At 42.0% G+C, this 254,626-nt stretch overlaps 10 protein-coding genes across 26 annotated transcripts; 5 read left to right on the top strand and 5 right to left on the bottom strand.

The window, feature by feature from the left end:
- Positions 1–16,225: 16,225 nt before the first annotated feature.
- Positions 16,226–36,327, bottom strand: MRPS31 (mitochondrial ribosomal protein S31). Its single transcript, XM_061457436.1, has 7 exons — positions 36,039–36,327; positions 33,439–33,729; positions 32,746–32,904; positions 27,734–27,880; positions 25,226–25,299; positions 21,439–21,582; positions 16,226–16,527 (listed from the first exon to the last, which is right to left on the bottom strand). The coding sequence occupies exons 1-7, from the start codon at positions 36,299–36,301 to the stop codon at positions 16,316–16,318; spliced, it is 1,290 nt and encodes a 429-aa protein (XP_061313420.1). The 5' UTR covers positions 36,302–36,327; the 3' UTR covers positions 16,226–16,315.
- A 4,293-nt stretch (positions 36,328–40,620) lies between these two features.
- On the top strand, positions 40,621–54,087 carry SLC25A15 (solute carrier family 25 member 15). Its single transcript, XM_061457445.1, has 7 exons — positions 40,621–40,942; positions 42,948–43,072; positions 46,206–46,464; positions 51,289–51,426; positions 51,765–51,934; positions 52,950–53,108; positions 53,877–54,087. Exons 2-7 carry the CDS (start codon positions 43,018–43,020, stop codon positions 53,999–54,001), a joined length of 906 nt encoding a protein of 301 aa, XP_061313429.1. The 5' UTR covers positions 40,621–40,942; positions 42,948–43,017; the 3' UTR covers positions 54,002–54,087.
- A 4,307-nt stretch (positions 54,088–58,394) lies between these two features.
- Positions 58,395–78,466, bottom strand: LOC133271428 (phosphatidylinositol 3,4,5-trisphosphate 3-phosphatase TPTE2-like). 2 transcript variants are annotated; one of them, XM_061457434.1, is made up of 19 exons: positions 78,202–78,466; positions 77,307–77,396; positions 75,277–75,354; positions 72,975–73,022; positions 72,082–72,240; positions 71,412–71,531; positions 69,326–69,425; positions 68,460–68,523; positions 67,878–67,942; positions 67,249–67,309; positions 65,992–66,073; positions 65,821–65,909; positions 63,674–63,735; positions 62,657–62,737; positions 61,517–61,622; positions 60,818–60,915; positions 60,349–60,444; positions 59,802–59,872; positions 58,395–58,510 (listed from the first exon to the last, which is right to left on the bottom strand). In XM_061457434.1, the coding sequence occupies exons 2-19, from the start codon at positions 77,390–77,392 to the stop codon at positions 58,408–58,410; spliced, it is 1,569 nt and encodes a 522-aa protein (XP_061313418.1). In that variant the 5' UTR covers positions 77,393–77,396; positions 78,202–78,466; the 3' UTR covers positions 58,395–58,407. The 2 variants fall into 2 exon arrangements, with proteins under 2 accessions (XP_061313418.1, XP_061313419.1); XM_061457435.1 differs by lacking the exon at positions 78,202–78,466 and adding an exon at positions 77,629–77,668 and having other exon boundaries at positions 58,401–58,510.
- Positions 78,467–82,487: 4,021 nt separating this feature from the next.
- On the top strand, positions 82,488–94,601 carry LOC133271434 (fibrinogen-like protein 1). 3 transcript variants are annotated; one of them, XM_061457444.1, is made up of 9 exons: positions 82,488–82,847; positions 85,853–85,908; positions 86,860–86,941; positions 87,337–87,547; positions 88,637–88,796; positions 90,320–90,417; positions 90,495–90,583; positions 91,338–91,528; positions 93,298–94,601. In XM_061457444.1, the coding sequence occupies exons 3-9, from the start codon at positions 86,870–86,872 to the stop codon at positions 93,485–93,487; spliced, it is 1,011 nt and encodes a 336-aa protein (XP_061313428.1). In that variant the 5' UTR covers positions 82,488–82,847; positions 85,853–85,908; positions 86,860–86,869; the 3' UTR covers positions 93,488–94,601. The 3 variants fall into 3 exon arrangements, with proteins under 3 accessions (XP_061313428.1, XP_061313427.1, XP_061313426.1); XM_061457443.1 differs by lacking the exon at positions 82,488–82,847 and adding an exon at positions 84,976–85,562; XM_061457442.1 differs by lacking the exon at positions 82,488–82,847 and having other exon boundaries at positions 85,151–85,908.
- A 2,347-nt stretch (positions 94,602–96,948) lies between these two features.
- THSD1 (thrombospondin type 1 domain containing 1) lies at positions 96,949–124,693 on the bottom strand. The gene is made up of 5 exons (XM_061457438.1): positions 124,423–124,693; positions 118,210–118,349; positions 111,966–112,931; positions 103,193–103,351; positions 96,949–99,278 (listed from the first exon to the last, which is right to left on the bottom strand). The coding sequence occupies exons 2-5, from the start codon at positions 118,265–118,267 to the stop codon at positions 97,903–97,905; spliced, it is 2,559 nt and encodes an 852-aa protein (XP_061313422.1). The 5' UTR covers positions 118,268–118,349; positions 124,423–124,693; the 3' UTR covers positions 96,949–97,902.
- An 11,024-nt stretch (positions 124,694–135,717) lies between these two features.
- VPS36 (vacuolar protein sorting 36 homolog) lies at positions 135,718–157,134 on the bottom strand. The gene is made up of 14 exons (XM_061457432.1): positions 156,939–157,134; positions 155,607–155,675; positions 151,722–151,792; positions 149,779–149,893; positions 148,246–148,335; positions 146,862–146,948; positions 143,651–143,683; positions 143,463–143,540; positions 142,925–143,059; positions 141,915–141,980; positions 141,287–141,351; positions 140,753–140,837; positions 137,924–138,000; positions 135,718–137,842 (listed from the first exon to the last, which is right to left on the bottom strand). Exons 1-14 carry the CDS (start codon positions 157,032–157,034, stop codon positions 137,749–137,751), a joined length of 1,161 nt encoding a protein of 386 aa, XP_061313416.1. The 5' UTR covers positions 157,035–157,134; the 3' UTR covers positions 135,718–137,748.
- A 123-nt stretch (positions 157,135–157,257) lies between these two features.
- Positions 157,258–171,723, top strand: CKAP2 (cytoskeleton associated protein 2). 2 transcript variants are annotated; one of them, XM_061457431.1, is made up of 9 exons: positions 157,258–157,420; positions 159,085–159,172; positions 161,707–161,782; positions 165,840–166,663; positions 167,485–167,659; positions 168,175–168,342; positions 168,900–168,972; positions 169,642–170,032; positions 170,896–171,723. In XM_061457431.1, the coding sequence occupies exons 1-9, from the start codon at positions 157,360–157,362 to the stop codon at positions 171,128–171,130; spliced, it is 2,091 nt and encodes a 696-aa protein (XP_061313415.1). In that variant the 5' UTR covers positions 157,258–157,359; the 3' UTR covers positions 171,131–171,723. The 2 variants fall into 2 exon arrangements, with proteins under 2 accessions (XP_061313415.1, XP_061313414.1); XM_061457430.1 differs by having other exon boundaries at positions 161,704–161,782.
- Positions 171,724–174,120: 2,397 nt separating this feature from the next.
- Positions 174,121–198,385, top strand: NEK5 (NIMA related kinase 5). 5 transcript variants are annotated; one of them, XM_061457427.1, is made up of 22 exons: positions 174,121–174,305; positions 176,851–176,947; positions 177,968–178,065; positions 179,684–179,767; positions 179,873–179,943; positions 180,640–180,726; positions 181,816–181,870; positions 183,312–183,512; positions 183,601–183,682; positions 185,236–185,369; positions 186,670–186,869; positions 188,104–188,170; positions 188,488–188,607; positions 189,890–189,973; positions 190,072–190,176; positions 191,259–191,339; positions 192,734–192,802; positions 193,604–193,727; positions 193,929–194,060; positions 195,388–195,532; positions 197,055–197,162; positions 197,571–198,385. In XM_061457427.1, exons 1-22 carry the CDS (start codon positions 174,132–174,134, stop codon positions 197,824–197,826), a joined length of 2,574 nt encoding a protein of 857 aa, XP_061313411.1. In that variant the 5' UTR covers positions 174,121–174,131; the 3' UTR covers positions 197,827–198,385. The 5 variants fall into 5 exon arrangements, with proteins under 5 accessions (XP_061313411.1, XP_061313410.1, XP_061313409.1 ...); XM_061457426.1 differs by having other exon boundaries at positions 193,583–193,727; positions 195,388–195,525; positions 197,051–197,162; XM_061457425.1 differs by having other exon boundaries at positions 193,583–193,727.
- Positions 198,386–199,583: 1,198 nt separating this feature from the next.
- Positions 199,584–205,427, bottom strand: ALG11 (ALG11 alpha-1,2-mannosyltransferase). The gene is made up of 4 exons (XM_061457423.1): positions 205,308–205,427; positions 203,730–203,963; positions 202,094–203,025; positions 199,584–199,970 (listed from the first exon to the last, which is right to left on the bottom strand). The coding sequence occupies exons 1-4, from the start codon at positions 205,343–205,345 to the stop codon at positions 199,699–199,701; spliced, it is 1,476 nt and encodes a 491-aa protein (XP_061313407.1). The 5' UTR covers positions 205,346–205,427; the 3' UTR covers positions 199,584–199,698.
- A 12,049-nt stretch (positions 205,428–217,476) lies between these two features.
- ATP7B (ATPase copper transporting beta) lies at positions 217,477–245,903 on the top strand. Of its 9 annotated transcripts, XR_009744141.1 has the most exons (22): positions 217,880–217,994; positions 218,395–218,428; positions 223,577–224,804; positions 226,377–226,634; positions 228,028–228,191; positions 229,072–229,233; positions 230,693–230,769; positions 231,116–231,290; positions 231,873–232,106; positions 232,296–232,387; positions 232,520–232,647; positions 233,774–233,928; positions 234,138–234,272; positions 235,000–235,194; positions 236,738–236,920; positions 238,739–238,937; positions 240,249–240,395; positions 241,702–241,844; positions 242,656–242,859; positions 242,970–243,087; positions 243,857–244,053; positions 245,509–245,903. XR_009744141.1 is itself a non-coding variant. In XM_061457421.1 (21 exons), the coding sequence occupies exons 1-21, from the start codon at positions 217,746–217,748 to the stop codon at positions 245,771–245,773; spliced, it is 4,614 nt and encodes a 1,537-aa protein (XP_061313405.1). In that variant the 5' UTR covers positions 217,483–217,745; the 3' UTR covers positions 245,774–245,903. The 9 variants fall into 9 exon arrangements, 3 of the variants coding, with proteins under 3 accessions (XP_061313405.1, XP_061313406.1, XP_061313404.1); XM_061457421.1 differs by lacking the exon at positions 218,395–218,428 and having other exon boundaries at positions 217,483–217,994; positions 243,857–243,959; XM_061457422.1 differs by lacking the exon at positions 218,395–218,428 and having other exon boundaries at positions 217,485–217,994; positions 226,398–226,634; positions 243,857–243,959.
- Positions 245,904–254,626: the final 8,723 nt, after the last annotated feature.

The raw sequence follows: 254,626 nt of genomic DNA, 5'->3' as shown, positions 1-254,626 counted from the left end.
TTATGGATGATTCACAAGGGCTTGGTGAGGAAAGAAGGCAATTCGTGACGGAGATTTCTTCTAATGCAGCGAGTTTAGTTAAAAACCAAAAGAGCAACCCAGGCCGTTGGAAATAATTCAGAAGTATGATTTTTCCTCTTGAGAAGATAACAGCTTTTGTTAGCCATATCACTGTGGGCACAGCAAGAACGTGGGAGAAAAGCCCTATTTCTCAATATAGTGCATGTGGCTTGCACAAATCCTTTGCTCAGCTTCATTGGGGGAAAATGGAGTTAATTAACTTGTTATGGCAGTAAAACGGGCCTCTGCTGCCTTCTAACAGTATCTCCAGGCAAAGGGGAAAGTACCTGCAATCTTCCAAGTCGTAAGGGGGAAGTGCAGCTTTCAAGTCTTTTTTGTGCTGACCAAAGCTTCTGGGGAGACAGGCATTTAAGGGCCTGTGTGAGGCTTCATTTACCAGTTCAATGTGTGGGTAGGATTCACCTGTCATGACTCAGGCATCCAAAACTTAATGTTTAGCTCTTTGAAGGACCTTCAGCTCCATTTGTAGAAGAGGAAGAAAATAAGACAGAGAAATCCACTTATCCAAAGCCTGGCCTGAAAGCCAGGCAAGCTGAGCAGTTCCCTGGTTTGATGTGATGGGAACAAGGATGACCTGGACACCTGTTACCTTCTCACCCCTGCGTCTTGGTGCAAAGCTCACCCTTCCTACAGGCTTTTAGAGACATGTACAGCTGCTTCAATAGCCCATGCTCATTCTCTAAGGGTAACCCCAACCCTCACAAAATCAGACATCAGCATGTCAATGAACAAGAGTTGGTACACTTTGGCTCTGGCTCAGACTTTACAGTCACAGCCCTGACAGGACACTGACCAAGAAAGGCCTCCCTCAAAGCAGTATTAAAAAAGCATAGTCTACCTTCACAGCTGTCAATCAACTGCCGTTTTTTCAGGCCCATCAAATTCTTGATCCAATCTACATCAAGTATCAACTGATGCTTCTGAGGCAATTTCTGTGTTTGAAGACAATGTGTTGCCTAGCACCATCACTTCAATTCTGGATGGAAAAGCTTCACATATTGCTAAGTTTTGAGATAACTTACAGGTGCCCAACGGCAGTGAAGACTGAGAATGTGTATTTTCTTTATGCGAAGATGAATCTCATCATTCCAGACGAGAAATAGAAGGCAGCAGCCATGCTATATACAACATTATCTTTTACCCACAAAGATCTTCATTTGTAACTGCAAGCCGTCTTCTTTTCTGTAAAATAAGTTCAATGCTAAATATAAAATTTTGTTTTATAGTACTGTGTAATTAGTATTAATAGGGTTAATAAAAGACTGTTCTTTAAAAGCATCTTTGTACTCTGTTTTTATAAAAGCTACATAAATTAGTAATCTATGAGTGTTGTTCAACCTCTGCTACTGAATTTACTTCAAAATGCCATGCCAGTGTTGTAGACTTAATGACAACTTAAAAATTAATATGTTGACCTGAAAATGGTCTGGTGTCAGTGGAAAGAGAGAAGATCAACAAGGACTTTAAAGTCTGACCCCTCTGCATGGATTATAGTCAGAATTACAAATGGCCTTTAGAAGATCAGAATATTCTTGTTTAGACAAGCTGTAGATGGAGTCAGCTGGTGCTGGCACTACAGGGTAAGGTAGATTTCCTCCTCTCAGATTGTTCCTTTCACCGGTTACCCTCTTATTATATCAAAGACTCATCTTCGTTAGCTGCTGTGCCGCAGGGCTCATCTTATCTGCCAGCAGAGAATGCTGATTTCATATCAGAAGTGGAGACAGGGCAAAGAGCGATGTGGAGGCAGGGTGACCAGTGGAGCGGGAATCTCACATCAGCAACCAGGGATTCCAGGGCACCAAAGCATCCTGGGAATGCACTGGCCACTGCAAGAGGATTCTTTTTTAATCTTCTTCTGAAGATAGGAAGAACTACTTTAAAGCAATGTGTGCAGAGAGGTGACACAAACTGAGGGTCCAGGGTGACACTGTCAAGAAGCACCAAGTACGTACTCACAGAAAACAACGTGCAAAACTGTCTAAAGCATGGAAAGAAACACACGCCAGCAGCATCTGGCTCTCCAACGATTGTTTCACTTAACAGAAGCGAAACCTTTTTGCAAGAGTCTTCAGACAAGGGCTTCTAGTACCCATTGAGAAGCTGAGCATGCCCAACCCACACAGCTAAAAAGGGAAAGATTGAAGAGGGGCAGGAGAGACTTTTCAGAAGACAGCTACTTCAGTGCCAGAAACAGCCTGATTATGAATGGGACTTTTCACTGTTAGAAGTGAGACAGATTCACAAAGCTATGCTGCACCAAGAGGCAGCAGGAAAGGTTTTGAAGAGCAAACCTACTTTTGCTGAACACAGCATCTGTGGTCAGCTCAGAATTAGAGAAACATTTCAGCAGTGAGTATTTCTGAACCAGGTAGATAAAAAAGCAGAACACAGCCTCAAACATGCAAACCATAAAACTGCTCACACAACTGGAGGAGCAATGATAGGGTCAGATGCCAGGTTTCTCCAGAAGCTATACCATGGAACAAAGGCTCATGAAGGTAAGAACAAACATGAAGGCTCTCAGGCAGTTGTCCAGGTAACCTGGGATGAATGCCAGGGATGAACACCCTCTGCAAGTGCATCCATTTAACTCAGTAAACAGCTGAGGGTGAAAATAGGGAATTTTTACAAAGACTATGAAAAAAATTAAGCAGAAAATGTTCTGTGATATACCATGAGCTTAAACTCTAGCCCATACAGAACTGTGCACGTTTGTAGGGATGAGCTATAGGCTCACAGAAGCATTAAGTGCTTGTGAAGGCACTTCCCTTTCAGGTGAGTATTAAATCAAAGCAGACCTCCTGGGAAGACAGCCCTTTGACTTTTACAAAAGAAGATGATCAGCCTCCAAGACCAGCTGGCCCACTTGTCCTTCTCAAACACCCTGGCTTGAAACAGCCCCAGTTCACTTCAGCCTCTTAGCCAAGCAACCTGACACTGTGGGATAGACAGGCTCTTTTTCTCCTCTCACTAGTTTCTTCCTTTTCAAACGCCTGTTTATCTATTTTCTGCAGAAGACACCATTATCAGTGCAGCTCATCGCCTTCACCAATACCAGCACCAGCCACAAGGAGAGATTTCAGGTACCATTTGGCCAGAGCCAGAGAAGTGATCCTGCAGTGCCTGGGACCAGTGGCCATGTGTAGGAGTGGGGTGAACCCACTCACAGTGCTGACCTGCAGTAGAGCAATCCTCCCACACTGAGTGAAGCTAAAGCCAATCTTCATTGAAACACACCTACCTCATTCTTGTCACTGAGAAGCAGTTGCGTCAAGAAGCACTGCTTTGCAACTACACCCTTTGGGGAGACAGGATGCACTGGATCTGGGTCACCTCTCCCAGCCTTTGAAGGACATCTGTGCGGGTATACAGGAGCATCTTAAAGCAGGTTGACATCTCTTCCCAGCAGTGCCTCTGCCAGTGGCTGTGAAACCACGCTGAGCTGATGGTGCTCTTGGTGCTGCAGATGCAGTGTGGACATGGTTGATTGTGGTGCAACTGCTGGGCACTCAGCAGCCAAGCAGCCCAGAGGGCAGGTCCTGTGGTACACAGGTTTCCTTATACTGGGCATCATCACCATTACCTCTGCCACACGGAGGAGAGCTGCACAAAGCTATCTGTCTGCAAGGGTGTTTATAGGCTGAGGTAATCTCCCCTCTGAACAGAAAAGAATCATATAAAGTGGGTGTATATGGGGAAGGATCCCAGAACATGATAAACTGGTACTCACCACTGAGCAATTACACTGCTGCTCTCCCAGGCGCGTGCACCAATGGTTGTAGGCACATCTTCTGCCTCCTGGCTGGAGCATACAATGGATCTTTTTGTCTGTCCCCCAAGGGGCATGGATAGGTGGGTAATCTGGGATTTCTTTTTTCATTTCGGCTGGTTTGGATGAGGATAAGACACAGGGACATTGTAAAAGGTTTTTGTCATGCAGGCCAAGTTCATGCCAGCACAGTAGGCATGGAGGAACCCTCATCCTGTTCTGTCTTTGAAGGGCTTACATTCATGCACTTCCCACTGACTATTTCAGCCTTCCTGGGCTCCCAAGGAGATGGATTAAGGATTATACTTTATGGGGCCTCTCTCAGATGCTATCAGCCATGAACATACCCAGGGGCATCCATCACCCTCCAATCCCAGCCAGCACTGGTGATGGTGGGCTGCTGGCACCCACAGATCTTGTTGCCCCACTCTGTAGCCGAAGGAGAGCAGGCTCCATCTTCTGCCTGGCAAGCATCCTCTGGGGTGTGATTCCTCATTTTCTCCCAGCAAAGAGAACAAGCAGCATCTGGAAATGATGCATTTCAGTGCCATGGTTTTATGGCCCTTATACTCAGTATAACGCAAACATTGAGTTGGAGGAATAAGTAAATCATCATGAACCAGAAAGAAGAATAATCCTTTGTGAGCACTTCCACAGGAGGCTATTGAAACACCAAACAAACATAATCCAAGAGACTTCTTAATCTTCAAAATATTTCTGTAAAGTATGCCAAAAAAAGATAAATATGTGCTGGAGCTTTCTGTTCACATTTGGGGTGGGGAATTGTAGTTTCTTGGCCATTTATAGCAACCGTAACACCAGCAGTTAGGCACAGGAAGTTAAGAAGAATACCACATTTTACATGTGAAGAGATAAGTTAGCTAGTCTGAAAATATTTTACCTGAGTTAGGGTGTGACTGGTCTATAGGGGTTAACATCCTTTTAGGGTGTATAATGCTACAGCATTCCTTCTTTCTCTTAGACGAATGCTCCCAGTCCTCCCCTGGAAATTTTACCCAGAATGGAAAAACTATTCATGGGGACACTGTCTCAAGGGAAAACCTTCCACCATGCTGGGTGAGCAGGGAGATGAAAGGCACAACATCTGGCTGGGACTGAGAACTGCAGTGCCATTTGCATGCAATTTCTCATTCATTAATGCAACTTCAGGAGAGATTTCAGAGCTTTAATCACACCAATTGATTGTGATTAGTAATGATTTGTTGCAGTGTATTTCCTTATAATCCAGTTTAAGTATAAATCTGTCTTGGTAGTTTCTGGATAATTCAGCCAGCCTGTAAAAATTCTTCCTATGGGAGAAAAAAAAAAAAAATGGATGTTGAAACACAGATTTTCATCATAAAATGCCTTTTAAATAAATCAGAACAATTGTTTTCGCTCCGTTTTTCACACTGAAATGGGAAATGTTTCTTGCCCAGCTGCTGCAAAACTCTGGACCCATTTTGTAGAAAGCCTATTGTGACAGTAAAATTGCTACATAAGCTTTAAAGGAATGAGTGTCAACCAGCTTGTCATACCACAACATTCATAACACCTTCAGGGAGCAGAACAAACGGTTAAAAAGAAAGTTAGCTGACTCATTTCAGGAGTAGCTGGTGTTAGTCCTAGCAGCTTGGAAGTTAACAGATAAAAGTGTTATCACAGCCAGCAGCAATATAGCCCTAACGACGACAGACAGAGTTACGTATAAAATAAGTCCAATTATCTGTCTTAAACATGGGTGCAATTTGGATTTGGTATTAATATTCCAGTGGTATCCTGGAGACTGACTGACTGCTGGATTAAGCTTTAGAGGAAAAGTCTTGCATTTCTGCATCTTCTGCTGGAGAATAATTTTATTTAAAGATATACAGAGACTTCAAAGTGCTGCTCCTTTCAGGTAACTAGGCCAAATTTGGTATTCAGTCACACTGGTATAACTTGAGTTTACAGTAACTCCATTGACTTCACAGCATAATTAAGCACTGTAGCAACATACCCAGCAATGCTGTGGACTCTCCATTGCTGGAAATTGTTCGGTCCCAAATGTTTGGCTTGTTTGCTTGTTTTTTCCTAGAAGAAATACATAAATAAATAAAAATGCTGTAGTTGAAATTAATAACCCACACATCTTGTGCTGACCATGATATCAGATTAGAGGGTTATGTTGCCTAACTTTGACTTCATGATCCATGAATGATGGGTCTTATTCACATGGGGGATTTCAGGAGCTTGAGGGTGGCATGGGATGGTGTGGACAGCAAGAGCTGTCCCCACCAAGAGCATTTCAGACCATTTTATGGGGAGTGAAGCACATTTCGCCTGGAGACAAACCCTTGTCAGGGACCTTTGAACTGACTTAGACTTGGACGTCCTGGACTCAAATCTTTATCTCCATTCAAGCAAAAAGCCAAAGTATGCAACCTGATATTCACAGTTCATAAAAAAAAAAAAAACAGCATTCGAGTGCCTTCTTGTAAGTTTTTAGGCAGTTACTCACCTGTGTCACCTGGATTATCAGATACCATGAGTTATTTGTTGATTTGCTACGTTCAGCTCCTGTGCAGTAAAATCATGTGTCACTATTTGTGGGTGTAAGCAAGTCTAGCAAACGGTTCAGAAAAAGGTAACGTCTTTCCATACCCCAGTTAAAACCAGGGACTGCTGCTGCAAAGGCTGGGGGGAGCCACAGGATCTATTCAAATTAGTAGCTGCTCTATCTGGCCTAATTATGAGAATCAAGAGTGAGGTGTGTTAACAGTGACAATTTTTATTGTAGTTACTTGACAGCAGCTGCAGTCATTTATCCCTGGGCAGGGTCACACTGCCAGGGCAGAGGCACTGCTCATCCCACACAACACTCTTACACCAGACCATAGCAAAGTAGGGAGCTAAATGCCCAAGGTAAGTGCTTGTGGAAGGCCCAAAATCCCTCAGCTTCTTTTTTTTAATTATAGGGAGAGTAAAAAATAAGCATGGAAACTTGCCATGGGATTCTAATTTCTTGCCATGTTTCAGATTTTATGCCTAATTCTGCCTCCTCTTGCAGCAGTAACAACTTCTCCCATCTCGGGTCCACAACGCCTGCAACCTCAGGCCACGTACAACTCAGATGCATGTGGTGCTCTCTCAGTGCCCATGATCATTTCCACACACCACAAACCACAGCCATAATGCTAGAGCTGCTTCCAGACCTGCTGCCACAAGCAACCTTCTGTAGGACCAGCGTGTCCCATCTGGTACCCAGACCCATCCCATCTGGGTGGAAGCACTGTTTTTCCTTCTCCAAGATGCTCTCACCCTGCTCCAAACATCACACAGAAACAGCCAGAGGCTGTGCTCCCTCTGACAGCTTCCCCCTCTCCCAGCTCTCAGGCTTCTCCCACAGCCCCAGTGCCCACCATCCCAGCACATATCCCTGGTATTCGTCACCAAAAGATTATCTGAATTCATTTTGTTTGAGATGCATTGACCCAGACTCACCTCTGTATCTCCGTGCCACTCTGCCCTTCCTCATCTTTCTAACCACCAGACCCAGCTCTGTTCAGATGAGGTGTATGGGAAATCCCAGCGCCCACTCACATGACAATGGCAAAATTATGACAAGGAAAAACAAAACCATGGGAGTTTAGTTCTTTTTAGCCAGCTTAGTGCCATTTCTTTCCTGACTAATGGCCTCAGGGACCTTCTCTGGCTGGGAAGAACTGGGACAAGTAAAAATAATAATAATTAAATGTTATAAATAACATCCAGCAACACCCTTGACACAGCCACAGCTGGGACAGATGTTTCCCTGGGTCGTCTTCCCTGGTTGCCCTGTACTGTTACTGTACCACTCACTAAACATTTTCTCCACAGCTACAAGGCAGCAGAAAGTAAATACAGCTTCTATTTCCCATCCCAGCCAGGAGAGGAGAGGAGCAGGATTTTCCTTCCCCATTTCCGTGTGGTGGGAGGAAGGAGAAGATCTGGTTAGCAGGTCTCAGCCCTTTTCCCAGGGAGAGCAAGAGGGGAAGCAGTGCTCACTGCTCAGCTCTGGCTGATGGCTGGAGGTGATGCTGGTGGTCTCACCCCAGGAAACTGGGGAGAAGAGCAGGGACACTCCTTATAGCCCTCTGAGCAGCCAATAGCTCCAGCTTTGGCCTCCCTGGCCATGCCTGAGCCTGCTTCTGTTACGCACAGTGCTTTGGCAACCAAAGGAGATGCAGGGATGGCTCAGGGAGGGATGCAGGATCCCCCCTGCACTGCAGTATGATTGAAATACTTCAGCAGTGATGCTGAGGAAGCTGTCTGCTTCCTACACTGGCATCTGGTAAACAGCCATTTGGGGCATGTGCTGCGGAAGAAAATACAAAGACCAAATTATTGCCAACAGCCATGGAGAATTGGGCACAAGTCTCTCACAGCCCCTTCTCCAAATAACACCACTGCTGAGACAGAAACTCAGGTTTCTTTTAAAATTATATGAAATATAGGGCTCAAGGAACAGCAGGAGCTATAACCATGAACCGGTGTGTATGCAGCCAAGTACACTGCTGCTCAGGGACCAGGGGGCTGCAGGCTGTGTATCAGCCAACCCAAGCCCACCTTGCTTGCTGCCCAGTGCTGAACTGAAATGTGTCCCTTCAAGAGTACAAGGCCTGCCCCCCTCCCCTCTTTACCATCTTTTCCATGCAGAAATGAACCACAGTGCAACCCAGAGCAGGGTGAGGCTTCAGAAAGGTGGCCATTCCCAGCCCCTTAGATCACAGCAGCAAAATGTTGGGGTTGGGTGTTCAAGCTACAGTTTTGGTCAGTCCTATTATCACCACACTGCAGAAAAACTGCCTTGGGTGGCAGTTAGGCTCAAACAAAACCTATGTTTTATATGGTACATACATACCCGGGGAGTCAATGCAGATTGGAACAATCCAACAAGTCTCCTTGGCAGATGCACAGCCACAGCGTTCTCCAGCAAGGACCAGCAGGTCCGGCAGGCAGCCCTAGCCTGACATGCAAACCACAGGTTTCACACTTGCAAATGCCCCTTGGATTGGGATCTTTCTCTATGGAAGTGGAGGACAGAAGCTACACAGCTTGCCAGTCACTTTTAAACATCTGCAGAAGGACCTCACAAAGGAGCAGAAGATGTTTCAGGTCTAGAGTGGGAAGTGGACAATTAACAGCAGGTGGGATACTTGGCCTCTGCAGAGCACCTCCCTGCTGTGTCCCAGCAGGACCCACAGCAGCTGTAGGGTGCTGTGAGTGGCTCCAGGCAGCCTCCGAACCTCTCCACCACTGGTTAGTAAATCACATAGCTTGGAATGACAGAGGAACCAATCTGACTGCAGCCCTGAGTTCAGGCAACCAACCTTTTGCATGCCTGGCAGCTGCTTCTGACTTTGGAGCAATGGGAAACTCAAATTTACACCCTTGTGATACCAGCACAATCCGGGTCTGGATATTACCACTCAGCATGGCTGCCAATCTGATATAGCACTGCCACTCTGAGGCCTCTGTACCTTGTGACTGACCTAAAATAACCCTTTTCAAAAAGCTGCAATATTAAGTTGCTTTCAGGAGAGAGGGGGGAAAAAGTAACTTCCAATAATTTCATTAGAGCAATGTTTCCCAGGGTTTTAAAGTCAGTGATGCCAGGGCCTTTTTGAGCAAAACACAGCCACTGATCACACTGAGAGCAACACTGCCAAAACATTCATTTTTAGCTTAAAATTGGGCTAAGGTTGAAGTATTCCTTATATTTTATCTTTCTCCTTTCCCTTTTATTTTCCCCCTTTTTTGTCTTATAGCTTGTGGGCTTATAAATCCAGCTTTATAAAATCCAATTTTATAAAACAATTTTGCATTTGCTGCTATTTTATGGCCATCATATCTATCTATATATATATATAGATAGATATAAAATGGAATAAAGCTGGGTCTAAGGGACTGGGAGATTTTAAGGAGCAACTCTTGGTATGTGCCTCCAGTTCCAGCTCCAGCTTGGAAAGCACTAAGCAGACATCCCCTCACCAGGGAGGCTTGCAGTGAGTTCACAGTAAAATCTTCTTATAGCCAAAATGGTAGTTTGCTTGAGCAATCCCATTGATTTCAGGGGGTAATCACTAACCTGAGGAATCAGCTCACAGCTTTGCCCTTAAATCTAGGTGGCTGTTTTGTTTGCACCTTTTCCCTTACCCAGCACAGCTGCAGTGTGCTGAGCATCAGGATTCATTCTATTTAAAAATCAGCTCTGGGATTATCCGTTATCTTTGAAAACTGCCTGGCTTTGCAGGGCATCCCCTGTCCTGGGCAGCCCAGGAGCACATCTCAAGCCTGTGCTAGGGGCAAGCATGCTGGCAGAGTCCAGCCTTGAACAGGCAAAATCTGTTTGCCAGCAAAAAAATACCTCTTTAAAGTGGAACCCAGTGACTGTCATGGTGTGGAGGGCAGGAAAACACAAGTTACTTCTCAGCAACCCCTTGATCCCAGAAAGTCATCTTGGCTGTCCCATGGGTGAGCTGGTACATAATGCAGCAAGGGGAGAGGGAGTTTGCATCCCCATCCCCAGCTGGTCTGCACAATGCAAATCCTCTCACTCAGATTTAGGTGGGCAAATGCTTGCCCATAAGGAAAACAAAGCACTGTTTTTCTGTGCAAGGCAGGCCTGTGGACAGGGCTGAGCATCACATGGGTCTTGATCTCCTTCCCTCCCTTCCCACTTCCCCAGTGAAATCTGAAACATGGCTATTTCTGCCACTGCTTACAAATACCTTATGCCCCCCCCCCCCCCCCCCCCCGGGTGACAGGGTACAGTGGTGGGGACCACAGATGTATCATTGCTCGGCTTCTGCACATAAATCATTGCACAGCACAGTGGTGGGAGCAGGGCCACCCACACCAGGCCAGCATGCAGTGCATGGAGGTAACCACAGCCCCAGCTGCAAAGAGAGCCAGGGGCTGCATTGCCCATGACTTCCATTGGGAGAATGGGGATAAGTGCCAGGGGCTGCAAGGGAGCAGAGAGGGAGGCTGGCTGGGAAACCTCCCTACGGCTGCTGGCCATGCTGCCTCTTTTTCCCACTATGGCCAGAGCAGCTGGGAGCTGCAGCCCAGGGGAACTTCAGCTAGCCCAGAAAATCCCAGGGCAGCATAGTCCCAGGAGAGGCTGGACAGCACAGGGCATGGAGAAGCCCAGCCTGTTTTGGGGAATAAAATGGCAAGACCGACATCATCAGATCAACAAGGTAACAGCAATATCACACCAAGACTCCCTGATTCCCATCCATAAGCTAATCTGTTGACTGGAATCAAGAAGTGATCATCAGGACCCACCCGTTCACCCTTTAATAGCCCCATATGGCCAGTGCTAAAGTCTAATGAAGAGTGGAGAATAACAGTAGACTATCGTGGCCTAAAAGAAGCCTCACCATATAATAAACTCTCAGAAAGTGAGAAGCAATATGGCTGGGGAAACTCTCTCCCAAACAGGGCCAGACCTGGCTTGGGTCAGTGCCTCCACCACCAGCACTTCAGAGAATCTTCTTCCATGGAAAAACACCTCTGTGGCTGACATCCATCTGAATCCATCTCAAAAGGCATTAAGAATTTTCTCTGATGGGCAGGGACTGCTATGCAAAAGAACTAAAAGGTGAAGAGGAACTCCCCTGTGTTGGACACTGTGTCCTGTTTTCTTTGCAGGGTCACAGCTCATTGCTCAACACTGTAAGACCACATTTTGTCTGTAAAGAAACAAAGCAAGCTTTGGATCTGCCAGCAGTTAAGCTTCTCCAATACATTAATTGACCCAATCACCCTCAGCTCCTTCCGGCAACCCATGCTGGTCCTTTAGTTTTACTCCAGGCTTCCAGTTTTCCTCTGAGTAAGATATAGAGCACTATTGCACAAGTGAGATTATTGCATATTACATATATGCAACTTGTCCCCAAGGGATTAAGGACACCTTGATATGAGCAAAGGGTTGGCTTTTTTTGCCAGCAGCTCTGCTCCCATTTTGGGGTGTCACTCACGCCCCTCCCTGGATGCCAGCACTCGCCACATTGCTCGTCCATGGGCGACACATTACAGAGCACAATCAGACCTGTTGTGCAAGCTCTAAACAGTTTTTGCTTTAGTCTGCTGGGGTGGGGGGAACAGCACAAGGATTTTATATCTAATCCCATAAATCTACACTGACATCTTGTGGAGATCATGAGACCAGAGTACAGCAGCCACTCAGGAGGGTGGGATTTACACCTTCCTTGTGTCCTCCTGGACAACATCTCAGTGGCAGATGAACTTTCAATACACCTGCAGGTATGAACACAATGAAAACCAGGCCCAGCAATCTCAGAAGTCATCACTCTCTGTCCATGAATATCGTTTTGCTAAGCGACGGTCACAAACCCAACTAAAATGAGACTATTTGCTTTTAAATCCTCACTGAAAATAAGCCGATCGCCCCTCTTACACAAACGCCATGATGCTTCAGGGTTCTCAAGCACAAGCTTCCGATGAGAAGTTATTTTCATGCTGGAATTTTGTTATCTCTGTAGGCGCTGAAAGAAAATGGACCTGAGTAGCACTCCAGGACTCCTTTAATGCTCCTCTTCATTTAAAAATATATGGTTTAAGCAAAAACCACCTGCAGGTAGGAACACACACAGCATTTTCCTTCCTATGCATTCCATTCCTTTAAGTTCCTCTGCCAGGTCAGAAGGCTTAAATTAAGCCATGGCCATCCTTCTTCTGGTTGGTAAGGCTGCAATTCCAGCACAGATAATCTTGTAACCAATCCATACAATCATTCCTCCAGCTCTTCCTTACACCATTCACACTTGCTTCATAGAGTCATAGATTGGTTTGAGTTGGAAAGGACCTTAAAGATCGTACAGTTCTAACACCCCTGCCACAAGTAGGGACATCTTCCACTAGACCAGGCTGCTCATAGGCCCATCCAACCTGAGCTTGAACACTGCCAGGGATGGGGCAGCCACAGCTTCTCTGGGGAACCTGTGCCAGGGCCTCACCACTCTCAAAGTTTCTTCCTAATATCTAATCTAAATCTCCCCTCTGTCAGCTTAAAGCCATTCCCCCTTGTCCTGTCACTACATGCCCTTGCAAAAGTCCCTCTCCAGCTTTCTTGTAGGCCCTTTTAGGTACTGGAAGCTGCTCTAAGGTCTCCCTGGAGCCTTCTCTCCTCCAGGCTGAACAAGCCCAACTCTCCCCACCTGTGTCCATAGGAAGGGTGCTCCAGCCGTCTCATCATCTTCATGACCCTCCTCTGGACTCACTCAGGTAGGTCCATGTCCCTCTTGTGTTGGGGGCCCCAGAGCTGGACACAGTACTGCAGGTGTAGCCTCTGTAGGAGTAGAGGGGCAAAATCACCTCACTTGACCTGCCGGTCACGCTCCTTTTGATGCAGTCCAGGATACAGCTGGTTTTCTGGGTTGCAAGCGCACACTGCTGGGTCATGCTGAGCTTCTCATCAACTAGCACCTCCATTACACCTTTACAAATTATATGGGCCCCTTTCAGTCCCCCCTTTATTCCCTCGCTCTGCCAACAGAGTTACTGCCCTCTGCCAGGCCTTCCACCTGCACTAGTGCCTCCATCACCTCTGAGATGGCCAAAGAACCACTGCTGTAGCACCAGATGGGTGAAAAAGTGAGGAAAAGGAGCTTGGACTTATTCACAGGGTAGCAGTTCAGCTGGGGAAGCCACGCCCATCATTCACATTGCTACCGGCAGCTACCACCATAGCCAACAGTGTGTCTCTGTGCCTTTGCATGCAACTGCAGTAGTAGGTCAGCCATCTCTGATCAGTAAGATGTTCTGCTATGTATCCATTGTAGTCACCCCAGATAAAAAAATGTCACCTAAAAGTTGCACATAGACAGGGTTCACTGCAATTAGGGCTCCAGGTCAGTTTGCTCCATCTTCTTGATCTTCTCAGGGCAGTGTCAACTGATTCAGCTCCTCCCCCTCAAGCCAGACAACTTTCCAATGTGGGTGTCACAGAGGTATAGCATTAGCAGCACATTAACAAGACCTCAGCTTCATGCACAGAGAAGAAAATGTAAGACCACAGAACACAACAAATGCTATTTTGCCTTGAACAGATCCTAATGCTGAGTCTGTTAAGTTATGTGTAATACCACCTAACCAGTTATAAGAGGGAAAACCAACCATCATAAGAAAAGCCTGAATGACTCCAGTGTGGGAATCACTAGTTGCAGCACTGGCTGCACTCCGAGCAGTGGCAGACAGCTTTTATCCTCTAGGCTGCAACAGGAAAGGGGTGATTTTTTATGCTTCTAAGTGACTCATCTGTAAGCAACACCTTAAATGCCTGCAAGCCTGCTACCAAGAAGCATATACCACAAAAAACCGACACACATAAAAGCCCTGCCACTTGAGCTCTCTTAATGTGCCTTGAGCAGTCCCAGTAAGCACCCATACATATGTGCAGCTAGGTTTGATTATTCAAATCCTGTTGCCAAGTATTAACTCTCAAATCTATATTTAAGCATCTAAGTAGGAATTACTACAGCTTTTCAAAGACCCTAAGTACTAAGAGCTCTTGTTAAGAGCTTGTCGAAGTACTGACCTCCTAATGAATCTGTTTAAACAATAACATTGACTTCACTCCCAGTGCTGTGAAATTCAGCACTTCCATACACAGCTAACACTTCTGAAACTCTTCCATTAAGGGCTGAGCTTCTGAGCATCCCATCTTTCATATGAGAACATGTTAAATGCAAACACACAGAGAAGCCATTTCTAAAAGCCTGTGGTGAAAAGTCACTGTACCTTGTTTTAGAAAAGTCTTGAAATACAGAACACCAGCTGTGCAGCACAGTTTGGTAGCAATCTGGGAAGCACAGTATTTTTGAAATCAGACATATCTGAGCCTTGAACCAAAAATTAAAAATTATCCTATTAATAAATGGGGATATTTTGATATAACTCTCACTCTCCTTTCCAAAGCCAGTAAGTCTCTGAGAATTTCTACAGGACTTGAACCTTGCCGTTCTTGCAGCTAGGAAGTCAAGAAGCTGCTTTTCCTTCTCACTGCCCAAGTCTTGCCCTTTGCCAGACAAGCAAACTCACGTCCTGCAGATGAGCAGAACGCAGCAGTAATATTTCAACTCACAAAAAGAGGCCAACTCTTTGGTTTTCATCTGCTTTCTTGCAATTCTGCTTTTAAAATCAGTTTGCCTATGAAGCCAGTGTTTTACCTTCATTCCATAACTTCCTCCTTCCTGCTTGAGTTGCAAGGAAATGTGAGAAAAAGACAGGAGCTTATTTATAGGGCCAAGAGCTGCTAAAGTGTTTGGAGTGAATGCAAGAGAACAAGAACACAATATGCAAGTCTGGAAATGCTCTGGAAAGGTAAGAAGCAAGAAAGTAATCCAGGATTCTCAATGACTGAGTGAGCAATTCTGGATGAAAATTTAGCTACAGACCAAGATAAAATATACTGCAATTGCTTAATAGACACAAAGGGCCACACATTTAATTAGAATAAAGGATCAGCTAGAAAATATGAAGTTACTTCACCAGCATCAGAGAATTAGACAGAAAACAGCAGTGGTATCATGTGACACCAATCAGAAGGCGACAACTCTCCTTGCCAGCAACATCAAGTCCTCTTTCTAGCCCTGCAGAGGAAGGAGATAAAGCCTCAGCTCCAAACACTGTAGTAATCATGAAACTGCTTGTTCTAATGAAACAGAACTTTATGGATTATTTGACAACCAGACCCATTTTTAAACAAATACTGATGGGAAGCTCGTCATGGATGTATGGATGGTAGGAGAGACTTCCCATACTGTTTTATGTAATTCAGCAGTATTATGCTGTGTACACATCTTTTGGATATAATAGCCTTTTCATTAAGCAGACAACCTAACAAACATTCAATTCAAATGACTTACTCATTACCAAAAATTTTTAAATGAACCAATAAAGACAATTAGTGAAAGGAGGATAGAAAGGATTAATGCCATCCAAATAAGTGTATTTCATGAATGAGCAAAACAAACTGTTATGATCTCAGTAACAGCTTTTCAAAATTAGAGCCACATCAGGAGTTAAAAAGGAAAGCATTGCAAGTTTTCCAGAATGGGAAAAGTGATCAAACCTGTTAAGATACGCACCAAGTGTGAAGGGTGTAGGAAGTGGAGTCAGACCCAGTATTTTGTACAGTCAGAAGATGAGTTTTGTGTTTAAATTACAGCAATTTTGGTAAACTAAACTTTAAATGCACATTCTACAAAAGCCATACTTTCCAGTTCCTTCATTTGTAGTCAAAAAATATCGACACATATGTGGGCATGCACACATGAAAGTACGACCTTTCAGTTTATTCTTTAAAAATACAGTTTCCAGGTCACATGATTACTCTGTATTTCCATTATAAGAAATTGTCAATTTTGATGTAACGATTCTTTAGTTCAAGGTTAAACACTTTCCCAAGTCTCAAATGTCTTTAAGATATTCCTTCTTTTCTTCAAAATACTTGTGAAACCACTCAATATGTTCAATCTTCTGTTTAACACTGAGGTGTGGGTTTTTTGAAAGCCCACAGATGACTAGTTCCATGAAGTGGCGAATAGGTCCTTGCCTGGGAAAGTCTTTGAGGTGTTTCTCCAGAAAGATATGTTCATGAAATTCAGCATCATCTTCCATCCCTAAGAGAAGAGACAAAAAAATGACAAAGTTATCATAACAGCAAATTTAACAAAGTTAAAAAGAATTACAGTTAGCAAATAATCTGAAATCACATAAAACATACCAGCATTATCACAGTCCTGTCTAGCATATTACTGCCATTTTGTGCTCTCATTTATAACAGTATCTACCTCAACTCTCTGGCTAGTAGCCTTGCTGAAAGCTGATGCCAGGGCAGAAGCACGGGGAATAATTAACAAAATAAATCAATCTTCTTGCTAAAACCCAGTTTGTTCAATATGGGAAGAGTCTGAGTCATCATGGGTACCACCTTTTACACCAGCGACATCTTCTTCGTAAGTGCTTTATGGAAATACTGATTGCCTAAATTCTGCAGAAGGTTAAAGAATACAAGCTAGTCTTGAACAAATGAGGCAACCTCATGAAGTATCTAATACAGAACAGCAAACACACTACCATATTCATTCCAAGTCATGGTTTTAACATCCTATTGTTATCAAAAGGGGCTCAGAAAGTTGTTTTCCTAACACTTTCTGAACCTGTGAGTGTACACTGATGTAAAAATGTCATGTAGCTCACCAGCTGCTACTTTTAAGTTGCAACCAGAGCAAAGGATGATGCATTCAAAAGCATCCACAGGAACAAGAGATGATTGTAGATCTCTAAACAAACACAGCTCAGATACTATTGTAAATTTTTGTTCTCTGTCCTGTGGATTTCCCTCACAATTTGTGTTCTACAAATTCCTATGTAAATTGGCTGCTTTCACAGTTCCCAATTCTGAGACAAAAAAAAAAAAAAAAAAAAGAAAACTGGGATTTGCAATTGATTTTTCTTCAGTTAGAGGTATGCGAAAATTTTTATTTGACCCTAAATTTGTAAATTACATTTGCAGCTTAAAGTAAAAGTATGTTATTAGACATACAATTTTCAGATTACAAGACTGGCAAATTTACACCGCAGACATACGTGTATATGTTTTTTATAACTAGCTAGGATATATTATTTGATGACATTACATAAGGACTACTAAAACTGAGGTAATTAAGCCACGCAGGTCCTAGGTTTCGACAGTTTCAGAAGAAATGATGCACATCTCTGGGATGGAGAAGTCTCTCAGCTTGTCTTCATTAAGTCTGCATTATTTCACCAGCTTTGTTGCCCTCCTCTGGACCTCCAGCAACTCAACATCTGTCTTGTAATGACGGGTCCAGAACTTGTCCAGAATCTTGACAGCACTCACGGTGCAGCCTCACCAGTGCTGAGCACATGGGGGAATGATCCTTTCATAATGCCACCCACACTGACTTTCCCCACTGGAATCTCACCATACCTGGATGCTGCTGGTTGCTTTCACAAGCTAACATATTTTCCAGATTTCCATACTTTTGCTGGTCACAAAAATCCAAGAGAAGTAAACCAATGAACTCACTACTGCAACAACCTACATAATGCTGACAGTAAAATTTGGCCATCTAGAAAGTCTTCTTTTCGGGATACAGAGTATCAGGAGAGATTATGTCTCGTAAATAATTTCACCAATTTTTATCTCAAACCCAAAAGAAATTAAACCATTTATATGTAGGTCAGAAGGAAATACTACATCATATATTTTCATCTCCCATCTGTCAAACACACGATATATTCAAACACACGGTATATGGTTTGGGGATGAAGGGCTAAGTCCAAACATTTCAGTTAGACCACATATTTCACGATTTCAGTCCACAAAAAGAAGTAAAGTGTGCATCACAAAAAAATATACAACTGCTCAAAACAACAGAGGCCGAAGCCTCTGGTGGGAACTGATGAGATATGCTCACACGATTCCCCCCACCCCCAGCAAGCCATAACTTCCACTGCATGGGAAGAACCATCTGTTCCTCAACTTCTCTTGCACTGTCCTCAGAAACCTAATTTGAAAGAACATGCATGGCAGGAGTCTAAAGTAAAAGGTTTTCTTCATCAACCTCAAAGCAAGAAGTCACCCATTCTCAATATCCTGTTTCCAATCCCCCACATACTATGACGCAGAAAGCCTGAGGAATTTCTCTAGCTAAAACACTAACCCTTCCAAGATATGATCAATCTTGCCTTAAAGACGGAATCTCAAATTCATGTGTCCATCCTTGTAGGGAGTGTCGCTGACATGCTATAAGGATAAAAGCTCCATCCCTGACCAAGTTGGTCAGAGTCTTGGGCAACACGGTCTAGTGTGAGTTGTCCCTGCCCATGGCAGGGGAGCTGGAACTAGATGATCTTAAAGTACTTGCTAGCCCTAATCATTCTATGATTCATTCTACGATTCTATGGCAAGTCATGGAGCAGAACTAAAGCTACTAGAAGCAGAAGAGGCAAGCAGAATGGAGGAGGAGTGAGAACAATTTTATGCAAGCTATACCAATGGTTTGCTGATTTGGTAAAGATTGATCAGGGAGATGGAGCGAAAAAAGGCAGTTTTCTGCATTTAACTGCATCAGGTAAGGAAAAGGTCATGCAGGCAGGAACAAACAACAGGGCAGTGGGGTGGTGGGGGAAGACTGCTACTGGCCACTGCAGCAAGCCAGTATGTCTAGCCACATCTTCAGATGCTCACACCAAGGCCAGAGAGGTTCTAAAAATCTTGACCTTGCCCTGATATCTCAAAGCACAGCACAGTACCTCAGTAAAGCATTCCAACAAGAACACCAGAGATGCTCTGAAGCCAAGTAAAACAGTTATAAGCAGTCTTCTTTCATTTAGAACTTTAAAGGCTTTCATAATGCTAGAAGTTGAGTATACATGTGTCCTGGGTTCAGCAGCAGCAGTCATTTTTTCTCCTTCTTAGTAGCTGGTGCAGTGCTGTGTTTTTGACTTTAGGCCTGGGAATGGTGCTGATAGCACCGATGGTTTTAGTTACTGCTCAAATGTTTGGTCTGGCCAAGGACTTTCTGAGCCTCATGCTCTGCTAGGGAGGAGGGAAGCTGGGAGGAAGCAGAGACAGGACACCTGACCCAAACTAACCAAAGAGGTATTCCATACCACAGCACGTCATGCCCAGGATGTAACTGAGAGTTACCCGGAAGGGCTAGTTGGCTGCGGGGTTGGATGAGGTATTGGTGGGTGCTTGGTCGGGTGGGGTGGGGCGAGTTATTGGTCGGCTGGTGCTGAGGTGTTGTATTCTCTTCCTTTGTTATTTCCTTTATCATTGTTATTACTGGTGGTAGCAGTAGTGATTTGTGTTATACCTTAGGTACTAAACTGTTCTTACCTCAACCCATGGGAGCAGGGGGAGGGCAAGAAGGGGGGGAGTGAGTGAATGAGCTGCCTGACTGGTTTTAAACCATGACAACATGCTTCTTCAACAGAAGACTTATATATGTTTGTGGCATAAAAGAAAATCCACACATTTGTTGATAGAGAACAAGCTGAGATCATGTCTTCCTATTGAGGGAGATGACTGGTACAAACTGCAAAATTAACAGCAGGAAGGGACATCTTTCTTTTGCAGAGCCACTAAAATTATAGTACATTGATATAATTGGAGTGAGGTTCTCAAGCTTTTGACACACCTGATCTGATTAACAGACTATGGCTGGCATTCTGATAAGCTGTAATTTACTGTCCTGGTATTTCAGCCTGAGAGGTGATAGATTTTAGAACATTCCACTGGAATTTTCCACATGACCAGTCTTTGTAGACAGATCAATAAAGACTCTTGTTTAAATATATGTAAAGACTCTTTGTCCATTCGGCACCCCATCCCAGACAGCACGGTTCCGGCCGCATTGCTGCAAGAGAAAAACCACTGGCCGCCAAAGATACTTTGTCAACTTACGGCCCCAGACAGCAGGGTTCCAGCCACATTACAACAACAGAAAAACCATTAGCCACAATGGTTTTCAGCTTGCAAAAACATGACTAGAGTATACTCAGATTGCCACATGATGGAACTGATCAATTCTGGGAGCAGTGATTAAATTCTATGAAGAAACTGCCAAAATAGGATGAGAAGAAACATTAAGAAACAATGCACCACATTATGCAATTTGCAACTCAGTACAGGACAGATTTTCAAAGACTCGCAGCTTCAGATACTAACCTGTTTTGCTTTCAGTGACTGAATCATTCTAAAGTAGTTCTGTGTGACGTCTTTAAAGTCTTTAAAAAAATGCCAAAAACACAACACAGCCAAGCCCTCCCTGAAGTTATGAAGACCCTTTTCCTAAGTGTGCACTTGCTCTGTGTAGTTGTTCTTCCCTCCCTTAGCATTCATTCTCTCTCTGCTGGCTTAACTTCACACAGAGCTTTTTTTTTTTTTTTTTTACTGGTACTAAAAATAAATACTGTGCACAAAGATGTCTGGTTAAGATAGATGCCCAGAGTGAATTAATATTGTGGCTACTTATGAAACAGACAGAACAAAGGGAGCAAGCAACTGTTTAACACTCAGCCAACGCAGACATGGAACTGGCAGATAGCTGATTAGGATCCGGCTAGCCACTTGGTCTGAGAGCCACACCAAAGAACAGAATCAGCATTATAAAATACAGACAGCAGTTTTAAGATTCTCCATTCAGGTTTTTCAAAGAAGTTGCACAGTAAAAGGTATTATGTAATAGACTTGAATGGCCTTTTGGTGTTGAAAGCACCAGGACTGATGGAGGGAGGGAACTTCTCCCCTTTTTGGCAGCAGCCAGTGCACAGATCAGCCAAACCACCTGGAGGACATCACCTGCAGAGCGCCAGAATGAGTTCATCTGAAGCAGCTCTGATTTAGGACAGTTGGAAAGTTGTATTTGTTTACTCTCAAATGCATGACTCATAGCTGAAACGCTATGTTTAAACAGTCAGAGGTCATAACATGCTCTAATTCTTAAAAAAAAAAAAGATAACTATAGACAGACAATAGAAGTTAACAGTGTACATACCAGCTTCATTGTCAACTGGGTACTCCCACAGTAGTCCATCTTTCGTCCACTCAATCATCTCCTCAAAACCGTTCCGGGGAGGCTGTGCAGTTACTGCTGCAACCTCCTTCGCAAACTCCAGATCCCAGATAGTTGGTGAAGATACTAAAAAAGAAATTTATAAAGATCTGTCAACAAGCTAAAGACTTCTCACTAGCTAAAACTAAGTCCTTTAACATTAACCTTCACAGAGATTAGTTCTTTCGGCTGTGAACATTTTTCTACCTTAGATGCCAGAATCACCTTTTTCAAATAAGAATTCTCTGTTGATACGAAAGTACATTAAAGTCTCAGTTACCTGATGAAAATGTACTCTGAACTCCTAGGTGACTTCTTTTTAGACCTTTCACACAGAACAGGAATTTAGGTTTTCCATAATCTTTTTTCCTTTTTGTGTTTCACAGCTTCTATATATGACAAACTCTGAACTTGACTGCTGCACTCTGCTAAAGGAATCTTGCTTACTACAGGAGTTTTCAGGTATTTCATTACTATACTCTCCTTCAGGGAGACAACTCAATCTACTGATGACAATTCTTTCCCCAACACTTGTGAGTGTCCCAGTTTTTGTCTCTTGGGCTTGAGAAATCCTGAATTCCTATCCTCTTCTCCCAGAGTCAGACAATCCCTTTAGGGATACATCTCTCCCGATAATTTTTTTTTTAATCAAAGTATAGTCATATGGCAGCAGAGTTACTCTTCAGGAGTTCCTGTCCCTCCGCCCAGGAGAACTGGTCATGAGCCCAGACTGAACCGCATCACTGAAGCAAAGGGAACAAGCTGTCACCAGAGGACAGGGAGGAACCACTGGCAGTGCCTTGGGCTGCTGTCTCATCAGCTGGCCTAAGTCGTGCTCCCCTTTGTTTTCTTGTCTCCCCCTGTTATCAATTCACACTAAGCTCCTTAGAACAGAGTTCTTGATGTGAATTCAAATATTACAGTCCATTTGACGTGGATCAATGCCAATGAGCTATTATTTTACTACTCGTAAGTGCAAGTATTTGAAACTAAGATACAATTTCATCTTTGGCTTAGTGGCTTACAACTCAAATGAGTTAACACCCCACCCCCCCCCCCTTTATGAAAAAAAAACAAAATGAAAGGGCAAACAATATTTTTACATATTGAAAAGTGGTCTCATTTTTAAATCAGAAGATACTTCTGCAAATTATTTCTTTCTTAGCAGGGAAATTGCCAGACATATATTCCCTAGCTGCCTACTTTGATTTGAGGGCTGGAGGCAACAATAAAATACAGATAAGAGACAACATGAGAAACCATATCAGAATGAAATTATTGTCCACATCTTAAAAGAATACCTTCTAATAAATCTTTTATTAGAAGAAAGCAGAAAACATTTTTTCAAGCTTGCAGTAAAGGTGATAAACACTGTATTTTCACCTCTGTGAAACCAAAAATACTGACATTTTACGTTAACAGTTACTGATATGTTAACAGTTATCATTTTTTGTCAGGATGACAACTGACTTTCCAGTGAACATTCAGGTTTTCAAAATAAATATTCAACATGTAACACAGAACTTGCTTTTCTGTTATGTATAAACAATACCTTAACTCATTATTCCCACTACTATGAGTCTAAACAGAATCAAATGTATAAAGGTATCAAGTATCACACTGGTATTTCTTGAGATTAATGCCAAAAAAAAATGTTGTCATTAGGCTCTCTTACACAATGTGTGCACATTCCAGTTTTGTGTTAAAAAAAAAAGCGTATCTCAACTTTTTATCTAGGGTGACTACCATGTGCCAGTGAGTCTGCATTGTGCTATGCAAAAAAGGTTCAATTCTCCAAGCAGATTTGATTCAATTAAAATGCCAATTACTTGAACAACATATTTATCAAGACAGGTAAAAACAAACACTGCATCACTTATTATGTAAAATGAAACAATTTTAAGGAAATGGACAGTCTTAAAAAACAGCAAACTGAATTCCATTCTAATATGCAGCTTTCATAGTCCACCACAGAAGTGGCTGCATTCAGAAAGCTCACAGCTGCCTGAAAATATGCAAATAGCACTATGTGACATTTTAGTAAAGAAATTAAGAAACCAAATTAACTTCTCCCTGCAGTTTCAAGTGTGAAAAAAGGAGGAAACTACTCAGCTAGAATCTGGCAAAAGCCAACAGTCCTACTCTTGAAACGGAAATAAATATGTATCATTTTCTAAGATATCAGAGAGGAGTACTACTTCTTCTGCAGCTGCCGGCTTTATATATAGTTCTAAGTCACTAGACTGGAATACAGGTTTGGGTGGAGGTTTTTTTCCCCTAAATGGCCTTGGAATAGCTTAGGGAAACAAGTGTATTGACGAGTGCTAATAATGCACATTTTCATTGTTCAGAAAGAAAAGTGAGAGCAGGAATTCTTTAGATGACTTGATATATCCACACCCTCTTAGCCAAAACCCCAACTATAGTAAAGCTAAATCTACGTGTGTGAAAGCTATCCCCCTCATTATGGATGCTCCTTCAGAGCTGCGGCATTCAGTGAAGATGAAGGTGGGGCATACCTGTTTTGCTGTTAGTTTTTTAATCTTACATGAGTTTCGGCATGTGTATTTGGTGCACAAGGAATTAGTAGTAGTGGTCCATGGCATATTGTCTGGATGGAGATCAGCAACAAATGGTGTCCCTTGGGGGCCTGTACTGGAACCAGTACTGTTTAATATCTTCACCAATGACACAGACAGTGGGATTCAGTGCATCATCAGTAAATTTGCAGATGACACCAAGTTGAGTGGTGCATTTGACATGGCTGAGGGAAGGGATGCCATCCAGAGGGACTTGGACAAGCTCAAGAAGTGGGCCCATGTGAACCTCATGAGGTTCAACAAGGCCAAGTGAAAGGTCCCTCACACCTGGGTCAGGGCAACCCCTGGTATCAATACAGACTGGAGGATAAAGGGATTGCTAGCAGCCCTGCAGAGAAGGACCTGGGGGTGCTGGTGGTGAAAAACTGGACGTGAACTGGCAATATGCATTCACAGCCCAGAAAGCCAACTGGCTCAGCAAAAAGAAGTGTGGCCAGCAGGTTGAGGGAGGTGATTTTGCCCCTCTGCTCTGGTGAGACCCCACCTGGAGTGCTGCATTTAACTCTGTAGTCCTCAGCACATGAAAGACATGGACCTGTTGAAGCAGACCCAGACGAGGGCCACAGAAATGGCCATAGGGCTGGAGGACCTGTCCTACAAGGAAAAGACTGACAGCTGGGGTTGTTCAGCCTGGAGAAAAAAGGGCTCTAGAGAGACATTAAGGCCTTTCAATACTTAAAAAGGATCTGTAAGATAGATGAGGACAAATTTCTTAGTAGGGCCTGTTTTGACAGGTCAAGGGGTAATGGTTTTAAACTAAAGGAGGGTTTATTGAGACTAGATATAAGGATGTATTTTTTTTACAATGAGGGTGGCAAAACACCAGAACGTGTTGCCCAGAGAGGTGGCAGATCCCTGGAAATATTTAAGGTTGGATGGGGCTCTGAACAACCTGATCTAGTTGAAGATTCAGTAACAGAATATCCTGATTAGTACAGAAAACATTTATCTATTACACTGCATGGAAGTTTTGTTTAGCAAAACTCAGTGTTACATTATTCATTTTATTTATAGTCTGAAAGCAGGAAGTTCACAGGTCGTAAGTCTTTTTTGTAACAGTGAATCTCTTGGTATTTTAAAAATTCAGAACTTGGCTTCACTGGGTTTTTCATTACTGAATTTCCACTAACCTGTTTTCAGTGTGCTTTGTGTTTCTGTAGAAGCCTTAGTGAATATATTAAGCCTCTTTCCTACTTTGAGACTTCTATAAACAAAAAAGAAAAACGATATTTAGTATTTCACAACACTTCACAACACTGCCAGATAACAAATTCAAAAGCACAAAATATTCTCATGAACTAGCAGATCTCTGGAGAGAATTAAAAAAAAAAAAAAAAAAAAAAAAAAGAGATAGTGACTTTCACTAAATCCTCAGGCTTTTAACCAGAGAAAGTGTTTATGACTTTGTTATTCATCTGTAACAGAGCTTCCCAAAACATTTCTATGTAAAAGAATGAGCAGAAATCAAAACACTGTATCTGCAGTCATTTTTTTACTGAAGTATTGAGGAATCTGAACAAATCTAAACAGTATCAAACACAGAACTCAAGCAATTTTACAAAGTTGCAACTAAAAAGTGAATCTGGTGATTTGGGTTTTTTCCCTGTAAAAAATATTGCACAATTCAGGAAGAGAACAGGCAACAGCTAAATCAAACAGTTCCCACATTATGGCATAAATAGCCTTTTTGGAAGATTACACAGCCACCTTCTCTGCCACACGGCAAACTCTCAAAGTATATCTGTATGGTACACTTTAAACAGCATCACACTGATGCTCTCTCTTCTGAATATAAAAATACTAAACTCTGACGACCTATTTTTAATCAAATTTATTTTTAGCATAAGCCTATGCTAGAAATGTTTTTACAAACCCAAGAGTTCAACAAGTAATCAGGGTTTTTTTTTAATATACATAGTAACAAAGAAAAACCAATGCCTTTACTGTAGAACACTCCGAACTTTAGAACAAATGATTCTTCTAATCACAGAATCTTCCAGGTTTCTACTGAATAGTTCCTACTTCACCCTATTACATATTCACAGTTACTCTGGCAATACTTGCCCTTCCTGACCTTAAAATTTCACATCTCTGGATTTACCGTAGATTCCTGCAAACCTGTGTTTGTTATATCCTGATGTAACTACCCCACATCTACTTCAGCACAGAACAATCTAATTACAGGGACATAAAAGAATGCTGATTTAGGATTATATTTTCCTATCTGTGTGTAACTCCCAAAATCACTGGCCAAAGATACAAGCAGGACTTGGAAGAATATTTATTTAAAAGTGACTAATTCAAATTATTATGTATTATCCAGTATCTGAAGGGGGGCTACAAGGATGATGGCGAGGGACTCTTCATTAGGGACTGTAGTGACAGGACAAGGGGTAAGAGGGGAAGTTCAGATTGGATATAAGGAAGAAGTTTTTTACTGTAAGGGTGGTGAGGCACTGGAATGGGCTGCCCAAGGAAGTTGTGAATGCTCCACCCCTGGCGGTGCTCAAGGCCAGGCTGGACAGAGCCCTGGGTGACATGGTTTAGTGTGAGGTGTTCCTGCCCATGGCAGGGGGGTTGGAACTAGAGGATCTTAAGGTCCTTTCCAACCCTAACTATTCTATGATTCCATGATTATAAAGCAACATCAGTCATTTCATTGAAATCTACTGACTCCATTTAAACTTAGATATTCTTCCTAACCCATTCTTTTCGTATTATCAACAGGTAAGTATGCCCACTAGATTTTCAGGGATGCAGGAGGAAACTCATGACTGGAAACAATTTGCTCATTATAAAACTATTTTAAGGTACTGTTCTTGAAGTTACATACCCAGTACAGTTTCATCACACAAAGAGAACAAGACAGCTTCTCAGATATCATAAATTTAATAAATGTTCTCAAACATAAGCGAAATTGACTTTACTTTGCAGTATGTCAAAAAGTGTGGCAAAGATATAAAATAATACACACTGTACAAGCATTTAACAGCTCAGGTTTTCATGTTTATACTTTTAGACCATTTTATTTCTATCTTTTCAAACTTTCAAAAACTTTCAATCCAACAACTTCAATGTATTTCTCATAATCAGTCAAGAATCATAATGTAGTAACAAAATTACTGTCATGTGACTTATCAGCTCTGTCTGATTATTATCCCAGATTAAAAACATCTATAGAGATATTCAGCAGCTGATAATGAAATCAGTTCCCTTGCTCCTGAAATCAATAGCTTATAACTGAACGAAAACTTCAGGACCAAAGTATCTAAAAGAGGGCTTGGACAAGAATCTTGTTCCACTTCTTCCCTTCAACTTCCATTACAAGAAGCCCCTCTTGCACTTTCTACAAGCTTTGCATCAGAAAAGAAAACACTGCTTGCTGGCCTTATAGCATTGAAGAGGCCCAAGGGATGCTTCCCTAACAGACCTTATCAGTTTGGTAGTTCCAGAACATGGAAGTTACCCAGACACATTTCAGCAAGCAGGTTAAATTCTTCTAATGAGTGGCTGTAAGACATTTCTTTGAGGTTTTTGCATGATCTACATGGCTCAATGCATACATTCCAATTTGTTCTTTACAGGAAGTCACAATTCACTATCCATTATACACTGAAATAGATGTCTCACAAAAATACCTTCCAGAGTCAGAAGACTGAGGTGAAAATCTTCCCGGCTTCATTCTTTGACCATCCTCATCAAAGTCCAAGGAAATGCGACTAGATATCCTCACACCTCTCTGAGCTGGGGACTGCCTTTTAACTGCCATTCCTGAAATAACGTCACTGAAATTAAAAACATGAATGTAAAAACTCAACATATCAACAAAGCAAGGAAGTTTGTCACATGTATTATCAGAAACTCTATTCTCAATTGGCTTCATAAGCCTCTATAAGACAGAATTTTACATTCCTCACAAAATACGCCCATTTTTAAGTCACTAAACATTCAAGTCTTACTTTTTAAACAACCTCAGTTGTTACATTCTATACACATTTAATGAAAAGTACTATTTTAGCCTACTAGATCTACAGTGAAAGCTTTCTTTGAAATCATTTTGTTTCCAAATAACAGAAAAAATTCATACATCTGCCAGTATTTCCAGAGTGTACGATACATGTGTTGCTTAAGTAATTGAGGATACAAGGAATATGCTGAAATAGGGAGGTAAAAATCCACCAGTTTGTTTTTTTTTTTACACAAACCAACACTGCCCAGGGACAGAGCTGTGCTGCTGCAGACCAAAAGGAAGCTTGCCTTCACACATCAGCTGACATGGGTCAATCATGCCACTCTACTTAGTAGGTCACCTTTCCTGATCCACTGCAATCTGTTGCATTGCGTAATCATATTACAGCATTAACAGACCACATCTTCCTTTGTAATTCTGTACTCAAAATCATACATGAAGAGCAAATGCTCTGATCTCAGCCAGCGTTCTATGCAGCTCATTCTGAAAACAAAGGGCAAAACACACCACCTTTCTGCCTCCACCACCTAATCACCTTAACTGGTACGTCTGTTGGTTAGTAAAGACCAAGCTGGTAATTCTTCCTCACAGCTTACCCTCTCTGCCAACTGCTTCCAGAAACATGCGGTCATGCAAAATTGCAGTGCTCAAGATAGAGGACAGAAATATGGTCTCAAAAAAAGGAAAAACAAGCCAAATCAAAAATACTGAATATCCATTTTATGAAAATCTGAATGAAATCCAAACTATGTTTTGGCAGTTTAAGTCAAAAGAGATTTCACTGACAAGAAATACTTCTGGAAAACTGTAAAAGTTAATTGCCACAGCAACACAGTAGGATTTCTCCTTGCTCTTAGATGTGGTTTCCAATGGCAGAACAAGAACAGCATAGCTCTTCAAGCACCTACTCTGAAAGAAAGGCATCTGAAAACAAGTTTAAAATATTTTCATTTTAATCTTGAAGACAAAACAATTACAGATCTGTTGAGTACCTCACACTAGAAATTACTCTATTAAGTGCCTACTGGCATTAGTGAGCTGGTGTCAGGCCAGAGGCTTGACACACTTCTGAGGGTCAAGGGGAGATAATTACTAAGGTCAGCCACATGCAGCCCAGCCCAACTGCTTGACTCAGCTGTGACTTGAAAGGCTGGAGTGTTCCCATGCTTCAGGGGGATCAGGCTTGCTCATAGCTCTCCTCACAGCTGATCTTGATTTATTTGTGGTTTTGCAGAGTAGCTCTGGTCAGGCTATGCTACCAAGCTATCAGAACATGCAGTCAGTGGTATCATATTTCTCCCTGGAAAGCTCTAATGTCACCCCATTATGAGTATATGAACATGTCTGGCAGCAACAATCATTACTCCATCATTTCAACCGCCCCTGTATTAACTAAAACTACGAAAGCGTTTTTAATGCCTTTTGTAATGAAAACATCAGATTACAAAGTCATACTCCAACCCCAGTGTACCTTCAGTTGTTAGATATTACATGATATTACCTCATGTTCCACCGTAACATTAAAATTCTAAGTTCATAGATACTTCTGCCCTCCACACATGCAAAGGGGTAGAGCTTTTGTAACAACCACACATTCTCTCTCCTTCCTGATTACCAACCAATAATTACAATACTAAAAATGGAGACGCAATAAGCTTTGGACATACTTTAGCCTAAGCTCTGAATTACTTTTTTTCTTCACCCAAAACAGGAGCTGAAATTTCAACTTGTAGTGCTGCAGATTTTATTTTGGTATAGTGGTGTTGTAATTTCCACTGAGTGAAACTTCATCCCACACTCAGGAAAATAAATTCCTGTATTGTTAATATTTTCCCCTCCTAGCGAACAGGCTGTCCTCATGCTGTCTTCAAAACAAAGCATGAGACAACTGCATACAACAGTGACCTCTGGAGGTCATGCCACAATCCCGTGAAGAAAAAAATAGTACAAACTAAAAGATCTGAACAATATATGATTTATCATGAATCATAAATCAAAATAGCAGTATCACAATCTTTCACAGCTAAGCATTATACAGCTCTACTGCTTGCGAAGGTGTCTCACTTATAAATAGTTTTAAGTAATGGAGGAATACATACTGGGTTTTGAAGTGTGTCAGTATATTGAATGCAAAACTTTTACTGGAAAAAAATTAAGTTAAATTACCCGTGTTCTCTTGTCAAATAAAATACAACACAAAACAATCGTATATGAATAAAATTGCTTTCTAACGCATTAAAAGCATTTTAGTGCCTTGTGAGACAGGTATTCTGGAGCATAAAGTCATGCCCATAAAGTCTGAGAGCTGCTGTGCTTTTTAAAACCAACATTTTTAAACACTAAGCAGGAAGCTGAAAGTACCACATTTATCTCAGAAAGGTTACTATTAACCAAGTTTTCAATCATGACAGTCACCAGGAGTCACTGGTGTTTCTTGAAAACTCATTTACTGGTAAGAATTTCAAACTGTTACCTAATTATTAAGGAAGAAAATGAAACTTCTGACCATACAGTGGGGGAAAAACAGAGAGAAGAGAGAAAAGAAAAAAGAATCTACGTTCCCAGGGGTAAAAAAGCTCATGCACAAAGCTGTCTCGCGGAGTAGAACTTGCCAACTAAAAGCACAGCAAGCCACCCATGGCATTCCTAGCAAAACAAAAAGGCTGGTTTTGGTTGAGTAAAATGCATTTTTCTAACCATTTTTCTAACCATAGTGACTCATCCACAAGCATGTTATAAAATGTTGTAACAGCACATCTTAAACCACCAATCAACTATATAGAGACACTATACAGCTGCAGGGACTTCAGTTTTTAAATTTCTGTAGAATTTAAACACTCTTTCAAGAGAAAAAAGTCTTTTTGCTTAGATTATAACTTCCTTAGGGACCTTCCTTCTTTCACAGCAACAACGGCTGGGTAAATGCTTCAGGGTGGCAAGGACAGCGAGTCCTTGATGCCAGTAGGCAGATGAACCACTTTTAGAGAAGAATATACTTCAACAAACAGATGCAGATGCATATGAGGTTAGCCACTGCACACAGCAGCTCAGTCAGTATCAGTACAGTCTCCCAACGACTTATCAGGTAATGAAGTAGGTTCTAATAATGTTTAAGTTGGCCACCAACAGCCAGCGCAGCTATTAAGACATTTTTGTACTCTGCTCTTCTGAAAACCTCAGTGACAGAGATAGTACAACCTCACTAGTAACTAACACTTAACGAACATATGCTTTGTATAAAATAGTCCCTTATTTATACTTTCTACATTAGGAAGGGTCTCTTAAGTTTTCTGTAATGTTGCACACACAAACAAAAAAAGTACAAACATGTAAATTTTACATAGAGCAGCCAGATCTCTTAACTCTTAAACTACTAATTCTAGCTCCAAAAACAGATGGAGAGAGAAGGTTCTGTCAAGGAGATCTTCTATATTCAGGCTTAAACGGCATTATGAAAACAGTGCACACACAGCATGCATCCTTTAGAAATGCTCGCATGTACTACCTAAACCCATGCTTCCTCCTCATATAGCAGAGAGTTCCTAAGTTTGGAGACACTTTCATTCTGCTCTCCACTATCACCATTAGCACTTACTAGGGAATCATGAACACAGGCTAAAAGGTAAAAGCGCAGTTTCTTCCTCTTCCATTCACAGACTCTGAAGAACATGCATTTTGTTCAACAAAGTTATTCACTGAGCACCATATATTCCAGTCTCTTTGCAATCGTCTAACACAAGCTGTCTGCAATCATCTGTCACACTCTGTTTTCACTCACTTAAAAGGCAAACATCAGCCACAATCAATAGCCTGTTAGCTGTTCCGTGTGCAGTACCTTGATAAATATAGAAAGATCTTTTACTCATCCCTAGAGCAACCTATAAATAATAATAATAATAATACATGGTCAAACTTAACTCCTGCTTTTGGACAAATTCACAGAATAAATTAAAACTAGATAAGCAGCTTGCAGTTCAGACTGCAAATCACCATAAATAAAGGTTTCACATTCCTATGTTGCTAAAGATCCAGTATTCTCCTTAGTTCAGCATTTCACCTGGATTTAATGATTTATTTTCTGTGTGGTTATCTGAATCCCAGCTGGGAAAAAAAGAGATAAAACGAAAATCCTCTCTTTAGCCATCATCCAGAAGAGCAGTATGCCCAACTGTTTCTGTTTCTAAACAAATGCGTCTAATTTGTTTGAAAGCCACACTGGAAATGAGTTAAGCCAAGAGATGAGTTTCTTGGGTTGACTGGAAAGTTTTGAAAGGAAGGGTGGGGCTATAAACAGAGCTGCTCTAGTTCTGTTCTGCAGAGCTGTCATGAAAATTCACTAGTCCAGACAGAATGTCTGAAACATCTACAAATCCATCCATTGTATGAGAATTTCAGAAGCTTGGAATAAAAAAAAAAAATAATGTTATTTTGCTAGCCTGTCCAAGAAAGGATAATTCTGGGCAGGAAAACAATTCCATTTCTGCAAAACCATTTTAGAATAATGATGACAAAATTTAGGGAGTCTGGTATAACCAGACCAATGATCATTAATTCCAAGGATAGCCTCTGCAAATGTACCTTTTAGCACCATCTTTCCAAGACAGAACCCAGTCACCTTCAAGATGATAGTGCAAAATCAGAATGTCAAACATTATTAAGAATAAAATTCAATATACAGACCGTAAGTTAACAATTCCCCCCTTTTTCTGTTTATCTGTGGTTTCTTCATGTCGTTTTAGTTGTGCAAGTAGTTCTGATTCTGTCTGCTTCTTATCGAGTGGTAGGGAAGATGCAACTGCAGAAGCGGCCTCGACCAGTTCTGGATTTAAAGGCCTGCCTCTGTAAGAGACACAACAGATAAGGAAAGACAAAAAAAAAATCTGAAAGCCTTAATATATTTAAATTGACATTTCTGTACTTTCATGTCTTAAAAACTCAGAAGTTACACTTGCACATTATCCCAAATGGGAGTGGCCAGGGGGTCATCCAGGTTTGCCCTATATTGTCCTAATCATCAACTGCCAAAGGACACCAACAAACTCTTATGCTCACAGCTGGGAAAACAGCAGCCCTACACCACTGCATAGCTCCTTGGATGTGAAGCCTGGAGGCCACAGATGCTATTGCTACCTTTCAAGAGCCTCACACAAGCAAAAGGTTGCTTTTGGTAGAAAGTACACATCATCTTTTGTCCAGATTCTCCCATGATTTAATGCAATCTACATCTGTATATCACGCTCCCTTACAAGATTATTGGCCATGCCTGGAAATGGCATTTGATGCTTTATTTTGGTTTAGCAATGAAAAAAAAAAATGGGGAAAAAAATAAAAGAAGAAGATAAAACAGGCTGAGAGAAGTCTGTTATACTTTACCGCTGGATCCCTTCTCTAGTTCTCTGAAGCACAGCACCTTCGGTGTCTGGGCTTTCCAGCTTATTTATGGCTTGCTTTTTCATCTCTTGTGCTTTTAACTGTTGGAGTTTTCTCCTGTAGCTCACTTCTACCTTCATGTTACCAATAATGTCTAACAGTTTCTTCTTTGGTGTTTCTGCTGCATCCTCCTTGCTCTTTGATTCCTCTTCAGTAGTGCTGTCTTTGGAAGGGGTAGATTTATCTTTCTCAGTAGAAAACACGCTGCTTGTGCTGAAGAATTTCTGTATTTTGCTAGATGATACACAAAATTTAATAAATTAAAGTCAGAGGTTACAAATAAGGCCTGAGGCTGAATTTTTTAAGTCTACAAAACCCCCATCAGTTACAACTGCTTAGGCCTGAGTGCAAACTGAGTATGTTAAGTACATGTCAAACATGTATCTTTTAACTTCTGAGAAGGGCTAGAGCACTATTTAAAATTCTTACCATTTATGGTTTCTTCATCACAAAAAAATCAAGTAAACTTTATTTCCTCCACAAATAAACTGTGTTTAATCTATGAACTTATAACTTTTTAAGTATTTCTGCATCAGGTAGCAGTCTAAGAGTTTGAATCTACTGGTACCTGATATTTAGATTCATGAGCACTACAGAACACTGACTGAAACTCTTAAAATGAGACAACAAAGAGATCACTATCAGTCACCTGGAAAAAGACTGTACACAGATTTAGCTTCACATCATTTCATACTTGTGGTATTAGTATGGATCATATCCCTCTACCCTATGCTCTGCAATATAACAGCCAGGCATTTGTGCAGACATATGGGGAAATCGATCCTGCTGCAAGATAACCCAGTAACTAACAAAAAAGCAGTTTCAGTTATTTTTCCCTCTGGAACAGCTATTTTACCTGGTTTACCAAATCACTGTAAAGAAGCTAAAACTGACATGGTGCAAGTGAGGATGTGAAGCCAGGGACAGCAGGGAGCTGCTTGGGATGCTGCTGCAACACAGACACAACTGCATTCCCTGGAAAAAACTACCATAATATTCAAATAACTGTTTTCTTTAACATTCTAAAATTAAATGTTTAATTTTTTAAATTTGCAACGACTTCATTTGTTGTTTAAAAATCACTATCAAGTTACTAAATTAAAAAAAAAAATACAATTATTTGATTCAAAATAAAGCACTTCAATAGATCTGAAGGAGTTTTTACATACCTCTCCCCCTCACACAATAAATAATAATTAGTATTTTATTCTAAAATAGAAATGCTTATAATCTGTTAAAAATAATAATCTGCTGTTCTCAGCAGGCACCATGTTATTACTTCAGTCGCTCTGCACTTCATAAATTGTCAGCATTAAATCCTAAATTTTGATGTTGAGAACCAACAGCTTCAGAACCACATTACTGTTGGTAGGAGTCCTGCTGTTTCGCAGTGAGCTACCCTCCACAGATCTTTTTCAAACACATGGTTTTTATTAATTCAGGCTTCATCCTCCTTAAAGCTAATTATACATTCAGAGATCTTTGTTATAGCAAGACTGTAAGCCTTAAACATTTAAAGCCAGTAGTACACTGCAGCTTCTATTACTATATTCCACCTACCATTGGCTGTGTCTTATGCTCAGAAGCCTCACTTAAGAAAGCAAACACAACTACAAAAGAAACCAAGCTTTTTCATACATGAGGTTATCACAGTATTCACAGCTTGTTCAAAAATATCGAGGAGCTTTGAAATTAAAAAAAAGTATAACAAAAGCAGTTTAAATCTTTTTAAAAAATAAAATCAAACTTCCAAATACTACTTTTAGCCAGTGCTTTGGGGATGTACCTCTGCCAACTGGTAGTACCGCTCTGCTGATACACACTGTGTAAAATTATGCTCAGGTCACAAATAATCACAGACTGGTTTGGGTTGGAAGGGACCTTAAAGATCACTTAGTTCCAAACCCCCTGCCATGGGCAAGAACACCTTCCACTAGACCAGGTTGCTCAAAGCTCCATCCAACCCACCCTTGAACACTTTCAGGGATGGGGTAGCCACAACTTCTGCCAACCACCGTAAACAGTAAAGAGTTTCCTAACATCTAAGCTACTTTCTTTCAGGGTAGAAACTCAATCCAAACTACTCCCTTCTTCCCATGACTTCTGCCCACCAATGTCGGTAGCGCACTGCCCCAGCAGGACACCCGTACTTGGGCCTGCCCTGCTTCCTGCCCGAGCGGGTTTAACCCCGGCGGCACCCGAGAACAGCGCAGCTGAAGGCGGCGCCGAGAACACTGTGCGGGCCCCCCTTACCTCACCCGCCCGGTCCAGGCACAGAGTCACGGCACTAAGCCGCTAAAACACGAGGCCTGCCTTCAACGCGGAGGCCAACGGAGACAACCTGCCCTCGGGGCATAGGCCGCGGCGGCCCCGGCCCCAGCTGCGGCGAACCGGACCGGCTTTCCCCGGGGAGCCGAGCACATCCATCCCTCCAGAGGCAGCGGCAAGGGGCGGAGCGCGGCCCTGCCGCGGACATGGACATGGCCCCGGCCCGGCAAAAACCCCCACGCCGCCGAGGAAGGGTTGTGGGGAGGCGACGGTACCTGCAAGAGCTCCGTTGCTGCCGCGCTACCCCCACCACCTCCCGGCCGGCCAGGAGCCGCACCGCGAGCCCGCAGGAGCCCCTGGCCGCACCGCCCCAGCCACGGACACGGCTCCACATCGCGCCCGCAGCGCGGCCACCGCGGCGGTCCGCCCCCACGCGTGGTCCTCCCGGCGCCGCCGGCTGGGAAAGGGAGCTGAGCTGAGCGTTCCGCGCACCAGCGTTCCGCCCGGCTCGGCGCTGCCGGTCCTCTGCCAAAACCATCCCGGTCGCTCGGCGCCACGAGCCGCAGTCGCGTAGGGCAAGTCTCCGTTGGGAAGCATGTAATGGAGGCACCCAAGAGCTTCGGGGAAGCTGCAAGAGCAGATACATGCAAGGGTTTCTTTTGGGGCTACAAAGCACCTACCTTTAATGATTATTTTGAGGAAACAAAAAGAGAAAGATTCGTGTCTATTAAGTTCAGGTGTCTCATCGGATGGTTCCTGTTATTTCCATCACTGAATACCCATTAAATTGGATCCACATTAGGGACACCAGTCCTGCCCCAGCGGGGGAGTGGCCCACACATGCCAGTTTTGTAAGACTTAAGTATGTAGATTTAAGTTCACAAAAGAGTTTTTAGATTTGTCAGCAGTACAGATGAGGACAAATGAAACAGCAGCATCCAGAACTGTGCTGCCATCGTATCTCAAGACCAAACTTACCTCTCCAAAGGACAGTTGATTTTTTATGTTAGAGCATAAACTGCTTTGAGAAATTCAAAAGTTGATTCCTTTACAGCCAGCTAACTCAAGTGTCTCTCACCTATCTCTATAGCTTGTGGTACTGAAAACATTAAATGTAAAACACCAGGTTTCAGCCTGTACAGTGCTTTTGATGCATGGCTGGTTCCATAGTGATGTTTTGGCACCCAGCTCCTGTTCACTGCCTCACTTCTTGCCATTTTCAGAAGGAGGTCGGGTGCCCAAGGGACCTGACCTCCTTCTGGCTCTGAAGGTCAGAAGACCTTCTCTGCATCCAGCACAGCTGCCATGCTTTTCCCCTTGTGCTTTCTTTCCAGCTGTGTGGCAGATGTCAACCCGTAGCTCAGAGGTATGTGTAGGAAGCACAAGCCAGCAAGGGAAAGGGAAAAGAAGACAACCTTCTTTTGTTCTGAACAAAATCTGTCCACATCTAAAGAATAACTGGGCTTATAAATACCAAAGAGATGAAATCTGGTGGTTTTCCAGCCTCCGCTCCAGGATATGCCCATGATGGTTGTGGGGTGTCCAGCCCAGGGACAGAAACATACAGTGGATCTGCCTTGAGGCCAGTAGCTGTTGCTGAGGAAAATGGCTTCCTGCTGTGAGCACAAATACTAATGAGAACCCTGATCTAGCTGAAAAAGATCAGAGGAACTTCAGATATACCAGAAATGCAAAGAAAATATTGGGTCTGGTTCAAGTCAGTCGAAAACCAAATTGCAAACAAAAGTCCAGTGAACTGGGAACTGCTGCTGTTGGCCAGCTTCCTCAAACTCTGTCTGACTTGTGGCAGTACTCACTTGCCTGTGTGCTTTTTGTCCTTCAAGGTTGGGGGGTTTTGTTGATTTGATTTATTTTGTTCGGTTTTGGTTGGTTGTTTTTTTTTTGGGGGGGGGGGAGGTTGGTGGTGGTGGTTTTTTTTCCTATTGCATGCAACAGCAATTTCAAAGTGACTTTTTTTACCTTTGATACACAAATGTCCCATACTTCCCAGACAAAGATCTTTTAATCTAGGTAACTTCACTAACAAATTACTCTTACTCCTAAAAAATACACTCTTTCATCACACTTTCATCCATGCAACTGCTAGTTATCAAGGATATTAAGCAATCTAAGGAAAATTATTTATTGTTCAATCAAAGTATAGAAAACAGAACATGGAAGAAGAATTCTCATAGTGCAAAGAAGCATCTTTCCTCCAAAGCCCTATCTCTGTTGTGGCTTTCTGTGCTGTAAATCAGACCCATCCTAAGCCAGACCCCTCGAGTACCAGAAAGCACTTCCATATTCCTGCTGAGCACTTACAAACCAAGATCTCTGCACGCATGTCCCATTTCTGCCCTGCCTAAATCTTTTGAGGGGAATTTTGAAATTAAGCTACACGTTGTCCACTACTAGCACCTCCACGCAGAAAGTATGGTTTGGCTTAGTAGACTAAGGGTGCAGGGCGCAGAAACAGCCATGTGGTGGCAATGTGCACATTGTAGCGCTGCACTTCACAGTCATAAAATATCTCGGGCAACATTTCAAGTACTCTCACCATCTCGGTGTTTTGTACAGGGTCCAAACAAGACCAAGACTGGTGGTCTGCCCGAGGAATGGCATTATGGAGAAACATCCTCAAATACTCTAGGCCTGATGTTTCAGCAGCAAACGGCAAGAGCAGGCAGCATGCAGTTTAATGGCATATTATTTGCAAGCTTCAGTGCATGAGAGTGCTTTTCACCAACTGTGTCTTCCAACAGTCAGGCTAAGAAGGAAGTCAGTACAAAGGTCAATTCTTTGACACTAAACAGTGATCTCTAAGTATTTCAGGTCATTTGAGATGCACAGCTAACTCCAACCACTAACTGATTACCACATCTCAGCAATCATTTCTACATTGAAGTCATAAAATCATTTACAATTTGATGTATTGTTTCTAAAGCCATTTATAACCTAGCTTGCTCTTCCTTAACAATTGCCATATTTTGAATAATAGCCATAAACCATTAAAAGAATATTTCAAGAAAGTAGCCATGTAGAAAAAACATATCTGAACCCTACAATTAATTAAAAGTGATGAGGGGAAATGTACATTTAGCTTTCTGGTACTTATAACACTTTTTCTTGGCTTGGGATTTGAAAGTTGGAGCTGTCAGTGTTATTTGGTGGAAAACATCATGGATGTAAACACAAATACATGGCTCTGAGGTCTCAATCCATGCAAACACACGTGCAGCTCAGCAGGGCTTGAAGGCATACAGCACTGCCCAGAAACACTGCCTGGTCCAGCAGAGTATCTCAAGTATTACTGATCACTGAGGCACATTAGAAACACAGTTCATTTAGCTTTCCATGGGATGCACAGTGTCCTGCTGCTCTCAGCTGGGCACTGCTTCTACATGCCTTATAGCAAGCACTTCACTTAATTGCTAATCAAAAGAAAAGGGGTAAGGGAGAAGGAGGTAGAGTTCTGTGTAGTTTCAGCTGAGGAAGTGGTATTAGCCCTCATCACAGTGGTTTAAGCCACTACTGCTCACTTCATATTGCCAAGAACCTAGGAGCACAAAACTGGTGTCTCAGTTTAGGAAGTCACTTGGAGATCAGCAGCAAATTGCTTACAAATGTATATGTCCAATTTAACGAGCTACAGGCCACTGTCATTTATGCACCTATATAGCTAAAGGTTTTAGCAGATGGCAGAGCAGGAGCACCTTTTTTATTTGTATCTCCACAATTATTTGACTTTTCAATCCCACTAAAGAGGCAGAAAAAAAAAAATCCCTTTACTTTTGTCAGTATCCAAGATGTCAGGTATGTAACTGTAGACTGTAGGAGATTGCAAATGCTGTATATTTAAGTATAAATAGTTGCAAACTTGTATAGCTTGGTCCTCTAATACATGTATTAAACTTAATGGGAATTTTGTATTTTGGAAAAAAGGGAATCACAGCATCATAGAGTGGTTTGGGTTAGAAAGGACCTTAAAGTTCAACTAGTTCCCCATCCAACCTGGCCTTGAACACTGCCAGGGATGTGCTCAGCAGCAACAGGGTTTCTAGGGGGGGGAAGTGCTACTGGATTCGAGCAGCAGCTGCCGCCCGAGTGTTGCCCTCACAGCCAGGAGCACAGCCACCACCGGGCCCCGGTAGGAGCCTCAGAGCCGCCCCGTCTAGGCCTTGGGGACGGGGGCGCGGTGCTGCGGCCTGTGCACCCCAAACCCGGGTCACCGGCCGCTGGGCGTCTCCCCGCCCGCCCGGAGCCGCCTCCCGGGGCCGCCTCCCGGGGCCGGGGGCAGCGCAGGCAGACACCCGCCCAGCGCCTCCCCGGCCCGCGCTTTCCCCGGGCCCGCGGGGGAGCCGCGCCGCCTCCCTCGGCCGCCTATATAGAGGCGGCTGCGGAGCGGCTCGGTCCGGTGGTGTGCTGTGTGGTGAGTGGGGGGAGGCTGCGGCTGCGTGCTCCCCGCTGGGGGGAGGAGCGGACCGGGAAGGAGCGGAGCGGTCTGTGGCCGGGAGCCGGGCAGTCCCGCGGCCTGTGGGCTTGCAGGCAAGCCTGTGGTGCGCCGCGGCCTTAGGGCTCAGCGGTATTGGAGGTCCCCTGGAAAGCTGCGGGCAGCCTCCCTGGAGAGACATGAGGCCGGGGGTGCGGGGCTCGGCCGCCTCCTTCCGCGGCGGGCTTCTGCCATCGCCCCTCCAAGCGCAGGCCGGGGCTTTCCTGCGGTGAAAGCGCGGTGTTCTGGGAGCAGGGATCGCCGCCTGTGCAGCCAAGCCTCCCGCTCCGGATGAAACCTGCCCCGCAGCTTTGCCCGCGGTCTGGCCAGTGAAGAGTCCCCTGCACCGGCCCAGCTGCGTGGTTAGCGCGCTGTTGCAGTGCCGCTGGGGCATGGCCTGCTGTGACCTTGGGGAGTGGAGTTGTAGCCTGCCTTTGTGGGCTCTTGCAAGGAGCTGTGATACCTTATGGGATTGTCACCTGGTGTTTGATGCGTGTGTCAGCCGAGAGTAACGTTTGGGGCTGTGGGTGGAGGACTCGGTGGTACCTGTTCCATTTACTAATGCTGTGTTTCCAGGTTTGAGGTCTGGACTCACTTTGGAAGTAGAGCAGTTTTTGCCTTGCTGTATCTACAAGCAGTTTTTTATCTGCTAGTGTGGCTAGAAATAGGAAAAGAAAAAAGGATAGGTATGTACATACATAATACTGGTTTAGTTTTGACTAAGTTGTAAACCTTCTGAAAGCAGAGATGTGATATTATGGATCAGGAAACTAAACTTTCTTGGCTTTTAAGCCCTACATGTTTGTACAGGCATCTCTGGTTTTCCTTTTGCTGCCAAGCTTTCAGTGTGGGTCACTTGGCATGTGCTCCCTTTGGGGACTGGCACAAGTCAGTAAGCACTCAGCATGATGCAGGCAGTGTACATTTTACTGAATGCAGGCAATTGTTGCTTACTAAGAGTTACCCTCATTCATAGGCTGCCCCACCTAATCTGTTCTTTTCTGCCTTTAAATGAGAAGCAAAACTGGAGTGCTGCGTGAGCACTAATGAGGATAAGGAAATGTAACTTGGTCTTGGAGCATAACATGTGGTCTTGAAATAACATGTAGCATACTTTGCTGTCAGTAGTGAAACAGCTCACATCCGTAATGATAATTTGGGAATAGTATGTGCATTAGTGTCATTTATTACAAGAATAGTGATTGATTTTTTTTTTTAATGCATTATGTTAAGGTTAATGCAACATGTACTGGACATGTGAAGTTACTGCAAACATCTGTGCTTGTCATGTAAAAGTTCTACAAAGGATGAGGTTCATACAGTCTGATTTTTAGTTTTTCTTAATCTTTTAATTTAGCCTATGGGAATTTGTATTTCCTGTTCATATTATCCCAGAATACCTTTTGGCAGGCAGCAGGCTTCAGAAGCAGCATTACAGTAGGTAGAAGAGTGAAAAAAATCCCGTTAATTGATGTACTGTGCTTGAAGTCAGGCTTAAAAGTCAGTGGGGGGCTGATTCATGTGTGTATTTGTGTGTTTGTTAAGACTCATGCAACATTTTTGACAGCACCACCTGCTAAGTGTCTTGCTCAGAAACAGGGTTCTGGAACAGTGAGAGATCATTGACTCAGTGATCTTACTCCAGATAAGCAAGCTTGTTTTAGCTGCTCACCCACCTTGCTGCAGACTTGAGAACTGAATTAATTTGAATGATTTATTTGAAAGTGTTGCCTTTGTATTTCTGCTTTCCAGCTGCCTTCCTGAAAGTTGCGGTGTAATTCTTATTTATAATATGCTATCGTGTGAGAGACTTGCACTGGGAACGTGACAGCCAGAAACAATTCTAGGTGTTCATATTCATTCGCTTTCTACTCATATCTTCTGAGAGCCACGTAGAAATACCTGATGTGTCTTAATTTATAGTTTTCTTGGCTGCTGTTCACCATGATGAGAGCAATTCTGTTTTGCTCTATAGGTGGGGAGCTGAGATGGGGTGGGGAAATATTCTTGCCAGCTAGCCTTATACACCTGATGGAGACTATGTTTCTATGAGAAAGCATAGACCCAACTAGATTGGAAAAGACCTTCAAGATCATCAGGTCCAACCTTTACCCCAGCACTGCGAAGTCCACCACTAAACTATATCACTGAGGGCCTCATCTTCACAGTTTTGAACACTTCCAGGGACAGTGATTCCACCTGGGCAGCCTGTTCCAATGCCTGACCACCCTCTCGGTGAAGAAATTTTACCTAATATCCAGTCTTAAGTATCCCGTGGTGCAGCTTGAGGCCGTTGCCTCTTGTCCTGTCACTCCTTTACTTGGAAAAAGAGATCAGCCATCTCCTCTCTCCATTCTCCTTTCAGGCAGTTGTAGAGATGGAAAGGTAATGCTCAACACTCTTCCCTGGAGGTGCTCTGCTTTCATTTGGGAGATCCAGGGAGACTAGAAGCTGGAAAGCCCAAGTAATTTGAAGCTGGGCAGTGATACTCCAGAGGACTTGTATAATGTGGCAAGACTAGTCAGTCAAATTACAAATATGCCAAGTTGCAGTCTTGGGGACAAGCATTTTCTGCCTCTAAATGGCATTGAAGAAGGTAAATTGAAGAGTGGAAGTGAAAGCATTCATGTGATGCTTCTACCTGTCAGTTATTGTGACAAATCATGTATGCTACATCTTTCTTTTCCCTCAGAAGACAAGTACCTCCACATCTGCCAGGAAAGAGGAGACTTCACTCTGAAGTAACTGATAAACAAGTTTGAAGCATGAAGATCAACTCTGCTATTCAGGCCGCTATTGACCTCACAGCAGGAGCTGCAGGTAATGCTGGAGAGAACTTAATTGCACAGAATTTCTTAGGGACAGTTTCATTGCCTCTGACAACTGTAAAAGCAGTTTCCTGATGCTATAAAAAGCCTCACTTTCCGTGTTTTAAGGACATCGAGATGAAGCAGTTGATCTCGGCCAGTGTTGTAACTGCATCATTATTGCTGCTCCCTAGTGAAATCCCTGCCACACAGTGGAAGTGTAACCCTTATTTCAGACTAGAGTTTTCCAGAGGAAGATTTAAGTTTCAGTGTTGGTTCTTACACTTACAGGAGTTTAAAAATCACTCACGAGTAGAATTTTGGAATGAACTCAACTGTGTGAGTGATTGAGGTGCTGCTTTTGTCACAGGAACACTGTAACCAAACTGGGCAAGAAGAGGCTATCTGAAGAGTTACTGGCTCAGACAACATCCTGGTGTGAATCTTTAAAAGCTGGGAAGCTCAGTAATAGGACTGATGATGATGAGCTCACTTAACGAACTTCCCCTTCAGTCTGGTCTGTGATATAAAGTTTTGTTGGACCACTTGTGACAGTCACAAATGTGGAAGCAGTTTCATTGTCTCATTAACATTACCATGTTGGTAATGTCTGTGGCTGCCAGATTAATTATTTACCTCTACCAGAGAAAAGGGGTCTCTCACTCAAGCTGGCAGTGTTTTATCAGGAAAGGAGGAAGGGAAGATTTGTCTAGTGATACTGTTCTGTGCCCGCATTCAGGCTAACAGGGCATGCGCTTGAGGTTTGCCTGGGTTTTGGCAGTAGAGAATCTTCGAACTAATTATGCTTATTTCTTCTCTGGTATAGTTCTTTCTTCAGACAGGATGGAGGAATTCAGACCTTTTTCAGCATGACTTCAGTAATCCTAAATCATTGTTCTTGTTCTTTTTCTTTGCTACTTTACTCTGCAGTAAAGATACAGCTTTACTGTTCCTCTAATATTTATTTCCCATATTATTTCCACATACTTGCTTTGTACTGCTTATGTTCATTGGTAGTGCTCATTTCTGTGTTAGGTGTGTGTCTGCACCCTTTAGAGAGTGTATTTAACTAGTCAAACAGGTAGTTCCTCCAGCAAATGCGTGACCTGGTTTTACCTTTCTCTCTGAATGCAGTCTCCACTAGCTGATAAGTAATGACATACAGGGGCAAGTACATTCTGAACAAGAATAAATAAATCATTTAGCTGCCTGTGGGTCAAAGTCCTTTGCCTAGGATCTGAGCAACCGCTGATCACTTCTTTGATTAAGTATGACTCTTTCTCCACTGTTCCCATCTTACTATGAGAGCTGCATTTTTCTAAATGTTCAGGCAGGGTTGACTAATTTTTTTTCAGGTTTATTTGGTTTTGTTGTTTAGATTTTTTTAGATTCCTTATTCCTGGCTAGAAGAATTATTCTTCCCTTTAATAGTTCAGACATTAACTGGGACTCTTGGTCTTTACCTTGAGGTAGAAGTTCATGGCTGGAGTTTACTTGTGCCACCTCCAATAAGAGAGTCCTTTCTCTTTTTGGAACAGCTATTCAGAGTCAACTCCCAATTTTTAAGCTTTGCATTCCTAAAACCATGCCTGGATTTCTTGGGCTTCTTCCAACAGTTGCTATTCTATACATGTGAATGTTTTACATCTGCCTTCACATCGGAACCTAGTATTTGTCCTGTAGATTAACATCTAGGTGACTTCTGTGCACATAAACATTGGCTAAGCCCTTCCAGCTCTGCTTTTCATCTGAGGCTTCCATGAATGTTACTGGTCTGAGCCAGCTGCTGCTCTCCTTGGTTATCTGTTCCAGAGCAAGAAGCTGTTTGTGCTTCTTTGCATGATTTGCTCTCAAGCTTTTAATGATCCATCTGATTGAGAATGAGGTTTAATGACAGTTAGATCTTGAGCAACAACTATGTGACACAAATGTGTTTGCAAAGAGTAAAAGTCATTGAAAATAATCCTGGTTAAACAAATGCTTAGTCTTCCTCTCCCCACTTAGAAGAAAAATAACTAATTTTAATTGGATTCATACATTTGTTCCTATTTTAGTTTCTTTACAGTATCTGCATTTGCAGATAATTATTTCAATTTTATAGATGAAAAGGCATCTCGTTAACTTGCCCTCTTTAAGGTATAAGCATGTCAACTGTGCTTTCATTAAAGATCAGCTTCTAGTTTAGGATGGTTCTTTTATCCTTTTTTGGTTATTTTGGTCTAGGATGGTTCTTTTACTAGAAAAGCAAAACTATAAAGTCTATATAAGGTACACCTATTATATGCTTTCTGCTAGGTGTTGGCTTCTAACAGGTTGCTGTCAGCATACACTGGTATTTCTTACTGAAAAAGTGTAATGTTAGCTCTTCTGCAGACTACTGAATTGAGTTGGATCTGTGGAAGAACAGATTTGCACTGTTGACAAAGTGGTGGTTGATGAAACTGATGGAAATATTTTGAGTTTTCAGGGTATTGACCTTGCTCTTGAGTTTGGAAAAGATTACACGATAAGAAACTTTGCCCTTTTCCAGTTTATACTGGACACTATATTCCAGAATGTAGGAATAAATGTACATAAAAATCATCTGGACTTTTGAAGTAAAGGGCTTGAGTCTTTGGTTATCAATTCACAGTGTTTCATCAGTTTTTGACACTCTCAGCAGTATTCTCTTGTCCTGGAGGAATCTTTGCCTCACTTGATAACAAATCTTCCATTTTTTTTTCTTTTATTATCAAGAGAACATGAAATCAGATGGTTTTTGATTTTGTGATTCACTGCAGAAATGAGAAAAGGAAAATGCTGCTTTAACTCGTTAACACAAGTGACTTGATTGCAGAACAATACCTCTAATTCGGAACCATTTATGTAAGTGATCAGATTCATTTAGTTGCCTGCTTTGAGGAAAGTAAAGAAATGTTTAATGAGAATCAAGCTGTTACTGCTCTTATGCCTGATTTTTCTTCTTTGGGTAACTAAATCCACCACTGACAATCGCTGCCATTGTGTTAAAATCAGTGCACTTGTCTTTTCCTGTGGAGAATTAACTCATCTTTTTCTGCGTAATTTTGCTAATAATGGTGTTTGTCTGTAGATGTTTGAGTTGTGGTAACCTTCAGCCACCCTCGTAACTTCCACTGCTTGCTTAGGTGGGACAGCATGCGTGGTGACTGGCCAGCCCTTTGACACTGCAAAGGTGAAGATGCAGACATTCCCAGACATGTACAAAGGACTTGTGGACTGTTTCGTGACAACCTATAAGCAAGTGGGGCTTCGAGGCTTCTACCAGGGAACCACACCAGCACTTCTAGCCAACATCGCGGAGAACTCCGTTCTGTTCATGTGCTATGGATTTTGCCAACAGATTGTGAGAAGAATTGTTGGAGTGGACAGGAAAACAAAGCTCAGGTTAGTAATAGAAATCTGCTTCACATTTTAAAATAAATAAATAAAAAATCATGCAACTATTGTACTGTCAGGGTGCAGCTCATGTCCTAGACCTGCCTCTGCCAGTATGCACTGTAGTAAGCTTTGTGCTAGGATACAGTGCTTAACTGCAACAGAACCATCTACTTGTCACTGCAGCTGCCTAGTTTAGATAACCACACGTTAACTGGAATACTTAAGACCTAGAATGTTCTTACCAAAGGGACTGAGCATTGCAACACCTGAAAGTTGCTATTCCCTTGATCTCTAGCTGTTCTGATTTTGCAGGGGAAGTAGTGGCTCTTCTCTTAGGGGGGTGTACTAAGGGGAAAGAGCACTTTTCTAATATTGTCTTTATTTAAGTTTCAAAAGCTTGAATGGAATGGTGTCAAGACCAAATATTTAGTTTTACGGTGTGACTGGCAATAAGTGGTTATCTGAAGAATGACAAGGGATTGTTTAATACTCTGAGTCCTCTGCCAGGCTGTGTTCTTAGTTCAGAGGATTTATTTATCATGGTATGATCCCATCAGTAACTGGACAACAGCACTTGTCCAGTCTCCTCTAGAATTCTTGAAAGCTCCTTGCATCTGCAGTATGCTTTGGCAGAGTTCTGCAGGTGATAGCCATTAGTTCTGTAACTGTTGATCCATAGCCACTGTCTGCATGCTACCTGGGATCTTGCAGACCTCTATCCATTGCTCTGTGCCCCTCTTCCCATCTGAGTATTTTCCTGGATGGAAGGATCCTAGCCCTCCTAGCCAGTGAGCACTGAATCTGTTCACAGAATCACCGAATCATTATGATTGGAAGGGACCTCTGGAGATCATCTAGTCCAACCCCACTGCCAAGGCAGTGCCACTTAGAGCATGTTACTCAGGAACGTGTCCAGGAGCATTTTGAATGCCTCCAGTGAGGGAGACTCCACAGCCTGCCTGGGCAGCTCTGCCACTCTCAATGTAAAGAATTTCTTCCTCATGTTGAAGTGAAATTTCTTGTATTTTAGTTTATGGCCATTGCTCCTTGTACTGTCACGGGGCACCACTGGGAAGAGTCTGGTGCCATCCTCCTGGCACCTGCCTTTGAGATATTTATATGCATTAATGAGATCCCCTCTCAGTCTCCTCTAGGCTAAACAGCCCAGCTCCTGCAATCTCTTCTCGTAAGAGAGATGTTCCTGTAGCTGTCTTTGTCTTTCTCTGGAACTCTTGTACTGTGTCTGGGCTTCTAGCTGGTAAGACCAGAGCTGTGCGGGGTATTCAGGGTGTGATCACGTCATGGATGTATGCACTGGCATAACAATCGTCAGCTCTTTCTAGCTAGGATGGCTTTTCTCCAGGTGCACCACTCTAGAGCCGTCAGTGGTCCAGCAGTCTGTGTGCCTTACTGTTGCCCATTTCTCAAGGTATATCGTCTGTGCAGCACTGAGAGTATCTGCACCTTCTCCATCCTTGTGCTGTTCCACAATGTATAAAAGACTTCTCATACCATCCTAACTCCACTCAGAGTCACGCAAGGTTACCCACACTTAGCTTTTTATTAATAGCTGTGTTCTGCCTCTGTCACATCTATCCAAATAGAGGTAGCTGAGGAGGCCTTAATTCTCCATTTAAGATCTCTGCCATGATATGGGTAGCTATCTAGGTACAAGACAAATATTTTAAAGTGGCATTAAGTGAGGTGTTCTTCTGTCACATATTAAGATATGCTGTATCTTAAGACTGAGGCCAACTATGAGGGAATATGAAGTGATGAGGAAACAAATTATATTAATTGCTTTCTACTTGCATTCTTTTTCACTGTTTTCTGGTAGTTGAGATCTCAGCTGAGACAGAGCTGTTTCCACTTTCTTAGATCAGCTTACAGACCCCTTATCTTATTCTGCCCACTAAAATGAGGAAGCAGGCCTACCAACAGCATGCTTTGCTTCTTAACTGTGTTTTTCAATCCTTTTGGGAGGTAGACCACAGGTTTGCAGGGGTCCTAGGATCATCTCTTGATGTGACTGAGACAGCATGTTTCTGGTGCATGTAGGAGAGGTAGCACAGGAAGCTTTCAAACAGTATGCGTATGGGTACTACACCATGTCTTTGGAGTAGGATGCAGAATGGGAAGTTAATTTGAGTATGTAGTAATAGCAAGTACTTCTGACATCTGACCCTTCTTTCCTTGGTCAGGTAGTGGTACTTTCCAGATCCAGGATGGCTGTTTAATGCATCATTGATTGAAGAGCAAATACTGTGACAGCATGGCTGTGCTAGGACAAAACACTTAAAGGGTTTAAGCTTACTTGAAAGATTTCTCCCTTTGTGCTGTTCCCTTGATCCCTTCATCTGGATCATTGTAGGGACATCTTACAGGTGCATGTGTGAGAGAATTGTATTGACATGGCCTGCAGTGGCGCCCTGAGTACATGTAGCCTGTCCAGGACATTCATACTCATTGTGGGAGAGTTGGAAAGTCTTTGTAGTGTGCTGTAAGGGTGGGAAGAAACCCTGATGAGGTGGCTAACCTTGAGACATGAAGTTAATAACTATAATTGCCTTCATTGCCTCTGCTGTTTAAAAACTGTCATACTGTCTTAGCCTGAATAAGCAAATCTATCAAGTCACAAACTGAGGTGAACCTGACCATTTTTCTTACCCATATATAAGAAATTCCTTGTCACTTTCCCATTATTTTATAATGTTTGAGATGTCTCAAATCCAGCTATCATAGTTTGGTTTTGCTCACTTTTCAGTTGTAGCTTTAAGCAACTTGGAAATAAGCTTCCCTGGCCTTCCTGTGTTTAGGGATACCCTGGTCAGTGTGTGAAGCCTTGCAAACAGTTCCAAGGACAGTTACAAAACAACACGTTTTCGAGTTAGGGGAATAAATGCCACTAATACATGAATCAGAGAAAACAAATGGAGAGAAAAATGCTAAATTCCTTTTATCTTTAACATCTGTTAGTCCAACCATTTCATTCCATGCTAAAGCCTAAACTGAGATAACCAGAGAAGTGCTAAAATCCATTTGTCTTTAAATGCCCATTTAGTCTGACCAAACTGATCTCATTCTGTGCCAAAATCTGAACTGGAATAACTGTTATCCTTGTTCACCTCAGTTTGACTTTCTCAGTACATGACTGGTCATCTTCAGCATGTAATTTTCTTTGGAGGAAAAAGAAGTCCACCAAGATTAATGCCTTTTATAGAAGCAGCAGCAGTGTTAAGGGCAGGATTCTGGCTCCTGTGATGTGTGATCAAAACTCTCCCATCCAGAACAAATACTGAATTAGGCATTGTGAGTTGAAAGGTAACTCAAAGAGGATTCAAGGCTTATCACCTCTGCAGTGAGGTTCACGGTATTAAAGACCAAAGCCTAAACAGTGCATCTAGTTGAATTTGTATGTAGAACTAAACATTAACAGGCAAAAGTAGAGAAGATCTGAATTATGGATAAATCTATTCTTTTATGTACACGTGACAGAATTCCTTTCATCTGATAGCATCTGATTTTTTTTTCTCTCCTGAAGGACAAAGGATCCTGTGCACTCTTTAGTGCATAGTTAGAAGGTACCTATTCCATATTTTCTTATCCTTATTTTTCAGAGTGTAACCTTACTGCCTTGCTCTAGCTCATAACTTAATGACTGCAGGGCTCAGCCACATACTGTATTTTTAACTCTGCATTCCTCTTGTCTTGAACTTTAGTGGGTTACATTTCAGATCTCTGTTCTGCCAAGCTCATACTGCAAGAGGGCTGTGCAATGAATGTTGTCATTTCTTATTTACTGCATATTATTCAGATGCTGCTCTGCAGGCAGTTACTGATTCCTCCCACTTTGACAGTTCTAGTCACTGCCGTATCTGAATATGTCACAAGCTTTGCTTCATGTCACAGCTTTAGTTCTGTGATGCTTCTGTAAGACAAAAAGCTGTAGCTTTAATCTCCGATACTACAGATGTATGAAACTGCTGGACACAGGGAAAACGTCTCCTTTGTATGGAAAGAATTTCTGTGTCCCAATGAGGTCAGGCTCAGCTGACTCCCCAGGAAAGAAGAGAGAAGTTCCACTTGTTCTGTGCTATTGTGCAGGTCTTGTCTAGCACACCAGTGTTTGTAGGAGCCTGTTTAGAGCTATGTCATACTCATAAAGCAGTATGAGTCTGAGTCTTTGAGTCATGGCAGTTTAGCAGCCCAGACTTGACGATTTCACCACAAAGTAAGCCCTAGTTTTGGAATACTGTGAGTCAGTGTAGATTACAGTGCTGTCTTGTTCAGTGGTGTGGTTTGTTTGTGCTGCCTCTGATTCACGTAGTTTTGTCCATGACAGCACATCCATAGAAATATTATAGTGGTCCCTTATGCCTTGCTTACAGATTTCTAGCATCTTCCACTGAAAACCTGTATTAATACTGGCAAGGTGACTTTAAAAACACTGATCTTTATATGAGGTGATTATTGTTCTTTTTGAGTACCGAGAAGTTGTCCAATAAAACAAGTCTATGGAAATATTTATAAAAATCTAAGAAGGCAAAGATTTGATAGTGCTTATTGTGCAGCAGTCACTGAAGTGTAGCAAAAAGGGTAAAGGTTGGAGCTTATCTTCAAGTATCTTTGAGCTGTGTATGAAGATGAAATGAGCTAGGTTTTTATCTGACTAGTTCAGGTAACTGATGTCTTCCTGGAGATTCTTTCCCTCAAGACTGTCAGTTTGTCTTGATATTTAGAGTACAGGTTCAGGGAGCTGATCACAGGTGCAGTGGTTCCACTGCACTCGGGGTCAGTGCCCAAATAACTTCAGCAGTTTCTCTCTCACAGTGATCTGCAGAATGCTGCTGCAGGCTCCTTTGCCTCTGCCTTTGCCACCCTTGTCCTCTGTCCTACAGAGCTGGTGAAGTGCCGGCTGCAGGCCATGCATGAAATGCAGTTGTCAGGAAAGATAATCCAGGGACACAAGTAAGTATACTGTTTACAAGTAAGTATTCAGTATCTCTGAAACCCTTTTATGTGTATCTTTTATTTTTGTGTATCGGTTCAGGGTCACATTTGTAAGTGCACTGTTAACCAGACAAGAGCTGTGCCTGGGAGGGTTGCAGCCTGGGGATTTTTCATGTATTGGTAAAGCTGGATGCCAGTGAGGGGCTCCCAGCAGGATCTTGTTCTAAGTCTTACCTGAATTCTGGTGTCTGTGCAATGGATCTAACCCTTAACTGTTACTGCAGTTGCCAGTTGTTCTGTAACCTTCTCATTATCTGCCTATTAAACATCACTAACTGGATCAACCTCTCTATCAGTACAGTTTGGTCAGTAGTGAAGGGTGTTATTCAAAAGGATGGTCCCCTTGGATTTTACCGTGGCCTGTCGAGCACTTTGCTGCGGGAAGTCCCAGGCTATTTCTTCTTCTTTGGAGGGTATGAACTGAGCCGGACTTTCTTTGCCTCTGGGAGATCAAAAGATGAATTAGGTATGGTGCCTCTTTTTCCATGTGGATTTTAGCATGCTGTTGTGGGGGACATAAAGGAGAGGGGGGGCATATTTTCCCTGAAAATACACTAATGAGGCACAGTAGCTATAAAGTAAAATGAAGGAAACTGGGCATCTAAAATATGGAGTTCTGCGTTTTGTGTGTATATATAGTAATGAATTCTTGAAGTGACCACTTTGCAACAGAGCAGTATTTTAAATGGAGAATAAATACACTGAGCTAACATTAACACTATGAAAATACCTAAATATCTGACCCTGATGTAACACAACTCTGAACTATTTCATTTCAGCAGCTGTTTAGAGAGAATCTGAAGTCTTTAGCTATATCAGGTGTGTTCAACTGTATGCTGAAATGTGTGCTGACCATGAGATGTAATGACAATGCTAGTGAGAGAACACTGAAAATTAGACATGAACAAATGAGAGGCCAGAATAAAGATGGTTTGTCTCCTGCTGAAAGACTGAACAGTCATACTTTGTCTTGATGTTAAAATTTCAGTCAAGATTTCAGCTGCACACATTCTCTTGTGGTAAACAAATACCTGGTCTGAAACACAAAATGAGGGTTGCATTATGAAAAATGACTGGCCACAAAGTAACTTCACTGTACCAATAAATCTCTGTATAGGTGATTAGTGACCTTGTGTGAAATAGTTTAGAGTAACATCAGTTAGCCTTCAAAAGTGATTACAAGTGTGAAAGGAAAGGAGTTAATTTAGTTAATAGTCAGAAGAGAATTCCAAGTTATGCTTATTTAGCATGGCCAGTAATCTAAGAAGCACTCCTTATAACCTTTGAGCTTTCTAGTTAGATTTGCAACTTACCAGTGGCTTAAGATTAACTTCAAGGCTTGTAGGGGAAGCAGAAACTTTTGTCATAAGCCGGTTCCTTTGATAAGCAGGTTTTCTTCTGTTTCTATAGATGAAATAAATGTGATATTTATGTTGGTGAATATTTCTGTGGTGTTTATAAAACTTATTTCTTAACTTTAGGTCCCATTCCTCTGCTACTAAGTGGAGGTTTTGGAGGCAGCTGTCTGTGGATTGCTGTGTATCCTGTGGACTGTGTCAAATCTAGAATTCAGGTTCTTTCAATGGCTGGAAAACAGACAGGCTTTATGGGAACATTTGTAACTGTTGTGAGAACTGAAGGTGAGTATGCAGCATATCAACTGCATCTCTAGGGCTGCACATTGAAATCTCTACCCTCCCCAAACACAAAAAAAATTGCTTAAGAAATGTCCACTGATGATGTGTTGGAGACACTTCTAACTAACAGAAATACTGATGCCTTATGTAGTCTGGACAGCTTGGAATCTAGAAATTGAGACCATGCCTCTTGGTTCAGGAAACAATTCACTTAAAGCTAACAAAAGCTCAGTAGGCATTAAAAGCAGATAAAGGAATGAGCTCTATTCCCCATGACCAAACCTGTCCATGAAAATTGAAGGGACTGGTTCAAATTCAGAATAAAATTTTTTTCACCTCTAGAAGTTAATATACGGCTGACTGAGGGCTGTTTGATAAATCAGGCCTATCTAGCCTGGCAACTTGGGGCATCTACCTCAGTGCCTAATCTCTGGAAAAGACCTGTGCCATGCGCTTCAGAAGACAGTGTAAGAATGTATGTGGCAGCAGATATGAATGCTAGCCCTGTTGCTAGGGAAGATACTCACCAGAGCATACCTAAGATGAGCTTCAAACATAAGCACTTAAATGGCTAAACTCATGTTACAACTCTAGATGCTCTGGGCATATCAATATCCAGTAACGCTACAGTTAGCAGCTACACGAGTGAGTTCAGCACTCTGTGCCCCTAAAGGCAGAAGCATTACTTCAGTATCCTTTGAAGGTACAAGCAGTGGTTAACGCAGATAGGCAGGTAAATAAATTGCTAACTGGCTCTGATTTCATTTCCAGGTGTACTTGCCTTGTATTCTGGACTGAAGCCAACTATGATCCGTGCATTCGTGGCCAATGGGGCACTGTTCCTTGCCTATGAGTACAGCCGAAAACTTATGATGAAACAAGTAGATTCTTACTGATACCTTCTAGCAGGTGGAAAATGAAAAGCTGTTTAAGGATCACTTAAGTAAAGGATCAAAAACCTGTAGATCACATCATGGTCTGAGCAGGAACTCAGCTGCAGTTTAAAATTTGTAATCTTTTAAATTCAGGTGATTTTATAGAGATATGTACATTCTGATTGAATTGGCCCAGCAGAACTATCTCCATCTTGCAGATTCTGCACTTAGGTACATTACATGTCATAATGTATTTTCCTGACCTGTAATGGTGCTAAAAAAAAAGACTTATGTTGACCTCCTGTTGGGTTTACTGTAACACACAGCGGTGGGCTGTGACTTATTCAAGCAAAAGCACTGCTTCTAAGGCTGTGCTGTGGTGGTGAATTCTCCCATTGTTGCTAGCAAGTGTCTGACTCTAAAGCACAGCAGTCATATCTAATGTTGGTGAATATGCAGATGCCTCAGCTTGACTCCTGCCCTTCTTCCCTGTGACTTTCCAAGGTCACAGCAGTTGGTGTCTACCTGTGTACTCTGTCCAAGTAAATGGGCTTACAGAAGTAGGAAGTGTTCACGCCCTGCCTTGTACTTATCTGACTTAAGAGTCAGAGACCTGCCTGCATTTGAGATAAAGACATGTAGTTACTGGATTTAAGGAGTTCATGCAGCATCTCATTATTTTCAAAGTCCTTTCAAGTGCTGGAGTATGCTGAGCACCTCTGAATTGAGCACTTAAACTAAGGGAGACTGCTGGAAATAGCTGCAGGCTCTGAGCACAGAATTGTAACTGTGCAAGCTTGTGTCTGAGTCACCTTGACATGCACGAGTCCATGTGCTTGGAAGATGGGATGCCAAAGAGGAGCAGGAAGCCAGAACTGAGTTTTTAAAAGCAACTGATGCTATGGTCTCTGTGGTGTAGCACACAGTTGCTTGGGCTGGAGTCCTGCCATTTGCTGTATCTATTCAGTAGAGTGGAAAAAGCTCATATGACTGGATAGCTTATATCACCTTCAGGCCTGGGGGCATGCCTGCTTGGTCATGCTACTTGGTGAAATACATAGTTAGTGTTACCCAAAATGATGTTACACCTATTTCTAGATGCCACTTTAATTTTTTTAAAGAGGATGCTCTTTATACAAGCATGCTGTGCCTCATAAGAAGCAGCTACTGCAAAGGCAGAGCAGGTCTCAGCAATACAATTCAGGATTGAGGAGTTGTACAGAGGGATGGTTGTAGGGTTTAAGTGTCAGTCCATGCCTGTGGAGAACACAGAGCCATTTGACCCACCATGATCATCATTGGTATGCACAGGGTACCAGCTTGTCACAGCAACTGGAGTTTGTCAGTGATTGGCAACAGCTACAGGTCTAACAGCTCAGTTCTGCATGTTACAGTTCTCCTTTCAGATTCTAGAAATGGGAAAAAGCTTTAGGTACAGATGAAAGCATCTCAGTAACTACTGCCTCTTGCAGTGGAGCCAGGGTTCACTTAACACTGCACTGTTACAGCCTTCTTGATGAAAGGCATGTGCTGCAGTTCCAGAAACTCTTGCCTCTCCAGCCTTCCTGTGCAGCAGGAACTGTTCATCTCCCTTTCATACACCCATGAGAAGAGGCAGATTTAAAGCAGGGCATGGCTGAAGAATCTTCAGTGGCTACTGCACCAATTTGCCTTGCTTGACTGGTGCACATGGGGAATGATACTGTGCATCATCAGTACTTTATACCAAATGTTCAAATAATTCAGGTAGGAAGATGAGGCTTTAACAGAGTTGCTAGAATGTCCCTTTCCAAAGTTGTACTATTTCTCTTGGCTAGACATTTATATGCGCTTCTGCCAGTTACAAAAAGGCAAGGACTGACTCCAGATCAGTGGAATACTTCAATCTATTTCTTAGATTTGTCTTTGCTTTCATTTTTTAAAGCTCATGGTTGCAGTTTTTAATAGAAAAGTTGAAGCTTCAAAAGAAGCAGGGTATTTAGAACTGAACATACAACAAGAAGCCCATGGCTGAAATAAACAGGCAGTTTGAGTTTCTTGTTTGAAGGTGATGTAAGCAGTAATTTTTCTGGTCACAGCTACTTCAGCTGTAACATGTATCAGTTGTTCAGCTAAGAACTTCATGATGTTGATACAGGATTTCATGGTAATAAAGTCTGATTTGATTAACCGAGTGCCTGACAGTTGTTTGTGCAACAATGCTTAACAAGCTTGTCTTGCTTAAGTGCAAAGAGAGGTTGAAGTCAGTTTCACTCCTCTTCCAGAATTAAAGTGCTTTTGCAGTCAATGGATGGAAAAAGCCCTTAAAATCACAGCTCTAACAAGGTGCTGTGAAACAACTGCAGATTTTTCTTAACCTACTATGGAAACTAAAGCCTCTAGTTCAGCTTTTGGCCTAGTGCTTTGTTAAAAGCAGTCAGTTGTAATATTAAGGTTCAACTCAACTTCCAAGTTCTTAGATTGCAGATTGGCATGATGCACACTGTAAGGGTAAGTCTCCTGCCAGCATTACCATCTTCTGAGCAGTGGTTCTTGGCTCTCAGGAAAAATGTAGTATCTCCCTTACACAGTTTGTTACTCATTCCTGTTTAAACAGGAATGAACAACCTGACTTGCTGTTTCAGCCTTCATTGCTGCTACACAAAGAGATTAGTTTACTCCATAGGCAGGAAGACAGCTGTCCTTAACTGCCGTACAAGCTCTCAGAAAGGGCATCCTAGGACAGCAATATCAAATTGCCTGAGCTAAGCCAAAAAACTCAATCATCAGCCAGTTCTGGCTGCAGTAAAATGACATCCTCTTTCAGCTCCTAGTACATTCAGTGCAGGCAGACCTTGGCTGCCTTCTTGCACCATCACCCTCCACTGATACAGCTGTGGTCACTCCTGTGTAAGCAGGAATCTCTTCCTTTTCTCGTACCAGAGATAGGGGTTACATTAACTTTGCCAGCTTACCCCTTGGCCTTGAGGAGTAGTTCCTTAGGTTTATGTGCAACACATGCAGTCTCTTAAGCAACACTAGTCTGAGGAACAGCACTGCACAATTTGAACCTTTGCAGCAAAGGCTAAGCTGCAGCAGCAGACTCCAGAGCCAGCAAATCAGTTCTGACCCTCTGCTCATACCTATCACAGCTGTCAGAGCTGACATGGCATCTCGCATCCAATCTCATGTTCCCAGTACAAGAAGAGCAGTGACATAGTGAAGCAAGTCAAGCAGAGGACAAGGATGGATAGTGAAGACCGAGTTTGCCAACCCATAACAAAGCTGAGGAGAGCTCTTGCTGCCACCTACAGTCACCTCCTTCATGGGAGGGGATGGAGCCAGGTACTTCTGGAGATACACAAGAGCAGGACAAGATGCAGCAGCTACAGTCTGCAACATGCAAAATCCCAGTCTGGAAGAAAAAGCAGTGATTAATTCTTCTGCAAGAACCCTATCTAGGGAGATATACATAACTGGTTTGTGAGCCACCTCTAGCTGGATCTGTTTTGCAAAGGAGCTTGGGCTACATGTGACAGGCTCACTCTATCCTGCACCTAGAACTGCAGACGGTGGAACACTGCTGGTCATTCAAGCCTCCACACTTGAAGTGCTGAAAGCAGCAGCTTCCAACACTGTGGGACCTTCCAACAGCTGATTCAGGGAAATCTTACTTCATTAATTAGGTATTAGCTATGGAAAGCTATGTCCCTCCCCCCATAACTCTTAGATCCTAACAATAAGACAACTACAGAAGCAACAGCTCAACACATGTTTCTCAAGGAAGACATGACGAGTCTCTACAGAAGAGCACATTGTTGTGCTCACAAGCTGATGAGATCCAGGGTTTGGGCATATGGCCGTCTCAGCCCTCTGCAGGTAAGAGAAACACCAGAGGAGCAAACCACCCCCAGAGTCAGCTCCCAGGCTAGAGTGTTTCTCAAAACCCTACAGCACTGGATTTCTGATAAGTGGTTCAGTACCAAGACCTCTACTGGTACAGTAGACAATGTCTCCCTTCAGATTCCAATATTCTACTGACCTGTGGAAAACCCTGATGCTGAAGGAAGGTGTGTCAGATTTTTCCAGCAGCCTCTTGCAGACTGCTGGTCTCCACCCACCATCAGGTTAATGTTCTTGAAGACAATTGTCTTAGCTTAATAAAGAAGGGATTACCTGGATGTGGAAACATCTAATCGCCAAAGCGTCCAAAGCTCATTGGCACAACAGTCAGCTGACACTAAGTAACTCTTCAGAGTATTATTGCTCTGCATAACAGAACTTCATGTAAATTTATTTGAAAAGTTGTATCTACACGGAAATACATTAAGTACATCAAAACGTAACTGCTTCATTGTATACTGAAACAGCAAGACATTCTCCAGGCAAAGAGATTAATTTTACATGTTTCCCTTTTTTCAGTTTTTTTTTTTTTCCCCTTTTTTCCCTTATGGTTCAATAAAGTTCACCTCCACAGCAAATGTCTCAGTATAGACTTTCCATGTTTTAGGCTTGTGAGGGTTATCCAGCTCATTCCTGGGAAGGTAGAGTCTGAAAGACAAAATTCATCAGCACATCTTACAGCCTAAACCACAGTTTCCCTTTTTCAGCCAAGAGAACTCCAAGCTCAGCCCTGGAATATTAACTATAGCCCTAGATCTTTAATTCAGACAGACAGAAGCCATGCCCCTCTGCACAGGGCTTTGGACCTGATCTAGCTTGAGAAACAGTTTCACAGCTTTGTGGGTCAGGTTCCTCTGCCCCACAAAGCAAGACTGTTAAGAGTAACATCTGTGCCACATTCAGCTAGAGGCCTCCTGGTGGGATGCATGTGGCAGGAATTTAATAACTGACCTTCCTAATAGCAAGGATTCAATTCAGTACTCATCAAGCTCATCAGGCATGTTCTCCACTTTTAATATTTACCAAATTCATGTCTAGTTATTACTTAATAGCACCTGCACATCAGCTCTGGCTGAGTTGGAGATACTGCGGCACTGCCTTAACAGCCATTTGATTTCTGACCAGGCCTAGTGACCTTAGGTCTACCAGAATTCTCTAGGCAGAAAGGACAATGCTGGCTCAGCAAATTAGGTTTGGAGTTATGAGCATACTTATGGCTATCACTCCTCATGCTCTGATGGGATCAATTAAATTAAACTTGCTTCCTTCCTCTTCCTATTATGGAGAACACAGTAATTATCTTTATGTGAAGTTTGCTGTTCCTCTGTCTAAATCTGGCTAGTTTGGTAAACAGAAGAGAAGGATCTCCTGTCTCTGCCTTCTGTTTCTAATCGCTTCCCTAGAGAGGCAGACAAGACCAACTTGCACTGGCTGGAGCACCCCCAGGAGTTCTAATCTCAACAAGAGCAACCACAGTAATTCCTAATAAAAGCATGAGAAGCAGTCAAAGAGCCTTTCTTTGGAATCCCAAGCATCAGTACCTCCAACTCTGGTCTTAATGTTTGCCTGCCAAGCTGCTGAATGAGTTCCAGCCTCTCAGGCAGCCATGCTACAGAGAATGGCCAAGTTGCCTTTGGTTTGAAAGTCAGCATTACCTTTTTGAATTCAAGTTCATTAATAATGGAATGTTGAGAAAAGTGTAATGGATTAAGTTGATTAAGATATCACATGTTTAAAATACTTGGCACAGTGCAAGCAATTATGTACCAACTGCCTGCTCTTCAGTTCCAGCTGAGAGTTGGAGACCAGTACCCACACAGAAGCTACGACAGGCTGGACAAGCCAAGCTATCTCAGCTATTAGTACTGTACTTATGAACTTTTAACTATATTCAGATACTAAAAGTTAGGATCTCAAGGCAGTCACTATGATTGCTTACCTGTTATTTTCAATAAAGGAAGTGTTGAACCAGAAGAAGAATGGGCAGTCATCATAGCCTTTTGGGAGATCCTAAGGACAGACTCTGTTAGACAATAGGACTTTTTGGCAGAGCAAGAGTACCCACCCATCCTCAGTAGTTTAGTTTACAAAGCTAAAGTGCCAGGGCCAGTACACCTGAAGAGCCCAACATCACACCCAGATCACTATTTTCTCTGAAGGAGGCCTACAAGAAATCCAGAGGGAAACTTTTTACAAGAACATGTAGGGATAGGACAAGGGGAACTGCTTTAAACTGAAAGAGGAGAGACTTAGATTAGATATTAGGAAAGAATTCTTCACCACAGAGGTGTCTCCCCTGCCTGCATAGGATGATGCAGCAACAACTGTTGCACCACTCACTGCAGTGGGGCCAGGAGAGGAGCAGGAGTCACTGGGGAGGAGCACAGATCCTGCCCCACACAGCACAGCCAGCCAGCACCCAGCTGCAGTGCAAACCACAGCCTTTCCTCATACTCAAGCAAAGATCTTTACACTGTTAGACTTACTGAACACGATTCAAATCTGACTTTCACATCACCACTTATGACAGGGCTGTCCTCCAAGCCAATGACTACAGAGTCATTTTCAGCATCAAAGAAGAGCTGGATAACAGAATGAAGTGTTAGTTTTATGAAAAGTGGCTGCAGAGAGACAAGGGACCAATTCATGGCAGTACCTTGCTACTCATTCATGGCTTACAAATACAATAGCAGTGCTACAGTAAAAGTCAACAATTTAAGCTACTTAGAGCAAGCTATTTGCATTTAAGTGACTTCTAGGGAAATCTTTTGTAGGAAAGTAGTTGTAAGATAGTGATTTAGCAAAGCTTAGCTTTTTCATCCTCTCAGAATTTACAACATCCATTTAATCTGACAGTTTTGCATCCAATATTCAACTTTTACAGGAAGACACTTTTGACCTCTAAGTCAGCTGTCATCTTCTGTGACTCAACTGACATGATTTCATAGTGCTCACCTTGCAGTTTCCTTGACTGGCACATATACACTCTAGTACAACTTGCTTCCTCACTATCACCTGCACCTTCATATCAGTTCCATTGCCTTTCCCAACTCCTAGGAAAGAAAGAGTTGCATTATACCAGAGCACATACATTAGCTGGAAACATAAGTGGTCATGAAAACCAAGTGAAATGCCATTCAAAAGTGCCTTCTTTCCAGAATACTCTGTAATAGACTTGAGAACTCAAATCCTAAAGGTAGCTCAAGATTCAGTGGCTGGAAGCTGTATTTCAAAGCAGATATGAAGCAGGAACAGTCTAATGGAGAGTCTGGTTCCACCGACTGAACATCAGTTTGAAGTCCCCAAGACCAAGTAGCCCCCTAGAACAATCTTTTATCAAGACTACCAGTACCTGTGTGCAGAAACAGTAGGGATCAAGTTCCACATGTGGAGTTAATCTCCCTTGGAAAGTGATTTCCCTTACAAAACAGAGCAGGTTGTATGTGAGCCACCATTGGACTAGACACCCAACAAGTGACAGAACACATGGGGCAATTTCACTGTTGCTTTTCATTGTATTTTAACTGTGCCATTGGAATTCTCAAATCCCAGTAAATCTACATTCCTATCATGGTCTTTGCAAGACAGACAGTAGACATCAGCTGCCTATTATAGGAGTAGGATAGAGGAATGCCCAAATTCAAGAGTTCTTACCTTGTATAGAGTGGATTTTGAGGTTTTTTATTTTGAGTTGTCTCTCTGGTGGGAGTTTCAAGTTATACTTGTTTTTCAGGATCTCATAATACCCAACATACCTACTCTGTAATGCAAAAACCCAGACAAATTATGCAGTTTCTGTAATCCACACAGCTTAATTCTAGGCAAAAGAAGAGTAGAAGATCTACTTAATCCTAAAGTCTTAGCTCTAAGTGCAAAGCTGAGAGAAAAGTAGCCATTTGTTCGCCTTCCCCTCCCCAGTTCAAATAATCTTCTAGGCAAATCCAGTATCTACATTTTAAGCAATATTTAAACTTCATGTTCTAAGAGGAATTCTGTACTTCAGTTCAGCAAGAAGTGAGGAGCTTTTTTTATTGTAGCTTTTTAAGGGGCAGGATGTTTAAATGTACAAGATGCTTTCATTTTACAGAAACACATTCTGTAGGACAGCTGTACCTCTATTCTATTTTATACCAGCAACTGATGTACCTCTGTCACCAGCTTCATCTCACACCTCTGAACCCCACAGTACATAGTAAATCAGAATGAGCAAAGCCCTAAACTGTGGTCTGAGGCAATAACTCTAGTATTTCCTTGTAAATGCAGTCTCTATAGTATGCAATTCTCCACCCAGGCACATCAGTGCCACAGCCCCTCCCCAGGCCAGGCTGCAGGCTTCAGTGCATCCTTGATAACAGCCCAACTGTCTTACAGGATCATGCTCCTGTCAGGATGCTCAGAGAGGTTGTGGAGTCCCCATCTGGGAAGGTGATGTAGACCTGGCTGAACACAGCCCTAAGCAACCTACTCTAGCTCACCCTGCTTGAACAGTGGGGCTGGACTGAAAGCTCCCCTTATCTCACCAATTCTGTTATCTTAAATAACAGAATTCAGATTTGTTATTATGCAGAGAAAGGCATAAGGGATGTACTTGGACAAAGTGAGGGAGGGAGGGGACAATGCAGCACAACCCTACCACTAGATGGTCTTCCAACCTTTAAAGAACAAATACAGAAAGTTCAGGAGTTCGGCATGTAGGAACCCACATCTGAAACAAGGCAGAGGAGGCAGGGTAGCATAAGCAGTTGCAAGAGTAATGTTGGTTTGGCTACTGTTACTGGACCTGCTGAAGCTTACCTGGGATGGAGTTTCAACTCCTTGAAACTTGGTACTTGTGCTTCTATCAGTTCTTCTCTCCCCAAAGTAGTCCAAACTTTCCTACATAGGAAAATAACTTCAAGTGTTAATATATTTATCCCACCACCATTCCCCTTTCCTGAAGGGAGGGCAGTAAACTAGAATTCCATTAGTCAATTCCAGTAAGGGAGTGCAAGTAAAAATATGCAATAGTTGTTTTGGTACCTTCTGAAGGAGGCTTTTAACTAGAATAAAAAAAGTACTAATTAGGAAGTCAGATAAAGTCTGCCATCCATGAAAGAGTGAAGGAGAACAATATGCTTTCTAAGCAGTTGCTTTAGAACCACACGTATTTGAGTGGTCTGTGGCAGATCAAGCTGATCTTAATTCAGATCTTCACAAAGCAAGCTGAGAAAAAACAAGTGATTAAATGGATCCACAGTGAGCCCAGACTACTTTGAGTGACCTGGGCCTTCTGCAGACCATGTCTCCAGATTGGTATACTGGATCTGGGAAGCTAAAACAGCACATGCATCTGTCCTGGCTGGGACTTGCTCTTTCTCCCTTTTCCCAGAAGGGCTTCTTGCTGTAACACTGGCAGTCAAGACAATTCTTGATGCCTCACACTACTTGGAGACCACTTAAAAACAATGATGTTATCTCTAGTAGAGCATGCTCAGAAGCCACCTACAGTTCAAGAAAGGTATTGCCTGAAATCCTATATCTATTATGCTTCCAAAAAGAATGCTTCAGAGTTGGTATCTGTTCAATTTTACTTTCTCTATTCTTCCTGATCAACAATAGTCTTCGTCAGAAAGGAACTTACCTAATAGTAAGATTTGCAAGAACTTTATTTTGAAAAGGAACAAAGAACTCTGTTATAAAGAACAAAGCATCAGTTCAGTGTCCTTTTTCCAGTATGGAGCTCTTGCAAAGTACTGATGCATTTCACCAATTAATTAGATTCTAAAGAACTCTGAATACTAAAAGAATCAAAAAAAAACCACCATTTTTTACCTTTGCACTCTCAAACTGGTCACTGTCTATGAGCCAGGTACAAACCATTGTTCCAGTCCTCCCTGCATTAGAAATAAGAGACAGAGTGATCTACAGGAGTTCAAAGGTATTTGAGATTTTGTGAAGATGAAATTCTTCCATTCTCTCCATTTCAGAAGTTTTAAGTGACAGCAGAGTAGTCAAGTACCTGTATTTCCAGAAAGAATGAGTTAAGACAAGATACTGCAGTTTGTTAACTTGTTTCTTAAAAGCAGTGCCCACATTTCTTTGTAATATTACTAGAGACACTTAGGAAGCTGGCCACTATCTCATACTCCATGCAATGGAGTGTTAAGTACACCCTGCTAGATGAGGTTATAGCACTGTCAAGTGCCAGTCTTTCAGTCAAGAGCTGCTTCTCTGCCCCAACTTTTCCACCTCCAACCTCACTAAGAAGGCATCAAGACTTCTAGCACAACACTCCTATATTGTCTCAGCTTTGAGTTTAAAAACAAAAAAAGCTCAGAGTTCAAGTCACCCCTCCCTACACTTGTTCTTCAAACTGGCTTTAGCCTGCAGGTAGTTTCAGTATTGAGTTTTGCAAAACCTTTAAGCTACTGTTCAGACTGGGGGAGACTTCATGTTAAGTAACCACTGGTTTAAGCCAAGTACTTGCAGTAATAACAGCAGGTGGCTAAAGATGCAGCAGATGTTTGCAGGGAAGTTTGGTTTATTTGCACAGCTATCTATGCACTTCAACAGCTCCTGCACTACCACAGGTAGCAGACAGCACCCACAGGTCAGCTCATATGCAGTAACTTTGACTATCTTGCTCCCATAAGATCACATTGCCCTATCACATAACACTGGGTACCTTGACTTCAGGCCCAGCAGTACCTAAAACACCCAGGGAGAAGTTAAGGAGCATTTCATCTTGAGTGCCACCACACAGCTCGTACAGGACAACCCATTCTGTATACAGTATGTACAGGACATCAGTCCCAGTCAGTGTGGGTTTAAGAAAGGCAGGTCCTACTTGACTAACCTAAATCTCCTTCTATGACAAGGTGACCCACTTACAGCAGATGAGAGAAAGTCTGTGGATGTTGTCTGCCTAGACTTTAGCAAAGGCTTTGACACCATTTCCAACAGGAACTGGCTGGTCATGGCTTGGACAGGTGTATTGTGCTGGGTAAAAAAAAACAAAACAACAAAAAAACAACAAAACCAGCTGGATGGCCAGGCCCAAAGGGTGTTGGTGAATGGAGTTAAATATAGTTGGCAGCTGGTCACAACTGGTGTTTCCCCAGGACTCAGTATAGGGGCCTGTTTAATATCATATTTTATACGATATATAAAAGAAACTTAAAGATATTTATATAACTGATATAAAAGATTTATCTATCTTTTACATCAGTTCTGTTTAATATCTTTAGCAATGATCTGGACGAAGGGATCAAGTGCACCCTCACTTAAGTTTGCAGACAACACAAAGTTGGGCAGGAATGCTGATCAGCAAGTTGTGCCTGGAGAGGTTTAGACTGGATATTAGGAAAAATTCCTTCACCAAAAGGGTTGTCAAGCACTGGAAGAGGCTTCCCAGGGAAGTAGTGGAGTCACCATCCCTGAAGGTATTTAAACAATGTGTAGATGTGACACTTGAGGACATGGTTTAGTGGTGGACTTGGCAGTTGGATGATATTAAAGATCTCTTCTAACCTAAACAATCCCATGATTCCCTCTCTCTCCCCCACAGCAATTAAAAGCTTGAGGCATATTACAATGCAGGATATTCAGTGTGGGTAACTGGCTACCAGGGAGCCAGAAGCTTAACTCTTTTTGATAGTATCCGTTCCAGCAGCTCCCTATTCCCAGCCTCTCCTGGGGAACTGCTGTACCAGCAGCCAGGACAGCAGGAAGTTACCAAAGAACATTTTCAGAGATCAGATGCCACCTTCGATTAAAAACCAATCTGGGTTATCTAGAAATGGGGTTGTGCGATACTAAGCACATGGTACTATACTGTTGCTAGTCAGCGTCTGCAGAATTTGTCAAGTTATGCTCTAAACCAATCTCATGTTATGGTTTAAGGCCACATATCAAAGGAAGCCATGGTAAGAGTAAGGTGTAATTTGTAGTACACACCAATTATACATGAGCAGTCCTACCTTTGCCTCCTTTACAATGAATTGCTATGATGTTCTTTTCATCTTGACTCATCCATTCACGGACACTGGCAGTGAATTTCAGCATGTCCCTAGATAAGAGGAAAGTCAGCAGATCAAAGCAAATGCCTACACAGAGCTACCATGATGTATGCATTTCTTGACAAGACTCACTGTAGTGCTGGGACATTGTGGTCATCAATAAAGATCCTTTCTACCCTGTAGTGGAAGTACTTGGGATCATAGCCTTTCTCACCTACAAAGAAAAATCTGAAGTTATGCCAGGAAGGGAAGTAGGATTACAAATAAAGTGGCTTGGGACACACAGCTGCTCACCTGAGCATATGCTAGTGTTTAAAGTGCAGTAGTATAGACAGACAGATCAAAGTGGAAAAAAAAAAAAAGAGGTAATTTAGCTAAAGCCATGCTTGCTTAGCTTCTAGTTTCACATCTCTCACCTAAGCTAAAATTCATCTCCACATCCAGATGGCCATTCCTTTCCATAGGATTATGGTATCCGACAATGTTCTGATGTACGATCATAGAATAGAATAGTTAGGGTTGGAAAGGACCTTAAGATCATCTAGTTCCAGCATCCCTGCCATGTAGTGATAGGACAAGGGGTAATGGGTTCAGATTAAAACCAGGGGAAGTTTAGACTGGATATAAGTAAGAAGTTCTTTCCTGTTAGGGTGATGAGGCACTAAAATGGGTTGCTCAGGAAGGTTGTGAATGCTCCATCTCTGGCAGTGTTCAAGGCCAGGCTGGGTGAAGCCTTGGGTGGCGTGGTTTAGTGGGTTAGTGTGAGCTGTCCCTGCCCATGGCAGGGATGTCAACCACAGCAACCACCAGCTAGAGTGGTAACCCTAATGGCTCATCTGTGATCCCTATCTATCCTTCTGCTGGCCAGAAGACAATTTTGCTTTTTCAGGATTTCAAGTGTCAGTACTCCTTTATCATACCCTGCTTCCAGCTCTGCTATGAAGCAGGAACCACAGGATAGTGGTTTCTGAAGTACTTTTCTGGGGTATTTTTAGCCACCTCTAAGTAGAAGAGCATTTAACTATTCCTCCACTTCATTCTTCTAAACCTTTGATAGGAAATTCTCCAACATCACCCCAACTTTTAGCCCAGGTTTAGTTTTCCACTTTCATTTTTCAGTAAAATGTTTTAGAACACTAAGGCAATTATTCAGCATAAGCAAGGAAGCCTAAACTGCAAGGCCTTCGGTACCTCTTTTGCAAGTTCCAGGACAGCATTAGATACTCAAAGTCAACAGCCACTTTCAGGACAGATGGTAAGTAGAGACAGCTATGTCCTTTTGACAGATTATATATTCTGAGAGACCTGTTATTGTCAGCAGCATACTTTGAAGAGATGTTTTTCTCTTTTAGCTGTATTTCAGCGTAGTCAGCAGCTAAGTATACTTACTGCAAAGATTGTAGACTTTATAGTGGTCTGCATGTTTGGTGTCCAAAAATCTTGCAACTTCCTAAAGCAACAAGAGTTCAGAGTAGTTAGGTCTCTGTATTTGCACTGCTGCCTCAACCACTAACCTGCACAGGTCAGCAACTGCATTCATAAATAGCCTTTGGACAGCAGGCCTTTCTAGCCAAACAACTTGGGTTCTTGCCTGGAATAAAAGTACTACTGCATCTTCTCTGCCCTACATATTTAGGTTTCTACAATATCAGCTGCCATAGCTCTGAAAAGAGCATTATATAGACCTTTTAAACATCTTCATTTAGAAGAACAGATAGTTCTTATCAATCACACTACTACTAGCCTAGGACAGAACTGACTTGGTTCTCTGAAGCACTCCCAAAGAACAGGAGCTTCAGAACACCAATGTGTCCACATTGTAAGATACATCCCACTAAGCTCAGCTGAGAGACTACAACACAGGCAGTACAGCACATGGAGACTATCACTTGGTCATTCCAACCAGCCAAACCAGCAGAACTAGGATTGACTTATCTAGTCCACATGCAAATTAGTAGGAACCCAGAAGTGAAAAAATCATTCAGAAATAGTGAAATTGGTAAATGAGAGATTTTTACCTCTATAGGGTTCCTATAAAAAGACTGCTTCCCAGAAGATGGAAACGACATTGCAATAATGCGATCTGAGGAAAAGACAGCAAGCTGAAGTAACAGGGGAAAGTCTCCCCATATGTAAGAACTACATGACTGAGAGCAGTATCATTATGAAATTGCTTACTCCTACCCTAATTATAAGGACAACCTACTCATTTCCAAGAGCCCTTGCTCTACATTTAGCATAGCTAGAGCAGGGCAATAATGCTCCCCAAAGCACCAACTACTATTATGCATCAATCTCCACAGAATCAAAAAAAAAAAGTAAGTCAGTTTCTCAGCTCTGGTTCACTAGGCCTCAGGAGAGTTTCTATCAATACATACAGCACATATGACCTCTCTCCTGGAAGGTTAATCTTTGAGAACAGGGTCAGAGTCAGGAATCCATATTTCAAAAATCCCACAGAAAAGGAATAAGCCTGGTTTGATTTCATACTTAATTTTCATTAGTGCTTTACATGAAATACAGGCAATGTTTTAGATAAACCTAATAACTACTTTTAGCAGGATGTAACATGCTTCCAAGTCTCATTTGTTTCTACAAACCAGTAACATAAGTGAGATCCAGATCAAAGCCATCTTTCATATAACGCCTTTTGTTTTCAGAGACCTGCCAAAGAAAGAAAAGTTAATCTTCCAGAGAAATGTCAGAGATCAGCAAGTGTTGCCTGTTACCAGTAACTAAACCAACCATCTAGACTCTGAAGTCAAGTCAGTAGCAGAGCCCAATTTTGCTACAGCAAAGTTCACAGCATTAACCAAGAATGTTTCTTATATTAGCTTCACGTAGAAGCTCTGTACAGAATTTTTATTCTGAAGCATCAAAGTTCATTCTAGTGTAAAGAATGCTGCAGTTATGAATCCATCATTACTATTTGAGTGTTTGGGGGCTGAGGGAAGGAAGAAGAAAGTTAAGGGCAGCATAACCAAGACTACTTATTCCTGAGCAAGAGGACATACTTAAAGCTTCAACTACCACTTTAGTTCCCTGATAAAGGTAAGAGGCATTTACAACAAATACGGCTTCAACAGCTAAGCTGTTTTGTCTTCACCTGGAATAAGCAGTGAAGCATTAAAATTCCTATCCTCCTCTATAGGAGGGAAAACAGTCTATGTACCATACAAATTAGAAATTACTAATTGAGACACTTGATGGTGCAATCACTTCAGTACGTTGGCCTTTCAGGTCAAGTTGCTGCTTACTTGAGCAAAGCTAAGAATTATTAGCTATGCTGAAGTTGGAGGCAAAGCTCCAGTACCCTGGCATGCACACTAAACAGATGTGCTGCTTAGGCACTATTATTGAGTTGAAGACCAACAGGCTGTGGGTAGTCTTGCTGCTACTGATGGCTATGTGGAGAAAGTGCTGGAAACAGTAATAGTAGCCTAGGTATAGCAAGAGGCCAACTTACCATTCTCCTGGTCACCACTTCAAGTTGCTTCTTTTGTGAAGCCAGGCGAAATATTCTTACCAAGATGACAATCCTCAGAACTCGGAAGAGAGTGACCATTCTAGATTAGAGTCAGATTCACCACAAAAGAAAATTAACACAATTAAACTTAAATGCAAAGCTTAAAGCTATTTAAAAGCTCCCTCAGAGTTTAAAGCTTTGTTCATATACTTAACCAGGACTTCTCAGGCTCATTTTGGAGAAAGAACACTGTGCTTGAAGAATACCATGTTTAATTGTTGAGTTTTTGGGGGAAGTACATGCTCTGAACAGCTAACTAGGAACTAGGAAACAGAACTAGGAAATCCCTAGTTGCTCAGACTCTCATAGGCAACTCTGCAGAGAAACAAATTCCTGTAACACTACCTATGACAACCCCAAATTCTTGTTCCTTGAAGCTTGTTCAGCTACATATTTAAACATAAGTAACCACCTGAAAATAGCTGAAAAGAGAAGCTAGACAAGGTCATGCCTTAAGAAACCTGAGGACAGATCAGTATAAACCCCATGTTTAATCATTCAGCAACTAGAGCAGATGATTTGGTTTGAGAAACTTTGAACTGTCGTTGAACTCTGAAGCAGGCAAAATGCTTATGTGAGTGGTTCTACCAAAGCAACTGAACAGGGCCAGCTGCTTTCACATACCCTTAGGGACTATGGAAAACTAACATTCACTTCTGAAGGAGTTAAGTGAGCACATGCTTTTAAGGAGCACACACACTTATTTCAGATCCTGATGCACTTAGTCAAGAATCCTGGTGAATACCTGCAGTAAGAGACAAACTTCTAGTTAAAGACAGTCTGCTCTCCACTGATGGAGAGATTAGAGTCAGCAAAACAAGGCTGTCCTGGACACCAAGAGGAGAGTTTCATTTTTTTCCCCAAAGCTTCTTCCTAGCCCAGGATAACTCTGCTGGTTTCAAACAGAGCTCCCTTGGAGCTAGCAGCCAAGAAGCTGGAAGCCAAGGAGATGAAACAACAGTGGATTGAAGACTGCAAAGCCCCTCTCCCTAGCCTGAACTACATCTCTGAGAAGTATCTCTTAAAGATTAAAGCAGTTTGCATTCTGCCCTTTAGGAAATTAGACATTAGGCATTAGCTCCTAGACCCTGCTCTCATTCCCTGATGTTCTTATTTATAAGTTAGACTTCAAGGAAATGGGTAACTTACCCCAGTGCACACCCAGCTAGACAAGATTAGAAGTAAGAGACCATATTCCTTCATCAGGGCATGTTACCTTTATGGCCTGCCACTGAATTTTTACTTGTCACATATATACTCTTATCCACATAAAAGCTGCTCAAATTCTAATTATTCTGAGATGTATCAGGTGCTCTAAGACTGCTGTTTGCTTCTTGAGGAATAGTTATGAAGAAAGAAAGGGGTAAATCCCAGGTAGGCTACTGGAAATTAGTTGAATTACTGGACACTATGGGAGTGTTAGGTGGGAAGATCTCATGCACAAATGGACTCCTCTCACAGATTATCATCTGATCAAGCTACAGAAGAAAGATGAAAATATTACTTGAATTAATTTACACACATAATCAGCATATTTCCCCTCTCCAAGACACAGCTGAAAAAGCCAATATGTACTAATATGGGGCTTTTGGAAAAGCAAGGTGGAGGAAACAAGAAATAGAAAGAGCTGCCACACTGTCAAGATCCACTAGATGGAGATCCTCCTTCAGCTGTCTGTTGCATTTGCTATTATAACCCAACTCATGTTTCTGACCTTCAGATTCTCTCAGGACTGCTGCATACCTTCCTCCAAGAAAGGTTGGAATCAGAGCATTTGATGGCCTCTCTATTCACTTTTAGCTACCTCAACTGATATGCTTAGATAATCTCTGCCATTGAGATGGGGACAGTGTACAGTATAACTGTAGACCAAAATTAAATGTCTCTATTATTCAATAGTCTGTACCATGAAATACTATCACTATTCATGATCTAGAATGCACACGTCTAGCTTAGAGGTGCCCAAGAAAATTCTTAGAAGACTATGAAGAAAGCTCATGTTTAACAACTGCCATACCACTCTTACCTTGGTATCTGATCTGCTGCAGCAAGACCCGAGAAGGAGTATGTCATGTTGATTAACAGAGTGCCCACCACTATGAATGCATCCAAAATATTCAGTTTGGACCAGAAATAGTTCCTGAAGCTGAAACAAAAGAGTTTTAGAGAGATGTCCATATGGATAACAAATACTGAAACACATCTTCAGGAAGATAATCACCTACACATAGGTACTGCTAGAGACAAGTTCTCCTGAAGTAGTTCTTGATACTGAGCACTGAAGACTCACTATGAAAATAATCATACACCTAGTCTACATGTATCAGTCATAGCAAAGCTGATAGAATTGAAGTGCTTACTTATACCCCAAACATTTTACAGATTATTACACCAGAATGGGTTGCCCAGGGAAGTTGTGAGTGGTCCACCCCTGGCAGTGTTCAAGACCAGGCTGGACAGAGCCTTAGGTGACACGGTTTAGTGTGAGGTGTCCCTGCCCATGGCAGGTGGGTTGGAACTTAATGATCTTAAGGTCCTTTCCAACCCTAACTATTCTATGATTCTACGATTATTCTATAGAAGAGTAACAGACAACACACACAACCAAGAAGAGATGGGGCCATTGTTTGTGATCCTTTGCTTCCTTACTAGCTTGAGGACTTGCCGCACCAACTCAGCATTCGCTTGTGTCTTACCCTTCAACAAATACTCTCAGGAGAACATCAACGAGGAAGAAGAGTGCTATTGCCAGGGAAACACCTTCAAGTATCTCTCTAACACCCTTCTTCTCACCAATAGCCAGATCCAGAATTACAACTATAATGTCCACAACAATAAGCACAACTCCAAATACTCTGCAAAAAGAAAGATATTAGTGAGCTCAAGAGGTAGGAATGAATTTCTGACATTTGACCAAAAAGCACAAGCCCAGATTTTTGTTTTAACCTGTTCCAGCAAAGCATGTCTTTTATATACAGGATTGAAGCATGCTTATATAAGCAGATTCCAACTGCATTTAAGTGATCTGCATAGAGTATATAATCCATGTGGAACTGTATATTTAACCCAGACTCAGCTGTGTTTTCCTATAATTCCACAGCTACCTAGAAATGCTGAAGATCTGGAATGCTTTAAGGAACACAGATGTCAGTGCTGTCTTCCAGCTTACTCACTTTCCTCTCACACTCCTAACTTACTATAGTCATGATAAAGACAGTTACTTTTAAGGGGCTATATTGACTGTAACAGCTTACCTTGTTCCAGCACCTAGATTGCATACAACTGACCAGCTGGTTGTTCAAAGGCTGTCACAGCCTGGAGTAAGTCATTAAAAAGCTTTTATCCAGGTCACCAGCATTTACAGTTCTGACTTCCAGCTCCAGTTGGAGAACATAGCCCCAGCTGTTTAAGGCTTCTTTGCCAGTCAAAGTACTTTTCTCAAGTCATCCTTTCTGGGGGTGATAGGATTCAGTATTTTGCATACAGAGCAGGCTGGAGCCACTGTTGCTCAAGGAATTTTCTGAGTTCTCACACCAGAAATAAGGACTGTTTCTGTCTTGCCCGTATCATCACGGGCATGAGCTTTTACCTGAATCCAAATGACATCACAAATGGGGAAATTTTTCTCTTAAGTGCACTGCAAGAGAAGAGAAGAGAAGTTGCATCAAATCAAGTGACATTTTGCTATTGATGTTAACCACAAAAGCACTGTTAACATTCTTTTGTTCACATTCTTTTCAGTTTAGAATTCTGTATAGCAGTGCTTTCTTTAAAAGCAATTATCCAGTTTTATTCATGAAGAATATAGGTTAAGACAGTACTTGAAAGCAATGCTTTGACCACTTCATAGAAAAAGTGCTCATCAATACTCATCAGCCCCTAAAAGCCTGATAGTATGCACTTATGCATAACACTACTCAGTGTCATAATTCCAATGACACTAGAAGTGTGGCTTAAAGCTAATAACTGGGTATTAAGAAGCAGGCTTATATAACAGCTATTGGTCAAGAGGAAGATTAAAGGATAAACAACTTTTAAGGTGTCATCTTATTCAAGATATTAGCTTATCATATCAGACATTTCTTTTTTTTCTAGACCTGGAAAAAACTGCACTTGTTAATAGCTCTGGTACTGCTTTAGTGCTCTTGGAATAGAGGAAGAAAAATACCTCTTCTACCATTAGAAGGAAATACCAATTTGGCTTTCAGATCAAGGTCTTTAGTGCCTTTTAAGAAAATGAGCTGAAGCTAAATTCTTGCAATACTGAGAGTTATCTCCAGCCCTAGTAGGGTTCCACCTCTGTTTTCAGCTACAGATTATCATGTGTTGCTTTTTGCCTTCTGGTTTAAAGCCAGGCTTTTGTGTAATTGTCTTACTAGCTGAAAGTCTCCTTAGGCTACACCAAGAACTAAGGTAGAAGCAACTACCTGCAAATGCCAAGTTCCGACAGTTTGAAAAACAGATTACCAGTCTGTTAAGTAATCCCAAGACTACTTAACTACTGTAAGTATAGTCTTTTCTTAGACACTTATAAGAAAACACTTTGTCCAAGTATACCACTAACAATAGAACCTACCAGAAGTTCTGACATACTGACAAAAAGTACCAGTAGATACTTTTGTTTGCATATTTATCTTATCTTTCCTGTTATATACAGCTACTACATTTCCTCTCCCCACCGTTAGGGATACCACTGTTACAGGAAGCCTTTGTCAGCTCAGTAATGCATATTGCACTCCAGTGACCCTGTCCAAGCTACTCTTTTCCTCTAGGGTAACTTGAACATTGCATTTCACTTTGGGCATATCATTAACACCTCAGTTTAAGACAAGGCTAGGTATCTCTGAAGTGATGAGGAAGCATCTTCTTGGCCTTATCAAATTAACCCACACCATTATTAGGTTCAAGATCTAACCAGCAAACACCTGCATCCTTAAGAAGGAGGATATATAGGTTGTAGTACACACTTTTCCCACAGAAGTCAAGGATGCAATAACAAGTCTCGTCTTGAAGGCAACCTAGTATACAGGGGGTTCTCCTTGCATTTATGAATGCCTAGTATCTGAGGAAGTGTAATTATTGCAGCGCTAGCAGTTTGTTGTTCTCTTGTCCCAGTCAATCCTGCAATGCAAACATAACAGGTACACCTAGACTCCAAATTCCACAGCCTAAGGACAGGTACCTTTATTAGGTACACTAAAGACTGAAATACATACACACCACTCCAATTCAGCCTGCCAGCATCTTACATCAGTTGAGATGTAGCACATTTGCTCATGTACTTAGCTAAAGGTCTTTGTAAAACACATTTGTAAATGTCAACTCCCAAATTCTACACAGACATGTTGTCATATTGAAGACCTGAGATAACAGGCTTAGTCTTACTGTTCTTGAGCTGCAGAGAAACAAGTCAATATATATCAGTGACTTAACTAAACATGCTATAGGAGTTAGTAATCTGGTAACAAGAGCTAAACACCACTAGAAAATAACTACTTCAAGAACAGTTAACCACTAGTAAGTTCAGACATTTTAGTCTTTATGGCATGATGCTTATTCACCTCAGATACTCATTCATCTTATTTTCTTGCCAGCATTTGTTCTTCTGTGCTCTCCCAAAAATCATTCTTTTGGGAAAGCTTAAAGTAGTTTGGACTCCCCATTCTACATAATATGATGGACTTGTAGCTAGTTCTTAGGTTGGGCTTTCACCTCTAGAGGCATAAAGAAGCTTCTGAACTTACTTGTCTTCATTATATACTAAAGCAAATGCCAATATCAAGTGATTCACTGGGCTTATCACTACTTCAGCAAGCCACCTGCCTGCTTACTTTGGCTCAACAATTTCCACTTTAGGGATACACTAGGCATTTAGTATATTATTAGCTTACTTGGAACAGCTATCTGGTCTGTTATCCTCATCATGGCCATCATCAATCTTTACTGTGGGCTCTTCTGCTGTTGGAGAGCTGGCAAAGGAATAACACAAGTCACATATCGATAGGGAAGTCAACTTTATATATTGCTATCCTTCATTGTTCCAGAGAAAAGAAGATTAACTGTCAGCTAAGCAGTGAGGAGCAGAATGGGCCAGAGTACAGGTATAGTACCAGTGGAAGAAATACTTCTACATTGGAGCAGCAGAACCTTTTGGCTTGTACTGACCTAGTTCCATTAGCAATCTATCTTGCAGAAGTTTCTTTCGGGGCAGGAAGGGAATATATGTGTTCAGCAATAGGATTAAGGGTTTTGGAGTTCAGCATCCAAGAGCCTGCTGAGGATTTAACAATCCAGACTCCGGTAGGAAACATATACACACACACACATATACATGCAAAGTTGCTTCTGAGAGTCCAAATTACATTAATGCTATTACAGTACACTACTTGTTCAGAGAACGAAAGTTTTCACCAGGAACAGCCATAGCACAGAGATGTTTTTGTGCAGAGCAGGATACCAGACCGGAAACTGGAAGACCAGAGCAGCAGCTGAGCTAGTGCTAGAACAGCACTTTTTGGTGGTAGTGGCTGCTTGCCATAACTTCCTTAAAATCATCTCTTTAGATTAGGCTTTTGTTCAGCCACCTGAGAAGCTCTGAAGGCCACATGATATCCTCAGAGAAAGCAACATCCAAATTCAGGAGTTTCTAATTAAGCCTCCTCCAGAGAAATATTATGCTGTATAACAGCACAGTCACAGTGTTTGCTGTGGCTCTGTCTCTGGCATCATTGCTTCTTGGGCAGCAGCAACTACATACTTATGCTCAATATTGATGTTTCCATGCTGTTCTGAGGCAACCTAGCATTAGTTTGAAGCACTGGTGTAACAACTCAGAAGACCCAAGTAATCTTCATCCTCCGCAATGGACCCATGCGCCAGCATGCAGTTTCAGCAACCAGTACTGATGATTCACCAGCTGTACTCACTATCAGGCAGACCAGAGAAAAGATTCCACCCCAAGAATTTTAGCATTTAAGCCTCATTTTTCAGCTTCACCATCCATCTCCAGATACTAGTATCTTCATTTTGTTCCTAGAACTGAAGCAAAACTCCACTGATATACAGCCACTCAGCTTTGCTTCCCAGCTATTCTTATGGGACAGTTACTTGGTAGGTTCCACTCAATGAACAGCTGCTACAGCTAGTTTGCTGCAAGTCACTTGCTTATCCTTATAGACATATGAAGTGCACCAAAAGCCACCTTGTTATCCTCTACTGCGATTAAAACAAGAATGAACAACATTAGCCATTTGGGTTAGGAAGCCAATCTTTAACACAAAAGAAAACAGGAGCAAAGTCCAAGCATGCCGCTTCCATTGTGCTCTCACACAAGAATTCAGTCCTAGATAATGCTTTCCTCAGTGGGAGTTTGTTTTGCGAAGCACTCTACATCCACTTGTTGTCCAATTTGGAACAAGCTCTCCACCACAAGCTACTATAGCCAGTCTTTGACAATCAGGTGGAAGAGAAAAAAAGATACACTAGAATAACTTGTTTCTACCCCACACACTCTCCATCAAACCATAAGCTTTTCTGACTGTTCACAGCTAAAGGGAACTTCAGACTTGAGGCTTTCAGGGAGAGCAGAACAAGAGCATCTCGCTCTATAAGAGACTTCAACGGTGTTTCTGGAGGCTAGAAGTGAGTGAGCAAGCTTTAATCCCATAAACTTGTTAAATCAGGGCTAGGTGCTCTGTACCTTTTAACTGCCTCAAGAAGTCAATCAGAGCAGTGCATTTCAAAGATATGACTCCTCTCAAACAACAGCACTGGGGTGGGAGAACACCAACACTGTAAGCTATATAAGCCTCAAGCACTCCATCGTTATTTTTGTTAAAGTACTAAGAAACTCTAGGCAGGGGTCCACACACAGCATACCTCAATCCCAAACCCACACACTGGTACAGTTCATTTCACTCACCTCGATGCTCCTGTCAGCTCTGCCCCTTGTTCATACCTCACAACTGTCATTTTCCCTGTTGCGGCTCTGCTGGTCTTAAGAGACATACATCTAGTTAAAGGGAGATCAGTACAAGAAACAGTAAATACCAGCATTCTACAGCACATAGTCACGTTACCAGCAGACAAACTTTACTTAGCTTTCAACTATTCCCTCCACCCCAGTTGACAAAGCAGTCCTTCTCTATAAGGTTACTGAGAATCAGTGCACTAAGCAGTGTGATGAAGGGCTTTTTTACTATACCTAACATACCACAGTGACAACTTTAAAACAGCATCTTTACCTCACTATGAGGCATTTCTCACTATTTCAAGCTATGAGACACGGAAGAGCCACAGCTGGCACCTCCGAGAAAGGTGCAGCCCGAGGCTGGAGCGGGACCAAAAGCCCCTGCACACATCACCTCCCCGGGACGGAGGCCCGCACTCAGTCCGAACGCTTCTCCCCTCCTTCAGACCCGCCTCGCCGGGCGGCAGTCACTTCTCAGGCACAGCCTCATAGCCCCAAGGTGTGAAGCGGCTCTCACTGCGGCGGATGCTGTCCCCCCAGCAGCCTCACCGCGCCACGGAACAGGGCCGGCACCGGCGAGTCGGCAACACTGCTTCCCTCCCGTCAGAGGCCCCGCAGGCCTAGCCCCAGCCCAGCGGGCACCACACGGAACCTGCGGGCTCCACAGTGGGACAGCCCGCGGTGTCCCAGCCCGCCGAAGCCCGCTCTCCCCTCACCTCAGCGCTGCTCAAGTCGAACCCTGACACCCGCCCCCGGCGCCCCGCGCACTCAGCGGAAAGTTGCGCTAAACTTCCTGCGGGCTGCCCCCGACCTTCCCGCCTCCGCCGGGCCGCAGAGCCCCACTCACCCGCCAAGACCAGGCCAGGCAGCGGAGCGCGAACACAACCACAGTCCTATCGGGCTGAGGCTAAATGGCCGGGCGGCGCTGCACGGCTGCACCTGGGCCGGGGCCTCGCCCGCCCAGTGCCGTGGCGACGGCTGCAGCCGCTCCCGGCACCGCCCGCCACCTTCACTCCCGCAACCCGCAGCACCTGGTGTTTCCCGGGGCCCACCGGGCCAGCAGCCGGGCCAGGGCCTGCCTGCACTCCCCTCCGGGGTCCCGCCGGTCCCGGCCCGCACAGGCCCGCGGGAGCGAGGAGGCCGCCAGCCATGGCCGCACCGGCCGCGCCTCCGCCGTTCGGGCGCTGTAAACTTTGGTGCCGCGCCTTGATGCTTCTTAATGCATTTTCCGTGGCGTGGCGGCGATCGGGAGAGGGCGATGCAGGTGGGCTGTGGGTCAGTCCAGCCACCACGGCCCGTGACAGCGACTGCTCCATCCAGGGCAGGCACCTAACACTGAGCATTGATGTCTGCAGAATGGGGGCCTGTGGGACAGATTACGGCGTGATAATCTCTGCAGGGGCTTCACGCCTTCCTCATCGCCTGTCAACAGCCACGTGACAAGCAATCCCTGAGCAGGACGATCACAGAGAAGCGTTCCTGCTGGGGCCACGACTGCGCTGGAAAGGTTTTCTGCTGAACGGTCGGCAGCAGAGGGAGCTCAAAGCGAGCTTTTGAGGGCTGCTGCAGAGGCTGCTGGAGCTTGGACCGGGATAGATGTGGTTAGCCGGTGGCAGGTACCTTTCCGGCTGCCCGTTGCCCAAAAGAAATAAAATCTTTGAGATGAATGATGAGAATAGGGAGCATTTTGGGGCAGCAGACTAAACAGAAGGGCCATACTGGAGAAGACTGTAGAAACACAGAAGTCTCGTTTCCCCTGCCCTGGGCTCTGAAAGCACCAAGGTGTGAAAGCACTTTGGATAATAGAAGCAGACTTTTCACAGAACAACTTACAAGTCACAGGAGGGGCTGGAGGCTTCCAGTTTGGACTGAATGCCAGGGCTGTAAATGAACCAACTTGCTAGAAGCTGCACTTAGAAAGAAAAGCCAGTTCTTCCCATTATTCATCAAACAGATAGATGCTGCATTGCCAGTGATAACACTGTAACTGTGCCTTTCATGTTGCTAATCTTACAGCATTGGTGATGCTGTAGAAGATTTGCCAGGTGGTTACTCAATTTTTTTAAAACCCTAACTTCTGGACTCAGATGACTAAAATAAAAACACAACCTTTTTTTTTTTTTTTCTAAAGTAATAAAACCAAATTTCTAGCTCTCAGGTAGTGGAGAAAAGCATATTGCAAGGTTCATAAAGCTAAAAATAAAAGGAAAGCACTGAAAATATTCTGTTTTGTTTTGTTTTGTTTTAAATTCAAGACTTATCAGTCATTTTCATTATGTTTTGCTGGTTAACTCATGACACTGACATTTAAAGAGCCATCAAAATCCAGTTCTGATCCCTTGATTATTATTCATCAGTGTGAAGTACCAGAATTGTCAGCAAAATGCAGAAGAGATTGAAACGTTCAGTAAGTAGTCCAGTTACATACTGGATAGAGAGTAGGATGAAGTATGCATATCTCAGAGGGGTGATGAACATACTTTACATTCCAAAAATAACAGGGAGGGTGGTAAACAGAATCTCTTCGCTTGACAGGTTTTAAAATCGATAGGCATGGCTGATTTATGTCTGAAACTCTTAAGAGAAATAACCAAGGAAAGTAGTTTTATTTTTATTAACTCTTGGGATAGCAAAAATATACAGATAAGTGGGGAGGGGAAATCAATTTTCTGTCAATATTAAAAGCAGGTAGGTCAGATGACCTGATGCTGGTAGATCGGTCATCTTGGCTTTGCTCACAGCTGAAATGAGAGCAGAGTAGACAGAGGTTTCAACTAATAAAGTATTAAAGAGTCTTAGTAATAATGATAATTAATGCCAATCATCATGGGATTAGGAAAAATAATTCCTATCAAACTGATTTATATTTCTAAACCAAGACTACAAGTTTTACTGACAAAAGTATTTTGTTGCTTCTGTAAGCAACTGTCTGGCTAGAAAATCACTTTGATTAAAGAGGTAGAAGAATATAAACTCAATATGGTTCATACTGGTGAAAACCCAGCATACTAGTCTTAAAAGGGGAACCATCCATAAGCAATTTCTTTCCAGAGAGAGTTTCTGCAGGGATTGGGTGTTGTCTTATGGTGCTTAATGTTGTGTTGATTTCTGTTGTTTTGTTTAAAATTATGCCCTGGCTAAAATCCCATGGGATGAAGTCTGCAGCTGACACAGCAGTTGGGAAAGTGGTCAGTCAGAAGAATAGCTGCGTAGCACAGGGTAAATTGTAACATCTGGTGAGTTCAGATGAGCGAGCAACGTACTTTTCCATACGCCCACTGTCAGTCTCAGAACAAAGGACCTCAGGATGGTGCTTTTCAGCCCTTGGTACCTAAAGGACCGTGAAATAGCTTTTAAAAAATCATCAGTCTACTTACAGTCCCACTAACTGTCACTGCAAGGCACCTGCCACCTGCACGGCATATGTGTGTCCCTGTCAAACAGCTTGCAAGCACTTCTGGACTAACTTCCCATGTTGTGCATCACAATCATCCTGACTGCAGGCAGGACAGGCCTGGAGCATCAGCAGCTGTGTCATGAAGACAGGTAACTCTGAAAAATCCTGGGGTAGTGGTGGGGAGCAGCCAGACATAGATGACTGTGAGATGTGGCTGTGACAAAAGGAGTAACAAGATCCTTTGATCCACAGACAGGAAAGATGTTGGTTTGGAAATACTGCTTGATCTCTTTACTTCGCTCCTATCTGCTCTCAGGTCTCCAGTCCTGGCAACCACAATTCCAGAAGAAAGAGGGAAGAATCATCATGTGAGTTAAAAGGCTATGAAATGCACTCAAAGCTGCCTGTCTTCTGAAAAAAAAAAAAAAAAGACAAGGAATGGCTTAATCACAGTTGCTCAGGGCTGGATCTCAAAAAAAGGTCTTGGTGCCCCAAAAGAGGTGTAAGCAGTCTTAAAACTTTGAAATTTAGATCTAGAAAGATATTTTCTCAGCAGCTGCCTAACATTAGAGACAATTAAATTGATCAAACATCACTCTGTTGGGCTGCAGAGATCCTCCAGGACCTACAGTTCTGCTCCTATGCATGCCCTGGACTGTCCTGGCCACAAATCTTGCCTGCTAGTCTCCTCCTTAGGCTGGATTGGGATCCTGAATCTAGGCAGAGGAGTACTGCAGTCCCTGGAGGCCCTCAACAAGCCTAGTGAGACCACCTCCACTACACCCTGCCAAACACCACCCACATCTTACAGCACCTCTATGTATGTGTTCTGCATTTAACAACCCTGAATGGAATCACCTCAGGAGAAAAGCTTGGGTTTGCCCTCCCTCTCCATGCCAGCCAAATGCCCTGCCCACAAGTGCCCCTTCCCTTGGGATGTGCTTGTGCCATGGTGCCCAGCCTTGCCCAGGACAAGCTCCATGTAACCCCTTGCTCCATGTAACCGCTTGCTCCATGACCCTGCTGGCTTTCCCCCTGCAGCCAAAGCAGGTAACCAGGGTTTGGTTTCCCAGCTGGGGCAAGCACAGAGCTTGGACCTAGCCTTGAGCAGGGAAAAAGACATTTGGCAGCAGAAGGCTCTTCCCCTTTGCAGAGTAAAGCAGCATGAGATTAAAGAGCTGCAGGATGTGACTTGGCAGATTTAGATTTAAGGCAAAAAAACAATAATAATTAACAATGTGGGTGATTAAGCAGTGGAAGAGCATGCTAAGGTGATGGCTGGTTTTTAAGCACTGAATATTTTGCACCGGAATATCTTTTTCTCAAATAGATGCTCTCATTCAAATGGGACTGAATTAGGTCAGGGAGTTCTCTGACCTGAGGTAGGTAGAAGATCATGCAGATAATCCACATACTCCCTCTGGCCTTGTGACTAATTCCCTTTGGTACAGCTATTCCTGATGTGAGATCCAGGGGACCTGTGCTTGCCCTCAGGATCTTCCAAACTCATTACGTTTGTTGTGTCAACCCATTAGATACTCACAGGCTGCATGCAGACTCATTAGTTAGACTGAATTATGTCTTTGCTCTTTGAACGTTATCAAAACGTTCAGATCTAGTGTGTTTCATGGTCTGCCATTGGTCCTTCTTTGTACACACATTTCTGTGGTTACTCCTTGCTCACAAACCACAGACTTTTAATGCACATATGCTGGTTTCGGTTATTTGGTAGATTGAAACTGTGGTGGCTGATGTCATCCCAATCTTCTACATTTATCTTACTTTTGATGAAACCCTTTATTATTAGATTAAAAAAAAAAAAATTGTTTCAGACCTCATACATTAACTTTGTCTAAAAAAATCTAGCATCCAGGTTCCTACAGAAGATATTTAGTAGCTCAGGTATCAAGAGCCTGTGGACCCCTTATATCTCCAGATCTGCAGTGCCTGCAACGGAGCCCATGTTCATGGAAGGTGGGACATGGTAGAAATAGTATAAAAACAATGGCAAATGCATAAAGCACCTGGATTCAGTGCAAATGAGCTGTTTTGCTTGGAGCTGGCTTCAGGCTACTCTGCATTTTCTCAGATCACAGGTAGGCAGTCAGATTCTTGCTTTGGAAACCTCAGGTCTCTAACTGCTTTGGAGTCTGAAGCAGTCTACCTCATTTAGTCCCTGCTCCTTTTAAGAACAAAACATGAGGAACTGGTCACAGAATCACTGAATCATTAGGGTTGGAAGGGACCTCTGGAGATCATCTTGTCCAGTTCCCCTACCAAGGTAGGGCCACTTAGAGCATGTTACACAGGAACATGGCCAGGTGGGTTTTGAATGTCTCCAGAGAGGGAGACACCACAACCCCTCTGGGCAGCCTGTTCCAGTGCTCTGCCACCTTTAACATCAGGAGTTTCTTCCTCATATTGAGGTGAAACTTGTTGTGGTTTAGTTTATGGCCATTGCTCCTTGTCATGTCACTGGGCACCACTGGAAAGTGTCTGGTACTCTCTTGGCACCCACCTTTGAGATATTTATATGCATTAATGAGATCACCGCTCAGTCTGATCTTCTCTAAATTAAACAGGCGCAGATCCCATAATCTCTACTCATAAGAGAGATGCTCCAGACCCTTGAACATCCTTGTGGCCCTCCACTGGACCTCTCCAGTAGCTCCTTGTCTGTCTTGTACTGAGGACCCCAGAACTGAACACAGTATTCCAGACGTGTCTTTGAAGAGTTTTGAGATGCCACCACTGTCATCCAGCTGCAGTTCAGCTGGGCTCTCAGGGAGTGAATGTCCATCATATGTCATGGTCATGGTTTTATCCCAACCTACTCTTTCTGGGGGAGCCCAGTGCCCCATGACTGAAGGAGTACCAAGAGCTGCCCCAGAGCCATTCATGTTTATCCATCAGTTTGCATTCTTCCTGTGCTTGCTGTGCATTTAATGTGTGAGTAGTAGTTTTTCACGACTGTTGTTCAGCACCTATGTACTTTTGCTGGAAGGAGGGTGGAGGAGGGTGGGGAGGTTTTTGGTTAATGAAACTGTTATTATTTGCTGACAAGATCACTGAGTATCTTAAGAGGTAATTTGATCTCCTTCCAAGTAACTGAACAGGAATTTGCACTGCAGAATATGTGTGAAGCATGGGTATTCCAGGGGAAAATAAAAGGAGCATTTGCAGTCGCATTGCCTAGGGATTTCAGCATCTGTGAGGAAACAACATCAATGATCACACAGTGTCCAACATTCTTTATAATGACTTGATTATTTTAGCTCCAGGCCAGTGGAGCAGTACATGAACACACCCTCCTGCTAAACCCACCTCACGTGAACGCAGCTTCATGGCAACCCCTCTCTTGTGCTTCAAATGTTCCTAAAGCTTCATCTAGCCTGGGAAAATAAGTTCATTGTGAAGCAGATGTGCAAGAAACACGTTCCAGCTGACTGGCTTTTTCACATGGAAACACTGGTGAGGCTAACACTGGTGGAGTCAGAGAGAGTGTGTAAGAGTGCTGCAGATGTCTATGAGAGGCGTTTGAGGAGTCCCTGAAGGAGGGCTGGAATTTGAGTCCTGTTCCTGCAAAGTTGCAGTCATGCCACATACACACGTGAGTCCCACCAGGACTGCAGCTCACTGCCCTCCTACCTAGGGACCTGCAGAACTCCAAGACATGGGGCCTGGTACTCCACAGCCATACCGCTCTGCAGGCAGCTGCAGGGCTGACCATGCTTCCCACACCGTGACTCCATTATGTGGATGGAGTGGCTGCCACTCACAGAACGAGGCCTCTTGTGGATCTCATCTAGGAGCAGGAGGTGCTCATGGGCTGAGGAGGCTGTTGATCATGTAGGCAAGAGCATGAACTGGTTCACAGCATCGTAAGTGCTGGCTGGCTCCAGCTGGGAAAGAGACACTGCTGTGGAGGAGCCCAGGGGAGGCTGTGCAGCCCCCTGTGCCCAGGTGCACAATACCCCAGCACCCTGCTGTTGGCTGCAGCCCCTGGCCAAAGGGGCAGAGCAAAGGGTTGAGTTTCATGAGGAAATGTTTCACGCATATAATTTCACAGCTGCCAAACCAGCCTAAAACTGGGTGTAGAGAACAAGTGAGGAGTAAAGCACTGTTTTCATAATCCTTTGGCAGTGAAATGGGTCAGTGTTCTTGCGGGAGAAGAGGAATGCAGTGTTTAAGAAATAGTGTTTAAGAAATAAACGGAATAGCTGTACTTGGTAATAGCTGGACAGTCCTGTTTTCCTGGAGATTAACACAGAGCTTAACTATGGGCTTATATGCCTTGTCTTTTGACCCCAGTCTATCCTCTGAACATATCTCTGTAAAGTGGAAAATTTCTGCTGTCTTCTTTAAAATAATCTGTAATTCCTTGGCCATAATGCAAAAGGAGGCACCCATCTGTTTGTTTGGGATTTTTTATTTCTCTCTTTCACAAATGTCCTTGTTTGTGTTAACTAGCAAATCTTATTATCCAGCTCAGAGGAGAGTTACACAACTGCAAACCTCCTGAGACTTCAGTCAAATAGCAAATCTTGCTTAATACGCCCACATTTGCTTCTTGCTTCAGATTAGCAGCTCCTTTGGCATTACAGCTGTGCTCTACTTTTACATATAAACCAGAATAAACCACAAAAGGAATGTTAAACACAAAGCTATGTTCTTTCCACCTTGCAGGACTTCATGAAATGAGCCTGGCTGTATTAAACATGAGATAAAACTCCCACAGGGAGCATTAGTCTGAGTGATTCATATAAACATTTAAAGTAGTCAGTCTTGGTTGAGCTTCCTAGTCAAATAAGGTGGGTAATACTACGCAACCAGCAGAGCCCCTCTCCTTTGGAGAGCACTGCTGATAGAAACGTCACTGGCAGTTATCCTCACTGGGAAGCAGCAGGATGAATATTGAGTAACAACAGACAACCTGGGCTTTGGGTAACTATCACACAAGGAATTGCAAGTATCTTTTCTGTGCAACTGCCTAGTGCTGTGAGACATTCTTCATCTGCACCCCTGGCATGGGCCATCTGAGGATGAAAATCTCATCAACCTCTAGAGATGCAGCCAGATTTATGATCACTTTCTTTTGCAGTTGACTTTTAAGGGAGATAATCTTAGGAGGAGGTCTGGAGGGAAGGCGAGTTACAGGTATGTGCATTTCATGTGTTGATAAAGGTGTGGATGAAGCTGCTTTCTTTTCCTTCGGTCTGTGCTGTCTGGTTTCCAGGAGCCATCGCTCAAACCCATCCTTCCTCCTGGCATTTTGCCTCCACCCACTTGCCCTGTGTGGAGCCCAATTCTGTGCTGTAGCCACCGGCATGGCTGCGTGGCGGTGTGGATGAACAGCACCAGCATCACGGGCTGAGGGGTCCCTGCTGTCACCCTGAACTCCTCTGTGAGCTGAAAAAGTGCCGTGTTCTGGGGCACACACCGGCACGACATCTTTTATAGGTGCCCTCCATGGAGTGCTGCTTCTCTCGGCTTGCTTTGGGCCCTGCCTGGCCAGCCCGGCAGATGGCTCCGCTGTGGCAACAGCTTTGCTGGCTCTGGAAGCAGCCCTAGCCTCAGCCGCCCTGGGGATTCTAGTAGAGCCGTAGCTGAAACAAAGCACATAGATGCTTAAAGGAAAGAGCTGGGTAGCCAAGTTTTTGCAGCACTTCCAGATGTGCAGCAGGGGAGTCAGTTTTAGCCTATTTTTCAGATTTTTTTTTAACTCTTTCTGATTTTTATTGTTTTTCAAAGCACCCTGCGAACAATCTGTGCTGATCACTGTGCTCAGCTGAATGTTCCCAGTGGCAGTAACTCAGTGTTTTTTCTAGCTGAGATTCTCTGACGGAAGCCCCGTCTGTATGCTGGGGCAGGTTGGCAGCAGAGATCTCTTCCACTGAAGTCCAGTGGCTGTCAGCACACTGCACTGGTGCTTCAGCTTTTCCCAGACACACATCTTTCCCCCGGTTTTGTACTGCCTGTAGTTTCAAGCAACCTCTTTAGCAAATCCTGCAGCATTTTCTGGGGAATTAAACATGTCTGTGAGGGGGGATTAAGTTGTGAGAGGAACCAAAGAAACCTCCTCTGCAGCCTGTCAATGCTTCTTTTCAGGTGATAAGAAATGAGTGTGATGATGCCCTGGTTGCTGCTCCTTCTGCTGGTCAGCTTCGGCTCACCCGCACCCAGGTTTTCGGTGTGTATCTTTTACCTAGTGTCTGTACAACCTCTCAATGGTTTATCATTCACAGTCTGTACACACCCCTTTGAGTTCATTAAATGGGAGTTGAGACATACTGCTTTGTCCAAAGTAATTTTCTGTGTATCTGGTCATATTCTGGGATGCTTTGTGCAGCGACACGGTCATTGTAGAAAAACCCTTTTCCATTGGGTTCAATTCAACAGCCCTTGCTGTGCAAGATTTCTGTATCTCAGAAGACCACCATCGACTGATCTTGATCCACAGGGGCAGTGTGACATGGTAGAGACAACAGGAGACAGATACTGCTCTCTCTTGCCTCCCTGTTCCTACCACTGACTGAAGGGGGGGTGGGGGGTGGGGTGGGGTGTGTTCTTTTATTTCCTCCATAGGAAAAAGATATCTGCCTCCTAGACAACAATAAATTAAGACAAAGGTCAAAACAGCTTCAAGACTTGCTTTTCTTATATGAACTACAACTAAAGGACATCCTGGAGAACACTTACCATAGAACAAGCAGTGGGCTGTTCTCAGGCAACAGGAGCATGCCCCATAAGATGCTTTTACCTACAACCAGTGGAAATTTGATAGTCTACGACCAAGGTATAGCCTACAGTAGTGTGTGTGGAAATTTCAGCTCACCATGGTGTTTGTTTTTCCCTGCAATGCCCCATGTGTCATATTTTATTTCTGCTAAAATTTTTAACATTTTTAAAGTGTGTTGTGTTTTAAAACTGAGATACATGGGAAGAGAAGGGCAGACTGGCCAACAGTGGTGGCCTTGGTACCAACAGACATCCCCTGGGGCCAGAGTGAGTTGGGCAGCTTCAGGCAGCTACCACCCAGGTACAGCCAGACACCTGCAGCTGGGTTTGGTATGCTGGTGCAGAGCTGGACAGGCACCTCTCAGATGTTTGCTATGAGACCTACTTTAGATATTTAGGGAGAGATGGGTCCTGCTCTTGAAGAGTCCATTTCCTTGAGTTACTTACTGGAGCCCAGAGCATCTGTCTCAACTGCAAGCACTGAAACCTGTTTGGAGGAACCCAGACTCCCCATTGCTTAGTTCCTCCATCACTTCTGTGGTGCAGTAGCAGCTGTGTGAACTCTGATCTTTGGTGTCACTTTGAGAACTGGAATCATGGCCTGTGACCAAGATTTTGTCCTTCATGGGCATTATATTGAAAGTGTGAAGCACTGGGATCCTGAAAGGAACTCTCCCAATACAGCCCTGGTAGGGCTCGTCACGGGAGCTTAGCCTCTTGTTTTAGAAATCTTAGACCTTGATCAATCTGAAGTACATCTGAGGTTACCTTCCAAGTGGAAATCAGCTTCCCTGCAAAGTCTTGCTGACAGAGCCAGTTCTGGTCCTGCATCGCTCCTATTCCAAAGCTCCAGCCTGCACTGCAGCCATCTCATGTCTCGCTGAAGATTTGGGAATGACTCCCTCAGAGGGCATAGCTGTAAAGGCTCTCAAACCTTGCTGCTCTTTGTCAGGCTCAGCAGTTTGCAACCAGCAATGCTCTTACCTTACTGAACAATTTGCTTTGGCTCTGCAGGGCTTGCAGAGCTGTATACAGGCTGGCCAATTGTCCTTGTCCCAGGCAGCCTTTCAGCAATGTCCGCTCTAGGCTGCACGTACCCCTTTGCTTCCCCCTGCCCTGTTTAACAAGTTGGTACCGTTCTGCCCAGATTGCTCTGCCGTGTATGATCGGAAGAACACCAAAAACGGCTACTACCGGATCAGGCCCAGGGCAGACCAAGAGCCGTTCCTGGTGTACTGTGACATGTCCGATGGTGGGGGCTGGACCGTCATCCAGCGGCGCAGTAATGGCAAGGAGAACTTCAACAGGTGGGCGCATCAACAGGGCTCACAGTCACACCTACAGCTTCCACCCCATCCTGCTGCCTGGCAAACCCTGTCTTAGAAGCAGGATGTGCAAGACTATACTCAGTGATGATAACTCTTTGCATTAGGACAATCTAGTGGTATATACAGGTAGTAGGAGGCCATTCTCAAAATGGACCTATAATGCCTTTTCCATGACTTCTCTGTATTTGAGTAAGTGTATACGTGTGTATATTGGTTTTATCATTAATGGGGACTGTTGAAGGCTCCAAATGGGCAGGTATCTGCTGTCAGCACACAGACTGATACCTGTTGAACGTATTCTCATATCAGGATTTTTTGTTCAGCATGGTGTAACATGTTTTCTTATTCAGATAATTCAAAAAGATGCCAGACCACTGGTCCAGATTGTCCTTTCTCTATGCAAAATCCTAGGAAGGTGACTTCCACCTGGAAATCTCCACAAGGAGAGATGCTCTGGTAGCACAGTTAAAAAGAAATATCATCATGCAGATTAATTCACTGTCATAGCACACACAACTTCAGGGCATGTCTGGTGTCTCTTACAGTCAGTGCAGTCCATTGCAAAGCAATCTCAACTGGCTTTAAGCTGGCTTGCCTAGAGCATGGTAGCTATCTAGCCATGGTAGTTCAGCTCTCAACACAGGTGAAGGGAAAACAATCTGAAGTGAAGCATTGACTAGTATGAAGGTCAGGCAGAGTTAATATCCCCAGTAACATGAGAGAGGGAATAAACATGAGGTTGGTAAAACTGGAAACAATGATACACAGAAGTATACGTGAATGTCTGAAATAATACATAAATAACAGAGGAGATTTTAAGAGAATGATGGGGAGAAAGTAACAGCAGGAGATTTCTCTTAGAAAGATGAAGGCAGAGAATGCTGATGAAAAGTATATATCTTTGAAGGACAAGTTACCACATCCAAACAGTGATCATGTGAAAAAAGCAGAGGTAGGAGTGGTCAATGAATCAAAAGTAGATTTAAATGGAACATGACACAAAACAAACCCAGATATTTTGCTTTTAACTCCATCTGGAAGCTTTTGTTTGCAGCTTCTATTCAATTTCTGATTCTTCACCATACCACATCATACATCCAGGAATGCAGCATATTTTAGATTGCAACATTCATTTCCAGCCAGGAGTGCATTTCAATTATGGCTTGCTGAAGAACAATATCACATGCTTTGCTGAAGACCAGTATGACAGCTGCTGGTTTCCCTTTTCATCTAACTGACAACCTCATTCTGCAAGCATGGCATCTGGCAGTATGAAGGTTTGATCCCAATGTATGTGTGCACAGGTTTAGCAGAAGCTAGCTGCAAGTTGTATTTAATTCTAAGGCAGAGTGACAAATCTCAGCTCAGCTTGCAATGAATCAGATACTTGTAGAAAACAGTGTCTAGAGGTACAGCTGAAGTTTTACTTGTTTCCATAGCCAAGTGTCACAAACTGTCTAGTTCCCTCACGTGCTGAAATTGGGATTTGTATCTCACTGCAGGAAATGGGATGATTACAAACTGGGATTTGGGAAATTCCAGGGCAGGAATGACGAATACTGGCTGGGCAATGACCACATCTATGACCTGCTCACTAGAGGTGCAAGTATTTTCCCTTCATAGATTTCTTTCCAATCTGCATGAGATAGTTCTAACATGACATCACTTTGTGTTTAGGAGAGAGCTCATTAAAGATTGACCTGATGGACTGGCATGGGGAAAGACGTTTTGCAGTCTATGAAAATTTCCAGCTTGCAAATGAGCAGGTACGGAATGGAGAGCGGGGTGATTTGCTTGTTTTGTCTGTGAGGGTGGGGCATCTGCACATGAAGCATCAGACTTCAGTATCAGGGTTGTAATTGCAACTCTGCAAAACTCACCTGCTTTGGTTCCCTGGGATTCCTGGTTGGGCTGACTGACAAACAGCCCTGGGAGCAGGGACATAAGCCTGGGACTTCTTCCTCACACTGCTGAGTGCCCAAGCCAAGATCCAAGACAGGATCATGTGCATGGGCTCTCTTACCATCTCTCTATCGCAGGGCACAGGGATTCCCGCATGCATTTGCCTCCAGCCTCATGGTTAGGAGTCTTCTGTGAGGGAGGAGATGCAGGTTTGAAACCCTGCAAGGAAAGTGAACCTGGTTCTCCTACATCCTAGGAGTTATTCTAACTGAAACTGATCAGTTTGTGAAGGCAACTGCTTGGCATGGTTTCCTGCCAAGTTGCTCTTGATGAGCTAGGAAGAGCCTTCCAGTATGTTTAGTTTTCAAATGGCTGTTGAAAGACAATAAATCCTGAAGCCCTTTGTAGCAGCAGCAGTAATCAGCAATCCCTCCTAGAAGTTTAAATCCTGCCTTGAGCTATACTAGGATCACTAAAGCATGGGACCAGAAGTCACCCTTGGCTTCAACAGTCATGCTTTTCACAGTAGATACAATGGCCAGAGCAAATTTGATCTCAGAAATGGGAGGAAGGGCAGAAAGAGCTGATATCAAAGACATATTTCACATATTATTGCAGGACAATTACAGGTTATGGTTTGGCACCTATTCTGGTAACGCTGGCGACGCTCTGTCTGGTGGGAGCAATTTTGAAGATCAGTGGTCAGCCTCTCACAGAGGGATGCAGTTCACCACATCGGACAAGGATCACGATCGATTCCTGGCAGGCAACTGTGCATCTGAGAACAAGGGTGGCTGGTGGTTTAACAGGTAAGGAAAACAGTCGATTCCTCTTGGATGCAGAAGGTGTGGGCGCAGCCAAGAGGACTTGCCAGCCTTACTCAGCTGGAGGTTGCTATGTGATCTTGCCATCTCACACAACCAAACCTAAGATGTTGACACCTACAGATCCTCAAGGGAAAGCAATCTGCTTCTTCCATTATGAAGCAAAGCAGGTAAGTTGTTTTCACTGTAAGAAACTGGGCTATTGATTTTCAGAAAAAAGGTCAGAATAAATGTTGGAGGAATCCCAGGCACAGCTACAGGTTGGGCAGAGAAGAGATTCAGAGCAGCCCTGTGGAGAAGGACTTGGGGGTGTTGGTCGATGAGAAAATGAACATGAGCCGGCTTCAGTGTGCACTCGCAGCCCAAAAAGCCAACCGTATCCTGGGCTGCATCAGAAGGAGCGTGACCAGCAGGTTGAAGGAGGTGATCCTGCCCCTCTACTCTGCTCTCGTGACACGTCACTTGCAGTATTGCGTGTTGTGGTGTCCTCAACATAAAAAGGACTTGGAACTGTTGGAACAGGTCCAGAGAAGGGCCACGAGGATGATCAGGGGACTGGAGCACCTCCTGTATGAAGACAGGCTGAGGAAGTTGGGGCTGTTCAGCCTGGAGAAGAGAAGGCTGCGTGGAGACCTCATAGCAGCCTTCCAGTATCTGAAGGGGGCCTATAGGGATGCTGGAGAGGGACTCTTCATTAGGGACTGTAGTGATAGGACAAGGGGTAACAGGTTAAAACTTAAACAGGGGAAGTTTAGATTGGATATAAGGAAGAAATTCTTTCCTGTTAGGGTGGTGAGGCACTGGAATGGGTTGCCCAGGGAGGTTGTGAATGCTCCATCCCTGGCGGTGTTCAAGGCCAGGTTGGACGAAGCTTTGGGTGACATGGTTTAGTGCGAGGTGTCCCTGCCCATGGCAGGGGGATTGGAACTAGATGATCTTAAGGTCCCTTCCAGCCCTAACTATTCTATGATTCTATAAATGCATATGGAGGAATGATCTAGAGGGGAAAACAGCCCTATTAAAATTCCTTAAAGTGCTTTGGGTCATAACCCAAGAAAGAAACTGTGGTCACTGCAAGGTGAAGCATGTACATAGGACATTATTCTGGAGCATGTCTAGGGCATGACCTACCCTTTAAGAATCCTGGTGATGTATTTGCTAGCTGGGCACACCCCACACATTGACAGACAGGGAGTAGGGTTTATCAGTCCTGGGAGCATGGACACACTGCTCAGTTTTTCTCTGCTTTAGGGCAGGATGTGCCTCTTCTTTGACTGCCTCTCATCACATGCAAATTGAAAACAGTGGAGCTACAAAAATGTATATCAATAGTGGGATTTACCTTTATCAAAAGACATCTACATTTTTAGGTGCCAATACATAGCTGCCTACACTTCAGCTAGAGCCTACCAAATGGCTCTCCACCTCTCTGTTTAGGCAGCTGGATCCTGTCCCTAGTTAATACACTTGAAGGAGTCAACATGTTGAATTATCTGAGCAATGTAGGTGTCTACTTTGGGATGACCCACATACTTCTCTGCGTTCCACTAAATGCATTAACCAGATCTCCATAGGCTACTGTAGGAGTTTAGGTAACCAGTTCAGTACAGACTAGGTGTCTGAATCTGTCAACAAATCCCACCCTGGTTATTTCTAAATCTATGTTGTGTGAAAATTGTACTTCACTGGAATGGTGCAGTATCTTCCCACACTAAACTTCATCTCCTTTTTTCCCTCTCCCACATCATTACAAGGTGCCATGCTGTGAATCTCAATGGCCGGTACTACAGAACAGGAAGGTACAATGGACCCCATGATGATGGCTTGGTTTGGTCTACGTGGCATGGGGTGTGGTACTCACTAAAATACTCTGCCATGAAAATCAGGGCTCCATTCTTTGTTGACAGCGAGAGTGGAGATGGTGAGAACAGTCAGGGCAGCTGAAACCTGCTGCTTTGGAAAAAAAAGAAGTACAGGCTGAAGGCAATTGTACAAGTTAACAGCCAGCCCTCTGCTCCTGCCAACCGCCAAACCTGCACTGTGATAACTGGAGTTGCTGAAGCTAACATTGTGAGTTGTTTGAGCACAGCCAAACAATAATTTGACAGAAAACATATGGATCTAGTCATGAAATAAATGCAGCAATTTTCAGCACTCATTGGAGAGTGTTTTAGAAAAGCTCTCCGGACCTTGACTGATTAAGAATGTCCTTTTAGCTATCTATACTCTTGAAGGGCCCAATCCTTCTCAGACTGATTTTAACCATCAGTGCTTCGATTACAAGAACATAAAAAACAAGGTGATGGTGAACTGCACTTCATCTGGTCTACCTACATTAGTGAATCAGGAGAATGTTTCAACAGCTGTATCTATGGTCCCCAAATGCCACACTTCAATTGCAGAACACTCCTGGAGAGTGTGAAGCCAAGGCAGCGACATGCTACAACTGCTAATGTGAATCCAGACTAAGGCTACTTCAAAGTAAATCCCCACAACACAGATAGCGTGGGTGCTGGGTTTGGTTGCCAAGTGCTTCGCGCTGCAGATCCACTTCTGCAGCACACCGCAATATATTAATGCAAAGACAATGCTGCCAATCAGATTTAAGCCCCAGATTAAAATGAGGCAGATTTTGCTGTATTTAAGATAAGCACAGACACTCTTAGGAGTTTGTAAAACACAGTCATGATTCATTTGTACATTCTTGTGCAATTTACTAACTTTGCGTTAGTGAAGGGGAATGTGAAAGTGGAAAGTGGTTGAACCGTAAGGCCCACTGCTTTCCATGTATCAGTGGAGTGAAATGAAAGAGCAACACAAATTGGATACTGAAAATTTATTTTCCACACGTTTTTAATAACAACAGTTACAATGAACAGAAATACCAGCTTGATGCAAATCAGTTACCTGTAAAATGAGCCTACTTCTTTTTCTGAATTACAATTTTTTTTTTAAACTGATTGTTCTTTTCCATTTACTTGCTTTTAGATCCATACATATTGTAATTTGTATTATATATCCATAGAGGGTGAAATAAAACCATCTGAGTAGGTCTTAACACTTCGTATCTCATTTTCAACAGTAGGAACTTGAACAGAAATTTGGATTAAAATCTTGAGAAAGCTCATAATATGAGACATGCTTTCTTTTGGTGTTGGTTCTGGTACTTTTACACCTGCTGTCCTGGGTAGCTGAGAGTCTCTGTAAGGTAAGTTTAATTTCCAGGGCTCAAGTTGTCCTGGAGACAATGCAGAGACATGTGAAGGTTCAGTATCAAAACTTGGTTTGGTTCCTCTGCTTTATGAAAAGGTAAACTCCATTCTCACTTCTTCTTAGAGATCCCAGTGGTTGCAGACATGAACACTGGAGAGCAATGGGCCAGCACTCCAGGGAGCAGTGATCCTAAAACCTTCTTCTCACATACCCACAAGGAACAAAACTTGCAACTCCCTCTCTGAAATGAGGTTGCCCTTGTGAAGAAAGGGCTGTGAACTATTCGCTTTTTGATCACTGCTTCTGTATTTTATACTATGGTAAAATCTTAGTGCAAGGTTGTAACTGCATGTTAGGAATGTGAGGAATCCCTTTGCACATGTTATAGCCATGTGGCCACTGATGCAGTGCTGAGGGCAGCAAGGACAATCTTTGTCTAGGCAGAGACATATGAGTGAAATAAATTAATGCCTTCTGGCAGATGATACTCAAATCCTGTTCTTCGGTAGAGGGGCTATGGAAGCAGGGTATAGACTGCAGACGATTCTGCACGCTGGAAATCAACTACAGCACCAAAGAGACAGTATTAGTGGTTTGACAGTTCATTGAGCAGCCAATAACCCATCTGATAATGGAGCTATCAATAACAGAAATACCAAGCTGAAAATAAAGTCAACAGGGCTGAGACAGATAACTACTACCCAGTCCAGTTCCCCAGTGAAGGAGCAGTGAGCAGTCTATAGTACAGAGCTTGTTTCCCTCTGTGTCAATACAGAGAGGCAGGCATTACAGTTGAGCTGCCTTCAGCCAGCATCGATATGTTATGGTGCTTTTTTCTCTCAGAGAAAGAAAAAGAGATAAAAGGGGCCCAGACCTGACAAGCTGGGAGAAAAGGGGTCTGCCTTGCTGTCTTAGATGTAAGATGCACCTAAGTACATGCAATGCATTACAGTATCTGTTCTGAATGCAGCCCAACACTAAGACAAGGTTGCAGGAAGCAGCACCTGGCTTGGAACAATGCTTCCCCTCCTCTGCCCTCCTGTGGTGCAGGGAACCCCCTCAGAGACACAGGTCACAGGGCTTTGTGCAGGACCCTGCAACTCCCACAGCAAACCCCAGGAAGTGTTTCAGAACCCCCTTTATCTCAGTAGGAAGGGTAAAATGCCACTAGCTAGTACTTATTTGATCTGAGGGCTACTGCCAGGCTCACATCACTCCCACTGAAGGTTAGGGGAATGCTTGCTCAGTGTGGCTGTGCTGTACATTTGATCTCCCTTTTCTCCAAGGTCACCCGTGCTGAGAGGGCTCACCAAACCCATAAACAGATATTGCAGCCCTGCTGATGCTTCAGTGCTTCAGGGCAAATGTGCTTCACATGGCAGGCTTTACCTTAGTACAGGGGTGGTAAGTAACCTGAGCAGCAATTGCTTCAGAGGTCTGATTTCCAGCTCATTTAAGTCACTTCGAAGACTTGTTACATTTGGTTAGCTCTGGATCACTCTTCAAGTGTGGACATGGTCTCAAATGCTTTAAACAGCATTTCAAGCTGACAGCTTATGGCAATACAGAGCAGGTACTAACACCACACTGTGCCAAAGGGCTGAATGTCGACAATGCAGTGTGCTAGCCCAGCTCCTGGGAAATAGGGAACTCACAGCATCCTGCGAATCAGACCCAGTGCTGCAGCAGCAGCTGCAAAACATTACCCATCAGAAAGGCCAGACAGCAGGGTTTGACTCCGGCAGCTAAAGCTGCAAGCCTTGCTCCCCCAAGGCTGTCACAGCACGACCATCACGGTGTGCCTTCGAGGCTACCTCGGCATGCTTTGGACACTTCAGTGGGGTGCTGTCGGTAACTGGCTAACACACAGTGATGCTGTTCTTCGCATTTCCCTGGTCTTTGCAAACTCCCTGAAGAGATGGTTATCCTAACAAATGGCAAGCAAAGCCTCTGAGTCATTCTTGCTGGCCAGAGCTCTGTCTCTGTTGTTAACTGGGGTTTCAACCCAGCTCTGAATACTTGCAGCAGTGTGTAATTGTCAATTTGTGATCTCTGGTTTTAAAGCCCGACAAAATCAAACACCCAAAGTAGCTTTTGTGCTTCACCATAGGATTCTCTGGGAAGCACCAGATGTTGTCAAGTCAGTTTTAGTTTCTACTCACAAACCAGGTATTCATGAAATAAATTTGCTGTTCACTTGTTTTGCTCATAATTTATTCTGAGCTTGCTGTAGCAGTATTATTGTCAATGTATTTACATTCTGAAAAGTTTAATAAAGGCAAAGATGCTTATGGAAAGGGTGGGTGATTCAACAGTTCTCTCACTGTCTTTTAGAGGTGCTTAGATGCTGCAAGTAACATTTCTGTGAGGACTCTAAATCTGATTATCCATTTTCTTTGCCCTCCCAGTAGCATGCCTCTTCTACTCATTTCCTGCATATATCTGTACATCACTGATTTTGTAGTATAAATATTGACAGAAGGAAAGTATCAAAACCTTGAAGGGTGAGAAGTGCCCCCTCAGTTTTAAATTCACTCCAAGTATTCAGCATCAATTGTTTGCACTTTCATGCAAGCAGCTAAAATAAACACCACCATATGACTCACTTGAGCAATTTCGATGAATCGGCACTCTTCAATACTGACTACCATAAAAGTTATGGAAATTGCTCACAACTTGAGGTCTGTGTTTTCTAAATGGGCAAGGATTCACCAATTAGGACAGATGATTGAGGATACTGGACAATGGATGCTTTAGGGCATTATTATCTACTAGTACATGGTCCACAAGGTGAGAAAGGCCAGATCAGTGGCATCCATCACATATGATGCACAAAACATGACTGCTTTATGCAATAAAAACTATTGGCTATTTCTGCGTCATGCCTCCACTAACACGTGCTTTCCTGGGGTATTTTGTGTGAACTGTACACACATACATACAAAAAAAATGATATGGAAGCCCTTTCCAGTAATTAGAAAGGAATGTATTCCCACAAGCCAGACTTGGGGCATTATTCCTTCCTGCTCTGTGTGGGAGTAACACAGTTCCCACTGCTCCTTCCACCTGCTCCTTCCACCACAAGCCAACAGATCCTGCAGATCCTCTCTCCCTCATGCCCCTCCTGCAGGGCCACAGTGAGTCTCTCAGATCACCAGCTTCTCGATGCTTAAAGTACTTGTTTCATCCTCTTCATTGGAGCCAAAATACCCAGGGAGGTCGATCATCTGCTGCTCTGCCTCCGTTAAGCCAAAAGTAGTATTATCATAAAAGGCAAACTCAGGATCCAAGGGGAAGCTCTGGCACTTGTCCCTTCGGTACTGGGCAGGGCTTACACCTGGGACTCTCTGGGAATTATCCTTGCCAGCTGAGCCTGTTTCCTTCCGCCATGTGCCTCTGGGGTTAGGTGAAGGGCCCCGTTTGCTTCGACTGGGTTCAGGCTTATCAGCTGCCTTCTCCTGACCAGCAGGCTGGTGGTCAGTGACCAAGTCCAGTTTCTTCACCAGGGGCCCTGCCCTGTGGTGGCACTTTGTCCCATGGCCCTGCGGTTCACATCCTGGCACAGCGCTGTGGGGCTGATCCAGCTTTTCACCAGTTGGATTAGTGTTCCTCGATTTTGGCCGCATCCTGTCCTCCAAGCCCTGGTCCCATGTCCTGGTCCTGGAGTTGTAGAGAGGAGTCTGCCGGGGGGTGAGGGTGGACATGCTTCTCTCTCTGAAAGGCCTGGCCTTTTTAGTCTCATGGAAACTGGCTGTTCTTCTGAACTGCGGGTTTCTGTGGCAGGCCCTCTCCGGCAAGTCCCCTCTGTTATCCTGGTGCTTGAAATGAGCTCTTCTTACCAAGGTTTGGGTAGGGCTCATTGCAGCATTGGCCTGTGAGAATGGAAAATCCAGCCTAGGGTGAGAGCCTTCCCCCAGGAATTTGGGCTGACTGGCTGGCTGTTCCAGAAACGGAGATTTGATCCTAAATTTGTTTGCTGCTGCCTCCTCTTGGTTTTCTCCGCTCAGCGGAAGCATCGTGGTGGCACCAACAACCGTGTCTGTGAGGGGATTCTGAGAGACATGGTACACCTTGGTGGTCTCAGTCAGGCCCTTCTTCTTCATCTCTTTCAGCTGCTGCTGTGCCAAGCGGTAGCTGAAGATAGGAGGGATAATTTTTTGGGCATTTGGCTGGAAGTTCTCACTTCCAGAGGCATCATCTTCTTGGGCAAACTGGAGGCTTCGCCTGTAGGTCAGAGGAATGTTAACAGGGGCATCCCCTCCTTCAGCGAAGCTGTCCCGCTGCTTGTTGCCTTGACAGATGTTCTCCTCGTCAGAGTTCTTCCGGAAGCCAGGGGAATGGACAGAGTTTCGGCGCACGGCAGTGCTGCACTTCTGAGCTCTGCAGAGCTTCCTCCAGAGGGTGATGAGAACAGTGGCAAAGATGATGAACAAGCACAGGGAGATACCTGTGATGGTCACTATGTTATTTGCTTTCTGGTCCTCTCCTGGCTGGACAGAAGGTGGGGTGGGAGGCTTCATAGCTGTAACAAAGAGCACACATGTCTATCAATCAGAGCTGCACTGTCATCAGCATTTTGGTATTTTAGGATGGATACCTTACAACAAATTAAAAATAACCAGTTAACACAGTACAGGAAGTTGTCTGCCATTAAAATTTGCTCATTAGAGATGAGCTATTACTGATGACTTCAAGATGGCAGGAACAGATCTACTTACTTTAAACCAAGGCTCCAACAGAACTTTTAAATGTCATCATTACTTCTGCCTGTTCTGCCATTTCCATAAGGCACTCCTAAATAGGTGTAAAATGGGTAACACTATTTGCCCTCCCTTGTGAAGTACATTAAGATCCCCTGGTGAAAAGTACCATAAAATAAGCCAACCCAGGCTAGTACTTCAGTATCACTTTAAAATTACTTTTATGAGAGCTTAAGGGGAGTGAGAATTGCAGTGAATTTGAAGAGCACAGAGGCAGCACCAGCCGGGGCAGCATAACTTTCAAAGCAGTCCTCTGAGCATGCTTCTTCTACCACTGCCTTGTGTCACAGCTGCAGAGGCTGGAACCTTCCCCTGCCACCCCAAGCTCCTAGTTGAGAAGGCCACTGCTCTGGTGCCCCTGGCATGCTAGTATTGACACTCTTCTGTTGTGGACTGCAGATGGGCTTTCAAACAGGGACGAACACCCTGCAGGCCTTTCCTCACTGAGAGAGTGGTCAGTCTCTGGAAGAGTCTCCCTGGGGAAGCAGTCACAGCACTAAGCCTTTTAAAAGTTTAAGGAGCATCTGGACAAAGCTTTAGTCATATGGTTTAGTTTTAGGTAGTCCAGAAAGGAGCAGGGAGTTGGACTCGATGATGTCTATGGGTTCCTTCCAGTTTGAGATTTTAACCTGTAATGTGAACATCACAGATCTTTCCACAGCCCTATTTAAACCTCTCACCTGCTCATTGCACCACATTAGAGATGGCTGAACCAAGGAGAGATTAATAATTCTTTTTTTGGATGAGGTCCCTAGCATTTTAGGGGCAGCCCTGTGAATGGTTGAAAGTGGATGAATTGGTCCACCAGTTAATTCCAGTGTGTGTTAGCACTCCCCAGTTGCTTACGGCTCAACATCAGCACTGTAAGGCCATGACAATGCTGTTGGAGGATAAGGCTGCACAGATGTAGTTGACAAGAGCTGGCCATAAAGCTGTGAGTTCACACTGAACCAGTTAACAACCCTGCCCCTGTCTCTAGTTTTATCCAGAACCCAAAGCCTTACATCAGAGTGAAAGAAAGTCTGTTGTAAAACTTGGCAGATGCCTGCACCACTGTGACTGTCCAGGCATAGGAAATGTGCCTGCAGAATAACAAGAAGCTGATACCATGTTCTTCTCGTAATTCAGAAGGACACTCATTCAACAGAAAGCTGGTATTAGGAGGGTGTGCACAATGTACAAATACACTGATGAACACAGGCCAGAAGGTCTCAGGCTGCTATGATAACAGACGTGCAGAGTGCTTGGTTGGGCAAGAGATACATTTCTTTGCCTCAGGTCTACCTGACAGCCCCAGTCGCTCAAAAATCCTGCTACTGGATCCACTTTGATCTTCATGTCACTCTTGAGAGCCCAGCATCATCTCAAAGAACAAGACCAATGCCTGCTGGATCTTTACTGGGGGATCTCTAAAACTTTCATCCAGCCCAATGTCACTGTGCCAGAGCAGGGAAGACTACTGTTCTGGGGGCCTGAGCAGGGAGTGAGCACACTGACCTCAGCAAAGAAGGTAGGACCAGCATCTGCTCTGCTCAGTACCACTGCAGCAAAGCAATTCATTCATTGCTCATCCTCTTCCCAGTCCTGTTTGCTTTCAGTTATTTTTTAAAGACTTTGTTTTAAAGAGTTTCAAGACACTGTGCTGTATTGTTTGGAACAGAAAGCTAAGAGTGAGGTTCAAAACAGGACTTAGTCCCTTAGGTTTGCTCTCTCTCCACCTCATGTACCTCTGCCCCTGGACTGTGTGCTGGTTTCATTTACTCAGCTATTTGCTCCATCTGCTGGACTAATAACTTGAAACATAAATGATGCTGAAAAAGAGGCTTGCCTGCTCCAGAAAGGTGCAGACAGTCTGCGGGTGGGAAGGTGACACTCCCAGCTGGACATCAGGCAGCAGATGAACACTGTAAGATCACAGCATCAAGTCACTTCCTGAGCAGTCTAAGATTCAATGAGATAAAATCTTGTAGGTGATTCTGTAAAGGAAGCTGCTTGATGTGGGAACAGGAGGATTAGAAACCATGTGCAAGAGAGAAGCGAGGCAATTCCTTCAGATGATCCCATGGCAATGGGTGCAGATGCAGGCCTCCCGTGCATCTGTGCTTCCTATATACAAAATATATAGATAACCTTTTTTATTAACCCAGAGACCTAGATGGAATTTGAGGATTTTCCAGACCTTCTGAGTGCTGTCAGATAGTATAACCACCACCAGACTGCCACAGGCATGTGTCCTGGGTATGCATAGGATTGCTGACCTCTTTGAAAACCACCATATGCCTTATATAGTTGTACACATGCATGGAAAGAGTGACACCTCCGAGAAGCACCAGAGAGGCCAGTCACCTCCATGCACGTAAACCCAAGGTGCATACACAAACCAGGTGTCCAGGACATGCTCCACATGGATGGACCCCCCTCAGGGAACTCTGTGCACCAGAACTGCTCTCTGGGATCCAGAGGAGTGGGGTGAAGCTAGCCAGAGAGGAGCCAAGCCAAGTACCGTACTTACAGACATACCCCTCCCGCAGGTAACACAAGCATGGAACAGCACAGTTCAGCAACAGCTTTAGGAAAACACCAACTAACTCACTGTGTTTCTCTGCTGGCATTACTGCCCACACCAGCATAACAGGGTTTGCCATAGAGAAGACAACCAGGCCTAGATCAGGGCATTAGTTTTAGGCTGGGGCCCTAAACATCTGAGTTGTTCTTCTCTGCTTACACTTGCAGATTTACAAAATAAGCAAACCTACATGGCCAGCATTTTCCAGTCATTAAAAACATCAGACGCTTTAACAACAAGCTGTCAAAATACCCTATGTGCTGCACAAACACTGACAAAATGCAATACCTGGCTTCATGGAATATCATTTTTAATATTTTCCCTTCACCCAACCTGTTGTTCAATACAACCCATTTCTTACAGTGCTCCACAACACATTCCAGGCCTGCCTGTACAATTCTGAGGCCTTCATTCAACACCTTGAAGCTGGTTCAAGCCAACGCCTCCATTTAAAAAGTAGTCCTGCCCTCTTCCTGCTCCAGCTACACATTCTCCCCCTCTGCCATCCTTCCCTTTTTCAGTGGCAGAAGCATGGCAACAGCTTACCCACATTCCCAAACTTGCCAATTTTTGGCTGGTTCTATTCCAGTACTCCACATTACACTTTTGCCAGCACAAGGAAGTGCACAGAAGCAGCCAAAGCAAGAGGTAAGGCATTGATCACTTTGTAATAGTTTAAAATATCTGTTAAATTACAGCCTAAGAGAATAGGAGCCTGCACAGTCCCTGGGCACCTTCTATTCCCCATCCCTGGTTCCCAGGGAGTTGGAAATAGATGATCTTTAAGGTCCCTTCCAACCCAAACCATTCTATGATTCTATGTTTTGCTAGCCCCAAGATCTCTCCTTTAGTCTTTCTTCATTCCCTAGCCACTCTGGAGATTTTAAACCCCTTCCATGGCACCCACAGAATACCAAAATCTTATGGCTTGGAGACTTGTCACCAGCTGCCCCACAAATGCATGTAGACTCCTGCCCTACTCCATCAACCACAGGAGTGTGACACCCCTCCAGAATCATTCCATTTTACAAAGTCCTAATAACAGACCCTTTTCTTTTGCTAGGGCAGATATGCAACCACAGGGAAGAGGACAGCAGAGATGACACTTACACAAACACTCCTCCAGGGAACACAAGGAAGTCTCGCTGGGTGATCCAGCACAGCCTAATTTGGCTGATGAGGAGGTGATGCACTCTCGGAAGCGCTGCCGGACGCCATCCCCGCAGGTGACACTGCAGGGACTCCAGGGCTGCCACAGGCTCCACGTGTCTGCAAATACACAAGCTCAGAGCAATGAGGAATACACCTGCATCCTTACCTTTAAAGACACAGCCATTTGTCTTCTCTCATTTAAGAGAAACAGCAGTAAATAACCAAAACCACCAGCATCCAGGGACCCACCCCTGTTCCCATCACAGTCTGGGGAAACTCCCACTCCTTGTTTTCCTTTATCCACTCCAGTGCCAGTCAACAACACAGTGGTCAGTCAACTGGCAGGCAAGTTCTTCCTGGAACCACAGAAAATGGAAACTAATCCACAAATCTTTGGAATGGGTTAGTAATTTACATATTCATCCAATTCCCGCCTGACAAATAGTGCTTTTACAGCAGGATAACTTCATTGACTTAAGTGTAGTTACTCCTGATTTATGTGACTGTGAAAGGAGGGTAAGTCTACAAAGCCTAATAAAATGGCAGTATCGGTTTCTCTCTATTATCTTCTCAGCACACAAAAGTGTTACTGAATCATTCACCTGACAGCTTCCAGGTCTCTGTTGCTGTATTGCTTATGGTTTGGCAATTAACTCGAGATGAAATTTTGCTGGTTCATTTATTTATTTTAAGTGGAGTCAAGTTCTAATACTACCTCAAACATTATCACCTCTTAATGTGTAATGAAATACCTCTTTTGCTTAGACAACATCCTTATCCAGTGTTCAACACTCAAACTTTACAGCAGCAAGAACCCAGAGACAGAAAGGGACTTCTCCTGCCTGTATCTGACAGCTGTGACACTGAAGCAGGACCACAGCTTTCAATTCCAAACTAATGCACAAGCCCAGGTACAATTTTAAAGGACAAACCCCCTGGGGATCCTCCTATAGTGTAACAGAAAGAAAAACAATAGACCTCTTAATTCCATTTTGTCACTCACAGATAAAGTTGAAAATCAGCTGAATAGACAATAATTTAAAAACCTAGATTAGGTTTGTTAAAGTTTGCTCTTTCAAATAATTTATAGTGTTGCTTCTGTCAACGCTGGTCATGTTCTTTAATTTTATGACAGTTGCTTTGCTGCTACGATGCCCCTGAGCTCCTCATCAGTGACAAAGTTACTATGTCAAAGGACTAGACAGTGTTGGAAATGGCTTTATGATTTCATAGAATCATAGAATAGAATCACAGAATGGTTTGGGTTGGAAAGGACCTTAAGATCATCTAGTTCCAACTCCCCTGCCATGGGCAGGGACACCTCCCACTAAACCATGTCACTCAAGGCTCTGTCCAACCTGGCCTTGAACACCGCCAGGGACAGAGCATACACAACTTCCTTGGGCAACCCATTCCAGTGCCTCACCACCCTTACAGTAAAGAACTTCTTCCTTATATCCAACCTGAACTTCCCCTGTTTAAGTTTGAACCCATTACCTTTGTCCTATCACTACAGTCCTTAATGAAGAGTCCCTCCCCAGCATCCCTGTAGACCCTTGTTACATCGGTTGCTGGATTGTTCATAGTGAGTTATTAAAAGTCTCTAACAAAAATAAATACAGCTGTGTTTTAACAAACATGAAATGTTACCTGCTTTGGGCCCTGTCCTACAGATTTTTGTGAACATGCCAGTCTGAGTTACGTCAATACAAGGAGCTTAACAGAACCAGTGGGGCTGCTCTCCTGTGTGCAGGTACTCACCTGCACTGCAGGATAGCGCCCAGAGGTTTTGAGCTTACTCTTGTGCTGTCAGCCAAGGCTGTAAAGCGTGTATAGGCACATACTCACGCACATCTGCGTGCATGCATGTTCCAGTGCATCTGCCTTGCCTAATGCAGAGTAGAGATGGGCACAGTGAGACACCCCGGTGGTGCTGCAGTTTTAAGCCCACACAACGCCAAGTGACCGTCCTGCCTATTTGCCACTGACTTTACCACAGCATTGCGATATCTGTGATCTCAGGCTGTCTTTCACTTTGTGTTCTGTGAGCACCTCTCGGCTTTCACCCTTCTGTCTCTGGAGCTGGAGAGCTGCTACAACAGCGGAGAGGAGCCCAAAGGCAGGCTGAGTTCTCACTCCTCCAGTTTGCAGCCACCCCAGTTCCCAGGAAGTGTGAAATGGAGCACAACTCTGGTTAAGTCTCTCTAACTTGAAAGTCTGTTTAAGACTCTCAAACTTACACAGGGAAGAATCAGGTCAGATATAAGGAAGAAATTCTTCACTGTGAGGGTGGTGAGGCACTGGAACAGGAAGCCATGGGGAAATTGTACATGTCCCATCCCTGCAGGGTTCAAGACCAGGTTGGACGGAGCTTTAAGCAGCAATCTGGTCTAGTGTGAGGCATCCCTGCCCATGGCAGAAGGGTTGGAACTGGATGATCTTAAGGTCCTTTCCAACCCAAATCATTCTATGATTCTATGAAGACTGGATGGTGTGTGGTGTCAGGAGGAAAGGGAGTCAGAGGGTGCCAAGGAGGGGGGAACTGAGAAAGTTTGTTGGAGTAAGAAGTCCCGCAAAGATACAAACTCTGGACAGTTGCAAAATCACATCAGCTAGTGAGCAGAGATATTAGTGAGGGCAGCAAGACAAAATTACCATCATCGTTAGTCAGTCAGTGGCTCACGGATCCCTCCTGAAAAAGACTTCATGGTATCACAGTATTGGGGATCTCATGACACTCTTCTTCATACCAGTATCATGAAAGATTTCTGCAGTGTCCCTAATCACTGGTAGAGGAAGGAAGGCTAGGTGGAGAAGCACCTACCTCCTCATAGACTACTTTATGTGAGCAGCTTGGTGAGTCCCTGTCATAATTTCTCTCTCCATATTCCCTGCTCATTTAAACTTCTGTTAATTAGTCAGATATAAAGCCAGACCCAGAAAGGTTCTAGCTGCCTCCAGTGCTAATACTGGCGATAGTGGAGGGCGCTTGGCAGCCTCCACATTGATACCTGTGGGCTTCAATGTACAAGAACATTCAGGATGAGTAATTTTACAATCTTGGTGTTGAACCTATGATGTGCCCATTGCTCCAGGGCACTTTTCACTGACTCTGCCTTCAGCAAAGGACAAAAGAGCTCCTTAGCATAAATACTTGGCATCCATAGCTTTGAGGCTAAGAGTACGGGCCTTAACCAGCAGAGAGCAGGAAATGCTCCAGCTCCCATGAAATCCGGAGATTTAAACTCCTGTGACTTGCTCTGCAACCTCCTGCAATTACCAGAATGTAAAAGAAAATGAAGCATACTTTATTCTCCCCCAAGGAAATGAAATGATTAATTTCCATTTAAGACAAACAGATCCAAAGTGCCAGGGGGAAACCAGAAGGTGTGCACTGCAAACCAGCTCTAAGAAGTGTGAATTTTTTCACACAGAATTGAGAAATCAATTATCAACATGAAGACCTCGAACTGATGAGTTAGTTTGACATAGCTGATAGTTGGCAGATCTACCAACATGAAAGATAAATGCAATTAACTGTGTTAATTGCTGGGCCGTATAACTATCTCCCCGCAAATTTTTGTGTTTGTAAGACTCTGAGCATGCAGTGCTATCCAACAGTGCAGTCAGCGAGGAATGCTCAGCATCATCCTTCCAGTCTGACACACAGGATAGTCCTAAACCTTCAACAAGACCAGTAATATGGGACAAACCCACTGATGATTTACAGGCTCATGTGAACAGCTACACTAGCCTGGGGCATTGCAGAGTATTTGTGGAAGCTGAGATCAGCTTTTAGGTCCTGAGCACAGGTGTACAAACATTGTACTGCTGTTAGGATGAGACCTAGGAAAACACCCTTCTCACCCATTCCGTGTTTCTCTGTTTCCATGGAAATGAAGCCTGGGTGCACTGAAATGGTGGCATGCTCCAACAGGTTACTAATTTGGACAATGAAAGGATGAGGAACCCTTTAAAGGAAGAAAACCTAGACTCTGCCTGTGCATATTGCCATCTTCTCCCCACAAACAGGTGTCTTTAAGAATTGTGGAGGCACAGCCTAAACTTTTTTTCAGAAGCCAAGAGCTATCCCAGGTCCGTAACACCCAATTTATTCTTAAAATGCTGGGGATGTGGAGAAGAAGTATTCAGTGACACAGGACACTGGTACAAACCAGCCCTGGCACATGTATGTCCCCTCCATCTGTCTGTTCCAAAATAAACGCAAGCCAGGTGCAGATTCAAGCAATACAGCTAATTGTTTCCCAGATTTTCCTACGGATAGGCAGGTCTGATTCATAGAGTCTTATTCAGGGAGCAAGTATTTTATAGAAGTTGTGTGTCCCCTGCCTGACCTCTAGATACTCCACTTACTCCTCTCCTCCCTTACTGACCACTTTTCCCTTCAGAAGGTCTTCCCCTACCTTTCTCTTTCCTCCTGCAGGCAACAACTGTACTTCTTATGCCCTGCTGAGCTACCAATAGGGATTTTTTTCGACAGTCAGCAAAAGTCAGATGAACAAAATTCATCTCTGCTGTTGGCAACTGTGAAAGACTTCCCACCAAAGTTGAAAACGGTCTCTGGAGTATAACAAAGAACTGTAAAATTAAGTTAATTAACACCAGAAATATGAAGAAAATATTCCTGTTTCTATGCGGTAGCATTACTGATTAATTTTATAAGTCTCATTCCATATGTTTCAACGGGGATACAGGCTAGGACATGGAACATCCTTCTAAGGAGTGCAGAAGTTTCACTGCTGGGGACACTTAAAATCCACATAAGCAAAGCACAGGATAAAGCATTGAAAAGAATGAGCCTGCAATGCATCTGTTGCTGGGTAAGATGAGCTTCCTACCCCAGACATTCAAATAAGACAGTCAAACACAGAGAAAAAGCTGCATGACCCTCCCTAAGTCACCTGTGTGAAACAGCTAACACTCCACTGACACAAATGAAGTGACTCGCATCTCGCTGTTATTTTTTCACAGGTTCTCCAGTTGGGAGTCTACAAAAAGCTGCACAAGTGCTGGCTCACAGCCCACCTTTAATAGATCTATTCATAGTCTTACATAGCACAAGCATTTTTGCAACACTCATTCTGAAGCTGCTGCCCTGGCCCACTCGGGGCCATGGGAACATTCTTCCTATACCAGACGCAAGTCAGATTCCTGTTCCATAGGCTGTACTAAACCTGGCTGCGATAAGGAGTAAGGAGCAGGCTTGCCAAACGGTCAGGAATATAACTGATGCCTGATCTATGGATAATGGGTGTGGCAAAATCATCTTTTTTCTCATCCTCTGTGGTTTGGATGAAGATAATGATTAGGTACTTTGACCTTTTATACGACAATGTCCCTGCTTCATAATAACAGAGCAAATGCTAAATGAAGTAAGAACTGGCTGAGTGACAGATTTGATATGCAATTGTCAACAGAAAACCATCATCGAGTATAAATGCACCTGGATAGGTTCCAAAGGGATTAATATAAGGCTCAGTGCTGTACAATGCCTGCCTAGTTGACATGAAAACAAAGATAAAACCATTACTGAGAATGTGTCACTCCTGTGATGGCATAAGTAGATAGTGCAGTCGTATGGAGCAATGTATGGTACTTGCATGTTACGGTAACCCAAGCAAAATAGACATTAATCAGCGAATTACAAAACATAGGAAGAAGGAATACAAATTGTACCTGCACGATGGGAGACTACATACTAAAAGGTCACACGCGAAAACAGCTCAACAGGAGTTTACAGGGTAAAAGTTGTAGCAAAATCAGCTAATGCAATTGATGGAATGAAAGCAGAGGTGTGGGTAAGGATAATGGTTCTGCTCAAAGCAGCATCAGTGAGGAGGACTTCTGAACACAGCACCCAAAGCTGGTATCCCTGTTGTCAAATAAAAAGAAGTGCTTAAAATAATGGAAATGGAGCCAAAGAGTCGGAAAAGTCATCAAATCCCAAACAAAATGCCTTCCAAAAAGACTCAATCTTTTTCGGTTTATTAAAAAGAACATGGAGATAATCTGGAAGGACTGAGATGATCTGGATCATCTTTGCAGGGGGAAGAGAGTGGACAGGAAACAGCTGTCTCGTCTAGCAGAGAGCAGCAGAGTAAGAGCTAATCACTAGAGACTGAAGCTAAATGAGCTTTAGTTACGAAACACAGAGTTTCCCTTTTTTTAGAAAAATAAAGTAAAATCAGAGCACAGTATTGAGAGAAATTACCGGAGAGGTCTCTGTTTTGTCGTGTCTTCAACAAAAGACTGAGTAACTCTCTGGAGTGGCAGTCAAATGCAAAGCCTAGCTGCAGCGCTCACTGCCAGGGCAACTGGATGAAAAGTGATGGCCCATGTTGTCTAGGAGCCCAGACTAGAGGATTTATCACCAATCCTTCTCTTAAACCGAGTGAGTTCAAGAAGTCCAAAGCAGAAAATAAGTGACTTGAGGAGCAGTGTTTGTTGTGCAGCAGCCACAAATGTTATGCAGCTATCGGGGCTTGGGTCTGTGCACACCATCTCTCAGTGCCCTGCTGCAGGGTGAGGGCTCAGGAGAGGGCTTCTCAAACCAGCCAGGAGGCAGATGGCCATCGCAGGCAGCACAGGTTCACTCTGCCTGTTGTGGCTTTAGGCAGATGCACCCCTCCCAGAACACCATGCTCCTTGCAAACACTGCTTACAGGCTTTGAAGTCCCACAGATACAGACACAGTCAGATGTGCTGCACCTAATTAATTTCAGGTTGACATTTTATTTATGGCTATGCAACACGGTTTCGCTTTCATCGGCTCTATAGATGTGACACTTTTAACTTGGCAGATGTTGACTTAACTCTGTTCTTCACAGGCGTAGCCCGATTCTTTCGACTGCAGTTGTAAGGATAGTGCTATTGGGGAACCCAAGAAAACAAAGCAGATTGCAGGGAGTCATCACTTAAGGTGGATCTCATGAATTAAAACAGTTAAATACTGGGCACAGAAACGTATCTATGTCATATCCTAGGTATTTATCTGCGGGGTAATTATCTAGATCACATCAGTGTAACACACCACCCAAGCACAGAGAAAGAATTAGAATTCTCTTTTCCTTTTTCCTTGAGAATTATCTCCACTAAGAAAATATGCTTTCAGTTTTAGATAGACTTTCTTACGCCAAAGGAAGAGAGAGAGTGCCAACAGATAATGCAGATAGGAAGTTAAGATGATGAGAAGAACTACATACAGTTTGGCATGTGGTGAAAAGAGAGGTCATTTTTAGTACAAAGCATTCATTAAACAGCTAGCAGTTTAAGAATTTATGTAAGAGCATATGATACTAAGAACCTAATTAAGATAGGCTGTGTCTGGACTGTGTGCTATGAAGCATGTCCTACACTCCCAGTCTCCTGCTGATCCCACTCAGATACCTGCCCATGAAATGCAATGACGGGTTTTTTTTTGCACTTCCTTTTCAGGGAGACCAGGGTGGGGAGGTGTATAAAATGGTGTACATCTCAAACCTTTCAACTCAAACTCTTTGAAGTGTGAAGATGGGAAAGACTAATACATTACCTATGGATACAAGCCTGCTCTACATGAGAACATTTACTCTTCTGTTCCAGGGTGTAGGCAACACAACCTAACTCAATCCAATCCCCTCGTGCACACACAGCTCCTCCATCACCATGGCTGCCATCCACAAATGAAGGATGAGAAGGACATTTGGCTCATCTGCTTACTCTGCCATGCAACTGCGATTTATAGATTCTGCCAAAGCATGGACTGCCACCTCTTAAGCTACAGCTGTATAAGATGCATAGATGGAAATAGAATGTATAGATGGCTCCTTAAACAGGGCTGAGGAACAGGCTCCAGCTCTGTCTTGTGATTATATGATCACATTAACACTCCTGGACATGGTTCTAGCTTCTGTGAAGCAACCCTCTCCCAGACCATGCGTGGTCATGGCCCAAAGGACTATATGAACCACACACTGCTCCCAGTTGGCAGTTTGTATGAGTCTAATCTTTCCTGGGAGGAAAAGTTTAGCTATACAAGTGTGACCCATGATCTGCCTAGTGGCCTGATGGGTCAGAAAATGCACCCTGGTCTGCAGAGACGTGCTGAAAGGCTACTTGAAAAGCCTGCAACCTGTCCAAGTGACACAACAGTGTCTTTCACCGTGACCAAATACTGATTCATCTCACCAGAAGTTGTGTACCTAACTCCTACAGCAAATGTGCTAGAGAAAAAGACACAGGTAAGTATTCAGCCCATTTGTCTTCTATACCCATGAATCACCCTGTCCCTCTTGACTAAAAAGCTAGACAACTACTCAGTTCTGGACCCTTGGCTTTTAGACATTTTGATGTAGTTAAGACTAATCCTACCTTTAGTGTCTCCAGTGGGTGTGATCCACTGAGAGGGTCAAGTTTCAGTTTTGCCTTGACTAGAGAGATACATCATTCAGAATGCCCCAAATGGCATTGGGTTGGTACTTAAGTGTTAACTTAGTGCAGTTTTAAGCTACTTCAGTAACATCGGGTACCAAATGTCCTTGTGTTTGCCTCTACCTAACAGTCTACTCTATCTCATTCCCACTGCATATGACATTTACACCACTTGTCTGGTGTAAGACCCAAAAAGTAGCTATCCAACAGGTGACACCACAATTAAACCTATTTATCATCACCCATGGTGGCTGGGAAGAGTGCTGATTTTGGCTAAAAGAGGACAAACATCAGTACAAACCCATATTCCTTTGGATCATCATGCATTCCTTAACTCTTGTTGGGAAAAGGCTTCGGTTTGAGAAATTAAAGAGGTCAAAGCAGTATTTGTTCTTCCCCACATCAAATAAAGTGCAGTTAAATTCTGTCCTGTTGTCTCCTGGGTGAAGAGTGTTTTCATAGAGCCAGGCTGTTCTTTGAGCAGGATGCTTGAGAGCCTCTTTATAGACGACAATTTTTCCACTGATAGAAGTGCATGGTGGAGACACTACGAAGACCTGAACCAAAGTTTTGCATGTTGCTTCTGGTGCCACAACCAGTTTGTACCCAAATTTGTGGAGGAGATCTATAGGTCCTATGGAGGCAATGATGGAATGTGTTTCTAATGATTTCAGTAACACAGCAATGTATATTTCTTGACTAACAGGTGGGCAATCAAACTCTACCCACTGGGACCTAGAGAGCGGGATTTCTTTGCTAGTTCTAATACCCAGAGTCTCATCAGAGCTTACTCTTCCGAATTCATAAAGGGTGCTGGTGAATATCACATCCAGTGAAACCACTGTCTCGTTCATGGCACACAGCTGCTCGTTTGTAAAAAGCCCAACCTGAAGGGAGCTCCCAAGCACCTCTGAGCTCTTCTTCAAATCAATGTGAAATACAGGCCATTCCACATGGAGGGTGGACACCCTGCTTCTGCTCCACTGGGCAACACTGCTGTTATCACTGGGAGAGACCATTCTGAACAAGAAGTCCCCAGCACTCTTGAAATGGAAACACTCAAATTCTACCTTCCCCTGGGACTGATTTGCTGGAAGCTGTTTTCTTGCAATTATCTTGTTGGTGCTGGCATCCAGCAATAGGATGGACAGATGCTCTGCTGTCACATTACCACCACTAGAGTACTGATATTCCACAGACACTGTGTCACTGCTGAAGGCTACATGACCTGGACGCTCCAACAGGAGATACTGCACTTCGCCGAGAACTGAAAGGAGAGCCAAAGAGACAACTCATTGTTTATATACTTTATGGAAGAAAACAAAGATTTATAAAGTGGATATTTTAAAAGTGGTTCTCAAGCACTTTAAAATGAATCAATTCACACACAAACAACGCCCACAAAAGAAGGCCCTAGCTACAGCAGTTAAACCTCACCACCTCTCCTTTGTCCAGGGACGTGGTTTGCTGCAGCTCAGAGTCCACTGCAGTAACATGCTCAGGAAGGTTAAAAACAAGGTTAAAAAACCCACAAACCTCTGAACAACCCAGAAGAGTCACAGAATATTTCACTTATCAGGATAGTTTCTCAGACTTCTCAACTTTTCACTTACCGATTCTTAAAGTCCACAGTGGCCAGCTGTTGTTCCACTTTCTTTAACTTAGCAAAAAAAGGATGGCAGTGTCTTAAAACAGGAACATGAAAAATGTCCCCCAAATTAAATAAAGAAGACTGCATGATGCTTTTTGAAGCCTCCCTCTTCCTCTGTCTCATGAATCTTTCATTTTGCTCATTTGCATCGCAGCCACTTGAGTGAGAGAGCTGAAAATAACAGGGATCGTGACTGCAGCACTTTTCTTGTCTCAGATATGGTGCAACATGTCCAAATTACATCATTTCATTATAAATGGCACAGTTTTTTCTACATGCACTTCTTGCATGACCATGTTTGTGCAAGTTGCCAAATTATACCGAGATGTGCCATAACTAGTGGGGAGAGATGATATCAAAAGCAATGGACTGGGAAGATCACACTTCCCTTCTCAGCTCAGCTAGCTTTCCTGTGTTGCTTGAAACTTAAAAGAGATTTCAGACGCAGAAAGCTTATCTGAAAAATGGGAGCTGCACATATCCATTCCATATACAGAATGTGCTGTGTAACTTCTTTATTTAATTAATTGTCTGGGAAAAGGCTTCTGAATCTTGGATGGAACATCCTATGGAAGTGTAAAACCTCAGTTAAAGCAATCCTTTCTTAAGTAGTATCAACTAACAATGCTTTGACTTGTTAAATCTGTTACACATGTCTTAAGATTACCTCAAAGCCCGCTTTGCTGGAAAAACACTGCAACTGCCAAGGCAAGCACTCAGCAGTCAGGAGTAGCAGGACTCATCTCACATAATATTAGACGCCTACCACTCTAAGCTTCAATATGAGTTAGTCACCTTGGATTCACTTTCTTGTCAGCAGGGAAAATTTTTCAGGAAGAAATTGATCTGACCAGCTACAGACGTTTACACCTGAGTGAGGTACAGTGTGCACTAAAAAAGCCCATTACTCTCCACCAGCTATAACATGTCCTTAAAATAACCAACTCCAGCCACATGCATGAAGTCCAAATGAAGGTGGCATGCACAGCCTTACACATATAAATCATGCATATGGTCTTACGTATATGCACTGTAATTCCACCTTTAATTTGCATTTCCCCAAGATGATGCTGCTTTTGGCACATGGACGGCGCTCGTTACCAGAGGGCTCTTTTGTTTTCATTCTTCCATGGGTGGTCCCCTGTATCATTGACTGCTGACCATCTAAACCCCATCCCGATAACGCAGAATTATTCATTTCCCTCACAGACTCTTTTATTGTGCACTTAACATAGTTTATTCATGCATTAGAAACGTAAATGAGTTTATCCTTCCAATGTCCTGGAAAGATAAGAGGATGTCACTATTCTTGTTTTGTGTGTTAGGAACCAAGGCATAGGCACAAAGGTGAAAACTGCCAAGTGTCAACTAACTGTGAATGCCCTTAGAAAGCTAGGACCTGATTTCTAATACAGTGGTCCTTCAGAAGCATTCAAAGCAGGATCCCACTTGGTCCCAGTTGTGGTGAGCACATGGCACCCCAGCAAACCTGATCTCAACTCAGAAAGAAGGAAACAGACCCTAAATGCCTGTGGAAAATGGCACTCTATGAATAGCCCAGCAACACATCTGCCTTGCTCTTCACGTTTTGGTTCTGTCATCTGTGCCTGTCCATATTTTCCAGTCCTGCTCCTACCATTACCTACTGTCACTATCTCTTGGGTACTACCCTAACTCCATTACCATTACCACAATTCTCCAGACTCCTGCCTTTGTCTCCTTGTCTTATAGCTCTTCTAACTTCTGCTGTTCCGTAATTCCAGCAAATTTTCTTGCTCACTGATAGCATGACAGCAGAGATCACAGGATAAGCAACTCTAGTGCCCAATATTACAAATATGGGGGAACTCTGCTGCCCTGGCCTGCAGCACACAGTATTGCATGGGGCTGACAAGAGGAGGCAGCAGGAGTTGGGGCATGCTCAGTCCTTCAGATAACTTCATCACCAACTCATCTGCAAGGACTTACATCTGGACCAAGTCTGGGCAAATCTTCATAAGGACAGCAGAAAGGCCACTGTAAGCACTGTAACAAGCATGAAGTTCTCACAGCTGTGTTTCCCAGTGAAATGGTTGCAAGTTGCTGGGGCTTTGTTTCTTTGAACATGGGCAAAATTATCTACTTTTCTACAAAGGAATCACCCGGATTCAACTTAGCCAAAATATTACAGGGAGAAAAAGAAAACAGACCATGGCAAAAAAACCCTAATGAAAAATTTCAAATTCAAGCTTTAAGTTTACAGCAAAAATATTCAAGGGATAGTAATGAAAAGTATCAGTGTTTGTACCTATTTCTCCACTGCCCTTGCTCTCTTTTACAACTGTCTTAACTCTCTTACATTATTTTTTTATATGGAATACCTCAGGTTTGAAGTAACACTACCGTGTATGTGTGCAGGAGGACTGAAGAGAGGCCAGCTCCCATCAACCCTCATGAAGATCACTTGGGAAGTGAGGAAAGTGAGGATGCTGTTGCAGCACTACAGAGCTCTGGCTGGTGCACCCCAGTTCACAACATCTTTTCCCCCATCTTTGGTTAATAACACAAGAACTTGGCACTCCTGGACAGCCCATATAGCAGTTTTTCATGATGCTCCAAAACGCACTAGTCAGAAGTAGCCAGCTTTCACCACAAGCTCCTTCAGCCCTCCAGCCCACTCTGAGTGCATGACTGTGCCACATGCCAAAACTCGGTCCCAGTTGTTTGGACAGCCAGTCAGGGGTAGCTTTCAATGCATTTGTATATTTTTGGTTGTCATTACAATGGTCTGCTGTTGAATGGAGCCTGGCTGTGGTGCCAAAAACCTTCCAGAGGAGTCTTTGCAAGAGCTCACGCTTAGAAAGATCAAAAGGAAAATCTTTGTTCTCACTGAAGAGCAAGAAGAATTACTAGAGCATGCTACTATGATATTTATTTATTTTTAATTGTGTTTAAGCCAACTTGGGTTGTGCTGTTGGCTTGTCAGCCACTAATAGGACAGAGCTAAGAACAAACACATCAGAAAAACTGATCAGAAATGAGGATTCTGTTTTGTTGTGTGTTAGGGTTTTTTTTAGCATTACAGTGATTTTCCAGTGCATACTGGATCATTTAAAAAATAGTCTTGGTCTGAAACAGAAAAGTGTATGAGTGAAATAGTTATCTAAAAACTGCAGGCATGCGATACTCAAAGACGTGTATATGCAGAACTGTTTGGAAATAATTTTCTGAACTATGCACTACTCTTTAACTGGAAATAAGGCAAAAGATGATGCACCTAAAATTTGCAGCAGAGATTTAGCTCTTTAACTGCACCTTGTAATCACTTACTGTGCCACGCTCTATAAAGTTCAGGAATAATAGCTTTTTCCTCTGAGTCAAATAGTCGTGAATGCTTACAGGGCTGGCTCACCAGTGGACATTGCCGTCATTCACCTCACTTCTTGGGTTATGTGAATTTAATACTTAACCTCACTGTGTTCCCCACTCGGTGCAGCGTTCCCAGCCTGGCTAGTTAACTTTGTCTTATTAAAAGAAGAAAAGGTACTGAAAGCCAAACAAATGCTTCCACCTTTACTGGAACGTAGCTCACCTAAAATATGGCAATTCTAGCTTCTTTAACCTTCTAGTGATCCCTTGTTCCAGAGAGTAAAGGCAGCAAGTACAGAGGCATGAGCAGCATAATTAGTATTGAGTCATTCCCTATAATCAGATTTTTCTCACTTCGACAAGGAGAACTGCACACATTTTTGGTCTATTTCTCTCCTATGTAAGATCTCTTCAGCCTTTCGGTGTGTGAACTACCTGCTACCACAGTTCATTCCATAAGTGCGGACTAAACAATCCTTTTTCCTTTATTTTTTAATGCTATAGACATTTCAGCAGTGCACGGGTTAATCCTTTGGCATGGTTTGACAATGTACCGTGGCTGTCAGAACAATGCCTTCTTTTAAATTAGGAATGTGATTTTCGAAAATATATCTATTATTTAGGAACTGAGTCCCATTTTCAAATTTTCTCATTCACTGTGCAGTAAGGAATTAATTCCTTTTGCAAATCTACTTCCTACTTAGAGCATTCTTGAAAAAGACGACACCATGAATATGATGTCCCTCAGCTCGCAGATATCGTAGTTAGATAACTTGAACTTAAGATGTCTGATCTCCCTCCTTGGCAGCTGATGGTGAGAAGGAGGTGATTTTTCATTCCATACATCTCAGACTGCAGATGGGTTAGAGCTGCATTCAAGATATGCTGACTTATGTATGGACTACTCAAATGAAACTGATTGCCTCTTGACTAGCTGCCTAATTTTACATTACTAAAATTGAATGAGCACAAATACCATCTCTTCTTATACAGTCAGAGGGAAGAAACCTCTGTTGTTCTCAAAAGTTCTTTAAATGGCAGCTTAGTTCCATCAGATGGGGACTCACTCAGTCATGGGAGGTTGCCTGCACTGTATATGCTTACATCTCAGCAGACCATCACAGGTTCATTTTACAGTTAATAGAGAGAAATAGGTAGGTGCGTGGCACAGTTCCACCCAAACTGGTATGGATACCTACAAGGTCTGTCTTCCACGATGTTCATTAAAGATTACAAAATATGAGTCTTACAAGAGAGCAGAGTTCCAGTTCCTGCTTCTAACATAGCCAGTTCCTCAACGGCGCCCACGGAAATCTGTTCATTTATCTTGTTTATTTTTCTGAGCAAATTCAGAGCAGGAAAGGTTCCTGCCACTCTGATCTAAAGGGCCAGTTTACACAGTTCATATAATCTAGACTATATTCTGTGCATATCAGCAGTGGCTTCTGTGAAATCTGATTTCAGCCAATACCTGGAAACACTACCATCCAAACACACTTTGTGAATACTCATCGCACGGTTTTCCCTTGGTAGCTGTAATACTCACCATAGTCACAGAGCACTACTAACAACAGATTTGAAAAATCTTTCAACATCTGTTTCATTCTGACCAGTGAGATCCCAGGTCCTTTTACTCCTCATGTCCTTCTTCAGCTCCAAAGTGCAGGCACTTTTTTCCAACACCACCTGCAAGTTTACAAATTACAGCTGTATTGACTTTGCTTTGTAAAATACAAGAAAGAAGACATCCCACCAATAAGCAAAAAACCCAGGCTATTAAACAACACTTATCTTCCATTTACTTAACAGTTACTAATAACTGTATCAATGAATTTGAATAAGCACAACTATAATCCACTGTACAATAAATTTTCGCTCCAGAAATGTCGGCTCCTGGGCCAGAATAACAAAGATAGATCACAATTTACCTTTGCACTGCAGTAACTGCTGCTGTGCATGTCTTATTTTAAGATCAAGACTCCTGATAGCAAAATAACAAGTATTTTATACAAAATGCAACTCTGACTTCAGCACATACAGATATTGGAGATTTATTGCTGGTACAGAATTCCTTTCACTGTCAACTGCTTTCAAGCATGTGAGAGACTTAGGAAACTACCATATTGGTCCTCAAACTGCCCTATTATTCAGTAATATATTTAGTTATCTATAATCACCTTCTATGTCATTCAGACTGATTGGATGGAGAAGGTGTTAACTACCACTTTTTGTTCCATCATTTTTTAAGTTTTTATTCTCTGTAGTCTTAGTAAAGCCAAAAAAAAAAAATAGAGTTCTTTTTGGCAAATTTCATGATTTTATGTCCATGTGCTTTAAACTAGTTTTTATGGGTCTCATAACAATCATATAAAACAGGTTGGAAGCACAATGGTAGCAGCAAAACCAATAGTTTGCTTCAGAAATAGAAATAGGGGAGAATCTAAAAGAGAAGATCTACCTCAGGGGAACCATTCTCAAAATACAAGAATTGCTCTTTTGTATTGCACAGGAACAGCAGCAAGTCAGTCCTACTTTGCTCATCGTCACGCAAACATGCAAGAAAGTTCTTGTTCCACTAAGTTTACAACCTAATTCTATGAGAAAAACCTGTCACTGGAGCAGGCAGGAGTTAGAAGCGAACAAAACTGCACAGCATAAAGGCAAAGTGTAGGAATCAGGTATGGCAAAGCTGTCTTTAGGAATCACAAATGAAATATTTCAACAATAACTTTGCTAGACTTGTAGAACTAAAAGACAGCAGACGTGTTATTTGAAAGCTTTTTAAACTGTTCTCTGTTCCAAGTGGCTGGAGAGAATAATTTCTAAGAAAAGACTAACAGCATGGCTTTGCTCAGTAGAAGCCCATTACAATAGTAGCTGTACGTATCCGAAGGGAATAATCATCATCCGGTCCAGGAACTTGACAAGGCTCCAAAAAGCATTAGATAGGGACAGTGATACCGCCACCACCCAGAATTTCACTTGATATGCCACAAATTACAGGAAGACAAATCTTATGCCTCAAGACAGGGCGGGCTGCTAGCAGAGGGCGGTGGCAAACCAGCCTGCCTCCCAGGGTACCGGCAGCAGGCACATTGTTCCTGTCCTGTGTCGCTACTAATCACTCATCAGTTAGTCAAAGCAAAGAATCAAAGTGGTCGAAGAAAATAAAAGCAGATTCATTTAAAAAAGACAATAATTGTGATAGATGCCTTGCCCTCTAGCAAAACTGCTCAAGGAAAACGGCACAAGTTATGCAGCATTGCTGTACACTGCCCTGAAATAAAGAGGGGAAAAATGCTTTGTGGGCCACAACCATGACTGTGCTGGATGATTTAATGGGTCCTTTCCATTTCAACCTTCCCAGCTGTGTATTTTTCAAATGATTTTTATAAATACTTCTTTCAGAGCGCCACACACTGACAGGTGAAATTCAAATAATCCTAATCTCAGTCTAATGAGTGACACATTGCAGAGAGGAAACGAAGCTATGGATAGGAGAATAAATCCTCGGGAAGAAAGAAAAAAGCCTGTGTAGGAGAGTATTCTTGAGATAGTTGCCTTGCATCTTAATTTGCACATCAGCCCAACCAAGGGAAAAGCAGCATGGTTCACATGACAGGGAGCTGGTGGGAGGCACAGGAGACCTGACTCCTGTTCCGATTCCTGCCGTCGCCATACATACCATGTCAGCAGACTGCAGCATTAATCTGCTCCCCTCTTTCCCACCCCATCTCTCCCGCTCTGTATTTACAATACAGGCTTTTCAGGACAGAGACTCCTTCTAACCAAGCCTGCAGACAGAGCCCAGCACCAGGGCCCTTGGGTGTTTTGGTAATGTCGATCATTTGTCAGACCAAAACCTCCTTCCCTCTGTGTTAACTTGGCTTGCTTGGGAAAAGGACTTCGGCGAGCACTGCAGGCAACACCCAGGCTAGAACTGGAGTATTTGAACCAGTACCAAAACTAACTTCCAATTAGTGAGATCAGGTACCTCTGGAAGCCTAGCCCGGGGCCACTTCACCCTCCACAAGCCTCCACTACCCCTGCATTGCAGGGGGAGCCCTCCCACCTCACATACAGCTACTTCAGTAGCTGCAACGCAGCCCAGACTTTGAACAAAGCTCTGATCAAAGTGCCTCCACAAAGCCTCCCTGAGCTTTTGCACCTTTGCTAGCTCAATTCTAATAGCAGTTTTGAACACAAGAATTGCTGCCCCGTTTCTGGAGTAATATTTCTACACACACCCCTTCACCTCTCCTTCCCTGCAGCTTTGTTCCTCTTCCCTCCTTCAATTTCCCGTTTTCACATTGCCTCAGTTTTGGACAGGCCTTACACTGACTTCTAAGCTTGGTTCAGACTTCTCCCCTCTCCTCTTAGTCCTCCCTAAGCCAACTTCTTTCTAGATTTCTTCTCATTCTTAGGTCTTCAGAACTCTCCACATCTTTGCCTCCTGCCCTCTGCTCTATTATTCTTCTACTTTCCATACATAAAATTTTGCTTTTCAAGGCAGACAGTACAGCTTAAATGGCTTCTGCTCTATTCAAATCTTCTGCCTCAAGTTCATTAACTTAGCGAGATGAAAAATGATTGACCAGAGAAGGCTATCAGACTTTGAATAATTGGCTTTTTTAATTTATTGCTCTCGTGGACAAGCACGAACTGAAGCTTTATTGTGTGAGACACAGCAGAAGCACAGCAACATAAAAAGATGCTTTCTTCTTCCAAGAGACGGTGTAATGGGCTGATTGGAAGTGGAAAGCTTCCTCTCCAAAGGGAATTAGAAATGACAGATGAGGAGGGGATAAGCCATAAAACGCCTTGGAAATGAAGACCAAGAGGCTTGTGTGTAAAGCAAATGACACAGGAAAACTTCCAAGTCCCTGCTCTGCAACAGATTTTCCTGTGCAGTCTTGGTCACACCACTTAGTTTTCCTGTGTTGCAGCTCTCTTCTGGAAACAGTACCTCACTACCTTGTATGAACAAATCCATCATGAACTGCGAGGCTTTACAGGCACCACAGTGTCAGGAACTGTGCAAGAGCCAAACACGACAATTTCATTTACAGTATTTTTTGCAACTGAAGTAACAGAATAGGTTATAGATACTACCAGAGTCACATATATTAATCTATTTAAATAACATCATTATTTCTTTATGTCAGTAAAATCAAAGTATTTCGGTTTTACAAACAAAACAAACCACCCACCGAAGCAACAACAAAGCACAAGCCAACTGGATTTATGACTCCCAGTACTTTTTGCAGCAGCACCCAAGGCCACAGAGCAGACATGGCATTTCACAAACCAGCCACCCTTCTGAGTGCTGTCACCTGCTGATCTAGCACAGCTAACCAGTTACCAGCTTTATCAGCTTCAATAGTATAGCACTGAGCAGCTACTCCCCCTTCATAAGGGAGATGAGAGGCAAATGAGACCTACAGTTAAAAAAGGGCCATCAGGAATGAATCAGCTACTCCATGACAAGCAGCAAGTTTAACGAGAACACAAACTCACAGCACTCAAAACCTCTGTGCTCTGCAGCCTCATTCACAGCGAATGCCACTGATGGATGTCATATTTTGCTCAAGCCACTGGTATCCTCAGTCCCCCTCTTTGCAAATCCCTGGCAAGAGCCAAGCCTTCTCTTGCCCTAGCTCCATTCTCCTTCAGGAATCAGGAAAAGGCCTGCCCTTGCTCAACTCTCCTCCAAGCACAGCCTTGCTCCCTCCTTGACTCCCAGACCCCTCAGCTCCAGGGGACCAGCCACAGCACAGAACTCCCCAACATGGCTTGTGGCACATGCAATGGCAAGGCAGAAGAAGGGCTCAGGGAATGAGTAAGTGCAGGGGTCAGGTTGAGGACTGATCCTTTGGGATCCAGCCTGCCTCCTGCCCAAGCAGCTGCACCTGCCCCAGTAACCAGCTCTGGTCTGGAGTGATGCTGTCAAAAAATTAGTTATTTATTGGAATTTAAAGCAAGCAAAATGCTGCTAGAATGTAAAGAAAAAAAAAATCCCAGTTGAAAACCAGTTTCCTTAATAGCTGTCCATTAGTAAACATTTTACAGTCACATTTGAAACCTGAATTTGCAAAATTCTGGCTATGCATGAGGCTGACAGTAAAATAGGCTAGAGATGGAAAAGCCTGAAAATCCCTAAACTCTTCCTACATTTCACTTGAGGGATGCCAAGCAGCACAAACAGCAAAAAGAAATGTGCATCTGCAATGTTTCCGCAAATTTAAGATAATTTATCTGTGTGGCAGGAAAGAGATTAATTATTTTCAACCAGCGTTCGCTTATTGCAATGGGATTAGGCAGCTATTGAAGTGTTACCACCTGCTGGGAATTTCAGAGCTTCCCATATAATCCTCCCCATTTCACATGGAAGGGAGCACCTCAGGTGTTCATCACATTTTATCAGAATCTAATCACTGCTGACCACTCAGAGTGATCAGGGCCAAAAAGACACCACTTCCAGAAGATACTGAGTTTAGCAATAAAAGTCTGTATGTGATGCCTGCCACAGCAGGGGGCTTAGAGCTGACATCCTCAAAGGCATCCTTCATTCTTATTTACACATCAGACAATTTTACATTGTTATCAGATAATGGCTTTATTAAAATTATGCATCTAAATTCACTAGGCTGAAACTGACAGCACCAGATCCTCTGTGTGCAAGAGGAAACCCAATAATTTTCCAGTAAAGCCTATTTTCATCAGCATTTGGGGTCAGGTCTCATAAAATTCTGGGATTTCTCAGCTCCTTTTGATATCAATTCAGCAATTCAAGAGCTAGCTGGCCAGCAACATCTGTCCTTGAAACCTAAGGACTATAGCAGACTGCATATAAGGGCGAGATTTACTTTGGAAAATGTACAATGAAAATAAGTTTATTAAGCATAGGAAATTTGGGAAGGTGTCCAAGCAATAATAAATAATGAATGCAAAGAATTAAATATATTAGATCATTCCCTTATGGCATAAGGGTTGGAATGCAGTCATCCATTCTTTCCTTTCCCTTTAGATGTTTTGTTTAAATACGTATGTTGCTCACTGTTTCTGGAATTCCCCTGTTGGTGGGGTTATCTTAAAGACCACAGAATGGGGAATATACACTGTACAGCCGAAATAATTAGAAATACGTTTGAGAAGCAGGTCTGAAATATCACAAAGTATCAGGACTGAAAAGAGAACCGGGAAGCTGTCTCCTATGCTTTATACTGATTTTGTCGTATACCCACATGGTTTCATCTCGTCTAGCGACTCGTATAAAGTCGAAATCACTAAAGGTACTGGAAACACTCTAAAATTAATGCTACTTACCACAGACTCGGAGCGACAAACCCACTACAACTACTCTAGGCGCCAGTGCTACCGGCACTTTGGAGTGCCACAGCACCCGGGCTGCTAAGCGGGACGGTCCCTGCCTCTCGGGTACCGCCTCGGGGAAGGACAGATCCACAGCCGGGACCTGTCCTCACACGGTCTGTAAGCACCCCGGTACCAAGCCTCACGGCCACCCCGCCGCGGTCCCGCCGGCACCCCTCACAGCGACCCAAGGGCCGTCCCCTGCCTGCGCCGGCTGCGCTCCGTGCCGCCGCACTCCCCACAGCCCACACTAGCCCCGCGGCTCCAGCCCCTCGTCACCCGCGGCCGGACGGCGCCTCACCCAGGCCTGGGATCCCCGCCCCGCCGCCGGGGGAAGCTGCAGCCGGGCCGCGGGCACTCGCTTCCCCTCCGCCCGCCCCGCGCTCACCTCCACGCCGCTGCCCTGCGCGGGCGGAGCGGCCGCCGCACCGGCGCCGCCGGCGGGACGGGGCTGAACGGGATCCTTCCCGCGGAGGAAACGCCGCCGGGACTGCCCCTAGACAAGCAAGTGCTGCTCCCTCACTCATTCACCTCCGGCGGCGGGGGGAGGGTTAAATGGCGGCGCAGCGCGGCCCCGCGCGGCTGTCAGGGCGGCTGTCAGCGGGGCGCGGGGCGGCGGCGGGTGCCGTGCGAGGGGAGCCCGCGCCCCTGGCGGCGAGGCCCGGTGAGGCGCGGCGCTGCCCAGCCCAGCCCAGCCCAGCCCAGCCCAGCCCAGCCCAGCCCAGCCCAGCCCAGCCCAGCCCAGCCCAGCCCAGCCCAGCCCAGCCCAGCCCTGCCCTGCCCTGCCCTGCCCTGCCCAGCCCAGCCTAGCCTTGCCCCGCCGGGGCCGCCCTCCCCCGGCCGCCGCCGGGGTGTTGTGGTCCCTGTGGGACAGGGGCCTCCAGGGGAATGCGGCAGCCCGGTGAGGGAGGGAGGCGCTGGGGTCATCCGCAGAACCGCCGGCTCCCGGCCAGCCCCGGTGGAGGCTCCGCCGTACCCCGGGCTCCAGCAGCGCTTTAAGCGGCACGGTGCGGTTTGTGTGGCCCCGGGGTGAGAAGTCATGGGCTCCCCCAGCACAAGAGGGACGTGGAACTGCTCGAGTGAGTCAGAGAAGGGCCACAAAGATGAGCAGGGGTCTGGAGAACCTCTCCTGTGAAGCCAGGCTGAGAGAGCTGGGCTTGTTCAGCCCGGAGAAGAAAAGGCTCTGGGGATATCTTAAAGCAGCTTCCTGTGCTAAAGGAGCCAACGAGAAATAAGGAGAGGGACTTCTTACAAGGGTGTGGAATGATGGAACAAGGGGGAATGGCTTTAAACTGAAAGAGGGGGGACTTAGGTTAGATATTAGGAAGATGTTCTTTCCACTGAGGTTGGTGAGGCGCTGGCACAGGTTGCCCAGAGAAGCTGTGGCTGCCCCATCCCTGCAGCGTTCAAGGCCAGGTTGGACATGGCTTGGAGGAACCTGGTCTAGTGGAAGGTGTCCCTGCCCATGGCAGGGGGGTTGAAAGTGGATGATCTTTAAGGTCCCTTCCAATCCAAACTATGCTTTGATTCTATGATACAATTCTGTGAAGAAGCTGGAGATCCATGGTGTGAATTGAGGGAACACCGGGGAAGCAGGCCAGACCTTCAAACCTGCCGAAGCTGCTGTTTCTCCAGAGGTGCGTGGTGATCTCCACCTTTTACACCTCTCCGCAAGCTTCCCTTATGGTCAGTAGAGAGTTCTCACCACAAAATCCTGCTGCGTGCATTTTGCCATCAATCCACGCATGAGCTTGCACACTGATGTTGAGCTAGGTGTTGGTGTTGGTTGTTGTCTTATGAATAGAGCAGCAGGCAAACAGGAGGCCACTTTCCTGAGCCAACCTGCAGCAGTGAAGATGGGGGATCATACAATCATCAACAGCAAAGAGCATCACCAGCTCCTTAAGGTGCCCATCTGCAGCCCCAGAGGTCACATACGCATGGGTATTTGTCATGTCCAGTGTGTGTGGATAACATTCAGGGACTGTTGTGACAGGATAAAACTATTCTCTTGCAGAAAGACTTCTTGGAAAAAAGAGAAAAAAAAACAAACCCTTTCCATCTGTTTTTATGCAACAGACTCACCCATTTATCTCAAACTGTGGTGAAATTTATTTCCCTGACATAGAGTCTGGGATTTAAATACAGACCGATGGATACCCACACACCCACAAAGCTACAAAAGGATTTCAAGGGGCATTGAAGTCAGCCAGTACTATGCATAATGCATCTTCCTGCTTTCCCTAATCCATCTAGAGCAAGCGTGGGCATGAGGTGGAGGCCCAAGAGGAAGTAATTGTTGACTTCTAGTGTTCAAATTAAAACTAAACCGAAATGTTGTTCCTGATTAACTTGTATCATACAGATGGCCAAGAAAATACAACTTCCACACAAATATTCCTGCCCCACATGAATGCTGAGCCTGAGCAGTCAATTAGGGTTGTTGTCTGCCCTAGCCCCCTGTTGTCCCCAGCCTTCCCGCTGTCACTCGGCTCTGATCAACCTGTGCTAAAACCCTTTTCCATATGCTAGCCTGGGTCTGCTGTGGCTAAAGCCTCACAGGCACGCTGCCATCTGGAGCACCATCAAAAACCTTCCGGAAAGAAAGCTAAACACTTGCTGAAGAACTCAGACTCTATTCTGGACAGCAAAAAGTGGAGTATTGATGTGTCACAAAGATATTCCAGGCTGTTTTAAAACATTTTCATTTGAACAACCAGATTCCTAATATTATCATAGAATCACAGAAAGGTTTGGGTGGGAAGGGACCTCAAAGATCAACCCCCCCTGCAGTGGGCAGGGACACCTTCCTCTAGACCAGGTTGCTCCAAGCCCTGCCCAACTTGGCCTTGAACACTTCCAGAGATGGGGCACTCACAGCTTCTCTGGGCAACCTGTTCCAGTGCCCCACCACCCTCACAGGGAAGAATTTCTTCCTTATATCTAATCTAAATCTCCCCTCTTTCAGTTTAAAGCCATTCCCTCTTATCCAGTTACCACCCTGCAGAAAGCACCTCTCCAGATTTCTTGTAGGCCCCCTTTAGGTACTGGAAGTCTGTTTTGTTTTAATGGAGGCATGCACAGTTTTTTTAACTCATCTTTTTGTGTCTGTAAGATGTTTGCTTGGCTTTTTGGAAGTGAAGGGATACACACGTTTGTGTGTGTCCAGTCTAGTAAGTGAAGGTCACTGCATTTTGCCATCAGCCACTTGCAGCTACATGATCTCACGGAGATGTAGCTCAGCCCTTCCTTTGAATGCCAAGGAGCTTCCCATGCCTGGTCCTGGTCTGTGTGACTTGTCTCACAGCAAGGATTCAGCTCCAGGCAGTGCCACCATGGAGGTACACAGACATACAGGTGCTAAGTCATGTCAGGAGCTTGTTTCACAAGGATCATGTGAGGTGCCAGCTGACACAGTGGATGTGCCATGGTACTGGGTTTGGTTTTGGGTGAAACAGGTAATAAGTCATGTGTCATGATAAAATAATATTGTAAGGAGATTGCAGATGATGGGAAATTCTGAGCAGAGGAAGTGTGTGGCAAATGGCTCCCTGCTCCAAAACGTCTGCTGAAGTATCAGGCCTGAAAGTCCAGTCTCACTTGCTGCCTGCATTTGACATCTGAAAAATCCTATTTTGGTGAGTGCACTGCCAGGCTTTTTTCCCTCTATGAGCACAACTTCTTAAAGATTTAATCACTAAGGAAAAAAAAAAAAGTCATTCCTCCACCAATGCAGTGGGGAAAGTAAAGAAATCCACACAGCAGGAGAGAGTCTGGAACATGTGGCAAGATATTTTACTCATATCACAGTATTTTGCACTTACTATACTGCCTTTGATCCAGTGGCTTTAGAGTGTTTATGAGTTATGAGGGATCTTTGGTCTTTTTTTCCCTGCTCCTGATGAAAAAGGTTTTGTCTTAATTTTTCCACCAGTGTAAACTGATTTGCTGAGATTATGCTGAAATTGTAAAGCCAGAAACAAAACGGAGACTGCAGCTCAAGTCACTGCACACACCCCTGTGCTGCCTTAGACCCATCTCGCCTTTGCGTCAACACTTCCAACAGGGGACAGAGTCCAAAAAATACTGATTAAAAAACACAAGTCACCCCTATGATTACATGACAGGAATTGAAAAGACCCCAGATAACAGGAGGATGAGCACGGGATAAATACACAAAGCTACGTTATTAAACCCTTTGAAGCACACTGGATTATGTTTGCACATAACACACCTGCTGTGATGCTAAGGACTAGGATCTGTCTTTGTTAACGTGCCATCCAAATTTCATCAGGAACATATTTTTCATTAAAATACCTCAGAGGAGCTGGTCTGTGAGGCATCTGGCTAGTGGCAGATGAAATGCTGGTTTCTTGGCCATTGAAGTTGGTCTCCCTGGAGAGTGAGAAACTAATAACCGAAGGGACAGGAGAAAGTGGGAGCAGACAAATACTCATTTAGCCCACAACCACAACACTTAGAGCAAAATGAATTTGGACACCAAAGGATACAAAGGATGACCTTTAATTGCTGATCTGTAGCACCAGCCGCCAGTGTGATGAACAAGCGAGAGCATGCAGACGGATCCCACCTGAGTGCAGACCCTGTTAACCACTGCACTGAGGTGGCTGCATGGCTGAAGCGATAACGGCAGCCGTGACAGGAAGGTCAAGCAGGGAAAAGCATCCCGGCCCCTGAAAATGGGAATACCTGTTTCCCAGCTGCTGGCAGCTGCGCAGAAAGCACTTGTACATGTAGTGATGGGCAGTGTCTGAGGGTGTGGGCACCTGTGCCCTGCTTAACCAGCCCAGAGCAGCCATGTTAAATCATAGAATCACAGAATGGTTTGGGTTGGAAAGACCTTAAAGCTCATCCAGTTCCAACCTCCCTGCCACGGGCAGGGACATCTTCCACTAGACCAGGTTGCTCCAAGCTCCATCCGACCTGGCCTTCAATGCTGCCAAGGATGGGGCAGCCAAGCTTCTCTGGGGAGCCTGTGCCAGTGCTTCTCCACCCTCTCAGTAAAGAACTTCTTCCTAATATCTAATCTAAATTCACACTCTTTCAATCCAAAGGCATTTCCCCTTGTCCTATCCCTACATGCCCTTGTAAAAAGTCTGTCTCTAGATTTCTTGTAGGTCCCCTTTAGGTACTGGAAAGCTGCTTTAAGGTCCCCCGCAAAGATCTCTCTGAAGCTTTGTCCCAACTCCAGCCATGAGCTGAAACTGATCTGCCTGATTTTACCCGAAGCAAATTAAGGGTATTTATCTGATGAGCACCACCAGACTGGCTGTGTTGGTGGTTTTCAGTGGGCATAAGGTGATGTGCTGGTTTGTGGCTCTCTCCTCCCTGCTAGCACAGTTGAATTGAGAAGAAAATGTCTTTTTTTTCCCCATTGGCATAAACCCAAGATTGTATAGTTGCACATATTGTCTGCAGACCACCAGGTGTGAAAGCAGAACGGCTGGCTACTGAATTCCCTCTATGCTCTGCATAGGGGGGAGAGATGTGACATTGTGTGTGATTTATATCTGTGCAATATATGTTAAAAATCTCCTCTTGCTGATATTAAAATGACCTCAAGCTTCCTAACAGGAGCAGTAATAATATCCTTACTCAGAAAGAAAACTGTGCAGGCCAGAGAAATCTCTATTTGCCCTCGTCAGCACTGCAGAGAAGAATTAATTGTGAAACCCCCAAAGTAGTGCTGGCTGGGATATAAGCTAGCCATCTGCGATAAAAAAGGTGAGGGTCAAAACAGTCATATAAATATTCGGTGCTTTAAGGGGAAGTTTCTGAAAGCTGGAAACAAGGAGAAACTAAAATGTGTCCTTTTAGAAATGATACCTCTGCATTGTTCAAGAGCATTCCTTATGCTATCAAAAAAGGAAAAAAGGTTGGACTGGCTGAAAAACCTACAGTCTTGACTGGAGAACTGACAAGAATACTGATAATTTAACTACAAAAGACATTTAAATTAATAAACATAAGTGGAAAAAAGGTAAAATTGTCAGGAATTGGTAGAAATAAAACTGGTGAAGAACTTAAGATCTGCAGCCATTGATGTTGAGTGATAAAGGTTTTTCTGATTTTGATATATATTTGAAACAAGAGTGGCAGCTATTCTTCCAGTCTACTGCTATGTGACAGATTTGACTTGTCAATTGGTATGCAAAAGAAACACAGATGTTCAATAATATCTCTGTTCTGCTTTGGGGTACAAAGCAGATGATAGAGCCATATTATGAACACATTTCTGTTCCAGTGCAAGCCTGAGGATGGAAAATAAGAGCAGCTCCGTTTAAACAACTTAGAATCAGCATCTCTGGATAAACTCACATCCATCAATTTGTAATACTGTTTTTCCAGTCAGTCAGTCTGGAGATGCTGTGGAGGTTTCTGACCAGTGGATGAATGCTTGTCTGTGGGAAGGGTTATTGGTTTGTAAAGTGAGAGCAGCCTGGGCTGATGAGACCTGTCAGCCTTCCCTGATTCCAGACACAGGGATGGACAAGCTGATAATAAAAAGGGAGAGCACCATCACCACTTGACACGGGTTGGTCCCCTGGTGGGTGGAAGGTTGGTGGCAAATGTGTTTTAGATAAAGTCACAAGTTTGGTGAGTAAAGGTAGCAATGCTAATGTAATAATACTTTATATTTCCACAGAACATTTGGTTTGCTAACCCCTGACATTTCCACCAGGGACACTTCTGCAAATTTAGCCCAGCATGCATTAAAAGGATTAAATGCTGACTAATTGGTCTCAAAATGTCCTTTTAATGTGTCATCTTCATGCAGGACACATCTACTTAAAGATTTAAGCATGGATTAGGTGTCAGCAATTTAAAACTTTTATCAGAGACCTAAAAGAAGATGTAACATCCTCACTGCTCAAGATTTCAGATAACACGAATTGGAAGAATGGTAAGTCCTGAAGACACATCACAGAACACTCTCTGAGTAAGCTGGGCTTTAGCAAACAATAGGTATTTTAATATAGCTCCCACAGAATTACATACCTAGGAACAAAGACTGCAGGACATGCTTTACAGGATGTGCAGCTCCCTCCTGGATACTCATTACTTTACAAAGATCTGGAGATCATACTGAGCTGTTAGGTAGTTGGAGCTCCTGCTGTCACATCAGTTAGTTCATGCTGCTATGCACAGATTTTGAGCTGAGAAAGATGTCACCTTACTTTTACAAGTTTTGCCAATATCCCACCTGAAAGTATGACCAAGCACAAGAAGTATGACCAAGTTGCTATGAGGAAACACGAAACTTGTAGAAAAATTGGGGAGAGAGTAGCTACCCTTGATATCTTATCAAAATAAAGAGATGATCAAGTAAAATTTATTTGTAACTATGAGAAGTAGTCATACAAACTATATCATGAAGAACAATGCCTGAGGAAGCAAATCTGCAGGAAAGCATTCGTAAACTGCTGGGGAAGCTGCAGGGCAGTTTAATCTGAAGTCCTGAGCTCCTCCATCAACCCTGTTGGCTAATAACTTCACTATGGCTCAGGCTTGCAGTATTTATGCCATGTTTAAGACAAGACTAGCTTTGGACACCCACTGGGAAGCCAGGCTGCAGTGCACTTAGCCTAGTGCAGGTTTACAGGAGACCACCCTCAAACCCCACTTTCCCTCTTTGTTAAGATGCCCACAGGAATGAGAGTTCAGCAGAAATAGGACAAGAGAAGAGGGCCTCAAATTGCACTAGGGAAGATTCAGATTGGAAAGATTTCTTCACCAAAAGTGTTGTTGAACACTGGAACTGGCTGCCCGGGGAAGTGGTGGAATCACCATCCCTGGGTGTACTTAAAAGACATGTAGATGTGGCACTCAGGGACATGGTTTAGTGGTGGGCATGGCAGTGCTGGGTTTGACCAGATCTTACAGGTCTTTTCCAACCTAACCAATTCTATGATCTAAGTTGTATTTGTGTCTAAGCTGTGTGGCTGGGGAGTGGACTGAGCACAAACATAGGTTCAAGCACATGTTTGATAGCGTGGCATGGAGTCTGTATGTGAAGACTGTGAGTATAAAGCCAGGGGACACAAATTAGCTCTGCAACCAATACTTTTACAATAGCTTTTTTTGGTCCAGTGCTGGTGTTCGGAATTTAAGGTTATGAGAGAACAATGGGTAACTCTGTGAAGAGCAGAAAATAGAACAGTGTGGCAGGCAGAACTCCAAATGATTTATCTGTTCAAGAAACAGTTACATTTCAGGACACCTGGAATGAAGGGAAGTCACCCATAATAGGGGACTTCTTAAATATAAGGTCCAGCAACTAGAAGCTGAAGCTAACCAAACTCTGATGACATACACTGAAAACATTTTTACAACAGGTAATAGTCATTGGAATAATTTGCCCAGAGCTGCAGTGGGATTTCCCTACAGTTGCAGTCTCTTGTTGATCCGACAAAAGGGGTTCTACTTCAAACACAAATGAAGTAAGGGAAGTCCTACAGCTTCTGTTACCCGAAAGGTCAAGCAAGATGGTCAGTAGTCTAATCTGGCCTTGTAAGCTATAAATAGATCATAGTCCTAGTGGAAAAGAAAATTACCCTTATCTCAGGCTTTCCCAAAACACTGTGGAAACAACAATAGGAATGCAGAAAGATCAAAAATAGTCCCTTTGCAACAGTTGTGCCTAGTTCAGTATTTCTACTAATGAGGCCAAAACATTTTGTGATCTGGTTCCATAATATCTTTTAAGCGCTTCCTTTGTGCTGTCAGAGCTGGGCCATACCCACTGCAGCCACTTTCAGAGCTGTTAACTAGTCAGTGTTCGATAATTACAACAAAGGTTGGGTTTGAGGTTGGTGGGAGTCTTCCCATTCTCATTTAATGGGTGGATCAAACCACAGTATCTTTGCAGTTTAAGGACACACCTCAAATTCTCCATCCGATGTGAAGTGAAACTCTGGGGAATTACACCACACACACACACACACAACTGCTGAGTCTGGCTGGAAGAACAGACGTTTCTCATGCACCATGTCAAATACTGTTATATTTAGGCAACATTTGAAAAGAATTCTACCTACATAAAGTGAATCATTAAATAGCCACAGTACAAATGCTGTACCAGCAACAGACACAAATTTATGCTGTGCCTTTATTGTTCTTTGCAAAAAGAAAGTACTTCACACAGCATGTATCCTCCTGCAAATTGTTTGGTTAGAAGAAAATAACAACTCCTGGCTTTGAGTTTCTGGGAGTGTTCTGCATGTATGAAGCAAAGAACACAGGAGCACCATTTTATTTGACTTTTGATTTTAAAAAATACAGTGCAACAGCATAGCATTTAGATTATATCAGTTCCTCCCTTTACTTACTCCCCGAGCTAATTTTAATGATTTTGGGGCTTTGAGCAACCTGGTCTACTGAAAGGTGACTGCCCATGGCAGGGAGTTGGAACTAGATGATCTTTTAAGGTTTCTTCCAACCCAAACCATTCTGTGATTGTATGATAATTCATCATCCGCCAAGTGAAACCCTCCAAGTACATAAAATACTTCGAATTGAACAAAACAATGCAGAACGTCTAAATAATCTGAGCCTCATGGTCAGAGCAGGACTGGATTCAGAGAGATGCTATGACTATTCCAGCCTAGAACTTGCTGTTCATCATTGCTGATCATGGCAGAGCAGGGTTTAGTCTGCCCTTTCATCAGTGGGAATTTGAAATCATGGCATTTCAGTGGGAAAGCAGGAGACCTATGATCCTAGCTCATCTTTGTTCTGCAGCAGGGGTATGAAACAGGGTGGTTTCTGTCAGATCTACTTCTCACTACTCTGTGCTGACTAGCAGGCTAGGGGGTGTTCTGGTTTCCTCTCTCACTCCTGAAGTTTTTTGTGTTTTGGTGTTTGTTTTGTTTTTTTTTTTTTTAGTATTTGAATAATACTTTAATTCTCAACCACAAAGCAAAATGACTCTCATGCCTGCTGGGCAGGTTGACACTTGGGCCTCTGCTCCAGAAAGTATTGGAGTATTTCCTTAAAATAAAGACCAGTGTTGCCAACAGACATGCACAGAGTATCGTCTCAGCATGAGTACTTGCAGTTCATTCTTGGGAGAATAGAAAATAGTTGAAGTCTTCCCAGCAGAAGATGACCTGGAACTAGAATGCCTTGTATTTCATGCGGATGCCTGAAGCATGAGAATTAGGATGAAACAGGAGCAGCTAGAATAGGAGAAGCAATGTAATTGACAGCTTTGTGAATCTAGCTAAAAAAAAAAAAAACACAAACCAAACCCCAAGCCACTGGATAGGGGTTCCTCTGAAAGAAAGCAGTGATTGCCAATCAAATCCACAAATGATTTTGAATCAGCCATTCCTGCCTTTTCAGTGGGTATTTTGAAAGAACTTCCCAGTTGCAAATGAGCCTCCTGGGCTTAAGGAAGCAGGAGCTTCAACTGTCAGGAACAGGCTCCCACTGTCTCCCACTGCTGTTCTCGTGAATTTGGTGACAACACTTCACTGATCTTACAAGCAGCAGTCAGGACCCTTGGACAAACTGTCAAAGTCTGGTTAAAAGAACTGAGCATTGAAGAGTTTATGTATATGCAGCCAGTAACGATTATTAAAGATACACTTCTGAAGACTTCCAACTACACACACAGACATATGTATCTTGCAGAGGAAATAAAAAAGTTTGAACTTCAGAAATATGGGTCAGATTAGATCCATGTTTCCACAGGCAGAATACCATTTTCCTGAAAACACATGCAAAGGAGAAATGGAAAAGATGTATAGATCCTTGTCCATGGCAGCGGGGGTGGAACTAGATGACCTTAAGCTCCTTTCCAACCCGAACTATTCTATATGATTCCTGGGCAGTGCTCTTTTCCTATCAGAGGTGTAAGAAGGCTTATGTTTTCACATGAAAAATGTAATCATCATCTAAAATTGCTCCATAAAAAAACCCCAAACAAGTACTTTTTGAACAGACCTTTGTTACAAACCTCTCTTCAAAGGACTGTGTAAGTGGGCAGCCTTGGCAAAAGGAGATAATTTTCAGATATAATAACACAAATACTCTAGGAATAATCAAAACATGAAAGGTTCGTATAGACACCTTCTGTATTTAACTAGAATGGTCTGTCAGTGGCAACTTTTCTATTTTCCTCTCTCCTTTAATTTTGCTTTGAGACAGTCAACAGATTTTTTTGTGGGTAGTACCAACGGAAACAGGTCTTGGCAATGACAGCTTCAGTGTGAAGTACCACACACCCATAAACATGTCATTCCGTTTGTTTGCCAAACAACGGGCTCTCAGTATGGTATCACAGATAGGATTGCTGTTGTCTTCCAGCTGGGAAAACATGCGTCAAACACCTTTCCAGTGTTAGCACAGGAGACATGCTTGGCTCACTCAGACTGGTTCCCTTGTGAAACTTGTGCTTGTGTAGACATCAGTGGTTTTGTGATTCTGGCTGGGATGGGTCGCAGGCTGCTCAGCAACAGAACCAAGGCATTCTAATTACATTTAACGCTGCCTTTTAATTTGAAATCAAAACCATCTTGTACCCTTTTAGGTACAAAATGAGGCAGCAAAAACATGACATGCTTTAAAAACCTGCCCCATACAACCACAAGATTTTGATGTGTAAAGATTTTAAAGCTCCCCAAAATATTTAGGATGAAAATACCAACAGAGCAGTCTATTTAAGAAAAATCTTTTCATTTTTATTACTTTCTAGTAGTCATTTTCTCACACGTATATATTTAAATTCTAAACCAGCTATACAATTTACCTCTCAGATTTCTTCCCTGTAGAAAAAAAAAGTCAAAGACAAAACTTGGGAAAGAAAAGCTGGAGAAAGTATCATCATTCTAAATAGGCTGTACTGTTATTGCTTAATTAAGATAATGAAATGCTCAGGGTTGGAGGACAGAGGCTGGGAGCTTTCACTTGGCATCTCCTTTCTGGTTTGTTCTTTCTACAGAAGACATGCCCCCTTGTGGGGAGAGGTTCAGGCCCATAAACCACTGGTCTCCCTCTACAAGTTCGGGTATCAGGCAAAAGAAACAGTTGTCACAAACCAGCTTTTTTCTTCTGAATTTCTCACTTTTCAGTCCCTTCACAGATGTGTGATGCCTGGGGTACCTCACATAGGTCTCTCCTGTGGGTTGTGGAGAGGATGAAGAAAAGCATCAAGCCATAAGGCTCTTGAGGAGATGATACTAGGTGGCGAACACAGAACAGTGTGGAACTGGTTCCTTCAATTTTGCCAAATACCTTAGTTTTAGCACCTCCATAAAACAGAGGAAAACTGCCCTAAAGGAAAACTGCATAAACATTTGCTTGTGACAAGGGTAGGAGGACACAATTCCCTGGATCTAAATGAGCATCCTATAACCCAAAGTCATCATCACTGAAGGGATCTCTGCACTGAACTCCTCATTGACAGGCTCTTAACCCTTGTCTAAGCTATGGTAATACTGAAGTAGTTCTGAAAGGATGTGCAGGCTCTTCAAAGCCTTTCTCCTCCTTTTTTTGTAGTATCAATTTAGCCATTGTGACCACAGTGCAGTTATTTATGTGCTGTCTTGCCCACAGCCTGCATTAATTTTGTTATTTATTAAAGCTGGTCACTTCAAAATGCCAAAAATGTAAGTGACGTGGATAGTGAACATCCACTTACCGTTATTACCATGACAACAGATCTTCAAGTAATGTAACAACTCCACTGGAGTTATGAAAACTGAGACTATCAAATTGCATTCAGTGTGAACACAGGGTGAGGAATACCAAACAATATGATACCTCATGACTATTAAACACAGGGTGATAGTCTTCTTCCTCCCTTCAATATTGAAAGTATATTAATTTTCATATATAAGTAAGCCGTCTCTCCAAAACAGATAAAGGCTGATGAAACAAACAAATGATCTTTCAATACAAGCAGAAAAAAACCCCAAACACATTAAAGAATGGAGTCTAGTAGAGCGACAGGAGGCTACTTTGCTCCACTACGTGAAGAGAAGACAGAGAAAGGGCACCGAAGTGCACCATAATGAGCCAGGAAGGAAGATGGCAAGGGAAGAGAAGGGAGGAAGTCTGTGCTAACAATGCTTCTATCTGAGCTATTAGCATAAGACATTACAAAACAAACACTGCATTTTCTAGATTCACATAACATAGGTTAATCTGTCCAGCAGCAGGTTCCTTCTGTCTCAAAGTACAAGAAGCCCAAGGTCCTCTTTTAGAAAACTGTTCACCACTTCAGGGAGAAGGGGTTATGCTACACTAGGTTTGTTCCTTATACCTCGGTACACATCAAAGTCACTTTTCTTATCACTATGGATATATCTAATTTGTTGCTCTAGACATAAACAAACTAGGGTATGCAGTAACCTGTCTTTTGGGTGCTAACCCTCATGGCAGACTACAAGGATATTCTTTTCACTTCTGTGAAATCTTAATCTGACTTTCCTTAACGAGAAACTACAGAACACATCAAACAAAACTTGAAACTTGAGACAATTCACATGCTTCTGACTGATTCCTATCTCCTTTCAGCTCCACGTAAGAGGATTCAGCACATGAAATACCTGAGAACTGCAAAGCATTGCAATGTTCATCACTGTTGCAGTTGAATAACAAAATAACAAATGTAAGGTCAGTTGTTGGAAGGGTTCTGCCCTCTGTTCACTTGCTAAACCGTTACACAACGAATTGTACACAAACTGCATTAGCTTTGTGTCAGAAATAAATTGGGGTAGAATCTCAAGCCTTCCACTGAATCATCTCTGCAAAGATGGCCCATCTTTTCAGCAAGAAGCAGCCTAGAGAAAGCAAAAGAAGACGGCTGTGTTACTGGCGGACACATAGTAGTGAAGGTACTAAACACAGCAAATATTACCGACCTTTCTTTGGCTAAGAGAACAGACATCCCCACCAGCTTAGCAAATTCATCAGCTGTGAGAGAACCCTTTTCAGATACCTGTTACAAAACAAATACACAGATAAACAAACTGGCATTAAAAGAACAGTCAAGTTCTCTCAGCTCCTGAATCAGGTCTAGCCTTCTGCAGTGATAAACTGGTAAGCAAATCCCTTGTGGAGACAAGCGGTTTGTTTGCATTTTTAAAAAGTACAAATAATTGTGAGTATTTCCCCTTACAAATACCTCTTCTTGTGTCCTGGTAAAATTGCCAAGTATAAAGAAAGAAAGTAGAAAAGAGTTAAATCTGTAAAAAAAATATATCACAAAAAAACACATAATTTTTTAAGATACCTTGGGATGAAATGAATGGAAAAACCCGAATAGCTCAGACAGCAGTGTACTGTCACAGCCAGTATTTACACAGCCCAACTATACTAAGTGATTCTGCAAACAGTAAAGCCTAAATGAAAAATAAAAGACCTATCCAGGGCAGATCACAGATTCAGAAATTTAAGTCATCCCAGATGGAAGTGCAGAATTTTGAGTTTCATGGGACTTAAAATATTCCTACTGCCTATAGAAAAATGACCAAACCTCAGTACTCCACACGATATTACAGCATACTACAGGGCACAGTAAGAGTCCATCATCACATTCAGTTGACACAAAAGATAACTGTTTTTTTCAGTCCAGGGACTCAAAACTTTGGCACCATTGTTTCAGCCAGGATAGTTAATGCATGCTAAAATCACAGAATGGTTTGGGTTGGAAGAGACCTTAAAGATCATCCAGTTCCAACGCCCCCTGCCATGGGCAGTGACACCTTCCACTAGACAAGGCTGCTCAAAGCCATGTCCAACCTGGCCGTGAACACTGCCAGGGATGGGGCAGCCACAGCTTCTCTGGGTAGCCTGTGCCAGGGCCTCACCACCCTCACAGTAAAGAACTTCTTCTTAATATCTCATCTAATTCAACCTTTTTTTTTCAGTTTAAAGCCACAAAGATTGCATAGGCAGTATTAAAATATTAGGTATGAAGTCTAGTCTTACTGCTACTGCATTGAATTTCACAGATAAACATGTTTTCTTACCCTACAAATCAATAATTCTTCCATTTCTCCACTGCTCCAGATTCAAGCAGAATTGTAAATCCAGATGAAGTTGCCATTTCCTGCTTCCCATCTGACTTGGTGGGGAGGAGTCTATTCTGCATCATTCTCAGCAATAGTCTTTTTACAGAAACTCAGATTAAATTAGTCCTAACTTGAGACATTATGAAGCTATGTGATCACATCTGGGTAATGGAAGTCAGCTACACAATTTAATATGCATATGGGTATTATTATTATACTTACCTTTCCTTCCTAAACCACTACTCTTGTCAAGGGTGACTTTGGGTTCCTCTGACCCCCTGTCTTCACCAGCTGCTCAAAACCTCTCTCCTGTCTGAAAGCCTGTGACTTCATTTCTTTTCAGAAGTTTCATGTTACTGTACATGATACATTAAGCACCGGGTGCTTTTGGCCACAAGTCTGATCTTCTCTTATAGGCTAGCCCTCCTCACTCAAAGCCTCTCCCTTACATTTTTCTATGGAGTCAGAGTTTCATATTACGAAAATAAAAGAAAAATGGCACCTGGGTAATAAATCCACCATCTGTTGCTTTTTGCTGTTGACCTCATTTGTTATCAAGAAAAGGTTTTTCCTTTCCTTTCAAAGAGATAAGCACTCTTACTGAAGGCAACAAATTAATTACAAACAAAAAATAATCAGAAAAAAGCAACTAAAATGGTTTAAGTGTTTTACTGTCAATATAAGAAAATAAACTGAAAGGACTAACATACATTGAAAGATTTCAGTTTTGATAATTTAGGATGGAATCTTTTAGACAGCTACATACATTTCTCTCATCTAAAAATCTTTTTGATGAGAGAAAGCTATATGGTAACAATTATACAAAACACACTGAAGAGTCTACCCCACGTATCATGTGAAAAAGTGTCTGTGACAGCTCTGTTTTATCTCGACGGCCCAAGTCAGTCGGTTTTGACTTTGATATTTAAATTTGGATACACTGAATCAGCCTTTATTCAACTTTATGAAAAACAAACAAAAAAAAATACATCCCACTGTAAAAGACACAGGAAAATGCATCAAATAATGGACTCTATGGATGGACTAATGGACAATACATCCATAGACAATATGTCCATTAGTCCACAGATAATGGAATAATGGACAAATGCAGGACTTTAAAGAGTTCAGAGGTAGCAAGATCACAAAGGTTTACCTCACCAAGCAATTTATACTATTTTTTCCTTAAGCTTAATTATATACGTGCTACTCTCCGAGTGCTCTTCACAGCAGCAAAATCAGTACAGGATGTTACACATACATTGTGCTCTTTTATGAAATAAACCCAAGCTAAACAAGAATTAAGAGCTACTTTCACCGCCTACAAGCACACTGTGTACAGTCTGAAGTCCACTTCTGTTAAATTAAGTGCTTAATACATGCCATGGATTCATCCTACAGCACAAAAGATTTAGAGGAAGGCTGAAGGTTAAAGAAGCTTGAAAAGAGATGGAAAAATGCTTTATCCCTTGAGGAGAAAGCAATGACTTCAGATTATTGCCTGCACAGCACTTTGAAGATGAAAAGTGCTATTTTAGTATTACTGTTAGATTTTAAAGTGGAATATTTTGTATTTCAAAACCTCAAAAGGAAATCCTGTACCTTAAGTTTTTATACCTAATGTGTTTAAATTTCCTCAGCACGGTCAGAACACTGAAGGAAATGAAAGACACTTACTGTCTCTAAAGCAGAAGCTACCATTTCCTCTTCATTATGAGACTGGAGTTCAATCACCATCACACCACTGTCAAATATCCGAAGCCTAAAATCCAAAGACAGAGCCAAAGTAACTAAAATCCCTGCTCACATCACCTATGGTCACATTTCTAATGCACCCACATCTATAACCACATTACAAAAGGAAAACAAACACAAAAAAAACCTCTGTAAAATTAACTTAACATTAAAAGTATCTTTAAAAAAATCTACAGAGACTGAAAAGAGCAGGGCTTAGTAAACACTTGTCCCAGTCTGAAAAAACTATATTGGAAGTGAAAAAAAATATTGCCTACCTAGCAAAGTAAACCATGGTTAAAAATTCATATTTTAATGTAGAAAGGATGTTGGAGCATATAGCAGCATTCTTTCAGCAAAGCATAACTTTACTTAAAAAGACAAAAAACAATCTACTGCAGGTAAACTAACTCATCGAAACACCATAGTTTGCCTTGAAGAGTGCCATGTTTTATAAATACATCTGTAAAGCTTTACCTTAGTGGTAGCTTCAGTGACTCAAGCATCTTACAAGCATTTACTAAATCTTCTGGTGACAGCAACTATTAAAACAGTAAAACATACTTATTCACAGCTTGCATTTCAAGTATACACCATAACACCAAAACAAACACTTTTAGTAACAACAGCTATAAAACAGACCAGGCTACACAATACTGTTCTAGCTTTCTTTCTTTGTATTGTGCAATCTATTTTCTTGGCTTCTATGCTCTTTTCTGTTTCCTTACTATGTGTCCTGTAATAATCCTTCTTGCCCTGTTCACAGAAAAAATTGATCTATTTTGTAAAAACTCCAAACATTCACCATTTTTTAGTTTTCTCCATCCTTCCAGTTTTCTTTCACAATGAAGATGGATTTTCCCTTTTATATGGTATTACAAAAAGTAGCATACGTTATAACAATTTGCAGAGGACACATAAAAATTACATGGAAGTGGAGAAGGGAAAATGGTAAAAAAACCCTAAGTTTAATAAAGGGCTGATCACTTCATGCTGTTAGACAGGTAGTGCAAGCAATTGGTAGGGAATATTTTGACCCTTTTTCTTTAATTACCTTATTACTGAAGTGTACTTTATGAAATATTTAATAAACCCAATTTCTCACCTCTAATCCTCGTGCACGATTTACCAGACAGTACACTTCTGTAAGTGACATGATCCCTCCTCGCTCCTGTGTTAAGCACAAGACTGGTAAGAGAAATAGCATTAATCTCATAAACACAGTCTCTCAGCTTGCATTTGACTGAACAGGTAAAACAGAGGAGCTCATTGATAGGCCTTAATGAAAAAAAACCTACCCAGGCAATACTATTTATTTCTGCTGTGTGAGGTAAGTTTTTTATGATACATCTTCCTGTAATCATTTTAAAACGCAAACCACTGATACTATAACCCAAAGAATGTGAATTACTTTGGTTTTAAAGCAAAGAATAAATCTCAGGAATAAGGAATTTCAATATATTAAATCAATCAATCAATTTACTGTTTTTTTACTTTTCAGACACACTTAGTTTTCTGTTCTCATCATAGTAGGTAGCACACAGCTTTCGCAAGAATACTGTAACATCTATGCTTTTTAGCAGACATATAGCCCTGTAAATTGCAACATGAAATCTAACTTTTTGGTGAGACTCCTGAATTCTGTAATAGCTTCGGATCAATTAAAACATGATATATTACTAAGGGGGGGTAATCTATGTAATAACTCTGTGCTACATTTGCAAAATGTGTAATTTTGAAGGAGTTTAAAGACTGACTACTTCTATTTTCCAAGTCAGTGTTGTTTCACTCTTTCTTTATAAAAGTAATATTCTGCAGCAATGGATGAAATCAGGGCTGTTCAAACAGAAGAAGGACTGCTAGTATGATTTTCTGAATATCACTGATATTTTGCAAATTAGAACTTGAGTTGCCATTACTCCAAAGAAAAATTTTTACTTACATTTAAGCTTTCTTATTTGAAAGAGGATATATATTCCTTTCATAAACACTGAATATGAGGCTGTGCTGCTAAATCTGGGGCTTTAAAAAGAGGCACAGTAGTACAGTCAAAACACATTTCTATCAAAATTTAGCAACACATGGAAAATGCTGGCGCAATATTAGGTACTTTACCTCCAATGGTGTCTGCAGTATTCCAGCCAGTTGCTTTGCCAGTTGCATGTGGTACTGTGTACCAGATCCGTATGTTTCCCTAGTAACTGGATTAGCTATACCCATACTCAGTAGATAGGACTTGAACCTGATGGTCTAAACAAACAAGTTTAAAAGTCCATCACCTAGTGAACGATTCTGGTTTTTAAAAGTCTTTGATTTTATTACTATCATACAGTTTTAATGAATAAATACATTCAATTTACTACCAATAAAGCCAATTACTAGCAAAGAGAAGGGAAGACTTAATACGATTTCCTCTTGACCAGCAGAGCTCAAAAATACAAAAATTTACACAAAGGCAATAAAATCATTACTTTTAAAAGGGGTCAAAAGACAAGCTAACACTAAACAAGTAAATCCCTTTTACTTTATGTAGAATTAAATCACAAAAATATAATCATGAAGTGTTCTTTATTAACATTACATGTATTAAATGGATAGCTTTTTGCTTTGCATAGGAACACTTCTGTTGACTTTAAAATCAAACTTAATTTACCTCATCCTCAGTGATATCACCTTGTTTTTCTTTAATCTTATTAGCTATTGACTTGGATAATTCCACCATCTCCTTAGCCTATTAAGAAAGACATATGGATAAGTCAACTTTCAGCTCGACAGTGAAAAGCATACTTAAAACTGAGAAAACAAGCATAAATCTACTTGGGTAAGTAACATATGCCATACCTTCTCCATTAGTTTGTTGAGATCCTCAAAAGCCTGAAATGAAAAGCAAACAATGCAAATCAGTATAATTACAACATTCAGCTTCATGGATACAGAAAGCTGCCCTTGTCCACCTATCCAAGCTATTCGTAAATACTATATATAATTGCTTGATATGTCCGTGTATATCAGGTTTTAACATCAAAATTACACAATCCATGAACAACAAAGAATGCAGAGAAGCAAACAATCACACACTTTCCTAGTATGTGAACACTAGTTCAATATGAAGTCCATATGATAGGAAGGAACAACAATAACTGAGGCCCAGAAAAGATTAAATTGTCCAAATTTATTATGCTCTCCTAAAGCTGGGGAAGGTTTCTTGATGGTGGTGGTAGGTTTTCTTCCAACAGTTAACCCTCACTCAGGGAGATCTATTGTTTCTGTCCAGCAGCAAGCCAGCTACAGAAGTACTCCTCCTGACAAGACAATTTTCCTCTCATCAGTAGATGTTACTAAATTAGTAAGAAATGGTAATTTCAAATGAGCGAGGAAGAGGGTATATGCTTTAACATGTATGCATGCTTAACTGAAGAGACAACACCTCTGAAAATGTGTGGCAACATCTCTTCATTTAAAAGTGTCATACACTTAGGCAGTGGTTCTACCACGATAAACAAAAACCAGTTCAAAAATGAATTAAATAAGGTTCACGAGACAAACATCAGATTTAAATAAATTAAGATAAAAACTAGATAAAAAACATCCTCTGAAAACTCAGGTTGTCGGATGTAAAATCAAAATGCCTCCCAGAGCAACAGAAAATTAGTTATACAAAACAACTTTTTTCTAATCTAAGAAAACTCCTCTTTCAAAAAAAAAAAAAAAAAATTTGCAGTGAACTGGACACCCATCATAGGACCATAGTTACATCAAGTCTATTAAGCTTAGTAAAGCGCTATGGTCTCAAATGCAACAATTCTACAAGTCACAAAAGGCATTTTTAGGCTTAAATAAAACATACTTTAAGAACAAGCTGAAGGTATACTGAAATTCAAAATTTTTAGTAATGAAAACCAACTAGCATTAAGAAATTCATGCTAAGAAAAAAAGAAGAGTTAGCAACTGCATTAAAAAGCAACTCCCTTGCAAACTCAGCAACACAAATTTAGCCTTCTCACCCACTTCTCTCACATACATGACAACATGCCCAGTGAAGGTGGGAGTGATTCCTGAACCTCTTCTGCTAAAGTTTGCCCAACAGCAGCACCCAACTCCTCCAGCCACAAGTAAAGAAGTTAGAGTATGTCAAATGACCAGAGATACATCTTGCCTACAGCTTCCTGCTATTGCTTCTATTGGATTCCTAGCTTATTCTGTCTGATCCCCTACTGGAAAGACACATTTTAGCAGAGTTTGTGCAGGAAGACCCAATTGTTCCCATCTATATTTAGGTGCCTTACTTAGTAGCTTATTGGTCTGAGACTAAACATACGAAGAAGAAAGGGAGATGCTTCCAAGTATGTATAAGGTTGCTTTTCATCTGAACCCCCCTCCCCGTGATGCCACTGTTTCTCCACTAACTGGAGAAGTTTAGGCTCTTAACACTTGGCACCTAAGCTAGGTATCCAAAATTAAGTGTGACAAGCCTAGGTCCAACATGAGAACAGAAAATATACCACTGTATAACAACAACCTACCACTATTAGAACAAAAGCTCCTCTTTGGAACTTTTTTTCTTACTTTCTAATCTACCAAATTCCATCATTTACTATAGAGTTCCCCATCTCTAATGTAAAACAAAGTCCTTCTGCTGTACTTATATAAGATATCAACAAAATGTTTTCTAACAAGGCTTTTTCCAGCTTATTTCTAATCTCTATAACCTGCATGAAAACATCACTCATCAAAAGAGCCCTTGATTTAGCTAAATAAACAGCATGCTGTGTCTAACTCCTCCTCTGCCTGACTCACTGAGGGCAGGCCTGGAAACAAAGGGGAATGTGTACACACCTAACAGGAACTTCCTCAGATAAACAAAAGGCTAAAGAACTGGATTCTTATCAGCAGTGAACAGCAGATGCAGGAAGCCTTTTCCTGGAAGCCAGGGCACCATTTTTCAAATTAAGTCATTTACAACATTTAAAGCTGGAGGAAGGCAGGATTTTACAAGTCATGGTTTTCCTCCGTTCATACAACACATATAAATGGATTTCTTTTACGTTCTGACAAAGCTACTAAAGGAAAAAATAACCAGACAATACCTTTTGAACTATATACACATGCACATAACTACAATACCTTTTGAACTACACACAGAACTTCATTCATTACATTCCTCATAAACAGAAATTAAAAAGTTTAATGCTACCAGTATCTGAAAGAGCACACAGCCTGCAAAGGTGCTATAATTTTCTTACGTACCAGATCAGTGAATGCCTTTTTCATTGTGGCATACTGAAACCCATAAAGCTTTTCCATGAAAATGTACCTGTTGCATGCAGTTATGAGTGTTTCTGCATCAATCTCTACTACCAAGACAGAACCAGCCTATTTTTGAAGATACTGCTCCCTGGTATACATGAAGAAATTAACTGCCTATTGTCCATCAGTACTGGTATCTAAAATTCAACTACTGTGCTGTTTCTGGAGAAAAGGATGGCTCCACCTAGCCCAGGTGTTTCACAAAGATACTTGTAAGATCTTGCTGATGCCTGGACTGTAGAACAGGTTATGGTAACTATAAGACTAAACCCAACATTTAAAACCTGAATATATATAACATTAAAAGCTAACTTCACCACAGTTATGTGCAGACACTTGGATCAGCGTATTTTTCTTAACAGATATTAAATTTTCAATTGAAACCAAAATTAGCTATTAAAAAAACCCAACTTGTAATAGCCTCTTTCTGCATGTGCCTTTGTGTCCTGTTTTTCTTGATGAAAAGTTACTGAACTCAGATTTCTAATTCTACCAAAATCAATTTTACAAATACACACTTTAGTTTCAAAGAACAGCCTTCATGAAAGGAACTGCTTAAACGAAGTATCTTTACGTATAGTGAAAAACCAGTTAAACAAGGTAAATAACTGTAAATTATACACTCTTAAACAATTCAGACTTCCCAAAAGAAACAATAAATAGTCTCAGTTGCCCCTAAAAGAAAATGTGAATGAATGTAAATGGTTCAGACAGGTGTTTGACCTTGAAACTTCAGTGTATTTACCTCGGAAATGTTTTTGTCAGTCTCTTTTCTCTTTTCCTCCAATTTCCTTTCGATCCCTACAATTCCTACAGCCCTTATTCTTCCTGCCTGCAAAAGAAAATAATGAAAGGAATAAAAATAGGAAATGCTAAGTTTTCTCATCCGCCTCTCTGTGAAAAACCTTACATTATAAGACAGGAAATGTTCCCCCAAAGAGCTAGTATTATGTATACAATATTTCATCTATTTCGTGAAATATTTTTTAAACCAGTGCAAAAAAACACACAGTAAGTGTAAAACATGTATGAATTTGCTGTAGTAGACAGATAATAGATTATTATATTGAAGCTATTAATATGAAGATGCTTAATAGCCTGATCTAGACTGATCATCACAGCTCATCTCAATTAAAGCCTCCCAGTCCATATGAACATCCATACGAGACCTGTGGAAATACATATCTAAACATGATTATCTCAAGAAATCTATCCTGAAAAAACATAGCCATAGAAACATGATGCTAAGTACAGTCTAATTTACACTGTTGAGAGATATCAGAATGGAGGTGATGGTGAACCTTTCACTTAACGCCAAATGCATTTTAGAAAGGCTGGTACCTAAGTTACAGTGGTGCCATCCCACAGACCTCTGACTGCAAAGCTTACCACTACTGTTAACCATTTGCTATGGTTTAATAATAAGAACAAGAGGTAAGGCATTCTCATTAAGTGATTCTTGACACAGGCTTCCCCATCAGTGCAAATGCAATGAAATTTATAGGTACTACATTTACAAAGAACATATGTGATTAGTCATTGAACAATCTTTAAATCATTACTTTGTTCATGCAGTACTACATGAAACAACATCTACATGTTTATCACAGTTTATAACCTAGAAGTATAAAGACAGATAAAGAAGGCAATTTAACATGGCAGAGATTCTCCATAACCACTGTCCATTTAGAACACAAAGAATTAAATAGATTCTAAGAGTTATATAAAAATTACATGTTGTATATTTGACTTCCAGCCACAAAAAAAACATAAATCACAACTAAAACCAAAAATCTTTCAGCTTCATTCGATCACTCATGCTGAATAAAAATGTATGCAAATATGTATAATATTGGCACAACTGTGTATGTGTGTCACTACACTAAAAAAACTGATCTCATTCAAGTCTAAACACACTCAAGAAAGAGATGGTAAAATGTTCTCTATCAGGTGAAAAATGCAAAGGAGGAACTAATTTGTTCCAGTGAAGAAACAGGCAAAGTAAAGCTGAATTTCCACTTGTACCCATGATGTTGGTTAGAGAGACATGCCAGCTGCAGTATAAGGGGACAACAAGAAGTGGAACCAAGAGATTACATACAGATTCTGCTCAGAAGCTCTGCAAATACCTGTGGGTCCTTGTTAACTTGAATGGTCTGACCAGTAGGCATGTTCTCCCATCTCCTTTGTGTCATTTCTTCAGATAATCGTCTATAGAACTGCAAGCATTAAAGAGTGACAACTCAGTTTCATAAACCGTGTGGAGTACCTCTGGACACTTCTAGCATCTTGGTGGTAGACTAAATAAATTTCACTGTCAGACAAAGCATGGTCACACCTACCCATCCACAGTACAACATTCATTATCAGGAAATTCTTAATGTCCAATCTTCAAAAAACACATGCATTAGTGGAGGAGCCATGTAGTTACAAGTTAAACTTGCTTAAGTACTTCTATTGTAAAATATTTTCTTCAGATATTCAGAAATGTTCCAAAACATGCTAAAGTTAAAATGTCAAGGTTTGCTTAAGGGCATGCTTTTAAATGGAAGGGAAGCTGAACAATACGATTACTATTGATTTGTTAGTTCAGCAGTATAAAGAAAACCACACAGATCAATTACACTTATTTGTTTACTGCTAATAACAGAATGTGGCATTCGTTAATAGTAAGTGTATCCCACTGACGAAAATCCAGAAACAAAACCCATTCCCTTCTTATGGTCATTCAGGGTTCACAGGAAAGCATTCCAAATTTATAAAGAAAAGATCTGGAGTGTAATTGATATGCTGGGGAAGGAACCAGTAAGCATTGTATGTTTGATTTTCAGACATGAACATCAACATGAAAATAAACAAGGTTACAACTAGGCAAAACACCAAAACAATTATAACAAAGCATAAATCTATGCTCATCCTAAACCGAAAACTGCTCACAAAGCAATGAATGAGGCTAATCAAGCACATGCGTTTGTAAGGCATTTATAAGTAATTCCAAGTTGAAAATCTGATATCAAAGTTAAAGTTCTCAGTCTCTTCAAGTGAGGATCATATACTGCAAAATTTATTTACAGAGTGTGATTTCTTCACAATTTTTAGGATAAGCCTTCATTTAAAAATAGAGCATGTTTTTTTTTCCAGCCTGCTCAAAGCTTTTGAAATTCAGTGTAGATAAAAATAAATTAAAGATTTGTAAGGCATAAAATGAAACAAAGCTCTGAGGCAACAGAAAGTGTTCAGCATTAAAATTAGAGTGACGATTAGGAGTAAGTTGCATGATTCCTGTTCAGTAAAGCATTAAGTACAAAGAAACATCTTTTATTCTGTTAAACATTTAACAGATTTTGGAGATGTCATTCTGGAAAATCCTGTGGTCAATTTAAAAGATTTAAAAAAGAAGTATAACATTGTATTAAAAGTACTAACATAAGAAAAAAAGCCTAATAATGCTTCTTAACATTTCTAGAACTCTATGTGTGTGATTTAATCAAAGTATAGAACCCTGAAGCCTCATAACGTTTGTGTTCAAAAAGGATGTATTGAAAAAGCTCCACCTCAAAGGCAAACATGGAAAGATCATGGAAAATTATCACTAACACAGCAAGAGGAGAAAAGCATGTCCAAAGATCTGATGTGCTGGGCTTGCATGGTACAAAACTTACCTCAATCTGCCCATGTTCTTTGAAAGAAAGTTTTATGTAGGAATATTTGCTGCTTTGGAATGGACCAGGCTCTTTGTTTGAAGAAGCAGGATGAAGATGAACCACTATTTTAGCACTAAGAAAAAGGAAAGAGAAGTGGCAACTTTCTGTAATACCTAAAAAAAATTTTCTATGATCAAAGTTGACTATTTAATCAAAACTTTTATTAACTTTATCTCACATAGGTGCTGAAGTACGTCAATAATGCTTTATGACTGTGCATTAACATTTAAGTATTCTGACTAAATACTATAGATCTTGCATGAAAACTACAACTTCTGAAACATCTCAAAAATTTAAAAAGTATGCACCACCAACTCCTAAAAAAAGATAAATTTGACAAATTTGTACATTTCAAGTAGCAAATTCTGAAAAACCTTTTAGTTATGATAAAAACTAATATTTGAGATGGCTTTTGACTTGCAGTAACTACTGCCAAAATACAGTATCTCTGTCACAGGAAAACAAAAGGTCTCAGTATTACATTTAATCTATCCCACTTGGATCCCACTTGCAAACACTGTATGTCAATTTGTCCAAAACCAACATTCAAAGGTAACATGCATGGAAATAACAGTCTAAAACGACACCTACCACCAAAACAAACCTTGAGATAGCATTTTTTTAGGAACATAACAGACTGCTATCACAGCACGACTGTAAATCCACCATTCCCATTTCATTGTACTGATACTTATTCAAGGGTCTTTATTAGTGAATTACCTGATTTCTTCTGGAAACCCTCAGATATTACCTCACCCATTCTGTAGGCTGCAAGCAGCTGTCAACTACATATATATATCTGCATTATTTTTTTCTCTTTTTCTTGTGAAACTTAGAATCACAGAATTATTTAGTCTGAAAAAGACTTTTAAGATCACCAAGTCAAACTGTTAACCCAGCACTGCCAAGTCCACCACTAAACCATGTCACATCTACAGGCTGCCCAGGGATGGTGACACAACCACTTCTCTGGGCAGCCTGTTCCAACACTTGAGAACCTTTTTGGTGATGGAAGTTATTCTTAATAGCCAAGTTAAACCTCCTCTGGCACAACTTGAGGCCATTTCCTCTTGTCCTATTGCTTCTTAGCTGTGAGAAGAGACTAACACCCACCTCACTACAACCTCCTTTCAGAAAGAGAGTGGCAGACTCCTTTTCTTCAGGCTAAACAACCCCAGTTCCCTCAGCCACTGCTCATTAGATTTGTGCTCCAGACCCTTCACCAGCTTCGTTGCCCTTCTCTCAACCCACTCCAGCACCTCAATGCCTTTCTTGTAGTGAGGGGCCCAGAACTGAACACAGTATTCGGGATGCAGCCTCACCAGTGCCAAGACAATCACTTCTCTGGTCCTGCTGGCTACACTATTTCTGGTACAGGCCAGGATGCTCTTGGCATTCTTGGCCACCTGGGCATGCTGCTGGCTTATACACTTCTTTATACACATACCATACTGAGTTAGTTATTCAAGTAAGTGGAAACACTTGAGTTCTTTCTAACTATTGCTAGCATTTCCACATTCAAAATCACTCATATGGTCATGAAAAACCGTGTAATACATGGCAGTTTCTATCCCCAACCAGTTCTGTGGCACAAAAGACTAGAATTAGCTTTCAAATTTAGATCCAGAAAAATCACTGTTGTCATTTATGACTAATCAAATCTAAGCTAGAACACATACTTGCTTAGCGATTACAGGAAAGTCATTTAACAAATCACATCAGACACTCTTTTGTCATGACTCTTACACATTTGACCTCAAGTGAGGCAAGAAGGTCTTTGTAGCTGTCAGTCTGGAAACTTAGATTGCAAATGGAACCTACCATGAATTAATATATAATCTTGGGTACCTCACATAACATGCATGTGCAAACTATCAATCTAAAAAAGACAATGACCTTACCTTTTTCCTATCCCAGCTGCTTGCTCTTCAATAAAGACGACCTGAGACAGAGGTACAGCAATGCAGCACTCCTGGAATAATCAATGCAAACACAAATAAAATTAAAGAAAGTCAACCGTATCCTGGGCTGCATCAAAAGGAACGTGACCAGCAGGTCAAAGGAGATGGTCCTGCCCCTCTACTCTGCTCTCTTGAGACCTCACTTGGAGTATTGTGTGCAGTTCTGGTGTCTTCAACATAAAAAGGACATGGAACTGTTGGAACAAGTCCAGAGGAGGGCCACAAGGATGATCAAGGGACTGGAGCACCTCCCGTATGAAGATAGGCTGAGAAAGTCGGGGCTGTTCAGCCTGGGGAAGAGAAGGCTGCGTGGAGACCTCATAGCAGCCTTCCAGTATCTGAAGAGGGCCTATAGGGATGCTGGGGAGGGACTCTTCATTAGGGACTGTAGTGCCAGGGCAAGGGGCAAAGGGTTAAAACTTAAACAGGGGAAGCTTAGATTGGATATAAGGAGGAAGTTCGTTACTGCAAGGGTGGTGAGCACTGGAATGGGTTGCCCAAGGAAGTTGTGAATGCTCTATCCCTGGTGGTGTTCAAAGCCAGGTTGGATGGAGCCTTGGTGTGAGGTGTCCCTGCCCATGGCAGGGGGGTTGGAACTAGATGATCTTAAGGTCCTTTCCAACCCTAACTATTCTATGATTCTAAAGACATATCCTGCCTACTTTTAACACCTCATTCATAGAAGGACTCAGGAATTTAACAAGTCTTTGGTATCTAAGTTCAAAACTTCCACACTAAAATTTTGACACTACTGCAGCTTATCCCTGAATGAATAATACTTATGGGTTCTTAACATTTTTGCATTGATATTACTTTGCGAGCTAAAATAGTATCTAAAAGCACCAGTCTTGTGCTTTTGTTGAATATTTAAACAGCTAGACTATCCTCCAAGTGGAAGAGGAATTTCTCCACCTATCCCACACCCACTGACTTAATCCAGTACTTGATGCATCTCAGCACACATTTAGTGGACTGTGCTTTAGACAAAACAAAGCAGACCAAGAAACAAGACTGTACCCATCTGTGGGAGAATAGGCTAAACTTATATGCTTGAGATAGAAATTGCTCGGGGGGTGATTCAACAAAGCACCTAATTAGGTGCCTGGTCTTGTTTTGGTGAATATCCTTTGGTGAACATCATCTTCTGCAACACAGCTTGGTGACTGACGGTCACCCACGATACAGGAAGCATAAGTTGCGTTCCCTCTTGGAACCTCTCTCTTCCATCTGCCAAGAAGCTGTGCCTAACACCAAGCTATAATGAGCACCATTACAGGGCCCTCTCAATCCCTACTACAAAAATTGCTCCTCTTTGCATGGAATAATTAAATACTCATTAAATTTGAGATTAGCAAAGCAGATATGCAGAGACTTTAACTAATGAGTAAATCCATCATTAGGAAAGAACATGGGTTGCACTTCCTGTTACAAAACCTCTTAATACAAGCTATCTAGATTCTTCTGTGGCTCCAGATTCTACAGCCATTACAGAAAAGAGTTACTGCTTGGCAAAATGCTCACATAGTTCTGGACACTTTAAACACAGGCAAAATGATACTTCTGTTAAAAAAAGGTTTTGAACATGCCAAAAGAGTCCAACTATATGTAGCATGTATACTGTCAAACTGATTGATTCATTTAGTTCACAGCTAGGAAGTTATGAACTTAATGCAAGCATAATATCTTAGAATCACCCCTTTCTGGTGAGAGAAGCAATACAAAAAGAGAGATGTGTTAAAAATGCTGTGAGTTTATTTGTTTGGGATTTTTTCCTAATGTCTCATGCTCACATTATGCATGATTTTATCACTTAAAATGTTGTACAGATATAGCTATGTAATAAACGTGCAAGATTTACTTTTGTTGTTTTTTTTCCGTCTACAAATCTCTGTATTTTTGATACTGTTCAACTGCAGGTGGTATGTAACAACAGCAGCCATAAAACACAACTGTTTGGCTTTGTACAACGGTTTGCTATGTTAACCCAATGACAAGTGCCTCATTTATTACTCAAGTCTGCTGACACACCAAAAAAAAAAAAAAAAAGGAACACTCTACAGGTTTATTCTGGGTATGCTAGGTAAGGTTTCTAAGGCTGATGTTATATCACAGCTGAAATTAGCCAACAACTCACCATGAAAATAAAAGGGCACTGTGCTACCCATGTTTCAGTCCTAAGAGCTTGAAAAAGAAGCAGCTTGATTTACCACACCAGTGATCTATATTTGTCCCTGATGAGAACTGGGTAATTTCTGCCCACATCTGGACATATATTTCTGCCCTGTCTGTTAATCAAGCCTGGAACTTGTCAGAATCTTTGCTGAAACTTGAAACTATTTTTCTTATTCTCAAAGGTTCTTCTCTGTTGATTTAGCAAATTCAACTACCTGGGAAGAGTACAAGAAACCATGTGGCCTAGGAGCAGGGTGAGAGGTCAGGAAAAAGAGACAAATGTCATCCTTTTGTGGGGAAGGAGAGAACAGGGATATGGACAGTTGCAAGACTTGCTGAAACCATAATGCTTAATGTTACTCCAAGCAAGCAAAATGTCCAAGCCAGAAGATTAGAAGCAGTGCATGTTGCAGTACATGCCCACCTCTCAAAAAGAGATGCACAGATAAGTAATCTCATGCTGACAGTACCCAAACCAAAAAGTTAGTTTACAGAGAATAGGTCATGGTCTGGACAATCAACCCCCAACTTGTTTAACAACAACCCCACCCCGGGACCAGCTCTCAAAACATATTGAAAAATCAGTACTAAAAATAGTTCTGCTGTTCCTGTAAACAATCTGTAAAGAAAAAATATATCGATTTGCCAAATTAAGAACATCCTCAGTGACTTTACCTTCAGAAGGCTCTAAGTAGTTCCCTGCTCTGGAGCAAGGATGTGGCATTTGGTAGGGAGAGGCTTCTGGGTGCGAGATGTGCTTCAGCTATCCTTGCTTAAACTAGCCCAGTGGAATATAATTTGCCTTTAAAAAGCTGTCATCTGAACATGCTCTGTCTAAATTTTGGCTTCCAGGGCTAAGTTTCTAAAATACTGTGTCTAAAACAAGCATAATCGAACCTGGTTCAGATTAGGACTTCTCCTTAACTGCAACTGTGAAATGGTGCACGCTGTCACAGTCTACTTAGAGTTTTGCATGTGTTTTGTCTTCAATTTCAGCCTGCAATCTCAAGTCTGTGGCTTCAGCAGCAGTAGTACTACACTGCAGTTCTGACTGTCACCTGAGCTCTGAGTCAGCTCTCCATAGCAGTACAGACAGATGTTCTGGCTTCTTGAAGGGATGGTTCAGCACAGGAACAAGCACTTGGGAAGGTAAAACCCAGAGAAAACAATACTGCCACAAACCACATCCCATTAGCAAGTCATGGCATGGTGGAAGCAGAAGACAGGGAAACTTGGACTTGAAAGCAGTGAGGAAGAAAAGGTCTTGCTGGACAAGGAGTATGGGAGAGGAGTTAATATGATGATCTGCCTGACACATTCAACATCAGTCTTAAATCCAACATGTCTTAGTGTATGAGAGCAGACTCTTCTGTTCTATTTCTGTTCTGCAGAAAAGGAAAATTTGTATGATTCATTCCCATCCCTCCTCATCTCTGCATGATTATTTTATTAAAGCAGAATTGGGTGAAAGATCATTCCGGTACATAACTTTCTTTCTACTGTGAGCCAAAAAACAGACTACACTTCTAATACAAAACACAAAGGGAAGAAAAACCTCCTCTCCATGTGCAGTCTCTTCAGTGGCAAACTATCTGTTGTTTATTATGGCATTTACAATTGAATAGCATAGAAAGAGACAAAAGTAGGACTTACATGATTCTTCTGGTCCCTCCAAAGTAGCCTGTGTGTGCTAAGCAGTAATACTCCACTATCAAATTTTACCTAAACAGGAAAAATTAAACATATCAACAACAAATTTAACCAGTAAAATGCATAAATACTCATCTTGAAAACATTACACATTACCACAACACAGCGATCAGATGCAACAAGCCAATATTTAGAGAGCACTTGCTTTTTTTTCAGAAAACACAATAAATCAAGTTTAGGAAACAATGGAGAAATTAGTATAAAAGGCCTAGATGGATATACACAAACTTCCTTTTTCAACTACATAAATTTTCCCCCTAGGATATCCTGAAAGATCCTCCCTCCATATGTGCAAGATACACAAACATTCTTAAATATCATGTTTTAAACAGGGCTATTGGCTTTGGAACACTATGTGTTGACAAAGAAAGTGGAAGTTATACAAAAAAGCAGCGCCACCTACACTGTACAGATGCTATGCACAGTCTGAAATCTTCCTGCCTATCTATCACACTTGTATCCATTTTACTGTTTAAAAGTTCTTTATTTATCAGACAGCAATCAATATGTGAGAAATGTGCGTTAGCAAATTGCTTCCTACTTGCAAAACCTCAGGCAGCTTTTTATGAGGGTATGCAACTACTGCCATGTGATAAAAATAAGAAATCAAGAGTTTAGTCCAGCACTGAAGCAAAGCAGTAAGTGGGTAGGCTCGGATATTGATAGAATCATAGAATATCAGATTGCAAGAGACCTCAATGATCATCTGGTCCCATCTTCTCAGGTAAAGCTTGGCCTGGACAATATGCCCCAGCACCCTGTCCAACGATGCAAGAGAGCACCCTTCAGGAGCAGAGCTAGAAGGCATTTTACATCTACCGGGATGACACAGGTGTGAATTGTACGACACGTATACATGACATCAAAGAAGTGCTCAGCCCTGACACGGGAAGTGACAGCCCACACAGGGGACACCATGACAATGTCACCAGCTACACATGCCCAGCAGTGCGCCCGTGTGGCACACGCCGCTCGAGCCCCTTCTCAGCCACAAAGCCTGGATCACCTCCCTAACAGTCCTCTCCCTGGGCCGGACCCCGGAGCAATCAGTACTGTCCTCTCTCAGCGCTGACGGATTCTCCGCCTGCAGCCGTAGCCCCCTCTCACACCTCGCCTCCTCGCGTCCCCCGTCCCCCCCCCCCGATACTACCCGCAGCCACGTCCCCCACCGCCGCCCGCCTTGGCCGGCGTCCACGGCCGAGACGTTTTCCCCCCTCCCCCTGCTCGCTGGGCCGAGCAGGGCCGCGGGGCCCCGAGCGGGAGCGCTCCCGTCACCTTCTCCTCCCCGTCGTAGAGGCGCACGCCGCGCTGCTGCACCACCAGCGTCTCCCCCAGCTCCAGCAACCCGCTGGTCCACGAGAACCTGTCCATGTCGCAGCCCCTTCCCTTCCCTCGCCCTCGGCAGAGCAGGCCGCAGCCGCGGCCGCCGCTCCCCGCCCGCAGCCGCCGTCACAGCAGGGCCCATCCTCGGCAGCTCGGCAGCCCCGCGCCCCCTAGCGGCCGCCTGAGCGCGCGCCGCCATTTTCCCGCCGCGGCAGGAGTACCCGCCCAACGGTCACAGCCGCGCGCTCTGCCGGCGTGCCCCCTCCCCTCTCGCCATTGGCCAGTTCAAGCCCCGCGGCCGGCCCAGTCGGGAGGTGCGGCGCGGCGGTAGATTCAAACGGCCCCGCAACGACCAGCTTAATATTGGGCGGTGATGGCGGCGCGTTCGGTGCCCTGGCTGCCGGACAGCCGCAGGTCCGATCCGCTCTACAGAGGTAAGGCTGAGGGTGGATACCGAGCCCCGCGGGGATGGAGCGCCCTCCGGTCTCTGCCGGGGCTGTCCCTCATTGCCGCTCCGAGTAGCGCTGGGTGAGGCCGCGGCTGGAACCGATGGGAGAGGGGAGCTGGTCACTTTTCTGCGGTGAGAGGGAGGAGAGGGCGAGCGCCTCAGGAAAGGTAGGAGACCGGGCAGGCCTTGGTAGCGGCCGTCGCGATCGTGGTTTCAGAGCTGACCGGTGCGAGCGAGGGTATGAGACCTCAGCCTCTTCTTGCAGAGCCTGGGGCCAATGCTCGCCCCCAGGCAGGGCTTCTGGAGCGAGAGCCTTTCTTCACGGTAAAAGGCACGTCTTAATCTAAGAGCATCCTATTGAAACATGCAAATGCTCCGACATACACCTGTACTCCTCTGTTCGTTATTTTCTGACCGGTTTGGCTTCTGCAAGTTCAACAAGCGGAATTGCTTTGACGGGGCTTTGCTCTTTGGACTCCGCAGGCCTCGAATTTCAGAAGCAGAAGGTGCCTAGGAGGCTCTGGGATGCACATTGAGATCGCTGCTCTGCAGCGTCTCTTAGCAGGTACCCCGCTGGTGTGCACCTCTTCAGAAGCAGGCCATGCATGCACCCTCTAGGGCTTCATGCAGCGTGGGCTTGGACAAAACATGAAAGTTAATGAACACATGCAAAGAGATTCAAAAGGTGACTTCTGCCTGCCTGGAAGGGGCAGAAGTGGGGGTTTATATGTGAGTTCATTGGAGACTTTCACAGCTGAGTGAGCCTGCCTATGTTGGGGGATGGTGCAATGCCATGAGTTCTGAATACCATAAAGTAATTATTGTTCTGAGTCAAAGATAATGCTCCAACTTCTTGCTCTCACATCCTACTGCATATGAAACTGTTGAGATTTGGAGTTTTAACTGTTTAGACTGGTTCTGTAGATGCTTGAGATTCCTTTGGGTGGCAGGGCTGTCTTATCCCAGCTGCTTCCAGCAAGCCAAGGTCACTAACTCCCTACATGAACAAGGAATGTTCTCTGAAAAAGAACAACAGTATAGTCTTATGAAAGATGCAAGTCTCTAGCATGCAGTCAGCCACTGAAAACATGAGAAAGTATCCTATTCTGGAATCACTCTCTGTATTAAGACAGTGACAGCTGGCTTCAGACCTTTTCAGTATCATTTCCTGCTGTTACTAGCACTGCTGTTGGTCCAACATTTGTGCAGATGGAAGAGAAGTGAATGATTTTGCAATGGTCAGATTCAAGTGCATGGTGTTTTTCATGTGTGCTATACTTGCATTACAAGCAAAGTGTGCTTGCTGAATCAACAATGTGTGAAATACTGGTCAGGCATCCAGAAGGTAGAAGAGTGAGCCTGGACTTCTTCCCATCATGATTTCTTTTAGCTTAATGCAGCAAACCAACCATCTCGTATAGCTGTGAAATTACATTCAACCGCCCCTTGAATAGCTTTTCTTAAGAAATGAGAGAACGTGTAAGACATCGTAAGATGTGAATATTAAACTTTTTTTATCCACAGTGTCTACATTTCATCATTTCTTGACACATTTCTAATTGCATTTCCTTTTTTGAGAGGCAAAATTTGGTATTGCTAATATAACAGAAAATGTAGTAAATCTTTGTTTTTCTTTTTTAAACCCACTAGTACAAAGACGGCAAAAGGTTGAAGAATACCTGTCTAGGAAAAAGACATTTTCTGGTGTGCCCATTCAAGAAAAGGAAGCATCCATCAGGTAGTACTTCTACTATAGCTTACATACCTTTAAAAAAGGTCCATGGTTGGTGGGAAAGACACAAATAGTTCTTGCAGAGAACCTCAACCAAAAGGTGAGACCATGTGATGTAACTAGTGACAGCATGGGTTTCCTAAAGTCCTTTTACTGTCAGCAAATACTAAAAGTTTTTAACCAAATGCATAATAGATGCAATTAATTAAGTATATAATCTGTTCCTCCAGCGACTGTTTTCATATGGAGAGCTTTTCCTTCAGATGCTACTTTGCTGTTTGCTTCTATAACAAGTGAGGGGAAACTGCCCCAAGTTGCACCAGGGGAGGTTCAGATTGGATATTATCAAAAATATCTTCAAAAGGGTTGTCAAGCACTGGACCAGGCTGCACAGGGAAGTGATTGAGTCACCATCCCTGGAGGTATTTAAAAGATGTATATATGTGGCACTTAGGGATATGGTTTACTGGTGGGCTTGGCAGCGCTACATTAGCGGTTGGACTCAATGATATTAAAGGTCTTTTCCAACCTAAACAATTCTATGATTCTGTAACTTCTGATCAGCTCCTGTAACATGTATTCTCTGTCGTTGGTGACATGGTATGCAGACCACTTTTTGCAGCGTTTCAAAGTCACTGATTATCCTTATTTTCACTAATGTACCTTCATGTTCCATTTGGCTGGCTTACAGAAGATCATCTGATGGAAAGATACAGTTGCTAAATGGAATGTTAATTTTTGGTCACACAGAATCATGGAATAGTTAGGGTTGGAAAGGACCTTAAGATCATCTAGTTCCAACCCCCCTGCCATGGGCAGGGACACCTCACACTAAACCATGTCACCCAAGGCTCCGTCCAACCTGGCCTTGAACACCGCCAGGGATAGAGCATTCACAACTTCCCTGGGCAACCCATTCCAGTGCCTCACCACCCTTACAGTAAAGAACTTCCTCCTTATATCCAATCTAAGCTTCCCCTGTTTAAGTTTTAACCCTTTGCCCCTTGCCCTGGCACTACAGTCCCTAATGAAGAGTCCCTCCCCAGCATCCCTATAGGCCCTCTTCAGATACTGGAAGGCTGCTATGAGGTCTCCACACAGCCTTCTCTTCTCCAGGCTGAACAGCCCCAACGTTCTCAGCCTATCTTCATATGGGAGGTGCTCCAGTCCCTTGATCATCCTCGTGGCCCTCCTCTGGACTTGTTCCAACAGTTCCATGTCCTTCTTATGTTCAGGACACCAGAACTGTACATAGTGCTCCAAGGGAGGAGTATTCGTGTTAACTCAGATTGGTGAATTAAGAAAGCATCATAGTTTCCAAACACAGATTAGAGAGGCAGATGTGTTTTTTAAAAAAAAGTATTGCAATGTGGCAAGGGAAGTGTAAAAGTAGAATAATAAAACCAACTAATACAAAGAAATGCAAGATTTATGATTCTTAAAAGATTCTTGTGATTCTTCCTTGACAGTATCAATGCAATCAAACTGCTTACTGGTAAATGCCTTTCCTTGGGCCCAGCTTAGCTGTACCCAAAACAAGACCTGGCTGTGTGAGCAGGTTGGCCTAGAGACACATGGAGCTCTACTCAGAGCTCGGATCTAGCAGTGCTTACACTGCTCCCTATGTTTGCATGGATTATTATAGGTGAATAGCATGACTACACTCTGTATGACCACAGAATCTAGGGGCTTTGAACAACCTGGTCTAGTAGAAGGTGTCTCCGCCCACGGCAGGGGGTTTGGAACCAGATGATCTTTAAGTCCCTTCCAACCCAAACCATTTTATGATTCTAGGTGTGTAGTTCAGCACAAATGAACAGAAAGTGTTTTGAACTTCTCTTCCACCAGAGATCCACATTCCAGAGACATGTTTCATATAATGCATCATGAAGCATTTGAGAAAAAATATGGATTTGTAACTTTAAACTGAGGTGTTTTTCTTCTGAGCTGTCAATACATTTTCATAGTTGCTAGGAGACAATACTGGTCTTGGTGGTTTTGCTGCTCACTGAGTAGTCTGGTGCCAGCTCTGGTGCCTGACTGCAGGTTTTGGAACCCGTCAGTGTGGTAGGAGCTACGTATCGTTGTTTAGACTTGCCTCAAATGGCCTGGCTTCTGATGATGCAGTAGCTGAGCTTCAACTCTTTTTGCTTTTCCTCCTTCCCCCTCAACAGCAGCATTTAGAAACTTGACCTTCTCTAGCAGATGCACCAGGCCAGACAGGTTGGTGCTCATCCTTAAACATGAGAATGACACCTGCAGTAAATTGTCTGTTCTCTTTTCCTTCCCCTTTGTTAGCCAGCTCTTTTATGGTGTAAGACAGGATGTTTTTCAGCCTGGGCTCTGATTAGGGATTGCTTAAGCATTTATTTTTTTCTGGAGAAAGAGTGCAAGCTGAATAGAAATGCTTCAGTATGATTTCAGCTTGCAGATTGCCACACTGGACCGTGTGAACTCACTCTAAAAATACATTTATTTGTTACACTGCAGGGTGATTTACGACGTCTTAGTTTTGTTTTGTTTGCTTTTCCCCTAAGCAGTAGCAGAACAAGGAGAGCAACTAGCAATAAACTGCAAGACAAAATACATTTCTCAACATCTCCAAAGACAGAAATGGTAAGTTTTTGACTGATACTCCAATACTGATGGCACTCTGTTTCTGTGGCTATAACATTCCACTTGCTTAAACTGTATTTGGCTATATGATTTCCAGCACATATAATTTGCAGGTGCAGAGGTGCAGTTTGTTTAAACTTTAGTCAAGGGCTGCTTATTACATGCTTTTTAGAGAGCTGTCGCATTACTGTATGTAGTGCATTATACTGATACTCAGTTTGTACCTGGCTGAAAAAGGGTTAAGGAGGATACTGTTATTGCTGAAATATGACTAAATTTTAACAACTTTTCTTGAGGCTCTCGGAGCTTTTTGCATGTATTTTCAGTCTTTGAGGAAGTTGCTTTAAAAAATGAGCAAGGTTTTCTGTCAGAGTAGAAATTCTGTTGTACTCTGTTATTTAGGGGTAAGAGGGCAGCCTAACAAAACTGTTGACTCTGTGGTGGCTCAGCTGTGAAGCTGGCAAATATAGTGTAATCAGAAGTAGATACTAATACCTAATCAGAGTTGAAAGGAATACTTTCCGTCTATCATTCAGTGTCACTTTTCCAGAGTTAAGATACACATGGTTGTGCTGCTTAGAAATAACAAAATACAGATTCTTCTCCAGACCTGCTTTCAAGGAAAGGTGAGGGAGGGGGCAAAAAACCCTCAAACAAACAAGCAAAACAACAAAAAACCAAAACAACAACAAAACCCACAACCCCCTCCCCCCAGAAAAAAAACAACGAAAAAAACCAAAACATAAAACCTGTGTTCATGTTAGATTGGTTTGAGTCTGGGTTCTAAAAGATTGGGAGACCTGAAGTCATGTGAGGAAGAAAGCAAAACACCTTAACTTCAAAGGAATTTTAGAGACTTCCCGGAGGGAGACACATCAGTCTGTTTTACTATCTCATGTGATTTTTAAGTTGAGTTAAACTACACTGCTTCCTGGAATAACAGCTTTTGTACTTTTGAGATGGTCAAATTTGAGATCCTCAGGACAGTGAGAAGAGCGTGCAGCAAGCTCACTGCCCTGGACTTCAGGAGAGCAGACTTTGGCCTCTTCAGGAACCTGCTTAGGTTCCATAGGATATAGCCCTAGAGGGCAAGGGGGCCCAAGACTCTTGGTTGATATTCAAGGATCACTTGCTACGAGCTCAGGAGTGTTGCATCCCAACTAGAAGGAAGTGCAGCAGGAGGGTCAGGAGACCTCCTTGGATGGATAAGGAGCTCCTGAGGAAAATTCAAAGGAAAAAAGAGGCTTATAATAAGTGGAAGCAAGGACAGGCGGCCTGGGAAGAGTACAGGAATGTTGTCCAGGAAGCTAGGGACCAGGTTAGGAAAGCTAAGGCCCAGTTAGAATTAAACTTGGCTAGGGATATTAAGGATAATAGGAAGGGATGCTACAGGTACATAGCAAATAAAAAACAGACTAGGGACAATGTAGGCCCCCTCAGGAAGCTCTCGGGAGAACTGGCTACACAGGATTTGGAGAAGGCTGAGGTCCTGAATGACTTCTTTGCCTCGGTCTTCACTGGCAGAGGCTCTGACCACACCACCCAAGTCTTGGAAGGCAGATGCAGGGACTGTGGGAATGAAGACCTTGCGCCCACTGTAGGAGAGGAACTGGTTCGAGACCATCTTAAAAACCTGAACATGCACAAGTCCATGGGACCTGATGAAATCCACCCACAGGTCCTGGAGCTGGCAAATGAAGTTGCTAAGCCACTGTCCATCATATTTGAAAAATCATGGCAGTCAGGTGAAGTTCCTGATGACTGGAAAAAGGGAAATATAACCCCCATTTTCAAGAAGGGGAAAATGGATGACCTGGGGAATTACAGACCAGTCAGTCTCACCTCTGTGCCTGGCAAAATCTTGGAGCAGATTCTCCTGGAAGACATGCTAAGGCCCATGAAAATCAACAAGGTGCTTGGTGACAGCCAGCATGGCTTCACTAAGGGGAAATCCTGCCTGACCAATTTGGTGGCCTTCTATGATGGGGCTACAGAACTGACGGACAGGGGTAGAGCAGTTGATGTCATCTACCTGGAGTTGTGTGAAGCCTTTGACACTGTCCCACACAACATCCTTGTCTCTACATTGGAGAGACATCAATTTGATGGATGGACCACTCAGTGGATAAAGAACTGGCTGGATGGCTACATGCAAAGAGTTGTGGTCAATGGCTCAATGTCCGGCTGGAGTCCAGTAACGAGTGGTGTCCCTCAGGGATCGGTGTTGGGACTGGTCTTGTTTAACATCGCTGACAAGGACAGTGGGATTGAGTGCGCCCTCAGCAAGTTTGCCGATGACACCAAGCTGTGTGGTTCGGTTGATACGCTGGAGGGAAGGAATGCCATCCAGGGGGACCTTGACGCACTTGTGAGGTGGGCTTATGCCCACCTCATGAAATTTAACCATGTCAAGTGCAAGGCCCTACACCTGGGTCAGAGCAATCCCAGGCACAGCTACAGGCTGGGCAGAGAAGAGATTCAGAGCAGCCCTATGGAGAAAGACTTGGGGGTGTTGGTTGATGAAAAAATGAACATGAGCAGGCAGTGTGCACTTGCAGCCCAGAAAGCCAACCGTATCCTGGGCCGCATCAAAAGGAGCGTGACCAGCAGGTCAAAGGAGGTGATCCTGCCCCTTTACTCTGCTCTTGTGAGACCTCACTTGCAGTATTGTGTGCAGTTCTGGTGTCCTCAACATAAAAAGGACATGGAACTGTTGGAACAAGTCCAGAGGAGGGCCACGAGGATGATCAGGGGACTGCAGCACCTCCTGAATGCTCAGACAGGCTGAGAAAGTTGGGGCTGTTCAGCCTGAAGAAGAGAAGGCTGTGTGGAGACCTCATAGCATCCTTCCAGTATCTGAAGGGGGCCTATAGGGATGCTGGGGAGGGACTCTTCATTAGGGACTGTAGTGATAGGACAAGGGGTAACGGGTTCAAACTTAAACAGGGGAAGTTTAGATAGGATATAAGGAAGAAATTCTTTCCTGTTAGGGTGGTGAGGCACTGGAATGGGTTGCCCAGGGAGGTTGTGAATGCTCCATCCCTGGCAGTGCTCAAGACCAGGTTGGATGAGGCCTTGGGTGACATGGTTTAGTGAGAGGTGTCCCTGCCCATGGAGGGGGTTTGGATCTAGATGATCTTAAGGTACTTTCCAACCCTAACTATTCTATGATTCTACTTAAGCTTTAGTTATTGGCTTAGTCAAATCTAACTTCTAAGCCTAAATGACAGACCAGGAAATGAGATGCGGTGTAATTTTCTTACAGTTTGAGGGCATCTTCCTTACAGGAGAATAGTATCAGCTTCTGCACTCTTTCATTTATTTTTTTTTTCCCCCCATGCTTTTTTGGATCTTTCAGTCTTCCATAAGCTGCTAATTGGATAATGCTGAATTGGTTGCTGTAGAACATCCTTTTTAGAGGAAAAGCGAAGGTTCCACTTCTCATGGCCTCTGGGCTAGGGTTATGATAAGAACATAGAGTTGAGAGTTTCAGGGAGTAGAGTAAGGCTGTATAAAATTCACAAGTCTATTCATAAGTACAGCATCCTACAGCTCATTAGTAAGAAAACTTCTTGCTCTTGTAACATCCTAATGCCCTAACTGAAGGTTTTATTCACCTTATATTTATATATGCACACCTTATAAATAAGTCTACCCACAGTAAGGAGTAGAGTGGTGCTGCCATTAAATGATGGACTATACAGGCTGAGATACTACTTTTGACTGTATGCAGCCCAAAGCAAATTTCTACTTTGACTCCTTAGAAGGTGATTTGGCAGTTAAAAGACAGTAGCCATTTAGAGAATTTTGTTTCTATAGGAAGAGTGTAGCCCTCAGATTAGGCCTTCTTACTTTTTTTTTAATGTGAATTCTACAATAATAGTTGACAAATATTCTACTCAGTATATATACACTACTTTTGTAGACACTTGGTGGCAAAGTGGCGTTTACAGTTAATCACTTTAGTCCTGTAAATGAGTGAAAACCTCTTTGGAAACGAATAACATGCAGCATGAATGTACTTGTAACATGTCCATGGATATGCTTTTGATTTCAGGAAAATAAAGAGAATGCTAACGAACTGTCATGGGACCAATCAAGCGAACCCTTAGAAAAAAATGTTATTTTTAACTCTTCCACAGTCACACTGACAAATTCCAAACTGGGGACAAACTATGTTCCTGAAGAACATACTTCCAAGTCTGAAGTTACTGAAATAAAATCACAGAATATGTCGCTTACCAAGTGCTTCTTGAAAATAAAAAGCATAAAAGAGAAACGATTGCTGGCAGAAAAACAGAGTTCAAGTGTCAGCCTACCAAAGAAACCAGTGCTTGGTACATATCGTGGCAAAGTTATCCAGTCCAAGATAAACTCCTTCCGAAAAGCACCAAAAAGTGAGGTGGGAAAGAGTTCTTTGCCAGACAAGAAGCTGCTTCCTTCTGCTGCCAAACCAGCAGCAAGTTCTTTGTCCATGAGCACCTGTAGTGAAGCTCTGAAGACCAGCAAAGCCACAAATAACCGTAATTCTGTAAAACCAAATGGTGTCCTCCCTCTCCAGAGCAACCCATCTGACAAAGCTGCTATGAACTCCCAGTCTGGTCTGAAGAAAAGGCAACTGACATCTGCTGTAGTGCCAAAGAAAGTAACAGTCCAAAAAATGAATGGTGGAAAGGGACCACAGCCACTGAAAGCTGCTTCTAACAATTCTGACTGCAGATTACTAGGAGTGAAGAACTGTGGAGATTATTGTGAAGATGCAAGACTGAGAGTTCCAGCAAAACTTGTTTCTGTTGTTCCTGCTACAAAGTTGGGGCAGAATTCTAAAACTAATGGCAACAGAACATCTGTTCTGTTGAAAGAGTCAGCAGAAGAGAGAAGGTAACAGTTACTGTCATAGCTTGATTTTAGGAGGTATCTAGACTTTCTTTCCAAGAATATCTATTTTTATCTATTTCTTGCTGTAAATGCACTGAAAATAAAAGAATTGATGCCCAAGGGCAGCAAAGTAAAACTGTAGACTTAGTATTGAGAAACCAGGATTCAGACTTCTTGCAGCAGCTCTTCAGGCTTACAGCTTGTCCTGCGTGGTTATAAATAGAAAGTGTATATAGAGCATGTTTAGGGACTGAGGGAGAGCACTTGGCAATGACATTTTTCAGCTTGGTTGAATGCAACTTGGATGATGGAGTGAAGATTCATTATCTAAAATTAATATAATAGAGCTCCTTGTAGAAAGTCACATTTACTAAAAACTGGTTGTCTAGAGGGATGGAGCTGAAATATATATGAAGACCGAAATAGCTTTTAAACAGTGAAACTGATGTATAAATGTATGTGATGAGGTTGTTCTGGGCTCCCCATGCTTTGTCTCTTTAGAGATGGTTTCGAGTTATCGGAAGCATTTTTTTTATCCTCACTTGAAGAACAGGGTCTGTAGCCTAAGTCTTTTGTTGATGCTGGAAAGAGAGAGATTAAAATGTTCTGACCTGACAGATACCTAAAGCAGATAGCAATATGCGTGGTTCTGAAATTTCCATGCAGGTATAAATGGCAGCTGTATTCCTTTTATGATTAAAGGGAGAGGACTCGAGGACTATCTGGAAAGTACATCTTTGTATAACTTAATCCTAGTTAGTGTCAGTCAATGTAAAAAATGATAAAACATCTGTCACTTCAGCTAATAATATTCTTATATGCAGAGCTCGCCTGGATGAATGGAGAACATCTAGAGGAAAATCGATGAGGAGACCTCCGATACATGTGCTTCTGGAACCCCAGTTTAAAAGCAAAGTATCTGGTGATTCTCTAGAGCATGTATTACACAATGAAAAGGTCAACAAGACTCTCTCAGAATGTCTGCAGTTAACTGAACAGGTATTCAGTCCCTTGCCTACCAAGTTCCAGTCATGTAAGGTCTATCGGCATGCTGGACCTCTGAATCAGATAGAGGACTAACTGTTCCTCAAGTTAAGCAATATCATAGCTTTTTGCTGACACCTAAAGACATTAGATGTTATGTAAGCTTCAGTAACTTGCTGAACTACCCAATAAGATCAGGCAATATGGTAACATAATAAAGTACAAAAGCTGTAATATGAGTACCTATGAAGTAATTAATCTAAACCAAGTTTGCATTTGCAGAAATGTGCCTGGACATCTGAAAAAGACTGGTTTAAGTAGTTTTGAAGATGTCTACGCATTCTACCATCCCTTCCACTTACAATAGTGTACAAATAATTCTCATTTGGAAGAACTGCTGAATCCTTACAAATGAGAATTCTTCTGCCAAAGAAAGAAAAAAATACTTGTTCTCTATCTCAAAACCAGCTAAAATAGAGCACCTCAAAATGTTCATTGTATTTAAATCTCTGCTCTTGTGTTGACTTTAGGAATGTCAAGGCGATGAAGTACGTGCCATGCTGGAATGTCTAACACAGAGCATTCCTGAGGCTAAAAAGCTTGCAAAGTACTGGATCTGCTGTATGCGTCTTGAACAGATGGGTCCTCTTGAAAAGCTTATTGCTGTCTATGAGGAGGCCATTTTGGCAGGAGCAGTGGTGAGCAGCTTGTCTTGAACTTTGAGATTAATGAATATAAATGCATAAAAGTGTGGTATATAAATAAAATACAGCTACTTCTGATTTTAGTAAATCCTTTCATTTTAGAAGAAGAGCCATGTGACCTAGTTGAACATGAAAAATCAGATTTGGTTTGCTCTGTAACCACTGTAAATACTTACTACCTTCAAGGAGAAAGGTCTAGGATCATCAAAATACCATATGACCTAGAAGAAACTAAGGACTGAGAGTTCTAGTATCACGAGAAACCCAGAACAGAACTTAATTTTACATTGATGGGCTTAATTCTATACTTTATTACCAGCAATATTTCAGGGCATCGAATACAGCCGTAGTGCACTCAATACAGAAAATATAGGGATCACTTTTGTTCCAACTTATGTCTAAACAGCATTAAATAGGGTTTGTAACATGGATATCATATGGTCTATACTGCTTTTCCTGTAATACCTGTAGTACTTGTTATACCAAATAAGTTGAAATTATGATTAATTTTGGAGTTTTTTTCCTAAAACAATACCACTTTTTTTTCCCAGCCTAGAGATGAACTGCGAAACACACTAATAGAAACTATGAAAAATAACAAAAGCCTTTTTAAGTCTGAGGATGGTAAGTCCAAGTACTCCACTCTAGTTAAATGTTTGGCATGACAGGTAACACAAGCTATCTGTTGAAACTGTTTGTGCTTATAGTGTATTCTATTTCATGGACACTTCTCTCTGATATTTTATATTGTCTTTGAAAACAGTATTGACCAATTCTTTTCAATTGTGGGCATGTTAAAAAGAGTAGCGGAGATGCTTTCATATCCAAACTTTCTGCTTAAATTCTATCAAAGCAATGTTGTCTGCCCATCTTAGCCTGATAATCAAAAAGTAAATATTTTTGTGAGCTAAATATCAGTTGCTGCTTTGACATGTAAACTTCACTAGCAGTTGCATGGTTGTGTTATGTCATAGTGTCAGTTAAAGGTGGCATATGTTCTGATTTTGGAGGCAAAGTAGCTATGTACATTCCTATTGAATATAACATAACCTGGCAAGCATTTGATAACAGAAACTGACTGAAATACTTGTTGAGACCCGCTGTGCTGAGAATGACTCATCAGGATGTACTCAGGTTGCATTATTAGTAACTTACATTGCTGTGGCTCCTACTCAAAGCATACTTATCTTTCATTCTCATGTAGAGCTTTAAGATTTTGTAGATCTCTCAAACATTGATTTCTCTTTAGTTGTAACTAACCACAGCTGTACTTCTTCAACATTTCAATTTTAGGGGGAACTGTGATAGACCTTCATTTAAGTAAGGTAGTGGAAGTCAGCAAGGAACCAAATCCATCTGTAGAGCAGGTTCAGAAGGCCTGCAAGGATATCTGTTCTGATGATGGCCAAAAAGCAGAGAGTGATGATAAGAAAACAGAGATTAGCAGTGAAGTGAACAAAAAAGAAATGGATTTAGACTTGAAACCAAGGGAGGAGATCTTGCCAAAAAAGAATAAAAAGCACAAGACTAAAGAACGTGCGAAAAAGAAAGGAAAATCTGAAGCAGAAGAGAAGCATGAGGATAAGGTGAAAGATATAGTCCAAGCAGTTAATACTCCTGAGAAGGAGAATGACACATCTTCTATAATGAGATGCAGTCCACCTACCACTCCGCACTTGGAAAGGTAAGATTACTTCAGGTCACTATGGAAAACTTGCAGTGTCTGGGGTAACAGACACTTTGTCCTCTTGAAACAGGGAGGCACCACATCTATGAACATCTGGTTAAAAGCTTTCAAGAATTTAAGGGTTTGGGGTGTTTTTTTTATGATTGTTTCTTCTTCCTTCAGGGTGAAGTCTTTTTTAAAAATAAATTCCTCCTTATTCAAGCTATTTTGCTATTTGAATGCCTCACTATAGAATAATCCGACCTCTGTGGCAGAGACATAAATTCCAGTATTAGAATCCCCTCCCAGAGGCAACATGGCAGTAGCAGTTCTACACTAAGATAGGTAAAAATAAAGGTGACTCTAGTCCTCCCCTATTCAAACGTAGATGTGGTTAGATGTCATATAACATGGAAATGAACAAGATGTAACTGTCCTGTAATGGCTCTTAATTGTATCTTGAGGTAAAAATAATCTCAGGGCAAAACAGACGATATTTAAATTCTTTTTTTGCCACAAAGTTTCTTCTAAGATTGCAGACCTAAAGTGGTGCTCAGCTTGGGCATCTGCTATAGATGGACTTCCATTAGCTGTCTGCTGTCCCTCATAGCAGGAAGAATAGTTCCCCCCTGCCGGAATAGGAGGTAATCTTCCTTTTGAAACTCATTTCAGGAATTTTCCCTGAAAATATTTTTCCCAAGAAGAGTTGTGTATCTGTTTTAACTGTATGACTGGGAAAGAGCCTGTTTCCTTCGGCTATGGAAATGGGCTAAATGGGAATCATGATTTGCTGTTTGCTAGCACCTGCTAGATGCTACAGAGATAGTTTATATGATGGTGTGCCTATGTTCAGTGATGATTTCTTTTTTTCTTTTCCCAAGTGTGAAGATGCACCATGAGGAAAATTACTCCAGTGCTAAAGACCTGAAAATTGTAACCCCTCTGCGATATTCTCAGCGTATTCGAGAGAAGATGTGCAAGCTGTCAGATACAGTTAAAGATCAAGATCCACGTGTCTCTTCATTTGAACAGCTAGGAGAACTGGAATCAAAAGCCACTGCATTTGTCCACAAAGAGAGCAATGTGATTGAAGAGACAAGTGCTGAAGTAGAGTAAAAAGTAGCATTAATGCTACATGGGGGTTAAAGATTGATTCTTTTTAAGAAGATGGGGGGGGGGGGGGGGAGTGTGTGTTTTTAGCAGCTTTGAGAGGAGCTACCTGAAACTTGCACAGATCACTTAAGATGAAATTATACTGCCAGAGTCACAAAACTTTTGAATTTGCAAGTTTCTGCCTTTTCAAAATCTTGGCAAATCTGGTCTGGTTTAGTACTCATAAACATCAGTGTCTTCATGTTAAATATGCTTCATTAAATACTGAATTAAGGAGTAGGCATAACACTTCACATAACAGGTTGTAGTATATTGCTAATACCTACTGTTTCCCTATTGCAATTCCTATAAATTTTTTAGCATTGCACAATCTAACTTTTAGCTTAAAAAACAATAACAACATAGTCATTCCAGTAGGGCAATGTCTACTACAACATTTAGTTTTGAAAACTGAAACCAGCTAGTAAGGTGAACACTAAATTTAAACTGTTGTGTTGTTTTAGCTAAGGTCTGATACACTCATTACTATGTGACTGTTCTAATATTGGTTTTGCATTAGTCTGTAATGTGGTAGACTTATTAAATTAATCAACTGAGTTGTATTTGTTCTTTATTTATGGGCTTTAGGTTGGAAACTAATGGCTATAGAATATAGCTATAGGCCTGAGACTGGAATTCTGAACATTATTTTAGTCTGTTCTTAAGTGAACTGTCAGAGCAGAATTTTTCATATTCTGCAGATCCTGAGTGTTTTCATAACTTCAGTATACAGCATTTACATGAACTGTAGCTTAAATCCTACCTGAGTATTCAGATTTCAGTGTTAAACAGTTCTGTCTTATGGCTAGCTAGAATATTCTATTTGCAGAAGGAACAAGCTCTTTGCATATAACAGGATGCATTTGACAAGAAAACAAAGTTTACTATTGCACTATAAGAATCCTGATCACTGACATGCTAGTCCAAGCATCCACTTGCAGTACTAAAAGGAGTAACACATTAAATGTGTCCAATTCAGGACATGGTCTAAGCAGGGCCTTCTGGTTCTCTGTTGTGGAAGATTAACTGCTGCATTTTCTGGTTCATGTGCTGACCAGGGTTTGTGACTTAAACCCAGCTGGTAACTCAACACCACAGCTGCTCAGCCCTTTCCCTCCTTGCTGGGTGCGATGGGGAGGAGAATTGAAAGAACGTAAAACCCATGGGATAAGAGTAGTTTACTAACTAAAGTACAATATAATACTATAAATAATAAGGGAAATAATAGGGGGTGAGAATATGCAACTAAAAGGGGAAAGTATAAAACCAATAAACACAAGTGAAGCACAATACAATTGCTCGCCACCTGCTGATCGATACCCAGCTGGACCTGAGCAGTGATTGGTCCCTTCCAGGTAACTCCCTCCAGTTTATATACTAGGCATGGCATGCTGTTGTACAGAATACCCAAAACATGAAGGCAAGGCAGTAAGACCAAAGGGTAAGTGAGCAACTTGTTTGGTAATAGAAGGAATGACAAAATGAGTAGGAATTGTAAGACCTTAAATACAGCTAGAAAGGATTAGTATTATATGTTCAAGTTTTAATTATTTTAAAATCTAATATCAATCATGTATGGAAAAATACTTGAAGGGTCTATATTATATTCCAACATGAGTACACTGCAAAGCTGCAGTACATACATTGTAAGTCTTAAGATTTGTGCTGGAATTAAACTTTATAAATTTAAAATAATCAAAACTTTTAGGTCTTGCATATATGTTAAATAGGACAGTGTTTTCTTTCCCAGAATATGGTGAAGGAAGTTATTTTCATAATTTAACTTTTAGAGAGAATATTAGATTCTTTCTTCTGAATAAATTTAGCTACACCAAAATTTGTATGCATGTGGAATTGAAGAGTATAGAGGGACCCCCTGTTGAGAATGAGCTCTGTTGACAGAAGCGTGAAGAAGCTTTCACATAATTTTTACTGCTTGGTCAGTGGTGCTGTCATACCACTGCAATACCAATTTACCACAAATGTTTGCTAAAGGTATTAACTCTTGAACCTGTTCTTAAACGTATCAGGCAATGCTGTGGCTGGTGGAAGCTCAAATAGAAAGAAAGTAGGGTAACTATCCAAATATAAGTGCAGTATTTGTGTTTTAGTATTTTAGAATGTTTGGTATTATAGAAAAGTTCATATGGAAAATCATTAGTATGCTAATCCATAGATCAGCCTACTAAATCAGCTGTCATCTGTGTTCAGATTGGTAGGAAGTGCACAAGAAAACCCTGCAGTGTAACATTCTGATGCTTTCCATATTCAGTTTAGTTCCAAAGTGGATTACCTTATAGCTCTGTCAAAAACAAAACCAACTGAAAAACATCTCCTGTTTTCCTATGTTTTGGGATACTGCAAAAAATTAATGCATTTTCTTTGCTTCAGGGACATTGTTTCCACAACAGCCTGTTGAAAACATCTAGTCTGGGCATAATTCTAGCTTTTAGAGTCCTTGTGAGATTTCAGGTGACGAAAATTAAGTCTCAGTGGCCAAGACATCACCTATGGGTACATTATAGCACAGACTGGCTCAGCTATACTGAGTATATTTTTCAAAACATGTTGCCATTCTGAAAGTGTTATTGAAACACAGTGACTGAATGCTCAGATTTACCTACAGTAAGTGAAGTTAGGCTTGATAGTATTTGTAATCTAAATTATTGTTAATAGTTGTGGTCATTAAATTATTTTAGTCTTTTCTGTATCACAAAACTGAGGGTGTAAAATGCATAGACAACTTTTTTACCTAGAACACTTGCATAATAACTAAGCAAATCTAGATATCAAATGTATCTGGAGTTGGTAAGAGAACTGCAGAAATGTTCAGGCTAAAAGCGTTAGTGCCAATAGTGCTGTTCTGCTTGCCCCCTTGTATTTCAAAGAGATAGTGCAACACTATGCAAATATGTGAAGTTTTTCTTCCTGACTATGTACTGAAAAACTACATCGCGGCGGGTGCATGTCAGGTGCCCACCAAAGATGCTCTATCATTCCCTTCCTCGGCTGGACAGGGGAGAGAAAATGCAATGAAAGGGTTGTGGGTCGAGATAAGGACAGGGAGAGATCATTTACCAGCTACTGTCACCGCCAAGACAGACTCGATTTAGGAAAATCAGTTGTTGCACGTAGGTTGGTAAGTGAGGCTCCGCCGAGCATTCAAGGCAGTCGGGCTTTTCTTTTGGGCCACCCAACTCCTGTTACTGGCCACCCGAAGCAGGGAGGTGGTTGCGGTTTGCCTGAGGGAAATAGCGCTCCTCCTGCTCTCCGCCGCTGCGCCGCTTCAAACGCCAGCCTCCGTCGGGGGGGGTGAGGGTCCGGGGAGCGCTCCTCCTCCGGGCGCTAGGGCTCCGAACGCGGCCGAGCGCATGCAGATACCGCGTCTCCCGGAGCCGGGCCTGGCCACAAGGACGAGAGGCCCAGACAAGGCCGGCCCGCCTGGCGCGCCTCGTCGCCATGGTGACGGCACCACAGCCAGGGCGGGGAGAGCGGCAGAGCGTGATTCCTCAGCGCGGCGAGCACGGCGGTACCCCCGGTGGATTCCCCTCCCTCGGCCACCCGCGGTGCCGGTCCCGGTCCCACAGCCCCAGAGCAGGAGGTTGTACACCACCATCCGCGTGTAGGTCCCGCTGCGAGGGAGGCGGTGGCCGCCTCCACCATCACCTCGGCGGGTGACGTCTGTCGAGCCGTGCCCGGGGCCTGGCTTTGGCTCCTTGCTGTACTACGGGCAGCCGGGCGGGTGAGGGGCAAGGCCGTGGAGCGCAGCGCATCCTGGCTCGGTGTGAGAGGCCCAGCTGTGCCGAGGTGCTGCTTCTCACCCGCGACTGCGAACAGGAGCTGGCTTGGACCCAAACACCTAAACTGTAACTGCCTGAGGGTCACCCTGCCAGCGCCTCGAAGTGGCCCTCAGGAACCGCCTGTCATAGAGCCTGCATGGGCTCCCGAGGTTGCCTGGCCTTCCTGGCAGGAAAAGCCTAGATCTTAGCAAACCTCCCTTTCTAAAAGTCAGGCCAACCAATAAGAACAGTTTAAAGTGTTTGCTTATGTTTAGCTGTGTAGGTTTGCGTATGGATATGTTGCAGGCACCTGGTGACATTGTCATTTCTGTCAGAGGCTTCCAGAGGACTGCTGGTGCCCAACTGCACTTGGCTATGGTCCCCTGCAGAGCGCAGTGGCTGTTCATCTTGCTGCCAACATTAGATCACATCAGTTTCAACTGAATCAACATGAAATAGCACATTACTTAATTTTTTTCCTTCATTAAAAGAACAACTCTACAGTATTGTTAACTTCAGGAAATAATGAGTCCCAAAATCATATAATCTCACATAGTACTTTCTACTGCCTCATGTTTTAACTTTAGGGTGTACTAAAACTAAGCTTCAAGCTTCTCTTTATGAGACACTCGTAAACTTGCTGCTTATTGAAAGTTCAGATCCACAATAATTTGCAGACTTCCAGGAGATGACATTTTTAGGAAGGATCAGTAGCAGTAATAAAAATTTGATAAACTATAAAAGGCAGTGATAAAAATGATAGTTTTAAAAGGTAGTGTCTATTTCAATAGCACAAATGACTGTTAGAGCACTAATTGTGCAATACTAATTTGGGGACTTCTTTGTTTTAGCCACTGCTTTAAGGTGAAGACATCATGGATAAATATGAAATCATTAAAAAAATTGGAGAAGGATCTTTTGGCAAAATATTCTTGGCAAAAGTAAAAGTGGATAATGAGCAGTGTGTTATCAAAGAGATCGATTTAACTAAGGTAAAACAACAAACCCCAGATGGTAACAGCAGTTATTTACCTGATTGTGTTAATTGCATTCAGCAGGGGTATGAACTTGGGTTATATTTTATTTCCTTTGTAGTTCTATCTTCATTATATAGAGTTAAACTTTCTGAAGACTGTACTCTGTGCTAATATAAGGATTTTACAAGCATAGACAAAATACATATTTTGAAATTGTGTTTACTTCTTACTCGTTTTTGTTCTTTCAAAAACTTTTCTCTATGTTCAATGCCAGACACTATCTAATTCAGATTTTATTGTAACGGATTCAACTGCAACGGAACTATTGCCTCTGAAATAACAAATCACAATCCTGTGATCCATTTATCTAAACCTTTTAATTTCCTGAGGTTAAGAAACTTATTATAAATGTAAGAGGACATTTTGATGGATGGATACTGAGAGACATGAATTTTTAAGAACTTATATTGATGGAAGTGTGATCACAATGAGCCAAATAGTTTTCCTTTTAACATAACAGGGCAAAGTTTGCCCAAAGTGTTACAAAAATTTGTAGCACCAGTAAAATGAAGAACTTTTTGTCTTTTTATTCTTTTGAGATCACCCATATTAGAAATACAGTCATCTAGATCCTTATTCTTCAAGTACTTAAAGGAAGTTCAACTTCAGGGTTGAACTCTATCCATCAGCTGGCTTAGTAATAGCATTTGTATAAAAAGTTTAAAGGCAGACATTTGCCTGCTTGTATAATGTCATAATTTGGCTTGACTTTGCTCCTTCCAGTATGTTTCCAAGCATACACCTGCTTTTGCATCACCTTGGTACACTGTCTTTTCGTATTTGTGGGAATGGTTTGATAACAATGTAACTTTTTTTGTAAAGAATTAAATATATCATTGCTAGCATATAGTTTCTTAATTCTTTGCAGATGCCTGTGAAAGAAAAAGAAGCCTCTCAGAAAGAAGTAATTCTTCTGGCCAAGATGAAGCATGCAAATATTGTAACCTTCTATGCTTCTTTGCAAGGTTTATTCTTAAAATTTTTGTTTGTTTTGTGATTAAAGGAGCGAAACCAACCTTCCTAATTTTGCCCAAACTTAAGCCTATCCTCAACCTCTTACTTACCAGTGGGGACAGGTTCCAAGTCCTAAAAGTGACCATGAGGTAACAAATTCAGTCATCACTTGCCCTCTTCATGTGTGTGCGGGAGACCTAAGGTATCATGGCATAAATGCTACATCCTGCAGTGTCTGCATAGTTTAAGCTGAACTTTAGTCTTGATCGTCATAGGACTCCAGAATTTAATGAGAATTTTTTGGGAGAGTCAATAAAAGAAGAGAGCTTTTGAGTATAGCAAGAAAGAAGTCCTGTTGGCCTGTTTTCTTAAGCAATATTTTGAGGGACCACTCAAGGATACAGAATTCTTCAGGACTGAAAGAGACAGAACAAAGTCTGTTCTCCATAAGAGCTATTTCCCTGTATTTATTTTTCCTGCTGATGGCTGTCATAAGCAATGCCTTATGTAATTAATGTTATGGTTTGTGTTCAGATTGTTTTCTGTGATCAGGACTGTAAATTTTTGAAGGGACACATAAATCTGGTGGTTTTCTGGATCTCAGAGTGGTAAGAATAGGGTGATATTCCATATAAAATAGTCCCTGTTGTTTATTTCTACTGTTTGGACACTATCTGCTTCTAACCTTTCCCCTAAGCCTAACTCTATACTTAGTAATTATTGGGAAACAATCCCAACTATGAAGCATTATGCTAAGCATTGCCTGTAAGAACATCTGTCTTTCTATCAGTGTGGTCTCTTGGGAGTTTTCTCATGTATTTAATATTTTGGTAAGTCTCTGTTTAAATATATTTTTGTATCTTAGTTTTTGCATCAAGCTTCACTGGAAGTATCCATTTTTTCTCGTTTACTCTTTGAAAGGGAGGAGTAGATAGAAGATTAGCTACCCCTGTTTGAAACAAGTACCTTATAAAATAAAAATAATTTATTGCTGTATTAATGAGTAATAAAGGAAAAATTATACTTTTCAGAAAATAACAAGCTTTATATTGTGATGGAATACTGTGATGGTGGAGACTTAATGATGCGGATAAATATGCAGCATGGAGTGCTGTTTGACGAGGACCAGGTAAAAGAACCTCTCTTTAGAGGAAAGGACTTACTATGTAAAACACATGGTTTGATTTATCCAGTACTAGCAACTGTTTCTTTTCTGGCCTGTTAAAATAACTGCATGTTTTAAAGAAACTGGTAATTTTAATGGAATCTTACAGCTTGCTTTTTATACTACTTTAAGACCTTAATTTAATTCATTACTATAATTTTGATGACATTTTTTATCCCCCTTTCCTCTCACTGCTCCTTCCATTGTGGCTGCACTTTGTAGTATACTTAATAAGCCATAAAGACTATCTTTTAAATGGTAGTGTAGCTTTCTGAAGGAAATTTTCTCTTATGTATTTGACTTAGTGTACTGAATTCTGAGGTTATTTAATCATGCATAGTTTTCTACTTTTGCAGCCGTAATGAAAATGTATGTAGAGACTACATAAATAGTATCCAGTCTATTAGTGGAAATATACTCTAAAGCACAGAAGTGGAAAAAAAAAAGGAAGTAGTATTGTGACTCTTCTTTTTGCTTCAATTGTAAAAGAGGAACTCCTTACTGTAGAAGCCAATTGGAAGTGAATTACTTCAGTAATAATGAATTTTAAGATCCTATTGGGAGTCACACTAGAGGTAGGGAGAACATGAGAGAAAATAAAGATAGGACAAAACTACAGATCATGAAAACACAAGAGAAAACCAATACATGCAATGCCCTTGACAATGAGATAAAATAATATATGTTCAAAGAAGGGCAAATGAAGTATGGACATAAAAACAGATTATAGAAACTAAAGATAACATTTGCTAATTAAGAAAGGAAAGCAAATTACCCAATATAACATTATGTCATTAAAATATCTTCATATTTTCTAATGTATGCTTAAGAAAGTCCCATTTGTGGCATCATCCCTATTCAGGAAATCATACGCTTAATGTGAAGCATTACTGAATAGAAGATTATTACTTGAATCGAAGTCTTTCATGACCATCAATTTTCCTAAATAGAGAAGCATATAATCACATTGTAATTTTGTTTCCAAATTAAGTCCGAATGCCCTTGTGCAATAAAACACATGTATATTAAATGTATGTTTAAGAGCTGTTCTATGTCAACAACAAAGGATAAACCTTTGTGCTTACTTAGTATACAGGTATCTTCATAGCTCCCTTTGGTCACCACTCATACTGTTTTTTAGTGAACCACATTTAGTAAGTGTACAAATGTGATAACTGGGTGGTATGACTTCTGCCACTGTGGATTAAGAAGACATTTCTCAATTCTGTCTTAGTTGTTATTTGAACTCCCTCATCTCTAAATAAAGGTCTAGTATTCTTTCTGTTCTTTGATGCGAGTCTTTGTTCAAGTACTTGTCCTGTCACAGCCAGTGAAAACCTGATGGGGGTGGTGAAAGTGGAACAGGTATCTCTTTCTGTTTAGTTTTGTGATAGCACTAAAAAAGGAAAGGAAAAGTCTATGGCATTAATTGAAAAAATATTATTTTTGATATTTTACATGTATATGCTCTACATATTTTAGATTTTATCATATCTTTTTAATGTATTTCAGTAAGATGCCCTATTGGACGTTAAATTCACGCGAATTTATAGGTATCTTTTCCCTTTAACTTCCACTCCAGATTCTGAGTTGGTTTGTGCAGATCTCTTTGGGCTTGAAGCATATTCACGACAAGAAGATTTTACACAGAGATGTAAAAACACAGGTAGTAAAACTGGTACTGAGAGGGCGTACTTTTTGTCTTGAAAAATATGCTTAAGAAGCTCTGCCATGTTTAATTTTCACATGTGAGTTTTGGGGTTTTTTGCAGAATGTTTTTCTTAGCAATAATGGAAAGGTAGCAAAGCTTGGGGACTTTGGCATAGCAAGACAGTTGAACAGGTAAGCACCTTTTTTAATTAGTCTGTGACCTACACTAGGTAGGACTGGTTATGAGCAGTCTGAATGTAACCTGAGTATGCAAATTGCTTGTGGATTGGGCTTGTTCAAAAGGTCTGGGAAACAAAATGCCTGATATTATGATTTTTCTGTTATGCTAACACATGCCATGAAATAAGAGATGTGTCTAGCCTAGTAGGATGCTAAAGGGGCTGGAGCACCTCCCGTATGAAGACAGGCTGAGAAAGTTTGGGCTGTTCAGCCTGGAGAAGAGAAGGCTGCGTGGAGACCTCAGAGCAGCCTTCCAATATCTGAAGGGGGTCTACAAGGATGCTGGGAAGCGACTCTTCATCAGGGCCTGTAGCGATAGGACAAGGGGCAGTGGGTTTAAACTTAAACAGGGGAATTTTAGGTTAGGTATAAGGAGGAAGTTTTTTACTGTGAGTGTGGTGAGGCACTGGAATGGGTTGCCCAAAGAAGTGGTAAATGCTCCATCCCTGGTGGTGTTCAAGGTCAGGTTGGACAGAGCCTTGGGTGACATGGTCTAGGGTAGGTGTTCCTGCCCATGGCAGGGGGGTTGGAACTAGATGATCTTAAGTTCCTTTCCAGCCCTAACTATTCTGATTCTAGCAACTGGACTTTTGTTAGGTATAGGATGTATTCCGTGTATAAACATTTTTGTTCTTTGTGTTTCATTAGCACTACAGAGTTTGCTCATACCTGTGTAGGGACCCCCTATTATCTGTCACCTGAGATCTGTGAAAATCAACCATACAACAATAAAACGTAAGTCTCTGTCTTTCCTTCACATGCTTATGTGTGAGGGCATGCAGGCACAAGATAACTTATTTTAGCAATGTCATGGTTTAAATCAGTATTTTGCAGGGCACTGGGAATTTCATGTGTCACCCTTGTGAAGTCTTGTATTACTGTGTACAATATACAATAACTGTGTTATACTGTACAACACTCAGTAATATTTTAACTCACAGTGTCTAGAATAATCACGAATCTGTTATGATTCATCTAAAGGCTTAACATAAATATATTTTTTGTTTTTATAAAATTACTTGTACTTTAAACTTAAATCTAATCCTCTTTTAATACTCCTTGTTAGTAGTGGTGTGAAATGTAAAGTAGATTATTTTTTTTTCCTTTGCTTTATCTGGTTCTTCATCAAATACTAAATTTCCTTCTGTGTTTCCAACATGTAGTGACCAATGCAAGTATGGATTTTTTCAGTTCCAAGGTCATGAATTTTTGGTACACTTACTTGTAATTTATAAAAATACACTAGAAGGAAAGCTGCTAGGTTGGCAATTCTGGAACTCCACAGTAGCTACTTGCAGGAAAGACAAATATGTCTGAGAATTTTAAAGGCTTACCCAGGCTTAACACAAAATACCAGATGAGAAGCACTGAAAAGTCAGGAGCTGATTGAGCTACACCCTTTTCTCTGTGTGTGTGTGTGGGAGGTGTGATGAACACCAAATGTTCTGGAGCCAAGACTAGCATCTCAGCTCTAATTGCTGTACAAGTTTACTCCCTTATTGTCTCCTTAACTAGCAACTCAGCTGGAGATAGCTTTGCCCTTCATCCTGCTAGGAATATGAAGCAGGTATTCTTTACATCATGTGCCTTTTCCAATGATAATGGCAGTATGTAGTTAGGTATCACAGAAACATTGGTACCACAGCTAAAAAGAAATGTCCAGTTGTTCTTTTCAGTGCATCTTAAGAAAAATTAAAATTTGCACCACTATTAATCTCTGATGCAATAATGTTAATAAAACTGAGAGCTGAGAAGAGGTACTGATTACATGTATGGAAATATTATAGTCTTTTCCTTGAAACTTTAATTCCTTTTTATTCACAGAGATATTTGGTCTCTTGGCTGTGTGCTTTATGAGCTATGTGCACTAAAGCATCCTGTAAGTATCAGAGATTCAAATCATTATCATACTATTGAAACAGGTAGTGGACAGCCTAGAAAAACTATAGTAATAATAGTATTCATAGTCAGCTGTTAGGCTTTCTTTCAGCTTATTTATTGATATTAAAGAATGACTGCTAGTGCTTAATTTTTCACAGTGTGTCTGTTTTGTGCATATTAAAGTACAAAGCATTATACTGCATTTCTGCAACTTGCATATATGTGTGTGTGTATACACACAGCAAATATATATTTAGTATTTCAATAAATACTAAAATCTTTCAAAAGGCAGATGAACAATAAAAAGAACTAAAGCCAAACTTCAAGGTTAGGATTTTGGCATATAATTTCACTTATTTTTATTTAAAATTAGCAATCTGTATTTATTAAAGAGTTTGAAACCCACATTCCCCCAGAAAGCAGTTTGTGTCCCCAGAAGCATTTTCCTAAACATATTTTTTCATGTCAGAATATAACCAACATAGTATTTTCAGGAAGCTGTGTTTTCCTCAGCCTGATCTGATGCTCAGATAATTCTCAGCCTATGAGTATTATGTGGAGAAGGAAACACAGCGAAGACTAATCCCAACAATAGGAAAAGGGTCAGTCCTGCACAAAGCAGAAGCTGACAATTTACTGAGCTTGGATGTTGAAGGAAGAACAGTACTAATAGGGACAGCAGCTGTGCTGACCTCAGAGCAAGGGAGTACTGCTGAGGAAAATTTCAGATTTCACAAAGTGAGAAAACACTAATGTTACTTCTTACAAATATTAGGTGGTTTATTCTGTATTGCTGCCCATTTATTTGAAGGCAGGGACCAGATGCTGATGTAGACAGGAAACGCAAGTGAAGCTAAGGCAAATTTTGGCTACGCTTCCTTCAAAACAGCCATGTCAATAAAATGAGAATTTGCTTTGAAAATTATTTTTGCTGACCTATGAAGAGATCTGAATTCAGAGTGCTGATTTATCTGAGTGGCTTCAGTTGTTAAAAATCAGGATCAGTGCCTGGGAGAACACAGAATGCAGAGGCAGAGGGATGTTTTGAAGGTGAACGCTATGTTTGGTTGAAGGTGAAGGCTATGTATGCAGGTCTCTGTTGACAGCTTTTAGTAAAATAAAACTTGTTTCATTCTGGAAAAATTGCTTCTCTGTTCTTGTATGACAGCACAGTAGGAGTAAAACTTTTCCAGGTCCAAAAGCTGTTGGACCTTCTAAGTTGTGCAATTGAAACAAGGAGAATGTAATCAGAAAATACAATCAGATAGTGGATATATTAATTTTACACAGCAAACTATAGTTAGTAAGAAAGAAAGTATGAGGAGATTGCATAGCACAGGGCTTCTGTCAGCAAGAACGTTTTTTCAAGTTCGGGTGTCTAGTCCATCATTTCCAACCAACAGTACTTACTGTCCTCTTCTTACTGTTTTCATTTTAAGTTTGAAGGCAATAGTTTGCACCAGCTGATGCTGAAGATTTGCAGAGGCCGTTTTCACCCAGTGTCTCTGAACTACTCATATGATCTGAGGATATTAATTTCCCAGTTGTTTAAAGTATCTCCAAGAGATCGACCATCTATTAATTCTATTCTAAGGAAGCCCTTCTTGCAGAAGCTCATTCTCAGGTATTTGCCCCCTGAGGTAAGTGCCTGTACTGCTGCTTGCTGAGGGAACACTGCATTGAAGAAGTACAAACAGTTCTATCAATCAGATACCTTTTTTCTCATAGCTAATACAGGAAGAACTCAGTCATACTGTGATACATAGAAAATGTCCTTCAGCATCACAGTCTGGAGCCAAGATGATACAAGGTAATGATAGTATTATTTAACATTAATTCTACACTAGCATTTCTTAGTTATGATGCATGTGATGGCTATAACTTTTTCCAGCAGCCTTTATTGCACATTTGGATACAAGAGTTTTGCACAAACATAAAAATTGAGAAGTGCAAGAGAGGAAACACACCAGACAGTGCATCACTGTCCTGTTCAGGAAAAGACAGCTTTAAGACTAACTCATTAGCAGTTTTCAGCTAGAAAAGCTGCTGTGGGAAAGTGCTGAAACATTAGGCTTAATTCTTTTAAGAATAAAATTTACAAAACTGAGAGGCTTTGGTCTAGATGCAGTTTAAGTCTGTCACATGAAAAATATCCTGACTTAATTTTACCAAGCTATGTGCAAAAATGCAAAAATCTGTGCAAAACATGTTTTTACAAAATAATAAAAATATTTTACAAAATATTATAAATTAGATTAAACTGGGAGGGACAATTAACTCTATTTGGATTTAGTGCTCATTGATAGACCAGATTATGTATGTACATTCTTAGAAAACATGAATGAGACTAAATTCTATCTCTGTATGAACTGCTGAACATCTGGCATAGTTCTGGGAGCATGACCTTTTCCTAATTTTATATTCTTCAGTATGTCATAATTATTCCTTAAATTTATCTTTGGATATCAAAGCAGTTCAAACGGATTTGTGAAAATAAACCTATGTAGTTACTTTACTACACTATAGACTTTCCCCTCCTCCCCCTCCAAAAAAAAAGTTCTTTTGAAGTGTAGGAACCCATGTTATTTTGCAGCTTATTTTCAATTATCTGCCTTCAGGACTAATTCAATTTAGACAGAGGCACCTGAACATCTAAATCAGTAATTTTTAAAAATATCTATGGTCATATATTACTCATAATTTGTATAGATTTTATCTCCCAGACATGATACTCTCACAGTCATTACTGAGGGAAGTTTTAAACCTCAGTTAGAAATGACTTCATGCTAGCAAAGACACTATTTTTCCTTACTGCAGCTTAAGTATTTGCAGAATACTTACTGACCAAACGGGAATGGTATAATTGTACTCTCCTACATGGGGAACTGACAAGGTGAATTTTTCACTTTTCATCCCTTCTTTCCAAATTTCACAAGTACTGTAACATTTTCTAGTGATTTGTAAAATACCAAGGTTTAGAAAGGGAATGCCTAAGCAGGTAGTCACCTAGCCTCCAATGAATCAGACCTCCTGTTTTCTGTTCTTGGTACTAGCATGAAATCAGTGGTTTAGTTTATAGATGTCTCCTTTTTATTCAGTGTGCTTTGCAAAACTAGTCAATAAGATACACTTTACATGAGTGTGACAAATCATAATGCTTTCAAAAGCCTGTCATTCTAAGAATGAAAGGCAGAATTCCTAGGAGGTGTGAAGCATGATGATCATAGTGGTGATGGTGAAAGGACAGCTTGTTAGCCTAACCTGTTGTGTATAAGCACATTACTGTGTTTTGCAACTACATGATCACTAATCATATAGAGAAGACAAAATAGAACCTTTTCATATGTTATTGTTAAAAAACAGATAAACTTCAGAAAAGGAGAGCCCAGGACCAAGTTTCTCCAGAATCTGGAATGGTGGTGCCTGTCAAGAAACAGGAATTATTTCAGAGAAATGAATTGAAACCTCCTTCAAGAGGGCAACAGCCTATTTTTCAGGTACTGTGCATCCACATTCTCATAATATTTAATCATCTTCAGAAGGCAAGGCAATCTGCTTATGTATTCTCTAATCTAATACTTCTACACCAAGGGTACAACTTCCTTGCTTCAGACTCTCCACCCTGGTCACAGTGGCCTGAAATTCCAGGAGGCCAGTCTTGCTAATAAAGACTGAGGCAAAAAAGGCATTTAGTGCCCCAGGCTTTTACATGGCCTGAGTCACCAGGGCACCTGCTCCACTGGTCATAGTTCTCAGTCCTCTCAATCCTTTTACATTTATTCGGATGGCCTGATTTGTACTCCCTGTTGCTTGGGGTTGCCATACTTCTGGGTGCCATCCTGTAAAACTTATTTCAATAAGGGATAAGATAAACACTTTTTGAGGTTACCTCTTCCTTGGGAACATTACTGCCAGTGGAAAATTTTCTTACAAAGATAGGAATTTATATTCTACTGTAATCTGGACTATACCATGGGTAGATAAGCCTGGTTTTAGTGTTTCTAAAAGGGAAAGCAGGGAGGAATAGTTACTGTGTTTATCATCTGTGGATGGGATACTCTGATGTTTTTTAATTTATTTAAGAAAATAAGCAAAATTCAGCATTTTTGTCATACACCGTATAGTGTTTCTACCATGGAAATGTTTGTGAATGCCTTACCATGCTTATGCCATGCAGTGGCACCTTCTCTCCATTGTTTCTATGACAAATAGAAGAGATAGTGGAAACACAGGGATGTTTCCTCACAGTAAGGATGTTGAGAAATGAAAGGCAAGCTCCCACAGGCATATAATGAAAGACATGGTGGAGTACCACAGTGCTCCCCTGAAAGCAGCAATCGATGCATACACTGCCCCAAACTACATCCCCTGAAAGCAGCAATCAATGCATACACTGCCCCAAACGACATCCCAGGTTCCCCTTGCTCTCACATATCAAAATGATATTCCCTGAAATAAATTCAGTGCTTTAGGTTTCAGAACAATGAAGTGACTCTAGGGCAATGACACTACAGAGTACAAAGCTGATTGACTCTCGCAACAATATGGGCTGCTGCTTAATGACAGGAGTTGATGGAACAGGGGAGAAGGGAATGACAATTGTAAGATTATATAAAGCCCTGAAAAGTTAGGAAGTTTCTGGTTTATATGTGAAAGGATTTGGAAAAACTTACACTAACTATACCATACCAGTGTGTATTACTGTGCAACTTACACTGGGGAGGACAGGAAGTTAATTCAAGCTTGTACTGATGCAAATGAAGGCAGGTAAATTAACATGTTTTATTATATTTTCAGACACAGACCTCCAGATTTAAGATGGCAGAGGAGCCAGAAAATACTAGAGCACATGGCCATTATGGTCATTACTATGATAAGCTTGACAACTTGCAGAGGAGGGCTAATGCACCTTATGAGCTTTCTAATGTCAGCCAAAGAGTTGAGGAATATTACAAACTAAAAGGACAAGTTGCACCTCCACCACCAGCACTTGACTGGTAAACTTTTCTCTGTTTATTAGTGGGGAACTGTCATGCATGTTTTGAGTTATCAGCCTTCCTGATTAGATAACACTGGACATGGATCAACCAGTGTAATTGTTCTTTGCTTAGTCTTCGTTATTTTTCTTACATAAGGTTAATTGTGCAACAACGTAACTCCTGTTTCTGTGTATCCAGAGGTGCCGTCTGAATATATTGTCCTGATGTTTGACATTCATTATCAAAATGTCTCCCCAATCTCAGCATTTTATTGTGTGAGAAGTAAAACACAGGCTTTTTGTAGACTTTCTAATTGTACTAAGGATAAGTACTGTCTTTCCCTCTGGGATCAGATCAATATAAAGACCACAAGCAGCTCTCCACTTGAGGGAACAGAGTGAAAGGCAGGCCATGGAAATGTTGGTTTTTTTTTTTCCCTCCAGAGCTTGTATTTCAGTTTCAGGTGCAACACCCCTTTCTCTAGCAGTTTGTTTACTCCAAAACTTTTCTCTTACGAAGTAAAGGTACTTTATTAAATTTGAGATAGCCCGTTCATTCCAAGATTGGCCATTGGTGTGGATGAGTTTTGAAAGCCTTGAGAAAGGAAGGTAAGGTATCTTTAATACTGCCCACTTCTGGATACTTCTTTTAAGGTTGGCCAAATTGTTAGTTTTCATTCAATGACAACAGTGTTTAGAATGTTTCAGTTAAGCTTTAGAACATCTTGTCTGAGCTGAGTTTCTAGTGCCTTATTTAAGGACAAAGTCTTCTGGGGCATAAATGGATTCCGAAGATAGGAAATAAACCAAATAGAAATCAGGGAGCTTACAAGTGACTGCGGATTATTGTATAAAAAAAAAAAAAAGTAAATATTTAGTAACCACAAAACAGGGGAGAAAGAAATAGAAAAGTTGAATATACAACCTCCACTGTGACAGTTTTCACTTATTTTGAGGATCAGGAACACCATCTTTATTTTCATTAACACTTTCACATACCATCTATCAATAAAACGACTTTGCTGCACTCTTCAGAAGGCAAATATAACTGAAGTCATAGGAAGGGGAATGCCTGAAATGGATGATTACTTTTTCTGATTTTACTGTTGTGCCATATTTATCCATATTTTATCCATATTTGTAGTACAAAGAGAGGTCTGGGTTTTTTTGTATGTGATAGAACCTATAGAGAATTATTTGTGCAGAAGATAGTGAGTCTGTGAAATAAAATGTAGTATATGGACATCTCTCAGGCCTGCAGAATATCTTCAAAGGCGTTTTGAAGCTCAACAGTACAAGATTAAAGTGGAAAAACAGCTGGTAAGTAAATACTGAATCATAGAATAAAATCTGTAAGAGGAAATGAATGAAAATCCAAAAGATGGATTCCTAACAGCAGACTGTAATACTGACAGGTAGAAAGTTCTGCTCTAGCGAACTCCCTGATCTGCTCCACAACACTCATATTGAGGTTTCATCTTCTAATAGAAAACTGCAGCAATATAAAATTCTACTGGAACTTTTTCTTTCGAAAAATACACACTTGACTTAACTTCACTCTTCAGTGGGAGAGGGAGACTGAATTGAGTGAGCAGTGAAGGAATTCCTTTGTCTGGGATATATCTGTACATCCACAGGGACTGCGACCATCCTCTGTTGACCTGTATCATGACCAAATAGAGCAGCAGAAAGTAAAGAAAGAACATCTCAAAAACCATCAGCAGGACATATCTAGAAAGAAAGAAATGAAAGAACAGGTAAGTGAAATATCTTCCTTAGCTGCTTAAAGATGTCTTCTTACACTCCTTGACAATAGCATTTTATATGTCAGATTTGATTCTTTTCCATCTGAACACTAGGATAATATACGCTGTTTTTATCTGGTTCCATCTTACATAAACTACTGAAGACTTGCACAAAAGTTGATGTCCATAAAAATTACATAAACCACGGCCTTGATTTTAGTTTCACTTCAACTGAGATCGGAGGAGTTACGTCACTGAACAGAGGACAACAGATCCTCTATTGCTGGAGGACAATAGAGCCTCACATTCACAAATCAGATAAAATATTCATTTATGTATATTCATTGTTCATCAGTCATATGATGACATTTAGAATGTGATATAATACCATGTGATGCATCCTACTTCGCTTGGCATATTATAACTTTGGGAGAATATTATATACAGAAGCAATATATTTTCCTGGTTTTGCTTTTGGGTGACAGAGAAAACAAACTGACACTTCTTTCTTACATGAACATACATAAATACTTTTAATCTTTCTATGTTTGATTTATTAAAAAATGCCAAAATAAGGGTGAATATAATAACTTGTACATAATGGTCAGACTTTGGAACAGCAATATACTCATCATGTACACATTCTTCAGCAACTGTTGCTGTTTAGTTCAGCAAAGTCTGTACTAAATATGCCAAAAAAAGGGAAGAAATTTTACAGATTAGTCCAATTGTAAGAAAGATGAGCAAATTAGGATAGACTCTCATAAAACACTATGTTATGACTCTTCATAAAATGAGATGTTCTTAACACAGAAATGATATTTTGGCCAAATTTGAAGGTTTTGCAGCAAAGCAAAAAGGAAAGAGCATCCATAGGAATGTTGAAGCTTCTGGAATAAAAGATTTCCAGGTTTCATTTCATTTCGGGGAGCAGGTTGCTGCATACTACATAATTTTTTTGTTCTTCTGATTTCCAGTCCTTTCTTTCTGAGTTGCAACCTTAGCATCAGGCAATCCTTAGGTTATTCTTGGAATTAGCTGCTTTAGATATAATTCTACAGTTATGCTAGCAAGATAGTCTGAAAAGCTTCAAAAAGGTTAAAGCCTGGAAAAGTTATAACTCAAAAATGTCTTCTAATATGAAGTAGCAAGCAGTCTTTAAAATTGGCAGGAAAGGATACATCCCTTTTTCTCATACATACACAGTGTGCTATTCATAGAGTATTTTGTTTAGCTACCGTTATTTCTGTATGTATTTCTAATACACGTGTTCTACCTCACTGTTTTATAACAGGAGTACCTGAAACAATTGCAGAGAATTCGAGAAGAATACCACCGCGATATAAAAGATTTCAGAGTTAGAGCAGGAGTGCACCAGGTAACAGAGCTCAAACATACACACACTCGTACTTCCTTTTTCTTGTTTAAGCCAGTACACTTAATTAGAAATTGAAATTTTATAAAAATGTTCCCTAGGAGAATCGAAAAATACAAGATAAAACCTATCTTGTGAGGCAAGGGAAAGCTGAGGACCAGTCTGAAACTGAGGATGCAGCTTTAACAGGAAAAGAATCGCTTCAGGTATAGGTACTATCTCCTAGTCTAAACAGTATTTTTTGTGCAAGTCCTTAAAGGTCTTTGATTCACTCTCTGTGACAAATCTGAAGAGTGGTAAAGCTCAAATCTCACCTGATCCTTCCACCATGTTGGAAAGTCTCCCTAGGTTTCCTTCTTGAGTAGCTTGGAAAGTTTCTTTGGCAGAGTCCTGAGTTGTTCTGGTAATTATTTTCCATCTGTAAATGTAAGGATGTACTTTTACTTGATTTCTTTTTGTGGTATTTTTCTTTTCATTGCTCTCTGAGTGAACTTAAGAAGAAGCCACTCACAGTGCAAACCTCTACAAGAATTCTGTGCAGAAAATACAACACTTCATGACAGTCCAGTGTAGCACCATGTCCGAAGTTAGAATCCAGTTTTATGTGGAGTCCTTACTTAAACAAAAAATCTGGGGGAAGCAAGAGGAAGAGGCAGAGTGAAAGCTTTCCAGCTACAGTACTCCTTCGCTTCTTTCTCATCAAATACTACCAAAGCAGCTACTGGAATGGAGTTTCAGAATTGTTCCACTTTTACTTTGCAATATTGGCATTGTGAACACCAGATGATCTTTGCAGACACATGCCCTTCTGCAACAAGAAGTCCACTTCTCTTCAAGTGAAATGAATAAAAGTCTGAATTGATGCAAATTAATCTCAGTTTGCAAATTCCCAGTCTAATCTGAAGAAAAGGCAGCTCTGATCTAGCTATCAGGATTCTTCAGTCAGGGTTTGCCTTACGTGGTGTAGGATGACTGCACTGTTCAGCCTGAGTAATTTTGAATATGATCATAAAAAATAAAAGATGTAGCATTTATTTATTGACACAGTACTGTATTGTCCAAACACAGGTTTCTGAAATATCATTTTTGCACTTTATGCAAGGTGGCCTATTTTTATTTTTGCCAGATAAGCCAGAATTGACAAAGAATGGAATATTCTGACAAATATATGTACAAGGGAATCAGTGACTAAATTTATGACTTACACAAGTCTTTTTTTTCACAGGGTATACACATATTCTAGTGCCAAAGAGTGCATTTTAAAGTTGGGCTTTTTTTCTCCTTCCAGGACATGGAAAAAACCTTTAAACAAGTCAGACTCCAGGATACGCAAGACCAAAAAATCTTAGAAAAGAAACACAACACAAAGGTATCCATCCTTACTGCTGTATTTTTTTCCATTTTCTTCTTATGTCTGTACATTTCAAATGATTGTGTTATCACGGTAGCTCTGGAAATCAAGTTACCTGAGAGTCAGTCAGGAGTGGTTGTCGTGGTTTAAACCCAGTCAGGCAATTTGTTCACTCACTTCCCCTCACTTCTTTCCCTCCCCCTGCTCCCGGAGGGACGGAGAGGAGAATTGCAAAGAATGCAACTCCCACGGGTTGAGATAAGAACAGTTTAGTAACTAAGGTATAACACAAATCACTACTGCTACTACCAATAATAACAATGATAAAGGAAATAACAAGGGAAGAAAATACAACACCTCACCACCAGCCAACTGATAACTCACCCCACAGGCCTGACCAAGCACCGACCCATACCTCCTCCAACCCTGCAGTCTCCCAGCCCTTCCGCCTAACTCCCACTTACATCCCGGGCATGACGTGCTGTGGTATGGAATACCTCTTTGGTCAGTTTGGGTCAGGTGTCCTGTCTCTGCTTAGTCCTGGCTTCCCCTCCTCCCCGACAGAGCATGAGGCTCACAAAGTCCTTGGCCAAACCAAAACATCGCTATCAGCTCTGTTCCCGAGCTGAAAGTCAAAACACTGCACTGCACCATCTACCAAGAAGGAGAAAAATGACTGCTACTGCTGAACCCAGGACAGTGGTCTACTGTTTGCAAGTTTGTATGAGAAGATAGAATCAATAAGAAAATAAATGAGCTTTTCTGATAATTTGAGGGAGGCTCCCTTTAGATATTCCCAGACAGTAATCAATCCCTACCTCTCATCTTTATACCAAACTCCACTAGTAGCGTATGGGAACTCAAGTTTAGTCAAAGTTTAAGTGAAGTCAGTATGCTAAATTTCTAACATTTTGTTATAAAACATTATTCTCTATGGTGCTTTTTAAATTCTTGAAGGGGATGGGAATTGAATAGAAATGCACATAAGATGATACCAGGAAGGTTTCTGACCATAAGATCATTGTGAAGTGGACTAAAGGTCTTTTGTGAAATATTGCAGAGAAGCAGTACAGTATTCAAATTTTAATACTCATTGAGAACCAGCTCTAAGAACCAACTGCTGTGTATTGCAAGGATTTGAATTAAATGATTATCAAAGACACCTTTCCTTAAAATCAAAAGTGGGTGCAATCCTTTGAAAATAGCCATAAACTATATTTAGAGAAGTCTCCTTTTGTCCAGTTTGCTCTACTCTGATCTTGTTAAATAGAAGAAAAATATTGTTAAATAAAAGTTATTTTCAATACAAGAATAATTTTTCAAGTTTGTACTCCCATATAAATTGTGTACATTTATTTAAATGTTTTTATTTGATAAAATAAATTACTTAAGTGTGTGATTTTTTTCTTTAGGGAGGAGTAAAGTTTGAAATTAATTTAGATGTATGTGTTCCTGAGGAGGACAGCGTTCAAGAAGCAGAGGTAGTTATATTCAAAGGATTTACATTAGTAATCTGAAACCACAACAGTAGCTCCATGATCTAGATTTTCTTTCCATTACTTTCATCCTCTGCTTTCATTACAATGAAGCTTCCTATGGAGGATTTGTTGACATATTGCATAGATCTGACCTTGCTCAAGAGGATAACTGCTTAGAAGAAAATTGTATGATATCTGGGTCAATCTTTCACATGGTAAAAGATGAAGGAGTGCAGATATTTAAATTTTGTAAACTGGCCTTTAGGGGAAGAATTCATCTCAAAATTGAGTTAGTCTGCAAATGCCAAATTTAATTTGTAAATTGTTTTAATATACTTCTGTTTCTTTTCACTAGTACTGTGTCACAAATCTAGAATAATATTGTGATGAACCAGATGATATTTAGAAAACGTCGAAGTGAGACCACAGACATTATGGATTTCATTTATTAAAATGACATTTGTGGCTGATTGACATGTAATAGCTGCCTATGAAGATTTTTATTAGTGTATTAAAATTTTTTAAGTATTTGTAATAGCAACGTCAACAATACAATTTTTTCTAGTATGTATAGTCTTAATTTCTAAAGCACTATTTTGTCATTCTGTGGTTTCACATCTCTTCAGTCCCGTGCAGCCTTCTGATACACAAATCACGACATGACTTTTGAGTTCTGCTGGTTCACTTTTTATTACGCATATTTCCTCTGCATACATGAGGATAGCTGGCAAGCACAGTAAAGTGAGAAGTGATTAATGTACTGTATGTATTTTCTCTTTCCAGAGTAACTTATTGTTTCTTCAGGTACCAGATAAACTCGGTGAGACTTTAACTTTTGTGGATGGTGAGAATCTTAAGGAGAACTTGGTGGAAGTTTATGAAGATCATGTGGAAAGAGCTTTGGAAGAACTCTCTGCATACCAAGCAGGTATTCCTTGGTGAATGCAACAATGAGTATCCTGAAAAATTATATAGAAGTTAGGTAAATTCAGTAACTTAAGCTATAGACTTTATCAGATAAACAGCAAGTTTATCTGATGAGCTGTTTCTTGGTATGACACACTATTATAATTATACTAAAATCTATTTAAAAAGAAGTAACTTTGCCTCCTGTTTTAATTCCCGTAAGAGTACAATGACATAGATGATAGGAAAGAAAACAGAAAACGTTGGCAAGCTGGAGCCCCTCAGACACCACTGAATTTTTTAGCTGATGCTGATGTCACATCTGCATTACCTGCTACGGCTGAAATTGAACTTGGTAAGAAAGTTTTGGTTTTCAGTGAAAGTAGGGAGCTGCTAAAATTCAGCCAGGCTACTTGCAGACCTTGCCCCAAAAAATTCCATACCAGAATATTCACATGATCTGGCAAGCTTTTAATTGCAGGACTTCGTAATAACTGAGGTTATTGTATGTGTTAAACCATAGAATGCAGTTGTCATTTTCCCCTCTGTCTAATATCGCAATCATGTTGTGCTGCTCATACATATTAAAAGGTCTGAATTTAATGAATCACTCTGTGGGCTGGGTAACAGCAGCTAAAAAAGCCAGTCTGTGCAACTTCCTCAAGCCTTGAGTTGACACACAAGAACTAGGGCAGTCAGTTGCCAACGCCGTCCCAGGATGTGATGGAGTTCTGTTTTCCCACTCTCCTACTAATACTGCTACTCTAAACTAGTGTTGCCACACAGCCCCAAGTGCGTGAGCACACAGCTGAGACTGTGGGGATGCTCCATTTCAGAAGAGGCCGATGGCAGGTTTCTTACAGTACCAGTGCATATCTCCTCAGGCAGCCAGGCATCTCCAGTGACTGTTTGCTGAAACCAAGGAGCTCTTCCAGCATTCAGCATACTCCCAGAACCCCAGACACACAAGAAATAATCTGAGGAGTTTACATGCACAGTGAAGACAAAGCAGAATATTAGAATCATAGAATAGTTTGGGCTGGTAGGGACCTTCAAAGGTCATCTAGTCCAACCCCACTGCAATGAACATCTAGATGAGGTTGCCCAGAACCACATCCAACCTGGCCTTGAGTGTCTTCAGGGATGGTGCATCCATCACCTCTCTGGGCAACCTGTGCCAATATTTTACCACCCTTATTGTGAAGAATGGATCTCCCCTCATTTAGTTGAAAACCATTACCCCTTGTCCTATTGTAACAGGCCCTGCTAAAAAGTCTTTCCCCATCTTATTGTTAATATGCCACTTCTTGTTCATTCTGTCTTAGACAAAAGAGAAGCTTTTTCAGCCTCAGGAAGCCAACAAGTTTGAGAGCAAGGACTGCTCAATGACTTAGGCCTGTCTATTCCAGGCTTAATAAGCTGTTACTTGAACATTAAAACTGATGTTAAAATTTTTTGGGGCTAAATAGTCCCAACTATTTTTTCTCTACAGTATTAATCAGATCAAATACGTATAAAAAAATCAGGAGTATTCCATAAAGCTAAAAAAAAACCAAACCCTAGGTTTCAGCATTACCCAAGGGGAAGAAATCAGTGTCAAAACTAGAAAGTGTGAATCTGACAGAAGACAGCATCAAGCTACGTTCATGCTTTAGTGACCTGAGAACCTTGCCGTTCTTCAGCTGATCACACTGTTATGCCTGAAAACATCCCACGAAACAGGAAGCAATGGAAACGAACACCACCAGGGGCACTCCTGAACATCTTAGTCAAAGCAGAGCTATCTAATGATTCCTTCATGCACCTTGGAGAAGAAACAGGTAGGATGTTTGTTACTGTAAATTTTGCAAGTTTTACTTTACTGTGTTATTTCTTCTACCATTGGCACATGGTCTGTGATGAGAAGCAGTTGGCTAAGTAGAAGAACAAAGGCAGCCTGTCCCTGCAGCCACTGCTCTGCCCTGTAGAAGAGAAAGGCCTCTTTCAGGATGTCACTGTTTTCAGTAGCAGGGAAAAGGATAAGCCATACTTACTGGTTATTACTTTCATATGTAATTCTTTTATTTGCTTTGGTGACAGAGGTGAGCTACTACAGCTGGCATATTGGCAGGTACCACAAACCTAGATCTAGTCCCTGCAACTGTTAAGGTTGAAGAAGCCTGTAAAAAACATTTATACAAATACATGTATTTCTGTAGAAGAGCTGTAAACTGTAGTACATGGTGACTGAAACTACAGTGATGTCTTACTTTACAAGGTGGTCCATGCTGATACAGCTGACACTAAAATAGATTTGAACTCACACTACAATGCACTTTCCCAAAGTAACAGATTGGTTTAAAAATGACATTTACTTTGCATCAAAGTTGTTAGCTAAAAAACCTAGAGTATTTTCCACAGAAAGACACTGTAAATGTAACCAGACATTATGGTTTTATGCATAGTTGCCAATCTACTTGAATGTGTAATTGCATGATGGGACTTTTAAGGCAGCCAAATATGCCAAGTTTCAACAATTTTAATGGATCGTGAGAAATACCTTTTTCATTTGCAATTGTGCAGTTAGCACTCTCCTGATAATTATGCCTCATATACGTTTTCTCATAGCATAACAAGTTCTTACAAAACTGCACCATCCTGAAGGCTAAACCAGCTAAACATGCCAACTAAATTCCTCTCCTAAGACTAGCTTAATTGCTTGTAAATTAAAAACAGAAACAAAAACACTAAAATGCCCCAACAAAATTAAATTCAAACCACTTTCCACAAATGTCAGCAGTTCATAAGACTAAAGCAAGAATAAGTCACACAGGTATTCTAATTGCTGTTGCTTTTATCAGTTAGATTTATTCGAACATGGCGCTCTCTCAAACCCAGTTCTGTCCTGCTACTCAGGCTGACATTACCCAGACTGACAGATTTCTGTTGGATGACACACAGAAATTAGTCTTTATACTGAAACGACTCTTAGCATTGTTGTCCCATCTTCAGGGTAGGGTTGCCCTTCAGTCTCTGAAAGTGAGCATTTTTAGGTAACCATAACTACATTCAACTGTGTTTTTCAGTTTTTCCCAAGCAGTACTCCCCTACGTTTTCCACTGAAAATGCAGATCCCTGTGTTGGGAACTTAAACATACTAACATCTGATTGCCTTTCTTACTTAATTTTTATAGTTCCATGGTTATGGTCTACCAAACACACCAGGTGTGACTAAAAGGTGTGATCAAGAATAACAGAAGCCTGGTATTTACGTTATTGTGATTTGGACAACAAAAACATTCAAGCAGTTACCTGTTTGCTATTACTTTACATACACTTTTATAGGTAGCCAATACACAAATGAAGGGAGGTTAACTAGGTTGCCTCTGAAAGAAAACAAGGAAGATGATTCAGAACCATACTCTGCTGTTACTATTGATGAAGGCCGACTTGAGCCAAGATCAGATGATGAAGACACGTAAGTCAAGCTCATCAGAAGAAAAATTCATGTAACTGAACAGTTTTAATGAAATGACAAATTCCATTGCCTTTTCTTCTGTTGTTTTAATTTCATACATGAATAAAACTTACTTGCTTTACAGACTCTGCTAATTTAACTTTTAATTCTGTAAATGATTATGTCACATGGCAAGGATGTCATTAAAAATGTTATGCAGAAGTATTAATGTGACTTTGCAGCTCCTGTTCTCCCATCTTACAAAGACAGGTAAACAATCTCACAGAGAAAGAAGAAACATTCACATTATGTGTGTTGCTTGTAGGGTCTTTATAAAGTGTTTAAAAGATAACTGAAAGGCCTCAAAAGGAGAAAGCTTTGTAACAAAGATATATTGAATTCATAGAAGTATCTTGGTTTACTTTACAGGAATTTTGAAGATTCTGAAGATGAACTCAGACATGAGCTGCAGGAATCTCTGGAAAAAGTGGCAACTACTCCAGCAGAGAGAACCATGGAATCTTCCATTCTTTCAGTAAATAAAGGTCAAGCAGGTGAAAAAAAGATGAGTTTACCTCTCAAACGACTTGGAGGATCTGATGATGATGATTTAGAAAATAACCATGGGTCACTTAGTGTTGACACAGATAATGAAAAAGGCAAGCAGGAAGCCAGTGCTACCTAGAACACTGGCACTGTTACTCTTTCAAAAGTTGCTTGAAATTTTAGCCACATCAGTGACAAAATTTAAGGATAGCAGATATTACATGCCAAGTAAATCAGCTGCTTTTCAACAGTGCTAAATGCTCAATTAAAGTTAATAGAAGATTGTTACTATTTGTTTAAAAGGAAAAAAAATCAGGCTACTTTTCGGGTGTCTAAATGTTGAAAAATTCTCTTCCAGACTAAAATGCGTTTTCATCTGTTCTAAACTTCCTGGGACATCTCTGTCAACACTTGCTTGAGCAAATTCCTGATTGCATACTCTCTTTAACCATTTTTGTATAATGTAAGAAAGTCTCCTAGTCAGTATACTGTATTTCCCCAGCTCAATCAACTTATTTTAAGAAGCTCTTCCAGCTTTTCATAATCTCTATGTACTGCCAATACAGCTTTGTAATCCATAATTTCATTTACATGGTACTGACCGTACATAAGTATCACCAACTGCTCAGCAGTTTTATACAGTAGCAGTTAACAGGTTTATTAGCACCCTGAGACTTGTGCATTACCCAGTTCCTAAGAAAATACGGGACAGTAGGTTCTTCTAACCTTATCTTTTCATATACAAAATTTCATATAATCTGGACAAAGCATAAACAGAGGGAAAACCACATTCTAATTTCAGTAGCTTTTTCATGGAATTGCAGAATCATTTTGGGGAGGGGGGTAATCACTGCCCTGGCCCTGCTGGCCACACTATTTCTGATACAGGCCATGATGCTGTTGGCCTTCTTGGCTGCCTGGGCACAAGCTGCTCATGCTCAGTGGTCCTTTTCCACTGAGCAGCTTTCCAGCCACTCTTCCCCAAGCCTGAAGCATTGCATGGGGTTGTTGTGGCCTAAGTACAGGACGGAGCACTTTGCCTTGTTGAACCACTGGCCACAGCCCATGGATCCGGTCTGTCCAGATCCCTCTGTGGAGCCTTCCTAGCCAAAAGCAGACAATGCAACACAGGAAACGTGTGATCAGGCAGTTACACCAGGGGAAAGAGAAATGCAGGGTATATGTGCAAGTCTCAGGGAGATGACAAAGCTTTTCTTAGTTTGCTAAAATATACTGCTTCAATGGCTCAGAAAAGGGCTGTATGTTTTGATACAAAAGCTGATGTCCAATTTCTTAACATTTTTTGCATAGCATTCAGTTTTATAATAAACAGTAGCTTAGGGCTTTAACATTCATGTTTGTGTAGCATTTAATTATGCCCTCTAATCTAGACCATTCTGTTCCCTAGGAACAGAAAACAAACCTTTCAGCAGAGTAGGGTTGGAAAAATACCATTAAGTGTCATAGCGTGAAGGGCCACTTATTAAAAAGCAAGTTAGCAAACCCACCATATGATTAACCTAAAGGAATCACTGTAGGTAATGAAATCTCCACAGTCACAATTAAAATCCCACATAATAGAGTTTTGCCACACAATGGGGGACAGCAAATTGAAAATGTGCTGCAGATTCTGGGAAAGGAGTCTTCTAGATACAAAAGCCATCAAACAGGAGTGCTGACTTTAAAAAGTGTGACTGTGGGAGAAGAGTCATGAAATGAGTGGAGACTGCAAGTATTCAGTAAATAAGAGAACTTAAGAGATGTAGTCCTACTACAAGGAAATTTAACGGGTTTTGCAGTGCACCATACTGTCATGTAGTCAACAGAGAATTTCCAGGACCATTTCCTTCCCAGTGAAAAAAAAAATCTCTATTACATAAAGCAGATACGCTGACAGAAAGAAAACTAAGTCTCTTTATTGAATGGGACAAAGGGGTCATAGACATATTTACAGGTAACGCCTAGTCAAATATAAAAAGTTAATTTTACTCACAGTTTTATTCATAGACATTTATTTAAATAGTGGCTCCACGGATAACAGGAATGTTTCTTCAAAATGCTGATCAGAAAACCTGTGCACAGAGCGACGGGCGTTTTCTCTGATCTCTAACCTTTTTTCAGGAGACAAAGAGAGGATATGAGCCATCCTTTCAGCATAACTGTCCTCATTTTCTGCTAGGAAGCCTGTTATGTGTCCTTCGAAGGGTACCACAATATCTAACTTGGGGCCTCCAGAGTTGTGAGCCAGGATAACTGTGCCAGCTGCCATACATTCAACAACTCCTGTAAAAGACACAGAACATGCTGATACGAATGTGCACATCATGGACTCTGCCTTTCTGTAAGGCACTGGAAACCACAATAAAATTCACCCAGAATTGTAAGTTACTGTAGGGTGCTGTTCTAGAGCAATTTGAAAAACACAGAGTCAGTGGTCTCATAACAAAAAACTACCAAACACATACTGAAGTTTTTCAGTCCTAAGGACTGAAACATGTTTCTCTTAAGCACACAAAACTAAAATTAGAAATCGGATATAACTGGTCAAGTTGTGGTTCTTGTAACATATCACCCAAGAGAGATTTTATCACCAGTATAAACAGTGGGGGGAAGAAAAAAAGCTAGATATTGAAACAAATGTAAAGATAAACATGGAAGGCAGCTCTGTGGCTGAACCCTGCATAGTTCTGTCCTGCTGTGACAGAATGCTGCAACACTGGTGGCAGTCGTTTTAACTGGTGATTGTTGTTTTAACTTCATGGCATGGTGGCAGCTGCAAAAAAACCAATTAAAAATCAGAGCTGATCATAACTGTATTCATCATCTCATTCAAACTAAAGAACTTTAGCACTTAGAGAGATACTGAGAGAAAAGCTGACTGTGCATCTCAATCGGATGACACTTGGAAGTTCAGTATTTTGCAGATTAACAAAACTTTATAGCTTTTGACAACTCAGCACAACAAACTCGTAAAAGACGTTATGGAAGAAGTGTTAATGAAATGGAAATCTGACAGCAAGTTTTCTTCAGCCAAACGCAGTGGGATTGGAATACCGTGTAATGTACATGTCAACTTCAATTCTCCTCCATGGTTCCAGAACAGACCTCAGAAATCACTTTAGTTGCTGGTTCTTCCCAGGTCTGATTTGATTTTTAAGAAGTCTCCCCTAGCTGAAAAATCACCAACTATAAATAATGCCCCAACGTTTTAGAACATGTTTTTTTACAGGAAAAAAGCCACTGGAAGTGAAGGTGAAATCATGCTGGAATGCAAAATCACAGTGTGATTCTAACACTCTTAAATTTACTTAAAATGGTTTTTGGGGGGGAAATATGAAAAACCATTATTTCCATTTTTTTGGAGGTGCTGCTAAGAGACACTTCAGAGTGCATTTTTTTATACCAAGTTGCTATAAACTGCTACTCCTGATACTTGCACTCATAAAGTCTGGTGACATTAACTGCAGTTTAGTCATACTATAGGCAAGTATAGTATCCAGCTGCTAGTTTGCTAACTTCCCCTCTTGTAGATTTATGGCAGATGGGCAATCCTGCGTTCCCTTTCAAGGTCAGGACTCAACTAATCCCAAAAAACAGAGCCCAATACCTTTGTGCTGTAAGACAGCATACTGTAAACGATGTGCCAGCTCCTCTTTGGTGTTCTGCTTCATGCTACAGTGACTGATTTAAGGACTTTATTTATCTACCTTAGCACAGGTGCCTAGTGCAATGAGATAACCAAGGCTAAATGGTGGCATCTATATGGGGCTTACAAATAAAAGACAGGATATATGGGAGACTCACAGCTCTGAAACAGCAGCTAGAGCTCCATGACATAAATTAGGCATTTCATATGGCAGTTGAGGCAGGTGAAACACAATCAAAATCTCCACACATGGATATATGTCTGCATGTGAACTGTGTCTAAGCTCTCCCTGAAGACAGTGGAGCTAACAGGGCACAATCTAAGGTGGTAGAACAGAAGCACCCACTGCCTTTTGAGGCTCTGCTGGGTACAGAAGTCTGACAAACCTAACACAGGACCAGAGGGTGACCTGTGACTTCGCGGACTGATAGCTGCAGGTGAGGCAGGACATCTTGGGCAGCACAGATGGGATTCACGCCCTGATCAGGCTCCTAGAGCTTGCCCATAAGTAAGAATCTACTACATTTACAGGCTTCAGCTTGTGCTACAGTAGCACCTAGTGGTTACTCATCTGAATTCGTCCTGTATTCTTTACTTCAGCTAGGCTCCCCCTGACAAGCCCAGGAGCTGAACACCTGCTTGGTACACAGGCCTCTACACTTAGACACCTACACTGAGAAGCCTTAATCATGAACTGAAGCCCTCCCCAACTGTGTCCCCAGCTGGTATAAATGGCTGAACACTGATGAAAGATACTGACCGATCCCAAAGTGCTCATTCCACATTGTATGCAGGCCAATGGTGGCCTCTGCCAGATGTCTCTTTAGCTCCTCAAAGGGAATGTTTATTCTGAATGTCACATTGTTACTAACTCCCAGCTCTTCACAAAGACCTTTAAGGTTATCTACACGCTCTTCATCTTGCTGGTTACGACAGCCTCCAATTAAGACAAGTTTCAAGGATGGCTGCTGCCCCAGTCTCTTCTCTTTCAGCAATTTAGCGAAGGCTCTGATTTGCAAAGGATGATCTTTTTCAGGCCTGAACTGGCCGATGGAAACAATGGAATATTCACAGGTGCTCTTTTCCGCTGCCAGTGGAATATCCAGGAAGGTCTGAACATCGCATGGTGGATACACAACGCTAGTGCAAGCCCCAGCTTTCCAGAGGGAAAGGATATGATTTAGTGTCCAAGAAGAATTAACCATTATCACATCACTGCAGGACCCAACCAATCCATACATGAAAGCAAAGAAGTAGTAGTAGACAAGTTTAAATCTGCTGAAAAGAGGGCTGTTTGTAATGAAAGCTGCGTTGTTAAATCTGGTATCCTGATTCCTAACGACAGAGAGCATATCGGTGCTGATAGTGGGGTAATGGACGTAGCATCCAGTGTGGCAACCTCCTAAGTATTTAAAGAGGGGAAGGGTGAAGGCATAACCCATTGAGTCAATATAAATATCAGGAACACACTTTAGCAAAGCTTCCCAGCCGAGAAACACTGATCCTAAACTTTGTCCCAGCAAAGTGAAGTGAGGGTAAAGAGAAGCTTCCACAAGGTAGCGTTTTTCTAGAAACACAAACTTCACAGGGTGAGTCAATTTAATACTGAATCTTCTGAAAGCACCTTCTACTATTTCTTCTCCAGTGACACCGCTATCACCAGTGTAAACCACACACCTCACATTTCTGTACCTGCAACAGTAAAGGAAAAGAATTTTGTACACTCTTCACATTTTTTTAACATGAAACTAAAATACTGTCCTCTCAAAATTATTCAAGAAGTATGTGAGAACAAAGGACTGGCCTAGCTCTGAAATGATTTTAACTAAATTATACTTTTCCTTGTATTTCCACAGGATTTTTCTAATCTGCAGAAAAATATATGGCTGAGGACTTGGGGAACAGTTATTATTCTTAGTAAAAACATAAAAGGAGTTCAGCATTATCCTACAGACTTAAGAATGCATTGCCTCACACTAGGAGATGTCTGTCTAGTGCATGAGTAAAACACATGAGACTCTGCAAGCCAGTGTGTGTGCCGATGTTACATTCAACTCACATATTAAAACATTTTGCCTCCTGCACCAAGAAGCAAGTATAAGGATTATCAGTTATACTCTGATGAGGTATGCCTATACAATGTTCCACACCAGTAGTGGAAAACGGATGATGGAGGAGTGGTTCTCCCAAGGAGAGAAAGAAGTGAGAGATGCCCCAGCAGGAAAGATCTGGGTAAAAGGATGAAGTGGTGCAACTGGGTGAAACTTGGATGTAAAAAAAATGTAGGACAGGTAGATTAATGATACCTATTTCAATAAGTAAAATGCCAGAATGTGCAAAAATAATACCATCAGTATGTCAGAATAATATGGTACCTGATAAACATATGTGCTTACTTTTTCTGGAGTGTCCTTATGGCACACCACAGGACTCTCTCCCCTCCGCCACCTGCATTGCAATAGGGGTGAAAAAAGGCAACCAGCAATGGCCGCTTCCCATCTCTTCCTGCTGAGGTCAGCTGTTTCTTCCTTTGCTGTATCCAGAACCGTATTCCCCACAGTAGAACCACCACGCAGACACACAAAATTCCACTTAGAAATAACGCAGGGATTAACAATGAGCACAGCAATCTGAAACGAGCCGGAAATTTTAAACCAAAAAATTGCTTTACAGAAATACTGTGTATGAAACTGAGAAACAGAGGCTGACAGGTAGAGCTACAGGGAGTTCAGCAAGTTCTTCAGTTCTAATCTCAGAAATCAATTATTTGTGCATCATTTCAGCAATTATGGAAAAAAATATTCTACATTGCTTAGCCACAGATTTTTATTTTTTTTCCTACAGTTAACTAACAAGGTTTTTACTATTTGTTCATGTCATATACCTGCATCTATCTCCATGTGCTATGGACACTGTAATGGTTGCCCTTAGCAATCTGGCACAACACAATTAGCAAAGTGATTTTTAAATAGATTTATAAGAGTTTTTTTCAGTCCAAGCTCCTGCTTGGCCTGCGTCTGTGTGAGTTGCTTTGGTGCAGTTACCCAGGCCAGCCTACAGTGCATAGAATCATAAGAGTGGTTTGGACTGCAAAGGACCTTAAGATCATCCAGTTCCAACTCCCCTGCCACGGGCAGGGATGCCTCATACTAAACCATGTCACCCAAGGCTCTGTCCAACCTGGCCTTGAACACTACCAGGGATGGAGCATTCAGAACTTCCCTGGGCAACCCATTCCAGTGCCTCACCACCCTAACAGGAAAGAATTTCTTCCTATATCCAATCTGAACTTCCCCTGTGTAAGTTTTAACCCATTACCCCTTGTCCTGTCACTACAGTCCCTGATGAAGAGTCCCTCCCCAGCATCCCTATAGGCTGCCCTCAGATACAGGAGGGCTGCTATGAGGTCCAGAACCTGCATTTTCCATTCCCCTGGGATTTGAAGAGGTATGTCAACTGTCAAAAAAAGCTCTGAGCAGTTTCTGTCTGTAGAGGCCCGTGTTTTGGGTTATCTGAGGCACTGACAGGGGTACTCCCTTTGCTCACCACCACCTCCCTGCACAGCTCTCCTAATCCAGGAACGGGACGTTTCTCACAGGAGTCTCCGTTTATCAGCGCACCACAGCACCTGGCTCCGGACGCAGTGCTACGCGTTATAACAAACGTAATTTACTCCACCCTGAAGGAGCTGCCCACGGCGGGCCGCGCGTCACGCCTGACACGTAAGACAACGCTCTCATTCTCAGCATGAAGCAGCGGAAAAGCACATTAACCCGTCCGAGCCCGGCTGCAGAGACCCGTCCCACTTCGCCCTGCTCTCCTGCATGGGGCAGGCTCGGGGGGCTGGGGAAGCGCGGCTGCGGCCCGGCAGGGGCGGCGGAGGAGCGGGGTGTCCTTCTGCCCTCCCTCTCCACTGGCAGGACAAGCCGCGCCGCACCGCCACGCCGTACGCAGCCACCCGCCCGCCCCGATACCTGATCAGCCCGCACAGGCACAGACCACCCGCCACCATCTTGCACACCGCCGCCACGCCGGAAGGGGCGGTACCCGCCGGGCGGAGGCGGGACCAGCCGGGCACTGGCGCCCTCTCATTGGTTCCCTCGGGGGAGAGACGGAGGGGAGGGGAAAGGGGCGGGGCTAGGGGCGGGACGGTCCCGGCGGGTGGGGGGAGTGGCCGTGTCTGACGCGGGCTATCAGCGCCCCCTGGCTGGCGTGAGTGGAGCTGTCGGCATAGACTCAAACAGGTCGGAAAACGCGTTTAGGGTCAAGTCCACCGCTAAACCATGTCACTGCGGGCAAACTGATCTCCCCTCATGGCCACCCCTCACGCCTTATGGCCGCCCCTCACCTATCATGGCTACTCCTCATATCCCCGCACCATCTCCCCTCACGATCTTCCTTCACCCCTCATGGCTGCCTCCGTCTCTCTCTCCCTGTCGCACCCCGGCTCTGGCCATCGTCTCTTGCTGCTGCTCCTCCTCGTCCTCCTCTTGTTCTCAGGGGCCATCGCCTTCCCCCGAGCCCCAGGCAGGGCTCGGAGCCCGGCAAGGGCAGGGCAGCCCTGCCGCAGGGGGTACACGGTGCGGTAGGTGGGGAGCCAGCGCGGCACTCACCACATGCAGAATTTGTCTTTAAATACCGGCCATAAGAGGATGGTATTCGATGTCCTGTCTTGCAGCCCTGCCTCAGTCTCCTGCTTGTAACTGAATCCCTCTTTATAGAGAGGTTCCTGTCTGCTCTCTGCCGATGTGCGCACTTCAACGCTGTGGTGCCCAGGACAGGATGTCCAAAATAACCCTGCCCTTGCTGCTGGCCCTGAAAGGATCCCTATGAACACACTCACTAGGGACAGTTTGCAGTGGAGGATGTTCAGGCTGTCTCTGTCTAATACACCTTGTCTCCTGTTTTGTCTTAATTGGGAATATAGGCACGAATCGAAGGATTATTTTAGAGATAAGACTGAACAGTGCTGGTTTAAAAAATGGTACTAATGATGTGTCAGTAAGCAGCAAGGCTTTGTAATTCTAAAATAGCTTCCCATGGAGCAATGTAAGCAGCTCATTCTGCTCTGGGACATGTTTAATGAAACTATCAGACTGTAAGTGAGGAGGCGTTTAGGCAGAGCTGGCCGAAACATTTCTGATCTCCTGTCATATTGCTAGATGCTTTTTTCCTCCAACACATTCTCCATTTTAAAACACTGAAATGCTCTATGTGACAAATTTGATCCATATAACTCAGTCTCCAGTCTCTGCAAAATTTAACTTGTCCAAAATTTGAGGGCATTTCAAGCCCTGTTTCTTTGAACAGGAGCTTTCCAGAACCCGTCATCTTTTCAGACTCTTTGAGGTCATTGTGATCTCTTTCATGTCATAGCCACCCAAGCACTTTGAGGTCCTGAAGCTCCTAGGGATGGTTAGGAAGGTCAGCTTGTGTCATCTTTGTCAGAACAGTGCTGGTTGGAAACTGCTGAATCATTGTTTGGCCATTGCTATAGCCTGAAGCAGAGGAGCGAAGTCCAGGAGAGTTCAACTTAAGTAATGGCTATTTGATTCTGACCTGCCCAGATCGAGTTTGCCATTTATGAGGATTCACTCTATGGGAATCAAACTGGAAATGTGTCAGGCCCTCAAAGTTAGAGTTTTATTGGTTATTTTACTGGTGTTTTTATTTAAACTGTCCTAAATACCACTGTCTGTAGTTTTTACCAGGGCATCTCTGCCTTTCGGTAACTAGGTAAATTGGAAGTGTTCTGTTTGGAGGTTCAGCAAGTATGACATAGCATTTTGTTTCTGAACCAACAGCTCTCATAAACAGAGTGCCACTCGCATTGGTTTCTCTCCCATAATCTTTTTTCTGTTCCCCAAAAGATCAGTTGCCTGAGAAGCATGTGGGATGTTTGCAGAAGCGATCTTTGCTGAATTCACATCTCTCAACTCAAAATCACCTCTCTCATAATGTCAATATTTGAAGATAATTGCCTGGGTTCAGAGAGGATGCACAGTTCTTCTAGGGAACAAGAAATCTGGTCTATTTTAGACAATGAAATTTGTGTGCCTGCCCACTGACTTGAAAAGGTGCTTATGGCTACTCCCTTGGAAAGTATGAATGTTAGATGAAGTGTATTTACGAAGCTGCAGGATCTTCCTTAGCTCATGAAGCTAACCTGTCAGCAGGCTAGCCATGGCTTAATTAAGATGAGAATTAAGTAATGGTGGAGAGTTCCAGGAAGTAAGAAGTGTAATTAGTGAGGAAGACACCTACTGACCTTTTTTTGAGTTTCACTTGCTGCTTGTAGGGAGAAAACTGCATGATGGTGGGAGTATCAACTAGTTTTCTTGTTTCTAATAACCTACCATTCACAGAATCACAGAAGGGTTGGCAGGGACCTCTGGAGGGCATCTTTTATAACCTCCCTGCCCAAGCTGGGTTATCTACAACTGGCTGCCCAGGACCATATCCAGACTGCTTTTGAACACCTCCAAGGATGGAGACTCCACAACCCCCCTGGACAACCTGTGCCAGTACTTAGTCACTCCCACAGTGAAAAAGCGTTTCCTGATGTTCAGAGGGAACCTTCTGTGTTTCAGTTTGTGCCAGTTGCCTCTGGTCCTGCCACTGAGCACCACTGATAGAGCTCAGCTCCATGTTCTTTGCACACTCGCTTCAGGATGAGATCCTCCCTGAGCCTTCTCTGGGCTGAACTGTCCCAACTCTCTCAGCCTTTCCCCATAGGAGAGATGCTCCAGTACCTTGATCATCTTAGTTGTTTTATTTTTAGTTAGTCCCTCTAGTGGTAATTAAAACACAGACATATTCATACACTCATAGTTCTTTTGTTAACTCTTCTTTAATGACAGGGTATTCAGTGTCTAACGTGAGCAGTATGAAAACAGTGTTGCTGACAGCCTTATGGGCTGCAAGGGATGCCTTTAATGTGCGAATGTCCAGCACATTTGACTTGTAACCACTTAACAGCTTCTCCACCTGAATGCATATGTATCAGACGATATCTGCATCTAGGGTATCAGCAAGAACTTCAGCAAGAGCAGGGCTGAGCTGTCTCTGGTGTTCCCACTCCAGCAGTGAGAATGCTATGAAAAGCCTTGTCTGTAGAAATGCCATGAGGCTGACATGCCAATGAAATTAAACTAGTCGTGTTATGAAGTTGGCTTTGTTTTCACCTTCCCAGAGATCTACCAAGTTTTTAATCTCTTGCTGCCTCTTTAAGCATTTTTGTCCTGCTTTAATTGCTTTCTTCTTAAGGTCCTTACTCTGAAGGAAAATCAAACAGGACTTCTGAAGTGAGGAGTATTCAGAACAAATAGCAGAATCCACTCACAGTAAGTTCTCCGCAAGCCTGTAAAGCATTTGAGACAGTTTTAAAGTATCTGTTTGTGACTTTCATTCTTGCTGTGTACTCCACGTATGAGCAACTTGGTAAAATAAACCCACTGGCAAGTAATAACACAAAGAAACTGGATTAATGTTGTGTAAGGATATTCATATGATAGTCATGTGGTCTTTCATACTTTCTTGTAGAGTTGGTTACTTTCTTTCAGAAACATGCTTTGTGTAGCAGTCTTTCATTCAGGGCTGCTGTCTTATCTACCAAAATGCCTGGGACTGTTTTTAGCAGAAGGAATCTTAGATCATTCACATACACAGTAAGTTTTTCCTTTTTGCACTTCTTATGATAGGCTGTTAAATATTACTGCGTAGTAATAGGAGACAGAAATAAAGTTGCACTGGTTCTGTGCTTAATATTTGTGGGGCAAAACCCAAGTATTTGAAATAGATTGTGGCCCTAATATTTCTAGGACAAAACACTATGGGCTTGTTTGCACTGATATGTTGTAATATTGAATTGCAATAAACAATTCTAGTAAAATTTAGCAGTCAGTTTTACTTTTGAGCTAGATATTCTAGTGATGGGTGCTCACACCATGTATCTGTGAGCAAAAGCTGCCCTTTTTTTTTTTTGTTTGGCAGAAGCAATAAATAATTAAGCAGCTTGGATCTACACAGTATTTTTGCAAGAGCTCCTATAAATTACGTTTATTTGTATCACCAGGCAATATAAGTTAGTTGAACCACTACCTTTTGATTAAGAGATTACTTTCACACAAACTGTCCAGTCGGGCAAGGACCATGTAGGAAAATCAGTTCCACTGTTGGAGTTTAATCCTATAGATCATTCCAGTGTTTTAACCTCCCATTGACTCTTCTGTCAGTTCTCCTAAATAGGCATCAGCAAGAAAAGTCAGAATGTCTGCCATTGTTTAGGGTGGCTGAAGGACATGGAGCAGAGGCAAAAATGAGATGGCAAATAGTGTAGCCCTACTGATAACATTGCTGAGCTTGCAAAATAACACATAGACTCACCTTAAATCCCAGCTTTTTCAGCTGAAAATCAGGGATTCTTGAGGGGCTGAGGGCTATTTTTGAGAGTCTGTAATAACAGACCCAGACTCTTCCTGCTTTTCTTTCTCCCTTATGCAGATACTAATGTCTTTGTTACCATCTGCACCTAACTAGAACATGAAGGGGGTCATGAAAGGCTATCTCTTTCACAGGAATTCCTTAACATATGTTTAAATCAACTATGAAACTGTTCAGGAAGCTGCAAAACTTCACAGTGTGAAATTTTTATTGAGTTAGGTACCTTCATCGTCAGACTTCAAAGGGTTCACATACTGAAAAAGAAACACCTAGCACTAACTTGTTCAAGATGCGTTTTTGACCATGTGTTTGTGTGTGCTTCTCTTTGCATGTTTAAGGCAATGAGGGAGATGCTATTTGAATGAAAATCCAAATTGTTTCACATGAGTCCAGGATGAGGCATGATTGAGCATTCTGTGCTCACATCTTGGCACTGATCAGGAAAGAGAAAGGAGCCAGAAACTGGCTCTGAAGCAGAACAGAAGGGAGTTATGATTATTGAGGAGATGGTTTGGCTAGTCTAGACGTGAGAGATACAGACACTGTGCCTCATCACCTCCTCTGACTTATTTCTATTCAGGGGATGAAGAAAGCTTGAACGGTTGGTGATTTTCCCCTGGGGTCGATTCAATCAAAGGTTCTCCTCTGGGGGGTGAACTAGGGCTGCTTAAAAGTAGTTCCCTGTTGCGCTGCCTCTTTTTGTCAACAAGCAGAAGTACGGGGGGGAATGATAAATGAACTGAGCCTGAATCCTGAAATCTCAGGAGGTTGCTCAGCGACTCTCAGGATGATTATCTTCTTTTATACTGAACTGCAGAATGCATCAGCTTTGACTAAACATGTCCTTGGAAGAAACTCTTTGTCTGGAGAGCAAACTGGGGTGAACTCTGGAAATAGCAGAATTTCCAGCAGCTGAAAAAAAAAAAACATTGCACTGTTGGAAAGCTTTTTTGTATTTGCTTTTTCTCAGAACTGCAGGTTCCCATGAACTCTAGGTATTAAATGTCTCCAGTTTCTCCTGTATGCTCATGCAATAAGAAAACACTATTTTTACAGTGAGTTTATGTTTGATGGGCTAGTATGCATGCCACAGAAAACAACCCAAGAAAACCCATCTGCATTTGAAAGCAGGGTTTTAGCTGTGTGTTTCAATTCAGATGTTAAATATTTCAGATAAAAATGCTTGTAAACAGAAAGAGGTTTACTCTGTATTGCCTTTTCCCTGTTCATATGGAAGAGATTGTGTAAAATTAGTGGCAGATTTTCCTGTGTTGATACTTTCTTCTCTGTCTGTCACTTTAATTCAGACATTTCCACCTGAATTCTTCCCCAGTACTTGTTGCAGGCTGCAGGTGTTATTTGAAGTAACAGAGAATTGTTATCAGAGTCACAGAATCATTAGGGTTGGGAGGGACCTCTGGAGATCATCTAGTCCAATCCCCCTGCCAAGTCAGGGCCACCTAGAGCAGGTTACGCAGGAACATGTCCAGGGGGGTTTTGAATGTCTCCAGAGTATTCCAGCAGAAAAAAAACGAAACACCAACAAACAAACTGCAAATATGTTTTAATCTCTATTTTTAATCTCTCTGCTTAGTTTCTGTAAGCCTCTGCAGTGAATCAGTACAGCTCTATCCAGGCAAACTTGGTGTATTTTCATGGTCACTTGGAAATCTGTTTTGTCTGCTGATAGAAACTGGCACCTCTCTGACTGTGCATCTTGATTGAGGGTTGAATGTAAGTTCATGAGAGATATTAGACCTTGGCAGGGCAGTACTGTAATAGATCCTAGTCCTGAAAAGCAAGTAACTAACGGCATTTTTGTACAAATATCAGTTAGCTAAACGGCAGCTCACATATGTTACAGTTTGGATCTCTGCCAACTGGGAGCAGCAAAGCCCTTCCCCTGTGCGCTTCAGTTGAAAAGAATTGAATTTGGGCTTGCCTTTACATAGCTAGCCTGTCCTAACAAAGGCACTATGTTTGTATTTTAGACATGGCATCTCTAATGCAAACACCAGTTACTGTTTTGTCTGTTTTTCTTGAAATGAAGGCGATTGTGGTGTGTATAAATTAAATGGGATTACACAACCTTTTATTCAGAGGCCGAGCAGTTTAACTTGGGATTAATCACTGGCCGTAGAACCAGAAATACTTGATTAAATAGGAGTTACGTTTTTTAATTTTTTTTTGATGATTTTTCTTTTTTGGCATGCTTATAAATATGATGTGCTTTATGGTACTTACATAGTGTCAAGTGACTCATCAAAATTAAATCTCTGGCTGTCAAACATGACCACAAGAATGATTTGAAACACGTGCTGGCAAGGAACTAACAGTATATCTAAATGGTGTGGACTCCAGAGTGGAGGACAGTTTAGAGGTTATCTGTAACATGTGGAGGTCACTTAAGACATAGGCTTACATTCCTGATCTGTAGATTTGGCAGGGCATCTTAGAGTCTGCTGTTTGTTTGCATTCTGCATACTAAATGGCTGCTTACTTGAGGGAAAAAAATATCAGTCTTCCCATTTACTTAAATCACAGTTCAGAGACTTCCCACTGTATTTATTCAAGAGAAGTGTAAAAGGTATTTTTAAAATATCACAACAAATACTGAGAAATTTGCAAAATAAAACTGGAACTGAGAATTTGAGTCTTATTTCTAAATGTGGGTAACAAATGTAGGTGACAAAAGCTATGATCTTTAACAACAACTGATATAATTCACAAGTAATAGGTATTTTTGCCTTCTAAAATTCATCTTTAAAAAAAGTTACTTCTGTAATATTACTCATTCTCAAGTTATATTTGAAATATGGCAGTCAAGATGGATAAAATATGGGTCCTTTTTCTCTGTATGGAATTCAAAAAAGCTTTTGCTCAAACTTACAAGCCAAAACCCAGCTCTGAGCAAGAGCAAATCATAGACAATAGCAGAAACCTGCTTTGGAAACACAAAATTGAAAATACTGGTTTCGTTTTGGCACTGCTTGATGAGTTCTGCCATTCCTCTGCCCCTGCTAGGTCAATGAATGTTACTGAGACCTGGACTCAAATTAATCATGCAGACTGCAATTGTTCTTTGCACTTAAACCCTGACCCAAAAGGTGTGCCTCTTCCTGTAGTAATATGATGAGCCTGGTAGTTTACAGGCTCTTGACAACAAATTCCTGCAGTATAAATAGACAGATAAGAGAAAGGATCATAATGAAATCCACACTACTGAAAGCAAAGTACCAAGTCCACACAATTTGAAATCATATTAGAAGCTGTGGAATGAAAAAGAATTAGTATGCATCTGGGGACCCTGTTACAAAAGTGCTATTCTGCTGGGTTGTGCTGGTGTAGAGCAAACAAAGCTTTTTTAAATATTTAGAGAAGATTGAGGCTGCTTCCTGAAAAACTGAAGCCAAAGTCTGAACTGTTTGATTTGAAGCAATATTGTTTGTGGCAGGTAGGAATTTGATTCCTTGTATTTCAGTTCTGCACAGTTTCCTTTTTTTCTTATAGTGTAAGAAATAATATTCTTATTCATGCTTTTTAATCTCTTAAAAATATATATATATACCAGTCACGATGTAGAAACTCTTGTGTATCTGATAGCTGCCTGTTTGCTTACGACTGTAGCCAAAGAGTTATCTTCCTGATTTCATGGCTCAAAACTAGGGAAAATGTAGGTAAAGAGGCAGTTTTGTTGTCTCTTTGATGCTACAAATTTATTTTATTTTATGTACTGTAAGAAGTATGTCAGTTAATTAGGAGAATTCAGGCTGGTAGTTATGTACCATGAATCTTACCAATCTTCCACTGAACTTTTCAGCTGCAGCTGATTGACTTGATAGGGAAAATGTGAGGCTTGTGTTGCTTAGCAAGACTAAAAACTGACTGCTGAGCAAGGATAGAGATTTGCTTGAAGAAAAAGTGCATACCTTTACTAGCTACTTCTCTTCTGGCTTAAGGAGGACTCTGATGAAGGAGAAATAGTTGTTCACACAAGGGCTGGGTGTTTAATGGATTCCTGCCCAAGCAGTGCTGTTAACAACTTCTTGAAAACTGAGTTACCAGCACTGTTGTTTGTGATATTACTAGGAGCTTTGCAACGCACTGCTTTCCATCCTCCCCCCCCCCCCCCCTTTCTGTTTCTTGAAGCTCCAGTTCCTGCAGTCACGTTATGTGTATAAAACCCAAAGTTAATCTCTGTTTTGATGGGGGAGAAAAATTCAAAACTTTTAGCTGACTGCATCCTGAAGACAAATTAAAAAGAACTGAAAATACTGACAAATGTGAAATTGCTGGGGGTTTAGCCTGCTATCATTATTCGTATGTCTCAAGGTTCATTGTATTTCAGTAGTTTAAAATTATATCTGAGGAGGAGAGTAGGAAAACGGTTAACATTCAAGGGCAGACTGGATTTCTAGAGTGATGCTGCTACATTGCTCTTTGCATTGATGTGATGTGCACTTATCTGAACCAGTTCCTCTTGTCTGTCAGATTAAGGCAATATGACCCTCTTACCTTCAGGCCTCAGTTTTTCCCTGGAACCCAAGTGTCTCATCTTTCAAGGTATTATTAAGGCTATTTTAAGATGCTTCCTCTGGGCATCTTAAAATAGGAGCCAGAGGGATTAAATGCAGGCCAGAACATCCTATAAAGCCAGGAATGAATGCACCCAGGAAAAAAAATTACCTAAAAACACAAAGTTCTTGTGTGTTTATCATATTCTCTGATATTAGCTGGTAATGTAAAGAGGAAACCTTGTGTTTTACCATCTCTGGACACTTTAAGTCAAATGGATTCAATTTTCTTGGGATGTTCTTCATTTTCTCACATGGAAATGCGAGCATCTCTGCCGTATGCTAACAGAGAGCTGCAAAAGCAGCGGACGTTAATTGGTATTTGCCACCTAAATCTCATGTTACCCAACCTGAGTGATTCCTCCTGGCAAAACTAAGCTGTGCAAAATCTAACCTTGACCCAGAGAATGATACTGTTAGATAAGACAGGCGACATTGCCTTAACTTAGGGCAACAGGCCCTAACTAAACTGCTCTCCCCCAGTTAGCAGGTTACACAATTAACATTAACTCTGTTAATTCTAAGGGGCAATTAATTGAGCCAGAATGGGGAAAATAATTTGGAAACCAGTAGCAGTCTGTCAGAGTTCAGCACCAGGTGATTGCAAGCTGTTAAATCCCAACAGCTGCCTCACTGCCCTGACAGCCATTGCCACCCTTGAGGTGCCAACATCAGGTCCCTTCCTGAACTGCCTCCTGAACCATGAGAGAGTTGTGGAGTTGTTGGAATGGCTCAGGATCTCTGAGCTTTCAGTCTGGTGTACTAAGGTTAAATAGAAATGGTTCAGTTTTATAAGATGCTCAGTGGTTTCTGCTTTGTGAATGGTACCTCTTCTCCAAGGGCTGCTTGTAATTTGGTCAGCTGCACAGGTTTCATTTGCTATTGCCATATACCTGTGCTTGAACCTGCAACTAAACTAGGTATTTCAGATCAGCTAGACTGGTTGAAATCTATCTTGTGCCCCTTTCACCTGAAGTGCTATAGCAAACTTATTTCCCAGCCAAATAATTCTTTTAATGTGGGTAAGTATCTTGTAAGACTGAACGTATTCAAAGCAGAACCTTGTATGTTTCTTCTCTACCTCCAAATTGGTGTTTCGGGCTCTGCCAAAGGCAAAGGACTATGGGGCACTAAATAGGAACTTATCTCCGCTGCTTTTGGATGCAAACAGATTTTTACCTCAGAGTTACTCAGAAGCTGGAAGAAAAAAAAAAAAGATGATGTTTGAAGGGGATTGTAGAGAAGATACTTACTAAATATCTCTTTATTCTGTCAGCCCAAGCTGAGCTTTGCTGGTGAACCTGAAATGAAGAAAAAATGCTAACTTGTTTTTGCAGTATGTTTCATCACAGAATAATTTAATGAATACTAGTTACTCGTAGAAACATGCTAGGTAGGGTTTGAGATATTTTGAATAGTAAGGATACTGTCAGAGATGTATGGATCAGGCATAGATTTTAGAGCTGGCCAGAAACTGGAAGTTCTTTTCCCTAAGACAATCTAGAATTTGAAATTTCCATTATTAGGAATTAGGATGCAGAGCTGAATAGCTTTGGTTTGGGATCAGATTTTGTTTTAGAAAGACAGAAAGTAGTTTTTAACTTGGTATATACATATGTATTTAGTATGTAGTTGTAGCTTTAGTATTTAAAGACACTGTAGTGAAATATTTTCACGTGAGCCAAATTATATGATTTTCAATTGCTTGTTTCAAAACCAGTAATTAATGAAGATATTTCATCTTTAACACAGTCTTCTTTTACAGAAGAGTGTTCCAGCTGAAGACACGTGTGTTTCTAAGAGTTTCATTGATATATACAAAACAAACAGATATTTTACACTTTGTAGCAATGCTCTTTAGAAAGGCCATTTCTCAAAATGCTTTCAAAATAACTCTTTTTTAAAGTGTAGTGCTATCACCAATCATATATACTAAGATAATGATGCGAAATAGTGCTACAACAGTATTTTGAGGGTTGCTTCACTGGCAGAAAGCCTTATTTTTCCAAAGATGTTCCTGACTCTGAAGTGAAGTCAAGAACTGGATGGTGTGAGCAGAGCTGAGGATTCATCCTTGTGGGGAAGTTATGGTAGGAAAACAAGGCAGGATGCCAATATCCTGCATGGTGGCTTTCTGGGCTACTGTGTTTGTGTCATGGCTGTGAGGGACGTACTGCTTTTGGAAGTAAAAAGAATCTGAATTTGTCCTGCCAGACAGGTGGAGTGTTTGTCATTGTCTCCCTCAGATTTGACCCTGTATGCTAACCTCCGCATAGGACTAAATTCTGGGACAAATCCAAGAGATTCTGATTAAATGCAAACCAATCATTTTAAGGCTTGCCTTTGCAGTGAGGTCACTGCACAGCCAGGGATGGTGTGAACTGCTGATACATCAGCTGTATTATATCGATTCTTTGTGTGCCCCTGTTCAGGGGTGTCTTCAGGAGTGGGCTGTGCTACTGTGGGCTTAGGGAACTAGAGATGTGTTCGCCAGGTTAACACAGCACTGTGAATTTGCTGTGGGCTATAGTAGAGAAATATATTCAAGCTTGGCTCTAGGCACTACTGGTAGCTGTACCCATCGTGTGTATGGCTGTCTGAACTAGATGTTCCTGTAGTTGCCCAGAGGATTTAAGGGGAACTGAGTTTGCCAAAGGGAATATCTTCTTTTTTCTTTCCTTTCTGGCACTAATAGCTCGTTTAATGTTGTTTGGTTTTTAATAAAGCTTGCTGATGGTAAAGAGGCACATTTCAAAAAGTACAAATATTGTACTCATTCTTCCACCCCCCCATCCCCTTGAAACAAAGAATGAATGTTCTTGTGCCCTAAATGAGTGAAAGAACTTTGGTCTAGGAACCTTATCTAATGATATAATCATAGGCATGTTTTCAGTGTTAGAATGGGCCACATTTTATCCAAGTAATCCCTGGTAATTTCATAGGAAATGGAATAGCACTGCCCTTTGTAGGAGCTGTGATTATGCACATGGCCACAAGGAGCTGATGCCTGGCTGGCTGAGTTAATTATGCACTGGTGCACACAGGTCATGTTTGACTAGCTTGTGAAAGGCAGCCTTGGCTGAGCTTGCTGCAATGCCGTGTGCAAAGATTAACAGTGCAGAACGCAATTTGGTAAGCACGAGGGATGCCAATTGGTGGGAAGCATTTAAACTGGCAGGAAGAGCAGGTGGCTGAGTGCAGCAAGCAGTGTACACAGGGATCACAGGTTACATCTGGGATTTCGTGATGAATGCCTAATGAGCACGTCGATTAGACTGTCAGAACTCTTCAAGCCGTTGTAAATGTAGCTGAAAGAAGCGGGGCTGATAAGACACTGAATAACCACTCTCGTAAAGCTTTCCTTTGGCGCTGCAATATTTAAAGTCCAGAAAGATAATGGAGAGAAAGCTGGACAATAAAATGAAAAGGGAACTGTCCTGCTTAGCTACTTTGAACAACAAAAACATAACCCTGGTGTCTATTCGGAAGCGGCAGGCAGCTCATGATGTGCCTGAACTACTGATTATTGGTGAAAAGTCCAAGACAGGATCTCCGATAAAAGCAAGCAGTGACTTGCAGAAAGAAGAGAAAGTTTTGCAGAGTTACTCCATGGGAATGCCAGAAATCAATGCAGTTGAAAGACAGGTCAGTGAGCTGGTGTGTGTGTGTGTGTGTGTGTGTGTGTGTGTGTTGGGAGGAAAGAAGTGTTTCTGAACTGGAGAATTTAAAACAGAGAATGTTGGATGCGGATTGTATATTAAAGGAGGTTAAACCTTCTTTATCTGAATTGTCTCAATCCCCAGCATGGATGCCTGCCCCAAAAGAAGCCGTACACAAATGCAAAGTCCTCAGAAAGTAACCTTTGAAGGCAGGTGTTAATGAGGGGTTATGTTGTAATAATTAATGAGCATTTTTTTCAGCTCCACCTCTAATAATACAGCATGGGGATTCTTAGTAAGGAAACCTATTAGTATTTCTCCTTTTGAACTGCAATTGCTTGAGTAGTTTGACAGCAGCTCATACCAGGTATTCTCTGGAATAGCAGAAGTTGCAGAAACATTAAAAGGTCCTAACTGTAGGTAAGTAGTTTATAGCTACTAAGTGGATGCTAGTGGAAGTTCTTGATAATACATCTGTGGCAAAATCTTTGTTTTTTTTTAAATTCATTGATGTATATAACTGTCGTATTTTTGGAGATTAACTTTTGTGAAGAGGCTTAGAAAGATCAGTGCGGATAAAAACATGATGAGTTTTATTATTTTAAAAAGAGGTTTTGTTATTTGAAAGACCTGTAAATGACAGCAGTGTAGTTTGGATCAGTGAATATTGTGAACATTTAAGGAAAAGAAACTCTCAGAACAAATTTTGTATCCTTTGAGACTGCATGTGCTTAGAATACCTTAAATAATTAGTGTCAGACTGGAATAAAACAACAGCCAGGACAGACCAAATATAGCTGAAAGCTTTTTCTGACTTGAGTTACTTGTATTATAAACGTTTGCTAGAAAACAATCATGACGTAGATGACTTCTTCCTACCAAAGGATCTCTCTTCTGTGTTCCGTTCACTGGGATATGCATTTTGCTTGAACTGGAGTCATCCTGAATATCATGAAGTGTTCTGCTTTAATTCTAAACTGGAAATAATCCATTTATGACAAGGCTTTCTCCTTTCCCACTAAAGTGAGCTTGGTTTACATGTTTACATAGCTCCCTTTAATTTGAAAGTACCTGTTAAGGTCTCTAAGGTGTGTTAAACTATGGTGTAGGTTTCATTTCACTAAGACTAGCTGCAACTGCGTAAATATTTCCTCATCACTGTTACGGAAACTTGTTCTTAGATGTGGAATAGCAGTCACTTGGCAGAAGCATTAGGGAGCCAATGTAATATTTTGAAAACAGAAGCACATAAAGGCTGCTTTAAAGTAATATTTTCATTGAATCTCAATATCCAGGTGGAGAGGGTGGTTTTTCCCTCATTCAAAACTCAGTAACTGTTTGAAAAATAACAAGCTGTGTTGCAAGTAGTTACTGAAAATAGTAGCTACTGACACTTGTTAATCTTCACTAAACTTGGGTGAAGAGGGAAGGAAGAATAACCAGTTAAGATTTAATACGTTTAAACAATATGACCTAACAAGGTGAATGGACAAGCTGCACAGAAATTTGTTAAGAAGGATGAGGGTTGAATTTCTGCCCACTCAGAAGTGCAGGTATGAAATCAAAGACTCAGGATCTTTGATGTTCCTGAGTCTGCTCTGTCCTCATTTTGTTGTTCACTGGCCGCCCATAACAAACTGGGAAAGCATCTGAAGCCTTTAATTAATAGTGTGTGGCTTTTCAGTTGTGTGTTACTGCCTGCCTGAATCCAAAGCCATGAATCAGTGAGTTGTGAAAGAACAAAGCGAGAAAGGTAAAACAGTGGCACAGAGAAGACAATTCTTTGGCAATGCTTGAAGGTGAGAGGACGATAGCTCCTTTCAGTCTGCAGATGTAAAGGGAGAAGAGCAGCCCAAAACCACTGGAGATACTGTGCATGAGATTCAGTGACATGGGCATTCTTGGATCAGCAGCTGGGGAGAGGCAGAGGGGAAGGTGCTATTCTATGATTCTGTGAATGGGCTGGGCCCTGTCTCCTCGCTAGCTGACTGCCTGGCATCACGGTGAGGAGTCTGGTGCTTGAATTTCAGGAAGTTAAATTTGGCATCCCCGTAGGCCAGGTGAAGGAGATGGAGAGCAGCAGAGCCAGCCCTGGGGTAGAGCCTTGGTGGACCACCAGAGGGGCGCAGCAGCTGTGTAGGATCTCCATGTGTGTGATGCTCTGGGAGCTGTGTGGTGCGCCTGCCACAGCCTCAGCTTTCAGCTGCAGAGGCCAAGAGTGTTACACTGGTATTCTGGAGGTGGCTGCACCCCTTCAGGGGGAGAGGGATAGCTTTCCTGGTGGCAAGCCACTCCGTGAGGTGACCATGGAGCACAGGGATGGAGGCAGCATGGGGACTCAGCCAGGGGCAGCTGATGGCCAGGGCATGAAGCCGAGGGCACCAACCTTGTTGACTTGACAGCCATGGGATTCCATCCATCATCAAGACACCAGTCATCATGTGTGCATATATCTTGCCCAATGCTGGGGTTTCTTCTTCTTTGTTTTTGGGTTTTTGTTTGGTTTTGGGGTTTGTTTTGTTTTTTATTTTCAGTTGCTTTTCTCATATTTATTCTGTATTCCCTCACTGCTGTGTTAAACTCTCAGCCTTTACACTTCTGAATGGGAGTACCCAGAAGAAATAGCCCATTTGTGGGGAAAGTGGGGCACTAGGCCTTTGAGGGCAGGACTCAGTGGGGTGGTTTTGCTGACCAGTTGCACAGGTCATGGACCATGTCCAATTTTCCTACCAGACCAGCTGCCGAGCTCTCGATGCTGTAATGCCAAGAGCTGCATGCCAAGCTGGGGCTCAAGACTTGGTGCTCCCAATCCAGCAATCTTTCCCTGCCCTTCTCCACCTCAACGCTTTCCACAGAATTAGTCCAGCCCCAGGGCACAATCCTGTTGAATGATCTCCTTCATGCTGGCTGGAGGCAGTCAGGATGGCAAGCAGGATCCTCTGCCCCTTCCTTCTCCTTCAAGCCCTGCTTTGCCCCAAGGCAGGCATGAGTGCTCCAGCTCCTACGTGGGACATCAAGGGCTGTTCCCCATGCTGTTTCTTCATGCTCTGAAATTCCCATATGGGGAGCTGAGCTTCAGGTTCCATGTTCATGCACATCAGCAGTTTCAGTTACTGCTCACCTTGGGTCTGGTTCAGAGCTGTCTTCTGTAGATGCAAATGTTTTTGATCCTGCTCTAGGGCTTCCTTTAAAGCTCTCTCCAGCTACCACTGCTTCTGTGTCAGTGTGTTTCTTATCAATTTTTTCTTTTTTAAAATTTTTATTTTGTTTAAATGAGCTCTATAACACTGCTTTCCACAGGAATTCATAGCTTTCAGACTAGAGCCTCACTCTGCTGTGTGTGTTCAGTTGCAACTTTTATGTGCAGAGCAAGGGAGAAAAAGGATTGTCATAATGTCATGCTTTCATTATTTACATAGTTTTTGTATAGTCACTGTAGAAATACGTGTGAGACTGGTAGAGCAAACAGATTTGGAGTACACCTGCCCTTCAAAGTAAGCAGGCCTCCTTTTGTGTGTAAGACAAATAGCTGGTAAATGCATCTGGTTCTTTTGCACTCCCTTATGGATGAAGAGTCAGTTGCATTTTCATTATTTCATTGGGATTTCTCTCTAGGTAGAAGCAAGCAGGAGGGGTAATTCCTGGGAATTCCAGGCACATTTTTTTTGGCATTTGTTGAAGGCAATTGCTTCTCTGATCCTCTTGCAGATGGTGTCCCTCAATTCCTATACAGCTTCATTGATACCATTTTATGTGTGGGTGTCTGCTGCTATCAGGAAACCCTCTTCTGAGACCTACCATGTGCCCTGAGGCAAATTATGGGCGCATTGCATGTGTCATCTTTGTGTCCTCACATGAACCTGCTGTTTTGCTCTGATCTAGTGTAGCAACACCCCTTCTAGAAAAGTCCCACATAGATGTATCTGTGCCTTCTTTTTTTCTCTTTTTTTTTTTTTTAAGCTGTTAAGCAATACTAAAGGCTTTGCAAGCACTGTGTTTGAACCTGTGCACATTTCTGGGTTTTCTGGAAGGTAAATTCTTCAATGATTTGGCTTTTTGTTGGTTTTTTTTGGGGGGGGGTGATTTTTTTTTTTTAAGGGAAGTAAGCGTTTTTCTTTTTAATATACCCACATCCCCTCTATTTTCTCCTTGTCTGTTTTAATAAATACAATACAGAGAAGGCTGAAAGCAAATTTGTCTTAATATTTTACCATTTTGGTCATGACCCCAGACCTCATTATTCTCAAGCTGTCCAAGCATGAAACAAAATCAAGTTAATGAATTTTGAATACTGCAGCAAATGAACTCGATGCAGCCTAGTGTTAATAAGCAGCCTAAATGCTTCTCATCTGCTCTGTGGTACCAAGGAGGGAGTTTTCTTGTCAGTGGTAGGAACAAGATTTGTGGTACTGAGACTGACCTAGTGGCCCCTTCTCCTGCCCCTCCCTGCAAGAATGCCCAGCATCAGGCGCTTTACTGAATGCTGGAGAGCCCCTGACTTTGCAGGCAAGAGAATAGATTTGTCGTAGTAGCTTGCATTTGAATTTTTAGTAATTAAAGCTACTTTAAGTCACAGACACGAATTTTTATGTTCTTTCCATGAAATCTGACAATGTGGGACTTGTCCATCTCCTTCTCAATCTTTCTCATCACTTTGTGCTAGCAATTTCCTTAGGCAACAGCTTCTGGGCTCCAATTACCTATTCTGTAAGAAGCATTGCCTTTATAACTTTTTTTTTAATTTAATAATTCATTTTCAATTAAATTGAGTACATTAAACTGTAGAGAGCCAGTAAGGCAGAGCCCATGATCTCACTGAGACATAGTCCGCTTGTGACTGATCTACTTCAGTACTGGCCACTACATCCTGAAAATGAGTCTTGGATCAAATCAGTGAGTTCTTGTATCTCCATATATGGTTTTCCTTAGGTGCCTCAGAAGGAGGTAGATTAAACTAAACCATGGTGGAAATATCTGAATGTTGTTCTGTCTTTTAAAATCTTTGTCAGGTACAGATTTTAACTTCAAAGATCTGCAGGCAGACAGCTGTTCAGATATCAGGCAACAGGTCCTCCCTGTGCCAGCTTGTTTCAGGCTTCTGGGAAATCCTTGATTCTGTTTTCTGTAGGCATTTCAGTTTGGTTTGGTTTGAACTCCTGCAGCAGCAGGTTGGCCAGACTGAGCCAGCTTCTGACATTTGTGGACAGATGATCAGCCCACTTTCTGCTATGACCCTTTGTGCCAATGTGCCCTGGAGAGCAAGGCTCAGGCTGGATAGTGAAAGTGCCCTGTGGCTGCAGAAAGCTCAGGTTTTAAATGATTGTGTTGGGGTGGAAATATTGAGAGAATTTTGCTTTTATGTCCCTAGTGAATATTTTTTAAATTGCTGCTCAAGAGAAGTGTCGGAGATGTGATTCATCACTGTAGGCATAGGTCAGTGGTAATATATTCAAAGTGTAAGTTAACGTCGTGAAGCTTTTTGGTTGTATAGCCTGACTTGAAAGGACATGCAGAATATTGCTGCTTTCACAGGGCTCATGATATTTTATTTTGCCTCTTGTTCCTTAGGCTTTGTCCACCACTGATTCTCCCCCTGGCTGTGAGCTGGAGCCTACAATGAAACACAATTTTGCTTTTGACAACATGGGCTATGAGGACAGCTTTGAAACTGGGCCCTCTTCATCTTCCCTGGAACACACTGTAGCAGTCAATGTTGTGGGAATGACTTGCCAATCATGTGTGCAGTCTATAGAAGGCCGAATTTCCAAGGTGAAGGGCATTGTGAGTATTAAAGTCTCCCTTGAACAGAACAATGCTGTAGTAAAGTATCTGCAGTCAGACATAAGTCCTGAGCAGATCTGCAAAGAAATTCAGGATATGGGCTTTGATGCCAACATAGCAGAAGAGTGGTCAAAACCAGCAACTGTAAATTTGTCATGCTTGAAAGAAGCAGTAGTTAAGCTTCGGGTAGAAGGCATGACATGCCAGTCCTGTGCCACCAACATTGAAGGAAAGATTAGGAAGCTGCATGGTGTGGCAAAAATCAAGGTGTCACTTGGTAACCAGGAAGCTATTATTGCGTACTATCCTTACATTATTCAGCCTGACGACCTCAAGAGCCATATAAGTAACCTGGGGTATGACTGCACCATCAAAAGTAAATCAGCCCCTTTGAAGCTGGGTGTCCTCGATCTTGAGCGCTTGCAGAATGCAAACCCCAAGGAGACACCAGCAAGTCTTGAGAGCAATGGAGTAGATCCGCGGTTCATCAAGATGAGTAGCACAGCTACGGTGGCTCTACAGGTAGAAGGCATGCACTGCAACTCCTGTGTCAGAAACATTGAAGGAAACATATCTAATCTTCCTGGCATACGAAGTATTAAAGTGTCGTTGGAGCATAAATGTGCTGTGGTACAGTATAGCCCAAATTTAATTACCCTACCAGCTTTGCAGCAAGCTATTGAATCCCTTCCACCTGGAAACTTTAAAGTATGCCTCCTTAATGGTTCAGAAACAAATAAAGGAGCATCTCCATCACCTGCTTCCCAACGCGACCTTTTCAGAGAGCCGCTGCAGGACACGATGTGTACAGCTGTCATTAGGATTGATGGCATGACCTGTAATTCTTGCGTACAGTCCATAGAAGGGACCATATCACAGAGACAAGGAGTGCAACGTATAGCAGTTTCTTTAGCCGGCAGAACTGGGACCATACATTATGATCCATCTGTCACTAACGGAGAAGTGTTAAGAGTTGCCATAGAAGACATGGGGTTTGATGCTTCTGTACTGACAGGTAACAGTGTTCTTTCTTCCATGGGTAGCGTGCCAAGCTGTTCCATGAGACACCCGTATTGAGATTCTCTTCTGGAGAGAAACTCTTGGCATTGTTTTTTCTAAGGGACTGACCTGATATGACCTCACTTAGCAAGGGAGAGAGTTTTCAGCTGTGGCGTACCTTATTTCAGCCCTTAATAACTGTACTGGTGGGTGGAAAAGTTAAGTTAAATTATGAACCCAAAGGTTTGAAAGTTGGTACAAGGTCTTTAAATAGCTGATCCCCTAATCCACTGGAGGAGGTTTCCTCTTATGTCTACAGGATGCTGTAAGTAGATCTATCAAACCAAATGTTTTCATTTATGTTCATTTCATTTCTAAAATACTAAACCTCACAAACTTATTGAAATCCCTTTAATTTAAAATCACCTTTTTTTTTCTGTATACAAGTCCATATTATTATTTTAAACTGTGGAAAGACAGAATTCATTGACCTTTATTTGTTATTTTTACTAGCCCTACTTTACTAAGCCTTACTTTAAGTGAGGTTAGTAGCAAGATGCAGGTACTCTTCGGTGGGAGTAGGTGCTTCCACATGTAGCTGTGGCACATGTAGCATGTAGCTACAGCACAGTTTGTATGTTTTGTATATGTGCTCAATTCTTAAGAACTTGCTATGGTGCACAATCTCCTCTTTAGTGAATTTCAGATGTGGCAATATTTATCTGCTTCACCTCAACAGATTTGCTTTCAGGTACTGATGTACTTTACCTAGAATGATTTAGTTTGACCACAATAGACCACATCCTGTTTGCTTTTCTCATGGGTCCAATCCCTCTGAATCTGTGGTACTACTACAAATGAGGAGGAGCCCATATGTGGTCTTTCATTATGATTTGTGTGGTTTATAATTTGTTGGTGGAACCTGATTTATCTGTGGAAAAGGAGGGGACCCCCTGTGTTTAATGTGTTCAGAAACAACTCTTGCTCCTTTATACAAACCTCTGCTAAAGGGAGGCAGTTTGTGAACACAGCTGGAGCTGTTGGTTGTCTGTTCAGTATCTAGTAAAGAACAAAAATTAGTGCAACAGACCTGTATGTGTTGAGGTCATCTGGGTGCTGCAAATCCTTCCACTATTCATTTGGCAGTACTTGCAGTGTAAATATTGTGCCATAAAGAGAAACATGTTGAGAAACTTGTCCTTTTCCTTGTTTGAGATGAAGTGCTACGTGTTGTGCACAGATGACAGCAGCGACAGAAGGGATATGATTGGACTGCATTCTCTGTGCTGGATAAGGACCCTCTAGATAGCAGTATATCTTTGTTGAGTGGAGGTATCTGTCAGGTCTAGGCATTGAAATTGGAGGGAGTCATTTGCCATCTGAAAGTGGAAAACTGGTTCTGTAGGGTTAAATGGTCATGCAAGTGCTACTGGTGAATATATATTGTTACACAGATGTATTATTTCCATGAAGACACCAAGATTACTATGTCACCTTTCAAACAACCAAGAGACTTTGCATGATTGATAAATGTGACCTGTTTGTAATTTTGCATCACCCAATCTCACTGTAAATAGTGCTTGTTCAGTGTATTGTGCATTTATTCAAGATACTGCCACTGGAGAACATAAGCAGCAGCCTGGCACCAGCAAAGCTTCTGTGCAGCCTCAAGCTCCAGATCCTTCTCTCCAAGGCTGTTCCTCGGATGCTGCTCCAGACAGACCACATCCTGATGGGCCAAACCAGCCCAGTGGAGTGACAGCTGGGAAGTGTTTTTTACAAATCACGGGCATGACCTGTGCATCCTGTGTGTCTACCATTGAGAGGAATTTACAGAAACAAGATGGTAATAAATTTCAGTTTCCTGTAATCTTAATTGATGGCCAGGTTGGGTGGTGCCTTGAGCAACCTTGTCTAGTGGAAGGTGTCCCTGCCCATAGCAAGGGGATGGAACTAGATTATCTTTAATGTCCCTTCTGACCCAAAGCATTCTATGATTCTATGACAATAATGAGTCTGTAAGGGACTATAGGATGGAAAAGGTATTCCATGTGATTAATGGAAGAGGCTGTGGTACAACATCTGAAGGTTAAACAGGCTTAAGTTCTCTCTTAGTGCTAATGTAACTGTATCACTGTTTAACTACCCTACTGCAGTGGTGGGCAAACCCAGTGGGCATAGTTATATTGTAACAGTAAGCTGCTGCAATGTGATAAAAATTTCAACTAAGGCACAAGGCAAGAAAATGGCTCTCATTTAATTTTCAGGGCTTTATTGCTTTACAAATCAATCCATCTCTTCCAGAGCTATTGAGAGCTCTGGCATGTTTGTGATGTGAAACTTACCTTTCAGGTCACATTTGCTAAAGCAGGTATAAGCAAATGTGTGGCTCCAGTGCCTGGGTAATTATATTAACTTAGGCACAGCAAAGCTGATTAGGTTAGAAGTCTGCACACTGGAGCTGCCTTTCCTCTGGCCATATAGAAGATGAACAGGTGAGCCCCAGCAATGTCTGATTTAATTTGTGTGGGGATGCCTTTGGAGGATTTTGCTTATTGATTACTGTGCCCTCAGTCTCCCAGTGGTGGTCTCACTGCCTTGATTTAAAAATCTAAGAAACCATTAGCACTCCAGAACAGTTATTTTTGCCTGTGATTTTTGTATTTTACTTTTCAATTCTAAGTGTAGATTTCTGTGCGTTGATTTATTAAAAAAAAAACCACAAAACCAACCAAAAGCAGATAAACAGGAAAAACAAAACAAACAAAAAAAAAAAAAGAAAAAAAAAAAAAGAAAAAAAGAAAAAAAGCCCACCCAAAAAGAAGATGAAAAAACAATTTAAAGGGAAAAATAAGTAAAGAAAAAGGCCTAGCGTTGTGCTGTGGGGTTTGTTTAGGGCTTTCCAGACTTAGAGAGTCCAGGGTAGAGCTTGTAGCAATGAGTGTAAAGATTGCTTCTGTACATTTTTTTTTTTTTCTCATTAGATCGTAGCAAAGCTCACCTCCCTCTGTGTGTAACCGTTGCAGTTCTCATTGCTGAAGGGAGCTGCTGTGTGGCTGGATCTCAAGGGAAACTGCTGTTGTGACTAGGGAGCAACACTAGGAGGCAGAGAGAAATCATTAGGCTTATAACATCTGTTAAGTTGTTACAGCCCTCGCTGACATTTACTGGTAATGTTTTATTTTTCTTCCTCTCAAAGGAGCTACATTATCTAATATTTTTTATTATTGCCACTGCAGGGATTATTTCAGTGTTGGTAGCACTGATGGCAGGTAAAGCAGAGATAAAATACAAGCCAGAACTCATACAGCCTCTTGAAATAGCACAGCTGATCCAGAATTTGGGTTTTGGTGCTACTGTCATAGAAGATCATGCAGAAACAGAAGGGAATGTGGAACTTCTAGTAAGTCATGCATATTTGAAATTATGTGTTGGGTTTGGTCTGGAAAAATAATTTTCTTGCAAATGCTTCTGGTTAAGGAGTTGTGGCTACAGCAGGTCAGTCTGGCTGGTGACACTATTTTTTCTTAATTGCTGAAAAGACAAAATCAATTCCTCTTGGAAGAACCTGTCCAAAGGTGTTGAAATGAAAAGTGATAGTTGTATGTACAGAATAGGTTTTCCATAGAAAAGAGAAATGAAATTGAACTTTTCTGTGAAAGCACTTCAGTCAACACTACAGACTGAGTAACTGAGAATGTAGCACCAAATACGTGTTAATAATGCCTGGGGCTTTGTATAGAGGTCCGAGTACTTTGGGTAAAATTAGTAAATTGTTTCTATGAAGAACAGATCCTTCAAAAGTCTGTTTTTAGTCTCTGACACATACCTACTAAAAGACAGATAGCAACAGTCAACAGTTGTGCTAACAGAGAAGGAAGTAGGAACATGTCTTATTGAAGCCACAGGAAAATTTAAGTAAGCGAGAAAGTCACACATGCAGTTTGATTTTGGTAATGTTAATATAGCTGCTGATAGAACTATGTTAGCAATACTGTGACAGTTAATGCAGTGTACAAGTGCTGCTATACAGATATACAGCTGTGACTATAACTGCTGCTTCCAGAATTTTGTGATAAAAGTATATAGTCATGTTCTCAGCTTTGTTTCATTTAAGACAGCTCTATAAAAATCTTCATTCTGAGGGCTTGGGCCAGTGCCAGCAGAGCTTGAGTAGTCATTAGTACCTTTCTGACACCAGGAGGGTGAGTCTCATGTTCATCCACAAATATTAGATGAATGTTGGGGACTGCTAACTGTACCTCAATTTGTCTTTTCTTTAGATTACAGGGATGACTTGTGCTTCTTGTGTTCACAATATTGAATCCAAACTCATGAGAACTAATGGCATATTATACGCCTCAGTTGCACTTGCCACATGCAAAGCTCACATCCAATTTGATCCTGAGATTACTGGACCTCGAGATATTATAAAAATAATTGAGGTAGGCTTTAGAAATATTTTATGTAAGAACAATTGTAAGGTGAAGTTAAAAAGGAAACAAAGCAGTTAATATTTGAGAGGTTTCACTGACTTTTGCAGATGACTGTTATTGCCATATGGTTTATGCTGTCGTGGTGAAGCAGCTGTGCTCCACCCTAGTGCATAGTCACCCAGGTTGTTACTCTGAAAACATACCCTTGAAACTGCAAAACCAAACCTTTCTTATCTATATCTGGTAAAAGTGTCATATATTCATTCTTTGCAATTCTGTGTGTAAAATCACGTGTGTCTGATTCCCTGTCATTTCAGTGAAGTGTTGATACTTCAGAAAAAAATACTACTTTCTCTTGCCAGTGAAAGAGGCTGTAAAAAGAGTTTTACAACAGCTCATACCACAAGTATTACACATCTCTGTTTTCACTGGCATTTATTCCCACAGCAGTTCAGAGGAGAACTTTTTAAACTGAAAGAACTTGTGATACAGCCACTAAACGAAAAGAATCCTGGCTTAACAGTAACCACACAGATCACAAAATCTGTTATTACCATGGCCAAGTTGTGGACAAAATTTTTTCTTTCTCTGCCCCACCAGAAGAGTGCATGTGTGTGAGGAACATGCGATTAAGTAGTCAGGAGGACAGCAGAAACTGCCATTTGTGTTCTACAGTATTTATGCAGGAAAAAGCTCCTAAGACACAGAATTGGTGGGGCAGCAGTGGTTAACATATTAACTATTAGACTGTTTAGGCAAAGTAGTTCTGTAAAGTGTATTTTGTCGCAGAAGCATCTCATGGTGCAGGTACAAAGTTCAAATGTATCGTTCTTGCAAGTATGCTTTGGAGTTTTTGTGGGGGTTAGGGAGAGGGAGCATGATTCTACTGCCGTAACACATTGAACCATCTGTCAAAACTGGCTATTTGCTTTTATTTGTTTTGGGGATGCTTTGCCTTGTAGTTTGTTGTTTTACAGGTTTAAACAAATTCTAGCCACTTTGATGTTCAACTTCAGGTTGGCCTACTTTGTGATAGTGATAAGGAGATGCTCACAAGATTGACTAGCCCAGTGGCTTATACATTTTTACCTTCCTTTGTGGTTTTTCCAATCTCTCATAGTTTTCCGGTGGAGATGAAAGGTCATAAATATCCCTGGATGAGGAGGGCAGTGAAACTCCAGCTGTCAGTAGGAGGTTCCTATGCCTAAGGAAACTGTGACATTCACTGCCTCTATACACTGTGTTTATGTATAGGTAGCGGAAAGCCTTTGCAGTCTACATTTTGAGTACTGTCTGAAATATCCTCTCATGTTGGCAGGATCTAAAAATAAGAAGTTGGCATTTATTAAATACGAAATAGTGTCCCTTTCTGGCATTTCTTCTAAAAGTAGTATCATTTAAGTGTGTGATAAGTAATATGCATAGTTTAATCAAAACTAACTCATCTTCCCTCCCTTTCAATAAAAAGGAAATCGGCTTTCATGCTTCTGTGGCTAGAAGAGTTCCAAATGCACATAACCTAGATCATAAAAGGGAAATCCAGCAGTAAGTGTTTCTCTTTCTCTCTCACTAATGAATGTGTATAGATCATCTTCTGTAACTCCCCCTCCCTTCCCAGTTAATTTAGCTTATTTAATTTTACTATTCATTACTTGGTTCAAGTACTTTTATTACTTTCATTAGTTTTGGGTTTTAACTGATAGAAGTCTATACAGTTAAACATATAAGAGACACTTGAAACTGTCCCAAAATGCTGGTTCTTTCCCATATATCCTGAAGCTGTTAGTACATTACTAATACTCCTTGTCTGGCGCAGCGAGCACAGTGTTGGCACAGGCCTTGGTATTGTGGGGTGTATGATAACCAGGCATTTACAGCTTCTACTTTTCAGGTGGAGGAAATCTTTCTTGTGCAGCCTGCTGTTTGGTATCCCTGTCTTAATCCTAATGATTTATATGCTAATACCCAATGGTGAGCACCATGGGTCTATGGTGCTGGAACAGAACATCATTCCTGGATTATCTGTTTTAAATCTTCTCTTCTTTGTCCTGTGCACTTTTGTTCAGGTATGTCCACAGACTTCGTGGGGTTTACTTTCTAGTAATCTCTTTAATCTCTCATTTATATAATCTGATGTGATAAAAACAGGAGACTGGAAGGGTTTAGTGGATTAGGCCTGCTGTCTTATCTGTACCACCTATGCAGAACAAAGTGGCACTTTTCTGCAAGTTATCCATTCTGTAATAGCTTGCAGTATTTACTTCTGACAAAGTTGCATCAGATAATTATCCAAGTGGTGAAGGTAGTATTAAAATGAAGAAATACCTGATCAGCTGCAAACTAATTGGGTATCTGTAGGAAAATACCTTCAACTTCAGTGCCTTGTTTACCTTGCATTGCTGAGGGAAAGGATGACATTTAACTGGCAGAGCTGTTTTGAGAACAAGGAAAGGCAAGTGAAAAGGTGACAATGGAGTCAGTCTGCTAGTAGATTACTTCACTGAAGTCATGTCAATACAAAATTTGCATGAGACAGCAATGCTTTCCCTTACCTACTATGTGTTTATAATTCTGCTGTAGGCAGTATTATGTACTCTGTTTTCACTGCTGTGATCTAAATATGAATCTGTCCATGCTTACACCAACAGTTTCTTGGTGGGTGGTATTTTTACGTACAAGCTTACAAGTCACTGAAGCACAAGATGGCCAATATGGATGTGCTCATCGTACTAGCCACAACGATTGCCTATGTGTATTCCTGTGTTATCCTCATGGTAGCAATAGTTGAAAAGGCAGAGAAAAGCCCCATCACTTTCTTTGACACTCCTCCGATGCTGTTCGTATTCATTGCTCTTGGGAGATGGCTGGAACACATAGCAAAGGTAACTCAGCTTCACATTAATTATTGTGTATTTGTGATGAGAATAGAACAAAGCTATTGAGGGGAATTTTGAGTCAGATGTCTCTGCTGTAGCTTGTATTATACAAGGTCATTTAGAGTTCATTGTGTTAATTAGGCATCAGCATTTATATATCTCAATATATCTTAAACATTCATCTCTCTTTCTTAGAGTAGGACCTCAGAAGCTCTTGCTAAACTTATATCTCTTCAAGCCACAGAAGCCACTGTGGTGACTCTTGGACCTGACCACTCTATCATCAGGTACCTATTTGTGAACCAAAACCGCTTCAGCTTGCCTCGGTGCAAAGACTAGGCTTGATGTAGTCAGTGTGAAAGCATCATTATTCTTTTGATGGGTTAATAATCTGCCTGTTCTACTTGTGTCTTTTGTAGGGAGGAGCAGGTAGCTGTTGAGCTGGTTCAAAGGGGTGATATCGTAAAGGTTGTTCCTGGTGGAAAGTTCCCAGTGGATGGAAAGGTCATTGAAGGCACTTCTATGGCAGATGAGTCTCTCATTACTGGTAACTTCCATTACACTTACACAAAGAAGTGGAATCCTCTAGAATTATTTCTTACAAGAAAATAGAGCAGACACAACCCAAAAGCTGCTGTGTGCATAACCTCCCACCTTAATGGATGCTGTGCCCAGCATTTGTGAGCTTGAAGCCAAATCTGTGTCTGCACACAGCCTAAAAAACTGAGGAATTTCTGCTCAGTTTTGTTACTTTTAATAACTTAGTGATTAGATGGGTAGAGTCTAAATACTATTGTCATTATTCCAAAGATCTTGTAGGAATTTCCACTGGAATGTGTTTGTAGAGATGGTACCTTCTCACAAATAACTTCTAAAGGGTGATGGGGAAATATTGCTGAGATGTTGGGGTCTGTATGCATGGGCACTGAACAGGACTTCTCCCAGTGCAGAGATGGAAAGAAAGCCTCACAACATGATGCTCATTAAAGGTCCTGGGACTTTTTTCACAGCCTCTGAAATTTTCATTTCATTTTATAAATGTAATAAGGATTAACTGCATTGTTCAATTCTTATAAATAAGTAAAGGATATGAAAACTTTACAGTGGTATTAGCTTACTTGTTTTAGTTACTTTGTATTTACTTTGCCTGGGGAGCAAAAACACCCTTAGTTTAAGAGAACCAGTCATTATCACTAACCCTAAAAATAAAGAAAATAAAGATTGTATAGAGCTTCTTTTTTTTGAGAGGCAGTGTGAGAAGAGGAGCTTTGCCACAAAGGCAACTTTTCTAGTCTTTGAAAACTGAGGGTGGTAGAAATAAAGACAGATTTATATCTTTATTTCCATTACCCATGGCTATGCAAAGCATTACCTGGAGAAATTCCTAGAAGTTCCTTTTACAACCAATTTGCTCCTGGCCTCTTTGAAGGGTGATGAACTGGACCAAAGGGCCAAAGAAACAACATTTTCTTTGGAAATAAACCTAGAAAAATGTTTATGAAAATATTACACCGCTTAACATGTCTTGACTAGATAGAGACAGATAATATATGATTTCTAATCATTATTGCTTCTCATACGGATTTTGCTAGCATACAATGAGCTGTGGCCTAATGGACTATATTCACTGTTATTAGGAGTATTTGTTTATTTATTTTACCTTTTCTTTCTAGGGGAAGCTATGCCAGTCACTAAAAAGCCTGGGAGCACAGTGATTGCTGGTTCTATAAATGCACATGGCTCAGTTCTTGTTAATGCAACTCATGTTGGTAATGATACCACTCTGGCACAGATTGTGAAATTAGTGGAAGAAGCTCAAATGTCAAAGGTGAAAATAAAAGAAAACTTTATTCATAGGTTTTGATAAAATAAGAAAAAGATTCTATATTTTGCTATATTTACTTCTTCAGCAAACTGTGTTTCTCCAGACTTCAAAAAAGAATGAGATAGACTATCAATCAGACATCTTCATGAACGTTGCACATTTATGTGTTTTGACCATAAACATGCAAATATCTGTTTTTTTCTTTCTTATAGGCACCCATCCAGCAACTGGCAGACAAGTTTAGTGGATATTTTGTACCTTTTATCATCATCATTTCAACAGTGACATTGATAGTATGGGTCACAATTGGGTTTATAAATTTTGAAGTTATTCAAAAATATTTTCCTGTAAGTAATTTCAGTAAGAGATGATTTCGGGTGTTAGGATATCTTCCAGTGTAATTAACAAACCTTCTGTGTGTAGGGTTTGATGTTGCAGTTTGGTAAATACTTTTATACAATATGGTGTTTTCTACACAGAGCAAATAATTACACTAATAAAAATCTGTCTGCAGGTATAAATATATCTTTTCATTTACCCCTTAGTTCTGTATGTGGTATCTACAAACTAAAATTACTGGCAGTCTTTGTGGACTAAACATTATCTATAGCTGCGTTGCAGGGAGCTGAGCCATTTTTATCGTGCCTAAATTTTTTTGGACATCCTTATTCCTGATGGCAGACAGTGGGTTTAGCTTTAGAAAGATGAGCTTCTGTTATCTTTAGGATGTGTGTTTGCTATGCTCAGAAACTGTGGGAATCTGTGTACCCAGAAATAGGGTTGTCCTTTACTAAGCTATAAGGGAAAGTTATATTTTCACCCAGAAGCTCAAGAGCAGAGTCAAACATAAGTGTACTTGAGCAGCAAACCATATAGAAAATATTGCCATAAACAATTCATAACATTGACCTTTTTGTACTGTTGCAGTAACAATAATATATTGCTTTCCTGTACTGGAGGTTTCCATGCAGATGTGTTTTTTGAAATGACTAGGATTCATTGTACAACTATGTTGTCTTCTATCAGCGATCATACATCTCTTTCTTTCCCCCTGCCCCTTCTCTCTTCTTGCAGAATCAGAACAAAGACGTTTCAAAAGCTGAACTAATACTGAGGTTTGCGTTTCAAACCTCAATCACTGTGCTGAGCATTGCATGCCCATGTTCTTTAGGCTTGGCTACCCCCACAGCTGTGATGGTGGGCACAGGTGTTGCTGCACAGAATGGTATCCTCATCAAAGGTGGAAAACCCCTGGAAATGGCACACAAGGTTAATAGTTCATTCTATACTTTTGCAGCTCACCCACCTTTGCTACACAGCAAGGATTTCCTAGAAAATCCTGCTGGTCTAGAGAAAGACTGAAGAATATTGATTATTTGTTTTCTATTGGTTGCTGGTCATGAAGGGAAAGAAGACAGATCTGGGCTTCTTTCTTCAAAGCAGCCATAGCAAAATGTTGAGAGTCAGCCGTTTCTGTAATCTCATAAAAGTGAGGCTGCTAATCTTCTGCATGATCACAGAAGTTTCTGCATTTTGCACTCTCTTTACCTCTTCTGCAGAAGAGCCCAGTATTAATCCAGTGTTTTCCTTCTTTCCTCAGAGGGCTGTCATGAAATGTATATTGTTCATGATCAGCAGTTTAAAACGTAGGATGTAAGAGAAAAACTGAATGATTTGAAGTTGGTTTAGAACAGAGAAAAAAGATAGAAAGGAGTTAGAAAAAGCCCTTCAAGGGAAGGAAACTGATGAAAAGACGGGGAGATTGAAGGAGGAACAGGTTTGATGTGTCCACAGCCAGTCAAAAGAATGTGTTTAAACCATGTTATGGTAGGCTGGATTAGACACACAGCAAACACTTGAACTGAAAAGGGTGGTACGAATAAGTTAAACAGTATGGTAATTCTTATTCTTGCTGGACATTATAAAGCACAGACCAGAGGTTTTCCCAAGTCTCTGGAAAAAAAAAAAATCAAACAAAAACTGACTGCTGATTAGTGTCATGACCTTTTACCTTTTGCATCTAAGCAAGACTAGGATCAGGGCTTGGAAAACCAGGTGAACTGTTGGATTCTGCAAAGTTGGTGGGTTGGAATAATTGGGAATAGAATTAGTGACTACTTTGTTGAGTTTTCTGGTTCTTGCGTTTCTCTGTGCTGTGTTATCTTCAGGGTTAGAACTGACTTCAACTTTGGGTTTCATTGTATTTGGGGCTGTGTTATTTGGTTCATTCCCAATTCTCAAGACCCCTTGGGCTGGCTAACAAGGGATTGCTGAATTTGGTGAATAGTACAAGGTTGATTTTGGTTAGGTTGTTGTTTCCAGAACTTGTTGCAGCTTCTTGCACTCTTCCCACCTGCTCTATTACCAAATAAATTAATGAGTCCTCTCTTCCCAGTGCTATTGTTAACTGTTTAGAACAGTACTTGTAAAAGCCCTCCTTTGATCATCTACCTTGTGGTAAAAGTGATTAAGGCGGATTATGTGAATCCTGCATGTAGATACATACACGCTCACACAGAGGACAGTACAAGTCCTGTAATAAGTGTTTTCTGAGATCCTGGTATAGGTACAGGATGATGTTGTAGCTTTGGTGAAATCACTGTTTGGGGATTGAATAAGAAAGCATAAGGAGACTTACTGTACATATAGTTCCAGGTACATACACGAATCCCTACTTTTGCAGGTTTATTCTGTCTTGGTGTGGGTATAATCCAATGATTATTAAGATTTTGCCTGTGCTTATGTGCCTAAAGCATATGAGCATCTCCATGCTTGCAGGACTTAGGTGGTAACTCTGGTTTATTTTTTGCAGATCAAGACTATAATGTTTGATAAAACTGGGACCATCACCTGTGGAGTTCCTAAAGTCATGAGGGTGCTTTTGCTGGGAGACACAGCTGTGCTCTCTCTGAAGAAGGTACTGGCAGTGGTAGGCACTGCAGAAGCCAGCAGTGAGCATCCTCTAGGAGTGGCAGTTACTAAATATTGCAAAGAGGTACTTATCCTTCCAATTCACTAAGGCCTGAAGGGATCTGTGCAAATGCAGCAATGTTGTACAAAATGAGCAAGTCCCAGACGGACAGGCCTGCCTGAATAGTAACAGACTGGAAAGCTGGGAGATTTTATGAGTGTGCATCTTAGTCTGGACAATACCAGAAAGCATATTCTAAGCTTTGCTTTTCTGATAATGCTGTGGAGTTCTCAAACAAGATATTACAAAATTTTTCCTGAACTAGTAGGGAAATAAGGACTGTGGAATATGTATGTGCAGGAGGAATACTTATGCTTTAAACAGCATCATGAAGCAAATGTGTGTGGTGACATTTCATGTGTTATCCGACTAGTTGCTTTTATTAGTTGCTTGCTTATCTGGATAGATTAGGCAAAAAGCTTTAAATCCTCACTATGCAACTGATACTTGTGAGTTTCACAAATGAATTAATAGATTACTCTAGTCTTCCCAAATTTTGCAAATCCTCAAAGGTCATTTATATATTGCATGTGTACCTCAAATGTTTCAGGAAGAATGAAAGCACAAATAGTAACCAAAATAGGAAGCGTGGTTTAAATAGACAATTTCGGTTTGCAAAGACAAGTCATTAATTGATTTATGGAAAAATTTATTGGCAAGAACATACCAAACTTATTAGTGATACATCTTTCAGTGATAAAATTTAGAAGTTAACAATAGGAAGAAGAGAATATGGGTAATGTTTCAGTTGCCTTTCTGGTATTTTATATTTTCTGTTTTCAAATTTGTCTTAGTACCCTGACATTTCTGTAGTCATTCCATGCACCAGCTATTACTGGGTCATGGCTTATATGAATTGCAAAGCTGCTCAGCATTACTGTTTGCTAATATTCTTAGTGCCTGCCTTATCATCCCTGTGTTGTAAGAAGACCATTGAAATTCCAGCTTCCAGTGTTGTATTTACAGCTTCCAGAGACAACCCAGAATAACTTGTTTATAAATAAATATTTTGGCTTTAAGCTTTATAATGGCTGTAAGCTGAAAGAGGGAAGATTTAGATTAGACATTAGGAGAAAATTCTTCAATGTGAGGGTGGTGAGGTGATGGCACAGGTTGCCCAAGGAAATTGTGGCTGCCCCATACATGGAAGCGTTCAAGGCCAGGCTGGATGGGGCTTTGAATAACCTGGTCTAGTGGAAAGTGCCGCTGCCCGTGGCAGGGGCATTGGAACTGGATGGTCTTTAAGGTTCCTTCCAACCCAAACCATTCTGTGATTCTATGATTTTCTCCATTCTTCTGCTAATTCATAGGATCCTGGTAATCCCTTTTCTCATCTTGAAAGTTCTCACTGGCTTCTCTCTCTAACTCAACAGAAAAACCCAGTTCCTTTACAATCCAGACAGATCACCTTTATATAAAAGGCCTGATCCCCCACAGCCAGTTGTCTGTTAGGTTAATTAGAAGTTACACCTCTTCAGAAGCTGTGTGGCTGTATGGTTACAGTGGTTGTCTTTAGTTCCTAGTCTTGTCTGAGGCCATGTACCCCCAATGTAACTGCTTCATCTTTCAGCTATGAGGAAAAGCTGCCCTTTATAGTTTGCTGGTGCTAGGGCTGAGACCTGGATGTGACCTGCATGGCTGCCTCTTTCTAGAAATCTAAACCACAGCATGTCCAGAACATCCTTATTTTAACTTCTGTGCTACTGGATACTCCATACTGCTTTTCAGTCAGTCAGTCATTGTCAAGAGGACAAATGAGGCCTCTTTTCAGCAGGGGTTATCTAATATTTGTACCCCATGTGGGTAGCACAGACTGATGATGAACTCTGGTTACATCTGCAGGAGCTTGGTACTCAGAGCTTGGGATACTGCACCGACTTCCAGGCAGTCCCAGGCTGTGGCATCAGCTGCAAGGTCGGAGGTGTTGAGGCTGTCCTGGATATGGCCGAGGAGGGTCTCGATAAGCTGGACACTAACAGGAGTGGGGACAGCAGTGCTCCTCTGGGAGACAACATGCTGGTCATGCTCTCAGAATCACATGGTATGTCTGCCACCAAAGTGACTGCCAGTCACAATGGGAGAGCTAGTCAATCAGCAGTGCTGACCACTGTAAAACAATCCCATAGGGCTAGGAACAGCAGACAGGTGGATTTATGGCAGAAGTAGACAACATGTGGCACAAAAATGGGCCTTAAGGAAAATCAAAGCTCTCTTTCCCCTACTCTGAATCTCTCTGCAATTCAGAAACCTAAATAAGAATTTAGATGCTACAATGGTAGGTACTCAAAAAGTCCACACAATACACAGGCCCTAAGGCATACTCAGCAGTGTTCCTTTCGGATAGAAGAATTGTCCAGCAGGGAGCAAAGTTGGCCAATTAGCATTATCTCCCCATTTATAGCAGTTACATTTAGCATATATTTAGCATATATCTCGCTGCAACTTTTTATATCCTACCCTTTAGTTCCATATTAACTTGGACCTTTTGTTTTCTGTTCATATATCTCTCAAGGCACTTAAAAAAATAATAATCTTTTCAGCAGATGCACAATGAAGCATGATTTATCTGCAAACTGAGTTTCGGTGCCTCATGGCTTTGATTAGGCCAATACATTTGGTTTTGTTTCAAGCTCTGTGGAAGCCACTTTTGTAGTGTAGAAGGGAAAGAAAAAGTATTTAAAGCCTTCCTTAAGAAGCTCATCAGTTCTCTTCAGAAAGCTGTGGCTCTCCTGACCTTTTTGAGAAAGCTATTAGAAGAAGTAAATGAAAGAAGAACTTTAATCATTAGAACTCTGCCATTTGTGAATGGTGTTAATGTACTATTTTCTCACCTGCTTCATACAGCTCTTGTGAAGTTGGATTGAATTCATAATGAGGTGCCCTATGTATGGTTTCATTCTTTGTTAGAACAAAACTACTTTTTTTCTTACCAGAAATAGCCTTTATATTAGAAAGAAGCCATTAGCTGTGAGAACAAAGCAGCATTGCATTTACAAACCATGAATACTGCACTTACTCAGAAAAACAATGCCAAGGCAAACGCAAATACTTCCATTAAGTTCACGATGCAGTTCTGTGTATAAACAGGCACAGACTGAAGCCTGAGGGAGAAGAGTTTTATGAGGCTCACTTAGGTAGTGCCTGTGCATTTCTGTTTGGCCATGACAGCAGCACTTGAACAAGACTAATTCTGTTTGTGTCCAGGGTGTGACCATGCCAATCTGGCACACAAAAGAACCCCTGAAGAAGAGGTTTTCTTAGATAATGCACCCTGACATTGTCATCCTCAAACATCTCTGGCTCGCGTTCACTGTTTTGAGTTGCTCATTTTGTTTTCTGTCTGTGCACAAAGGTCCATCAGCTTCTCACACGTACTCGGTGTTGATTGGAAATCGTGAGTGGATGCGACGCAATGGCTTGCATATTGCAAATGACATAAATGATGCAATGACAGATCATGAAACAAAAGGACAGACTGCAATACTAGTGGCTATAGATGGTAACTGCTCTTCTTTGGTGTGACTTACTAACATCAGTTAATCCTACCATGGAATGGATAAAAACAAACTGGAGCAATTCATTGGTGCTTAGCGTCAAGAAATTACTAATCTTTTAGTGCAGAACTGCTTGTGAACTGCCAAGTATTAAGGTGTTCTTAAAAGAAGTTTTCAACTCAGAACAGTGTTTATAAGATTTTTTTGGGTAGTTTAAAATTTTTTTAATTTTATTTTATGGATCTCCTGTTGCCTAGGACTGTTGCTCAGAAAAGCAGTGCCATGTCCCATCCTAACTTTACGTTGCTCAAGGATCACAGGACAACCTATTGCATCACTGATTTCAAAACATTTCATGACTAAACATGATGATTCGTTAGATCCTTCAAGTATAATAGATTAGACTAAATGAGTTCTGCCAGAGGGGTTCTGTGCTAAACAGAAAGAGATCCCAGACAATACCTTACTATGAGACACCACAGTAATGACGATAGATTGCCAGTGCATCCGTGATCTGGAAATGGGGCCTCTGATTCAGCTACTGAATAAATATTCCTGATGCTCCTAGAGAGCAATTTTGAGAAGTGTTTGCATGTCCTCAGCCTGGGCTTCCTTAGTAGGCCAGCAAAATAAAGTCCTCTTAACATGGAAATAAGGGCCCTGATATACAGCTGGTGTTCCCATCGCTACTATTGACAGCAAATAGAGATATGGGGTACAAAACTTAGTTAAGTACTTACTTTTGATAGGTAACATGCAGTGATAAAACAATGGAGATTTTGTAAGTCATATAAAGGAAATGTGGATGCACTATTGAATCAATGCATTGGATGGCAGGTACAACACTTGTGTATGAAAGTACTTAATTATAATAGAGATTCAACCCTGAAAGATTAGGGGACATAAAAGCAGATACTCTATATGCTTCCTCCTGGAGGAGTGGCTTCAACATCTGACCTGGGCACAGAAACGAGAACTTTCTCTGGCCAGCTATTGTATTTGTCTATACCATGAAAACTAGGCAGGCATGCTTACAGGATACCCTCCTCCTCTTCTTCCCTGTGCACAGGTATCAAAGGTGTTTGTTGTTTGATCTGAAAGGGATAAATGGCAAAGTATGCATGCATGTGCAAGAAAAAGCCCAAAACCTAGAAAACTGTAGATGTTTTTTTAGGCTTATGAGTGTCAATATTGGCCAGAATGTGTTATTTCACAAGATGCCATGGTGTGATAGATGGAGGGGAAGTCCTGTTCTCTTGCTGTCACTTTGCCTCCACAGCTCCCTCTGACAGAGGACATTTCTTTATGCAGGCATGCTCTGCGGAATGATTGCAATAGCAGACACTGTCAAGCAGGAGGCAGCACTTGCTGTGCACACACTGAAAAACATGGGCATAGATGTGGTGCTGATAACGGGGGACAACAGAAAAACTGCAAAAGCCATTGCTACTCAGGTATTTGCTTCTCTGTGCTGCAAAAAAAAAAAAAAAAAAAGCCCCCCAAAACCATGGTGACTTTCTAAAACTCTGTTCACCTTGGTGAATTTGGAGAAGTAACTCAGCTTAGGGGGAAACATCTACCTGAAAGGAGGTTGCAGCAAGGTGGGTGTTGGTCTCTTCTCCCAAGAAACAGATAATAAGACAAGAGGAAATGGCCTCAAGTTGTGCCAGGGGAGGTTTAGATTAGATATTAGGATCAATTTCTTCACTGAAAGGGTCATCAAGCATTGGAAGAGGCTGTGCAGGAAGTTGCAGAGTCTCCACCCATGGAGATATTTAAAAGTCGCGTAAATGGGGCACTTGGGCACAGGGTTTGGTGGTGGATTTGGCAGTGCCAGCTTAAGGGTTGGACTTGTTGGTCTTAAAGGTCTTTTCCAACCTAAATAATTCTGTGAGTCTATGATTTCACTGAAACTTTTTGGTCGATTAAGCAACATGTATAGCTGAAACCTGGCTTTTCTAACCATTAAACCTTTATTGTCAGCGCTGTAGAGCCAGAAGCTCTACTTCTACATGCCTTGTGGGGTATGACACTAATAGCAGAGCATGTTTTGCCAGCATGTCTGCAGTAAAGATGGAGGGGGGTGTAATCAGTCCTTTTTTTGTGCCAAAGGCATGCTGTTCTTAAGCTTTCCGTGTAGCTTGCAAGTGTTGTCTCCACCAGAATTAGTTTGGTTGATCTTTGTTTTCCCTTCAAACAGAACATTCATTTCAGCATGGAAGCATATCACCAACTTTCTTTCTTTGTTTCTTTCTTTATACATAGGTTGGGATCAAAAAAGTCTTTGCTGAGGTTCTTCCTTCTCACAAGGTTGCAAAGGTCCAGGAGCTCCAAAATGGGAGGGTGAAGGTTGCAATGGTTGGTGATGGAGTCAATGATTCTCCTGCACTAGCCAGGGCCGATGTTGGAATTGCAATTGGGACAGGCACTGATGTTGCGATTGAAGCAGCCGATGTTGTTCTTATCCGAGTGAGCACTACAGTCTTGGCCTGTACTCTTTTATTACTGACACTCTTATATTTGATTTTGTATTTGGAAGACTGCATGTGGAAAACTTTCAATGCTCTTCTGTCTTGCAGAATGACTTGCTGGATGTAGTTGCCAGTATTCACTTATCAAAGAGAACAGTTCGGAGAATACGAATAAATCTGGTTCTTGCCTTAATTTATAATCTGCTTGGAATACCCATAGCAGCAGGTATGTGATTGCCAGAGCTCAGTTTATTGAAGACAGAAGCACTGTTGAGTTCTGTGGTGCCTCTCACGGGATTTCCTGCTCAAAGAACCAAAGAGAATCCTAGAGTATTTAAACCTTGTCAGGAGGACAAAAAAATTTTTTTTTTTTTTAACATGTTTTGGAAAAAAAAACACCCAATAACCTTTGTTCCCCAAGTTTTAAACTCTTGGGAATAAATTCTTATATGATGAAATTAAAAGCATGCTTTTATTTCACACAGCAGTACTTGGGGATTAGTTTCTGTATATTCAAACACAGCTCTAACCAGAGGTATCATTCCACTCCTAGTGTTTCCTCTTTTATTGAATCACACATTTTCTCTCCCACTGCTTGCATTCTCTCTGCTTCTGTTAGATATGCTCCAAATTCCTCCTTAAATCTTACTTCAAGAGTTCTTTTTCTTTATGACTAACTTCTTCCTGCTTTGCCTGGGCATTTACCTTGTCTTTCTATTGCTTTTGCTTTGTTTCCTATGTGCAGAATAGCTGTAAGGGACAAATAGTCCTGCCTTGTGGCCGCTATCTTGTAGCTGAATTGGTGCAAAGGTCATCCTCTGAAGTGAAAAGGACATATTTTAAAACAAGTGAATATATGTATATCAGTCCAGTTGTGTTTATGGAGGTCTCAGCAAGTCGTGTTGTAGAACTGCTGATCCATGATATGCATGGACAGAAATGTCTGTATTGAGACAGGTGGTTCTGACTCATGTCCATATATGCTTTTTTGCTAGGTGTGTTCATGCCTATTGGCCTTGTGCTTCAGCCTTGGATGGGATCAGCTGCAATGGCAGCTTCTTCTGTGTCTGTCGTGCTGTCTTCCCTGCAGCTGAAATGGCAAGTTCTCTTATATTCATCAGCTGGGGAACCATAGGCAGCACTGCTGCTGAGCCTCAAGTGAAATATTACTTTGGGCTTTGTCCAAATAGAAGTATGTGACAGTCTTTTAGCTTGGGGCTGTACTTTCTAATCCTTGGCTCCAAAAGAGACAGGTGTCACTATTATGAACACACCTGGACTAAGACAGTACTGGGTATTCCTTAACTAGCAGCTAAAAGTGCCACTGGATGCCATGTGGACAACTGTGTTGGAGATCTAGTTCAACAGGAAGTGCAATAATGATCAGCACTGTTTTTGCTGTATCAAGTGAAAAAAAATAATTTAAAAGATAGTTCTCCATAATGTAGCATTAGATTTTTTTTTTAGATTTGTACCTGATTTTATTTTTTTGTCTATTTAATCTAGCCAGAGAGAAAGAATCATAGGGTTGGAAAGGATCATCTATTTCCATCCCCCCTGCCATGGACAGGGACACCACACCTGAGAGAGAAGCAGTGTATTTATTCTTTTGCAGCTTGCTACAGATAAAATATCTTGCTCTGTATTTTTGGAAGGGACACAATTTCTCAACTATAAAAAAAAACCTCCTAGCAATTCTAGTAATTTTTTTATGCTATGTTTTTTGGGTGCCCATTTTGGCACCCATTTTGCAGTTACAGTGAACCTGTTTTTAACAGCTTTGTGAGTAGCCATCTTAAAAAAAAAAAAAAAAAAGATTTTTCACAGTGTCTGAAATTAGTCCAAGCCTCCACATATTTCTGCTGTAGCTGGCATCCTCTGTATAGTGTAGTGTAGTATAGTATAAACTAATATACAAAATCTGTTGCTGCATCATATTTCTGATCCTGCAAATGCTCAATGAGATGGCAATCTAGAATAAAAACTGCATACATACTCATGTCTGTTTGCAGAATCAGCCCTACCACTACAGGATTTTAATCCTCAAATTTTTCTGTGTGTGATTATACAAAGGATGAGAAATTTCATTGAAAGGATTAATCTTTTGATTTTGTGCTGTACAATAACTATCAGACTCCACTGTGTTTAGATATTGAGAACCCCCCAAAACATATTTGGCTTCAGACTTACGGAAGCTGTATTACAGTATACTCTGTGGGACAATAATCTTTCTTGAAGCTTCACATCAGCTGAACACAGCTTCAGATTCCAAAGAGCAAGATAATACATGTATATGAAGAAGACCATGCATACTTGTCATTGCTGGGCTTTTTTTTGACCTAGAACACATTGAAGCAGAAAGTGATTTTTTGGGTTACTGAATCCATTCCTCTGCAATTGTCTACTATGAGCCCTTTCATAATTCAGCAAACTCATAAAAACTCTTAAAGAGTCTCACTTTGAGAGTCCCTCTCTTCTACTGTTGAAATGTCTTAATGCTGTATGACCAGTACTTTTAGTCATTGACATTGTGTCTGAGGTGCAGGTAACATTTGGGTTATCAGAAGTTTCTGATTTGTTCTGATGTGAAGACACGTCTACACATTCATCGTTTGGTAGTAAATATGTTTTCTCTTTCTCTTCTTAGTTATAAGAAGCCAGACACAGAAAGTTATGAAGCACAAGCTCAAGGCCACATGAAGCCACTTACTCCTTCCCAAATCAGTGTTCATATTGGAATGGATGATAGGAGGAGGGATTCATCCAGATCAGCTCCTCGGGATCAGATTAGCCAAGTATCTCTCTCTTCCTTGACGGCAGACAAGCTGCCAAAACATAATGGGTTTGTTGAGGAAGAAGGGGACAAGTGGTCATTGCTCATAAATGGAAGAGATGAAGAACAGTACATCTGAAGCACTGTATTCTTAGTACAGGAGGAAATATTCCTCCCCACTAGTGACGGCAGGGACTGACTTATTTCACCAAGAACTTCAAGACTTCAAATGAAGTCATTCCTTCAGCTCATAAAATAATTGCTACTCAGCTCAATGTTGGATTGTGGATTTTTTTCAAGTCACCAGTTATTTCTCGTCACAGAAAGGATCTGTGGCTCTATAATGAACTGGCTCCTTTGCACACAGCAATTAGTGAAATAATGTAAAATTGTAATTTTCAGGGTCTAAAAGAGTTTCTTTCTTCTAGACTTTGGTGTTTGCTGGGCACAAAATCTCATACTTTTCATTCTTTCTAACTTTATTATTTCAAGAGCATCTGAAGCAATAATGTTTTCAGAGCTGCCAAATAATAATTTCTGTGTCCAAATGAAAACAGACATGGCATAAGTGGCTCTCTGGTAGGAAGCTGTATTTTTTCACTGAATCCTAACTAGTCACGTCACTGTGAGAGCACTTTGTCTTTGGGTTTTATGTGCATCTCCTTGGACTAAAAATGCTGACTATAATTTTCTGAATAGTCTCTTTCAAAGATTTTTGTGTGTTTTCAACTATTGCATCTGTTTGATGCACATTTGCATTTCTGAACTTGTTCTGTCATTCCCTCTGCTCTCCTAGATTTTCTTTTTTGCTCCATGCAAGCTCTTTTTTTCCCCTATTGTTGCACAAGGTATCTTCTATGAGTTATTACGATGTTTACAGATAATCCTGTTTGGGACAAATTTCTTTAAGTCACCAGAAACTTTTCCTTTCATATTGAAGTCCACAAAATTCCTGATCCAAATTAGCATATCATTTTCCTGTGGATACTTTGAAGGACCCCATGAAGCTCCTGAGAATTGGGCACTTGCCTGTCTCTTCCCTCTGACAGAGTGAAGAATTTATCCTACTGCAAGCAAAGGTGGTATTTACCATGGTGTGACTCAGAGCAGAACTAACACTACCATGGTGTGACTCCAGCATAGAATCATAGAATAGTTAGGGTTAGAAAGGACCTTAAGATCATCTAGTTCCAATCCCCCTGCCATGGGCAGGGACACCTCCCACTAAACCATGTCACCCAAGGATGGTTGAATGGAGTGAGTTTATTGCGCAAGTTAACCCCAGCTTGCTTAAAAGGGAGACAAATGTTTAAATGGTAATGGTGGAAAAAGGGCCTTAAAATGTGGGACTTCTATTTACTAGCATATAAATAACCTTTTCTGATGACAAAAGGACTTAAACTAAGAAGATTTGTAATAGCTTGAATTTTACTGTAAATTTGTATTCATGTTTTGAATTTGTTTTGATTTCCCTTTTTGCTCTAGTTTAATAAGAAGTTAAGGTGCTGAACAGCCCTGTTTTCACTTTAGCATATTTACCAAAGCTTGCAGTAACTTTATCACTGTCAAATTCATCCCTTAACACCTTTTAGAGTTAGGACAGTAGGAATCAATGGCTTTGGTGCACTGAATCTAGTCCCAGGGTGCTGCTTTGCTCACCTGCGGGACTCTGAATTAAGCAGACCAGAGTTTTATAGTCTAATCTAAAAAAATGAAAAAAGAGGAATTACTATGCTAAACAATGTGAAATAAACACTTATTTTCATTGATCTAAAGATAAAGCTGTTTCCAACATGTGTTCAAATTGTGCTCTTCCTGATGTAAAAATGAAAAACAAGTCAGAGAGGAAAATAACTGCTTGGAGCATTTGGCAGGTCTTTCTATTCTCTCTTCCTCATGGTATATTTGAGGTCTCCATAGCAAACTTCAACAGCACTGTTTAAATATAATTACAAATCAGTTTTAAAACTGTAAAATCTCTTTATATGCGTAGAGATTACTTTTGCAGCACACACGCTTTTCAAATATGCCATAGGTACCTATACATGTCCCTATGGGGAAGATGGTCTACTGTTTCACTGTTTTATGTCTTCTTACCAGTGCTCACAGAAAAAATGCTGTTATTTAAAAAAAAAAAACAAACAAATAAGAAAATAACACTGTGTCTTTGCTTTTCTGTTTTTGGAGGGGTATAGCAAAAAAGAAAGCAGCTACAAAAAAGAAAGCAGAAGCAGTGATTGTTGGAATGCAGGATACATGTACAAGAGAGATTTTGCTTTGTGATTTATTTCAGGCAGGAGATATAGCAAAGAAAAATAAACAGGGCTGTATTGTATGTTGGGGTAGGTGCAAATAGATAATCCTAATTGTTGAATTAGGATTCAAAATCTGTCTTGAGAAATTGGACAGAACTGACAAACTTTGCAAACAGGAAAGGGAGGAATTAAAGCTTGGCAGAAAAAGGTCAAATAGTTGGCTGGCATTCATTTTGTGACCCGTTCTAACCAGAAGTGGTGCTGCAAAATGGACAGAAACAATGAGTGAGATTTACAAAGACTGCATCATCCACATGACATGAAATACCTCTTTCTGTTCAGATCTGAAGAGGCATCAACTAGAGTATCGGGTCTATTTCTATGTGTCATGCTTGTCTGGAAAAACTGGCAACAGTTCAGAGAAGAGCAATGAGATTTAACAGAAATCTAGAAAACCTGAGCATGTAAGTACATGAGAATGAGAAATATAAGAAGATAAATGGAAGGAGTTTGAGTAGGTTTGCCTACAGAATACTTGAAGTACAAGTTTCCAAACACAAAGAGAACAATTGATTCCTTTCATCTTTCCAGTGTCTCTTATGTTTGTGGTGGCTAGAACAAGAAATAAGCTTATTGAATCAAAGAAGATTTAGATTAGTCACTAGGGAGGAACCCTGTAACAGGAAAGATTGTGGAGTGCTGGAAGAGATTGAAAAGGAGGCTCTTCAGAAGCACATGGCAAACAGGCACAGCGTGTTAGGCCAGAGGTGAATCCTGCCTTGGGGCAGGCTGCTCACCTGGACAATCTACTGACCTTCTCTCCAGCCTGGCTTTCTTTTACTTCTGTGAATGTAATATGAACTGTGAAACTATTGAATTAGAGGACTGATCACACTGTCCTGCTCCAAAGAGGTGCCGAAGAAGTGGAAGAAAGATTGGATTTGACTTTATTTAACATCCTGAAATGAACTGGAAAATATGTTAAGATTTCCTAACTGTATTTGCATAGTTTCTTAGGTTGTAAACTACTGTGAAATGTGCATAAATGCATGTAAGGTAGTTAGAACAGCTACACATAGTTAAAAAAAAAAGAAATATAAGTGCGAGTCCTGACACTTCGAAACATAGAATCATGGGCTCAGCTAGGTTGGAAAAGACCTTTAAGATCCTCAAGTTCAACCTTTACCCCAGGACTGCCAAGTCTACCACTAAACCATGTCACTGAGGGCCTCATCTACACAGTTTTTAAACACTTCCAGGGATGGTGATTCCACCACTTCCCTGGGCAGCCTGTTCCAGTGCCTGCCACCCTCTCTGTGAAGAAATTTTCCCTAATATCCAATCTAAACCTCCCCTGGTGCAGCTTGAGGCTGTTACCTCTTGTCCTATCACTTGTTACTTGGGAGAAGAGACCAGACACCTCCTCAATCCATCCTCCTTTCAGGTAGCTGTAGAAAGCAATAAGGTCCTCCGTGAGCCTTCCCTTCTACAGACTAAACAACCCCAGTTTCCTCAGATGTTCCTTGTAAGACTTGTGACCATGTGCTCTTGTTAAACTTGAGCTGATTCATTGGAGTGGCATATGAGATGGAGGACAGCGTCTGCATTTCTGCATCACGTAATTATGGACTTTTCTTATCTTCACCATGTCCATCTGCCTACAGAGTCCCTGGCAGAGCCAAGTGCTGGCCTGTTACTGATGCTTCTCAGCACCTGTGAGCCAGGTCCAGTAAAAGGGCTGGAGGAACAACACAGAAGACGTCTAATGAATCTGATCTTTGACTTTCATGTTATTTTAGTACAATAGCTCAGGAGCAGTGTTTCCTGTCAAGTTTTTCATTCTCATGCTGTAGTTTTGCCATAAATTTTTTTGGTTCATGGGAAAGAAATTATTCCATTTCATTTCGTCCTCCCTTACCACATTTTCAAGCACATAAACTGTCTGATTTCTGTCAAAGCTGATTACAACCTTTCTCTGGCTAAATATTCTTCCATGGATTATATTTTCTCTAAATGCACCTGTGTGTAAAGAAAACAAATGAGTAGGTGGTGAAATTATACAATAGTGTACAGGGATGGGAAACCGGATAACACCGACATGTTGCATTGAATTTTCTCTACTTGTCAACAGCAAGCATGTTGGTTTTCAGTGGGAAATCGTTTGAGAGTCACAACAAAAGAAGGAGTGGTGAAGCTCAAAGCATGCTGCTCACATGCCTCAGACAGGCACAAACACAAGAGGAGGCAGATTAATGCCTCTCCTTGTCTTGAGCTAGAAGCACCCAGGCTTTGCAGATAACCATGGCCCATCCACAGGCTTTCCATGCAGTGATCTGATTTCACCAGTTGTTTATCTTCATGCACAGAAGGACGATTTCTCAAGTTTCCCCTGGTGCTGCAGTCCCTGGCAGATGAGGAGCTGTGAGGTGATACCAGCTGATGAAAAGGAGCAGTCTCCAGGCATTGCAAGGCCTTGGGGCACCCATTAGGTGAAGCTCTGGACCAGTGCTTTTGGGGATCAATGATCAGTGGGATGACCCATGCTGTTACTTTGGTAGAGGATGGTTTGTGGCACGTTTTCTTAAAGCAAATTGCTTTAAAATTATCATTTTTCTCTCTGTTTTTCTAATTATTTTTTAGATATTCCTGTTTTTCAGGAACAGCTCTGGCTGAGTGTCCATGTCCCCTAAGCTCTTCACCTCTGTTCTACTCTTACAGAATTAGAGTGAGGGCTAATGGGGGCACCCTGGGATGTGTGGCAGGTGGAAGGCAAGATCTCCTCTGTCTATGAGCAAACACAAGGGGACTGTACAGCAAAGCTCATAATTCCCAGCTGTTCTGCAGCTCTGAGGCTTTTTTGCTTGCCCAGCAGGCAGCAGGGAGTGCAGAGGGGCAGATGTATAGCACACACATGGTGTGGGCTGGCAGCAAGGAGGCAGATAGAATGGCCACTCCGTGATGATTTTAATTGGATTTAGTCATGGGTCTGCTCATCCACGCTCAAGCCTGTGGGTTTAATCAGGCCCCTTGGGGTACCCAGCATGTCCCTGCCAAGCTGGTGACAAGCCTTCTGCTGGGAAAGGCTGGGGGAAGCCTCATGTGAGAGGGCACTGGGTACAAAGGAGTGGTGTGGTCCTCTCGTGTCACACATTTTCTGTTTTTAGAGCTGGCTTACAAAGTCCCTGCATGTCAGCAGGATGGTTTATGGGGCTGAAGCAAGGAACACAGACAAGGGTCTCAGCCAGGGAGGCACAGGACTTCTGAGTTTGCAGTGAAGATCAAGTGCAAATGTTCTAGTGCATGGGTTTGTGCTGGCTTTCCTACCAGGTGGGGGATTGCTTCATCATGTGCTCCCAGTGATAGAAATGATAAATCACAGAATGGTTTGGGTTGGAAGGGATCTTAAAGGTCATCTAGTTCCAGCCCCCCCGCTATGGCATGGACACCTTCCAATAAACTCTGCCGCTGGAGTGAAAATGTAACAGGCTTTCTGCAGAAGAATGATGATTTTTATGTGGTCCAGATGTGTCATGTCCCCATGACCTCTCTATTGACTAGGATGTGGGGGATGTGTTGAGCAGCCCAGGCCAGGTGCACACTCAATGCACAGAGAGCATAGGCACTGCCATACGTGTCCTGCTGTGCCTCCAGAGGTGCCTCTGCATGGGCAAAGCTGATTGAGAGTTTTCTGGACATCCAGGGGCTGCAAAAGTACTTGGTTGCTGTGAAGAGACAAGGAAAACCTTGGCTATCCTACAGGGCATGGAATTAGACTGTACAGTATAAACCACTGTGGGCTGAGATACAAGGCTACAAGCAAGTTCCGTCCTGACAGTGCTCACATTGACCACATCCAGCTCACTCGGGCAGAACTGACAACATTTTACTCACCAGGGCAAATCAGACCTGTACAGGGGCTTTCTCTGAAGCCTACCTGTGCTTGCCAATGGCACCAGGAGGGGTGTACAGAGTCAGGTCCGGCTCCAAGAGACCCCCTGTGTCCCCCCCGAAAGGTGTTAGTGTTATTTTAAGATAGCTCTGCATTGCAGTTGCAAATCTGAGTGGCTGGGAGCAACCTGCTGAACACGAAAGAGCTCATTAAATACACACTGTCACTGATTTACAAGAGAGTGTGGAGACAATATAATTACTGTAATTATGTCAGATACTTGCTGCAGAGTTGCTGTTTGTGTTGGGAATTTTATCCTCTCACTATAGCAAGATGATTAAGAAAACACATACACCTGCCAATATATTCGTGCCACAAGGAACTTACTCAGAAGCTGCTGTTTGGTTGCTTTCTTTACAGACCATGTAGCTCATTAAGTGTACCACCATCTTAGGGAGGAGGGGAGGTAGGCAACGCTTTTGGGTAGTATGCTGCTTGCTTCACACCCATGGCAAAGGCAGATTTTGGCTGTAAAGGTGACCTGGCTAACACTACACTGGCCAAGGCCATATGGCAGTGAGAAAGTGTGTACCCTTAGCTCGCAAGAAGTGCTGAAAGGGAAGTTTTGGTGGGAGAGGCCTGCACTCTGTTGTTGTGTGTCCTGGGTTCAGCAGTAGCAGTCATTTTTCTCCTTCTTAGTAGCTGGTGCAGCGCTGTGTTTTTGACTTTCAGCCTGGGAACAGCACTGATAACACTGATGTTTTTAGTTGCTGCTCAGTAATGTTTAGTCTGACCAAGGACTTTCTGAGCCTCATGCTCTGGCAGGGAGGAGGGGAAGCCTGGTGGAAGCAGAGACAGGACACCTGACCCAAACTGACCAAAGAGGTATTCCATACCACAGCACGTCATGCCCACTATAGCAACTGGGGGCAGTTACCAAGAAGGGTTAGATCACTGCTCGGGTGGGCTGGGTATTGGTCGGTGGGTTGTGAGTAGTTGTATTCTCTTCCCTTGTTATTTCCCTTATCATTATTATTATTGGTGGTAGCAGTAGCGGTTTGTGCTATACCTTAGCTACTGGGCTGTTCTTGTCTCAACCCGTGGGAGTTACATTCTTTCGATTCTCCCCCTCATCCGTTCGGGAGCCGGGGGATGAAGGAGCGGGAGTGAGCAAGTGGCTGTGTGGTTCTGGGTTGCTGGCTGGCCTTAAACCACGACAGTGTAGGTACTCACCACTGGGATGGGTGGGCTGAGAAAACCAGCGGTGGGTGGTAGGTGTAAGCTCCCACGGCAGCACTCCTTGAGGGATGCTCTGAGCAGAGCTATTTTGCCGTAACTCATTTCTCTCCTCCACGCAGGTTTGCTGTAGCCTGGTCTGGCCTCACTGGCAAGGTTGGGGACATGAGGCAACTCCTGTCTATCCTGAAAACAGGGTGCCTGATTTTCAGTCATGACTACTGTGATGGATGACCGCTCTGTAGCCAGGAAAGTACGACTTATGTGGTCTGTGGGCCATAAAAGATGGGCTTATATGGTGCTATTGCGTAAGGTGAGAAATAGAAACTTCAAGGAGAAGAAATATTTGCAAGGCACACAGGTATCTTAGAGGGTAGGAGCTGCTCAGCAGGACCTGTAATGAACAGAAGGAGAAACTGGGATGTGAGGGTTGCTTTTGTAGGGAGGAGGCACCCAGATTTTCAGACCACCAGGGCACTTTGCTGGGGGATCCCAGAGTGTGGGAAGCCTCAGCCACTCAGATGGGTGCTGGGGTTTGAGCTGGGAGTACCCCAAAACCGTCAAGCCCAAGGCAGGTTCCACACAGCACCTCCTCAGTGAAAGAGGTGGTAGATGAAGTTCCTTTTCCTGCAGAAGCCATTAACAAGTTAATGACTACAGCAGTAGCTCCATGTGCCTAAAGTGAGGGAAGGAAACGGGAGCACGCTTCTGAGCACACTAAGATGTAGAAAAAGACCCTCTTACTTAAAGAATAAGCAGGTTGAACAAATATAAGGCAGCAGAAAAAGAGCCTTGCTCTTGAGAGATCTTCAAAGTAACAAACAAAGCAGCTTTGCTCAGAGATTTTCAGTCTGGGATCTTGGCCCACACTGGGCAGGGCCTCTATGGCATTGCTGAGAGGGAGAGCTGGGGACAAAGGTGAATCAAGGCTGAGCCCAAAGCAGCCTCTTTTCCTCCTTTGAAACGTGCCAAACTCTACAGAAAAGTGCACCACTGATTTGGTAACACTGTCACTGATGTTGTTGCTTAAGTCCCTGACCATTTATTAAACGCAAACCCTGAGATAAAGGTGATCAAAACATCAAGCCAATTCCACAAGGAAAGCGTTGATGGCATCTTACAAGAGGCTGAGCTGAGGCACAGGTGAAGTGACCTGAGCAGTTTCTGACCCCAGCAAGGTCTGAGATGTTTTACATTTCATCCATGTCTCTTCACCACCGTCTTCCCCTGTTCTCCTGATTGCTTGGCTTGTTTGTGAAAAAAACAAAATTAAAATGGAATTTAAAAGGACTCACTTCTAGATTTGTAAAAACAAATGACCAAAACCATAACTCGCCAGCAGACAGGTGAATCAGACACATATGGTCTCTGAATCAGACACATATGACTATTTTCCCAACAACTTCTTCCCCCTTTCCACTCTCACCAGCTCATGTTCAGCATCTTGTATGAGTAAGTCAGAAAAGAGGCACATTGGAAAAATGTAATAAGAGACTTGAAGAGTAATGAAAAGAGCAGGTTACAAGTTCTGCCAAGGTGTGTATATTATCCGTGTGTCACATTTACCCATCGGAGCTGATGACAGTGCTTCCTCTGAGTACTCTTCTTCTGC

This window comes from Pezoporus flaviventris, unplaced genomic scaffold (assembly GCF_033815535.1).
Source record: "Pezoporus flaviventris isolate CSIRO_AGI_PZ_B2104156 unplaced genomic scaffold, CSIRO_AGI_Pfla_v1 ptg000025l, whole genome shotgun sequence".
NCBI classification, from domain to species: domain Eukaryota; kingdom Metazoa; phylum Chordata; class Aves; order Psittaciformes; family Psittacidae; genus Pezoporus; species Pezoporus flaviventris.
This window is presented reverse-complemented; position numbering and strand designations above follow the sequence as displayed.

Coding starts and splice junctions, on each gene's coding strand:
- VPS36 (XM_061457432.1), bottom strand. CDS start 157,034: ATGGACAGGTTCTCGTGGACCAGCGGGTTGCTGGAGCTGGGGGAGACG. Junction 149,894..151,721: donor GCAGCTGGGATAGGAAAAAG/GTAAGGTCATTG, acceptor CCTTTTTCTTAG/TGCTAAAATAGTGGTTCATC. Junction 148,336..149,778: donor AAGAACATGGGCAGATTGAG/GTAAGTTTTGTA, acceptor TAATGCTTGCAG/TTCTATAGACGATTATCTGA.
- LOC133271428 (XM_061457434.1), bottom strand. CDS start 77,392: ATGTCTCTTAAGACCAGCAGAGCCGCAACAGGGAAAATGACAGTTGTG. Junction 71,532..72,081: donor CTGAGAGTATTTGTTGAAGG/GTAAGACACAAG, acceptor CTTTTGTTTCAG/CTTCAGGAACTATTTCTGGT. Junction 66,074..67,248: donor TAAAGTCTACAATCTTTGCA/GTAAGTATACTT, acceptor TTTTCTTTGTAG/GTGAGAAAGGCTATGATCCC.
- NEK5 (XM_061457425.1), top strand. CDS start 174,132: ATGTCAGGTGCCCACCAAAGATGCTCTATCATTCCCTTCCTCGGCTGG. Junction 188,171..188,487: donor TTAAAGTGGAAAAACAGCTG/GTAAGTAAATAC, acceptor GTACATCCACAG/GGACTGCGACCATCCTCTGT. Junction 189,974..190,071: donor TTAGAGCAGGAGTGCACCAG/GTAACAGAGCTC, acceptor AATGTTCCCTAG/GAGAATCGAAAAATACAAGA.
- SLC25A15 (XM_061457445.1), top strand. CDS start 43,018: ATGAAGATCAACTCTGCTATTCAGGCCGCTATTGACCTCACAGCAGGA. Junction 51,427..51,764: donor AAGATAATCCAGGGACACAA/GTAAGTATACTG, acceptor CCTCTCTATCAG/TACAGTTTGGTCAGTAGTGA. Junction 53,109..53,876: donor AACTGTTGTGAGAACTGAAG/GTGAGTATGCAG, acceptor TTTCATTTCCAG/GTGTACTTGCCTTGTATTCT.
- MRPS31 (XM_061457436.1), bottom strand. CDS start 36,301: ATGGTTTTGGCAGAGGACCGGCAGCGCCGAGCCGGGCGGAACGCTGGT. Junction 32,905..33,438: donor ACTAGAGAAGGGATCCAGCG/GTAAAGTATAAC, acceptor TGTCTCTTACAG/AGGCAGGCCTTTAAATCCAG. Junction 16,528..21,438: donor CCCAGTTGACAATGAAGCTG/GTATGTACACTG, acceptor CTCTTCTCTTAG/GGATGGAAGATGATGCTGAA.
- CKAP2 (XM_061457430.1), top strand. CDS start 157,360: ATGGCGGCGCGTTCGGTGCCCTGGCTGCCGGACAGCCGCAGGTCCGAT. Junction 161,783..165,839: donor CATCTCCAAAGACAGAAATG/GTAAGTTTTTGA, acceptor TTTTGATTTCAG/GAAAATAAAGAGAATGCTAA. Junction 167,660..168,174: donor GTCTGCAGTTAACTGAACAG/GTATTCAGTCCC, acceptor TGTTGACTTTAG/GAATGTCAAGGCGATGAAGT.
- THSD1 (XM_061457438.1), bottom strand. CDS start 118,267: ATGAAACAGATGTTGAAAGATTTTTCAAATCTGTTGTTAGTAGTGCTC. Junction 103,352..111,965: donor GATGATCCAAAGGAATATGG/GTTTGTACTGAT, acceptor GTGTATTTGCAG/ACACGTGGAGCCTGTGGCAG. Junction 99,279..103,192: donor TTCCCTGGAGGAGTGTTTGT/GTAAGTGTCATC, acceptor TCTTTGTTACAG/CTATGAAGCCTCCCACCCCA.
- ATP7B (XM_061457421.1), top strand. CDS start 217,746: ATGGAGAGAAAGCTGGACAATAAAATGAAAAGGGAACTGTCCTGCTTA. Junction 224,805..226,376: donor TGATGCTTCTGTACTGACAG/GTAACAGTGTTC, acceptor GTGCTTGTTCAG/TGTATTGTGCATTTATTCAA. Junction 243,960..245,508: donor TCTTCCCTGCAGCTGAAATG/GCAAGTTCTCTT, acceptor TTCTCTTCTTAG/TTATAAGAAGCCAGACACAG.
- LOC133271434 (XM_061457444.1), top strand. CDS start 86,870: ATGAGTGTGATGATGCCCTGGTTGCTGCTCCTTCTGCTGGTCAGCTTC. Junction 87,548..88,636: donor TTTGATAGTCTACGACCAAG/GTATAGCCTACA, acceptor CGTTCTGCCCAG/ATTGCTCTGCCGTGTATGAT. Junction 90,584..91,337: donor TCCAGCTTGCAAATGAGCAG/GTACGGAATGGA, acceptor ATATTATTGCAG/GACAATTACAGGTTATGGTT.
- ALG11 (XM_061457423.1), bottom strand. CDS start 205,345: ATGGTGGCGGGTGGTCTGTGCCTGTGCGGGCTGATCAG. Junction 203,964..205,307: donor TGCCTGTGCGGGCTGATCAG/GTATCGGGGCGG, acceptor GGCTCGTTTCAG/ATTGCTGTGCTCATTGTTAA. Junction 203,026..203,729: donor ATAAGGACACTCCAGAAAAA/GTAAGCACATAT, acceptor TTACTGTTGCAG/GTACAGAAATGTGAGGTGTG.